General features: G+C 41.4%; 10 protein-coding genes and 1 long non-coding RNA gene across 12 annotated transcripts in view; 4 read left to right on the plus strand and 7 right to left on the minus strand.

Annotated features, from left to right (window-relative positions):
- The window catches only part of ESM1 (endothelial cell specific molecule 1), an 8,617-nt gene extending 6,344 nt beyond the window's left edge, over window positions 1-2,273 (minus strand). Inside the window, exon 1 of the mRNA XM_013180486.3 lies at window positions 1,587-2,273. Within this exon, the coding sequence (XP_013035940.1) occupies window positions 1,587-1,887 (301 nt within the window). The 5' untranslated portion in view covers window positions 1,888-2,273. The remainder of the gene's footprint in view (window positions 1-1,586) is intronic.
- A 13,105-nt stretch (window positions 2,274-15,378) lies between these two features.
- LOC106035583 (granzyme K-like) lies at window positions 15,379-23,911 on the minus strand. Its single transcript, XM_013180490.3, has 5 exons — window positions 23,760-23,911; window positions 23,528-23,669; window positions 20,711-20,858; window positions 17,062-17,331; window positions 15,379-16,310 (listed from the first exon to the last, which is right to left on the minus strand). The coding sequence occupies exons 1-5, from the start codon at window positions 23,818-23,820 to the stop codon at window positions 16,140-16,142; spliced, it is 792 nt and encodes a 263-aa protein (XP_013035944.1). The 5' UTR covers window positions 23,821-23,911; the 3' UTR covers window positions 15,379-16,139.
- A 6,330-nt stretch (window positions 23,912-30,241) lies between these two features.
- On the plus strand, window positions 30,242-35,286 carry LOC106035576 (granzyme A-like). The gene is made up of 5 exons (XM_013180488.3): window positions 30,242-30,350; window positions 31,095-31,254; window positions 32,531-32,675; window positions 33,404-33,676; window positions 34,455-35,286. Exons 1-5 carry the CDS (start codon window positions 30,290-30,292, stop codon window positions 34,614-34,616), a joined length of 801 nt encoding a protein of 266 aa, XP_013035942.1. The 5' UTR covers window positions 30,242-30,289; the 3' UTR covers window positions 34,617-35,286.
- A 6,396-nt stretch (window positions 35,287-41,682) lies between these two features.
- On the minus strand, window positions 41,683-73,744 carry CDC20B (cell division cycle 20B). The gene is made up of 12 exons (XM_013180599.3): window positions 73,404-73,744; window positions 73,103-73,174; window positions 60,441-60,654; window positions 58,969-59,090; window positions 56,002-56,101; window positions 53,193-53,303; window positions 51,283-51,479; window positions 50,316-50,410; window positions 47,538-47,766; window positions 46,272-46,397; window positions 45,426-45,543; window positions 41,683-41,902 (listed from the first exon to the last, which is right to left on the minus strand). The coding sequence occupies exons 1-12, from the start codon at window positions 73,464-73,466 to the stop codon at window positions 41,766-41,768; spliced, it is 1,584 nt and encodes a 527-aa protein (XP_013036053.1). The 5' UTR covers window positions 73,467-73,744; the 3' UTR covers window positions 41,683-41,765.
- On the plus strand, window positions 63,778-67,538 carry GPX8 (glutathione peroxidase 8 (putative)). Its single transcript, XM_013180600.3, has 3 exons — window positions 63,778-64,092; window positions 64,703-64,964; window positions 66,840-67,538. Exons 1-3 carry the CDS (start codon window positions 63,886-63,888, stop codon window positions 67,001-67,003), a joined length of 633 nt encoding a protein of 210 aa, XP_013036054.1. The 5' UTR covers window positions 63,778-63,885; the 3' UTR covers window positions 67,004-67,538.
- A 126-nt stretch (window positions 73,745-73,870) lies between the features above and the next one.
- LOC136789035 (uncharacterized) lies at window positions 73,871-90,535 on the plus strand. Its single transcript, XR_010827754.1, has 3 exons — window positions 73,871-74,120; window positions 84,190-84,381; window positions 89,647-90,535. It is a non-coding gene; the product is annotated as an uncharacterized lncRNA (long non-coding RNA).
- A 7,583-nt stretch (window positions 90,536-98,118) lies between these two features.
- On the minus strand, window positions 98,119-99,578 carry MCIDAS (multiciliate differentiation and DNA synthesis associated cell cycle protein). Its single transcript, XM_066988314.1, has 2 exons — window positions 99,152-99,578; window positions 98,119-99,015 (listed from the first exon to the last, which is right to left on the minus strand). The coding sequence occupies exons 1-2, from the start codon at window positions 99,575-99,577 to the stop codon at window positions 98,620-98,622; spliced, it is 822 nt and encodes a 273-aa protein (XP_066844415.1). The 5' UTR covers window position 99,578; the 3' UTR covers window positions 98,119-98,619.
- Window positions 99,579-101,440: 1,862 nt separating this feature from the next.
- Window positions 101,441-102,967, minus strand: CCNO (cyclin O). Its single transcript, XM_048049397.2, has 3 exons — window positions 102,595-102,967; window positions 102,271-102,456; window positions 101,441-102,172 (listed from the first exon to the last, which is right to left on the minus strand). The coding sequence occupies exons 1-3, from the start codon at window positions 102,841-102,843 to the stop codon at window positions 101,687-101,689; spliced, it is 921 nt and encodes a 306-aa protein (XP_047905354.1). The 5' UTR covers window positions 102,844-102,967; the 3' UTR covers window positions 101,441-101,686.
- A 710-nt stretch (window positions 102,968-103,677) lies between these two features.
- On the minus strand, window positions 103,678-133,156 carry DHX29 (DExH-box helicase 29). The gene is made up of 27 exons (XM_048049427.2): window positions 132,967-133,156; window positions 131,605-131,684; window positions 130,688-130,801; window positions 129,994-130,123; window positions 129,475-129,617; window positions 128,934-129,059; window positions 128,065-128,191; window positions 127,603-127,773; window positions 126,814-126,979; window positions 125,556-125,679; window positions 124,541-125,137; window positions 123,605-123,748; window positions 123,329-123,505; window positions 122,587-122,727; window positions 120,423-120,567; window positions 120,092-120,212; window positions 118,919-119,003; window positions 116,083-116,171; window positions 115,347-115,475; window positions 113,679-113,754; window positions 112,704-112,928; window positions 111,716-111,852; window positions 110,954-111,047; window positions 109,926-110,228; window positions 107,960-108,091; window positions 106,801-106,897; window positions 103,678-106,046 (listed from the first exon to the last, which is right to left on the minus strand). Exons 1-27 carry the CDS (start codon window positions 133,154-133,156, stop codon window positions 105,991-105,993), a joined length of 4,119 nt encoding a protein of 1,372 aa, XP_047905384.2. The 3' UTR covers window positions 103,678-105,990.
- Window positions 133,112-180,076, plus strand: MTREX (Mtr4 exosome RNA helicase). The gene is made up of 27 exons (XM_066988915.1): window positions 133,112-133,365; window positions 133,612-133,743; window positions 135,365-135,431; window positions 137,987-138,049; window positions 138,579-138,691; window positions 139,494-139,668; window positions 139,939-140,029; window positions 140,361-140,485; window positions 142,775-142,873; window positions 144,253-144,355; window positions 144,518-144,649; window positions 145,660-145,739; window positions 147,526-147,636; window positions 148,577-148,678; window positions 150,633-150,758; window positions 163,758-163,908; window positions 166,035-166,207; window positions 166,519-166,587; window positions 169,976-170,104; window positions 171,504-171,614; window positions 171,934-172,122; window positions 173,235-173,398; window positions 174,678-174,783; window positions 176,050-176,106; window positions 176,511-176,673; window positions 179,407-179,511; window positions 179,852-180,076. Exons 1-27 carry the CDS (start codon window positions 133,112-133,114, stop codon window positions 179,902-179,904), a joined length of 3,243 nt encoding a protein of 1,080 aa, XP_066845016.1. The 3' UTR covers window positions 179,905-180,076.
- PLPP1 (phospholipid phosphatase 1) lies at window positions 179,954-241,109 on the minus strand. Of its 2 annotated transcripts, none has more exons than XM_048049400.2 (6): window positions 240,872-241,109; window positions 214,938-215,089; window positions 211,262-211,542; window positions 194,469-194,526; window positions 181,859-182,035; window positions 179,954-180,410 (listed from the first exon to the last, which is right to left on the minus strand). In XM_048049400.2, exons 1-6 carry the CDS (start codon window positions 240,927-240,929, stop codon window positions 180,285-180,287), a joined length of 852 nt encoding a protein of 283 aa, XP_047905357.1. In that variant the 5' UTR covers window positions 240,930-241,109; the 3' UTR covers window positions 179,954-180,284. The 2 variants fall into 2 exon arrangements, with proteins under 2 accessions (XP_047905357.1, XP_047905356.1); XM_048049399.2 differs by lacking the exon at window positions 214,938-215,089 and adding an exon at window positions 225,990-226,144.
- Between the last annotated feature and the right edge of the window lie 23,652 nt (window positions 241,110-264,761).

Raw genomic sequence — 264,761 nt, forward strand, 5'->3', positions numbered from 1 at the left:
CAAAGTAAATCAGTCACATGCCGTTAAAGAGAATCCAATCACCCTGGCTACATGAATTATTACAAGCATGGAAGTTATTATGAGTGAGTGATCTACTATCATGGTTATAAATGCATACCTAAAATAATAATACTTGGTCTGATGAAGTTCACATAGGTACAGAAAGAGATCGTACTATCTCAGAGCTGAGATGAAGAAGAAGAAGAATTAGAAATGAGATATATATCTAGTATTATATATCTATAATATCTAGTGCAAATCTGTATATGGGGAATACAAGCCTTAAATACCAGCTTAAAACTCAAAGTTTAGCTATGGCTTTATTGAAATCAATTAGAGTTTTTTCATTGACTCATTGGGAGAAAGGATTTTACATTTTCTACAGAGCTTCCAAGACTCAGCTACAGAGATTCAGATCTCATGTCCCTCAATGTTGCTTTTTTAAGCTTTCTATTGAAAATACATTTATATGAGGATATTGAAAAGTACAGAATAGTTCAAAAAACTGTTAAAAGAACTAGAGATGGTGCCTTGCACTGCAGCATTTTTAATAAACTGAAGATCAGTCAGCTATCTCTGGAAAATAATATTTTGATGGGTGCACCAAAGTTACGATCTTTATGCGTAAATTCTAACCTTTAGAGACAAGAGGAGTGTTTTCAATTTCACCCTCAAACATGCACGTTAATACATTTTAACATACCAGCGTAAATAAATGTGCGCTCTATGCAAGTCATCCTGAATGATTTTTGCAGCATCTGGTCCTAAGTCGTGCCTTTAACTGAGACTATTAATACTCCTAACATTTAACTGCCAAAACATCTCTGTGTTTAAGGAAGTTATTCAGAGGCATATCTGTATCTGCTTACTGAAGTGGTACACGAACACAGGAAAACTCACTGCTTCCATGCTTTGCAAAGAGTTATTTTTAATTACTTACTTTAAAAGCTTTCCTCCTACCTCTCAGCAGCTTGATACCCCCTCTCCTTTAGAAGATTCTCCTTTTTGCACAGAACAACAATAGCTCTTAACTGAAAAATGCCGTCATGATGAAAGACATCAGCATGCAGCCTACCTGGCGTCAGCTGGGAGCAGTGGCTGCCTGCCCCTCTCCCCTCCAGCTCCTGCTCTTTATCCCTGCCCGTCACGCAGGAGGGTCTCTGCCTCCCCTGACCACATCCCCGGAGCAGCTGGGTACCTCAAAGGCAGGAGTGAATTAGATACGACAACGTCCCGTGGCAAGGTTGGACGTGCAAGATTAAGGTCTTTGCAAGTTACGCAAAGGCACCCAGCCGCTCAGCAGAAGGGTCAGGACTAGCACCTGGGTCTCCAAAGTCCCCGTCACAAACCTTATCTCCGTGCACACCCCATCCAGATTTCCTCACAGGTGTCCCCAGGTCTAAACAACACTCTCCCATCAACAAGGCTGTTCCTTCCTACACGTAACACCTGTTAATACCAGCAGGTATTTTTCACTTTCTTCTTGGCTAAGGGCCCGCTTCAGACCTTCCAAGCAGGAGGCAAGTCCTACGGGTAGGCTGCTGCCAAACTGCCGCAGCGGGTGCATGCAAAGTGAAGGTCGTTACCTTTGCAGATACCAAATTCATCACCAAAGTCATCCTCCTCAGTGTAAAACTGGCACTTCAGCCCAGGGCCACACTTGACACCATCCATACCGGAGACGGTGCGGTAGCAAGTCTCCCCCAGAGCAGCCGCGCACACCCTGCAGCAGCCGCAGTCATCCAGCACCGTCCGCTTACAGCGCAAGGTGCTTTTGCACGCATTGCTCTCACAGGGCTCGGGGCAATCTACTGCGTATTTCGCACTCCAAGCGGTTCCAGCGTGCATGGGTGTCAGCAGGAGTGTGAGCAGCAGGAAGACCTTCATGTCTTGCAGGGGTCAATGCTCGGTCCCAAAGAGCAGGTTTTACTGTTCAGCCCGGTGCCTGGTGCTGAGGGAAGCAGCAGTACAGAATCCAAAGCGGTAGCTGCACACATCAGCCTACAAGTTTATGAGCTTTATACAGCGTGTTGCCCACATGCTGCACCGTCGTCAGCTTCCTCAATCCGGCAGCGCTGCTCCTGCCAGCCTCCCCTGTTTCAGTTTATGAAATCCAGGATGAAGGTTGGATTAGCACTCTGCTGCCATCCAGGAATTGAAAAGCCTGAGCTGATGTAATCTGTTATGTTTAGTTGGTTGTTTTGCATGAGGACTGAAAACTCTCTCACATCCGTCTCAAATGCTCAAGGACGTCTGCCAAAAGGAAAGAAAAAAACCCACACACAACCAAAAAAAAAAAAAAAAGAGAGACAAGTAGGTTGCATACCTTCCTTCAGGACAGGGATGGCTCTGAGGCGGGTGCTGCTGACAGCACCGCTCTGCCCTGCACACACAGCTCCCGTGGCCAGAGGAAAATCACACCGACTCGCCTCCCGGCTGAAAGGATAATTTTGAAAAGAGCAAACCTTCGCTTTCCCCTCCGAGGGGAGGTGGGCAGTTGCTGCAAAGCGCAAAGTGAGATCATGCCATTTAATGTCTGAGTTCAGATATTTCAGCGGTGTTTTTCCTGCCTGCTCTGAAATGGTACTTTTTAATAAGTATTTAGATGGGGATGTATTAAACATTTCACTCAGAGGTTATTGCTAGAAACAGGTCAGACAGAAACCAGGATTTTGTGGGATCTTCCGCAGGAAGTTTAGGAAAATGATCAATGAGATGCCCCTGACCTCGCAGCCAAAGGGGGAAATCCCCATCTGTCACCAACACCGGCTGCACAGCCCAAATGTGGATCCGGAGGGACAGATTCTCCTCTCCTTTACACCACCTCTACCCTGACCAAGCTCTGTGGGATGCCCTGGTGTTGCTCCTGAATGAAACTAATGTAAATAAACTGAAAATAAGCCTCAATTTCCCCCCACCCCCTCTTAAACATCATTCGCGCTGCCAGAGACTTGACAAGAAACAGCAAACAAGCCAGGAGTTCAGCACAACAGATGAGCCACCAGAGAGATGGAAATTTCTGCTCTAGAGAAAGATCTGCAGGAAAGGAGAAAAGGAACAAACCTAAACGTAAAGAAATCTCTGAACAGCAAAAAATTGCTGCCACCAAAGTTAGTGGGAAGAGAGTCAATGTAAACTTGTGTGTGCCTAGCTTGCCATTTGGGAATCCTGCATCTCGCGTGGGCTGAGGATGCTGCCAGCAGGCTGCCAGATTGAAGGAAAGGCTGGAAATATGCTGGAAATACAGGGGATCGGGAAAGCCTTTTCTTCATGAATGCGAATGTTTGTTGATAGGTCCAAAACAAAATGCTTGACTCTTCTATCTTGCAAAGAGGCAAAGAAAACCAACATATTGTATGTTGCATTTTAAGAAATGTTTTTGGTATATGTGGTATATGTGGCCATAAGAGCCTGAATGGATAGGGAAAGGGAAAGGGAAAGGGAAAGGGAAAGGGAAAGGGAAAGGGAAAGGGAAAGGGAAAGGGAAAGGGAAAGGGAAAGGGAAAGGGAAAGGGAAGGGAGGGAGGGGAGGGGAGGGGAGGGGAGGGGAGGGGAGGGGAGGGGAGGGGAGGGGAGGGGAGGGGAGGGGAGGAGAGGAGAGGAGAGGAGAGGAGAGGAGAGGAGAGGAGAGGAGAGGAGAGGAGAGGAGAGGAGAGGAGAGGAGAGGAGAGGAGAGGAGAGGAGAGGAGAGGAGAGGAGAGGAGAGGAGAGGAGAGGAGAGGAGAGGAGAGGAGAGGAGAGGAGAGGAGAGGAGAGGAGAGGAGAGGAGAGGAGAGGAGAGGAGAGGAGAGGAGAGGAGAGGAGAGGAGAGGAGAGGAGAGGAGAGGAGAGGAGAGGAGAGGAAGCAGTAAGTTTAACATGTCAAAGGGGTCTACACTTGCGTAAAGATTTGCAGGTACTGTATCCGTCTTAAACTATATAATCAGACAAAATACAGTACTTCTAATCAGAATGGGCAGATGGAAGATGTTTACATGCCTGTTTTCACACGTAACCCAAGACTGCAAACAGTGAGTTTAAAGTGTAAAATTAAAACATCAGGGATGAAGTCTCATATAAACTGACCAAGTTCTATCGGTAGCCATGAAGAGTAGTAGCAGACAACGTTATCTCCACAATCACATGCAGCTGTCCTCTGGGAAGGGAGGGAAATACTGTAAGCATGGAAGTGAAGACCGCAGCTAAAACTGTGGGGAAACAAAATTGTAAGATTATAGTGGGAAGCTAAATCAGAAATGGATGTACTACCCCTGACCCTGTCATAGTCACAACACAGCCAAAGCAGGGCAGTCACCGTATCATGCCTCATGGCTCAAACTACTTGCAAGGGTGAATTAGCACAAAACAGCAGGCTGCATACTCAGTGCACAAGACCTCACAGGTCTGGAGCAATGAGGAGCAGGAACACTCTCCCTTAAGTCACTCCCTTAAGTTAATTCACACCTGCCCTTAAATTCAGATCTGCATGTTCACTAACAGGTAATAGAAGAGTGTGCAGACCCATCCACACACGCACTTTGGCATTTATGCCTGGTAATAAACATCAGCTGGTAAAATTCTTTTATGTAAGTATATTTAGGAAATGCTCCCTGTATGAACACCAAACAAGATCTGAAAGGGCAGCATTTCACATTTGGGTTTCTCACAGGGAAAATGTCCTAGGGAGATGATAAATAAAAAAATTACACACAGATGTGGTGAGGAAAAGAAATCGTAAAAGAAATCAGCACACTCCCCTAGCAACAAGCCAATATTATTTGGAATAAAATGGAAACTGCATTCTGTGCTTGGAGCTAGAAGCCAAAGTAAATTATTACAATGGATCAAAAAATACATGTAATGGAAGAAAACAATATGAATAGATAGAGGTCTGGCTAATACATGAGTTTCGTAGAGAAAATAATGATCTTCCATACTGTCCACTGAGTGAGTTGTGAAATAAATCTCGTGCTCACTCCCTCTGGTTTTAGTGTTTCTTTGTTGTTTTACCTGTTGAATCCATTAAGCTTTTCTTTCCAATGAGCAGCTTGATCCCATAAAGCCCTGAAATAAGTTCTCCCTTGAAAATTGCTGCGATGGGAATTAATGAAGCTTCCCCAACTATCAACAGCAGAAAAATTGGCACCATTATTTAACTTGTGGTATAAATATACTTTAAATGTGGAAGACTTTCTGGATCAGATCAGATCAGTGCTAGAAATTTTTCACATTTACAGTACAAATTGTCTTGGTGCCAGTTTACATCATAATTACATCACCATATATAAGGTTTGTCATTCCTGCTGGAAGCAGGAAGGGTTTCAACCCGTGGGTCTGACAGGGAACTGAGCGACCACTGCCTCAGCATCAGTGAGCTGTGAACTGTGGTTCCAGCTGAGTACTTCAGAGCACAATTTTTCTACTTTTTTTTGCAAATTATCCATTTCTTAAGCAAAAGCAACTTGTGTGGGGGTCTCAAGGTTGTATTTATACCTTATGAAAAGTCTGACCTACTTGTTAAAGATCATCATGAAATGACACACCTTGTGATACGTGATTAAACTGTGGCTGATACACAGAAGTCAATCCAATAGGCCAACACTGCCAGGCTTAGTTCATTTTACTCTTTAGATAGAGTATCCATCACTTCTAACTTAAGCATTTTGATCGCTGCAGTCATCCAGCCTTTTGAACATGTGAAGTTGGGATAAGCAGGAAGCGTTAATACCTCCTTGAACATTGGAACAGGTTTAACATGTGACCCTTGTTGCTGGTTTCCAAAAGGCAGTCCCTAAACTAAAAATATGATACCTTGCATTCCTGAATGATCCAACATTTTCCCAGGCTTCCTTTACAAAAAGCCATAAGCACAATACTATACCTCAAGCAAAGATTCAAAGGGAAACACCGAAAGGAAGCTGAGCTGCAAAGTCCAAAATAAAAAGCCAGAAATAGGAAGTAAAAGATAAGAATCAGGAAAGTGAGATAGCAGCAAGGACTCCCCTTTGTATGATTTCTTTTCTTGTATCTTTTCAATGAGTTGCTAATTACTCTTTGTTTCGACTGTAGCATGGCAACTCAGCTTCTCTCTGGTAAAAATAGATGTTTGGGGACATTTCCTACTTGCTGCCGGCAAGAAGTATTTACATCCTTTCTCCAGGCAGACCAGGTGCTATGCAGAGAACTGGGCAGACTGGACACCTATATGCAGACTTCAGTAGCTACTACAGAAATGACTGGATATGGTAGGGTTATCTGCAGAGATCCTCAGGAGCTACAGCCATAGCATGTTCACAGCATATTAAAAGCAAGCCCAGTCTGAGAGCTGGAAGACAAACTGCATGTGGAAGCAACACAGCTGCACGTAACTTTTTGTCTTTCTCTCAATTAATTCATGAATCAAGTCAAATAATTCCACTGTGCTTGGAGAACACGTTTAAGATACAAAAAAAAAATAAAAAGAAAAAAAAAATCAGAGAGGTGGAAAACCTCTACTACATGGTAATGGTGGTCAGCGTTCTCCGAGGCAAGCATGTCTAGGTTTGTCACACACCATAAATATGTAGTTGAAATGGGAAAAGTTAATGAGAAATGTGTTGTGATTCTTTTACGGTGAAGTCTTTATTTGCTACTTTAAAATCATCTACATTTCCAGGGGAAGAAAGGCTTCTCAGTACTGACAGTCTCTAAGATCTACATTAGTTAGAGTTTCTTGAAAGTATGAGAAAGTCACATACCCTCCCTCTACTTTAGCAAATCTACTTCACTGAATATAATACTAAATATGATCCTTCACAGCCCAAACTGAAGCCTTACCTTCACTGTCCCACCACCTCATCAAAAGTTTTGTCAGCAGCTTTCTCTTATGAGAAACAGCTACATGTCCACCTAGGACACCGTGGCTTTTTCACATAGAAAAACATCTCTGCTATTATTCACAGGAACTGATTTTCAGGCACCTGGGGAAAAAAAAATAAGAAAAAAAGAAGTCCTGGGCATGAATTTCAAACATTCTATTTCCTAACCGATAAAATAAAACAGTACGTGAATAATGATTCTTTGCATGTTTTACTTAGGTGCTCAGGTGCATATATTCTGCCTGTATTGTACACACTTTTAAACCTGAGATAATGTGAGAGAGGTTTTGCCTCTTGCTATTTGATAGAAGTAGCTCATGTAGGAATATACCGATTGCTTTATTGCCATGCAGGAATTCACTGTAAAGCGAGAATAAAACACAAGAGACTTGAAAAAGCATTTTAATTAGTTTTGTCGTGATATGAATGATAACACAATGCTCAATAAAAGTGGCAAATATAATGAATTTTATCATTTTCCTACCTGGTATGAACAGTAAATGTATTCTTACTTTATCAGTCTCTGACAACTAATCTGAATTTCTGGCTGAAAAATGTTTGTTCTTGGCACCTGTGCAGAATCTCAGTGCAGCACTTGGTTTTCAAGTCCTAGCTATAAAATTCAGTAGCAAACTTTTTAGGATTGGTGGGGTATATCCTTTTACTTGTAACCCAAGCTGATTTTGGTCTGTGTTCTTTAGGAAAAAAAAAAAAAAAAAGCATCTCTGTACACAATGGTGGGAATAAAACCATACCTTAGACATTAGTGTGATTTCTACTTTTCTGTACTAAAACACATTTTTGAAAACTTTGTTGCATTTAAGCAGTATTATTGTCTTACAACTTTAATATTTCTGAATATGGTTGAGTTATACTTTTTATTATAGTTGAGACTATGTATATTGACTAAGTAGCTGTTTCCTGTAATGAATAGCAAAGCTATTAAAAGCTCAACTCTTGCTGTACTCCTTGGGATGCTAAAAAGAAAGTCTGTGGTCATATGTGAGATGTTATTATTTGTTGAGTTTGGGAGGGGTGTCCTCATGAGTTAGTATTTCCATGTAGTATTTGCAATATCACTGGGACCTTTTCACTGGCAGAGAAAAAAAAAAAAAGAAAAAGAAATGAACTAATTCATTTAGATAAGCAGTATGATGAAATGTTTATCAACCTTTATTTTTCATTAGGAAGAAATCTCTCTTCCTTTTCATAAGTACCCATCTTTGAAGCATAAGCACTTCCCAGAATAATTAGATGATCCCAGAAAGGCCGTAAGAGGAAATCAGCATCTCCTAGGTAATAAAATTTCAGGGAAGAGGCAGCCAAAGGCTGAAAGCAGTAAGGACACTGGCGGGAGCTATTAGGGAAATTTCCATTGTGCTACATGCACCTCCTGTCCTTAGGATGAGTGTTTGTAGTTATCCCTGATTCTCTCTGCTTCACAGTCTTTTCATCTCACACTTAGTCCTCACTCTCCTGTTTTTCTTGAATGCTGACATTTCCTTCTCTTTATTTAAATGTCCTCTCTCTCTATGTTTTACATACAGCTTTATTCTTCACAAGTCTACTTATGCCACACAAAAAATATCCCCTAAAATATGATTGGAATAAGAATATACCCTTTCAGTCCATCTTTATTGTTTTCTCTTGCTCACAGTCCTCACACTTGGATATATCTTGGCCAGCCATCCTGAAGCTTCTGAGACTATGGGCTACCTGATGCAGAGCCTTCTTCAAGCAGGAAAGCTTTGACAATTGGTCTTCATGCATTTCTATGTTACATGTAATTGATACCTACTTCAGCGAATAGATTTGGACAAGGTCTTGCAGAACAATGCCCTTGATGGGATCTAGCACCAAGTAGGTCAACAGGTCCATTTGTTTCCCCAAGGAGTTAGCAGGATTTTCATGTATGCACATGCTTCCTACATCCTTTGTCCTTTGCCTCATCAATCATGCAGCTGTATTTTCAAATATTTGAATACATTTCCCTTTTTTATTGCAGTACACATATTGCGGGTGAACACAGATGCCCATGACATAAATGTTCTGCCACCCATTTCACTGGGGCCATGATTTCACACAACGCTTTCAGCATGTTATGATCTCCTCTGCTGCAGAGAAAAGAAAGCCAGTTCAAAGCTTTTTTGTGTGTGTGTTTTCCACTCAAAGGAAAAGAATGTTTGCAAACAAGCTCTAATTAGAAAGCAATGAGGGGTAACAGCTGCACATTGCCTGTGATAAGTTTGTGTTTCATTAAAAAACAAAACTGCCGGAAAGCTTAGAATTATAAGCCATAAACCTAAAAATGCCTCATCACTTCCAAGTCTATTTTAGCTCAGATCTCATTATTTTCTACCTTCTTAATATATTGCTAAAAGAAAAAGTCTTATCACTAAGCAGTGTTACAAGTGCAGAACACAACCTTGTGTTCTTTTTCAGACAAACCTGCCTTCTGCTTCAGCTCAGAGAGATCTACTATTCTAAACGTGTGCCTAATTTAAATCTACTAAACTAGTGCATAAATTCTGGATTGACATTAAGATGATTTTTTTGTTTATTTACTTTTATTTATATAAAGAAAAATTTTAATTCAAAGTTGCAAATCTCCTTGAAATTAATTGAGTTGCTTTCCTCACTAAAAGAATATACAAAAAACTTAAGCACTGGCCTATTTTAACTAATATCCAACAGCAGGTAAAATATGTTCAAATGAATCAAAGCAACTTTGAGTGGGACTTCTTAGAAATTTGGTAGCTTATATGCATTTGTATCCCTGCAAAATATATGACAGAATGAAATAAAATATAGTGAGTTTATTGTTTTACTTTATTCATAGATCAACTTAAATTATTTAATCAGAAACTGGGTGTTAATTTTCAGTCATATAATCAAAAGCCCAGAAGCTTAATCCTTTAAGACAAATGCTTGGGGAAATAAATAAATAAATATATAGATAGATAAATAAAATTATTTTTTAAAAAGACTAAATTATTCAAAGCTGCAGCTGTTTTCGCAAATTTTGAATCTGCCAGGCTGAATATGTGATTTCTCTACAGTGGTATACTCCTCTTTCACTTCATCTTCTGAATTATCACATACTGACCACAGGTTATTTTAGATGCTTCCTGTTGCTGATAAAACACTTAAGCCTGCAGAATTTCTGAAATATTTTGCAATCAGAAATACTTTCTTAGATTATTTATTTAGAATAATACAGACACCATTCAGCCCCAGATGCTGTATTCTAGTTGCCCCCCATGGATCCTTTTCACTGTGCCAGTGGTTGATCTACAATGTGGCAGACTACAGACATTGTCTGGCTGTTGGGTTATCTCATCCTGCCTGTCAAGTCGCTGCAGAGGGGACCAGCAGAAGGCCAGCTACTGATGGTTATTGACAGGAGGAAGCAGCCCCAAAGCTGTGGCCCATGAGATACTCCTTGATAAGGATCCCATGAGGGCAGCTTGGCCAGAGCTTGGCAACAGTATCTTCAGTTCTACCTTTAATGGTTTATTCTGTTTTCTAAAATGCAAAAAGCTTTTCATTTCATAAAGCAACGCTAGTAAGAAAATGAGTCTGTTCTCTACAACTAGAGGGAAAGGACTTTGTTGTTGTTGTCTGTTGCCTATGGTAAGTGCATGAACCAGGACTCATGAACGAGTGCCTGTGCCCATTGAAACCCACCTACGGTCACCAGCAGTGTTTGGCTAGGCAAGTGAATAATTGTGCACTCCGCGTGAACATTTGTTACTTCAACTCTGCTAAGACCAGTGCTAGGATAGGACTGTGTTTTTTGGAATGGGTTGTACATGCCCCGGGGTGAAAGCCACATCACTGTCAGCTTGGTTCACTGCCATTTGAAAATGTCAGGGGTTTTGTATACAAGATAGTCCTCCTTCTTTTCAAAAATCTGCTTTTTTCCGATACCAAGAGGGCTGAAGAGATGATTTATGTGGTTTTGGTAATGGCAGTTTGAGATATGGATGTTCCAAGAAACCTTGACATCAGATTCTGACAGGTAATGCCCCCTACATGATTTCAAGATAACCTGAGCAACCACGTGCCATTTATTCATTTAAATGGAAATCGTTAATTAACTACTCATGCTACTCATGACTAGTAATTCTTGATTACCGTAATTTATGAGTGATTAAATTAACTTTTTTAAAAATTATTTTCTGATCATGTTAGTTTTGATTATTGCTTGTCTTTTTTTTTTTTTTAATGTGGCTGTGAAGAGGCTTGATATTTTATCTAAATAAAAGCTTTGTGAGAGTGTGTTCATAGGGAAGGTTTCTTATTTTTTACAAGCAAATGTGCATATGAGTGAGATTTGTGAAAATCAACTACTTATTCATTGAACGTAATATGTGCATTTGGAAATTGCTAAGATCTGTTAGTTCCTGTTCTAATTTTGATTAAAATAAAGGTTTTATAACTTATTTTTCTCATGGAGTTGCTCTTTGTCATGACAAGGATGTGGGTCTTGCTGCAGCTTTTAGGACCAATCACATTTTTTTAAATCGGTGGTTGAATTTAATTGCACATTTCACAGCTAATTTCAAAGGCTTTGAAACAAGCTGTGCCATGTTGAATTGAATTACAGGTAAATTTAGCCTACATGCATTTTGCTACATATTGGTTATTATATATCATTAGTAAATACAAAAAGAATTTCTTCAGAAGATTATGGGGTTATAAACATATTGGAGTGGAGGTATCTGAAACCAGTGCCAAATCTTTTATGAGATGAGGATAAATTTTGGAAACTGGTAGATCATGATTAAAAGATATAACAAGCATTAAAATCACTGGCTGTAATTTGTCAGCCTATGGTAAACTGACCTATTCAGACTTGGAGTGTCCTCTGAGTTTATCTTTAATTCTCTTTGGTAAATATCCAAGAAAATTATCTTGAAAATCTGATGGCTTGTTTGTTTTAATTCTGTTCTCTAAATGTTTCTTCCTGATGCCAGATTAAGGTGCCCAAGATGAAAGTTACTTTTATAGCTTGCTAGACAGGCAGGTGGTTCTGTAGCCAGAAGATAAAACAAAGACTTAGACTAGAAGCTGTGGAGGCTATCCATGCTCCAAACACACCATGTTTTCAGGAAGCAACATTTGTTGACAATAGATAATGCCACCCTCTGTACTGAGAACTAGAAGTTTGTTTAAAGAAAAAAAAATTATTCCCACATTAGACATAAAATGCATTAGATGCACAGCCAAAACAAGTACAAAACATCAGTCAGTACTGCCCAGTACAAAGGCAAGGTGGCAGAAGGAGCTAAGGACTAAAGCTAACTAGTATGCACATCCCTGTGAGATGTGTGAACATGAGTTGTCAGCCCCCTCTATTGGATAGAGAGCTGTTAACCATATAACAGCACTGTTTGCTCTCTGGCAGCACCATACATCATATATCAGTGCCATATGTCATGTTATGCATGGTCTGGTCAACCTTAGGGGCTGCTGGCCGTGCCCAGCCATGATTACGTGACAGGTGATGAACAACAGCTTGGATTCCTTAGCACATACTCCTTAAGAAATGCTGCTTAACCTGAAGACCTCAGTAAAAACAGAAACAGTTGCAAATGTAAAAACAAAAGTGAACTCAGAAGAGTCTATGTGTACTCAGACAAAGTTAACTCAGCATAGACCAAGCTGCAAAGTACAAGTGTAGATGGGTCCTGGCTTAGGGCAGAAGGATTTCTGGGACAGGACTCCTTTAATCCACTGTGAGCTTTCCAGTAAAGATAAAAACAGATAGTATGGGAGACCTCGTCTGGTACGAGAAGCCAGTGTCAACTGGCAAGAAATGTGAAAGGGGACACCTCACAAAAACCTAGAGACTATTGTTGAGTTAGGACAGGTTGAAAGAAACAAGACTAGATTCCTCCTGTTGAAGGAAAGTGGAATTGCAAATGCTGTACTGGAAGCAACTGATATCTGCAGTAAACTCCACCACAAGCTGCTGAGTATGAGCTCCTCTCAATTGAATAAGAGCATAAGCTTAACTTTTTCAGGCTTCATGGGTATTTGCTATTGTTCAACTGTAATGTACCTGGAGCTACTTTCTGTGGCTTTCCTGTTTTCAGCTCAGTTCTGTGAACCACCCAGCAGAAGTTTCAGCAGCGAGTGGTACTAGTGGCCAAGCAATTTAGCCAAAAACTCTCAGTCATCCCTAGACCTTTGCCTACCCTGTGTTGCAGAACCAGTCAGCTTTCTACCATGTGCTTTCACAGTAGTTAATAAAATGCAGAACTGCAGGGCATTTTGCTTCTCTGCTGCAAAACTCCTACCACAGTACCTGGTCCACTCTGCACATAACCCGGAGGGGCTGGTGGGCAAGCACTCTTGCAAGCCACGGGGATCTGAGCCACTATCACAAGGAAGACGTTTAACACCTTGGTTTTTCTTGGGTGGGTTGACAGCCCACAAAAGTTTTACAAAATTGCATTCAGTTTCAAGAACCAGATTGATGGGTGTTTGTGAATATACAGCTTTGTGAATATGGGGTACAGGTACTGCTGCATATGAACATTCAGCCTTGTGCCTGTTACACAAAAAGATGAGGCACTGATCTATTTATCTGCATGCAACCATGAGCATGAAAGCATTTGTCTTACAAAAGCAAACTACTTATTGAAAGCAAGACCAGGTCTGATATTATATGTAGCCATATTTGAGTGTGTATGCGTATAAAACCCAGGTGTGCATGTACTACACAGCCCCTAATCCTCGTAAAGCAACCCACAGGGAAATTACACTGATATAACTGCCAGTCAGGGAGTTTTGCTCTGAGAACAGACAGTAACCTCCAAATTGCAGCCATCAAAGTGTACCATAGACTGCAGTACAACAGTATCCCTTGAAGGGCAGCAATCCCTCCGACTAGGTTATATTGACTTATCCTGTGCATGGCAAAGGCAGCCATGTAAGAACTGTCATGTGAAATGGAAAACTATATTGCTCTGAGAGCAATCACTTGGCATAAAATGGAGAATAGTCATAGAGGCAGCAGGACTTCTCTGATTGTGGTGTTACCTGCAGTATAGTCTGTAAGCAAAGCCAGAGAGAAAGAGTTTATAAGAAATATCTATGGGACTATTACTATTTCCAATGTAATTTTAGGTGTGCTCTCTATTTTTGCTCATTTCCCTCCACTGCCTCAGATCTTGGTACAGCTTTGTCACATATGACTAGTCAAATTACCTAAGCAGCAAGTATGCGATGACCAAAATCTTAGCCAGAAATGACTGATTTTTCTAATTTCTGCCTTAGCAGACTTCAAGAATTTGCAGGATGGTGGGGTTGAGCTGGCTATACCTTGTCTGAGCCCCACTTTTGGGTGGCTCCTGATATCAGGGGGATTGCTGGTTACACTGTGATGACCACAAACATCTCCCTGTGGACTTCAGGACTCTCTCTCCAGGACTTGGACCTGCAGATGGGCCCAGCTCCATGGGACAGGTGGCTGTGGGTAGACTGGGGAGGCCCCAGGGACTGCTCGGGGCAGTTAAGGCCCCCTGGTTCCCTCTGGGCCTGATGGTAATGCCCTTCCACTTGCTACACAACCCATAAAGGAAGATGGTGTAAATGAAGTAAAGAGATTACAGGAGATCATACATACAGTATCTGAATTGGAATTAACTGCTGGTTTCCACACTGTATCACTTCAGTGAATCTATGACACGGTCATGGGCAACCTGCTGTAGGTACCCCTGCTTGAGCAGGAGTGTTGGACCAAATGGACTCAGAGGTCTCTTCCAACCTCAGCCTTTCTGGTATTACCCATCAGTGGCAGAGATAAGACTACTGTGAGGGAAATCCTTGCTTTTGGGAGATGAAACACCAACATTACTGGGCTGTGGGGTGTGAAGAGTCTCCTGTAGAATAGGAAGCAAGATATCCTTGCTGTCATTTAACTTACAAAGGTAAAAGGGACAAATTTATATTTACAACATCCTTTGGGACCTCCCAGACAAAAAGTGTTTACAGCAGTATGTTATCCTTTGCATTTTAATATCATATGCCCATTTTTTCCATTTTTTTCCCAATTTCCATCTGTGTTCCAAGCCTGAGCCAATTCTCACTGACATCTTTTGACAACTTTCCATGACTTTCAGTGAAAACTGGATGAAACCCCCATAAAACTTATTGGCAGGTTTCATTACACTGTTACAGATCACCAACACAGCTTTGAAATATCCATTTGCTCCTTTATCTGCAGAGCTTTTACAAGACAGCTTTCCCTTGCTCAGCTAAGTGATACAGCTGCTGATCAAAAAACCAAGACCACCACACTGAAGTGATGTAGTTATTTATTTGTGCCTCTGAAAGATCCCAGATTTTACAGCATTTAATACATATTAATACAATAACCAAAGAACCAGAGAAACCCTGCAGATTGTCACTTCCAAATGCTAGGCAAAAAAAGAGACCTTGAGAATATTTGGAAGGTGATGGGAGATCAGCAAGCTAACCACAGGCTTATTCAGAAACACAGCAGGTACTTCTGGTATTAGAAGTTTGCTGAAATCCACAGCAAAATCACCGTGGTTTATTTGTTTCTTTTTTTTTTTTAATAGGTATTAGACAAGCACTGTATTTTTTTAGAGAAGTGTAGTTATGCTCATTACAATGAACAGTAATGCTTTTTTCAACAGGCTGTTCAGTGAAAGTATGGTATCATGAACCAAGGTCTGAGAAGAGATGATTTTGTTGATTTGATCATGAAAAAATGGAGGGAAAATAACCTAGAAGAAAAATATAAATCATTTTTTTTCACACTAACAATGTAAGATTAGCTGGAAAAATATTTATCAGCTTATTATTTTAGATCTGAAAATTAAATTAGTTAAATATTTAGTAACAGTTAAAGTATATAGTATTGAAAAAATGTCAAACTGACATGTTTGAACATTTAAAGTTTTTTACTAGTTTTTCTCATCCAGTAGACATTTCCTTAACTATCAGTCTGAAATTGATTTTTTCTGTGAATACACATTCAAAAATATTGCCTTATCCCAGTCACAGTGGAAAAGATGAGTAGTACTTTCCAATCACACTAGAAAATAGGGTGAAGTCCAATACAAATTGTGTTGTCTAAGAGGCAGTTTCTTACTAAAGATTAGTAAACATTTTATCTGTGCAAAAGGGAATATTTTCAACTTTCTCATAAACCTGTGGTGGTGTTAGTAAAGGAGCAAAGCTAGGACCTACTTTGTAAAGTTGGCAGCGTAAGGCAGCATCTAGTTCTAAAGCACAGCACAGTATCTGTTAAATGTCTTGCCTGTCTTAAGGCACACTGTTATGGGAAACTACTTCTTTTATCCAGTCAATATATTTTTTAGTCAGTCGTGTGTAAACTCCAGGCAAGTGTCCTTTGTGTCCTTTTCTACATTTTTCTCCAAAAGAAACAATCCCACTGTAGTGACCATCACAGATGAGCGGCCCACCAGAGTCTCCCTAAAAGACAAAAAAAAAAAAAAAGAACTAAAAGAACTATCAATGTGTTTGCTTCTATCAAGAGGAACACACCATTTTGGAAATGTTGCTTCTGACCTATTCTAACCTATGAAATGCATCAGTTGGCATATGTCACTTCAGGGGAGTTGGGTGAGGTATGAGGAGTGTGGATGCTTGTAAAGCCTGACGGAGCCTTTGATGTAAATGTCGTAGACCAGCACAGTGCTATTATAATCTTATTTCAATTTCTTTCAGTTTGTCTTTTTTTATTGTTGTTATAAATTCCTTCACACTTCTGTAGCAACTGGCCTTTCTGGATTATCATAGAATCATAGAATTAGGCACAGAAGATGTCAAAAGCAAGATCTAAGCAGGAATTCTGAATGTACAGTTAAATTTATACTATTCAGATGGGGACATCTGGAAAGGATCAGATGATTCAGACTGAAAGTTCTTCTCTCCATCAGGTACACGTGGATCCTAAGGAGAACAGCTTGAAGAAATGCACCTTAATTCAACTGAGGTAATTCCCAGGCTCAAAGTCTTACATTCTAGATCTTGTTTTGTACAGTGACCTAAACTACCCAAAGTTTTAACACTGCTCTTTTCACAGCACTAAATGTGCTTATAAATGTGTTTAAAACCTCTATGAATCTGGTCAGCCTGTAAAGTGTCTAGTGCTGCTTTGTTCCTAGTGAAAAGGGAACCACTGTTAAAAGCACATCCCCTCATCTTTGTAACTGCTTCTTACCCGGCAAGCATCGCTCCTTCGAAACTTCTTTCTCCCTCCAGCACACAACATGTTGCTGGTTATTTTCACTTCTTTTTTAATATATTGTTTTGCACAGATTTTTCTATCAACAATTTTAAGATTTGTTTCCTGAAGACATTCTGATTGCTTTCCTGAAGACGTGACTCCCCATCCAGCCACCGTGCACTCTGTGCCACGTTTGATATCTTCATCACAGTCAGGCAGATTCAAAGGTTGCACATATTTATTCAGATTTGCCACACGATCCAGCTGGAGAAAAAAAATAAAACTGCTTTTTCATGCAGAGAGGAAGGAAAATATATATCACTAATTCAATGGGCTAAATAGTCTATTTTTACCAGCATTTTCTTTACTAATAAACCACTTTTCAGTATTTAGGAACTGATTCTGAACTTGCTTGCACTTCTGTAGATCCAGAAGTACTTTCCTTATGTCTGTATAGCAGTTCCATAATCCTGGCAGCATTAATGAGTTCACACCCAGATTTCACATTGATTACAGCAAGAAATTAAAAAGCTATGTGGGTTTCGTTGTTGGATCTATGTCCTGTTCAAGAACCTAACTTGTTGCTGAACTGCTGCGTTGAAATCAGTCTAGTGTTTTGCTGACATGCAGACAATTGCAATGGACCAAATAACAAAGATGTAAAGAAAAGTTATAAACAATTAGACGTGACAGCAGAGACATAAGCTGGGAAAAAGTAGGTCTTGAAGTCTTTAGACTGCCAGGCTTTTCCTCTGAGAAATTCAAAAGCGCTTAAACGATTCAAACCTTATGTGTTTTGTTGGCCTTTATGTGACAGATTCATCCTTCAGCATAGGCCAATTTAAGTCTGTAAATGCAAACATAACAAAACACGAACACATATTCTCAACCCATTTGGTAAGGACTCGCAGCTACAGAACTAAGCTTATTTTCTGTTTTACACATGATCACTTCACCACGATTGTTTTCACAGGTGCTTACTTGTTTTGCTGAATGGTTGTCAGTTAAATAATTCTGGCTTTATACCTTTTTACAAAGGAACTACAACAAATCAGATGTTTATCCCCCCAAAAAATTATGGATTATTATGTCATATGCTGGTGGGAATTTCCAAAGATAGAAAGTTTATCTCAAGTCACTTAACACTCCACCACAGCAGAACTGTATTAATGGGAGGTGAGCCCTGGTGCTAATGCTATCCCTGTTATTGTGTCAAATTAAAACCATGGATTTTATGCTATCTATTCTGGAACAGAGCTGTAACTTTCTGCTCTAGAAATAATGTTTCCTAGAGATCCATTTTGGTATAATGTTCATACTCATCAAATAACCTGGGGTTTCCAATAAGCTGGTGATAGACACAGGGGCAGCCAGCAAAATGAAATTGCCTGCCTTTGCGCTGAAGTAGATGAAGAATTGTTACTTGAGGGAAATTGAGGCAATTTTGAGGCAATTTTGAGGGAAATTGTGAATTGAGGGAAGGAGCTTCTTATACTTGGACAGCAATAAGTCACTGAGGACACAAATGTCTGTAAACGCACCAGCTAGTTTCAGAAAGAGACGTTGCTATTTTCTTTCCTGTGTCATCGTCACACCAAACTGGTAATAACATTTAACTATGAGAAATCAGGTTCAAGTCATCAGATCTTTTTCCATATAATTCCACCAATTATTTCAGCAGTGTGGTAATACTCTTAATATAGTGCACTATATTAAGAACTGTAATATTCTTAATATCAGTTACTTTAAATATACATCTTGTCTTTCCCATTAAAATAATTCCTGATTAACACAGAACATAACATTAAAATATAGCCTGAATAGAAGTCCATATGGGGTTTCTTAGGCATTGTATAGAAGTCATGATGTTTCTAAGTATAGCAAGATGATCACAGAATCATAGAATGGTTGAGGTTGGAAGGGACCTCTGAAGATCATAAAGTCCAAATAGCCTTCAAGCAGGATCACCTAGAGCACGTTGCGTAGGAACAGCTTGTTTTGAGTATCTCCAGAGAAGGAGATTCCACAACCTCTCTAGGCAACCTGTCCCAGTGCCCTGTCACTCTCACAGTAAAGAAGTGCCCCCTCATATTCAGCCAGAACCTCCTGTGCTTCAGTTTGTGCCCGTTGCCTCTCATCCTGTTGCTGAGCACAACTGAAAAGAGACTGGCCCCACCCTCTCGACACCCTCCCCTCAGATATTTATACACATTGATGAGGTCTCCCCTCAGTCTTCTCTTCTCCAGGCTAAACAGGCCCAGCTCTCTCAGCCTGTCCTTGTACAACAGGTGCTCCAGTTCTCTCATCATCTTCGTAGCCCTCCTCTGGACTCACTCCAGTAGCTCCACGTCCCTCTTGTGCTGGGGAGCCCAGAGCCAGACACAATACTCCAGGTGTGGCCTCACCAGGGCTGAGTAGAGGGGGAGGATCACTTCCCTTGACCTGCTGGCAACACTCTTCTGAATGCAGCCCCAGATACCGTTGGCCTTCTTGGCCACAAGGGCACAGTGCTGGCTCACGGTCAGCCTGCTGTCCACCAGGACTCCCAGGTCCCTCTCTGCAGAGCTGCTCTCCAGCAGGTCAGCCCCCAGCCTGTACTGGTGCTTGGGGTTATTCCTCCCTAGGTGCAGGACCCTGCACTTGCCTTTGCTGAACTTCATGGAGTTCCTCTTGGCCCATCTCTATCCTGTCCAGGTCCCTCTGAATGGCAGCACAGCACTCAGGGGTATCAGCCACTCCTCCCACCTTTGTGTTATCAACAAACTTGCTGAAGGTGCACTCCGTTCCATCATCCAGGTCATTGATGAGTAAGCTGAACAAGCCTGGACCCAGTACTGACCCCTGGGGGACACCGCCAGCCTCCAAGTAGACTTTTCACTGTCCTACTTGGTGGCTTTGGACTGGCCCTGAAACTGATGGTACAGGAATCCAGTCCAGAACTATTTTGACCATCTACATATTTTCTGCACAGACACTGGACCCCTTATTCAAAACACCCACAGCTGACTCCATGTGAATCTGAGTGCTGCATTAATGGGGTTCTGAGTGCAGGCAAACATGAGGCACGAGCTAGGATGAGCCAGGAGCAGGTACGCAGCAAATCCCTGTTCCACGTGGGCATCCAGGACGATGGTGTCAGCTAACACCTTTCCATGCCTCATTCCACAGTATCCTGAGCCTTTTTTGCCATGTGACCACTCTGTGCTCCTAGAACTGAATTATTCTATGTCTTTATTATCTGTACTTATAATTTATGTGGACACCCAAAATAATAAAGAATATGTTTCATCCCCATTTTCACTCAGTCCAGCACAATTTATACCCTTGGGATACGACTGTAGCCCAGACTCCATTGCATACATCACTTCAGTACTGCCTTTGATAACTGACAAAATAATGTGATTTGGGTTTTCAGAACGGTTGCAGCAGTGAGTGCATAGAAGGGAGTTTTACAACTGAATGGTCTTGAAATGTCATCGTTGCTCAGCCTGCCACTGATCCTGTAACCTTATCTAGATTAGTAGAACCAAAAGCAGAGTTTTCTGAGATGTTGTTAAAACGATATACTCTAATATCAAAGAATAGCCAAAATGATCACCAGCAATATTCATTTTGTAATAATAAAAAAAATAATTAACAGTACCTTGAGGAGCATTATATCATTTATCATGGAAGACATGTTAAACTGGGGATGACGAAATAAATTCATGATCTTAAATTTCTGCTGTTCTTTTTCATGTATGGATGCTTGATGGGCTCCAAGAACAACTCTGAATTCTTCTTTGTTTGATCTAAAATTTAATGAAAGTACAGGAAGAGAAGGTCACTACTGGAACAGAGCAACACCTCTCAAGATAATCAAAAGCTGTGTAACACAAAATTAACAATTCCATTTTAAAACAACTTATTTAAAAATATGGAAAGATATTGTTCATTTTGATAGTTTGACATGAGCTTGTGTTTTCCTCTACAAAGTAGCATTTCTTTACCTTGAATATCATTTAGTAAAATAACTGCATGATAGCTGACCTTCAAAGGATTCCAGAGTTTGGAATTAATGTCACAAAAAAGCTTACTGACTTTTTAGGGAAAGTGTCTTGCACAAGGATTGCTGGTACTGATGACTTTCAATAATATTTTCATGTATGCCAGTGGATTTATGATCTAATCTTGCATAGGACTGAAACATGCCTGGCTAATAACACAGAGGTTGTCTTACTGGCATCAGAGTGATGTCAATACACACATCAACACTCAGTATTCATGCTGAACATTATGCATGGAGGTAAGTGTGAACATCTTCAATATTAGTAATACTTTTGTCCTCAACTTCACCAAATGCAGCTCAGCCCAAGAAGGAAGAAGAATGGGTGTTGCCTAGCTCAAGAAACCCCTGAAGTGAATATTACAAAGGAAGAGACTGACAAAACCCACAGAAAGTTATACATCCAGTTTCTGATGACAGATAGTAAAAGTTAAGCAACTCATAAATCTCCCTCTCTCCTAAGATCTCTGAGTGTCGTCAGAAACCCATTTATTCAAGTCCGTCTTTCTTGCTTTTGCCCTTCTCAACTTAATGCAGCCCAGTAAGAAGACACTGCTAGAAGACACACTGCTGGTTTCCTGTGCTTCATCTTCAGAATACAAACTCACTACACACAGGACAACTCATTCAAGCCAGAATGAAGACTTTATCAATCAAAAAAAAAAAAAAGTTATTTTCTTCATTCTAGCTGCATGTCTCAAGGAAAGATACAATTTGTTTATTTGTATGTAAATTTTTGCTTGTGAAAATGGCTGCACTGACAATGGAGGAGCCTAAAACTTCTCTTTTTATCTACAGAGGTTGTACAGTGAAAAGTATATAAGAGTTGAAAAATTCCTTCCCTGTGACTCTTTCATGTATCATCCCCAACAGAAATGTAACTTGCTGCAGAGGTATAACTACCGCTGGACTTGCAGAAAGCTCAAGCAATCTGCTGCTGTGCATACAGAGAAGCCTGAGAAAAAGTAAATTAATTAACTAATTAATTAAAATTAAAATTAAAGAAAAAAAATGCCACCTAATCCAGGTCTCCGACAGCTAGTTTGCAGGCCACACAGAAATTCATGCTGCTCTACTCCTTCTAATCTGTCTAAGCCAAAAATGTTTTCAGAAGTGGTTATGTGTACTAGATAGGAAAGCTTATGTGTGCTGCAACAGCATCTCCTAAGAATAGTCTATAGACAACATATGAGTGATGTTTTTTTTGTGTGGTCATCATCATACAGCTCAGAAGGAGACCAGGCAGATGTTTCAGTTTGCTACAGTTAGGCAAACTCAAAGACAGCCCAATATAATGTCCTTGTCCGAAAACCAAATCAGTGAACAGAGCTGTCCTTTCCACAAGACCAGAGACAACTAGTGCTGTTTCCACTGAATAGCTCCTAAATCTGAATTTTTACAACCATAACTGACTGGATATCTCTGACCCATTGGCTGAAGAGTGAAAGCCTCCAGCTCCCATCAAAACATCCCTTAATTCCAAAGAGGAATGTTTGGTTGTTATTTTGTAAATGCCCATAACAGCATGTGCTAGGTGAGAGTATTTCTACCTTTACAAAAAAAATAAAAAATAAAAAGAAAGAAAGAAAGAAAAAGAAAAGAGCAACCAAACCTGACTCAGGTGAAGAAGTGAAGAACAGCGGAAGTTAAGTTTACTTTGAAAGAAGGAGAACTGTCCTCTATTTCAGACTCACTGGTGGACAAAGGCTGGCCAAGCTGCCCAAACTTGTGTTTGAGCAGGTCAAGTTTGCACAGTTTTCTTGTAACTGGCTTACTTTAAGTTACTTAAAATATGGAAGAATAATTGGAAAGCTAAAATATGATTCAGGTAACATTTTAGCTAAAACAGGAGAATTTTCTTCCTAATGTGAACAGTAGATGTCCCTTACTTTGAGCCAGGTGTTCAAAATATGTGGCAGCCAGGGCTTATGCAGCCTGGGGAAGGGATGCTTGCACCCTCGTTTGAGTTGTCAAAAGGACACAGCTCCTTGTCATAGTCACAGCTCTGGCATTTGGTTTTTGTGCACCCAGACAGGGCATTTACAGTGAAGGGAACAGTGGTTACATCTAATTCGCTTCATCTTAGGGTGTTCTGAGGCTTAGTCCCAGGCACAGGGGTAAGATATATACAGTTCGCAATATATCCCCTTCTCTAAGACACTGCTGTTTCTAATGAATAATGAATTGGGTCTGTTAACAGCACAGTCAGTGTCCTGCAGCACTGGCTAATCTGACTGGTGAAGAAAACAGTCCTCAATGCAGATCAGTAGTTATGAAACAACTTAAAGCAGAAAGAAAAGAGAGAGAATTGCAGCTTTACCAATCATTCAGTATCCACCTTTCTTCACTTACAAGGTTGCACACCATGCCCCACCTCTGCGAAGTGTTGTGACTGCCGCAGAGGAAGATACTGACCTACAGTGCGCTGCTGTCAAAACCCATTGGTCACCCACCAGAGCTCCTCCACACACAGTTGAATTCTTTGTCTGGATGGCAGCCATGTAGGGCCGGGAATGGGGAGACACGGGGTGTCCTCCAATAATGTCACTGCAGCCATCTGAAATGCAAAAAAAGGGTAATTTATTACTCACGTGTTATCCAGACAAAGTGGGAATCTGGATATTTTTGTCCTTAGAGGACCACTTACATCTCAGAGGTAGGATAACAGCAATTAGAGAGAGAAGAAGAGCTAACAGCTGGCTGGTCATGGCTGTTGCTTCTTACTCATGAGAGCATTGTAAATTACAATACTGTCTTTCTATTTAAATGTTCTGTACAGGATATGGTGGTTAGTAAGTTTTATAAAAAGTACTCTCTTGAAGTTTCTCTTTACTTCCTTAATAATGCATTGTGTTAACTGCAGCTCAGTTTCTTTAGGTTCTTTCTTAGGGTTTCTTTAAAACCTGTATATTCCTTGAATCCCCAGCACTCATCAGTTCACGTCTCACAGGAACTTCAGCAGACCTCCATGTGTCTGACACTAGAAAATAAATGACTAAGACAATTCCTGAGCATTATATGGGATGAATGCATAATAAAACTGTAGTATGACAGTTAATACAACAACTCTTACAACTCTAAAGAAAGGCAAGTGAACAAATGAGAGAACAAACAAAGGGGCAACCTGAAAAGGGTTCACAGAAACTGAGAGGGAGAGCTCAGGGCATGTGGAGTACAGGGCTCGTCCCCAAGCTATGGGCAAAGCCAGCAGCAGCAGCAGCCATAATCCTCTGCAGAATTATACTGTCCAGGCAACATTTTCAGTTGAGAGGATAATGAGGATTCTTACCTTAAGTTTAGGAGAGCCACTGAGAACTGTCAGAAATCTGTTGGCTGATAGCTTAGGAACACCTCACACAAAAGACAAGCTACGCATATGAAGGGCACAGCAAATTGGTTTTTTCTTAGTAATAATTTCTAAGGGTGCAGGGTTCAGATACAGAAACCCCGAGAGCGTACAAGTGTCAAATGCAGACAAAATATCTAATCAGTGGTCACAAGAAAGAAGATAAAAAGACACAGTGGTGGGAGAGGTTTTACAGTATTGCAAACCTCTGTGTCTGCACCCATGATTTGCACAGAGTGCTGGTAAACCATTACAAAAATAGCATGCCATCACATCAAGAACTTAAACAAAATAAAAAATAAAATAAAATAAAATAATCTATCATCTTAAGTACCCTAGAAAAGAATCAGAAAGCAATATGTCTAGTTCTCATTGCTCTTATTTTAATTCAAGAGAATAGCAACTCTGAAGATTGTTGAATGAAATTGATTATAAAAATGAGATGTTTATTTCTATGACACAGAATTGTACTGTAAAATTGGAAAACATGTATACAATGCAGCATTACATATTTTGTATTTCAGAAAAGTCTTCCAAAGTTTTTTTAAAAGAAAACACGACTTTCAGAATTAATCAGCTCATAAAAGGACTAGCACTAGTTACCCCAAAGCCATTCTCCATCCTCAAGCTAATCCTAGGATATATTCACACACCAGAGGTTACTGCTGCAAATCAGTGCTTTGGCCCAGAGGGTCCTAAAGTCATGATTAGGTTCAAGCTTTTTATGGCTTTACCCACTGGCTTAAGTGGCTGGCTTAAAAAACAGTGCAAAACCTACCGCTGCAGAGAGACTAAATGGGCAGCAGCCCTATGTTCTTACCAGGCAGAAGGCCTGTGCTTCCACAGCATAATACCTAATGGTGTTTTATTTCTGTCAAGTACACACAGTTTTATAGGAGTAATGTTGATTTTCTACAAGGGTTTGAGGACTCTCTAAATTAACTGTGTTACTAATTTTTTTCTGTGATATCACACAGCAAATAGGCAAAAATAAGCCTAGATTTTTGCACATAGCTGAGGCAGATAAGACAACAGAAAAATATTATGACACTGGTATCAAAAAAGAAAGTGAAATAAGCATTCTGAGTAGAAAAGAGTGTTAAGAGCAAGAAATAATGTCAGGTTGAATAAAACTAAAATCAAAATGGGCAGAATGGTGAGAAAAGAGTATTAAGATCAGTAGGTAATGTATGGTTAAACAAGACTAAGACAAGAAAATGTTAGAAATGCAAGTCAGCACACCATAACAAACCTGTAATCCCATATCTTGACCACATTGAATATTCAGGCAGTTCAAACAATCATCCCATAAAAGTTAATACAAACAATTTAGCAAAAGGATCGTGGTCATCTTTGCTCACTTGTTCTGGGTACCTGCTGTTCTCAGGCAAACAAACACAGGATGCAAGTGGCAACCATTTTTTCCCAACCTCTTCCAGCTAACTTCTTAGCGACTCACTCTCTAGTTCAACTCTTTCCTCCATATGCAGGACCCCACCTTGCCAAGACCAAGTGCCAAATCAGGCATGATCACACCACTCATATAAGAATAGCAGTGGCCCACACTTTACCCTCTTGGAACAATTTGCAAAAATTAATCAGCTTGCAGGGGGAGCCAGTAGTACATGGTGGTTACATTGTGCAGTGCTTTGTGTTACAGGAACTGGTCAGCTAGAGTTTGGGTGCAGAATGAAGAAAGCCAGTGTTGGCCCCCCTAGGCATGAGTGACAAGCTCAGGATACGTGCTCAGTGGGAAGATGGAACTGTTTAGAGCAACACTCGTGCTGACGTCCTTCAGAAACATGAAGGAGCATTGGAGAAAATTAAGATGCCCTCATTTTCTATCCACACGGAAATTATCCCAGATAAATACAGGAAGAGATTATTATTATTACTTTATTATTTATAAGAGTAGCTGGGTTTGAAGCAAAAAGGAAGTAAAATCTCCCATTTTCTAGGGAAGTACTTTAGCCACTGGGTCATTATGTAAAAGATGGGTAGTTATTGCATCTGTGCTTCAAGAAGAGCTTGCACACCATGCCCCACTCTCAGAGTCAGAGAAGACACCCCAGCTCTGCCTCGCTATGCTCCTGGTGGCGTGCCCACTCTGCACTGCTCAACTTGTGCAGCTGGAGGCTCTGAGAGGTATGGAGCTTAGATATAAATTGGGCTCCTACATTGGTCCCCTAAAGTTGTACTTGATGATCACCTTTAGCAGCACAGAAAGCAGCATGAATGAAAACTAAACACAGTTACCAGGGAAGCAAAACTATCAAAATGACTGTGCATGAACTAGGAGACAGAGGAGTATTCAACAGTCAGAATGGAGCTGAAAATGACCCATTGACCCATGCATAATGCCCATGGGAAGCTTCCTCAAAGGCAAAGGCTAGAAATAGCAGCTGGAGAGATTTGTTCTTTTGCTCAGGCAGTGGTTTCCACTGAGAGAGTGGCTATGCCTCGCGGGCACAGCAGGGGGAAAGAACAGGACATTTTGCTTACATGTTGCAGACTTCTTGAAGTCCAATTGCTTATGCAGCAGAAGAACTAATAAAAAATCTTGCCTATGTACTCAATGGAGAAAGAAGTTTTGCTCTGAGGTTTCCTCCCTTTACACACAGACTGAGAATATAATCTAAACTTGACCATAAATTAATTTATTGACACAGCCAAAGTAGTCCAGCTGACTTGTTGTTTACCGTAGGAAGAAAAAATGTCAATTTTTCAACCTCGTCTAAATGAATTACAAGCTGAAGAGGACATTGACAAAAGCATTTGGGTACAAAACTAGAGGCTGATTATGTGCTTGTCAATCTGATCTTTAATACCTATGCAATCAGTCCCAGGAGTATGCGATAGAGCTAACACTCAAAATGAGCTTGTACAGGAAGCAGTTATTATTTGTGCAATCCCAAGCACAATACAAGTACAGGCTGGGTGAAGAATGGACTGAGGGCAGCCCTGATGAGAAGGACCTGGGGGTTCTGGTGGATGAAAAGCTCAACATGGGCCAGAAGTGTGTGCCTGCAGCCCAGAAGACCAACTGTGTCCTGGGCTGCATCAAAACCACCATGCCCAGCAGGGTGAGGAATTTTTGGCCTACCCAAAAATTCAGATCATATGACTAAGAGCATAGTCCAAACATTTCTTAAACTCCGACAGGCTTGGTGCCGTGACAACGGCCCTGGGGAGCCTGTTCCAGTGCGCAATGACCCTCTCTGAGAAGAACCTCTTCCTGATGTCCAGCCTGAACCTTCCCTGTCACAGCTTCACGCCATTCCCTCCGGTCCTATCACTGATCTCTAAGGAGAATAGATCAGCACCTACCCCTCTGCTCCCCCTCGTGTGGAAGCTATAGGCCGCGATGAGGTCTCCCCTCAGCCTTTTCTTTTCCAGGCTGAACAGGCCCAGTGACCTCAGCCATTCCTTGTACATCTTCCCCTCTAGGCCCTTCACCATCTTTGTAGCCCTTCTCTGGAGACTACGAATGTGAATGTGGGGGTTGGAACTAGATGATCTTTAAGGTCCCTTCTAACCTGAGCCATTCTATGAAATTCTATGAAAATTCTGTGATTCTCCCCCTCTGCTCTTCTCTCCTGAGACCCCACCTGGAGTCCTGCATCCAGGTCTGAGGCCCCCAACATAAGGACACGGACCTGTTGGAGTGAGTCCAGGGGAGGGCCATGAGGATGGTCAGAGGCGGGGAGCACGTCGCCTACAAAAACAGGCTGAGGGAGTTGGGGCTGTTCAGCCTGGAGAAGAGAAGGCTCTGGGGAGACCTTGTAGCGGCCTTCCCGTGCCTAAAGGGAGCCTACAGGAAAGCTGGGGAGGGACTCTTTGTCAGGGCGTGGAGTGACAGGTCAAGAAGTAATGGCTTTAAACTGAAAGAGAGATTTAGATGAGATAGAAGGAGGAAATTCTTTACTCTGAAGCTGGTGAGGCACTGGCACAAGTTGCGCAGAGAGGCTGTGGCTGCCCCATCCCTGGAGGTGCTCAAGGCCAGGCTGGATGGGGCTTTGGGCAACCTGGTCTGGTGGGAGGTGTCCCTGCCCATGGCAGGGGGGTGGAACTGGGTGGTCTTTAAGGTCCCTTCCAACCCAAACGATTCAGTGGTTATCAAAGAGTAGGCTAGACAGCATATTTGTAGTTCTAATCATCAATGTAAATGAGGTCTCTAAGGATTAGATGGGATATTTTTTAAGGCATGGATATGCAAACACCTAAGAAGTTACAGCAAAACTACCTTTAGAGGTAAATCAGAGTGCATTCAGAGATTGAAAGAATATGGACAGGCCATAAAAAATTGTGTTTAGGTGGTAAGTATAGATTTATCTGTGTAGCCTGAAAAATGTCTAGGAATACTTGCTAATGTTCTATTCTGTGTTTCCCAAATAGTCTTTTCTTGAAAATAGACCAGGTAACAAGAAGACAATATGTATAAAACCTCTTTTCTTTACATACTGCACCTCATACAAGAATATGTGAGGATCGATCATTGTAGTTGTATGAGTTTAAACAGGTCTGGGTTTAAGCAGGTATTTTAAAACTGCCTATTAAAATGGCAGAAAGCCAGACTTTTGTCACATATTTTTAAGTGATAAATGAAAGAATGATACCTATGTCACTTGGTGACACCATGTTCAGGATGACACTGAAAAAAAGAATGCTAACAGTGCTTGAACAGCTGATAGTTACCAGGGATGTGCAGGTAGTGAGGAGAAAACTGAAAGAAAATTAAAAGCTTGATATGGGTTGCAGTGCATGGACCTGTCACCATGTCACATAGGTTACAGTGTCTCCAAAGGGCTACAGCAGTCACAAAGACCTCTGTTATCTCTAAAAATAGCTCTGCTTCTACCTTCTTCAGAGAAATCACCAACAACTACCCTCTGTCCAGGGAAGAAAATGGCAAATTTGAGCCAGCTGTCCAAGATCTTGTGTGGGTAAAAATCACGTCAGGCTGAGCTCAAAGATGTGACACAGCCAACATGGTAGAAGCTTTCTGCAGGCTGACTGCAGTGGGGCTAAAGTCATCATGAAACCTTCCAGGCTGTGTAGTAGTGACACTTCACTGGATTTAGCTAACTAGTTTATAAAATATCTGAAATTCCCATTTTTTTTAATATTGATGGAAGGTATTGCTGTGTCTGTGTATATATTTGGAAAGGAAGGAAGTGAGGAGCTGTGACTCCAATAAGATTTACTTAGTTTTCATCCAGTGGAGATCTAACTGTTGTAGTTAGCAGAGCCTGAAAAGTGATTCAGCTCAGATAAACAGCCCTCTAGCAGCTGATCCACTGAATGTCTCTGCAGCATTCCTTGAGTATATTGACTAGGCAGACTTCAGAAATCACCTTGCAAGCTTAAACTGCAGACGCTAAGGCCTGTGAGCTGGGGCTGGCTGATATGGTCTGTCTCAGATCATCAGACCCCTATGAACTTTTTATCCTCCAGGTCAACACCACTCAGACTACCTTGAGGTGTCTAGACATCTTCATGTGGGCAACTGAATCAAGATGAAATTTATGTAAGCCAGGTTCCACTGTGTAAATTGATTTGTAGTGGCCTGCAAAGTTTCACTCTGATACTCATAGTAACTGTCCAGTAATGCTACAGAAAGAACGTGAAGCAAAGGAGATTTTGTCTTCACACCGCAACAGATGACGCAACTTCTCACTCGCACCTCAGCTGCGAGCTATGTTGTTGGGGAGGTTTTTCTTTTTTTCATAGTTACAAATGTCAAATACCCTTAAGAGGAAAAACAAAACCCACATCCTTTTTGCTTTGCTATATATTGCATAGTGAACAGCGGAGAACAGCAGCTAGTAACCATGGGAGCTTTCTTTACTTTGTTGACCTCTGCTGCTGTCTTCCTCCTAGTAATTCCTGGAGGTAAGTACAAAATTAGATGCTTTTGAAGGTAAATGCTGATGCATGGAGTTACAGTTAAGCAGACGTGCATTAGCATAAAGAAAGTAGTTGCAATCGTTATTGTAGTTCTTACAATAATAGAACTCTCTGTATCTCTTTGAGCTTTCATACAGACAAAATCATTTCTGAATGGATAGTAACAACTAAAGTTACACAGAGGACAAGCTATTTGGAAGAATTCAGAGAAATTAATATGATCGTTTTTTGACCTTTCTCTCTACAGGCATACACTTATATTATTTGCTTGATTTTCTGCTTTTCTGACAAACATGTTCATTTGATGTTACTTACCATATACAGCCCAGTTTTCAAGTGTCCACATAGGACAGATAATGCACAACATTTATCTGGTGTCAGATCTGGGGTTCTTACAATGACAGCTAAGAAATTAACCATTGCTCTGAACATCAGGAAAATAAATCTGTGCAAGATCAATAATATTTTGGTGGGTCTTAGGTTGTTTTTGTTTGTTTGTTTTCTTTTTGTCACACCGTTGACCTAATTTTGGTCCTACTGAAACATACAAAATTAGCACTGCTGAGCAATTTTAGAAATCTAGCATGAAGACCAGCATTGTGACATGCATACATACTTGTGTGTCTGTATACTTTGTGATTATATAAAATGTTCTTTTCCAGGAGACTGCAGTGTCTGTCAGTATTGGTTAGCCCAGCTGTGTGTATTGTGGCTTATTTTTATTTTTAGGTTTATGTGTGGATATAATTGGAGGAGATGAAGTAGCACCACACTCAAGACCGTTTATGGCCCTAATCTTAAAAAATGAAGGACGAAAAGAAAGACTACTTATTTGTGGAGGAGCTTTGATCAAACGAAACTGGGTGTTAACAGCTGCCCACTGTCCTGTGTAAGTTCTCACTCTGATTTGGAGATTGTCCTTAGTGAGTATCTGTTTTCTCTGATCAAGAAGGAAAGTTCATATCCCTGGTGGTTGTGTAGAGTTAGTATGATCATGATCATGTTCTGATTACTGTGTTTTAAAAATGATATTGACAACTGTGCTTAGGTGAGTAAAAAATAATATAACAAGGTATACTGTTCCTCATTTTTTCTAAAGAGATATTTTTGAGTTTCTAGCTGCAAGCAAGAACAGAATAGCAACACTGAAGTGGTAAATCTGGGGGAAAGGCCTATGCCTGTTTTCTCAGTCAACCAGTACACTTGGCAAGAGGACTGGCCAGTCTACATAGCTGCTCAGAAAACAGAAACAAGTTCTTGTCATTTTATTCTGTAAAAGACACATAGTTCAGCACAGAAAGACAATATGCAATTACAAAGGAGCAAAAAATTCTCCAGACAGATGACAGGAGTCATTTAGAGATCTCTGCTTTACTGGATGTGCTAGCTCCCTCCTGTCTGACTCAAGACGTGCATGGCTATTTGGCCCAGCACATTCTCCCTGCCAGGAGAGATGCAAGGTTCAAATCTCACGTCTCACCCATTGCCTCTGCTGGGAGGACTGGAGCTGCTGCTGAGCCAGACCTCACACAGGCTCTGTCAGCAGCCTGCCCAGGACCAGTGAATAGCTGGGCTCTGCAGACATCAGAGGCTTGTATCCATTTCTCCTGCCACCAGCCAAACAGGGAGATATCTACTACAAAGGCAGCACAGGGCCCAAAATCAGTAGTATCAATATATGACAACTATATGGTGATTCCAAAAGAAATCTCTTTGAAGAAAAAATACAGTAAGTAATCAACATAATGGTGCTCAGTCAATAGTCAAACAGCTCTTAACAGCTGAAGAAACAGGAGCAACCATGTCCTCAGGGTTTTGGTTGCTGCAGGAAGAGGCAGCTGAGGGCCAGCCTGTTCTGGCAGGCTTCCCCCATTCGGCAGCAGCAGGCATCCAGCTCCCAAGGGAAACAACAGGGGTAGGTTCCCAGTCAAGTACCTGAACCTGTCTGTTCCTGGCAAATTAAAGGTAGAATATTACAACATCAGTTGTGATTCGCTGAGACACTTTTGTTAACTACTTGTAAAACAGGGTAATCTTTTACAGTTTTCTAAATTACTGTTGCTTTTCAGGCATGAGAAAAGAGATTTACAGCACCACATTTAACAGCAAGGAATTATGGACTTAACACAAGTGAATTCCAATAACCATGTTGTCTTTCTCCTCAGGGAAAGCAGCAATGACAGTGTTATTCTTGGAGCTCATTCAATAAAAAGAAAAGAAAAAGAAAAACAGTTTTTTAAGATTGCAAAACTAATTCGCCATCCATGCTACTGGCCAGAAAGTAAGGAACATGACCTTATGCTGCTGCAGGTATGTACTTACTTACAGGTCACTTAAGGAATATGCATCTCCTATGATGCACCAGTTTCCTCCTTCTTGTGAGGCAGGGAAGTGAACCACAGGAGTTTCTGATAACTTTGTTTCTGCAAATCCAGCTGACTGGGGAGCTGGGGATGCAACGGGGACTAAGGCACTCAACATTTCTTGTAATGCATGCCAATACTTGAAGTGGAAAAATTCTGCAGCTTGGCCAAGATGTTTCAGTTTTCTGGCTTTTCAGTGAAATAATTAAGAAGAAGATGAAGCATGTGAATTTCACTCACAGAAAGCAGCATATTTCAAACATAAAAATAAATTGGCTAAAAACCATTATGTTCTGACTAAAAAACAGTTCAATTAAAAATTTCTCAAATCTGATTCTCTTTTTTGCCAGCTTCACTGATTGCTGTTATTTTGCTCTGGGCAAACAGGCCCAGATTCCCTCTTCTTAGGTACCTCCCAATGATAAGAGTGTCAGAGAAGGGAAATAAGGTCTTTTAAGACCTAATGTTTCAGCAGAAGTTGAATGGGTTTTCATAAGACAATATATACTCATTTTCTTTATTCCTATATTACCTCACTGATTACATAAATCCCCTCACAATCAACTGAAGTATCTGAAAGACGGGTTGCACTGATCATCCATTACCATAATGGGCTAGATCTAACTTTCAGGTGTCTCTGTTGGACATAAAAACTATTTGCTATATCTTCTACAGCTTAAGGGAAGAGCAAAATTGAATAAAGCTGTGAAAACCATTCAACTGCCTACCTCCAATGATGATCCCAAGCCAGGAACAGTTTGTAGAGTAGCAGGATGGGGACAAACTAAAAATAATCTCAGAAAGCCTTCTGAAACCCTGAGGGAAGTCAACGTCACTATCATCAGCAGAGAAATCTGCAATAGCAAAAAGTATTATCAGAACAACCCTACTATAACAGACAGGATGATATGTGCAGGGTCTGAGAAAGGCAACAGGGACTCATGCGTGGTAAGTATATTTACATATATAATCCTATATACACATAGGTTATGTTAAAAATAAAATATAAAATACTAGCTTCTACAGACATAGTATCTGCATATCCTCAGCTCTATGAGGAATGATCCTAAAATTGAGAGAATTTACCAGGGCTTTTTCTTCTAAGATTTAAAATCAAAAATTCACCTTCACAGATGTTGTGTTTTTATCCAGGCATGGCAGGTAGCTGCTCTTTTCTTCAGTAAAATGTTTTTTAATAGAAAAATCTCTACAAGCCCTTTCTCAAGCAGCTAAATTCAATGGAACAACTTCTCTGACACCAGAGGGTTTTGGAACAAATTTTGCTAAAAATAATAAAAAACAATTAAAAAAATGACTGGATGCCAAGTCAAATGCAAAACTTTTTAAGAACTACCACATTTTAGAAGATTTAAATACTGAATTAACAATATTAAAAAAAAAAAAAAGTAGCAATTTCTAGACACTTTCTGCCTTTCAAGAGGAAAGTTTCCCATTTTTTCTTTTCACATTCAATAAGACCCGCTATACCTTGGCACTGAATTAAATTCATTCCATATAAATCACACTTGAAAGATCACATTGAAGTCGTCTTTTTTTTTTCTTTTTGCTAATGAAAAGCTTACCTTCTAAGGAGAAAACAAGAAAAATAAAACACTAGCACTGTCTATGTTCTTATTTCCACTGTGCAGCTGGAGTAAGCTTTATGTATGGGAAGGATTTTTTCACTTCTGTAAATCTGAATAACAATTTATGTCCTTTTTTCCAGGGGGATTCAGGTGGACCTTTAATATGTAATAATGTGATGAGAGGCATCACATCTTTTGGGAAAAAAGATAAGTGTGGTGCTATTGGTGCCCCTGGTGTCTACACTCGCCTCACAAAACAATACGTTCAGTGGATAAAGAAAACCATAGGGGGAGACTTTTAGACTGGCTTTTGACCAGGCAAATTCCTACTTTGTATTTGCATAGCAAAATCTAGTTTTGAAACATACTTTTAAAACAGCTTCATCTTACTGGTAATAATGATATTCCCACGCAGCTATTCCCATGCTGAATTTTAGTAGCTTGATGTCCTTATGGATGAAGTAGCATACATTCATTTTCAGGACAGATGTCATTTTAATAGGGCCAGGACACAGAACACTCTGCTAGAACAGCATTTGTAGCTTACACTGCCATGGAGTCTATCTGTGACTCAGGCTTCCAATGTTTTTGTGTTGCATGTTCAAACTGAGCCCTACCTGGATGAGTACATCTGAGCAAGAATCTCAACCAGCCATTTGTGTCCTCACTGCACACTGAGTATATACTGCTCTCTTCTCTATCTTGATTTCTGCAAATAACCCTAAGAGGTAATGAGATGCTAGGTACAACTCCAGACACCTGAAAAACTTGTTAGTTATCTAGCAGAAGATCTCCTGATTATATAGGTATAGAGGACTGGTAAACTTCAGAAAATTAATTTTCTGCAAGTGTTTAGTTGGACTTCTGACTCTGGGATATGAGAACTATTTCCTAACTTTCATGTATTTGAAACTTCTATACTTCATTCCTTCATGTAATCTGCATTTAATAAAGAAACAGCAATAAATCCTATTGTTTGAAGCTGTCAGTTTATGTGGAACACAGTGTCTGTTGCAGTACAGATATTCTGTGCCCATAATGTTTTGGATGTGCACTATGTTCAAAGAATGAAACAAGATCAGCAATGTTATACTAAAAAAAAAAAAAAATCAGCTGAAAAGCCATCTTCTCTTCGTCATTTCTTTAAATGACAGAAGGTATCTCAGCTGGAGTATTGATATGATAAAGCACTGTTTGTAACATTAAAAAAAATAACAATAATCTTACTTTTGTGGTTTCATTACTGCCACTGACAGACATGCAGTGAAATTTTTAAGTGCTTCAACAACCACTTGTCAAACATCAAACAGACCTACTGTGAAAAATGCTTTTCCACATCTCTTGGGGACAATCTTGGGTATTTACAATACCATGAACACCATAAAAATTGATTTTATTTTGTGTTGCTTTCAAGTATTTTAATTGGAAATAGGCATTAGCTAAAAGAAAGTGGAGTACTTTCAAAAGGTGGAGAAATCTTGTATGATTTTAATTTAAAAAATCAGTTGCTGTTTTCAACATGAACATATACATCACTTATAAACACACTACAGGAATGTACAGATTAAAACTTTTTACAGGACTGCCTCCACCTGGCATCTTATTGAGAAGAAAAAGCAGTTTTGTTATAGAGGAATAAGGAAGGGTGAGGGGGGAGAACGCTTAAACTAAAGGGATCTCTATTGAAATTTCTGATGCTGAACATCTTCATCTTTTACGTTTTCTGTCCCCTACAAATATTACACAAACATAGTTTCTAACATACCTTACTGTTATTCCTAAAAAGTGATTATGCATGTTTGGCCCATGGGCTGAACACACAAGAAGGCACACATGCACAGACACAGGGGTATGCATAAGCACAGAAGCAAGGCAAAGCAGTGAGGAGGTTTCTCAGCCAAGGAAGGCTTCATCAGTGAAACTGAGAGGACAGCTTGGCCACTGACTGTTACAGAGACCCAAAGTAACACCCAAAAGACTGTTGCTGACACACAAAAATAAGTCTTACTTCTTTACTTTACACTTCACCCATCTTTTTCACTGTCCTCCTTTCATCATTTTCTTCATCTTACTGCTTCCTCTTTGGTCTCCTTCTTCCTCTTGTCTGGAAGTTACCATCAGCTTCCTTTCCAGCAGTGGAAAATCTGAATACAGATCCACCACAATGGGATGCAGCCCATATGAGTTAATGTATCTCAGAAGTAGTAAGATCAGATGTAACAGTTAAGGAAAATCAGCTGATAACTTTTTGACATGCAGCAATTTCTACTCACTGTGAGCTGGGAGAAACTAACAGGTATAAACTGCACTGCATAAACCAACACAGCATTTATCTGAGCATCACAGAATTACAGAATGGCTTGGGTTGGAAGGGACCTCAGAGATCATCTAGTTCCAACCCCCCTGCCATGGACAGGGATGCCACCCGCTAGATCATGTTGCTCACAGCCTCATCTAACCTGGTCTTGAACTCCTTCAGGGATGGGGCATCCACAGCTTCTCTGGGAATGGAGTCAAGCTGCGACAGGGGAGGTTCAGTCTGGACATCAGGAAGAGGTTCTTCACTGAGAGGGTTGTCACGCACTGGAAAAGGCTCCCCACAGATGTAGTCACTGCACCAAGCCTGTTGGAGTTTAAGAAGTATTTGGAATGTGCACTTAGTCATATGATCTGAATTTTTGGATAGACCTGTGTGGTGCCAAGAGTTGGACTTGATGATCCTTACGGATCCCTTCCAAGTTGGGATAATCTGTGATTCTATGATTCCTCACCCTGCTGGGCACGGTGCTTTTGATACAGCCCAGGACGCAGTTGGCCTTCTGGGCTGCAAGCACAAACTGCTGGCTCATGTCGAGCTTTTCGTCCAGCAGAACCCCCAGGTCCTTCTCTGCAGGGCTGCTCTCAATCCATTCTTTGCCATTCTAACCTCTAATCTAAATCTCCCCTCTTTCAGTTTAAAACCATTCCCCCTTGTCCCGTCATTATCTGATGGAGAAAAGAGTCACTCTCCATCTTTTTATAAGTCCCTTTCAAGTACTGAAAGGCTGCAGTGAGGTAACCCCGGAGCCTTCTCTTCTCCAGGCTGAACATCCCCAGCACTCTCAGCCTGTCTTCGCAGGAGAGGTGCTCCAGCCCTCTGATCATCTCTGTGGCCCTCCTCTGGACCCCCTCTAACAGCCCCACATCCTTCTTGTGCTGGGGGCCCCAGACCTGGATGCAGCACTGCAGGTGGGGCCTCACAAGGGCAGAGCAGAGGGGCACAATCCCCTCCCTCCACCTGCTGCCCACCCCTCTGTTGGTGCAGCCCAGGACGCAGTTGGCCTTCTGGGCTGCAGGCACACACTGCTGGCTCATGTCGAGCTTTTCGTCCACCAGAGCCCCCAGGTCCTTCTCCGCAGGGCTGCTCTCAGTGGGTTCTTCTGCCAATCTGTGCTCGTGTCTGGGATTGCCCCGACCCAGGTGCAGCACCTTGCACTTGGACTTGTTGAACCTCATTAGGTTCACATGGGCCCACTTCTCCAGCTTGTCCAGGTCCCTCCATGTGGCATCCCTGGCATCCCTTCCTTCTGGTGTATCGACTGCACCACTCAGCTTGGTGTCATCTGCAAGCTTGCTGAGGATGCACTCGATCCCACTGCCTGTGTCGCTGATGAAGATATTAAACAGCACCGGTCCCAGGACAGACCCCTGAGGGACACCACTAGTCACCGGCCTCCACCTGGACACAGAACCATTGACCACCACTCTCTGGGTGCGGCCTTCAAGCCAACTCCTTATCCACTGAATGGCCCACCCATCAAATCCACATCTGTCCAATTTGGAGACCAGGATGCCGTGTGGGACCATGTCAAAGGCCTTGCAGAAATCCAGGTAGGTGACATTGATCAGTCTTCCCTTGTCAACTGATGCAGTCACTCCATCACAGACGGCCACCAGATTGGTCAGGCACAATTTGCCTTTGGTGCAGCCGTGCTGGCTGTATGGTATCACCTCTTTGTCTTGCACGTGCCTTGACATTGCTTCCAGGAGGATCTTTTCTATGATCTTGCCAGGCACAGAGGTGAGCTTCACTGGTCTGTAGTTCCCTGTAAGAATTATCTTCATCCTGATTCTGTATGTGTTATAAAGTGTTCCACCTTGGACAGGACTGTGGGGATGATGGCCATAGGTTTAGGCAACTTAGATTTTACTTAATCCTCTGTGTCACCTCTGGAGACTCAGCCTTTAGTGTGTACAGACCCCAGGTGCAGAACAAGCTGGCCTCGTAGAAATGGGTTCTGATCTCTGTCTCGTTATGGGTCTAAACATGAGTCAGCAATGTGCCCGTCCTGATAAGAAAGCTAATGGTATTGTTCTTGGCTGCATGAGGCAAAGTATCACCAGCAGGTCAAGGGAGGTGATCGTTCTGATCTACTCAGCACTGGTGAGGTCACCTAGAGCACTGTGTCCAGAGATGTGGACACACTGGAGAGGGCCCAGCGCAGGGCCACCAAGATGATGAGAGATGAGCCTATGAGGAGAGGCTGAGAGAGCTGGGACTGTTCAGCCTGGAGATGAGGAGGCTCAGGGGGGGATCTCAGTGTGTATAAATACCTGAAGGGGGTGGGGGGTGCAAAGAGGACGGAGTCAGGCTCTTCCCAGCAGTGTTCAGTGACCAGATGAGACAGTGGGCACAAACTTGAGTTTCCATCCAAACATCAGGAACTTGCACTTCTTCACTGTGCGGGTGAGGGAGCCCTGGCACAGGCTGCCCAGACAGGCTGTGGGGTCTCCTCCTTGGAGACCTCCAAAAGCCCCTGGATGTGGTCCTGGGCAGGCTGCTCTGGGTGTCCCTGCTCGGGCAGGGGTTGAGCCAGATGGACCCAGAGGTCCCTGCCAGCCTCAGCCCTTCTGGGAAGCTATGTTTCTGTGAACCACAGGCTACACATATAAACAGCAATGAGCTAAAAATATACCACATTTTACAGGGAAGAAGTCAAGGTTTCACATTTTGCCTGATTTCAGATGTTAAGATCTCAGAATGAGGCAGCTATACATGGACATTGATCTACCAACTGTATGCTCTATGCCTCTAAGTATTCAGCAACAGTACCTCTAAAAGTTTAGTGAAGCAGAAGCATGCTACCCCCTCAAGTCCTCAAATTTCTGTTACAGCAAGATAGATATTTGCCACGTGAAAGGAAATGACAGTAGAGGAGTCCATTTAGAAAAGAAGCACATCCAGGAAAGGCACCTCAGTATATGTTTAATTTGTCTCAGATTACAGAATCACAGAATGTTAGGGATTGGAAGGGACCTTGAAAGATCATCTAGACCAATCCCCCAGTTAGTCACAGTCTCGAGTTTAAATACATGTTCAAATGCTTTCTTAGACAAGGTCATAGAATAGAGCTACAGTGCACACACACACAATTTCAGATACTTGTTTATTGGCTAGTTCTGGAGAAATCAGTGACTTCTCCCACTTTTAGGTATTGTGTTAGAATACTTCTGGGGCCAACACAGCTTTACAACTCATTAATGAACGAGGATAATTAACTAAGTACTGAGCACTTCTCAGTCTGAAAGTAAGGTAGTTTTTTATTTTGACAGATGAGCATCCAACAAAATATGCTTGAGTATTAACTAGCTCCTTCTCCACCACAACTCCATCCTCTTTTCTTTTGCTTGGCAAACCGATAGCATTTATGTACCATCATAGGAAGGAAAGAGTTTCTGAGGGAATCCCAGAAATATATGAGTAAAGAACTGGATGTCACTGCTTTTTTTTTTTCCCAATCATAAACTTAAAAAAAAAAAAAAGCTTTTAACCTTTAAAAAATGCTATTTTGAATATTTAATAAAATCAGCTGCATCAAACATGCTCATATTAGAAGACAAGCAGAGCATAAGTTATTTCCCATTCTTAGACATCAGCTTCTTTGTAGTCATTTCTAAATTGATAATCAATGTTCCCATTTTCTAGCCTGTTCTGAAGACCAAGCAAGATGACCACAGAAACCAGTAACTTGGTGGCAGATGTACTGTAAATTAGCAACTTCTTAGGCAAAAAAAGATGAGTGGTCTCAACCTTCCAGACCTAAAGTTAGTGACCACGTGACTTATGAACAGCAGATGAGGTTTTAAGAATGATGAGAACTAAAGACATGACAGTTTCACATTCATTTCCAGTGATGCTTGTGCCCCTTTAACCTTGCCTATCTCTTTTAAAGCATTTTGCCACTGCTTAATTTTCCATTGACTGACACTGTTCTACTTCCCTTATCTTCCATTTTCTCCCAGTTCATCTACAATAAATACTCAAAATGTATTTAACAATGGGGGTCGGGGTGGGAGGGGATGAAAGCAGTATGGGTTTCTGAGCTCAAAGGGTTTTTAATATATGAAAGTAAGAGTGAATCTTTATATCTTTATCCCCTGCTTCTCTTCATTCGCAATAATTAAATCAAAGCTCAAAAGACATCTGTGGATAGAACATGCTTTGAATAGCACTACTGAGCTGCACCTGAATAGCAATGAAGACCAATCCTGACATCCTTACTTAGCTGTTGACAGTGTACAGGTCTTATGCAGACAAATTCATATAAAAGTCCAAGAGGTCTGGTTCTTCTGAGCACTAAGTAAAATTCATATAAGAGTAACAGTTGCCAGGTTTGCTGACACCCAGAATTAAACTGGTACCCTTAAGGGATCAATGAACTAACTGCTGTGTTTGATCCAAACAGAATACTTCTTTGGCTATGCCCAGCTGGCTTATTAACCAGTTGATTATAACATTATGCATATTAATATAATTAGTATGCAGTTATTTATATTTTCAAACATCCATCAGACACAGTAGGTGGGTAAAAGGAAACAATTCAAAATCCAATACAGACAATATTTCTAGTAAAGTTAGTTACCATTAGCACTATGAAAACAATGAAGAATTCCAAAGAAAATGTTTCTTTTTAGTTAGAGTCATATATTTAGCCAAGATCTCTAGAAATATTTAGACAGATTTTGTACCATGATCTATGTGATATATGGAACAATCCAGTCCCCTGGACTGGTATCTGCTGATCCCAGCCCTTGAATGACGCAAGCCAATTTACACAGCCTGGCATGTGGGGACATTAAAATCATGTAAAATAACTTACAAGAGTTATAGCTAAAGGCAGGACTTAAGACTTTATATTGGCACTTGACAAATGGTGGATTCCATCCATGCTTGCTAGTTTAATGAAAATAAATATGATGTTATTCTTCAGAGTTTGAATATTTTTCCTCTAGGCTAAGAAAGACAAGCTACTAACATTTCATATGATGGACTGATGCAGAAAATTGCTTTACTCTTGAAAAAAAAAAAAGATACTATCTTTTGCCATGTTTCAATTGGAAGGAACACACATATTTTGAATTTTATTGAATGGATGAAATACATTTAATCATTTGCTTTCAAGGAAAAGAAGTCACAGGAATGAGCTGCTGTGCTTGCTCTTCCCAGACTCGTGGCATTTCCACAGACAAGCTATCCCATCAGCCGCAACTGACAAGAGCCTGCTCTGACCTGGGCTCAGGGCTATATGCAGGACTCTCCCTTTGTGACCTGAAAAATAAAATAGGTATAAAAAACGCAAGATATATCACCGTTTTACAGAAAGAATGTCTACCACTTTTATCACACCCATCCACAGCAAAGATGGTTCTGCTTTTACTTTATCAGGTTGACATGCTGCACAGGATGTGTAAAGATAGCCTTTTTTATAGAGTACTTTCACATTACGAAAGAACTGAAGGCAGTATTTTCTTTTTAGGGACCAAGCTTTAACTGCCAGTATTGCATTGCACTGCAAAGTAATTTCTGTCAAAGAAAAACATTAAACCTGAACTCATGATTCTCCTCTGCATTTACAACATCAGTCTCATCTGCGTTTGGTAACGTCTCTCACTGCTGAGCTTTCCCATCTGGCTGCACATGCCTTGCAGACAGTTTGCAGCTGATCCAACAATCACGAGATAGTGTTTCCAGCTGCTACGTTATTACTGTTAAAATGATCTTTTAACAGTGATCCCAATGAATAATTTATTGAAATTGAGCACATTTGAGTTTGTCTGCAGTTGTATTAAACTTTGGCAGCTAGATACTGAAAGCCAGAAGCTATCCCAGCCTGGCAGCACAAATAATGTACACAAGGCATTAACCTGGTTATACAAGTATCTCCCTTGGTAGAAGTAACTGACTTTAGAACTAAAGAAAGAAAAACTGTTTCATACTAAACTGAGACTACTGAGATATGTATTTACCTCACTACTCTGCCATATGCCTCCTGTGTGATCTTGCACAATGTCAATGCTAAGGTTTTAGGCACTCAGGGGCACAAGAAATTAGAAGCTTTTCTACTTTTACTTACTGGCTTCTTTGGGTTGATGAGTTACTGACAATCATATAGTTGAGGTCATCACCCACAGGAAAAAAAAAAGACACTTTTGAGACATAGTGTCTCTCATCTAACACAGATAAGATGAACCACATCCTAAAAGGAAGTGTGAAGGTATGAAGAAAGTCTTGGGTGAAGAACTTGAAGGAATATAGATGATCTTTGTACCCACATTCTCCATGAACACAATGGGGAAATAATATTAATCCTCAGAATAATATTATGAGGATAAGCATGTGAAGACCCGTAAGGCCCTCTGACACTGTGGAATTTACCACAATGGTACCTGATGAAGATCCTCAGGAGTGTTGTAGATGGCCAGTCTGCCCTAACTTTGTGAAGCTGCTGCAATGGATTTTTGACTAAAAGGAAGTTTCTGCTGTCCTAGTGCTGAGAAATATGTGTCCCACCTAAACCTTGTAATCAGAGTTTCAGTACCACTACTAAATTATTTCAGCAGGTATTTTTTTGAGGCTTTGCTCCTTCTTAAAATATTGAAGAGTACACAATCTTTGTTAATATCAAGGACCAGGAGTTTGCAAGCCAGATATTTCCTTACACTGTCTCCATTCAGTGCCTGTAACAATTCTGAAGGAGGAGTTGCAGATGTGGTCTTTGGAGGCATCCAAAACTATTCACAATACTGACTGAAAACTGATTACTAGTTTCAGTCAAAAAGAAGAGAAGAGAAGAATCAGAAGAAATCAGAAAAGTTGAAATTATTCATTTCCGTATTTTCTGAGTGGAGGAGGCTGGGGTTTTATTTCTATGTTTCAAGATCACATCCAGGTACTTTTCAAAGCAAGTACATGTTTTGGTTCCTTATGTGTTTTCTTTGGTCTAAAACAACTGTTCTAAGGGGAGGATGTTTACATCCAAAATGCATTTTCTTTCTAGTGAAACTAGAAACTCTAATAGTTCTATCAGAAGCATATCAAAGATGGACTCTGCTATAAAAAGGTTACTATCTGTCACTTGTTATTCTGTTCTGAATATGGTCAGCAATAGGCAATACTAAAGTACTCAGCAGTAGTTGTTGGTGCTTCACCTGAGCATTTTCAGGATTTTCAGCATTTTGCAGGATTCGACAATGAAATTCATTTACAATTTATCTATTAATTTATTTGGGTGTAAGAGTCGTGTGTTGAAGAGTGTTTGAGGCTGATTTTGAACCATGTCATAATCATCCATCACAGTGTTTTTTCAGAACATATTTAGATACATTTTAAATTATTTCAAACATTCACTTGCTTACAATAAGTTAGTAAGAGTCTTCATAAGCAGAAATATATCTGTGTAAGAGCAATCTGGTCTTTTTATTCAATAAAATTATTTTCTTTTGCAGGTAAAGTAAACTGAATTCGAAACAGGATGATAACTAACCCTCCAGCATCCCCAAGTTAACAACATATTTTACTTATATGGTAAATGTTTTACACCATACACTGTTCTCAAAGGTAAGAGTAGATCTAGATTTTCTTTGAAATACTACATTCAAGAATTGAGAAACCTTAATGCAACAGCTAAGACTAATGATCATGTTACTTTCCATATCATTTCTTAGAATATCACATGCAATTATCTTAAGAGCCATAAATATCCCACAAATGAGTAGGGGTAAGGAAGAAAAAGCAGCACAGATAAGCAGCACAACACAAGGATAATCTGTAACCAGATAAACATATGTCTTAGCTGACCTCTCTTCCTTTTGTCTTTGTTTTGACTATTCTTCAATTTCCCCTTACAGTCTAGTACTGAAGTCAGGTCCCTGGTTCCAAGGACAGCATCCCAGTATAGCACACATCAGAAATGTAATAAATGCCCTCAAATGTAATAATAGGGTATAAAAAGCATTTGTAAATATCAACTATGTCTGTCAGGTTAAAAATGCAAAGCTTCTTTTGTTATATCTTGTCAATGAGTGTGAAAACCAACCATACTTGAGAAAATCCAGCCAATGTGCAAATCTGTGTTTTCCTTTTAACTTCAGATTGTCTGCTGGATCACTTCAGCTAACACTGGAACAAGTAGAATGCAATGTATCCGACTGACAGCAAGCACCAGCAACAAAAAAGGCTTAGTGTCAAAAAACAACTGTGATATGTAGCACTACAGCTTCATGGACCAATACAGAGCTGTAAGGGAACTCCACTGCACGTCAGCATGGCACAAGGGAAACATGCTGCACTACATTGCTCCACAGCCAAAATCATTAACTAAAACTCAGACATAGAGATTTATTTCAAACTTCATTTGGAAGCTGGTTCAGTATCCCGGCATGACCAGCTGGAAAACTGAAGACCCTCTTCTGGTTTGTTTTATCTAGAAAACCATCAGCCAACAATATACTGGAAGCAACACTCAGTCCAGGCCTAGCAAACCTTAGGGAGAAGACATCCCCAACATCCTGCACCTGGGGTGGCCTTAGAAATGGTAAGAGAACCCCGTCATTAAAACCAAGGAATTTACAGAAGCAACTTACACCATTATCTTAATAAGTCAACTTTTACAATTCCATGCATCAGAATTCTGTGAATGAATGTGTGCATGTAGGTAGTGATAGCAAGTGTGGGCGACTCCTCCTTTTAACTTTATTTTACTTAAAAGTATAAGGTATGCATTTGTGAAAACATTGATTAGACAGGAAGATAGCTAACGGAAATAGTTAAAACTATTAACTGAAATACTTGCCATAGAGTTCCGATGAATTGACAAGCATGGGATACTCCCATATTTTCATCTGATTTCCAGGAAGGCCTTGTCCAGTCATCAGTTCACTGGTTTTGGGTAACCAGAGCAAGGAACAAATCTATTGCAATTTAAAATTCTGTTTTAGTTTTCAGAAAGGCTCAACATACACCATTCAGTAGATCTGAAATGTTATCTACAATATTTAAACAAGCTGAGAAGTAGCCCCAACAGAATATTTACTTATTTAGAAGGATCTTTTCATTTCTTGCAATACTTCAAAGCACAGCTGTTTTATTGTCTAGATGTGGTAATAGCCTATCAGTGTAAAACCAAAGCCCTTTAAACACATCTTCAGCTAAGTTGTCATAGCTCCAGGAATATCAACAGTTATGCTGCTTTATTCCAGCCGACAATCTGTTCTTCTGTCTCCTAATATTCAAACTCCAGAGACTGATGTTTGCCCTCTGACTCTTAGGCCTCTCCCTACACCAGCACTCTGGGATGTTTCCTTCCCACTCAATGTTCTCTCCTCATGAGAGTTTTGGCCAAAACCATCATTGTCACTAAGGAAAAGAAGATAAAAAGTGTCTGGCTGTGAGACCACCTCCTCTTCAAGTACTTCTGTGTGGAGACAGAAGTGGTGAATTAAAAACAACAAACTGCTTCTGAGTCCAGCCATACACTGCGGTGCTGAATGTAGCACAATGCTACAAGAAGCAGATCCAGAGAAAATCCTGCTGTTCCTCTGTCCGCAGAACCACCCTCAAAGTCAGTGGGAGTGTGCCAAATGAGCACAGCTATACAAGAAGAGCACAGCCGAAGCATGCAGACATTTCATCATTTCACCTGAGAATCTGTAGCTGCGCTTTGGACGATTTTCTCACGGTTTATGTCCCAGACACGCAAAATCCCATCTTTCATTCCACCCCCTGTAGCAAGGACTTTGGACTGCCAAGGACACCAGTTCATAGCCTGAGAAAAAAAAAAAGAAAAAAAAAAAAAAGGAAAAGAAAACATATGCCAGAACAGACTAGGAGGTTAGCTCAAAAAAACAGAAAATAGATTTTGCTTGAAAGCCTAACTGGAAAAATGAACTGCAACAAGTACCCATAATGTATCTTTTTTTTTCCACCCTATATCATTCTCCTCCTTCCATATACACACAGAATGTAGGATCCCAAACCTCCGAGCATTCCTTCCTTTGCCATTGCTTCACGTTAGCACACACTCCATCACACATGCCCATTAAACTCTAGCTTCTCTGCTTCCCCTTCACAAGTCACAGAAGTACCAGAAGAAGCCAGCAGAATACAGTCTGACTTACTGTCTTAAAAAGCCATCACAGAAGCTTCAGCAACATGGCTTACAGGACTTAAAAGAAAGATGATCTCTCCTGAGTTATTTCCTCAATATGCCTAAGGCCAAGTCTCTACCTGAAGAAAAGCTACTAAGAAGTGATTTCTACCTATTTCAATAACCTTCTCTAACCCTTTAACATCAGTGCTTCAAGCCAGACACAGAATTTTCTGGGAGGATTAACAGTTCATAAATGCTAGACTTCCCCTTACTGCTGATACGTGTCCTCTCTCCCTCACAGATTGGGACTTTATAAAGTCGAAGAATCTAAATTGTCCCATTTCCAGTTTCTCAGTTCAGATCCTTTGCTACCAGCAATCATAACCTGAAATGAGAATATCATCAGGAGGTCAAAAGAAACCTCACATTTAAAATAATTTCAGCAGAAGGAAGTTCTGAGAGACTTTTCCAGAACTCCTATTATTGAAAGGTCTTGTTTGGTAACTTTAAGTATTGTGCCACTGAAGTTTTCTGCACAGGATGGAGGAGAGGAGCAGGCTGTAGGTTTCATTGCTGTTTGATATAATATTTACAAAGGCCTACTAATTTGGTAACATTTCCTAATCAATCAAAGCACTAGCAAACTTATCTGCATGAGAACTGGTCTTAAAATTAACTGCATCGCAGTCAGGGGAGAAGAAGCTAACAGAAATCCAAAGAAACTGAAATAATCTGAAAAATTCCATAACTGTTTACATCAACAACACAATTTCATGAGATCAAATACAGAAAAGAAGATGTTCCTCCTCCATATACCTTAACTGCTGAAGAATGAGGTATGGTCTTCAATGGCTGTGACTGCACTTTCACACCAGGGTCACTAGGCCAGATATTCAACGTACCATCATTAGATCCACTTGCGAGCAATTGGTCGGTTAGTGACCATTTCAGGCTGCAAATGCTTTGTTTGTTTTGGCAAAGAGTCCCAATGTGGTGCTGAGCAACCCGAACATCATGATGATGAATAGATCCTAGTCGTGAACCACTGTAAATGAGAAAAAGACAGCTTACATTTAACATTAAAGACAGCAATCTACCTCATCATATTCATGTTTCTTCAGTGGTTTCAGAAGCAAACCACATCAGAGTAAAGCATGCATGCAGTACAACAGTACCGGCGTGGCTGACAACAGAAAGGGACAAAGCGTCTGCTCAGAACCAGACAGGCGAAATACCTGCTCTTCATCATGGTTTTCATCTGCCTGAATCCATATTGCAAAGTATGCCCGCTTGTTCAACACTTGACCACTCAATGTAAACTCTTTACTGTTCTTCAAAAAAAGTGTTTTTGCAACATGAATTTTGCCAAGGCCGGATGTGACTCCACACCCAACAAAGAGGCAGTGTAAAACTGCACTGGCCTGGGAAAAGGCTTACTAGTCAGCACCACTGTGTTCTTCTGCTCTGTCCCTCCTCTTGGCCTCTTTCTCTTTCCCTCTTCCAGGTTGAATGAAAGTCTGCACCAGTCACCTCTACCTGTCACAGCATATTTCCCCTCTCTGACTGACATTGCTACACTAGTTACCTGTTAGGAAATGGGTGCGTGGTTTTATCTGTCCTGAGGGTCCACTCCCTCAGGCTGTGCTCTCCCACGGGTACCATGGCCAGAACAGTCAGTCTACCAAAGGAAGAAAGAAATACCCAGTCTGGAAGCACAGCTACTGTTACAGTTTATCTCCTGGATGTGGGTTTTACTCATCAATGATTACTGCCTTTCTAAGGATATTACCTACATTAAACATATACCAAAACAATAGAGCCTCCTGCTGGAAATTAACATTTTCTGTTCTGATGACACTGAAAAAATCAGTAAATTCAATACCTACTTTCTGGGTATCTGAGAAACAGGTGTCTGACATTACTGCAATAGATTCATTTCAGGCAATAACGACTGGAGACCTTCCCATACTGACTCTTAAAGATTTCTCAGATGCCAGTAGAGTGATTTGGAAGCTCTAACAATGCACAAAGTGACTGATTGCAAGAAAAGCCACTCTATTGTGCTTGGATTACCTACCTGCCAAGCTCTTGAAGTCTATAAAAGCCTGAAAGATTCCAACCAAGTAGTGCACCAGTGAATATTAAGCACATCTTTATGGAAAATACCTATAAATATACGTAGCAGTATATGCATTATATGCAAAGGCATGATCATTTCCCTCCTGAAGATTTATATAGATTTTTCCTCCTAAATAATAAGCATAAATTCTAACTGAAAGAGATGAATTGAATGGCCAAATTAAGGTTTTCAGTGATTGTAGTGATAGGAGTGGGAAGGAGCTTGGCTCCTGAGAATCCTGTTTGAAAATAAAGTTTTTGATTTGGTATAATAAGAAATCAAAATTATTTGTTTTTGACACAGAAGATAGTATCTGTTTTGCTAAAGACAAATAGAAACTAATAAAAATTTGGGACAAGTTAATTTCTGGTACTGACATTTATTTAGCAGTTCATTATTTTGAGGATGTGTTGTTGGGCAATTTTTAACCACAGGAATTAGTGTGCAATCCCAAAGTATCAGTTGTTGATATTGAAGTTTTCTGTAAGAATTCTGCTTTCATTTTAGTTATAACGAATACACATCCATGCCTTTTTTTAAAAAAAATTATACGGATTATTTTAACTGTGCAGTAATGAACTGGTTAGATTCAAACCTAAGAAGAGAAATCTGTTAATCTGAACCTAGACTATCAACAATAACTGTAGTTCACAGATTCATGTTGAATTTTATAATCATTTTCCACTCAGAAAGATTTGTAATGCTTCTGCTGCTTTCACTCCTTTGGCCAAGCTGAAATGCACATTGAAACTAATCATTACTGTAACAAGGTTATGCCACTTGGCATTGGCAGGTGTTGAAGCTACACCCTTGTAGCTTAACCCACCCGCAGTACCTACTTCTGCAAGAGCCACAGCATTTTATTAACTGATTTTATCTGGTATCCTTGTACCTCACTCCACCTACCACACCCAATAGATTCAAAAGCCACAGCATCATATGAAATCAAAATAAAACTACCTCTAGTGTTCTTACCAAGAGATACTTTCATTTTGAGGTTAACAATAAAGTTAGTCAACCTTTGCTATTGTTTCTGTGTTGCTATGTAACTGAAAAGATTGGCGCTGCCATGATATCAATGGAGCCTAAGCTACAGGCCCTCTCCTTTGCATAGAGTAGGCTATGATTTTTGAAGACCAGACCCACTGGAGACACCACCATTTAGAGCTCAGGCTCTTCACAAAACTAGAACCATAGTCTCCACATCCTAGTGAGATTCTGCAAGTACTGACAGCTTTCTTGAAGAGTGAAAAACAAAGACTAAATAGGTGGGCTACATTCCCTTTGGCTTCTTTCCTGCCATGAAGGAAACCTACATATTATTCCTGCAAAGGCCGTTAAGTCACAGGATGTATCACCTATAAGCAAAGCCAACAAAAACAACTAAAATGAAAGCTTGACGCTTAGCTTAGACACTTGTCTAAGTGAAAGCATCAGGATTCTCCTGGAAATATGCCTTGCTGGACACCACTCACCTGCTCAGAATATAATGATTCCAGCTCAGAGCACCAACTACAGACAGGTGACCAAACATATTTCTCAACCTCTTTTTGGTTTCAATGTCCCACAGCTGCCAATTCAAAACAAACAAAATAAATACAAATTTAAGAGGAAATATACACATATATACATATATATGTATACACATATATATATTGTTCTCATAATTTGTTTGCAGGTAAACCACTGCCCAGTTCTAGGTAGACACATGGACAACTTCATTTATTTCACAACTAAGACAAGAAGGAGTATTTCCAAATTTTACTGTAAGAGAATGTGCACCTCTGCGATTAAAGCTATTTATTTACATGGCAGTGTTTGGAAGTGCGTGTTCGAAAGCACTGGCCTTCAGTACCTTCAGACTGCTGACTCAGAATTGCAGCAGGTAGATCCCCATATTTTCTAGCATCTCAGCCAAGGTCAAAAAAACCTTTCAATAACAGAACTGCTCCTTAACAGCAGACTGAGGTGTATGGGTATAATCAGACTGAAGTCAAATTCGTGTGTGTGTGTGTGTGAATCCATAAAGAGAATTTTAGCTGAAGTTCTAAAGGCATCTGTCACTACTGGAGTGATCTTTGCAAGAGATGTACAAGAAAGAATAGGCTGTGCTGAGAAAAAAATAATTTAGAGTTCCTCTTACTGTTGGAAAAAATCTGACTCTCTCTGAAAAGCTGAGTCATTAATTCAGTCACCAGCTCTTTAATAACTTCAGAGGCTCCATTTGGATAATACTGGACAGCATTTACTTATTTAATAAAGCGCATGATGATATAGGATAAGTGCTAAATTTTGTCTTCAGCAGGGTTTTTCTGTATTTCAGCCAATCTTTCTGTTTTGTTTCAATTAAAAAATAAAAATAAAAAAAATACAATACGTATTGTCTTATGGGTATTTTAGCTGGAAATGGAGAAAAGACTGAAAAAATAAATTATTAAGTACTTGCACTTCTCCATCACTAGTGCCAACTGCAAGGCAAGTTCCTTCTTTTATCCAAGCCAGAGATGAAATGTACTTGGAACAGGAATTCAAATCAATGCTTTCAATGCCTTGAAGAGTTCTTCCATTCCAGATATGTGCAGCAGGTCCTACAGCAAGAGCAATGAGATTTTCAAGGTTCCAGTCCAGTATGTTTAGATCTAGAAGAAAGGTACTAAAAATCACTGCAAGAAGGTTGTACGTAAGGGATGGGAGAGAAGTTCATAGTTTGGGGGAGAGAAGGCGTTGTTGTTTTGTTTATTTTTTAATAACTACGGGAAAACTTCAGGACATTGCTTCTATGAAACCATTACTAGCTAGTGTTCGATGAAGACACCAAATGAGAACTAAACGAAGGAGAGTATTTCTAACAAGCCCAGGTCTTCATCAGGCTAGTGTCCACAAACTGGTATGCTTGTACAGCAGAACATGACTGACAGATTCCTCATTATATTTTCTGCATCTATCACACTCCATTTTGGATGCTCACATCACTCTAATTTCTGCCACCAGAAATGAGGGTTCTTCATCACCAGCTACAGATCCCAAAACATTCTTGTTTCAAGGTAATTCATGTTAATAAGAAAGACATAGAAGAGAATACATATGCTATAGTCTCTCCTATGTCCTTGAGCTAATGTTAACATTTATGTTGCAAGTGACAGAAGAAAAATGCAGAAACAAGTTAGGGAAATTCTGATCCTCACCTGCAGAGCCGGGTCAGCAAGTGACTGCCGGAAATACCGTTTACACTGCCCCTGATGCTGGGTGCACTATAGATCCTGGCAAGGCAAGTCACTACACTGATTAGCTTCAAAACAGCCTGCTATGTCAGACAGGGCAGAATGACTTGGTATACAACATTTAATACCAACACAGGACTCTTTCCCTCGTCTAACGGAAATCCTCAGCTGTCCATTTATGGCAGCTTAAAAGTAATTTTACAAGACCCTTGAAGAAGATCGTTACCACAGTCCAAGGTCTGACATCATATTCTGATAACTAAAATCACTCTAAAGCACAGCTGAATCTATCAGTCAGCTGTTTGGTTAGAGTCTTGTTTGCTGCAGTCAGAAAAAAGTATTAAGAAATCACTTCCAAAGACTACCTATGCTTATTCTTGGGACACACTTTGTGCATAATCAGTGTAAATCATCCAGGTAGAAATCCAGCCTCAATCTGCATGCAAACAAACCTTTGTCCTGCTCATAGATTTACATCTAAAGCACGTTTGTAAGGACATGTTAAAAGTTAAAATAAAATAAACAACACAGGGACACTTTTTAACACTTTCACATACAGGGTTGTTAGAATGTCAGAAGTGTTAAAACATATTTGGTGCTGTAGACCAGAAATCCATGCATGTTCAGGTGTAACTTGTGTATGTTAAATTTTTGCCTGTACATCATCAAACATGTAAGTGAGAATTTAGTTCAGAGGGTATCTGTCATCTAAACCATAAACAACATCAATGATGTCTCCCTAAAACAAGAGATTTCAAAGTCTTCTCAATAAAGTTGCTGCTGTATTGACAGTCTGCTAGACATCCAAAGCTGGTATCTGAAATGTCCTTAGCTTAATTAATAAGCAGGGATAAGTATATTGGTTTGACTTTAAAGTTGTATTGATACCTATTGCTGAAGAAAGCTGCATGAGATTTAGGTGATACTGATTCTAGGGTTTGATCAGTCATCTCTACATGCTGGGTCAGGCAGTTTTCAAAGGTGAATTGTTTTAAGAAAAATTACATTGTGCATAAGCCTTGGAGAGTTTCCATTTGATCTGAAGGGGACACACACTTCCCATCTTCCTTGAAGAATACATAAGTATTTCCAACCTCTGCAAAAGCCTTTGAATAGAAGAAAGTAACTTACAGTAATCATTGCGCAAACCAGCAATATGAAGCCTCACTTCTGGCTCCAATGGCATGGGTGGCTTCATGGTGGTAACAGCTCTAAACTCATTCTGTGTCCTTTCTTGGCATCCTGTATTTGAAAATTCATCATGCACAGTTCAGTAATGCAAAATACCACCAGTTTTTCTCATGCCTAAGCCTTTCACACTCACTATATTAGTCTGTCCATGGTCCACAGCAGTCCAGAAGGGTTTGATTTACCCTGTGTAGGCCAAAACACTGCACACAAAAGTAGGTGAAAGCCGCCTTTTAACAACTCTTTCAAATCTCCATGGATGTAATCTGCTAGAGTGGAGAACAGGGTCCACTATATTTTATTTAAGTTGTCTCACAGCTCAGTGCAGAACATGGTTCATTTTGTCTTTGGTTAGCTTTCTGTCGGAAGTTGTTAGTACCAGTTCATATGGACTCTCCCACCTTAAAACCCTCTCAGACAGCAACTAACCTTTTTGCTTTTTGATGTTAATCTCACATTAAAAGGTCTCTCCCACCAACACCTAACCACAGGAAAAGGTTTTTAATGCACACCCACTTTGATCACAGCACCCTAAGCTTGTGACAATACAAAAGTGAGAAACAAAAGCAATAGCAGTAAAAAACAGGTATGAGCAAGCAGAAGAGTCAGCCATTGTGGTCATTGTCTATGGTATGCTGCAACAACTGCTAAGCATCGTAGAAAAAAGGCCAGATCATTAGCACCATGAATCACTTAATGCTACATCTTTATGAGTAAGAAATTATCTTTCTGTAATATGCAGAGCAAAGAGCTGGAGACTCATATTTCTGCACTTTCCACTATATATTGACTTCATTTTTGAACTATTCTCCAGAGAGGTATACTTAGAAAAAATGCCAAAATCTTCAGGGGCAGAATACATTATCTACCTTGACAACTAACCTTTTCTGTTCAAAACAAAAGTCAACACTCACAAGTTTTTGCACTCTGTAACATAAACACATGCATTATCATCCCATACGGAAGTCTTATCAATGACAAATTGTGGAGAACATTTCACACAGTCCTTTCCTACTTTGTCCTCAGTCTTCTTCCCTAATCCAAAATGAGTTTCTGCCAAACAACTGTTTCTCCTCTCAACTGTAGTACCTCCCCCCTAAATGAAGACTGTAGATTAGCAAGAAGTAGGCCACAGTGATTTTTTTCCAGATCTAAAAGTTTGTGGAATTAAAAAATCAAGCAGGGTTGCAGGAACAACTGAGTGTGAGACTTCGCTTGCCCTATGCAATACGTAACACTCCTTTCTAACACTAAAAATGGTCTGATATCACTGAAATGAGATTTGTCTGTACAGCAATATATATTTCTAATATCTAGATTTTTGGTTATTTTTTGAAAATTTGCTGTTTCTGAACCCAGACAAATAGGACAATTCAGGAAAACTATAGCACTTAATTATAACAGTTGGAGAATGACAACTTTTGACACACTTTGAAAATGATTTTCTTCTTTAATATTGGTAGCTGGCATTAAGGACTGAGATAAAAAGGATGAAATCATCTCTGTAACTTATTTAGCTTTCTCTTCTCTCATGAGCAATTTATCTAGCCCAAACTCATATTGATATGATTTCAGCTCTATTCACATATGTCCATATACGGACATGTGAATGTGCATAACAGACTTTCTTATTAGTGGAAATTAAGCTTTATTACACCATTTTGTGTTATTTTGCCTGAGTACTAGAAGATTATCACTGGTTTTTGATAGGATTTCGGGTCTCAAATGCTTATGTCACTTCTCAAAACGAGACTCAGGAAGAGGTAAGTAGTCAGCACTGTCGCATAAGACCACTTGATCAACAAGTAGGTATGTAAAATAAAACCCAATATTCCTGACACCTATATTCATTTGCCATTAAGAAAAAAATAAGTGTGACTAATCCCTATACTGTTGCTATAGACTGCTCTGAACCGAGTTTTATTTGCATGGAAAAGAGTAACAAAGGAATATATACCAGTCTATTACATGCCCCCAGACTTCTTCCACATGAGCTGAACTTCAGACATATAGAGGTTGTTTCTCACAGTTTTTAACATGAGCATGAATCAATCTCTGAATGGAAAGAGTCCAGCACAGAAATAGCCAGATCACCAAAACAAATTACCTAAGACAGAACACAGTAAAATTTTGGTTTGGTATCTAATAAACTGTTGCATACGCAAAAAACCTCTGGGAATATCTGTATTATTTGACAGATTAGATTCTCACATCTCACCTGGCTTCCAGTCATTCACACTCTGTATGCTCATTCAGTCCTAGGATATTTTTGGAGTGAACTAATCAACTCCCAATCAGATGAAACCAGAAGCAATGCTAGGGACAGTCTGTTCCAGCTACCTTTCCCTACAGGTAGGTGCAACAAGATTCCACCATCTCTGCATGTTTTAAACTCTCATGTACCCAGCAGTTCATCTGATACTTATCACATGCCCTGTATGCAGCACAGTCTTACAATATTTCACATATCTGAAACTCAAAAGTCAAAAGGAATTAATGTGTCTGATTGTGCCCAAAGGAGAACCAGGTAAAATACTAGGTGTTAACCACAATGGAAGAAGTGGGTGCTATTCCTTCAAAGGCAGTGGGAACTGAAGGAGAAGTAGCCTGAAGCAGTGTAGATCTCAGCCACTTTATATTATTCTGTAACACTTTTTGGAACAGATGTTTTTTTCATAGTAGATGCAGCCTGCTCTATCTTCCTGCTCCATGTGCATGGGGGTATTTGCTATAGTGGAACACAGGAACATACCTTTCCAGATGCAACTGCTATTTTCACAGGTCTTCATGTCTACACTTTCGACGATGCTACATCCAACCTCTTGGATCACTGGAAGCTGAGTAGAACATTTCTGCCAATACATTGAAGTGAAAAGATGATTCAGTGAAGAAATGTAACAAAAAGTATATTTAAATATAATGGATAGCATAACACCAATCAAAGGACTCAATATTATTTACATAAAAGCTTTAGAACAACTTAACTCTTGGATGGGAGGTCAGTAAAAAATACACAATACCACTGTCCAAATCATATGCTCTGGCTAGAGTTATCTTTCCTTCCATAAAACACCAATTCACTGCTAACAATCATACAAATTTTAATAAAGCTGTTTGAACAAGGCCATCTTACCAGTGGAAAAGTTCTTAGGCCCTGTATGTGTACATATCACCTACTAAAACTTAGTGCCTTCTTGCCCTCTTTTAATTTGTATTGAGCTAATTTTACCAGCTCACAATGCTAAATTTTCTACATGTAGGCAATATGTCTGATGCCTCAGGGTTGCTGATCAGTTTTGTGATGCATACATTGCAGGGTCATTGATTCCAACAGGAAACCTACTAGAGTCCTCGCTCAGGCCAGGGTCCCACAGTCTGGACACCATGATCCCATTTCTTAAACCAGTATTACAATTTGAATCCACAGGTGCTAAAAATATAAACAGGGTGTCTCAGAGGAATAAGAATTTTTTATAATACTCTCCTCTCCTTGGGTGTCAGAGAAACAGATAATGCAGCAGAAAAAAATAAGAAAAGGGAGATCTGAACTATTATTGCAACTCTTCCCTTCTTCAAAAAAAAATAGGTTAGGCCCTATTTAGGTTTAGGCAAAATCAGGTAAAGGGTCAGATCAGTCCCGTGGGATATGAATCCCTACACCAATCTCTAATAATATGCATTTCTTCACAATGTTGTTTCACTCAACTGAACACTCTGATGTTAGCTGTCTGGTCTGTAATTCATTATTTACAGTCAGGTGGAAGTGCAGCTGATGTTTTTACCAGCCACTCAGTATGGTCTTTCTCCAATGTCTGTGAAATCTATCTTTCCAAACACATCCAGTGTTACTCTTCTTCAAAACCCTGTTGTAATCATGATAAGAAATGTCTTAAATAAATATAACTGGAAAAAAAGTTTAGATTTTTATATATCCCATCTGTTCTACAGCAAGCCTTCAGCTCTGAGAGACACTTTCTGCATGATTTACATAGACAACTTGGCAGAAAGCTAATCAGATTGCTTGGATCTGTGTCCCTCTAAAAAAAGTACAGACATTTCTATGGAAAACCTATTGTGTGTACAGGAAAGTAATCTTTTGGCCCACAAGGAGACCACACACATATACTGGAATGTGAAAAGATTTTATCCCACAATGTTATCTCAAAGACCCCCACATCACACTTACAGGAAGTTATTGTGGTCCTTGATGTAAAGCTCTGAATATCTTAGTTCTAACTCAACTTCTGATGTCAGTCACAGTATAATTCTAGGTACTGTAGAGATGAAAGACTGACACAGAAAAGTGAAAACAACAGCAGGCACACTCATCTTTAAAAACGCATTGAAATTTAAGAAAGCAAGTATGTTTTACAAATATTACTTCATAGAAAGTTTTTACCTTCTCACAAAAAGGCTTTATTAAATTTCTTTGCGAAGAAATATTACTTTGTGAAGGAAAGCGATTGCCCTGAAAAACAGGTTTCCCAGAATGATGTAAAAAGCATGGGTCCTTTTGCAACATTCAATGACCTTCGTGAGTACAAGTATTAAAAGAAAACAACAAATAAGCCTGTTAGTCCAGCTATTCTGATACTAATTCTTCTTCTCGGAAGTTGATCTTGACAGCCTCGTAAAAATTTCTCTATAATATTAATAAAAAATTATAAACCAGTACAAGCAAGGACATTGAGTATGCAGCTATGAAGCATCCTTACTCAACAGTTATAGTCAAAATGTAATCACTTGAAAACAGCTGTCATGGTCTTCAGTACTGATCTTACAACTGGTGCAATCAAGAAAAGGAGAGTACCAGTCAGGAAGAAGCATACGGACTGACCATAACTTTACAGCTTAATATACAAATAGTTGCAATCAGATAGGACTAAATCAGGAGGTAGCTTTGAGTGTAATGTTACAGTAATAACTTTTACTAACACAGATAAGTATCACTGTGATTCACATGGCAAATCAATTTTCAAGTAGTTAGCAGAAATGGATGGGTGTCTGGTGTAGAGGTTTATTAAAGGTGACCAAAAAGCAGCAGATAAAGCCTACAGAGAAAAAAACTGTGTCAGTGTACACTAGCAAAAAGGAATGGATATAGTGCACAGCAATAAAAAGCAGCACCAAAATGGGAGGAGATCTGAAGTCTTCATATCACATGGTAGAGATTTCTTGTGTTCATTCATCTTTGGCCAAGAATCATTAAACATTACTACCTAGCCTTTGAATTTCCATTGTCATGATAAAAAACATTATTCACAGAAAGCTATTTTTTGGCTATTTTTTATACCATCTCATACTGTTTACGTGACCAAAAGAACCGCAACATCCTGCACGATTGAAGAAATGATCTTCTTCATGCATAGTGGTTATTTAGCATCTGAAAAACTGAGTCATTTGTGGTCTTTATGCGCATTTTTTATAATATAGGTTTTGCCTCTGAGGTCACAAATGCATCTTGAGGGCTTCATTAACTTGGTTTCAATTTTAGTTTGCAGGACGATAGGCTGACATCATTTGTTCATCAAACAAATGATGAAGCTATTGTTCCTGTCATCTTTTTAGCAGACGTTTCCTAAATGGACCTCTTCTTGTTAATGTTCTCCATCTTAATAAGGCAGCATCTGCACAACAGGTTCCAGACTAAAGATAAGGTTAGAGAACACATCAGGAAAGCAAATATCCTACCTGTGCATTTTAATGTTGCATTACGTACCTGTTTCTTTCCCATTTTAGTTCTCCTATTATTTCTCCATCCTAAGCCTTCTGCAGTGTGACTGCAGGGTAGAGTCACAGCACTTTTCCTCATGAAGAGTTTCTTAGGCATCTGAGGTGTCACTGAGAAAAAAATAATTTTAATGGAAACATTTTACTCAAAACCATACATAGGGGTATTGTCTAGAACTTTTCAGAAAAGCATTTATTTTCTAGCAGCAATATTCTCAAAGCTGACTGGCACACTAAGTGGGACAATACAAATGCTGGCATTTGAGCTAGTCAGTCTGCTCTCCCTTTCCTTCAATGTCAAGGAAAAGAAACAGACGCTTCTACAGCACTATTCATCTTGTCCTAAAAGAGACATCTAAAAAAGATCGGATTGGTTACTCCCTTTATAAACAGTCTATATTTACTTCTATAACTCATATCCATTCACTGGCTACACCAGAACCTACTCCATACAAAATCAAAGTCTGATTTCCCACAGCCGTAAAGGCTTTCACCACTGGTGGTGGCGAGAACATGCAGTACTTTCTGCTGTAGAAACTGAAGCAAGGAAAAATTTAGTTTAGAACACGAATTCAGCTTTAGAACGTGAATTTCCCAGAGCTGGGCATGCACTATGACCACACTGTCGAAGAGTTGTGGTACTTTGCTCAGCAGAAGATAGAATGGCACTTTGTCTCCAACAACCATGGCCTCATAGGAATACATCTGGAACAACAAAAAGCATCTTCTATTTGCTTTCTAAAGATTTCCATTAATAATTGTGAAATGTGCCTTGTTCAGTTTCCTTGCTCTTCCAGGAAACTCTTCTAGTACATGCAGCCTGTAAACCCTTCTCATTTTCCTTTACCACTGCTGGACGTGGGAGTGAGTTCAAAGGCTTATTTAGTCTTTCTTCAGCTCCCTCTGTTGTTGATGGAGAGAAACAGCCTCTTCCAGAGTCAGTTCTCCAGACCAAATCAAAGTCCTGAAAGTATGATCTGTGCTCTGAATGACAAACAAGCCTTACCCTAAGGTGTGTTGAGGATAAGTGTCTACTGGCAGACAGGACTTTTGTCAGTACCTGTAGCCTTAGATATTGGAGGGGAAACTAACACAAGGCACACTTCTCCTTCAGTGGGTCATCACAGAGTGTACACAACACCACATCCAAGCATGCAGGCTGGTCCAAGTTCTGCAGATGCAGCCAGGTCTGGGGTAGCCACGTGCAAGGCAAAGGAAAAGCAGAAGGAAGGAAAGGAAATAAGTATGGGCCTGGCTTTCCTCTCTTTCCATGTCAGCAGTGTAATTCTGCTGAAAGGATGCTGGCCCTGAGCTCACTCTGCCTGGGAAGTGCTACACAGACTGCTGCTGCTGCACAACGCAGTAGCCACAGCCCTTGTCCACTGGGACACGGGGAAACACCATCCCACAAAATTCCCTGCATGCTGCCATCCTATATGTGAAAATAATTCTTTGCCTGACCTGGAGTCCTCCCAGGTGTGTTGGTGGGCTGGGCCCCCCCGAGGGCACTACGGTGGGCCCTGCAGGCCCCGCGAGGCTCCTCAGCGCGGCCTCCTGCGTGCAGCTGCTGCCATCTTGTGACAATAGGGCTGCTCGCCACCGGGCCCCTGGCTACCAGCTTCCTCGTAATGGAGCTCTTAAACCTCGAGTACGCGGTCCTCTCTGAGGCGGCGGCCTGCACAAGTGGAGGGAGCCAAAACACCAGAGTCAGTCAGCGCTTAACATTGCTCTGTCCCTTCACGCTGTTTCAAATCTGCGTGGGCTCAGCCCAGCTCTGAGCAGCAGGCCATGGCAATGGACGTGCGGGTGGCTGCAGACGTTACCTGGGTGAAGACATGCTTGGCCTGGCCTCTGCAAGGCAAGGGCAGCCTCCAGGGCCATGGCCCCACTTCACACACAGGCCAGGGCCACCGCTGGGTTCATCCACACAGCTCCTGTGGATGCTGGCCACGGGAGTGCATCACGTCAAGCTGGGTGTTTGCCACCCACTACTGGCCCCAGGAGCACACAGCAGAGCTTGAACTGACTGTGATCTGCATTCAGTAAATTAAGATGTACTACCGATCTCTGCGTTAGGACGAAAATGTCAGAGAGCTCAGATGAGCAACTTTTTACACCGTCACAGGTGTAATTAGTGTAAATTCAATTACTTGCTTGTGAACAGGTTCAGCTAATGACAAGGTAAAGAAGATTACTCTGGACACAGCAAGTGATGGGATTTACTTTTTCCACATCACACAGGAGGAGCAGCAACTCTCAACTGCAGCAGAGTAACACAGGAGTTGTTCAAAGCTAGGAGCAGTCACAACTTCTAAGTAGTTGATCAGCACAGTATTTACCTTTCCACAAAGAAATACTCAAAGAAAATGAAGTAAGGAAGTTAAGAATTCAAGGGATCTAAGTATAAAAGATAAGTACGTGGTGAGGAAAAAAATATGGAGAAAGAAAAGGAAAAGGAAAAAATCCTAGTTAGGTAAGTAACCTTGAATCATTTGACAGTGATATCAGGTAGAGACAATAGATAGAAACCTAAATAAGGGCTGACAAAATGTTAGGTAAAACTTGAGAAGCCTGAAGAGCAATGAATACAAGGACATAACAAGTGCCATAACTGGTCCCTATTGCTGTAATAATCAGAAATGAAGATGCAATTCTTGTCACAGTCACAGAGAAAGCCTGCAGCACAGAAGAAAACCAAATTTGTATCACTCATGCACTAGGATACAGCACTGACCTTTGAAAGACCCGAGACATTTTCAGATGTTTAGTTTAGCATCTTTGGGCTGGTCTCTCATGAGATAAGAGCATTCAGCAAACCTGTCTTAGCTGTTTGGAACCAGGCTGGTTTTCTGATCTTTTCCCAAAGAAGGACTTAGCACATTTCTGATTTCTGAACCTTCTCACCACCAGCATGCCATGCTCATGGTGTTATATTTAATGCTACACTTAATTTATTTAGCCATACTAAATTAAGATCAAATGACAGATTTACATTTCTTACTTTTAAATCCATACATAAACGGCAATTCTTAAACAAGAGTGTCAGAGAAATTGAATAACACTGAATACAAGACTGCTTTTCAGACAGTTTTAAGGCAATATTTTAGGGCAACAAGTGAAAGTATCAACAACAGTAAGGAAGCACTGCAAGTATAATAGGCTTCAGAATCATTGGTGGATACTTCTGTAAATATTTATAGTATATTAAGCACTAAGTTTTGTTATTTTTTCATTATTTCTGACATAATGTTCTGTGCAAATTACAAGCTATCAAGATGTAACTTAAACGCTAGCATCCTGTATGGATTTTCTGAAATCAAACACACTCAAACTTGCTTTTGAAGTCAGCATTAGTCATCTGTGTTTGCTTTCTGACTACAGCTTTGTTCCTTTCATCACACAAGTCTGCCAGTCTGCCAAGTCTTTTTCTGTCCCCTCTACTGAAACTCTTAGGGCTCACTGCCGGGCAGACATCAAGCCTCACATAACCCCTAGGTCAGAAGAAACATCCATATAAATACTGAAATTTCATAGTATATCACAAGCATCTCTCTGTATAGAGAACTGTATGAAACACTTTATGAAGTCTTGTTAAAATAAATGAACATGGAGCTTAGCTATTTACAGAATGTGATAGAAACTGCTGAATATACCATTATCATATTGTATAAATCAAAGGTAGTTGAGGTGATATCAAAGCCCACAAAAAGCAACAGATACTCAAATTCCAGGTTTCACCTTTGGAAAGTCTTGTTCTATTCTCATCCCTAAAAAGGTACCCTCTGATTGAAGGGAAAAAAAAAAAAAAAAAAGGAGTAAAAAGAAAAACAAGAGGCTAGTTCGCACTGGGAGCAAAAGAATGTTAGACAAGCAACAAGGGCTGAAAGATGGAGATAACTTAGAAAAGACCAAGCACAAAAATATGCAGAGAAAAAAAAAATGAAAGCTGACAGAAAGACAATAGCAAATGGACAGAAAGAAAGAAAGAAAATCTAAACAAGACATGAAGAAAGATAGAGAAAATTTTGTTTTCTCAATGAGTTGTCACCACTACATGTCAATGTACCTTCAGAGACCAAGAGCAAGAAGCAAACACCTTTAAAACAGAAAACAATTAAAGGCAGACACAGAAGTCACCAGATTTGCATGGCTTTGAAGTAGAGACTGTCACAGTTGCCTCAGCAAAACATCATGGGAGCTGCATGGCCAAGGTCTGAGACTCAGCTAACTCATTCTGCTCTTGTGCAGACCTTGCATCTTCTTATCATCCCATAGCTAGCAGCCAGGTAGGCAGTAGCAGTAAAAAAGCAACCTATTTTCCATCATGTTTTGTGTCTCCCCAATTAAATATATATATATATATATATGTATATACATATATATGTATATATTTGTGATTTTCTTCCCTTTTGCTAACCTATAAAGAAGGTTTTCTCTGCTCATGTGCTACAAAACAGTTTTACAAAGCTGCCTGTGCCACACAGCATCTCATGCAAACAGGCTTCTGCAATACTGCTCTCCTTGCTAAGGTCAGGGGCACCTGATGGGCCCAGGGGATGTGCTAGAGCTGCATTACAGGCACATAAATGAGGCCCCAGGCAGTTCTCAGGACAGTGTGCAGGCAAACACTGCAGTTATTCCACACACGTCAGCCAAACAGAGCAATCTGCATCGTTAGGTGAAGCAGCACACTTTTCATTCAATTCTTTTTTCCTAGCAGGAGGCATTTTCCTACTTTACCAAGTGCTCTGGAGCCCAGCAGAGGCACTGTGAAGTGAAACATCTGCTTCTGCAGCAGGGACAAAGCAGCAGTGTGCCTGTCCTTTTTAGTCTGAGTTGCGAGTTTCGTGTTTCAGCTCCTCCTTCGCATTCTGGGCCTGCCCCGGCTTCTCCCAAGTTTTCGAAAATGGAGCCCCTCACAACTACTTACCCTCTGAAATATTCAGTGCCCAAAGCCAGGGTCTTTGTTGTTTTTCTGTCGATGGTTTTGTGTACTGCAGTTCTCTGCATACTGCAACTCAGATTTTTTAAACCTAAAACCAAAGATTTTTATTCTTTCGAAGTCAAGGATTCACGAGGAAGGATCGTTTCACTGGAGAAGTACAGAGGGAAAGTAAGTTACAGCTTCATTTTATCTTTTGCTTTAATCTTTACTGAAAATCTGACATCCATTGGTAAGAAAACAAAAAGGTTGGTTGTGGGAATTTATGGCAGAGATTTGTGCTAACTTCCTGTTATGTAAACAGTAAGCTACAGATAATTTTTTTTTTCTAGGCCTGCTTCCAGAATTAACTATTAGAGCTAATAAATGAAGAAAGAATTATTATAAATCAATATGATAAAATAATGGAATTCGTGCATTTTAATCTTAGTTAAGAATGATAACATGGTGTGTTGAATTTTAGACGCTGATCTGAGAAATATCATTTTAATGCCTGTTCTAAATATCTGTTGTTTTGTTTTGTTTTTACATGCTTATATTTAAACAAAGCTGTAAGTTTAAGTTTATCCATTTACAGGATGTTTAAAGAAGGATGTCTCAAAGTAAATACCTCCAGCAGCTATCACTCTTATCAGTTTAATGAAATTATGATCAGAGAGATTAAGTCTAGCTCTCAGGTAGCAGCTAGTGTGGTAGTGGGATATGCCACATTAAGACTTAACTGAAATCTCTGTGCCATCTCAGGTTTCTTCCTCAATGTTCTGACTTTATTTCTTCAAAGGCAACTTTGGTTGTAAACGTGGCGAGTTACTGCCAGAACACAGACAAAAACTACATCGCCCTGCAAGAGCTACACAGGGAGTTTGGTCCCTCCCACTTCACTGTGCTGGCCTTTCCCTGCAACCAGTTCGGAGAATCAGAGCCTAGCTCAAGCCAGGAAATAGAGGCTTTTGCCAAAGGAAACTATGGAGTAACTTTCCCTGTTTTCCACAAAATCAAGATCCTGGGATCAGAAGCAGAGCCCGCGTTTAAATTTCTAATAGGTAACTATTTTCTTTGGTATACTGAGCTGCCTGTAACCACAGTATTTGCCTTTCATTCCAGTAGGATCTTGTTTGACAGGCCTAGTCTGAGCACACATCATAGTCTACGGAGAGAAACAGGCACTCTTTGCACACAATTTATCTCATTCAAATGTGGATATTGAGGAATAAAAAGGTCAGAAGACACTAAAAGCATCTGTTTCTCCCCACTGAAGATAAAACAGCTTACTATGACCAGCCCAGCTAGAAACATCCAATCTGATGGATGTATAAACCAGAGTGCAAAGACTCCCCCAACAAAATCTTGCTTCAGGTTATATGACTTATGTCGGAAAACACCTTTTCTTACAGAGAAAAGTGTAACTATGGGTATCTTAATATTACTGGAAGATATAGCATAAATGCATGCAGATGAGAAGATTCCTTTTTTAGCAGAGTCATATGTGTGATATGCATGTCCTTATGTGGGATACATTGCAAACCAAGAACATACAGTAGGATATATAACCACTAATTTGCATTAATTTATCTTTTGACCTTAGGGCCCAACCTGTAAAATGGGCTTGCGCAAATATTATGAAGCCCTGTTACAGTAAACATTTACTGAGCCTCATACTCTCACAAGCAAAATGAAACTCTACTTAGCTGACCAAGAAGCTCACAAACCTAAAGCTGACTTAAAAAGCCTCCCTGAATCTCCCTGAGCTTTGGCCAGGTCTTTGATCCATACTAAACACTGATATTATGAAAGAAAGGATACTTAGGACATAACCATTCTCTATAACATCTTTTTAACTAGAAAATGGGGTAGGAGAAGGCCCAAACTTTTATTCCATTTCCCTGCCCCAGACAGGATCTCAAGTACCTAACCAATATTAGAGGTGCTTCTCCAAACTGTTACAGTAGTCCTGTGAGAAACTCCAAAACCTCCCAGCCTGTTCCAGTTCTTCACAACACCTTGTCAGAAAGGGGTTGTGACAAACATTGATGTTGTCAACATCTACATGAAATGTCTCACACCACTTAATATTGCTTCTTGCTATATCCTCTGTGATACCTTGTATATTCTTGAAAATTATTATCATGGCCCTCCTCATTTAGGAGTCTTTTAAGTGGTCATCATTATCACTGCCACTGTGTTTCTTCCTACCTCCTCTTCGGCATATCACTGAAGACATCAGGTAAAGCCTCATCGCTCTGAGTTGCCCTGATGTGCGATGGAATTTCTGAATGCACTCTGGAGGTGCCTCTCAGTTCATTATAGAAAAGACTAGGGCAAGAAGGTATCAGAGTTGGGTGGGATGAATCCAGGCCTCGGACACAGATTCTAACTCAAGTGCAATCAGTGTCAGACATTAATAGCTATACAGAAACAGGACTGTTATATTCAGATATTCAGTTCTTACTTGACATACTGTTTGCACACAGGGAAAAGGGTTCTCCGGTACTTAAATACTTTGACATAAGGTCTTCCTTTTCCTGAGTTCCTTTGCTTCATATGCAATTACTGTGCATCTTCAGTTAAAGCAGCAACTGTTTCTTTCATTTGGTTGTCTAGACAATCAGAGGGTTGAACATCTTCATGCTACATCCCCTTCTGACTCTGGCGGCTAGCTAGCATTTTTCCAGCACTGTCAGGTAGTCTAGTGCAAAAAGAATTCACTGGCAGTATAACATGATGCCAGAGCCTTCACACAACTACTTCTTGTTGCTTTCATAGCAGCAGGGCATTTTGCCAGTAAGACTGTGTCCAAACTTCTAGGAAAGAACAAGGTAGGATTGCTTTGAAGTAAATAGCTGAAGAATCACTGCAGGACAATGAAACAATTAGAAGAGTGAGGAAGTCACTAAAATGATCCAATACCATTCTTACAGATTCTTCAAAGAAAGAGCCTCGGTGGAATTTCTGGAAGTACTTGGTTAGTCCTGAGGGTAAAGTTGTGAAATTCTGGAGACCCGAAGAGCCCGTAGAAAGTATCAAGCCAGAAGTAGCATCATTAATCAGGCAAATCATCATGAAAAAAAGAGAAGACCTTTGAAAAAGTCATTCACTCCATGAATCCATTCAACAGCATGGTTGTACAGCCTTACTACATTCCTGAGAAATGCTGCTAGAAGTTAATCCATCAGGTGATTTTTTTTTTCTCTTTAGTGTTAGTATTTTCAGCTACACTATGTCAATTAATGTTGGGTTGGCTCCTGCAACAGCCTTGAGAGCGAGCCACTGAGGTCAATGAGAATGGCAAGACACTCGGTACCTTGCAGGAATGGATGTTCAATTTGCATAACGTTTTTGAATGCTTCTTTGCATTTGCTAATAGCAATTTTCACCAGCAGAAAGATAGCTAAAAGGATGAGGGTTGGTGATAAATTACTCAGTATTTGCAAAGAAGACATTTTGTTTCCCATCTACCAGTGACAAATTGGTTTTGAGACAAATGCAACTGACCATACTCGCTTTGCAATATTGACAGAGGAAAATTACTGAACTGTGGAGCTTTCAACTAAGTTGTAAAAACCTGTACATAGAAAGTAATATTATTAAAAGAAAAAGAAAATGAAAAAAATGCAAAACTGTTTCCTTGCCTGCTTTATGTGGTTTGATTCATTGTACTTTTCACCTTTACAGCAACACCTTTAACCTCTTTAGCCTGCTCTGTACATTTGCAGTGCAATACAATGCCTTGACAGTGCGCACATGTCCTGCTGGATTTCCTGTCTTCTGACCTGGATGAAGGCAGGGCTTGTGTGCATATACATGGCAGCTTACAGCAGGAGTCAAAAGGCAACAAAAACCAACAGCATGGCTCTCTAACAAACACCCTCAAGCACAGCTTTCTGAGGCTATCCAATACAATGCTCCTGAGCCACCTAATAAAGTCTTGAAGTAGAGACATTTGAAGGGGACAAAGGTTCACGCCTCAAGCCTTGCTCTTCTCACCTTGCAGTTTTCCCTCTCCAGCATGTAACTGCAATGCCATTTGCAGTTCTATTCCGTTGTTCTAGTTCAAACTGCCAAATATTCTGATTGATCTGTCTGATGAAGGGAGAAAATAAATTGGAATAAAGAACCCTATGCCAGCTGTTTGAAAGGAGAGCTGAGAGGACAGGAACAAAAGAAATCAATATCTCCTATATGAAAGTGAACAGGCAGAATTAGTGCTGCTCTGTAAGACTAGCAATGACTGAAAATAATTGAATTTAAAAAAAAAAAAAACAACCTTTTGCCTGAGAAAACACTTATTGAATTTCTTGCTGCTTGGTCAGAATCTGATATATTTATCTCTGTAGAAATGTGAGTATAGGTACCATTGTAATGTAGGTACTGTTCAGTCCTGAATCTGAACAGAGTTTAATTTTTTCAAGGCTTACTGTTTAATTAGTGTTCCTCCAAAAACTCGCTATGTTTGCATTAATTGTTCTTCATGAGACATGCCAACTATTCCAATGTAATATTTAAGGTGGATCACTGGTAAACTAAACACTTCCTTCTTAAAACAAACTGATTCAAAGGTAAAAATAAAGCATCTTTAACTGTTTGCACAGACTTAGAAAGGAGAATAAATAAAAAGAAAATTAGAGCACTGTTATACAAGCACACATTTATCTATGCTCAGAAGTCAGCACAATAATAGATGTATGCATATTTGTATAAATACCCACTTATAGTTTAAATTGGATATTGCATATAAAATATACATACTAAACTAAAATCACTATGAACAGGTTAAAACCTATTTATTGGACTTTTCAATAATCCCAACAACTTCAGCTAAAACTGCCTTTAAGGTTAACAGAATTCAGTCCATGAATACTAAAGTTTCTTCAATTCCATTTAAGCATACCCTATTGTATTCTTGATCCTAATGCTTTCTTTATTTCTATCCCTCACTCTTTAGGGCTCTTCTTTTTTTCCAATAAATACCATTAACCTGTCAGCTCCTATTTCCAAAAATTTACCCAGGAGTGCAAATATTCTAAATCTACTTCAGTCACTGGACATGTCCGTGTTAATTCAAGCATTATCAGAAAATATTTGTTTGCTGAGCCCATACATCAATGTTCCAGTAAATATGAGCAATACTAAAGGAGCTGTGAAGTCATAGGATGACTTCCAAAACGAAATTTATGTCAGACCAGAACCCCTTTTTCTCATGCTCCTGTCTCTGACAAAAGATGATGATGATGTTACTTGTACTCCCTATGGAGAGCAGTCTACAGACCATGTTATCACCTGACCTGTCTCAGTCATGGTGAAGCCAAAAAAATGCCAAGTGTGCAAACAATTACACAGACAGATTTTGAACTCTGGCTCTGGGCAACTTATTTACCTGGATGTTGCTCCTGTCATTCTGAAACTTCGCATGTGAATGACCTGTAGCCCTAGCGGCTTGATTTCTCCATTTAAAAAGCAAAAATAAATGCTATTTCCACATCTAGACATGTCCCTAGAGCACAGTCACTAAGAAAGAAAGGCTCTGTAGAAGCACGTCAAGTCAGTCCTTGTTACAGCAATACATTTCTTATTGCTGTCTGTGGCTCTAGTTTGGTTCTACTAGTGTGGAATTGACAAACTTCTGAGCACCTATCATTCATGAGAAATTTCTTTCCCTAACCCCCTTTGCTCATTTTAAACCATTTTTTGATTGAAGGAAGCAAGTTCCAGAGAATCAAAAGTGCTGCTTTTCTGCCAGCTCCCATTTAAGTCAACTTAGCCTAAGCTGAAGTCACACACCTCTCTACCTGCAGAAGGACCTGCAGCTGCTAAGAAAAAGCAGAGTTTCCAAATCACCTCTGTGGTTCCACTGTCTTCTTGCTGACACTGCCCTGAATGCTCCAAAGGCCTTAGCCTTAGTTTTTAAGGCTCTGTTTAGCCTTAGGATCATGTTTAGTGGTGGAAGAAAACATACTCATATGGGGCCCTAACCTGAAACTTTTACTGAAGTTACTGAACTTACATAAATTAGTAATTTCTTTAGAAACAAATTGGATTAGCTGCGGAATTGTGTAAAATACACTTAAATATATTGTTATACATGCACACAGTTCGTGTAACCTAGCACACTTTCTTTCAGTCAGGAGAACTAGTCTAGCACAGGGCCCCACACCAGCTAAGGATGCGATGAGGTATTTATAGCAACAGTCTTATATTCTTGTCTCAACAGTGATGCAGTGATGTGCTGATGTGGCAGTGTAGTTAGTTGCTGGTGTATGGAGAACAGCTAACTAACAATACACTGCCTAATCACCACACACAGCTCTAGGATCAGCCTAATTCTGGAAAGCTTCATAACGTTGTTCCCATTTCTCTTCCTAGAAGGCCTTCATTTAGACAGTTTGCAAGGTACATTACTTACTTTGTTTGGTGCTCCTGTAACAAAGAGTTCCTTTTGCATTCCATAAAGAGAAGGTGCAGAGATGAGGATAGAGGTAACATTCTGATGCCTGTGGCAGTATGTCTGATAGAAGCTTACTGTGTAATATGAATCAAAAGGATCCATTTCCTTCCAGCCTGTAACCTGCTAAAGAATAATATATGTCCTATTCAAACTCCTGGTGTCTCCTGGTGAGAAGATGTGCAGTTATTTAGGACATCCATGTTCAACATTAAGCCATTAAGCAAGGGGAGAAAAAACATTTTAAAACTGACTTCCGTTTTATAAAATGGAAAGGTAATTATTGTTCAGTTATAGCCTTCGGGCAGTTAGTGAAATGTGATTTTAAGCCTTTCCTACTTCTAATTACTCAATGCAAAAAAAAAAATCATTTAATAAATTTTTTTAAAAAATAAATAAGAAACATTTTTAATTGTTCTTCTTTTGTTTTAAGAAAACTTCCAGAGAAATTAAAGCTGTTTGAATTTTTTTCAAACCTGAAATAATTATTGAATTAATTACCTGCTTGTTTCAAGCATTTATAAACTTCCTACTACCTTGGTATCTAAAAGCAGAGAAAAAAACAGAATCTAAACCAACCAAAAATTCTCTTAATTCTTTGGATAAGGGGAATACAACATACAACTATAATACTGAAGATGAGCCTGGCAGTCAAAAAACGGTAATAATCAAATGGACCCAAAAGTTTCCTTACATAAAAGTAGTAGCTCTCCAGTTTGATGCTAAAGGTATGTGCATCAGGATAGCAACTGCATGTTAGCTGATGTCAGAATTTCAACCAGCTAACATACACTGCCATCCCGTCACACACAGGTGCACCACCTCCCTTACTGGAAATTAGATTCAACATAAACAGCGATGGACTGGCCCTGCAGCTGGTGACAGTGCAGTAGTGACTGCTACATTCAAATACAGCAGCCACCTAACAGCACACTGCCTACCAGCCACAGAGTCCGTGCAGAGTGAGATTTCTCCTGAAATGCACGTGCCTGGAGACAACTACCTAAATTCAGTATTGTTTTCCTCTTTGACTTTCATGTTTCATATATGTAAACATAAACACATATTTAAGCAGTAAATACTTAAATGGATGACACAGTTATGTTTCTGATTCAGTAAGACTTGAATTAAAGTAATTGTACAAAACCCACATGGAATGTGAGAAGTATCAGACTCCAGACTATCAAAAAGGAATTGGAAATTGTTGCAAACAGTTTCTTGCCTTGCCTTGCCCCAGCACCAGCGTAGTATGTTATCTCCACGAGTTAATTAGTGTCATACACACTTAACTTCATTCCTTTTCTTCCTTGAGCATCCATGTTGGTGATTGTGGGAGCCCAGGCCTGGGACTAGATGAGCCAGGAGTGTAACTCAGTATAGTTAATTTGGTTATTTTGAAATACAAATCATTACTGATTACATCATACTGCAAATTGACTTCAGGTGTTAAGGCACATTACCTTCATTCACAGAAGGACGTATAAAGACTCTATGATTCAAGGTCATGGATTTAGGCTGGATGGAGGTAAAATTTTACCTACAACATCCATTTTGATGGAAAGGCCTTTGAAGTCATGCTGAAGTCAGTCACTGAGTTAAACGCTTTGGATCAAAGCAAATTAATACCAAAAATTAATACCAAATTTGCAGATTTCCCTTTGCTTCTTAAAAGAAAGGCTTAGGTCACTGAAAATAAATCACACCAATCCTGAATTCTCAATATAAAACAAAACACTAAAACATTTACTTGCCGGAATGCTGCTGTTAGCAGCTACAGAGTAGCATTGGCTAATTGCTTTCTGGCTTGTTCCACAGCAAGAGGAGGCCACCTCTGAGTTTTCCACGATGCTTGTGAATGCAACAATATGGAGTGCAGCTAGCAGCTGTTCACACCTCTGAGACGACAGCCAGCTAACAGGCACTGCCAGACTGCTACAATCTGCTGGTTTGGCTATTGGCTCCCCCTCAGCACCCGGCAGAACCTTCTTCTCCTAGAGCCCAGTCATTGCTCACTTTAACAACACACCTTTTCCCATGGGGTCACTTACAGAACATCTTTATTTTGGAGTGACATTCTCAGCATGCTGGTAGCAACATTTATATTACTGTCATATCTAAGGGTGCACTGCCTGTCTCCTGCTTTGTCACTTCCAATATGGTCATTTCCTTTTACACCTTCACCCAGTCCATCACTTTATGCATTTCAGTCTCACTAGGTTTTGTGATATTTGTCAAATCCTTAAGGTGCAAACTGCCTGTATTTTGTATTTTGCTTACCGTTAAGCATACTGTTGGTGAATATTATGTTTTTTACCTATGTTCCTACTGTATACATGAGTTCTGCATGGTCCTTTTTATCTTTACTGCCCTCTAAATGTGGAAAAGTCAGCTTGCAGTGCCAGTAAAAAGACAACATTGTAAATCTGCACAATCTCTTCAATGAAATCAAGCAATGCTTGCTTTTAAACAGCAAGTAGTCCCTCTAGTGCCAAGAGAGAATCCCGCGTGGTTTTGAATCCTTCCCTCAACAAATGTCACTATCATAACTTGTGTCTTTCAAACATTTCAGATCTTGCAGTTAAGAAAGCGTGTTAAGGATTAACAGGAAAGGAAAAAATATCATTTCTTTTTTCAAAATCACTGTTTCTCTACAGCCTCCTCCTTTCCCTACCCCCACAATCAAAAAGAGCAACACTAGCGCAACACACACAGCGAGGAGCGAAGGTCTGTGCCTGCCTTTACCTCAGTCACTTTCTGTAGGCTTTGCTCTCTGCTCCGCTTCAGGTCTTTTCCGAGCGTTCTCATCACCTTTTCCTTGGAAGAAACAGAGGCACAACACTTAAAACACACACACAGCTCTCAGTAGGGCCGCAGTTCGCTCACCCTGCATCACCTGTGGCCAAGCCTGGCCACTTGTGAGGTTTCACAACCCACTGAAGGGGCTGGCGGTGGCCATCAACCAGCTCCTTGGTTGTGACCGTCCCCAGGCCACCAACAGCCCCCCATGTCCCCGCAAGGTGCTGGGCACCCAGAACACAGTTACCCATAGCAAATCCTCATCCGTCCTCGTCCTCCTCACGGCAGATTTCTCTAATTTCCACTCCATCTCTGCCGGGCCCGGCTGAACCCACCGCCTCAGGCGAGGTGGTGGCCTGACACATAGGAGTGGGGAGAGCACAGGTGTGGGGAAGGCAAGCTGGGTGGCAACTTGTGGGCACGGAAACTTGTGGGGACGGCAACTTGTGGGCACGGCGACTCGCGTCCAACCCCTAGGCCAGCCGTCCGGCCCGGGGTGGCGGTGCCGGTGCCGTCCCAGCCGCCTGGCAGTCCCCTCAATTTAAGCACCCGCGGGCGTCCCTCCCGGTCCCTCCCCGCCCCGGCCCATCCCGGCCCGGCCCGGCGCGGCCCGGCGCTGCCCGCCGGCGGGACGGGGCGCTCCCGGGCTGCGCGGCGGCGGCGCCAAGGAGCGGCGGTGGAGGCGGGCGGCCGAGGATGGCGGCGCGGCGCGGCGGGACCCGGGCGGCCGCGGGGAGAAGCGGGGCAGAGGCGGGAGGGCCTGCCGCCACCCTCGGGACGGGCAGCGGGAGGCCGGGCCCGCGGCGGGCCGAGGTTTTGCGGTGTGGTTCCCCAAACCCGAACCTGAGCGGAGCCTGTAGGGCAGCACGAGAAACCGCGCTCATGGCTGTGACTTGAAATCATTTGCCTTAATGTCATAGACATGTTAGGGTAGAAGATGTGCAGGACCGTGTTAGGCCAGCAGGTGAGTTGCTTACTCTTTTTACAGTCACTCATAGTCACTTACTCATTTCACCCCCAAGGACCTGACCATAGATTTGGTGAGAAAGAAGTTAAAGATATTTTTGCTGGAAGGCAGGTTTAGTTCCAAATCCAAAGAAACAGGAGAAAAAAAAAAAAAAAAAAAGAGTTACCACCACGTATAGGTTCCATATGTTACCCAAAATAAGTTCAGAACAGTACTTTTTCAGCCTTTGTAATAGGTATGAAATTTTGGAGCTATGCCACTTGAGTTTTCAACCAGCAAAAGCTGTGGATCACACAGCATGTAAAAGAGCCCATTTTCCCCCATTCTAGCTTTTGTGTCTTAGAATCAACATTAGAGGTGTTAATTTCTAAGAGTATGAAGTGCGATGCCACTTATAGAAATGTGGTCAAAGTTTCCTTCTCTTACAGTTTCACTCTTTTCTCCCAGGAGAAGAGAGATTTTTCTAACTTCCCAGTTGGAAATGTCCTGTTTGACAAAAGAAGAGCTCTCCTGCAAAAATCTGCTCATGTAAAGTCCTGCTTTCCCAATCAGTTCAATTCCTGTAGCTGCCTATGTAACACCTGGAAAAGAACATCATACAAGCAAGATAATGGAGGGGAATATTTTTATTAATACCTCAGTTCTTGGCAAAACTTAAATATCAGAGGTAGAGCTATTATGACAAATCAATGTAAAACGTTCAAAAGTACCATTTTATTATCTCACTGTTTATCAGTAAGGACAGAGCTAAGGACACCCAGGCTACAAAGCGGCTGAGTCACTCAAGATCATTTTAATGCTTGCTGTGAAACAAACAATACACACAGCATTGCAGGACTTCCATCACAAAGGCTTGTTTGCAATACTTCAGATGTTCGTTTAACTGAATATGAACTCTTCCTACAAGAGTAACGTTCAACAAACATTGCCAGAGAGTGTTTCTCTGCACAGCCACTGCCTAACAGCAGCTGCTGGCGTGCACTGCAAAACCAGCTCCTTTTAATACACAGTGAATCAGCAAAACTCAAACGAAGCGTATCAAACAGTTACCTATTAGACCGGTGTCCGGGCCTCTAATGAAGCTTTTGCTTAGTGAAACTTACTGAGAAGTTTCTTTCAGATGAGCAAATCTGTAGCAATGCAATTTTACATGGGACTAATTTGTCTCACAGTGCAAGGAATGGGTTTGCAGTCTGAGAACTATATGGTTGCAAACTGGAATAAAAGCCAGAAGTCTTTCAAAGTCAACAAGCTTTTGTTTCAGCAAAATAGAATTAGGATTAATCAAACTTCAGTGGAAAAAATGTTAAAAAATATTTAACAACCTTTGTCCAAAATAATTATTATAAAGCAGTTTTCCAGTTGTCATAGTCAAGTCAAATGTGTTCCTAATTTTATTAAAAAGTGAGAGCTATAACCTGATGGGAAAGTATGTAATTCAGTTTTCTAGAAACAGAAGTCCCTTGTTGAATATGATACTGTTAACCCCACTTGCTGATACTTTCAGTATGCTTTGTCGTGTGGAAGCAACTCTAAGTTGTGTTGAGAGCCTGTTTGTGTGCATCCCCTGCACACAGACCTGGTGAATGAATCATGGGCCAGCACACACATAGGCCTTAGTCATTTTTTCTATGCATCATCTTTGTTACACCAGGCCCAAGTTTACTCATCTTGTAGCTTAAACTGTTCTCCTTGCAGCTTGAGAAAAATAAATTAGTTGCAGACGAAGGGCAGTGCACAAACTATTCCCAGCAGCTGGGTGACACCTGGTAACTCGTTAGGACTCTTGATGATAATGTGGCTGCTACCTGAGAATCCAAGAGGGAAAAGAAGGTGAGATTAGCAGAGGAAGGCATTAAAGACTAAGTAATGTGACCCACTGCAACTGGTTTTACAAGCAGTGATTCCTGCCCATCAACTTTCAACTCGTGCATACAGATACTGTGAACAAATTTTAAGAAAAGATTTGGAGGTTTTTCTATAAAAGCTTCTGAACGCTGATTAACAAGTGGAAAACACACCAAGGTATTCTGTATTTGCTGGTAGCTTTAAAATAACTAGATCCTGAAATAAGTCAATAGTAGAAAAAATCCAAACATAAGCAGGAGTGCCATAGTGTGGCACATTCAATCCTGCAATTGTGAATTGCTTTGAGTTAGTTAAAATTGATGTATTGGAATGTTGGGTAGGTTTTGTAACATCAAGGATATCCTTAAAACTTCTTCACCTGAAGTGCCTGCTACTTAGCAAATGATGTGATAGGTGAGAGCTCTGTTGTCACCTAGAGACTGGACCTGAATTTTAAAAAACACAGTTTTGTTTTCGGACAATTCCTCACAGCTGAGCTGTGAAGCTTATAGAAGCTGTATAGCTTCTATACAGCTGTATAGCTTCTGAAGTGTTTCCAGCACTTCACTAAAGTTTCTTCAAAGTGAAATAGAATCACAGAATCGCAGAATCATGAGGGTTGGAAAAGACCTCCAAGATCATCTGGTCCAACCATCCCCCTGCCACTGATATCACCCACTAAACCATGTCCCTACACACCACATCCAGTCTTTCCTTGAACACCCATATGGACGGTAACTACCACCTCCCTGGGCAACCTGTCCCAGTCCCTGACTGCGCTTTCTGAGAAGAAATGTCTCCTAATTTCCAACCTGAACCTCCCCTGGCGCAACTTGAGGCCATTTCTCTCTACTTCCATCACTAGTTTTCTGCAAGAAGAGGCTGACCCTCAGTTCCGCACACCTTCCTTTCAGGTAGCTGTAGAGAGCAATAAGGTCTTCCCTGAGCCTCCTCTTCCCCAGACTAAACAACCCCAGTTCCCTCAGCCGCTCCTCACAGGACTTGTGTTCCAGGCCCTTCACCAGCTCCGTAGCCCTGCTCTGGACACACTCCAGGGCCTCGATGTCCTTCTTGTACTGAGGACCCCAAAGCTGAACACAGTGCTCCAGGTGCAGCCTTGCCAGAGCAGAGTACAGGGGGAAAATCACCTCCCTGGTCATGGAAAGGTCATCATGATTCAATATCTTCATTTCACTGCAGACTCATTCTAGACTCCACATTATTGAACATATGCAGAAAATTGCTAAGTTATTTCACTTACATGCTGGAAATGTGGATTTCCAGTGCTCAGTTTGCAGTTCATTGTAAAAACATTCCCCTCACAAACTGTGTAATTTGTCCCTGATGGCAGTAGATGGTGCTGATATGTTGTGCTTGGTACATCCTTGAAAGAAAGGATCACCAAAGCACCATCTCAATCACATAGTAATTTATGTTTTTTCTCTTCTCCTTATCCTTGAGGTCTCTTCATTCTATTTTGTCATCAAAGCATCAGCAGACTCAGAATTTACTGAGGTAAAATACCAGTTTATAATTTGAAGGTGAGATGCGGACATCAATAACAAGCTTCACAAGGTTTTCAGAGAGTTAAGCAGTGGCTGAAACAAGACTTCAGGAAGAGTTAGGTTCCTCACACACAGACTGCTGACCAAGCACCAGCAAGAGCAGTAGAGGTTCAGATATCTCAGGATGTGGTAGTGAGGGTGCTCTTTGCCAAATGCTTGCTGACAAGAAATGATGCTAGCCTATGCTGAGTTCTGACAATTAGAAAGATCACAAGAAGTCATAGAAAATTGTCTTAAAGCAATCAAATCACAGAATGTCCTGAGGTGGAAGGAACCCACAATGATCACCGAGTCCAACTCCTGGCTCCACACAAGACCACCCAAACATCAGACCTTCTGTCTGAGAGCATTGTCCAAATGCTTCTTGAACTCTGTCAGGCTTGGTGCTGTGACCACTGCCCTGGGGAGGCTGTCCCAGTGCCCGACCACCCTCTGGGTGCAGAACCTTTCCCTAACACCCAGCCTGACCCTCCCCTGTCCCAACTCCATGCCGTTCTCTTGGGCCCTGTTGCTGTCCCCAGAGAGCAGAGCTCAGCGTCTGCTCCTCTGCTCCCCTCGTGAGGAAGGAATAGATCAGAGGTTGTCTCTATTTCAGTAAAGAGAAATGGAAACGAGGTTTCCAAAGGTTAGACAAACCTTCCTGCCTGAGGAGTGCAGGGACTTTAACATCGAGTGCATACAGGACTAAGCCAATATAATTCTTTCACAACCTAATTAGTTTTCCAGAGCGAATGTAACCACTGTCTGTGATGCCCAACTGGATAAACTAAGAAAGGTGTAAACAATTGTGTTAAGAAAAAAAGCAACACTTTCACAAATGGGAGAAGTAAATCCAAATGATATTTAACAAAGTTTTGAGTTGCTCATTGAAATAAGTGGGGAAAAATTGTTGGAACCATTTTGATGATTTTTTTTCCCTTTTGCAGTTGCAAAGCAATAAGAGATTTCTGGGAAGTAAAGCTTCAAACTTCCTGCCAGCAAGAAAAGGAGGCCCCAGCTTTGTTAGCAACTCACAGAGCAGAGGTCTTGAGATATGGAAATTTCTTAGTTTTTCTTCCTATATTATTCACTATTCTCTCTGGTTGTCAGCTAGTATCCCAGAAAGATCCAAGTCTTGTTGCCTGCTCAGTTATTTCAGCGCTGAGATGCCTGCGAGTGGATTAGAGGAACAGTTCTTACAGTGGTGCAGAGCAAACTTTAAAGACTGACAGTAGTCATAGATAGTGGTTTCCATTTGCAAAAGGCACCTTTGACCCTCAGGTGTTTCTGACAGTTGTGGTAAGGAGAGAAAAGGTGGGGAAGGAAGGAAGGAACCAGGAAAGGGAAGGGATTTGCTTCAGTTCATGTGGCCGTTCTCTTCCCATCATTTCACACTTCATGAGCAGTCATTGTTTAGGTTCCAGTATGAAACGTTGTTGACTAGGCAACTGGAATATTCTGGCAGTGAACTCACAGCTTCGTTTTAGTGTACAAATCATGGGTTATTAAGATGTCCTTCAGAGTACAAGGGTGACAAAAGTTCCTGCTTCTTTGCTGGGGTTTACCTTAAGCCATGAACTTAACATCTCAGTCTGGTAATTTGCTCATCAGACACTTCCTTTCACTTACCTTTGCCAGCACAGTGAAAGTGGCTGTGGACATACGGGGAGTGAGCTCTGGAAATGTCTGTCCACTGTGCCACCTCAGATGACCCTCAGCACCTCAGACATTGACGAAAATTTCATCTTCTATGCAGACAAGCAAGAAAGCAAATAAACGAACAAAATAACTTGAAACTGTTCCTTATGTGCTGCATTCTGTCTGCAAGGGTGCTGCATTTTCTGGATAGACTGACGTGAGAATGATGGCGCACCAACTTTACATTCTTCTGTCCTTTGTACGCTTGTACCACACCTTCCATTACTTAAACTTCTGTTATTTCCAGTATTAAATTTAGCAATAAATACTAGCCTACTTGACAAGTGTGCATAAGTAGACTAAAGATCTCTTTAGTTCAAGGAGAAATTTGTGTCAGCTCTTACGGGTTCTCTTTGGTTTTGGTTTAAAAACAAGAAAAAATAAAAACAAGAAAACAAGTGTACCAAGTGATAACTGCTGGGAGGGAGGCATTTTAATGAACTGTTTAACTTCTAATGCCACATCCTGTTGTCTTCCAAGATTGTTGCTTTTAATGTAACCTTTACCTTTCGTAAAACAATACATTTCACAATCAATTTCTTCAGTGTCAGAATATAGGCTAGAGCTTAGGAAAAAAAATGAGGGTTTATGATCTTTGGAAAAGAGGGCAGGCCACTCAGAAGGGTTATAAGGATGTTGTAAGGATGTGTAGGGACAAAATTAGAAAGGCCAAACCTCATCTGGAGCTCAATCTGGCTACTGCTGTTAAAGATAACAGAAAATGTTTTTAAAATACATTAACACCAAAAGGAGGACTAAGGAGAATCTCCATCCTTTACTGGATGCGGGGGGAAACTTAGTTACAAGGGATGAGGAAAAGGCTGAGGTGCTTAATGCCTTCTTTGCCTCAGTCTTTAGCAGCAAGACTTGTTCTCTAGATACCCAGTACCCTGAGCTTGTGGAAGGGGATGGGGAGCAGGATGTGGCCCTCACAATCTACGAGGAAATGGTTGGCGACCTGCTACAGCACTTGGATGTACACAAGTCGATGGGGCCGGATGGGATCCACCCGAGGGTACTGAAAGAACTGGTGGAGGAGCTGGCCAAGCCACTTTCCATCATTTATCATCAGTCCTGGCTATCGGGGAGGTCCCAGTCGACTGGCGGCTAGCAAATGTGACGCCCATCTACAAGAAGGGTCAGAGGGCAGACCCGGGGAACTATAGGCCTGTTAGCTTGACCTCAGTGCCAGGGAAACTCATGGGGCAGATTATCTTGAGGGTCATCACGCGGCACTTACAGGGCAACCAGGCGATCAGGCCCAGTCAGCATGGGTTTATGAAAGGCAGGTCCTGCTTGATGAACCTGATCTCCTCCTGTGACGAAGTGACACGCTTGGGGGATGAGGGAAAGGCAGTGGATGTGGCCTACCTTGACTTCAGTAAGGCTTTTGACACCATTTCCCACAGCATTCTCCTCAAAAAACTGGCTGCTCATGGCTTGGACTGGTGTACGCTTCGTTGGGTTAGAAACTGGCTGGGTAGCCAGGCCAAAAGAGTTGTGGTGAATGGAGTCAAATCCAGTTGGATGCTGGTCACTAGTGGTGTCCCCCAGGGCTCGGTACTGGGGCCGGTCCTCTTTAATATCTTTATCGATGATCTGGATGAGGGCGTCCAGTGCACCCTCAGTAAGTTTGCAGATGACACCAAGTTAGGTGCGTGTGTCGATCTGCTCGAGGGCAGGAAGGCTCTGCAGGACGATCTGGATAGGCTGGAGCGATGGGCTGAGGCCAACTGTATGAAGTTCAACAAGGCCAAGTGCTGGGTCCTGCACCTGGGGCGCAACAACCCCAAGCAGAGCTACAGGCTGGGAGATGAGTGGCTGGAAAGCTGCCTGGCAGAGAAGGACCTGGGAGTATTGGTTGATAGTCGGCTGAATATGAGCCAGCAGTGTGCCCAGGTGGCCAAGAAGGCCAACAGCATCCTGGCTTGTATAAGAAGCAGTGTGGCCAGCAGGTCTAGGGAAGTGATTGTCCCCATGTACTCGGCTCTGGTGAGGCCGCACCTCGAGTACTGTGTTCAGTTTTGGGCCTCTCGCTACAAGAAGGACATGGAGATGCTCGAGTGAGTCCAGAGAAGGGCAACGAAGCTGTTGAAGGGTCTGGAGAACAAGTCTTACAAGGAGCGGTTGAGGGAGCTGGGCTTGTTCAGCCTGGAGAAGAGGAGGCTCAGGGGCGACCTCATCGCTCTCTACAGGTACCTTAAAGGAGGCTGTAGTGAGGTGGCGGTTGGTCTATTCTCCCATGTGCCTGGTGACAGGACGAGGGGGGATGGGCACAAGTTGCACCAGGGGAGGTTTAGTTTGGATATTAGGAAGAACTTTACTGAAAGGGTTGTTAGGCATTGGAATGGGCTGCCCAGGGAAGTGGTTGAGTCACCATCGCCTGCAAGGCAAGCAGGCGATCAGGCCCAGTCAGCATGGGTTTATGAAAGGCAGGTCATGCTTGACGAACCTGATCTCCTTCTATGACCAAGTGACGCGCTTGGTGGATGAGGGAAAAGCTGTGGATGTGGTTTACCTTGACCTCAGTAAGGCTTTTGACACAGTTCCCCACAACATTCTCCTCAAGAAACTGGCTGCTCGTGGCTTGGACTGGCGTACGCTTCGCTGGGTTAGAAACTGGCTGGATGGCCAGGCCCAGAGAGTTGTGGTGAATGGAGTCAAATCTGGTTGGAGGCCGGTCACTAGTGGTGTCCCCCAGGGCTCAGTACTGGGGCCGGTCCTCTTTAATATCTTTATCGATGATCTGGATGAGGGCGTCCAGTGCACCCTCAGTAAGTTTGCAGATGACACCAAGCTAAGTGCGTGTGTCGATCTGCTCGAGGGCAGGAAGGCTCTGCAGGACGATCTGGATAGGCTGGAGCGATGGGCTGAGGCCAGCTGTATGAAGTTCAACAAGGCCAAGTGCCGGGTCCTGCACCTGGGGCGCAACAACCCCAAGCAGAGCTACAGGCTGGGAGATGAGTGGCTGGAAAGCTGCCTGGCCGAGAGGGACCTGGGAGTATTGGTTGATAGTCGGCTGAATATGAGCCAGCAGTGTGCCCAGGTGGCCAAGAAGGCCAACAGCATCCTGGCCTGCATAAGAAGCAGTGTGGCCAGCAGGTCTAGGGAAGTGATTGTGCCCCTGTACTCGGCTCTGGTGAGGCCGCACCTCGAGTACTGTGTTCAGTTTTGGGCCCCTCGCTACAGAAAGGACATGGACGTGCTCGAGCGAGTCCAGAGAAGGGCGACCAAGCTGGTGAGGGGTCTGGAGAACAAGTCTTACGAGGAGCGGCTGAGGGAGCTGGGCTTGTTCAGCCTGGAGAAGAGGAGGCTCAGGGGCGACCTTATCGCTCTCTACAGTTACCTTAAAGGAGGCTGTAAAGAGGTGGGTGTTGGTCTGTTCTCCCACGTGCCTGGTGACAGGACGAGGGGGAATGGGCGAAAGTTGCGACAGGGGAGTTTTAAATTGGATGTTAGGAAGTACTTCTTTACCGAAAGGGTTATTAAGCATTGGAATGGGCTGCCCAGGGCGGTGGTGGAGTCACCATCCCTGGAGGTCTTTAAAAGACGTTTAGATGTAGAGCTTAGCGATATGGTTTAGTGGAGTACTTAGTGTTAGGTTGGAGGTTGGACTCGATGATCTTGAGGTCTCTTCCAACCTAGAAATCTGTGATACCTGTGATCCCCGGAGGTCTTTAAGAGACGTTTAGATGTAGAGCTTAGTGATTTGGTTTAGTGGAGGACTTGTTAGTGTTAGGTCAGAGGTTGGACTGGGTGATCTTGGAGGTCTCATCCAATCTAGATGATTCTGTGGTTCTGTGATTCTGTGATAGTAATTTCTTCTTCTCTCTGTTCAGCTGGCAGATCAAGAGCTTTTCTGCTAGGTCATCCTTCTCTGTGCCTTCCTGCTCAGTTTCTCTCTCCAGTGTACACCCACTTTTTCTGTTTCTATGCACATTAAGAATCCGTTTTGGCAAGGCACTGCTACAAAGACTGTCTAAGGTAGGGCTCCCAGCACAGCAGAGTCCCGCGCTTGCCCTGAGGGCTGCACACAGCATACTGCAGTTTGTTTGCCTTGGCTGCACTCCAGCCCAACTACTGAACCTCTGGGTCTGTTGCCAGCTGCCAGCTGTGTGTCTAAATGGTATTTCGACCTGGAATCCAGACATTCTGGATTAACAAACTGCCAAAATGCTGCCAAGACATGGTTCTTTCCAAAGCTTCTCTAGCAACTTCTGTTGGTAGCACAGGACCTAGTTCATTACTGGTACCAAAGTTACAACAAAATTACATTATGTAAAAGCTAATTATGTGTTTCAATAATTATGGATTGTAAAATCTCTGAGGCTTGAGGAACTTGTAGATAATTCTTCTCAGGTTATCTTGTGAGACAGGGCAAGGTTTCTGATATCCTTTCCTGCCTAAGGGCAATTAAATATACACACTTAAAAACGACTATCATTTCTCTTTGCAAACATGTTTCAATTAATTCATTCCTGAGAGCTTCAGCTCCATCACCTGTGAATATCTGGCTACTTTTTAACTTTTTTTTCAATCTCTTTTATTATGATGACTGAATTTACAAAGATCAAACTGAGGAAGAGAAAGTCAGAGGTCAAAGTGATTTACAAGTGATTGGCAACTTTAACATCAGTTTTGAAAGGGTGTGCTTTTTCCCATTTGTGCCCTTATTACCACTAGCTTATTCATGTGTGCTCATCCGATTTTCAGTAATATATGGGACATTGCTCTCTTTTTATTACATTTTGAAAGCATGGCTGTTGAAGGAACATAGAAGCCTGTATGGTCACATCTGGCTTTCTAGTGCAGGGATGCATATTGAGAAAAAGTGCTGATTACTGTCATTATCAAATGTTTCAAACTAAACTGGAAAAAAAAAAAGAAAGAAAAAAGAAGTCTACAAGGAAGTGTATTTACAAGCCTTTAAAAAGATCTTTTTTTTGAAACATGGGCACTTACTGTTTATATTTAAGGTGCAACTTTATCTTCAGTGAAGGTTAATGTACTACCACTGTGAAAAGGCAATGAGTGGTGAGCTTCTACTCCATGATGGACAGCTGTACCCTCTAAGGAACTGTCTGAGGACTCACTAGATTGGATCATAAACTCAAAATTGACTGTGAATTACAAATGAGCTGTGAAGAAAACAGTTCCATGAAAGTCGGGTAAGTTAATTGAAGCAATTCTCCATCCAAAACTGATTTTATTTTTTTAGCAAGAGAAATATTCCTGAAATTCTGTCACAACTCTATGGCACTTCCCATGGAGAAAAGTCTCTGGTTTCAGTTCAAGAAAACAATATTCAGGGAATTGAGTCAGACTATATTTTAAGCTAAGTTTTCAATTACAATACATTTCACTGTTTTTGTTGTTGTCTTTCACTTGTTTGTTTGGTTGGTTGGTTGGTTGTTTTGGTTGGCTGGTTGGGTACTACACTCTTTGAAAGCAGGTCAGTAGCTATGATTAGGTCAGTAGTTAAAATTACAGATAATATCACTCACTGTCAGGATACTGACCTTATTGTAGATGTTCATCTGTTTCAGCTCTTCCAGCTTTTTAAAATTCTAAAAACCTTTTCTGGATATTCAAGGTGCAGGTATAGGTAAAATCATCACCGTCCACCCACAATGTGTGAAATTATCTCCCTTCACAGTAGATGCAAGTCCATTCCAGCTCATCTCAGAGGGACTGTTGTTCTCCAGTTCTGCAAAGACCTTGGTAGTGCTGGATCCCTGAGCCCACTCAAAGAGCCTCTGAGATAAAGGAGGTGTTGTCTGAATTTCACCAGCAGAAACAAACTGGATAACAAAAGAAAAGAGAGGAACACAATAACAATGTACATACAAATGGAGCTATGCTGGGGGCTATCAGACCAGACAAGATGATAGAAATGGTAGAAAACATTTATCAATAAATGTACCTGTAGCTGCATGCATTATTAGTAACACCTTTCACAAAAGCAACCCACTGTAAGAGGTTCATCTATTTTTAGCCTCATCTTTTCCTTTCTTCTTCAGTTTCTTAAACACACTTGTTCTGCACTGCACGCCCCTGGATATCCTGGAGCACCTGCTGCCCATTATTGTGATATGTGATAGCTCTACTTAGAGTTCAGAAGTATTCTTTATAGACTTGCCAGTTACATACCTCTTACCAGCTGTGCAGTCATCTGTAGAAAACCAAATGATTGCAACCAAAATGACAGAATTTTTCTAAGAGAGGAAACAACTGATTCAGGGCTTTTAGAAATGCAAGCCCTAGTGTATCACAGGTTGGATAGTGCCTTCGTAGCATTCTTTACCTCTCATTACACAAAAGGATGCAAAATGCCCCAAGGATGTAAACAACAAATTGAAATGTGTTAGAAAACCTCCTTCATCTATTTCTTTCTACCTGAGAACTGTCTGAGTTAGAGAATAACAAAAACTGCTGCTTTGTTGCTGTACAGTGGGATGAATTAAGCACAGGGGGGTTAACCCACCGTACTATTTTTTTTCTGTTAGAGCATAACAATATAGACCAGTTTCAAGGGAAAACTTGTCAAGTCATGTAATGTTCTCAGGCATTCAGCATGGGTCTATATTAATGAACAGTCTTGTGAACTCTTCTCAGGATTCATTTAAATTTAGAAGTACCAATACTTGAAGCAGAGAACTGATCTGCTCATTTTGAGCTAGGGTATTATTCTGTGAATGTTATAATTTTCTTTGTTGCACCCTTCATGACTGATATTTCATACAACAAAGTACTGAAATGAAAAACAACCCAAGAGGTGTGTACATGCACTGTCCCCTGTCCATCAGACATGTGCTCTTCTGCCCCTTACACCGCCTGACCTGGGATGCTGCTGGGAGGACCTGCAGTGCCAAACGACCACCCACTGACACATCTGAACAGCTACAGACCACTCCTGCCAGCGCAGAGCACAGGTGGGGACAGTGCTCGACTTTCTGCCCCGCGCTGAGTACACGCAGGGCTATGCACTTGGATCACCTACACAGGGCCAGAGGGAGAAAGACATGCACCTCAGAGGAGATACAAGACCAAGCACAGGGGGGCTAACCCAGCATTGCAGCCTTGAAAGAGCCACCTCTAAATAAGATAAATAAGATCATAAGATGAAGATCCAGGACCCTTCCTGAGGTCTCTTCCAGCTGTTCCTTGAAAAGGCTGAGAAAGACTTGCAGTTTCTTGTCTTAGCACACTCAGGTCGGTGCTGCTTTCTACTACCTACATTTTATACAGGGGCCTCCTGGTTAAAGCAATTCCCTCAAGAAAATGGGGAGATTTAGGTCCTGCACTTTAAACTGAGGCTGAGATGCCTCAGCCCCTGCTGCCCTGACAAGTGTCTAACCTCACCTGTGGGGGCTGGTTCCTGCTGCAGGAATGTGGGATTTCTTCCTGTCCCTAGGAACATAATTGCTGCTTAGATAGTTTTACCCAAACCAATTAGGCAAAAAGAGAAACTATGCCCTTGTGCAACCCTGATGCTTTGACTCTGGTTGTCAGCTCTGTGGTTATGTTTTGGAGCGTGGACCTCTGTGGTCTGACCTCTTTACTGGTAGATCTGTGAAAGCAGGATTGCTGGCCCTCTGCTGCCAAATGGTCTTTCATGAAGCAGTTTCATCCATTTACTATTACCTGCAACCCTCTGCAGAGGCACTGTATGCTACCATGGTGGTTGCCTCTTGACACACTGTTGGGTTCTAGCAGTTCTTTCATTAATTCTTGCTCATTAGGTCCACCGATTCTTCAGAACATGCTTTCTCGAAATGAAACTCCTGTTGTCCTGAGCAGATTTGTTTCTGCTTTGTGCCTGCTCCCCACTTTGTTTTAATTCTCTCAGCAAGTTCTTTCTTTCCAGCCTGGGTGATTTCCCCTTTGATTGATTGTGGTCTGGAAATAGTCCATTGTGTAACCTGAAAGTCCCATTATTAACGAACATTTGGTAAATGTGGTATAGTCTGGCAGTTTGCAATATTCTCTCCTGGCATAAATTGGTTATGAGCTGGAACAAAATCAATTTACAACAGTGGAGAGGGCTTTGCTTTCTGCACTAACATTACACAAGTTTATAAGGTTATGTGGTCATCCTGAATGAGACCTTCTAGTAAAAAAAAATTAAAAAAATAAAAATAAAAACAAAAAACACTATAATTGAAATACAAATACAGCTCATAGATTTAGATAATTAGATACCTGCAAATTAGATTCCTATATAATTCTTTTGGTATCAAAAGCCATTGAAACAGATTCCATGGACGCACGTTAACAGGCTGGTGCCTGTAGAAAGTGCGTGCACCCCTTCATCCCAGAAATACCAGAGCAGCTGCTCCAAAACCTGGGCTACTGCTTTGCAGCCCCAACCCTGCAGCTGTGTTCCTCCTTTCTATTTGTGAAAAAAAAAAAAAAAAAGAGATATCTGATGGATCACACTGCTAATCCCTTTCAACCCAACTGAAAGACCTGAATTTCTCCAGGAGGAATCTCCAAAGGTATCCCCATAACAATCAGGACTGCTATCTCTGAGGGTAGTCCCTAACTCCTCTTATGCCACTTCACAAACACATCCAGAAAGTCCTGTGAGCATGAAGTATCAACGTCTGTAGCAGCAGCAGAAGTAGCTGCCAGCCATGCATTTGTGCAAAGATGGTGATCAGACATATGGCAGCGTTTCCATGCAGCGTTTGACATAGTTTATATCAAATTAGGAGTTCCTAGTCTAGGACACGGCTGCACAGGAACCTTGGGGAATTTTACAAAAGAAGATAGTCCCCCAGAGAAAAAAAATAATATATATATATATATAAAGAAGAGAAGAGAAGAGAAGAGAAGAGAAGAGAAGAGAAGAGAAGAGAAGAGAAGAGAAGAGAAGAGAAGAGAAGAGAAGAGAAGAGAAGAGAAGAGAAGAGAAGAGAAGAGAAGAGAAGAGAATATTGAACACAGTGCTAAAGCCAACATCTCTATCATTATCTGATGTCCAGCTGACACTCTTCAGAGACATGAGCAGAGATTATCACATCTAACCTCAGACAATTCCTTTAGAAGTATGTGGTGTGCAGTAGTCTTCTAAAGCAGCAAATCAAGTTACTGCCTCTATGTATAATAATGAAAATGCAACTTTTTATTACCTAATGGTTGCCTTCTTATTTGTCCCTAACTCTTGCCTTCACCTTTTTACCTTGGCTGTAAATATTGCTGCTATATTTCTTGCTTATTGTGTGTCATCTCTCTCTGCTACTTATTGCTTGTTCTATGTTTTCAGTGTTGCCTCATTGGAAAATCTTGACTGTGAGCATTAAAAAGCAGTGTAAATCCCTCAGTACTGTTCTTCATATACTGTTTTGTTTCTGTCTTGATGTTCACTGAAGAACTTCTGCTTGCGGTCATAATCACTTCTAAGTCTAGGCCACATGTATTTACTGCAATGTAAACGTAATTGACAAACATTCATTACCCTGAAATGATGACCCACTTGCTAATTTGCACTGTACCGAATGCTAGTAAAATGCCCCCTTTGTTACACGGGTATGTTTGCTTTGCCATAAAACAGACTTGGAAGTGTTTCATTTAAAAAAAGTGGTTTGATTAACTTACGGGGCAATTTTCAAAAGCATCTGACACCCCTAATATTCATTTGACTCATTGACTCTTTCCATGTGCTGCTTAAGACTTGGAAGAAGAAGTATCCCATGACACAGAAAGCCTTATTGGTTGATCTGGAAGAAGAACATAAGCAATACCACAGATGCCAACAGACTTCTGCTTTTTTACACCCAAAGCTCCTTCTGTAATAGCAGATAGGTGTATGCAAAATGTCATGTAACAAAAGACCACTTTTGTTGCGTCCACCAATTCATGGAGAGTTGTTTAGTCAGTAAAACTGAAGAAAACAGCCTGGTATACTTGAGAATTTCATGCTTTCCCACCTGTGTAGCCTGATTCAAAGGCCACAGAAGGGAGTGACAGTCCCATTTATTTCTTTGAAGGGGTTGTGGCAAATATGAACAAGCCAGGAAAAATATTAGAGAACATTCAAAGAGATTCAACAGAACCATGGGGATTTCCAGGTTGATACCTTAGTAACTAATGAGGAAAAAAACAACTGGGACATTAATTATTTCATAATCTTCAGACTTAACTTCAGATGCTGAATGTGTCTAAAGTGAGTTAAAGAATTTGTGTAGCAGATGAGAACTTGCTTGTTTGCCTTTTGGGAAATTGTGAAAAGCCCTTCTAAATACTCACATCTTTAATTCTTCTAACCCAGTTGTTTGTTAAACCTTTCTGTGAGAGGTTGGTTGGGATTGGTGCTCTTTGCATTGATGGCTTAGAGAGGAAATAGTACGAAAACAATTTGATAAGGAAAAAGTTCACACGTAATACAGTTAGTTGCATTAATATCATTTTTTTCTCCTTTAAATATCTAGCCATGAAGTTCTGTGAGTTTTCTACCACCAAACAGAGCATACAAATGAGCCAAAAGGATGGACACTTTCAGGATGGACACTTTCAAAAAGTGCCTTTGGGCAGAGACTCTGAGCTTATAGAGCATGTGGCAAAACAGGATTCTGCTTTTGTGGCTCAGGGCATTTTTGACTCAAGGCAAGTAGACAAGCATACTTTTGAAAGGGGGGAAGATGGGGAAGAATAAATACATTACTGAGAATTTTTTGGTTTCACTTAAAATGAACTTGCATATAAACAGACCAGTAGTAACACTGTTTCATGTATTTTGCAGCTGGTGACTTGATAAACCAAATTAAAACTTAGCTCCTGGTGCTGTGTTCACATAATTCAATGTAAATAAAGCTGCATCTCTCTGTCCAAGCTACTGCACAGCTAACCACCATCCATCATAAACTAGGAGGTCTCAGAAATTACCATTATGCTCCTATCCCCTCCCCTCCTTTATCCTCACCAGAGCACAACTTGCCATCTTGCAAGTCTGAGCAAAGGGAGAGTGGCCACACTCAGGGAATACTTGCTCTTTTTCTTTTACCACTTAAACATAGGGTCCAGTTTGCCTCCACTGATGATTTTGTCCTCATGGATCCTCCATCAGTGGGCTGACAGTTTCCTTGCTCCACTAGAAAGTGGTTTTCAAGGGAAACTCTGACTGCAGACAGAGAAACAGGTAATGGGTAATGAAGACTATTTCTAATCTGGCTTTCTAACTCAGGAAAGGCTGCATGTTCAATGGAAATCCTGTGCAGAGAAATGCACTAGGAGAACTGTTGTTTGGGGTTTTTTTGCTCAAACTGAATCATTTCCAAAATTACAGTAAATGGACCTGAAGTTACAAAAGCAGATATCAGATGTGCAGCAAGGGGCAGTGGTTTGTGGTTTCTTGCTTTGTTTTGTTCTTCCAAAACCAAAAAAGCTCACTGGATTTTCAAGAGCAGCTTGTAATCTGGTAGATCACAGGCTGCAGTCCAGCCTAAGGTAGGAAAAGAAGCAGTGTACATGGATAAGGCTGTGATTCTCCCATTTTTCTAACATTTTTGTCCCCTGTTGAAGTCCGTGCTTTTGAAGTTCCATATTTTTCATTTTGCAAAAATTTTGATGGCACATATCAAAACAGAACATTGAAACATTTTTGAAATGCTTAGGTTTCATCCAGGAAGAAAATCATATACAGGTGAGATGAACTTTGCTTTTCTAGTAACACCGCACATGCTTAGCTGCAATTCAAACCTTATAACTTTTACTGTCTGTCCTCTGTTGGACATGTGTTCAAATGCCTTTGTAGGATCCCAGAGTCAATGTCGTAACTGCTGACTGAAAATAGTGTAACAATAAACTGAGGTGTGTCCTTGGTACAATAAACAGGTTAATCTGGCTAAATCTTTCATTAACATGGAAAGAGTTTAGGATTGTAACATAATTTTTTATTGCTTTGTTTAAACAGCTGTATACTGTTGGCAAATTATAAAGAATGTTTTTGTACTAAGGTTTAATTTTGGCATGTTAGATATCCTTTCTTACAGTAAAAAAAAAAAAAAATCACCTTACATAACCTTAATGATTATTAATATATCTTAAAAAATGTTTGACCGCTTGAAACTACAGCTCAGTCATCTATTCTTGACACTCAAATGATTACTGACAGTAGTGGAAATTGAAGAGCTTCCTTTGTCAGCTCCACCTCAGCTAAAAGAAGGTGAATCAGAGAGAATAAATTTGCTAGTTCATGCTGTATTTGTTGCCAGGATTGTACACAATGGAGCATTTGCAAAAAAAATATTCCCAAAGGAGTTATGATTCAGAGTTGAATTGTTTGGATAACATCCAGTGGTAAGTAATACAGGGACTACAGTATTTCATAGCACCTGCTAAACAAATAAGTGTAAATGATAATAATTCTTCTACTTCTGGGCATAAAAAAAAAAAAAAAAAAAAAGTTTTGGCCAGCTTTTTGCTGATGACGTATTCATAGGCTCAACCTTTTTTTCTAAGTCATGGTTGTGTAAGAGCTCACACAAAAGCAGCAGCACAGTGCTTATAAATGCTTTCCACAGGTCACAGTTATTCTTGTAGGTGTTGATTTTGGCCTTAACCCAAAACCCCAAAATGAGGCGCAAAAACATTTAATTTTGAGGATGTTGAATCCATTGATGACAGGGAATTTTACGTATGGCAAATATTTAATGTAAAACAAATACCTAGCTGCAGATCTTGATTCCATCTGCTCTGAGATTTATTCACATTTAAATGGGATTTTCCTGTGACACGTGAAGAAGCGGACATGCTGTTCTGCTCGGTCTTGTCAAAAGGTAGCACTGTACCTCAGAGACTAAAGCGAGCATTGTAATTGTCCACTGCCTCAGTTTTAATGCCATACATACTGAAAACAACAGAAAGCTTTACTGTTCATACATTCCACTCGTTTTTTTGTTTCCCTCTTTGCTTCACTTCTTCCCTCAGCTGACCCCACCGCCACGCTAGGGCTGTGGCAGGAGGGTGCAGGAGCTGAACACGGGGTTACAATGTCTGACACAACTTTTCTGGCGCTAGCCTGTGTCCTGCTGGAAGAACCAGGTGAGATGGGATGACCAGAGAGGCAGAGATGGCTACCTGAGACTACTCGTTAGCTCGCAGGGACTGAAGGCCTAGAAAGAAAGGGAGAAACTTTGCCACAACGGATGGCAAGCAAAATACATTAGAAATTCTTCTAGCGGCACTGTCAACTCACCTGCCTGGTATCCTGCATTCAGAAAAGGCTTTTACAGGGCTCCCTTCTGGTGCTGTGCTGCCACACTTCTGCCCCAGCCCTCGCAGAGACGTCAGCCCTCGAGGGGCCCCTGGGGTCCTGCAGTAGCTGAGTCTGTTCCTCAGCTCACCGCGAGTCAATTTCCACTCCAGCTTCAACGTTTTCTTCTCTTGCTGTGGCTAATCCACATCTCCATGCCACCGCTCCCCATTTCCATCCCAAAGACATTTCAGACCTCAGAGAGAGGAAGCAGGGAGAAAAAAATGTCAATTTATGTGAGAAGTGCTAGTGGGGGTCCACACTTGCAAATGTGTTTGGGCTCCATCTCTTCTGGCGCTGCCTGTTGGGATGGGTGGTAGGCTTCAGCAACCCCTGCTCGTAGCCGACGGGGAGAGCTCCAGGAGATGATGCAACTCCACTCCTTCCCCGCCACAGAGCCCTGAAATTCAGAAATGAGCACAAATTTCCACAAAATGTACAAACATTCTTAAAAATGTGTTAGATGTACCCTTGAAGGAACAGAAACTAGGCTGGGTCAAGTGTCTGCTAGCTTGCTCCTCTGCCCTTAGTGGGGGGTATTCCTCCTCTACCACATTACACCATACTTCTCAAGGGAAAAAAAAAGTACAAAAATGAAAAAAAAAAAGCAAAAAAAAAAAAAAAGCAGTGGGGTCAAGCAGGGGGACCTGTTCCTTAAGATAGCTTCTTCATAAAGTCTTCTGCTACTCCTCCTGTTTTCTGATCCACATACGTTAATGTCTGGTGAAGCTAAACTGGAAGGCTAGTGGAGTCCAAGAGGAGGTTCCAGCTCTCCTGCCTTTGTGAACCCTTTTACATTCCTCCACCTCCCCACTGCCAAGGGTACTTCTTCACACATAAACCAAATTCAGATGGCCATCCAAAGCTACTTCAAATTGGATTATTAACTATCTTCCCCAAAATTATAGCAATACTGCTGAAGAAACAAAATTAATTAGTCCAGACATTTTATCAACAATACTTAGGGTAGGCCTGAGATCCAGTTGTACAGCATAAACCACAGGAAAAAAAAAAACCCTTTTACAAAAAATGGGCAATGATACACAAGTTGTCCACTTTCTTTAAAAAATACGGTTTATTATTCAAAACTCTATGAACTCAAAAGCTGCTGCTAAACAATTTGGAATATTTAAAAAAAAATAAAATAAATAAACTGAAAGATATTCCTTACGAATACCCTCTATTTTTACCAGGGAAAGTAACAATCATGAACATGAACACCTTTTTCTAGAAGAGTTCAATGATTTGAAATACATTTTTAATATGCAGATCCTGACCAACTTCTAAAGCTTTCTCACCAAAACTATTTGCTACAAAGCATCCAATGTGTTTTGCAACATGCTTCCTTTCCTTCTTCTCTTCCTCACACCTCCTTTTCTTACCTCTACCTGCAATGCAGGCCAGCTAGTGTCCTCACAGAGACAGAAGAGGCAATTTCTGGTTATGAAGACTGACCTGGGCAGGTTGCAGGAGGTCAGGATTCTGCCTCTTATTTTGGCATAAACGGCTGCAGTGACCGATGCCAAACGATGCTACGCCTCTGTGCCTGTTTCCCACCTGTAGCTGGGGTGTGACCATCCCCTCACACCACTCCTATCTGTCTGAAACCAAAGAGCCTCCAGGCTATCTGTTACCTTCTGTGAGCATAGGGCCCTGCAAAAAAAAGGAATGGCCGTCCCGTTTGGTTAAAGGTGAAAAGTGTCTCTAGCAGGTCTCCTTCTACCTTTCCTCAGCACTATCACAAACGGGAGCTCACCCAATGTCTAGGACAACTTGGGTGTCGGGGCAAATCCCCAGGCTTTAGCCATTCATGCTGCAAAGCACTGAGAAAAGGGCTGCTGTACGGTGCCAACCAGCTCTGCTCATCACTGATAAAAGGCTTAGAAAGGCGAACGTTTCTGCCGTTTAAGAGAGAGGATTGTTAATATCATTTAGTCACAGTAAATGCCTTCAAAGAGAATCAGCCTGCAGACTTCCAGCTGCCCTGTTTCAGCAAGCTACCCACGCAAGAGATCCCAAGGCTCTACCAAGAGTGACGACCATGCGTGAATAAACCTGAAGATGCTTCTTGATTTTATTTTCATAGTGTTTCATTGAAAAGTATAAAGTAAATATTGAAAATAAATAGTCACTTGCTATCAAAGTTTGAACAGGTGCTGGATGTGAAGCAGACTTTAAGACTGCTCCTGAAACACCTATGAAACAGCTGTGCCAAAGCAAACCACAGCCTCTTTTGACCTCACTAGCTTTAGTTGTTTGTTAAGACTGTGCAATGCAAAATGTAAATAATGGCCACTGACCAGAAGTTAATGTTTAGAAAAGATGAGGAGGGCTGCTGCTGTCATATAAAACTGGCTGCAAAATACTTGTCTTCTCCCTCAAGTTAGACATAAGTGTAATTGTCTTTATAAAAATATTCAGGAAAACGAGGTTAGAAGTGTCAGTAAAATTCCATTTCCCTGCAATCACTGGACAGAAGAACCAAACCCAACAGCAGTGGCTCACTCCTAGTGCCACAGCACCATAGCTGCTTTGTGACCTGGCCTCTACAAGACTACAAGGCCTCCACGCCACCCACCACCACCCAGGGGCAGTGGAAAACCCACAGGAGCACCTGGTGAACATTTCTGTGGAAGTCAGCTCCGTATGAATGATGGTTGTAGGAATCTGTGTGCTTCAGAAATGGTAGCCAGCCTAACTGAATGAATTATAGAATGGTTTGTGCTGGAAGAGACCTTTAAAGACCACCCAGTCCCACCCCCCTGCCATGGGCAGGGACACCTCCCACCAGACCAGGTTGCCTAAAGCCGCATCCAGCCTGGCCTTGAGCACCTCCAGGGATGGGGCATCCACAGCTCCTTGGGGCAGCCTGTGCCAGCGCCTCACCACCCTCTGAGGAAGGAATTTCTTCTCAGTAATGATTCTGTGTTTATGAGCAAGTTCACACCTAAGAAAGTGCATTTTTATTCCAAATGTCTGGAGAGTAACTAAGCTTTGTGGACAGGCAATGCTTCATCCTTAGGACACATTGAACAACCTCAGCAACCCTCCAGGAAAGAGTTGTGCTGACATCTAGCCTTTGGGAATCACATTTAGACAAGGAAACAGGCAATATTGCCAACAAAAAGGGCTTTCACAAGTTATAGTTATGCCAAAAGCACTATATCTGTTCTGACATCCACACCGGTCTCCTTTTCCTTTGCCATCTCGAAGAGACCTCCTATTTACTAAAAGAGTTCCTCTTTCTAATGTTTCTTTTTAATCAAGCTGTATCTAGAGCTTTTGTGCCATTTTTTAGTTTACTCCTAAAAATTTTTATCCAGTGAAAAACCCAAATGCCCAGAGTAAGGCTTATGTGGAATTGTCTTGTACTCAAAGACATGGTCCTTAAACCTGTCCCCTGACACTGCCCCCAAGTTAAAAGTTGTTCTCAAATTAAAAGCTCCTCCTCAAAGTGTCCCTGGTGTCTGCAGCTCTGCACCACCACATGCCCAGAGCCACCCATCCCCAGGTCTGGCCGCAGCAGGGCAGGGAAAAGCAGAGGAAGCAGGAACAAGGCTCACAAGATGTCAGCACGTCTGCTTTGGCTTAAACACCGTGCTGCCGTTGTCTTTCCATCCCGCACGTGACTTGTCGGTGTCACCACAAGGGCCAAACCGCTTTTTAAATTTTTTCCCTAGGTAACCTCGAAGTGCCCAAGGTAGGCAGGCTTCTGCTGAAGGCTTGACCAGCTCCATTCAACCACCGGATGGACAATGCACCTCCCTGGAGAGCCTGAGGAATGGAGAGTGAAGAAAAACCACATGTAAATGTGTTGCTCAGTGCACCATGCCGGCATTCAGTGGCCTTGCCCCGCGCATTGCAGCACATATCCCACCTCATGCACTACATCTGTTTGGACATGAGGTTTCCTAGGAATATGCGAATCTATGCCCAGTGGTGGTGGCCTCCCACCACCATGGGTGGTGGCCCATTGAGAGCACGCGGGAAAGGGACGAGCTCCATACCCTCTCCTCCCACCACTTGCCTCCTGATGGGAAGGCAGAGCGCAGGTAAAGTCATTGTGGAGCTGCTTTAACCCGTGCGAGGGGCTCGGACACTTTTTATTGGAGTTCCTGTATGGGAGCAGGTGGGTAGGTGTGAATGTAAAATAACACCTTGGTAGTTTAAAGGAAAAGTTTGTATTTTAACACAGATATGTTATGGTGTTACACACCAGGTGGTGTTACGTACCAAACACCTCCTCCCTTTCCCCGTTATTTGTCTGTGTTTGATGACATTCCTCTGAGTCTCGGCGAGAAGCACTTTGGCCTCGTTAGCCAATTATCAGCCTGTCTGACTAACAAGGATGAAGACAAACGAACCAAATGACACCTATGATCATTTTATATTACTGCTCAGAATTAGTCCAGAATATCTTTAACATGGAAACACTACAAATAAATGTAACCAGCAGAAACTTTTAACAGGTTAACTGCAATAATAAGCGAGTAAGCATGTCCCTGTAGTTCTCAAAAGATGAAATAGCAGCAAAAACAATGCTAGCAATGATCAAACTGCTTATTTTTGCATCTTACTGGAATTGTGCAGTTCCCATGTGTCACTATTTCTGAAGAATTAATACACTTATGGGAATTATGAAGTTGTTTGCCCTACTCATGTTGAGTTTAACTTCCTAAAACACGTGGAGAAGAGCTGTACATATCCATACAAGCTGCCTTATGTTACCAGTTTAGTCCCTGATAAATCGAATGCAGCCTGGTGCTGGTTTTGTCCCTCCTGTCTGCTGCTTTCACGCAGCATTTCTGCCAAGATGGCAAAGGTCTTCTCCTGCAAAACGAATGGCTGTGGATTTGTCCCAGGGGTGAGCCTCAGCATCCCTCGCCAGCACCATCCCTGCTAGAAGGTGCCATGGCCGCAGGCGGGGAGGACCACAGCTAGTGCTGGACCCCAGGTGTGAAGGACTCCAGATGTGAGGGGCCAAAGATATGAAGGGCCATGGGCACTCAGACCTTTGCAGTCTCCTAGGAGCCATGTACCGACACATCATGCTGATGAGGGAGCCATTCCCCATCCTACTGCTGTCTCTGCTTGCCATAAGTACAGCACTGAGGATGGGGTCATGGCTGCCCTAAGAAACCTCCCACTGAGACCGTGGCATGGTGCTTGCACCTTAACTGCCATACACACGAGTGTGGAAATGTTGGTTCGCTGTTAGTGTGCACGGGCTTGTACAAGAATACTGGGAAATCTGAGCATTGAAAAGGGGAAAAATTGGTCTTTTCACAGATACCAAGTCTCCTTCCTGGGCAGAGCATGGTGCCTTCATTCACTGATGTGCTGCAGAAGAAGACACCTCTGGCAGCGTTTCACACATGGCATTGGTGTCTCAACTTTCAAGCCAGTGGGTGCAAGTGAAATGTGTCTGCTTAGAAAGCCCTTAATGCCATCCACGCTTCTCTTTGCTTGAGATAACGTCACTGCAGAGTAACAGCAGCATGTTTCACTGTAAAATTGCCTGCTTGAGCACATTGAGCAAAGTAAGCTTTGCATAGATGCTCAGCTTTCTGCTGGTTTTGCTCTGATGAAAGCATACATCCATACCTGCTGCAGAACGCTGTGCTTGCATTAAACCAGTACAAACCAATGGTAATTTTAAGCACTGTTTAATCGTCACACTGAGTGCACGTATACATCGACGGTAGCACACATGAATGACACACGTGCAGCTTGTAAACACGGTGGGTTTAACCACCACGACTGAGAGGCCGTGCTCGTCCCGACACAGGCCGCCCAGGATCCCCATTTCGCCTTGCAGTTTAAGTTTCCACTGAGAGTTTCCTTTCCCAGCTGCGGCTCGGTGAGCAAGCTGGGCAGGTCCTCGTGTGAAGGTAGCTCTGCATCCACCGTGCTCGTCAGCAAGCCGCGGGTGGCGGGTCCCCAGCCGCCAAATCTCTGTCCTCCCTGACACCCAACGCTCGGTGCAAACGCCCGAGGACGTGCAGAGCCTTCCCCTCCACTCCCCCAGCCGGGAGAAGACCCCTCGCAATGCCTCCAGCACCGGTGATATGAAATCAAAGTAATAATAAAAATAATATTTTTTTAAAAAAGAAAAAGCGTTCGTGCGCCATCCCGGGAGGAAACCGCCCGCTCACCGCGGCACCCATCGGAAGCGGTACCCTCCGGCGGCGGTGCGCAGGGTGAAGGCGTTTCCCTGCGGGAAGGCCAGCGTGCGGATGCCGCCCTCCTCCCCGAGGGCCGCCCGCAGGCTGCCCCCCCCCGGCAGCCCCCCGCCGCCGGGGCGCGGAGCGGCGCGGCCGGTGCGCAGCCCGCGGAAGGCGCCGTGCAGGCGGGGCCGCTTGGCCGGGGGGCTGCCCGCCAGGCTGCGCAGCGCGGCGCGGCACTGCTCCGACACCGAGCGCAGCATCGGGCACACCCCCGCCGCCCCCTCGCTGCCGGCGGCGGGAGGAGGAGGAGGAGGAGGAAGAAGAGGAGGAGGAGGAGGAGGAAGGGCCGCCCCGTCGGGGCACTGCGGGAGCATCAGCTTCTGCCGGGGAGAAAAAGAGACGGCGCGGCTTCAGGGGGCTGCCCCCCACTGCCGCCCCCCCTGCTTGGCCCCGACGCCCCCTCCCACGGCCCCGACCCCGTCCCCCCCCCCCCCGCCCCGCGGCGGCAGCACTCACGTCGAGGACGGCGGCCAGCTGCCGGGCCTGGCTCGCCAGCTCCTTCAGCTGCACGTTGCTCTCCCGCAGCGTCGCCAGCTCCTCCTGCCTCTGCGCCAGGGTCTCCTGCAGCTGCGAGCACAAGATGGGGACCCCCCGCTCGGGGCGCCGTGCAGCCTCCCCGTCGGGGGGGCGGCGGGCAGGGAAAGGGGCGCAGGGCCCGGAGAGAAGCCCCCGCGGCCCTACCTGGCTGTTCTCCTCCAGAGCCTCCCCCAGAGCCCGCTGGTGCCGCTCCGCCGCGTCCCGCCAGCAGGGCTCGGGGGGCTCCGGGCACGTCGGGGGGCCCCGCGCCGCCGCCCCGCTCCCCAGCTGCGGGGCGCAGGGGCCGCCCGTCGCCTCCTCGCCCAGGGAGAGGTCGAAGTCGGGGCAGTCCAGCGGCGGCGGCATCAGGGCGGATGCTTCCGGGGGGAAAACCCGAGGGTGTTAGCGCGGGGGAGGTGGTCCCGGTCCTCTTCGCCCCGACCCCCCTGCGCCCTCCCCGTCCCGAGCATCTCCCCCCGTCGCTGTGTCCCCAGCGCGCGTTTGCGCCACCGCGGGCCCTGAACCCGCTGGGATTTCGCTGCCCCCCTCGCCGCGACGACAGCCCAGGTGTGACCCCCCCCCACCCCAGACAGGGCTGGATGAGCATGCAGGGGATGGGCACCCAAAAACCAGATACACCAAAAGCAGGAGGGGGACCGAGCGCGGCGCCCGGGCAGGGGATGAGCCCAGATGCGCGCATCTCAGATGAGTTAAAAACAGCCACTTGCCGGATATGAAATCGTCGACGGCATCTCTGAGCTCCTGGAAGTCAAACTCGGGCTCGTCCCTCAGCAGCAGGCCCTGGGGGACGGGGTGCGAAAGCGACGTGAGCAGGGCCGGGGCCGGCCCCGCAGCGCTCCCGCACCGACGGCTGCCCCCTCCCCGCGGCCCCGGCCCCGGGGGCCCTGCGGCGCCGTCCCACGACCCCCGGCCTCCGTCCCCCCTCTCCCCCGGCCCCGTCCCGCTGCCCCCGTCCGGGGGTTACCTGCAGCGGGGCGGCGGGGCCGGCCGGACCGACGGGGAGGACGGGGGCTCGGGCTGCCAGCTCCTGCCAGTCGCGGGTGCCGAGCGCTGGGGACAGCGAGAGACGGCGGTGAGGCCGGGCCGGGGGCCGGGGGCAGCGGGGCCGGGACGCTGCGGGCGGACTCACCGGGGGCCGGGCCGTCGGGGGCCGTCGGGGCGGTGGCGGCGGGGCCTCGGCGCGGCCGGGGCGCGGGGCCGCGGGGGCTGAGCGCCGCCGGGGGGGGCCGCGCCGGCTTCTTGGCCAGGCGGGCGGCCGGGCCCTGCACCCGGTTGGGGCAGATGCTGCCGAAAGCCCGGCGGCCGCCCGGCTCCATCGCAGCCGCGCAGCCGGCGGCTCCGGCGGCCGGCCCGGGCTCCGCGCCCCGCTCGGCGCCGCCCCGAGGGTGCGGGCGGGACGCGGGGGCGCGGGGGGACGGGGACGGGCCGCGGGATGCCCGCCCGGCCGCCCGCCTTCCCTCCGGCCGGGCGCGGAAAAGTCCCGGGGCCCCGCAGCCCCCCCGTCCCGTCCCCCCCGTCCCGTCCCCCCCGTCCCGTCCCCCCCGTCCCGCCGCCGCTCCCGCGCCCGCGGAGCCGCCCGGCACCGACACCATCGCCCCCCCCCGGACCCCGCCCCCCGCGAACGGGCATCGGGGGGCTGCGGGGCGCTTTTGTTGGACGGCGGGGCTGGGGGCTGGGGGCTGGGGGCTGGGGGCTGCCCGCCTTAAGCGGCGGAGGAGGGGCAGGAGAACGGCGAGCGGAGCGCGGCGCCTGGCGCTAGCTTGGTGGGAAGGCATCCCGCGGTCCTTTTGTGCGGGATAGGCGATAAAATAAAGAAAATGGGCTGTCTGGGGGCTCTGCGTCTCTTCGCTTGATAACACGGCCTGCCCCACGTTACAGCGCCTGTTGGTTAAGTACGAATAGAGGCCGACTGGAACAAGCAACAGCTTTTGTTACTTGTTTTATTGCGTAGTGTTTTCTTTTCTTTCATTGTGATGGGCGCATCTTTTTTTACCTTTTTTTTCTTTTTTTTTTCTCTTTTTTTTCTTTTTTTTCCCCAGAACCATTACTAAGTCAGCGCGCACAGAGTGATGCCAGCGGGCTTAACTGTTAATTAACTGCTGGGAATTAACTGCTGGGGTGATCTCGCCCTGTGCCCATGCCCTGTGCCCCCCCCCCCCCCCCCCCAGAAGCGCACGCTCCCCGCGAGCAGACAAACAGCCGCAGGTGATAAGTGGGAAAGGATTTTATTTCGCCTCCCTGCGGCTCTCCCACCCGTCCCGGCGCCGCCACCTCTGCGGACCAAACAAAAAAACACGGTGCGTGATTTCGGGCACGCCACTGACGCGCGGGGCGAGCCGTGCCGCCGGTGCGCAGGGGGATCACGGCGAGGAGACGGTGCCCGTGTGACACCGCCGGAGCCCGAACCAACTTTTTTTGGGGGGGGCACGCGTGGGGGTGGGGGGGCGGACCCCTTCAGCTGCCTCCCCGCAGCCAGGAGCACTTCTGCGCCACGTCGGGCGGCAGCACCATGGGCAGGGACTCCCCGTTGAGGGACACGAGGAGCTGCAGCTCGGCCATGCAGCCCCGCAGCAGCCCCTCCCGGTAGCCGCTGACCCGCAGGTCCAGCGGGCGGCGGTGCCGCAGCAGGCGGTCGGCCAGCCCCAGGCTGCCGGCGGCCAGCAGCGACGGGGCGTACTTGGTGAAGGCGTAGTCGGCCAGGCTCAGCTCCGCGACGCCCCTGGCCAGGATCCCGGCGTCGGAAGCCTCCCCGGCGTCGGCCCCCGGCTCCTCCATCCGCACCCGGGTGAAGTGCTCCAGGAAGAAGCTGACGGTGGGCGCCGCCAGGCTGAAGCCCAGCTTGTGCAGGACGATGCGCTCCAGGTTGCGGAGCTGCTGGCGGCTGAAGGCGTCGCAGCAGAGGGCGAGGAGCTGCTTGACGCTGGGGGGGTGCACCTCCACCTGCGGGGGAACGGGAGAAGGGCTGCCGGGGGGCGAAGGGGCCACCGGGACCCCCCCCACCCCCCAAAAAAAAAAAAAAGTCTGGGGCTGCGCCGTACCTGCTTGCAGGCGATGAGCAGCGCCGTCACCCCCAGGAGCTGGAAGCAGTCGGCGGCCACCGGGGTGGTGGCGAGGAAGCGGTCGAGGGTGTTGACGGCCAGGCAGAGCGCCTCGAAGGAGACCCCCAGGTGCCGGTGCACGGGGATGAGCCAGCTGACCAGCCTGCAGCGAGCCTCCGCCGTCACCTGCCGCGACGGGGGGCGACAAGAGGGGACGGGGGTGAGGACGGGACGGGAGGGGACGGGATGGACGGGACGGGATGGACGGGACAGGAGGGGACGGGATGGACGGGATGCACGGGACGGGATGGACGGGACCCCCACCTGCGGCTGCCGGGCGAGCGGCTCCCGGGGCTGGAAGCGGCTCTCCAGCCCCTTTCGGGAGCGGTACCAGCTCTCCCCGTAGTCGCGGAAAGCCTGCAGCTCCAGCCGGCTCTCCCCGGCCGCCTCCACCTCCGCCTCCGCCCGCCGCCGCCGCCGCCTCCGGTCGGGACGCGGCGGGCAGGAGCCGTGCCCGGAGCCGTGCCCGAGCTGCGGGGTCCCCCCGCGGCCCCCGCTCGCCGCTTCCACCATGGGGGCGGCCGCGCTGCCGCCGCCGGGCCGATATTTGAGCCGGGGGGGGGCGGCGGGGGCGGCGCCGGTCTCCAAAACACAACGGCAGCAGCGCCGCGATCGCACCGCGGGGACGCGAGACGGAGCCGGGGCAGGAGGAGCAGGGGCAGCAGCCCTGCGGAGGCAGCCCGGGCAGAGCCTGAAGCCAGCCCAAGCCCTTTTGCACTTGGTGCTTCCCACTTGGCCCCTCCCGAAAGGGACGTTCTCACCGAGAGCCTCGGCTGCTTTAGATTATGGTGCGCTGGAAGCAAATTACTGAGGACGAGACCAGGAAGCACAGCACAAAATGACAAGGGGGGCATTAAGAGTGCTGCAGTTCTGCTGGGAAGCTCAGGTCTCGATTCCGGGGCCAGCTATCGCCTCCTTATGTCAGAGAGAGCTGTTTTAGACAGGCGAAGGGAGGGAAATCAGAGCGTTCCTATAGTCTGACCACTGGTTTACACAGCAGAGCTGAGGCCAGACACGGCAATTTTATCAGATACGGTCACACGATTCAGCGATTACAAATGATACATAGAAGGGAATTCTCCTGGGTAAAAGGAGAGCAAAGAAGTCACTGGGAAAGGGTAGAGAGGGGTTCAAGCAGCCCACAAACCCAAGGGCACAAGTGAAGAGGAGAATGGGAGTGATGCAGCTTAAGGGACAGGAGCAGGAAACACTCGGAGGACGTACCCAGACCACGAGGACTTCGTGCCCCTAAAACAAAGCACATCCCCCGGAGCACTGCAGCGAGCAACACCCACGGATACCAGCTCTGTGTCTGATGCGCTTCAAGAAGAATGAGTGACACAAGTGTATTAAAAGAAGTATTTATTAAATAAAAGGAACAGAGGAGAAAGTTCATCCATCCAGGAGAACACAGGCACAAAAGCGGCTCGCATACACTGAAGAAACAGAAAGCCACTGTGGTCTTTTTCTATCCCCACTTAAATTTTATGATAACTGTGCTTATCTATACACCACAGTTTGACCTGTTTCATCAGTTTTGCAGAAAACTGTTGGCCACTTAGGACAGTAACCAATGCCCTAGTTACTACAATAAAACCCTTAACAAAAAATGGAAAGATACTTCTTTAAAGATTACATAGTAGGGCATGCTAGAGAAACACAAATAATACCTCTGAACTTCAACATTAACATACATAAATGGAATTTAAAAAAATACATTCACCATGGTTAAGTAAGGAAGAAAAACCTCAAGGAAAATCAATGCTCTCATCACTAGGATTTAGCCGTTTTAAGACACCGACTGATGTGCGAAATTCAAATCCAAAAGAAACAGGAGCCCAACAGTTCTCCAACTACTGAAACATCTCCAGTTCATATTTCTAAGGATAGAAAAAAATACCTCAACTAGAACAAAAACTAGGAAATCATTCACTTTAAATTTGGCTAGCTGGGATGCAGATTTAATTTTCATCTTTCAGGGATGCAATTTATTTTTTTAAAATTTATTTTTTAATTTTTAGTATCTACACCTCTACTACAAAAGAAAAATATGTCTAGGAATGGTGTATAAAATTGAGGTTTTAAGATCAAACTTACCTGTTTAAGTGCTTCCTTCTCTAAGTGCTGGATACTTTGCAATTAAAAAAAAAAAGCACTCCCCATCTTTTCTAGGTAAGCTGGACTATGACTAGTTTATCACAATTCATAGAACGATAGCAGATGTCATTATTACTTTTTCCTCAGAGGCCCTAGGAAACTATTAGAAGAACTTCCCTCCTTGCAGTGTTGAGCATAGGCTAGCATTCACGGGCTAGTTTTACTTTCATCTTATGCTTTTCTTTTAGCGCAGCAGTACCGGTTCTGCTATTAATCATTTAACTGGGTATCTCCATATGTTTTGCTTGGTCTCTTTCGAGATCATGCATTCCCCTCATTGTCCTTTTTGTACACTACTAACCTCTGCTGCACAAAGTCTGTTCTTTCCAGATGAAAAAATCTTCTGCACTATGCACCTGTCTGTACAGGTGGAGTTTCTGCTCGACTGCAACTGGTGCATGGCAAGAAGTAAGAAAAACAATTTCCCCATAGTGAAAGCTGTTTGTGATCTGAAATTTTCAATTCATTGTTGTAAACAGCCTAAGAGGACCTTACACTGTTCATTAAGTTATCTGGTTATGAGCTACTCATTATAAAAGAAATAACAAAGGTAGTGGTGAGTTAAACACACAGATGCAGAAACAATAAGGAGCAAGTGATACAGACAATAATGAACACCTGGAGTCTTCAGCTACTGATTTTTCAGCCGTTTAAGGAACTGCCCCAATATAACTGTGAAGAGAGTCAACCTGAACTTTATTAACGAGTAAGGGGTAAACACAACCATCGTGAATATTATGAGATATTTGAGGGGGCTTGTGAAACTAAGCAAAGCTTATGGCAGGATGCGTGAGGAGGCTCATGGGAGAGCAAAGCTTATTGCAGTACCCCTAGGGGAAGGGTCTAAGGCAGGAAAAACCAAGATTAGGGTGAACGAGGAGAAGAAAGTGTGAGAAGACACAGAGAAGGGGGAGGGCAGGCTGCTGGTCAGTACTCATGTTTGGCTGAGCCCTGCACCTGGTCAGGATAGTCTGTTCTATCTTCTTATTACATCTTAATGTAAATCGTACAGAAAAATTAAGATATCTGTAAGATGTATTGCTTTAACACTGCAAATTCATAGCTCAAACAAAGCACACTTCAGAAACCAACACGATAAATGTTTGTCTTCTGTTTGCATCTATCTTACAGAGCTCTACCCCACTGAGATTCAGGACCCAATCTTGAATTATTAGAGCAGTCTGCACCACCATTAATGGTATGATTAGTACATTAAGCAGAAACAAAGAAAACCGGATTTGGCCACAGCCATTTTTATATTGAAAATAAACTACTTCCATCATTCGTACATTCAGACAAATGGCACTGATGTAAAGGCTAAACACATTCCACATTCATCTTTAAAAATGATATAGGAAGGTAAATCATATCCAGAAATCATGCAGTCTTCCTTTGTCATGGCTGGTATCAACCAAACTAAGCATTCAAATACTTTCAGTTAGTGTTGGAGTGTGTGTTTCTCCTGCCATTACCAAAGCTATGGTTAGTTACTGATGTCCAGTTTCAGTTACCATTCTCTGTTTTTATCAGTTCTTTGATAATGTGTAAGACCTTATCATCTAGGAAAGAGAACACAAACACAACAGTAAGCCAAAAAAGAGTGAGCTTAAAAACACATTCCCCCACAAATCCAAGAAAAATCAGAAGATGAATCAATCTAGCTATCACCAAATTATGGTGGACTCCAAAGTAAGACAAGTAATTCCCATTTGTGGAGCAAAAGAGCGAATTATGTCCAAAGCATGTGATTAGAAGGTCTACAAAAATATTCCATGAGCTGGTTTGGGCAATTCCAGTGTTTCACAGAAGAAATGGAGAAAATGACCGTGTAACGTGCAGACGCATTAGTATGTTGGAACTCACTGCCTTCTGTTCAGTGTTGTGGGCATCTAGTGTTCAAAGCTTTAACTGTGCTCCACCATCCTTTACTGCAGGGGGCCAACATGCAGCTCCCCATCGTTATTCTAAATTATGAGACAACTCGCATAACACTTTAATTCATCCGTACCTGAGGTTCGCCATTATACCATGTTATTTCTGCTCTGGGAAGTTACCTTATCATTTGCTACCACTATCTTGAATGTTGTTATCAGGGTTATGTTTAAAACTGAAATTATGCACATCATCATACATCTGGGATGAGCTGCATAATATCAGTAATGACCTTTCCAATTTATTTCTCTCAAGATAATGGAATTACGTTCAAGTAACACTAATCCCGCTGAGTGAGGATGCAGCGTATTAATGCTTTCTCTAATCAACCACAACGTTCATGTAGCAAATACTACATCAGCAATGCAGTAATAAAGTTACCTTCAAGTGACATTTTAGGATTTTCAAGCTTCTTCTTTAAAACAGACTCAATGAGAACTCTCAGTTGTTTGAAAATTACTGCAATCTTTACAGGAGCCTGTAAAGAACAGAGAAGAAACATTTTCACTGCTCTTGAAGACGTTTTATACAAAAACATGGATTAAAACATCACCTCACATATAAATTGAGGTTTAAAACTATATGTCTACAAACATTAGGTATACGCATATGTTTAAGTATACAGGTAACATAGTGATGAAATAACGAGGCTGCCTTTGAATCCTCTAACCTTTATGCAAGATACGTGTTGTTTGTAGCATCACAGCCTAAGAGAACAGCAGCTCAGAAGGATAACCCAGAATATGCTCCCCTATATATCACGCCACCAACATATGATGAATTAGTTAGTTAACTGATCTCCATAACCTCATTTTTCCAATTGCTTTTTCGCAGGTCAAGCTAAAACTGTTTGTAGCTTACAGTTTTCTCTAAGTGTAGCATAGGGCCCACAGAAGCACAGATGGTTGTAGTCCAGTAGCTGGCAGGTTGGCATAAGCCCATGTTTGCCATTTAGCAGAACACAAAGAGGATTTTGGCATATGACCCATTAAAGTTTGTCTGCAAAAATATCTTAAGAAAATATGTTTAGATTTTCCATTCCCAAATGGAATATTTGGGGAAAAAAAACAACCATCCCAAACCCAAGCAAGCAGGTATTTTCCATTTGGACTTCTTTGTTAACAAATAGTTTTCTTTGAGCTAATAAAAGCAAAGTAGGTAACATTTTAAAGATAAACAGGTACCTATATACTTGTAAGACTGCAGAGAAGGGCAATATATAATAGCACACTCATCTGCTTTCACTACCAGCTCCATGAAAGCAAGGTTTAGCTCACACCCATTTCAAATACCTTCTCTGAAAGAACACTGACTTTCTTCCTGAAGAGAGGGAACTGATGTGTTACAAGCTGCACATTACTAGGCTATTCTTTCTAGAGTGACTTGCAAAGATTTTATTACATGTATATAAAATTCCCATCATTCCCTTAAACTCTTTCCTTCCTTCTCTTCATCCCACATGAACAGTGTTCTAAAGCAAGACAGTATATTAACCATGTAACACAAAAGTCCATAAAAGGCAGTTACCACTCCAACGCACCTGAAAATGGATCCAGCCATCAACCATCAGGAGACGCTCCCGATGCTGGACTTCTATATCCCCACCAAAAAGCAAAATGGGAAAGGGCGATATTAAAGTAGTCTCTCTCAAGTACACCTTAGCATACCTCACCTGTGTATAAACAAACACAAGCATTAAAAACAAACAAAAATCCCTAAAATCTACAACATCAAATTTCAGTGCTGCTTTTAAAAGCAGGAATTGTGTTTTTGTGGTTTGTTGTTGTTGTTGTTGTTTTTTCCCCCTTTAACAACCAGGTCAAACCAAATTATTGTACACAGAACAGCTGGTGGCAATTTGTTTGCCCTATACCCCGGAAGACATCACATTTAAACACTCCTAAGTGACAGGCTTATATCTTATCAGGAAATTAGCTAAAGACGCATATTCTTGCTTAAATTTAAGTTTCATCTCTCTCTTCTGGTTAAGACCAGAAGCACTGGGTTAACATTTTCTTTCTATTTAATAAACCAAATGAAGTAAAAAGCAGGTAAAACTCCTCCATCAGACATTCTTCTCAGCAGCAGCTGACTTGCCATTCTATCTATATCCACATATACACACGCATACATGCATAAATGAGAGTACATGGGTTGACACATACAGAAAGTAAACAATGGGGCTAGACTCAACGTGTGTTCATAGAATCATAGAATATCCCGAGTTGGAAGGGACCCATAAAGATCATCAAGTCCAACTCCTGGCACCGCACAGGTCTGCCCAAAAGTTTAGACCACGTGACTCAGTGCACAGTCCAATCTCTTCTTAAATTCAGACAGGCTTGGTGCAGTGACTACTTCCCCGGGGAGCCTGTTCCGGTGTGCAACCACCCTCTCGGTGAAGAACCTCTTCCTGATGTGCAGCCTAAACTTCCCCTGCCTCAGCTTGACACCGTTCCCGCGGGTCCTGTCACTGGTGATAACGGAGGATAGGTCACCTGCCTCTCCACTCCCCCTCGTGAGGAAGTTGTAGACCGCGATGAGGTCCCCCCTCAGCTATTACTTCTGTTATTTCTCAGCTGTTATTTCAGGCTTTGGAGCCTCTCACAACCAACATGGAATGGGGTGGGAGAGGAGCTCTAGTAGGACAAACTGAAACAAAAAAGGTGCAACTTCACACAGAAGAGCAGGCTTTGTTCATTCCCCTGTTCATGGAATAACTGATTTGCCTTAGCTGCTGCCTTGCCTTAAACTACAAGGTTCTTGGAGGCATGAAATACTTTTAGCTTATCAAAAAAATATGATTGCTTCATATGTATCAAGAAGTCCAAAGTAATTTCCCGCTCCTCTACAGTGAAGTTGGCTATTGGGCAACTGCTATCAAGGTTTTGCTGTACCAGAAGTTTATCTAACTAATTCACTTCAGCAAAGAGATGACAAAATTTTGTGTTGGAATGCGGAAGACAGTGGCAGGGAAAAAAAAAAAAAAAACCAACTGCAATTCAGTTAGGAAGTTCAGCAGTCAATTACAGAATTAGCTATTTCATTTTATGTTGTTACTGAGGATGAGTGAGACCTGTAACAAGCTTCAAGACCTTTGAGTCTGCTTAGTGAAAACTGAAAAGCACACTGTGAAGTGCAGCACAAGTATATGACTGCATTAAAGCGTTCACATTTAAGTTAATGGTACAGTGTCAAAAATTGTCAGTGATACTGTTACATGACACACAGAAAGGTTCTTTTGTTTATAGCTGTGAGTTTCATTACAAACAGACTTGTTCAAGACGTTCAGCCTTCACATTTTAGTTCAGTACCCAGCTGATTCATCTTTATGGACATTAGGAACCTTATATATTAAGGACTCTTAAGATGAATCAGATATTCAAGCGTATTTTACACTGTTGTATCTTATTTCTCCTTAGAGGCATTATGCCACCTTTACACAAAATATCAGCTACATTCACTATTTTCCCCTAGTTATCCCTTTGACAGAGTCAAAACCTTACCTTCTCCTGGTAAAGAAGCCATCCATATATCTGTAAGTCTCGATTTACAGAGGAGGGATGCACTTGTGCTTTACCCTGAGCAGTTTCTACCATGCATGCCAGCTTCTCTGTGATATCCACAGATTTTGTATATATTATTTTTCCTACATTGTCATACAGCCCTGCAGTCAACACAGCTTTAAGAAGAGCTATTTCATGGAGAGGAAGGGATTGTGTGACTCCACTTCCATCCCACTGATGCTGAGTTGTAGGTGCTGCAAATCCTGCTGCTCTGACCACCCTTATGAGTTCCTGCTTCACATCCTGAAATCAGATAAGTAAAACACAGAGTTTAAAAAGGTTACATGCTCCAGTCCATCAGTTCCACCCCATCTCAATTAGTTGTGCTTTCCAGTGGAAAACCTATTTCTTAGAAAAAACACTTGTGTTTTCTGTGGCCAACTTGGAATACTGGCTGTTTTTTTATGAGGAAAGCATTATCTGGAATATAGGATTAGATATACTGTACTGGATATACAGTAAACACCAAATCTCCCAGCTGTATTTTAACTAAAAAGAAAACACACGTTTACATCAAGTATTCACTTCTGCTTCGGACATCTCAGGCATTCTAACTTAACTAGAAGAGATTAATTAGAATATTTTCTTAGTAAAAATAAAGGTCCTTTCCGTAAGATTGTGGCTCATCTCTCTAACTATGAAACAGACCTGTTCTTACATATCTAAGAATGACAGCCTAAGTATTTTAATTCATAAATTTTGATTCTCTGGTGGAAGTAAGGAGTGGCTTCTCCAACGCAAGTAACTGCAAAGACATATACCAACAAGTATGCATATCCAAGAGTGCCAGTACAGACACAGCTACCTGAATTGATGGTACATGTTTCACCAGTTCCTAGTAAGTCCACTTGTTTTGGTCTCATCTAAATAGGAACTGTGAAAGGTCATCACTTAAAAAGGGCAGGATGTTTTCACAGGAAAATTTTAACAGTTATTTTTTGAGCACAGAGCATAATTATTTGGTTTACCTCCAGAGTTAACAGTGAAGTCCTATTAAGGAAATTTCTTCTGCAGTAAGTCATTTCAGCACGATACCCCCCTTCTTGTCGAGCCTTCTTCCACCTAAGGAAAAAAAATCCCATCTTATTACAGCAAAAAATAATCACATCTAGAATATAACAGCACAAAAGTGGTAGTAAGTCAAAAGGCAATACGGTGGTTTCAGTCAGCATTCTCCACTCAAAACCAGAAATAAATGGCGTTAAGAAAGATGAATGCTGCTGGTCTGATACCACTCAGGAGAACACATCTGTAACAAATTTTACAGATTCATATAAAAAAAAGGTAATTTTCTCTCAAAATTACACCTATGTCTTGACAATTGAGATGGAAGTCAGATGTGTTTTTAAGACTGTGTGCTGTTTTACAAATGAGGAAGAAATATGTGTATCATATTCGCTAATACATACATTTTTACTTTCCAAAATACAAAATATTCAGATCAACACAAAACAAACAGCAAAAAAAAAACAAAAACAACAACAACAAAAAACATACAAGCATAAAAAGAAGCAGTGCATCTCTGGTACATGTGCAAGCATATTTTAAAGGATAAGGTACCAAAGAAGGTACCTTTTTGTGCTACAGTATCTGATAATCTATTGTCCTTCTGAGGAGAAAAGCTTCCAGGGCAAGCAATTCAAGGAAAGGTACTTCATAAGGATTCTTTCACGAACTGTATTACTTGTGTTGCTAGCTTTTAGCTAGAAGGACAACAAAACATCATTTACCCTAGATAAGCTTTGTAGATTGTTATATGGTCTGAAACTGCCATTGCTAGAGATGATTTTGCAAGATCTGCTTCATCTTTTCGACCTATCGGTGTGGTAAATGGTGATTTTTCTGTCATAACTGCAGCCAAAGTTGCCTGCAATTAATAAAGCATACATCAGTTCAGAGTATTTTATTGTAAGATTACAGGTTTACTACACAAATAACTTTGCATTTTGTTTTGTAAAACAAATATTGTTTTTGTAAAACAATACTATTGTAATAGTATTTAACAATTTGATTGATTCAGACCTTTATTACGTCAAAGACATTGCTTACATGCTGTCTTATCTACACTGATGAAAACCTAAATAAGTATCAAATCTCAAAACTCACCTGAAATAGTTTGTTACGTGACAGAGGAATACCCAATATGATACAGCAAATATCAACAGATTAAACAACTGCTGCTTTGAGTGATACCACATTATCAGGAGAAACTGAGAATGCAACAATTTTGATTTTCAATTTTAGCAGCTAACATACCCATGCATCCTCTTAACTTGCATTAATTTAGTATCAGCTGAAAGCGTAAGCTATTCCACAGCCCTCACGTAATAAATTACCAAGTCAGTTAATTTGCAATAACTTTCCATCAGCATGTTCTTAGTCTGCATCAGCTGCAAGGTAATCCAGACTGGTCTCACCAAAATGCAAGAGGGCTTTTTCTATAAGTTTCATACTCCCTGTGATCATAACAGAGAGAACTGCAGTCCAAGTATGACTACTCTCTTGTCAGTAATAGCTGGGAGTTTACAAACAGTTACATTATTCCGTCCTCCATGATATCCTGGAGTCTTCACCTTAAAATACACATTTTAACTTCTTACATCATCTTTTCAAAATACCATCTTGCAAGAAATCAGATTAATTTTAATAGTTAGCTGTTTTTATACAACTACTTTTTAGAAAATATTCAGATAAAGATGTCAATATTTGTTTACTTACCACAGGATCCAAGCAGCCAAATATAGCACCAAATATAAGCATTTTTCCAATCTTTACATTGACAGGGAGGGCTGCAAGGTGCTGGCCCAATGGAGTCAGTTTGGGCTCATTTAACTGGCAAGCCCCTATCTTCCTTAACAGATTCATGGCATTACCAATTACTTGTGGCTGTGGCGGGTCTAATGCTCTGGAAAGGAAATCTTCAGGAGAGCCAAGGTTGCATTTCTACAGAGTGAATGCGCATACGTTTTAGTATAAAATCTATTATACTAAAAATCAGATGAACACAAAGACATTAATTTAACAAACTTCTACAGTAGCTACAAAAGAAACTGGAAAGTTGTTTTTGCAACCAAACACACACATTCCCCACCCTCTGCACTAGCCTCTTGGTTACTGGAATAGAGATGCCCACCCCCCAGCACCAGTTAGGTAAACATAACTTCATTGTTCAGAGCGGGCTTAGCATAGCATGAACACTGATCAGAGAAGTGTCACCAATAGTCACAGGTGAGCAGGAGACAAACCTGCTAAGATGTTGTTCAACACCCGGGCACTAATTTGCAACCAAAGTTAAACAGTTTGTTTGCTACAACCCAGCACTTAAAATACAAGCATATTACAAATGCCTCACAATACAGATCTTGAAACGCAGAAGGGTGAAAAACCATCCTTATACAACAGTTCTCCCATGCATATCCTACTCACTCAGGATGCGGGAAGAGGCCACTGAATTGCTGTTTAAGCAGACAACAGTTTGAAGGATATTTAACTGAGTTTGAACTGTCATTCAGAAGTAAACTGGAACAGTATAGGTTCCTATTCTCACTCACCAGCATGCTTTGGATTTTCCATGACACAGGTACTGAATTTCTGCCACTGTAGTGGAAGAAACGCTAACTACACTGGATTAAGGCAATCCTTGCAATCCCCTTTTTAGCTAACAAGGTCAGAAATTCCATACCAAAATCATACCATAATATGAAGGCATAATTCCTCCAACGGCACACGTAGTATTTCTGGAACTGAATATTCCATGAAACTTTCAAACCTGTAACATCATAAAAAAGAGAGAATCACTGTATAGGGTTTACATGGCAAGGCAGAAAGAGGTACTCCAGGCAGGCAGCAGCAGTTCCCCTGCGGCCTGTGGAGAGGCCCCTGGTGGAGCAGGCTGTCCCCCTGCAGCCCACGGGTCCCACACGGAGCAGATCTCCACGCTGCAGCCCGTGGAGGAGCCCCCGGTGGAGCAGGTGGATGTGGCCTGGAGGAGGCTGCGGCCCATGGAGAGCCCCCGCAGGAGCAGGCCCCGGGCCGGAGCTGCAGCCCGTGGAGAGGAGCCCACGCAGGGGCAGGGGGCCTGGGGGGAGCTGCCGCCCGTGGGGGACCCGTGCTGGAGCAGTTTGCTCCTGGGGGATGGACCCCGTGGTACGGAGCCGTGTGGGAGCAGGTCCTGAAGAGCTGCTGCCTGTGGGCAGCCCCCGCAGGCTCAGTTCGGGAAGGACGGCATCCCGTGGGAGGCACCCCGCGTGGAGCAGGGGCAGAGAGTGACAGTGACCAGAGAGACGAAGCCTCAGGGACTGACCGCAGCCCCATTCTCTGTTCCCCTGTGCTGCCTGGGGGCAGGAGGGAGAAGATGGTGTTTTTAGTTTGCTTTTAGTTTCTCACTGCTCTATTCTGGTAGTAATAGGCAATAAAATACATTAATCTCCCTACTATGAGGGAGTTTTGCCCATGACAATAATCGTTGAGTGAACTCTGTCCTTATCTCAACCATTGAGCCTTTTCCATCATATTTTCTCCCCTTTTCCCTTTGAGCAGGGGGAGTGAGAGAGTAGCTGTGGTGGAGTTCAGCTGCCCAGCTGGGTAAAATCACCACAATCACAGGTATGCAATTTAACGTTCAAATTGAAGTTATAATCTCAGGTTTCACATGCTCATTCTTTGAGAATGTTCTCTCAGGTGGTGTGTTTTAATGCATGGGTAAACTGACTGTTACATTAAGGCACAGGTGGTAGCTTGGAAAGCAGAACTTTAGAGAAAAAGAGGGAAAGGCAGTAAGACTCCAATTTTCAGAACAGATTCTTAAAATGCATAGCTCTTAAATTGAAATGGAAGTCTTACATACAGCTCAAATGCACACTTCACTGATTATTTCAAAAATACTTTCAACTGAGATGGAAGCCAAGGTAAGGTAAGGTAAGGGTCCTGTCGCTCCAGACAATGAGGAAAAAGGTTATTCCGCTGCAGTACCAGACACTAATCCTACATTGCATCCTGACTTAATCTTCTCACATTTCTTATCCACAGAGACACCATTTCAGAAACTTATAGATGTCTGATAAGATTAAAAGATTCAATGTTGTTAAAAAAATTATTTCCACAATTTCATAATGCGGCACTTTTCCTCTCATTTTGAAAAAGATTAAGAAAACATTTACATTAGAGATAAAGAATACAACTCAAAAAATCATGAAACCAAAATTAACACTACTATAAAACATTATGAATAAGACATTCAGATTACCTTTCTTTTACACTTGAATCTTTATAGCTTCCATAATTAAAATTAATTTCAATGAGATTTGTTTTCCACAGAATTAATACAACAGTATTTAATTTACAAAAACAAGTTTACAGTACCTGTCTCTTGTGTACATTCGGAAGCAGAATCCATCCCTAACACGCCCAGCTCTTCCTTGTCGTTGCAGAGCACTAGCTTTACTGACAAAAGTCTCCTCCAAGGAACTCATCTGACTACTTTCATGATACCTTAAAAATTATAAAGTGAGTGCCCATTCAGATTTCAGAATAAAAATGTACGTATATTTAATTATTAATTTAAAAGCCTATATGCAAATACTATATTTAAATAGTAGTAGTTTGAGAATATGATGTTTAGTTTTGAAAACTAAGCATACCTGGGTAAAATGGTACATCACAGAACCTTGGATACAACTGATCAATCAAAGTGTAAAAATTGGAAGAGGAAAGAGTTATTACATTAACTCATCAAGCCCACCTCCCTGACAATTCAGAATTGGTCCTTCTAGCGTTTTATAGGGTTTTATACGTTTAAAATAGACAAAGAGCAACTTCTAAAATGTAAGACAGTATAAAAAAAATCTACTTTACTTTTAAACCAGTGCTTAATCAAGATAATTCTTGTCTATAAAGAACTCCCCTTATTGTTCTTCACATCATTTGAAAATCCCAAGATTCATCCCAGACTCGAACCTAAATTGCAAGCTATTCTATGAGTTCAATGCATTTTTCGTCTGGAACTGTAGGTTAGTAAGGATACTACAGAACTCCTGTAGTACTAGCCTGCAAGCATGCACAGTAATCACAATGTGATTTATGAAAGTCAAACTCTCACCTATTTTCTTTTGTTCTCCCAGTATCAATTACAAAGACAACATCTGGTATTGTAATACCCGTCTCTGCTATATTCGTTGCCAAAACAATCTGAAATGAAGTAACACAGCAGAAATAAAAGTATTATGGAATGTCAGTTTTCGTCCTTGTAATCACCGAATGGTTGAGGTTGGAAGGGACCTCTAGACATCAACTAGACCACAGTTCTATGATTCTATGATTAGTCCACCCCCCTGCCAAGCAGGATCACCTAGAGCACATTGCACAGGATGGCATCCAGGCAGGTTTTGGATATCTCCAGAGAAGAAGACTCCACAGCCTCTCTAGGCAACCTGTCCCAGTGCCCTGTCACCCCCACAGTAAAGAAGTGCCCCCTCATATTCAGCCAGAACCTCCTGTGCTTCAGTTTGTGCCCACTGCCTCTCCTCCTGTTGCTGGGCACACCTTAAAAGAGACTGGCTCCTCTTGACACTCTCCCTTCAGATATTTATACGCATTGATGAGATCACCCATTCAGTCCTCTTCTTCTCTTCCCAGGCTAAACATGCCCAGCTCTCTCAGCCTCTCCTCTGGTGACAGATGCTCCTCACCGTCCTAGTTACCCTCTGCTGGACTCACTCCAGTAGCTCCGTGTCCCTCTTGTGCTGGGGAGCCCAGAACTGGACACAATACTCCAGGTGGGACCTCACCAGGGCTGAGTAGAGGGGGAGGATCACTTCCTTTGACCTGCTGGCAACACTTCTGAATGCAGCCCAGAATACCGTTGGCCTTCTTGGCCACAAGGGCACAGTGCTGGCTCACGGTCAGCCTGCTGTCCACCAGGACTCCCAGGTCCATCTCTGCAGAGCTGCTCTCCAGCAGGTCAGCCCCCAGCCCGTACTGGTACTTGGGGTTATTCCTCCCTAGGTGCAGGACCCTGCACTTGCCGTTGCTGAACTTGCCCAACTCTCCAGCCTGTCCAGGTCCCTCTGAATGGCAGCCCTCTGACGTATCAGCCACTCTCCCCAGTTTTGTGTCAGCAAACTTGCCGAGGGTGCCCTCTGTTCCTTCATCCAGGTCACTGATGAGTAAGTTGAGCAAGACTGGACCCAGTACTGACCCCTGGGGGACACCGCTAGCTACAGGCCTCCAACTAGACTGCTCACTGAGCACAACCCTTGGAGCTCTGCCATCCAGTCAGTTCTCAGTCTGTTTCATTGTCCACTCATACATCCCACACTTCCTGAGCTTGCCTATGAGGATGTTATGGGAGACGGTGTCAAAAGCCTAGCTGAAGTCAAGGTAGATAACATGCACTGCTCTCCCCTCATCCAGCCTGCCAGTCATCCCATCACAGAAGGCTATCAGACTGGTTAAGCGTAATTTCCCCTTGGTGAATGCATGCAGACTATTCCTGATCATCTTCTCCTCCACGTGCTTAGGGATGACATCCACGATGAGCTGTTCCATCACCTTTTAGGGGACAGAGGTGAGGGTGACTGGCCTGTAGTTTACTGGATCTTTCTTCTTGTCCTTTTTGAAGACTGGAGTGATACCAGCTTTCTTCCAGTCCTTGGGTACCTTCCTGTTCTCCACATCCTTTCAAAGATGATGGAGAGTGGACGGCCAATAACATCTGCCAGCTCTCTTGACACTTGTGGGTGCACCCCATTGGGGCCCATGGATTTACGGGTGTCAAGTTTGCCTGAATGATCTCTAACACGATCCTTCTTGACCATGGGAAAATCCTTTTTCCAGACCTCCTCTCTTGTCTCTAGGGTCTGAGATTCATGAGGGATGGTCTTAGCAGTGAAGACAGAAGCAAAGGCGGCATTCAGTAACTGCCTTCTCTGTATCCTTTGTCACCAGGGCACCCGCCCCATTTAGCAGCAGGCCCACATCTTCCCTAGCCTTCCTTTTGCTATCGATATATTTGAAGAAGTCCTTCTTGTTGCCCTTGACATCCCTTGCCAGACTTAATTCTAAATGGGCGTTGGCCTTCCTCATTGCATCCCCGAGTACTCCAACAATGTCCCTGTATTTCTCCCAAGGGACTTGTCCCTTTTTCCATATACTGAATACTTCATTTTCTGTTTGAGTTTTGCCAGGAGCTCCTTGTTCATCTATGCAGGTCTCCGGCCCGCTTTGCTTGCCTTCTTGCTCATAGGAATACATCAATCTTGGGCTTGGAGGAAGTGATGCTTGAATGTTGATGAGCCCTCCTGGACCCCCCCCCATTCCTTCTAGGGCCCTAACCCAGGGGATTCCTCCAAGTAGGTCCCTGAAGAGGCTTAGTCCAGGAGAGCAAATCAATATTTAGAAAAAAAAATTGTTAAAGGGTTTTTTTGTTGTTGTTGTTTTTTAAACTCAAAATTATTTTCCTAAACAAGCTGACAAAGCATTAAAAATGCTATGAGCTGGAAAATGATTCAGTTTTCCCCAATTACTCAGGAGTCTAAATTTGTGAGAATTTCATATTCACGTTTTCTTTTATAATCCATCAAAATTACTAATAGCTAGTATTTGCCAAAACTAGTCTATTTAAATAGTCTGGAAGTAAAAATACTAATTCTGAAATAAAAAAACTGCAATTACTAGTAAAATTATAGGAAAGCAATAATTGAAGTAGCTCTTAGAAAAATACTAGGTTTAAGAGTTTGTCTGATTACTGTCAAGATTTCACAGCACGCTAACTTCCATCTCTTACAGAGCACCAAATTAGAAGAACTGTTTCTTTCCAGTGAGAAAATTCCAGGAACAACTGGTTGTCATGTAATTATGTATGATTTGATTTTTAAAAATTCATAGTTGCACACTCATAAAAAAAATTCTTCAGTGGTGTAATTTGCTTAACATACCTTTCTAACGCCAAGTGGAGGTACTGTAAATGCAGCTGCTTGATCTTGAGTTGAAAGAACAGAATGCAAAGCTATCAATCTGTGCCTAGAATAAGAAGTTATGCTAATCAATATGTATACTAAGATACAGTAAAAATGAGAGCAGAAATACTACAGCAAGTTGAAGAAAGCAACTAGAATGCACACTGGAAAGAGCAAAACTTTGCATGACTGGTTTCAGCTAGGATAGAGTTAATTTTCCTCCTTCTAGATGGTATGGTGCTGTGTTTCGGATTTAGGATGAGAAGAATGTTGATAACACACTGATGTTCTAATTGTTGCAGAGCAGGGCTTCCACCAAGCCAAGGACTTTTCAGCTTCTCACTCTGTCCTGCCAGTGTAGAGGCTGGGGGTACAGCAGGAGCTGGGAGGGGACAGACCCAGGACAGCTGACCCAAACTGGCCAAAGGGGTATTCCATACCATCTGACGTCATGCTGAAAATTAATATGGGGAGAGCTGGCCAGGGTGGGGGATTTAGGCATCCATGAAACTGAGTTCTTTACATTATGCTTCTGAGATAAGGACTGTCACTAGAGCTTTGTACACAACTATAAACATAGGCAACTTTTAGCCTGAGTGAGAAAAGCCTTCAGAGAAGAGAGTCACAGAAATTCGTAACTTCCTTTTCTTCTAAAGCTTGACACCTAAGGCCATCTACAAATCTTTAGAATTTGACTGAAAATACTCCTTTTATGTCATAGCATTGCTACCTTTTAGTTACTCATAAAACAAATTTCAAAACTGTCACTACAACCCTATGCCACTTCTCTTAGCAGATTACTTTTTGTGGATCTTTTCTCAGTAAGCAGCCATTTCTATATAAACAGTATACCATGAAAAGCTATTTCCCAGACATACTATCCCCCGTGCCCTAAGAAGTGGAAATGAAGTAGTTGAGTATTTTGTGATTAAATACGTTTGTTCAAAAAGTCAAGTCAAAAGAAAAGAGACGGTTATGAATGTACCATTTCTAAGTACTTGTCATCTTTGCTTCGATAATAAAAATGGATTTGCAGTAAAACCAGCTCAAAGGTATAACTCTCAACTTCACTTCTCAAGAATAGCAGGCTTTAACAATCAAGAAGGACATATTCATCAAGCTAATCAATTAACTATAGAAAATATCTGTTACCTGTCACGCAAGCTAAATCTCCTGTCAGTTGAAATGAGATCATACAACTGTTGGATATGAGCAAGGCCTGGTAAGAAGATCAGCACAGCCCCTTCAATGTTCTTGAACTGGGGACTTCTATCTGGAAAGTGACAATACAGACACACATTTAAAACAAACACGCATTTGCGGACAGCCTCAGTTGAGAACAAGAACTAATTCTGAGTCCTGTGGTAAATACTTTCTAGGACGTTTCATATAAAATTAAGTCAAGAATCCTTATCACTAGCTAACAGTGGGAAATAAATCCAAAGGGCAGTCACAATATATAAAGTTAAGAAGCAGACTGTACCTAAGTATGCAAGCAACTCCAAAATAAGTTCAAGGTTGATCTTGTAAGGATTCATATAGAAGACTGCTTGCTGTGTACGACTGCTATACTTCTCATAGTAAGGAGACAAATCAATACCAGATCCAGACTGGACTGGGACATACTCCTAGAAAGGAAGAGGAAAAATCATATGCTCAGTGTTTTATAAAAAAGAGGTCAATTTGTCATTCACTTTAGGCTTCTTAAAACATAATAAGTGACATTTAATTGACAAACTTCCCATGGAAAACAGTGAGAGTTAGATTAAATCACAGGTATCTACATAACCTATGTACAGATAGATAACTGCTACTGGTAATTGACATCCCAGATGAAAAAGGCATAAGAGTCCATGCAAGCAGTACTACACAGTATGTTTTACAAGTTAAAGCAATTCACACGTCCATAATCTAATTAGTAGAATTTCAGAATTCAAATTCTATATTGTAAGAAAACAGCTTCCCTTTTCTTCTCTCCCTTACATTCCCCTCCTCAATGAATGGTTGAAAAGAAAGTTCAGAGTCAATTATGTGACAGCTCCTGCAGTGTTTTGAGGAAGGAGGTAAGGGGAAGGAAGATAAATATTTGTTCTAATAATAATAAATCGTCTATAAATATCTCGGACATACATACTTAGCATAAGGCTTCTGTGTTAAGTGGAACCATTGTAAATTATTTCACTGTTAAACCACTTCAGAAAGAAGCTTTCCACCACATATCCTTCTGTACTGGAATCTCTACAGAAATAAATCATAAAGATGGAGGAGCACTCTGGAGAGCACTTTGGTTTCAACCAAAACATGCTGTTGTGATGTATGGAGTAACCATCACTTCAGGAAAAATCTGCAAATCACATGGTAGCATGCTTTGAACATGTGTACACCCGTGTTTGATCACACCAAACTAAGTGGTTGTCCTGGTTCCAGTTAGGACAGAGTTAATGTTCCCTCATAGTAGCTGGTAGGGTGCTATGTTTTGGATTAGGATGAGAAGAGCGCTGATAACATGCTGATGTTTTAATTGTTGCAGAGCAGTGTTTACACCAGGCCAAGGACTTTTCGGCTTCTCGCTCTGTCCTGCCAGCGAGCAGGCTGGGGGTGCAGCAGGAGCTGGGAGGGGACAGACCCAGGACAGCTGACCCAAACTGGCCAAAGGGGTATTCCATACCATCTGACGTCATGCTAAACAATATATAGGGGTGGCTGGCCGGGGTGGGGGGGCCGGCTGCTCGGGAATAGGCTGGGCATCGGTCAGCGGGTGGTGAGCAATTGCATTGTGCATCACTTGTTTTCTTACACATTATTATTGTTAATACTATTACCATTATCACTATTATTATTATTATTGTTATTATTATTTTCCTGTCTTAATAAACTGTCTTTATCTCAACTCACAGGCTTCACTTTCCCGTTTCTCTCCCCCCATCCCAGAGAGGGAGGGGGGAGGGTGAGCGAACGGCTGTGTGGTGTTTAGCTGCCAGCCGGGTTAAACCACAACAGTGGTCTTGCAGAAACCTCATGGGAACAAGTTAGTAGACAGGTATCCACCCAAAATATACACAGCCTAGAGCTTAACAGTCTACAGTTGCCTGTAGTCAGAGGCATTCATACGCTTCCCTTCAAAAGTTTTAATTCAAAAACACGTCCAGCTGTCACTGTAGAACAGTTACAAGATTAACCATAGACGGTCAATCCAAAAAGCTCTACAATCTTAAATCTTAACATAAGTTATCCCATTTGGCATGACAAGTTGGAGGATCTTGGCAAGTTTTTCGCTAAAAGAGATGTGGCCTTGCTTTTTCTGCTCTTCTTAGTTCAATACTGAGGATAATTCTTTGGGAGAACCTATTTAAATGCTTTTTCCTCTTGCTGCGTACAGGATTAGAGCTGGGATTTTGCAAAAGAGAAACAGCAGATCTCAGTGTCAAATGTGTCAAAATTATGGCAGCAATAAGGGAGTTGAGACAAACATAAGGACATGGCTTTAGCAAATACTTGATTTGCACTGTAGAAGTGCCATTGCATCTTGTGTCAACTGCTGAAAGAACACTTGATATTATACAAACCAATTGCATTTAATTAACAGAGAAAAAGGTAATAAAACAAAAATAAAACTCCTAAATTGAAATTAGAAATGCCTATTTTACCTGATACTTTGTAGTGCCTCCTCCTTTGGTAGTAACATTTATCACTACTTCCTCTTCCTCCTCTAGGAACTTCTGACAATACTCTGAGTCTTTCTCCAGAACATAGCCAGTTGCTTCAATTACGTCTTCAACATGGAAAATCTTTATTAAAAATTCACAAAAAAAAAGGCATGTCAAAAACTTATTGGCAGCTTTTTTGTTCTTCTTTTTTTTTTTTTTTGTTCATACGAAGCTGAACAGGGCAGCCCTTTCCAGTTTAATGGTCTAATAGATCTTGCAAACTTCAGCTTAATCTTTCTTATGCTTTTTGAAAACCCAAGACTTGCTATGAATTTGTTAAAAGATGTTAAAGGATCTCTCCATATGATCACTGACATTACCTATACTATAAGCCATGAGAAACATGCAACTTTGTCACTGCATTTTTTTGTATGTGGAGAGAGACAGGAGAATTCAGTACTTTCCTTACTACCTACATTCAATAGATAAAAATCAAAATGTCACTGTCTTCAGATGAGAATGATTTTAATCAACTGATAATATATCAGAAAAAAAAACAGTACAATTCTGTAGTTCAAAGCACTGAAGTTTTCAAAATGGAAAAAGGCTAGAAGCCTGTGACATAAATACTTAAGATATTTTTCTGACCAATAATATATAATTATATTTATTTCAAATACTAACTAAGCAAACACGGTATAGGTGCAAAGTGCCTTTTAAAGTCAGAGAAACATTTGCCTACCTCAACAGGGTAACTCCTCCCTGAAATCCTTAAAATAGGACAGTGCGAGAAATAGCTGGAAAACTTCTCACTGTCTACAGTAGCACTCATTAAAATCAGATGCAGGTCTGAACGTTTATGCAAGATCTCTTTCAGGATAACTAGCAAGAAATCAGACTGGACACTCCTTTCATGCACCTAGAATTGGAAAAAAAACATATACTAACTTCTTAATAAAGATGGTAAGTCTAGGCCCAAAATAACTATAGTTTCTGCAGAAAAGAAAGAGCTGATAACCTCGTCTACAATAACATGAGACACACTCGAGAGAAGACCATCTTCTTGAAGTTTCCGAAGCAGAACACCTGTTGTACAGTATAGTAGTCTGGTGGCTTCTCCTGTTCTAGATTCCATACGAATTTGATAACCACACAGGGAGTTCTATAAAAGAAATAACATGACACTAAAAATACAGGAATAACTTAAAATAGTAGACAAGCAACAGACGCTCAAAATTAAGTTAAATTTAAGCACTGTTAGAACCCAACACTGCACAAGTTGCTAATTAAATAGTATAGCGAATGACTGCCACATTGTTTTTTAATACATACATTTGATTTTGTTAAGAAAGGGAAAAATATATTGAAATATAGCAACCTGAGTTTCTCCAGAGCAGAAAAGAGACAATAACCTCAGTATTCTTTTTAAGGGTTCTTGGCAGTCCTCAAATAAAAATATTTTTGCAGTGCAGGTATGGAATCCCCCTAGGGATTTCACACAAATAGACTACCATAAAACATACATGACCTTGCTTTTCTTCAAATAACAGAGAACTTTGCTGGAATGGACCTCTCTCAAAGCTGTGCCAGGCTTCAAGTCAGATTAGATTACTCAGCCTTATATCCAGGGCAATTTTCCCTTACTGATGGGGACCCCCTACTAATGGGGATGTCAATCTCTCTCGGCAATCTTTTCCAATGTTTGACAATCCCCATTATTAAACACTTGCTCTTAGTCACCCTTGGTAAAATTTTTTAGAAAACACAAATGGATACCCAGAAGTTCAGCACTGACAATTTATAAAAGCAGCTGACATAGCAAGAAGCCTTTCTCAAGAAAAAAATAGTATCTAATTTGGTTGTGTAAGGAATAATAATGTTTTCACTTTGTACCAAGAATCCATCTTCCTAAAATTTGATCAAGATTAGAAATAGGAATCAAGATGCATCTTACCTTTCCTCCTGGTCCAGATTCACAGCCTAGCTCTTCACAAACCCTTGTAGCCAAACTCACTGCTGAGATTCTCCGTGGTTGCGTACAAACAATATTACACTTACTTGACCCCTCATCTAGCAGCAAGTCTTCTAACAAGAAATGGGGCACCTGAGTACTCTTACCACTGCCTGTTTCACCAGCTACAACAACTACTCGATGTTTTTTAAGAGTTTCCACAATTGAATATCTGTGCTTAAACACAGGTAACTCCTGTCTCTCTTTCAAAAGCCTCTGGTATTTGGGGGAACTTTGCAGCTTTTTGAACAAAATCCTGGAAGGTTCCAAATTATCTGTTTCTGGCGTCTCAAGTGAAAGACTGCTGAAGTCCTCATCAGAAACTAAATTTTCCCAGGAATCTTCAGGACCTTCAGATACTTTCGGTTGGTTTTCAGATTGTAGCTGTTGCTGTTGCTTTAGTTTGTTTAATAATTTAGCAATAAAGTTATCACGAGGTTTGTTAGTTTCTATCTTGTTTTCTTCTTCCTTTTTCTTTTCAATATCACTCCATTCTAGCCAGACATCTCGATAGGTAGGAGGCAGCAACTGATGAACTGACTTAGGGAGAAAAACAGAAAAAAATTACTCTGTATACTACTCAGTAATGTTACTAACATTTTACATGTAAATGAGCTTGCGTAGCAGGAGATATGGTAAGACTTGAGATACGGAACTACTTGTAAATACAGAAGCTGTGAAACCAGTTATATTAACATCAACAAGACATTTTATTCTCAGCTATCTTGCATTCTTTGCAACACTGAAAGAACAGTTTTACTACAGAATAGTTTCCTCCCCATATGCTGCAATGCCCGTGATTGTCAATAAAAGCAAAGTATTATATCATTCAAGCAAAGAATTTAATGGATAACACTTGAGTAAACTGTTTTTAAAATTTAATTACAGAGACTACAATTAAAAAAAAAAGCAAAGGGAGATTCCAAGCTAAAAACAGTAATATTGGTGAAAGCCTTACCTGTCCCTTGGTTAGATGATAGAGTGCCAAAGTAGCAGCTAGATGTTGTGCTTGCATACTATCTTCTGTTACAATTGTAGGACACATTGCCATTACATCATCTGATGTCTTGATAACCCTGACCCTTAAAAACAGATTCACACAGGCATTTCTCTTAATTTTTGCTACCTATATAAACAGCACACCTGTTAATGTTGTTTAAAACATGAGTAAAAATCAAATATAGGAATTAATCTAAAAAAAATTAATGTTTTTCAATAATCTTTTGTGAACAGACACAGTTGATCACATTTGACTGAATGGCAGAAAAATTTCAGCAGATTACAGCAGCACCTTTGTAGGGTGAAGTGGGTTCTCCCCCTTCTCCCTTTACGTTGCCTTCATTTTCCTTAAAGCAGAAGTATTTGTACACATACACACCACCTTTAAGGTTAGCTGCTTTGAAAGAAGAACCAAGTACTGGTGTGCCTTTGTGTAATCACTTAGACAAGTTACTGAGATGCCAGTTAAACAGATGTTAGCATCTCAGCAGATTGCTAACAGAGACATGCCAGTCATATAGCAGTAAAATTCCATATATTCTCTGAGGAACAGTATGTTTAAACAGCTAGTAGCTTCTACCTTGAAGCAAGAAGTTGGGATTTCCATTTTATTTAGTTCCTTCAAGAAGCACTATTCATTTGTAATGCCATGTCTACTTTGTTTGCGTATGATAATATACTTTATATTATACTTTATAGTATTTTACAGCACTACATTATAGACTTAGATTTGAAAAGAAACATAAAAGTCACTGATATTGCAGTGTTTTGGTTACAAATTTATGGTAGCTGTTACACAGGTTTCTAGCGTCTGCTTTAAACAAATCCCAAAAAGGTTTTTGGTATTCATATGACCAAAACCTATGGCTTAATGTATTGCTTTGAACAAGAATGCCAGAAGTTAGTTGTCCAAAATTATTTTACAGAATTAATTTGCTTCAGAACCTTTCACACAGCAGTACAGAATTCAAAGCTAAATAAGCTGATCCCCTCTTTAAGGGATCACTCAGAGGTTTACATTTGCTGTAATGTCCAGCTGAAGTGTTACTTCTCCAGAGCTATCCAGAGTGAAATACTTCCCTACTGGACTGAAATCACTCAAGTTAAACACACTACATTGATATAAACCTGGACCAACATGACAAAACAGAAGTTTTGAGCATTTTTATTTTTAAATAAACCAAAATGAAAATGTAAAGGTTATGGGAAATACATACCTACATTTCCAGTATCTTCCAACTGGAACCTTTTCAAAGGCAGGATTTGGGCTCTTGGGAAAATTCTTCCTGCACCAGTCAATCAAAAATTGTTTTGGAGATTTACCAGTCCAGCTTCGAGCACTGTAATCAAAGTTTCTTACGTCTAGAGGTTCTTTCTTTTTGGCTACAAGAGTAGAATGACACATACTTTAATTCTCCTAAAACTTGTATTTATTTTACATTCAAAAATGTTTTATCTGCTCTACAAGTCTGTTTTCACTAGAGAGTACTGTTTTCTGAAGTGTTCTGCAGCTCTACTAAATGAACAGAAAATACTGGTGCTGACAAATGACAGAAATTCCTGCTTTTTCAAGAAAGGAAATCAATTCCTAGTGGGAAATTAATTACAATATTCTGTTTACAATCTTTGATCATTCAGTAATTCAAGAGCTTTTACTAATATTCTGTTGTTAGGAAAATATTAACAGTTTGAAGGTTTACAACGAAAACAGTTTAGAAAGATGTGAAGGTGACAATTAATGGGAATAGTCACTAGCCCTGTAGCAATGAAAAAAGAAACACAAGATTTTAGACATGACAGTATGGCAAAAATAGCTTTTAGCATCATGTGCTAAAACATGTATGGATCTTCTCAAGTTAGCTTGGTCAGCAAGACAGCCCACCTGCCATTCCTACAATGAAAAGTTGACAACTCCACACTGAAATGCTATACAACCCGTAAAAAAAGAACTGATACTGTAAATCTGTGGTACGTGCCAGGCTTGTATTGAATAAGTTCCACCACACCTTTCTCTTCCTTTGCAGCACCTTCAGGTTTTTCAAGCAAACTCAGATTCAAAGTGGTTTCTTGAGGTACAGGAGCTTGAGGTAAGGGAGCTTTTTTCTTTTCGTTTTGTTGTTGGTTTGAAGTTTTCACAGCCGGATCAAATACAGGATGCTCTTCAAGCATTGCCATTTCTGTCAAAGAGAATATAGAACTTATTTCTACCAATTGCTGAGCATTTTGTTCCTTAAAAAGAGAAGAATAATTACATTAATTCATACTGAGCACTGAAAACCCAGAAGTGAAATTTTACTGACTTTTTACAGTTTGACCCACGTGAAAACAGTAAGTTCAGGAAAGCTTGCAGTTCACACAGTGAGTGGCACGACAGATGATGAAATCAATTCAACCTGACTCAAGAGACCTACTTGCCTAACAAATATGCAAGTCACAAAATGAAACACAGGTGATCTGCAGGGCTTTACCTTGCTGAATTCTTCTTATTTTCTCTTGTGCCACCTTCTGGCCTTGCTTGTCTTTGTCTTGCTTGGAGATGCTTGCTTGCTCTTTTGCTTCTGAAAGTTTTGCAGCCAGGTGTACATACCTCTCATTCTATTTCAAATAGAATTATTAATCACAATTTTAATATTGTATTCTTGTCACCATTAATAACCTTCATAATAAAAACGTAATCCTTTATACTAAGCTTAAAAAAATATTTGTTTCTCATTTGTGCAAGTAACGAACAATTAAAACCTCTCAAAATTTTATAACCACCTTCCTAATCTCACTGAGATGTGTTTCAAAAATCCTTCCTTCCCAGAAAAATACACTCAATATTTTGAGCTCAGTACTAAAAAAAATAAGAGGAAAAAACAATGGAGGAAAGGAAAACTACCAGCATATTTCCATTCAGTTGCCTGATGCCAAATCTTAATTTAAAAAAAAAAAAAAAATGCTAGCTATTCAACCCTCAATTTTTAACAAACCAATCAACTAGTTGCAGATGTGCTGGACATATCTTTAATACAAGACATATCTTTAAGACAAGAAGAAATGGCGTTAAGTTGTGCAAGGGAAGGTTTAGGTCAAATATTATGATAAATTTCTTCACTGAAAGGGTTGTAAAGTAGTGAAGAACAGGCTGCCCAGGGAAGCGGTTGACTCGCCATACCTACGGGTCTTCAAAAAAAAACATGTAGATGTGGTGCTTGGTGACATGGTTTAATGGTGGACTTGGCAGTGCTAGGTTAAAGGTTGACCACATGGTCTTAGACATCTTTTGCAGCCTAAATGACTCTATATCGATTTTTGAAAGTTTTTGAATGTTTCTCATGAAACATTACTCTCTTACTGGGTCAAACTTTTCTTCATCTGTCTCTTTCACAGACTCATTTTTCTCTTCATCACTCTGTTGCTCAGCATATCGCAAAATCCACTCCTTCATACTCACTTCTTTCTTTTTCTCTGCATTTGTCTCCTGGAAGAACAACCAAAATTAAAAGTAATGATAGCAGTAAGTGAAACCACCGATGTTTTTTCTCAGTCAGAGTTTAGGAACTACTGCTTAAGATTTTATATAAATTAAGTTATATGACAGAGTGCTACTTGTAAATAAATGGAACAAACCCATTCTTGGAAAAAATTAAGCTATGACTTAACAAAAGTTACCACAAACAACAAATTACAGAGTCTTTTAGACTTCACATGGAAAAACGTTACCTTTCAAATTACCATTCCACTGTAGTTAAAACAATGTGGATGGCAGTATTATTTAAGCATATTATATTTTCAGAAGTTTTCCACGTCACTGTTGAAGTTGATGCAAATTATGGATTTTGGAAAATTTCATGCTCTCTTCCCACCAATAAATACAAATAAATTTCTCAAATTACCTTAGTTTCAGGGCCATTCTCTTTCTTTTTCTTATCTACTAAGCGAGGTGGAGGTTCACATTTTGACACAGGAGAACAAAATTTTGCTCTAGGTTTCTGTTGCTGTTCGTCAAACTGCTGGCTAAAGCCTTCAGGCAAGGCATCTTCAAAACAAAAAACCCATGTCATTGAATGTGTCAATAATGACTACTGAAAAATCTTTTTAAGTGTGTTCGGAGCCAACTGGAGGAACATAAAACAACAACAGTATGCCCAAAATAAAAATCAGGCTATAACATTTGAGTAAGTCAGCATTTGCTCATTGGACTTTGATAAAACTCTAAGAATCGGAAGAGAAAGACTGTAAGACTCAAAAAATAGTAACAAAACAAGTCAGCAGCACAGCTAGGAAAACCGTGATGACTACTGGTCTAAATGAAACAATATATTTGACTGCTACTTTCACGTATTTCCGTATCAGAGTTGGAACTACTGTTCTTCAATTAAAAACTGTAGTCAATTCTCTGTCACTATACTTACCATCAGGAAGGTTTAAACAAAGCCAATCAAGTGCAGAGTGAAGATCACCACCATATAAAAGTGTGTTTTTCATTGCTTCCTCAATGTGTTCAGTCTTAAAGGAAAACCTTTGCAAAGCCATGTATACATCCTACAAATTAAAAAAAGTTAAACATTAAGATTTAACCTAGCAATTTAACAAAGGCTCAAACTTCTATTTCCCACATATCAGATAATTGAGATTAAACAGATAAAAAAGCATAAATTAACATATCAGAAGGCAGAGTAGAAAATCCTGTCTTGAAAACAAAGCTCATAATAATTTTGAATGTAAATATATATACATATGTATAAGTAAAGCCACATCCCAGTCTCTGAATAGAGTGCATATTTTCTGTGTAGAAAGATAAATCTGCAGTTTTCCAACTATGACATGGAACTAAAAACGTAGGAAACAATGTCCTTAAAACATTGAGGTTAACTTCTATTCCTCTATCTATTTGATTAGATACTCTGATGGTGGTTACTGAATGCATGAAGACATGTCTTTCCTGATAAACATGCTAACTGATTCCACCGGCTAATCATTAATGCAATTACTGGAAAATACGGTACACTGGCTTGTACTATGCACAGAAATATGAATAACAAAAAAAAAAAAGAAACTGTTTACTCTAAATCAACAATGGTCAGAGGACAACATTCTAAACTCTACCTGCAGTTTCTTAGCAGTAAGTCTTCTGGAAATCATTCCTTTGTCATCATTTTGTTTTTTATGGTCATTGATTATATCAATAATCCTTTTCTCCAAATTACTGTTTATCATTACCTGCATAAAGAAAAACAGTTGATACAAAGCAAAACACCACACCTTTCTATGATATATCCATGTTCTTCATTCCTAAGGAAATTAGAATGCAGAAATCTTTCTGCCATTCAAATCCCTGCTTTTCCAGTTTTCCATAAGTTTGGCAAAGCTTTCTTATGAAAGGTACAGATTTATTTAAGTTTTATGTTGTTGATTTCTTTTTAACCTGAAATAGAAAAAAAGTCATCCCCTATTACAGAGAAGGCCCATTTATATCTTAAAAAATACAGGAATTCCCTTGACATAATGTAAGGAAAAAGTAATTTAAAAAAATAATTTACTGGAAAGAACAAGGCCTCTCTTCTCAGCTCACTAATCTAAAATAATTTGATCATTAAGACAATCCTGTGAGACTCTCCTTCTTATCTGGATTAGGAAAAAAAATCCAGACAAAATTTTAGTATTCTTAACATCTCTAAAACATGGATGAAGCTTTAGTTGTCACTGAGAGTGCCATGTAAAATCTGTATTCTTCCTCTGACATGAAGAAATACATACGTGCACAACAGAAGCCCAAACACTGCTCTTCACAGCCCTGCATGTAATGTATAATTTGTTACTTAAAAACAGATGTTCCACCCTACTGCTTTATCCCATTTCTCAAAGCACACTCAGAACCCCAAACAGCTCAAGCTCAAGAGACAAGGTCTAACACATGAACGTAGTTCATAGGTGTAACGTAACACATATAGCTGAAGAAATATTTACTCAGGTAAAAGAGTATCATGAATCACAACGTTCTTTTACCTAAAGAAGATACTCACCTTAAGAACAGACTTATCTAGATTTGCAGCAGCAGCAGCACTGGAATCTACTGGTGAACTAAAACTGTAAGTTTTTGGACCTGCAAATTGCAAACAACCATCAATTACATACGCAGAGTGCAGAGAACACTCTTTATGGTTTTTAAAGCAGATCCAACATGAGGCAAGTATTACACCAATATGCCAGTAACATGCATACACGTAAGAACAATAAGAACACTAAATGGTGTGGAAAGGCCATTTACCAATGAGTGGTAAAGAAACGAATGACTCAGGAGACAAAATATAAAATCCTGAGTGGCACAATGAGGAAAAATGATTGACAGACTACTATCCATACAAGAGCAGGGAATAATACTCCCCAAACAGGGAAGCTAATGGCAAGTTCAAAGCAAGCAAGAGTGATGGTTTGTTTGTTTTAATTACAAAATGCACAGCTCCATAGCACAGCTCTGCCACTGAAGCTGTGGGTATAGGACATTTGTCTAAGCCCAAGAGGAAGCAGGATGGTTTTGCACAATGAAATCTTTTTTTTTTTTTTTTTGGAAGGATATTGAATAGAAATACTACATGGCTCAGCAAGTCCTTTAGCCACAACTGGAGAAGGATGTACTCTCTGAAAGTATCACTGCATGTCTGGTCTGTCCCCACCTGGGTACCTGCATTTGGACCCAGTCTAGGGGAAGGTACTGGGTTACACAGGTCTGTGGTCTAACCTGCTACAGTCGTTCTTACTTTTCATTTAGCAGCTGTTAGTGGAAAAATATCTGTTCACAATGCTACTTATCATCACTGAAATTGTTTAGCTTCTCACAACAGCCAGCTTGATTCTAGATGCTGTTCCTTTTGAGAATGCAAGCGCTGTTCTTGGTATGGTGCAGACAGAAAGGAGCTGAGCAGCCTCGGAGCTTTCAGCAGCCTGCCAGACCGCACGGCACTCCGGAGAGGGAAGCAGGGTGCTCCTTGAGGTGCTGCTGCCCCCCAGCTCCTCAGCAGGACGACTCACCCGTGCTGGACAGCTTCTGTAAATAACTAAGTACTGTGGTGTTGGAGGTGCGGGAGACATGGAAACACAGGTATCAGAGCCCAGATTTGGAAAAGCATAGTTAAGTGGCTCAGAAGTTTAAAATACGGGGCGAGGGACTGCAGGACTTCATGTTAACAAGCTGGGATATGGGATGGCCTGACCCGACCGCTGCCCAGCTCGCCTACAGCCCGCCGCACCGGCTGGCGTTACAGGCAGCCCAGCCTCCCCGGACACCTCCGGGCCCCGCCGCTCACCCAGCCCCGCTCAACTCCGTGTTTCTCCCTGAAACCCACACCTCGTTACGACCCCCAGCCCCAAAACCCGCTCCGCCTCACCTTGCTTGACGCGAGGCTCCTTGCAGGCGGGCGGCGGCCGCGGGGCCGCTCGGCCGCCCGACGCCTCAGCGGCAGCGGCAGCACCGGCCTCGGCGGCGGCCCGCGCCCGGGCGGCGGCGGTGGCGGCGGCGGCGGTGGAGGCGGCATGGGCCGAGCCCCCAGCGCGGTGCTTCTTGTTGCGGCCGCCCATGGCGCTCCGTGCCCGCAGCGGATCCGGAACCGGCCGAGGCCCGGGGGCAGGCAGGAAGGGAAAGGGACGGGCGCGGGGCGGGGCGGAGCGGAGCGGAGCGGGGGGAAGATGGCGGACGCGTTCGGGGACGAGCTCTTCAGCGTGTTCGAGGCGGAGCCGGCCGCCGCCAAGAGCAAGGCGGCCGCCGCCGAGGCCGCCAGGAGGACGGGGTGAGCGGGGCCGGAGGGGGGCGGCGGGGGTCGCTGGGCACCCCCGGAGCGGGGCGGCGGTGCTGCTCCGGCCCCAACGCCGGGCACCCCGCGGGGCACGGGGCGGCCGGGAGGTGACTTGGAAACGCGTGGTGGCTCCTCGGGGGGGGGCTTCCCGGGGCGGCGGGGCGGACACCGGCTGGTTTTGTGGAAATGTGCTCGTAAAAGGCAGGCCTGAGGGTGCTCTGTGTGTGTGTGTGTTCGCAGAAAGCGATCGGAGGAGGCGCCGTCAGGGGCTGCGCCAGGGAAGGCCAAAAGGGAAGCCGAGGTCAATAGTACAGAAGATGCGGTTTCAGGAAAGAAACCAAAATTGGAAGACGTTGTATCAGAAGACACAAAGTAAGTATGCAGCCTGCTGTGTGAGGGAATTATAGCCGGGTGTACTTGTTAGCTGAACAACACCCGTGAATAGTCAGCGTATGTAGCCTCGCAGTGTTTTTGTGTGAAGGTGGATTTGCCTATTCGTTTTTTATTAACTTTACTTATGTGAGGATGTGCTAGTAGTACAGCTTCACCAGTGATGAGCACTGGAGGGGTTTAAAATAATATTGCAAAGCAGTAGTTAACCATTATGCAACGTTTGTGTGTTGTTACTGCACGTGGATCAGGGGCTGTTGGTCGAAGGCGTTGTGCTTGTTTCAGGCCTGTGGCAAGCAGTAAGCAGTGAGGAGGCAGGCCTCCTTCCACCTCACTGGAAGACATAATCAGCTTCGGATACAGGAATATGAACTTGACGAGAGGGACAGAAAAAAAGACTTTTGAGGCGTGTAAGATTATAATTGCAGGACGTATTTGTGATAGAAGTGTAGACGTTCTTTTAAATTTGAACACAAATGGCAGGTACCTGACATGGAGAAGAGGGAAAGCTTGGACATGTTGAAAGCTGGGGAGATGAGGCAACCGAAGGGTAGCTAGAGTGCCATTTTTGTGCCTTAGGATCTGTGCGCCTGTCTGTTTTCTTTCTAGAACCTCCTGACAGGTATTATGAGGGTTGTGAAAAAATAGATTGAAGGGACAGTGCAGGAACTTTGTCAGCGTAGTCTGTCTTAAGAGATTGTTGGGAACTTGGACGTTGCTGTTGGTTCAGAAACAATTAGATAAGTTCATGGAATAAAACTTCATGCGGAACTACCAAATACAGATGTGTACCTCCTAGTTCAAGATGTAGAAGACTCAACTACAGAAGTAAAAAGTGTGTGCTTGCTGAGTTCTTGTACCTTTCTCTGGGTGACATATCGCTTCTGTCAGACAGAATTCATTGCTCTTAAGTGGTCATTTTTTTCTCAAGTTCAAGATAAAATTTTCTGTGAGAACAGTCATGAGAAGACTTTTCAGAACATTGCAATCATAGAGTACTTGTACAGAAGCAAAGCAGAACCAGAGTTACCATTTTAAGTTAGTTTTTATGTGAGTGGTCTCAATAAAATGTGTACTTGTCTATTATAGCTTACTGAAGTATGTAAATACCGCATGAGAAAACGACTGTTTTATGCCGTGAGACACTAGCTGCTTGTGGCCATGAAAGAAGGATAAAGAAAAAGAGGGTTCTTGTCTTAAGGCAGCTGTTTGGGTTGTTTCAGGCTGCTGTTATTCAGTACCATAAAATACAGGTCTTGAATTTTGCTTTTGTATACTGAGAAAAAAAGTCCATATTTAATTGGAAAACTCTACAGGAACATGCTTTTATAAATGTGACCCAAGAGGAATTTTGTGATGCAAGTTTTTAAAATGTTTAAAATCCTAAAGTAGTAGCTAAAGTACGCTTAAACAATAGCAAAACATTAACTTACAGGTGTTCTTAGTACTGGTAGTAACCTCTACCAAATGTCCAGTTTAAGTTTGTGCATCCTTTTTTTAGTGCTACAGTTAAAGTAAAGGTGAAGTTCAACGTTTATCATTTTATAAAGAAAACAGGATTCTTACATGTATTCCTGGGCAATCCTAACTCATATATTTTTAGTCTGGCAGACCTGATGCCACACGTAAAGGTGCAAGCTGTGGAAACTGTTGAAGGTTGCACACATGAGGTGAGTGCAGTGCAAATGAACATGGAAACTCTAGGCTTTTTTGTAGAAGTACATGCATTACTGCTAGTATTATAATATTGTTTGTATTTATTATTGTACTAATTATATGTCATTTGATAGTACATTTAAGATTGAACAGGCCTGTAAATAGTTTGAGGTATGCACCTGACATTGTCCATGCACAAAATATACTTTAAAATTCAACAGGATATCGTACTAGAAGCTGTTTGAATGATAAATGCAATAAAATGAGTGGTTGTGGAAAACTCGATAATATTGGTAGATCTTTGTATTTAAAAGGTATTGAGCACATTCTGAGTGCTGTTCTTGAGGAAGAGAGCCTGCAGATTATTGAAATAAGTCTGTACTCATGGTACAGTGTTACTGTTCAGCAGTGCATGGAAGTATTTTCCTAGTCTGTTTCAAGAAAGAAAGACCTTCTTGTAAAGCTGGTTTGTGTTGAAAATGACATTTTGGTAAAATGGGAAAAAAAGACTATGTGAAAGCAAGAAAATGAAAACTATCTATTTTCAGATTATGTTAATGGAAATGATACAATTATAATACGAAAAATCAGAAGCATTAATGCTGATTTTTATTTTATTATTTTTAATCATCCTTCATCTCAAAATGATTGTCAGGAAGAGTTTCTATGAGTATTAAATATGTAAATTTTAACTTTCCTGTACTTGCATGTACATTGCTCCATTTGTTTTTTCTTCTGTCTTAGAATCACTGAATCATAGAATAGTTTGGGTTGGAAGGGAACTTAAGGATCATCTAATTCCAACCCCACTGCCACGGGCAGGAACATCTTCCATCAGACCAGGTTGCTCAAAGCCCCATCCAATCTGGCCTTGAACACTTCCAGGGATGGGGCATCCACAGCTTCTCTTGGGCAGCCTGTGCCAGTGCCTCACCACACTCACAGTAAAGAATTTCTTCCATATAGCTAATCTAATCTTACCCTCGTTTAGTTTAAAGCCATTACTCGTTGTCCTATTGCTATGCTGCCTGACTTTCCTGTAAGGCTTCCCCAGCTTTCCTGTAGGACCCTTTTAGGTACTGGAAGGCCGCTATAAGTTCTCTCAGGAGCCTTCTCTTCTCTAGGTTGAACAACCCCAGTTCCCTCAGTCTGTCCGTGCAGGAGAGGTGCTCCAACCCCTTGATCATCTTTGTGGCTCTTGCCTGGACATGTTCTAACAGGTCCGTGTCCTTGTTCTGGGGGCCCGAGAGCTGAATGCAGGGCTCCAGGCAGAGTCTCACAAGAGCAGAGCAGAGGGGGACAATCACCTCCCTCATCCTGCTGGCCACTCTGCTTTTGATGTAGCCCAGGATACGGTTCGCTTTCTGGGCTGCAAACGCACATTGCTGGCTCATGTTGAGCTTCTCATCAACCAACACCCCCCAGGTCCTTCTCCTTAGGGCTGCTGTCAATCCATTCTCTGACCAGCCTGTATTTGTGCTTATCTGTCTTCCAGAACTAACCCATGTTAATTAGGGTCACATTAAAAGACCCTGTATGGTGATGCATTTTTAATAAATCACAGAATCGTTTAGGTTGGAAGAGACCTCCAAGATCACCCAGTCCAACCTCTGACCTAACACTAACAAGTCCTCCACTAAACCATATCACTAAGGGCTACATCTAAATGTCTTTTAAAGACCTCCAGGGATGGTGACTCAACCACTTCCCTGGGCAGCCCATTCCAATGCCTAACAACCCTTTCAGTAAAGAAGTTCTTCCCAATATCCAGCCTAAACCTCCCCTGGTGCAACTTTAGCCCATTCCCCCTCGTCCTGTCACCAGGCACGTGGGAGAACAGACCAACCCCCACCTTGCTACAGCCTCCTTTAAGGTACCTGTAGAGCACGATAAGGTCACCCCTGAGCCTCCTCCTCTCCAGGCTGAACAACCCCAGCTCCCTCAGCCACTCCTCTGTAAGAGCTGTTCTCCAGACCCCTCACCAGCCTCGTCGCCCTTCTCTGGACTCTCTCGAGCACCTCGAAAAAAAGAAGAAACTGTCTGTACAATTGATGATACAGGTTTTAAAGCCAATGCATCTGCACAGTCTTTGTTATGTAGAGATGTCTGATAGAGGTTTGTCATCACTTAGTAACTGAAGAGGGCTTAAATATTTAGCATGAATGAATATAGATATTAGCCAGGAACAGGAACTTAACCTGCATAAACACATTGTCCCTGGAAAGGGAGCGTGATCAACGTGAGCTGTGTAATTGCTTTTAACCTCTGTTGGTCAGAAACTGTGACTGCATCTTGGCCTGAGGAGTTTATGTTTCAAATTAGGTAAACCAGAAATATTTCACATCAGACAGCAAGGAGTATCAGAGAAATGGGTAAAGGGGTACTGTTGTCAGGAGGGTAAAGATGCTGAGAGGAAGGACACTTGACACATGAGCTCGTAGAACCAGTATAATAGAAATTCATATGAGTTGTCATGCGTTTTGCATTTCCTTCCTCAGCTTTTCGTAGCTTGATACATCACTGGAATGGACACACAGAATTATGCAATTGTTTAAAATATATTTTATAGGTTGCACTTCCAGCAGATGAAGAGTTCACAGGTCTAAAGCCAAGAACTGGAAAACCTGCAAAAGTATGTGATAGATTCCATTATTTTTTCTTTTGCATATGTTCAGTTAGCAGGTAAGGGTAGAAGAAAAATATTGTACTTAGCCAGTAAGACTAGACAAAGGTTTAAAAAGATGACCTGTCATAAGTAGGATTGATATTTGTATTTTAAATGTGGTAGAGTAAAATGAAGTGGTTGAATGGAGTGGATAGGCCTTTGTGGTTTCGTTTCTATTCTTCGACATCGGGCAAAGGCTTTGGTGCTGTGCTATAGTTTCTCTCCTGACTTAGTAAATAAGAGAAAATCCAGTCGTCCGGGACAGATTTTCACTCCATACAACAACAAGATATCATCAAAGATCTTGGGTGTGTGTGTTAGATAATTTTATGTAAATACCAAGCCACTTCAAAATACTGGATTAAGGTTAATTGAAATTACAAATGTCTACATGCATGATTTCATTTCTGCCTGTAGTTTGCATGCTCGTTTGGTCAGAGAATAATCAATGTAGGTAGTAGTCTGTGTTAAAAATATGTTTTTGCTTTCTTTTTAGGAATATCCATTTAGTCTTGATGCCTTTCAGAGGGAAGCGATTCTTTGTGTAGATAATAACCAGTCTGTGTTAGTGTCAGCTCATACATCAGCTGGTAAAACTGTATGTGCAGAGTAAGTAACTTTCTGACAGGCTCTAATGAGAAAATGGTGTGATGCTTTTGCTGTCATTTTGTTGAACCATCAGTAGCTGTTGTGCATCAATTCCTACATTAAAAAGCTTGGAATTGAATTGACTGCACTAGAATATAAATAGTTATTTCTTTCATCTAGCTTAGTGGGTATTGAAAGGCTTGAATAATGTTTAAGCTTGTATTTTATTTTTAAACAATCTGTCCTTATTGAGATGTTTTTCTATAGACTGAGAGAAAAATTTCTGCAATACAGATTTACATGAATTTAGAAAAAATACCTTTGTGTTCTAGCCCATATTTGCAGCTAATAAAGAAGGTCATGTGTGTTTTTTTTTAACTTTTATGTCAGAAGTATCAGTTTGATTTAATTATCATCTTGGTGTTTATTAGGCAAGAAATGTTTAAACAAGCACCTACTTTTTTATCGGGGTTTCGAGTGACTTTGCTGACTTGAAATGAGAAGTGAGATGTACATGAAAATATATTACGTGGGTTCAAATAATAGTAGTTTGACACAAAGCATTTATGATTAGATTTTTAGTTAAAATTAGATGTGTTCTGAAGTTCATCTAAATCAGTTAACTTGTCAGGCAGTTGTCACTCTCCAGAGAGACACAAGTAGTTAAGTTTAGATTGCACTGAACTTAAACTGATGTGAAATGCTTCATATCATTCTACTGGTGTTTTGAATTACATTTTTTTTTTCAACCAAAATATCTGAGGAAACTAAAAAGTTGTGGATATCTTCTGGCAACTTTAACATGTTCAATGTTTGAATACAGGTATGCAATTGCCTTGGCTTTGAGGGAGAAACAGCGTGTGATATTTACGAGTCCAATTAAAGCTCTGAGTAATCAGAAGTACCGTGAGATGTATGAAGAGTTTCAGGATGTTGGTTTGATGACTGGGGATGTCACCATTAATCCTACAGCTTCTTGTCTGGTGATGACAACAGAGGTAAGATCAGACACAAGTTCTTGATCTATCTGTGGTTTTGTACCCTTTTTTGACTGGAAAGGTCTGACAGTAATAAATTAAAATTATCATTAGAAGCCCAGTTAAGGTAAAAAAAAAAAAAATCAGAAAGTTCATTATTTCTCCCTTGCGCTTCATTTAACTTCAAATTATTAAAAAAATAGGTAATCCCTGTAAATTCATGCTTTTGGACTCTTACTCAGGAACTTTAAATCTCAGTTTTTGGCAAATCCTTTTTTTCCCCTTTTCTAGATCCTGAGAAGTATGCTCTACAGAGGTTCTGAGGTTATGCGAGAAGTTGCATGGGTTATTTTTGATGAAATCCACTACATGAGAGATTCAGGTAACTTATATATGTATTTTGCATTTCATATCCGTTTTTTTGAAGAACAAAGACTTTATTAAATCTATTTTCTCTTGAAATCAGACACCTTTGTGCATAAATCATTCAGAATATGTTTTCTACTGAATTTTGTGAAATAGTTATTGTGCGTAGCAATCTGCATTGTCTTTGCTGAGACAAAAACAACTTTGAGGACATTTGTGTGTACTTATATATGAGACGTTTGTTAGATTTTGTTTTATTTTCTATTTAAGTATGCTGTTCTTTGGCTTCAGAGCTGAAAAACAGACTTTAATAACATAAATTTCCCGTATGATTTTTCCATTTTCAGAACGTGGTGTAGTTTGGGAAGAGACAATTATTTTGCTCCCTGACAATGTTCATTATGTGTTCCTTTCTGCAACTATTCCAAATGCTCGTCAGTTTGCTGAATGGATCTGTCATCTTCACAAACAGGTAATTTTGATGTGATAGACCTCTGTCCTTGTGATCTTGTGGTGTAATACTGTGTCTTTGAAAAAAAATGGACCTACAAGCCTCTCTTTAGCCATGTTACTATGGCTTCTAACTGATGGTATAGATCACTCCTGCCTTCTTTGATAGTACACTTAGTCTTTGCGCCTGTACGGGCTGTTGGTTCTACATACAGCTTTAATGTTTCTTTCTTTAATAGTTTATTTTCACCATTTATTTAGACACCAGCTTGATTTCAACAAACACTCTGAATTATGAAACACTGTGAAAATACTATGATTTTCAGAGGCAGGCCTTTCAGGACGTAGAGGCTTCAAAGGGCTTGTTTGCAATCCGTAAACGTTATATTCATCTCTGTTTCAACAGCGACAAACTTTTCTTTCATTGTTTGCATTAAAATAGGTGTGTGATTGTCAGTGGGCTGACAGCAGCATGACAAGTACTTGTCACACATTTTTATGAGCTTTCAGTTATATCTTGGATATGCTTGCTAAGTTCACACAAATTTGTAATGATTTCTCTTCCTGTTTTCTTGCTGTCCCCAGAGAGCAGAGCTCAGCACCTGCCCCTCTGCTCCCCTCATGAGGGAGCTGCAGGCCGCCGTGAGGCCGCCCCTCAGCCTGCTCTGCTCTGGGCTGAACAAGCCAAGGGACCTCAGCCACTCCTCATTCGTCTTCTCTAGACCCTTTGCCACGTCTGTAGCACTCCTTTGGACTCTCTAGTAGTTTTATGTCCTTCTTATATTGTGGCATCCAAAACTGCACACAGTTGACTAGCACATCGTAGTTCCTGAAACAGGCTGGAAGAGAGAGGCAAAGCTGAACTTAATGAAACAGGCAGATTGAGGAGCAGGGTCCTGGAAGCAGGCAGGCAGGGAAGAAGAAAGTAGAGAGACACAGCATAGGTCCTTGGAACTGGCAGGGAGAGCAGATGTCCATCCTAGAGTGATTCCATTCCGCAACAGCAATTCCTGTAATAATAGTCCTTTCTTAATAGAAGATCTTGTCTTGCACTGAATTCTTCGGTGTCTAGGTGTTTTTTGGCCCATAGACTATGTTGTGCACAATTCCAGAAGATACTATCCCAGGCTGAAAGCAGGTTCCGTATCCTGCTGCTCACATCTTTTTCTTAGCTGCTGCTTGTTTTCTTCCTTAATTTATGGCATTTTTTATTTTTTTTTTACCAGCTGTCAAAGCTGCATGTCTTCTGTGACTGACCGTCAGTGGAGTTTATAGTTCTGGGACCTCTGTTTTCAAACTACGCCCGTATGCAGGGCCCTTACTGTTATCCCAGGCTTAAACTGTACTTAGCAAGTACTGCTCCATTTCACATAGAGGATTCTCATAATGAGCTTAAGGACAGGACCACTGCCTTGCTCGATTAGCATAGCATGGTTCATATGAGTGATATGTGCTGCTACTAGAATGCAAGAATGAAAAGTAAACCATCAATTCCTAGGAAATAATGTGTATATATATACAGACAAAATGAGAAAAGAGGAATATGATGAATATGTCCTGTTCCAGAACCTTTCAGTTAATTTTTATTCCGTTTTTTTCAGTGATGGTTTTGCAGCAAAGAATATGTGAATTAGAATTGGGGATGGAACTTCCACAAGAGGTTGCTCTGATTTTAAAAATAACTCCAAGCTCTGATTCTCATGTGGCTTGTGATGAAAGGAGCATAGTATAAGAGATGTTTATTCAAGCTTGGCACAAAGCTTTGACTTTGTTTTGCAGAACACTTGGCTGATTATTTTTTAAAGCAGATTTATATAATATTTAATATTTTTTAAGGAAGTGTTTCATTTATTTTTTTCTAAACAAATGTTACATGTTAAAGCTTTTCATGTTTTAAAAAGTATACAGTGTGCCGTTTTTAGGTGGTGCAAGAAATACTGCAGGCTTTTTTACAAAATAGAAATTAATAGTTCTTCCTTTAGTTTTTAAAGATGTTAGCATATTCCAAGTCTGTTTAATAATACAGAAGAGACCATTACCTATCTTTACTTTTTGTTTTTTATGAGAGGTTGTTTGTTGTCAACTTGTATTCCTCTGAAGGATTAGCAAGCTTTCATGTTTTTAAGCAACATCATTAGTATAAAATCCGTATTCAGGAAAGAAAACTTAACTAAATTTCTTTGAGTCTTAGCTTCTGGCTTTTAGAAGGATGTATTTTAAAATAAATGCATTGGATTTTCCCTCAAGCCAGTATTTTTCCAGTGCATTTAGAAATATGAAATATTTACATATGTGCTGTTCTTTTTTGTAGCCCTGCCATGTGATTTACACAGACTATCGACCTACTCCACTGCAGCACTATATATTCCCAGCAGGAGGAGATGGATTGCGTCTCGTCGTTGATGAAAATGTAAGGGATAGTCAATTAGTTTGAAATTTCTTTTTCCTCACATATCAGTAACGAGTTTCATCTTTTGCGGAAATTGGATTGACTATGCAAAGGATGTTGATGTTAAAATAAAATGAAGTTCAAATGGGTAATGGTGATCTCTGAGATGCTGATTTTGGAATCATATAGAAGACACTAATTTTATTATCTAATGTCATGTACTCAGCTGAGTAATGCTTTGCTGAGATGGTATTAAGCACCCTCATCCTTGCTTTCTGAGGTTTCTGGTACTGTTTCTCACTTAATTTTCTTTTTTGTTTGTTTTAAAGGTAGCATTATTTAAATTTTCCTTCAGTTGAGGGGGCAAAATGATTTTGTGTTTTTAGATGATTCAGAAGTAACAATGTTTAAAATTCATTATTGACATGCACAATAGTAGCTTATGCCGTAAACAGCAGTATTGCACTTCATTGGGTAGAATATCTTCATGTAGACATTCCTATAAGTCAGTTTTGCTATTGTGCCATTGTATTGGGTTTACGTGGCAAGGCTTTGGTAGGAGGGGGCTGCAGGAGTGGCCTCTGAGAGCAGAGCCCAGCAGCTGCCCAATGTCAGAGCAGAGCCAGCTCCAAAAAGGACCCACTGCTGGCCAAAGTTGAGCCAGTGATCAACACTGGTTGCACATCGGAGAGAGCACGCTTAACAAAATGGAAAAAACTGCTGCACAACAGCAGCTGGGAGAGGGAGTAGTGAGAACCAGCCCTGCAGGCCCCAAGGTCAGTGCAGAAGGAGGGCAGGAGGTGAGGTGCTGCAGATACAGAAGAGAAGTTCCCCTGCAGCCCTTGGGGAGGAGCCCACACAGGAAGAATTCCCCTGAACTGCTCTGGGGGAGGAGGTAGAAGAGTGGGTGGGAAGGGGAAGGTGTTTTTAGTTAGCTTCTATTTTTTCACTGTTCTAGTCTGCTAGTGATAAGCAATAAATCATATTAATCCCTAATGATGAATCTTTTCTCTGTGGTAATTGCTGAGTGATCTCCCTGTCCTTACTTCAACCCTTGAGCCCTTTTGCATGGTATTTTTTCCCCCTTTTACCTTGAGGAGTAAGAAAGCGGTGTGGTGTTTTTCAGTTGTCTGTCGGTGTGAAACCACCACAGTCACTGAGCATGTCTAACTTAGTTGATAGTGTAGTAGATAAAATGATGAACAATAACTTCAGAGACACAAATATAATTCTGAGCTGTGACACTCAACCTAATAATGTCACTTGTAAGCTTATGCGTTGTTTTTTTGTCCTTCTGCATGTAAATGTGTGGTAATAGTACTAGATATGTAAGTAAGTATGTATTTTTCAGTGGGCTATGTAAGAAGTAATTGTTTACAAAGGTTGTGTTTTATATCTAGGGAGACTTCAGAGAAGATAATTTTAACACAGCAATGCAAGTGCTTAGAGATGCAGGAGACTTAGCGAAAGGGGACCAGAAAGGCAGGAAAGGAGGAACAAAAGGTGAGTTTGAATCTCATTCTTAAGTAACTTCTTAGATTATATAACTTTTCTTTAAAAAATAAAAATAAAAGTTGCAGCTAAGTTGTGCTTCTATTTTAATTATTACTTAACAGAATAATTTTCTGCTAAAATAACTTTGAAATTCATGTGATCTCTCTACAGGTCCTTCAAATGTTTTTAAGATTGTGAAGATGATCATGGAAAGGAATTTCCAACCTGTAATTATTTTCAGCTTCAGTAAAAAAGATTGTGAAGCCTATGCACTTCAGATGACAAAGTTAGATTTCAATACAGGTACTGATAAGTAAAATATAGTTTTATTCAACAAACAATTGTACTTTGAAGTGAAATATTATTCTGGGTAGTTATTTCTATTTCATTTGAGTCTTTTTGTGTAAAAACAAATACAAAATACTTATCACTTTTTAAATTAGCATTTATTTACCATTCCGGTACATCAGCCCATTTTCAGTAGGAAACTGGGTACACAGAGTATTTGATCTTCACAATGTTTAACTGTTCCTCTATTATAAACTTTTCTTTCTCCAAAATGCTGTTCACTGTGATAATAGCAGAAGAATTTCTAGAAATGTCTATCTAGAAATCTGAGCGTTTTCTCCAAGTTAAAACAGCTGTATAAGAAACCACTAGACTGTTCTTGCTCAACTGTTCAGTCCACTTTTCTTTCCTTACTTCCTCTCCCATCTCATCAAAGAAGAACCATAACAGTAAACAAAGAAGACTTTTTTTTCATTTTGGATTAAGACCAAGCTTGGAAAATGAGCTTAAGTTTGTGGCCTCTTGGAAATGTTAAGAGGAGTAACAAAAGTAAGAGGTCTGTTGTAAGTCAGAATACCCTTTCTTGTGTGAGAACTCTTCAGGATTCTTGCTTGCTCACTTGCTCCCCAGTCATTGCACGTTCTGGTTCAGTGTACAGAAAGTGTGTAAGAATAAACAGAGTAGAGTGCAGACGGGTACTGTTAGGTAGAAGACAAACGTGGAGGTTTATGAAATAGATAGAACATACGTAAAGCTGAGAAATACCAAGCTTAATGGTAGCTGAAATTGTGATTATTTTTGCAGGTTTGTGCTATTCTTCCTCTTCCCTAAGCATACAGTTACTGTTAGGCTCTTTAAGGCCCACATTGATTGATTGTCTGACCACAGTGTAGGTGGTTTTGTGTAGATTTCACAGCCTTCTACACTATTTTTAAATTTTACAAATTTGAGAATGTAGTAACGCTCTATTTACCCAAGTTATTACAAAACCTAGAAGGCTAATAAATTACAAATTGCCTTTTCAGATGAAGAAAAAAAGATGGTTGAAGAAGTATTCAATAATGCGATTGACTGTTTGTCAGACGAAGACAAAAAGCTTCCTCAGGTGAGTGTAGACTAAACAAGGGTAACTACTGGTCTCTTGTTTTCTGCAGCTTTTGAGACTGAGGGTCTTGTGTAGTGGGTACAGAAATCATAAACTGGATATTCTCGTTGATCTCTCTGAGGTTTCCTGTCTGTTACGTTGTGAACAGGATTCAGTGACTAGGATTCCTTCTAGTTGCGATTCCAGCAAATCACATGTGATAAAACTAACCAGGGAGTTTGTACCCTGTGTTGTTTTTTTTTCCAAGTATGTTTTTAAGTACACATGAGAGCGTATACTGGGGCTAAAACTGTCTGGAAATAGTTCAAACATGGATGCAGTATGCACTTTGTCTGGTATTGACCACTGAGCCTTTCAAAAATTGCAGTGATCCATCTGCATTGTAATTTACCCTCCAGTCACTAAGTGTAGTGACTGTATCTTTACAGTAGAAAAATCCAATCTTCTAAATGGACAGAATATTATGGCATTCAGTAAATCTGAAAACTAGTTTCTTCTGCACCCCTTTCCATTACTTGCATCCATCAGTTATTATGTAGTGATCTTTACTATGAGCATGGCAATTCCTCCTTGAAAAAAACAACCACTTGATTTTTGGCCGTGCCTGCTCACTTCAGATTCAAGATGTCTGTTCTGTTTTTGAACTTGAGAAGAACTGAAGATAGGAATCCGATGTATAAGGCGTTAAGTGTACTGAAAAAAACAGCACATAGAGGGATTGTATCCGTATGATCTGTTTTGGTCTCTGTAGGCATTGACATCTGAAAAGCATATTCTCAGAATTAGGTGTGGGGTGGTAACCAAATGTTCATAGTTAGATCATTAATGACAGTCTTACCTTTGTCTCTGTTTTTTTTTCTTTGAAGACAAAACTTACATAGCTATTTTAAAGTGTAAAGTTCTTAGAAATAAAGAGAGTAATTCAGTCATTGACAGCCTCAAGTTCCCTTTGCAGTGTTCATAGGTGCACAATTCACTGTTACTACACAGATCAATAAATGAAATCACTGCGTTCAGTACAATACAATATCAATACAAAATATGCATATGCAAATCACTGTTTGGAAAAAATGATATATGTATATATAGAGAGAGAGATTAATTTAAATATTAACTGCATTTGCAAATTAGCATGTAGCTTCACAGTTGGCCTTAGCCAATTTATGACTACTGCTGAAAAAATTGGCTGTTGGCTTTACCATTCTTACCATTCCTAGTTTTAAGTAGAAAATAGTATTGAAGTGGCATATTTGTACTGGATTTGGCTAGGATAGAGTTAATTTTCTTCCTAGTAGCTGGCATGATGCTGTGTTTTGAATTTAGAATAATGCTGATACCACGCTGATGTCTTAGCTGCTGCAGAGCAGTGCTTACACTAAGTCCAGAACTTTTCAGCTTCTCACACTGCCCTGCCAGTGCAGAGGCTGGGGGTGCGCCAGGAGCTGGGAGGGGACAGCACCAGGACAGCTGGCCTAAGCTGGCCAAATGGGTTTCCCACACCATGTGGTGTTATGCTGAACATCTAATATGGGGTGGCTGGCTGGGGTGGGCATTTACCCAAGAGCTTTTACTTCTTTTTCCCTCCAATTCTCTCCCCCATCCCGCTGCAGGGGATGGTGGGAGTAAGCGAATGGCATTGTGGTGTTGAGCTGCCTGCTGGCTTAAACCACAACATTACTGTAATCCACCATTTCTTGATTTTAAATACATGTATGCTAAGAGCAGAGGTTTTATATTTCTGCAAATAATATTAAAATTTCTTTACTGGTCTTGTGTTTCTTCCCAGGTTGAGCACGTACTTCCTCTTCTGAAGCGTGGAATTGGTATCCATCATGGCGGTCTGCTTCCTATCTTGAAAGAAACCATAGAAATTCTTTTCTCTGAGGGCCTAATAAAGGTACATGTTTTACGTCCACATTTGGGTTTTAATCTGTTCTGAATACACTGTCAGTAATCCTCACAAACCAGAGGAGTATATCTTAGCTCAGAACGTGCAGTAGGGTACGGTGGAGATCTGCTTCTTGAGTGAAAAAGGGGAAGGAAGGACTCATTGCAAATGCCATTCTGAAAAATGCTTTGTGGTTTGAGTATGCTTCTATTCAGGATTAGTATTTACCAAAAGCTTTTTTAAAACATTGTATAGACTAGTTAGTAGGCAGTCTTAAATAGAACTACATACATATAAGGGGCGGGGTTCTGTTTTGTGGATCTAGATATTGGGTTCTGCAAATGCGTACATCCCCTCTGTAAGTCTTTAGGTCTTCTAGTAACACAGGTTATTTTATATGATTAGTTGCAGCTCGCTTTCCGTGAGAGTGTGTGTGTTTGCATAAATATCTCCATCTTTGTCTGGAAAAAAAAACTCTTGAAGCTGGTTTTTTACCATTTAGTCTAAAATGCATTGCCTTAAATATCCTATAATAGTACATAATTACAGCTCTAGTTTTAAGTGTTCAGATTTTATTTTGAAGTATTAAAACCTGCAGTGTATAATTTCAAAATTTTCAACTGTTGTATGATATATGCTTGTGAAAACGCAGATTAGAGGGGCAAAAGTGTTTTCTGAAATCTTGCAAGTGCTTCTAGCATTTATTGCATTTGCAGAACTTGTGTTTACTTCTGGCACATGGTCCCATATGACTAACCTTGTTTTCCTAGAAGAAATAAGGGAAGGGGGAAAGAATGGTTTTGTTCCAGTTTTTAAACACTGAATGTGCCTGTGTTGTTATGTTGACAGTACATAAGTAGTAAAATCTGGAGTTTTGTGCAATCTTTGACTATTTACATGTTTTCTTAGTCTTTGTTTTTGCTTGCTTAACTTTAGTCTGTTTATTTAGGCCTTATTTGCAACAGAGACTTTTGCTATGGGAATTAATATGCCAGCCAGGACAGTGCTGTTTACGAGTGCCTGCAAGTTTGATGGGAAAGATTTCCGATGGGTATGTGAAAAAGAGGTTCTTTGTGGGAATGACTCAATCACATTATTTAAACTCTCACTAAGATAAGATTCACTGTTAACATATGCACTTCAGTGTAGAAAAGTGTATTTTTCAGTATAGAAAATATTTTTTTCTTTCAAAAAGTCTTCCTTGTTGTTCACTAATCAATTTATAATTAGCCTTCAAACTCCAAAGACAAGATTCCTCAGAGTATGCATGTAATTATTTAATAGTGAGTTTACATGTCAAGGTTTTGGTAGCAGGGGGCTGCAGGGATTGTAAGAATCCAGCAGCTGCCCCATGTTAGATAAGGGTCAATTTCAGCCAGCTCCAAAAGGACCTGCTGCTGCCCAGGGCCAAGCCAATAAGAGATTTTGTTTGCGCCTCTGTGAGAGCGGATTGAAGAAAGGGAAAAAATCTGCAGAACAGCAGCTGTGAGAGTGAAGAGTGAGAACCAGCCCTACAGGCCCCAAGGTCAGTGCAGGAGGGCCAGAGATGCTCCAGGAACGCAGCAGAAGGCACAGCAGAGTGACCATGAAGGAGCGGCGGAGATGAAGCGTTAGGGACTGACCGCAGCCCCTGTTCCCCGTTCCCCTGCACTGCTCGGGGAGGGGAGATAGAAGAGGGTGGATGGCGGGAAGACATTTTTAGATTGAATTTTAAGTTTCTCACTGCTCTAGCTTGTTAGTAATGGGTAATAAAATACATTAATGTCCCTACTATGAGTCTGTTTTGCCCATGATGATAATTGGTGAGTGATCTCCCTGTCCTTATCACAACCCTTGAGCCCTTTCCATTGTATTTTCTCCTCTTTTCCCTTTGAGGAGGGAAGTGGGAGAGCAGTTGTGGTGGAGCTGGTGGAGTTGTCAGCTGCCCATCTGGGTAAAAACACCGCAGATAGATAGAGCAAAAGAGCATCAAACAGGTTCGTGCTGAATTTGCCTAAGTGCTGATTAGCCTAAGACTTCTTGCACAATTTGTCCTGAACTGTGAGATCAAGTATTTTCTTCCATGTGAGAGGGATCTGGAGAATAAGTGGGCTCAGTATTCTCATGATGATCACCAAATTGAGGTTTTGACAGACCTGAGAGAAGAGATCATCTACTTCAGGGGAATATTGATTGTTCTGTTATAGCAGAGTATTTTGGGTAGCCCACAGGATGACAGGGATGTGAGGAGGAAGAGTCAGGTTCTTAAATAGTTGGAATGCAACTTAAGCATTTTTAAATGTTAAAACGAGATCTGTAATTCACATGTAAATAATAATAAAGGTGTACAAATCATCACAAAAGCTGGGTAAGTGTTGATTCCTCTAAATTATTCCTCTTTCAGAGATGGGAAAAATAAGGTAAATGGGACATGAAACAGCATATGTTTTGCAACAAACATCTCTTCAATCTCAGTTTGGGCTGTTCCGCTTCACAAGTCATTCAGTTTGATTGGATGTCTTTAAGAAATATGCAAGAAAGAATTAGCTACCTTTTTGGTATCAGATATGTGGAACTCCTGCTTTTAAATTGACATAGCATAGTTTTTGTGATTGGATGTTGCAGATGCAATATATTGTAATGATCTCCACCATGTATTTCAAACTTGAGATTTACAAGTGTGAGACATTAGTAAAAAAGGGGTTAGCATGTATTGAAATGGTGCTAGGTGTTAAGGAAATCACTGTAGCGATGTATCAGTAAATGTAACTATTGAAAGCACTGGTTAAATCATCCTTTTGACAAACAGTATTCATAAGCATGGATTTATATCTTAGTACCTTAGTGATCAATTATGATGAATTTGATCTGTGATGACTTCGTGTTTTATACAACTCTTCTGTTAATTTTTATACATCATGATCATGCACTATATAATCGTAAATGGCACTTTATAAGTTTGTGCTGTTTTATAATTTCTTGCTGTCTTTCTAATGTTTGTTACTTTTCCTTCCCTTTTATCTTAGATATCCTCAGGTGAATACATTCAAATGTCAGGTCGTGCAGGACGCCGAGGTATGGATGACAGAGGAATAGTAATTCTCATGGTGGATGAAAAAATGAGTCCAACAATTGGCAAACAGCTTTTGAAGGTAGGAGAGAGAGAGAAAAGCTGTTTTGTTGCTTTTTTTTTCTTTTGTTTTGCTTCCAGTTTCTCAGGGATCTCAGTCAGGAGAGCCAGAATTTTATTCTCCTTTTTAGTGATGCTCTAATACTACAGTGATCTGTTTGTTTCTTGCTGATGACAGTCAATTCAAGAATATTGGTGCACTAGAAAAGTTTTGCTGAGCTCTCACGAGGATAATGAAAATGTTGGTTCTGTGGTGAAATAAAGGCTTGTTAATGGACTTTTCAATGTAATAGACTGAAAAATGAGGTTCAGTAAGATAACTCAAAAGATTACCATCACTGACCTAAAAATGATTGGAGAAATTCATAGAGCCTGCAGGAAAATTTTAGAAGTTTGTGAATCAAAAGTGTCTAAAAACTGCTCTTGTAGTTGAAATCAGTATTAGATTATAGGGCTTCCCCAAACTATAATGGGATTTGTTACAGATTATTATGACCCTCTTTCTTTATATTTCAAATATGAGACATTGCACTCATTCTCGCTTTTATTTAAATTCCGTGGCAAAAATTATCATACTGATGCGAAATATTCTACTGTGTGTGTAGACCATCTCGGGCTGCTTACAATCCTTATGAAAATTTCTAAAAAACTGAACATTTGAGGGACTGCTCAACACATCACTCAGGAGCTTGTACCCTTGGTAAAAAATAGTAGGTCATTTGTGGTCAAACTGCATTTATAATATTTTCAGGGTTTGTATAACCTGTGGGAATCATCTTAAAGTCAGTATCAGGATATGTTACTAAAAATATGTATTTGTAGGTCTTGTGTCAAAAAAATCAGAAGCCAGTGTTTCTCTGTATTGTTCAGACAAATTTAAGAATGAGGAAAAATACATACATGGCTGCAGTTACTTATTTATATTGCTCTGTCAGGGCTACTTCTTCACTCATAGTGGACATGTGCATTAGCTCCATCTTATACACAGTGTTTACCTTCTTGAAGTCAAAATTTTCATGAATTTTCGCTAGTAAAATGAGAAATTTGAAAAATACTGGAACTCATATATTGTAGCTTTAGGCTTAGAATGTATTTCTTAATCTGTGTTTGAATGGACATATATTTTATGTGTGGCGTATGTTTACACACTAAAGCATAATTATATCTCTCCGTTATATGCAGATTAACTGTATTTTTAATGAGTTTTTAAAACTATTTTTTTTAAATGCAGTTTTGTGGCATTCTTATTTAAGCAACAGCTTCCATAACTGAAAAAAATTTAACAGCAGGAAATACAAAATGAGAGAACAAAAAAGACTTGTTGTGAAGTCTTAGTTTTGTGTACTTCTAATCTCTATTTCTATAAAGAATATCTTTTAAAGTTAATTTATTTGAAATGAATATAGTTTAAGAAAAGCAAATATTTCAATTTTTTGTCTCAGTTTTCTATGAGATTAATCTAGAAGCTCAACCATTTAAAAGGTATTTTTGCATTTGTAATTCCACTAGCTTGAAAACCGTAGGACTCAAACTGCATGAATTAAGACAAAAGAGGGAAATAATAAATCACTTGTATTTTTTGGTTACCATTAGTCCGGCGGAGGGCCACAGAGATATGGGGCCTGGAGCATCCTCTCTGTGAGGAAAGGCTGGGAGGCCTGGGTCTGTTCAGCCTGGAGAAGAGAAGACTGAGGAGGGGATCTTATCAATGTTTACAAATATCTTAAGTGTGGGAGACAGAGGGATTTGGCCAACCTCTTCTCAGTGGTTTGTGGGGACACGACAAGGGGCAATGGCCACAAGATGGAGCACGGGAAGTTCCGCACCAACACGCAAAAGAATTTCTTCACGGTGAGGGTGACGGAGCACTGGGACAGGCTGCCCAGGGAGGTTGTGGAGTCTCCTTCTCTGGAGATATTCAAGGCCCGTCTGGATGCCTACCTGGGCAGCCTGCTCTAAGGAACCTGCTTTGGCAGCAGGGTTGGGCCCGATGATCTCCTGAGGTCCCTTCCAACCCCTTCAGTTCTGTGATTCTGTGATCATTTGATCTATATTTTTGTCCAGATTTTGAGGGGAAAGTAAAGAATGTTTCGTTTATGGAAACCATAAGCCTTTTTTTTTTTTCTTTTGAATTATAGGGAAACAAAAAGGGAAGAATAATGGAAACCTTTTAATTTTTATGTTATTTCTTGTTTCTTCTGCACTGATCTAAATAAATTAATGTATTTAATTAATTTGTCACACTACTTCATTGGGGAGCAAGAATTGAATTTAAGCTTTCTTTCAAGAAGATTGGAAAGGACTCTAATGAAAATATTTATGCTTCTGAAGCTTCTCTAACTATTCAGCCAGTTGCTGAAAAGGCAGTAAAAGGAATCATTTATGAGACGAACAGTACAATATAAAAATACTAATTTTCCTTTTTAATTACAAAACATTTAGAGGGTATTTCTTGTGAAAGCAGGCCAAGAATGCATGCAAACTAATGTCTCTTCAATATTCACATTCTGTACTCATCCTTAAGTGTGTTTAAATTAGACTTTAGTTGCTGACTGACAGTGTTTATCTGTGGTAAGACCATGATCGTGTCTTGTGGTAGTATTCTGCTGCCACGTCAAGTACTGGCTTTGCTCCAGGATAATCTAACAATTTATGGGGAAAATTCGAAAGAAGTAATTTAAAGAACCGTATTGGGAATAATATGACACTTCATATGTAAGGCCACTTAGATTGTAGCTCTTCAAACCTAATGCAGGTCTGATCCAAAGCATTTCATGAACACTGGAGTGAAACATCTCAGCAGTACTGTGATCAGCTGCCTAACAGTGTGATCAGTGAAGTGAGGGCTTTGTATATGTTTCAGTACCAGCAGTGATGCTGCAGCTGTGCTTGTTGGCTATGACACTGTTTATTGCGACATTGTGTACAGTACTTCAAACTTAAAATTCAAAGTTCACATCTTAAATGGAGTTCTTATGTTCGGATATTTGTAAATACTTCTTAAACTTAGTGACATGCATTTGTTTTCTGCAGTGTATCTAGGTTTTCTGTTTATCCTTAGCATTTGTTTGACCGCTGCATATTTAGTAAACTGGTGATTGCATAAATCTATGAATTTATAAAAACTAAATACTTATAATACTGTTAGACAGCTTCCTGAAGACAATAAATTATAGTCTTACATTTGCATATAAAGAAATATTTTATAATAATTGTTGGGAGGGTGTAGAATTTTAAACTGCATCACATTAGTTTAGGTGGGAGGTGAAAAGCTTCTCCTGGACACTAGATGGCCTCTGAAACTGGAGCAGCATCTCTCTAGTTGGCTTTTGGCCACGTTACAAAGCGGGTATTCTTACAGAGACAATTGGGATGCTGAACAGTGGTAATCTGTTATTTCTCTAAAAGTCAAAAATCTTAAGCTAATTATGTTATGGAAATTAATTATGGAAATGAATAATTTTATAATGAAAGAAAATGTGCTAGAGACTTGCATTTGAGTGTATCAGTGCTTTGCATTTACTTATTCCTTCACAGGAGAAGTTAGATGGACTGAAAAATTGAAAGAAAACATTCATCTAGCCAGATAAAATATACAATATTATGCTTTCCTTGTCACTTGCATATGGAACATAAAGAGCCCCAATGCCAAGCTGCAGGAGGTATTCCACTACCTACATCTGGCTCCTTGGCAGGGCCTTCATTTATGGAGCTGGGATTACTGTGCTTATTTGGCCTGTATGCTGCTGTTAGAAATCTGCCTGGTCTTTTTGTACTTTATTTTGATTCTTAGGTTTCATTGTAATAGCCAAATGGATATGATAGGCGTTCAGAGAGTTTAATAAGTTTCACTTTAGCTTCCTGCCTGTTGTATGATCATGGTGTAGGTATATGTTGGAAAGTTCCTTAATTTTGCAAGAGCACGAATTATTGTTCCATAATAATTGAGGCTGCATCGTTAGGTTTTATGTTCTTTCATTTGTTCTGTATCACATATAGTTCAGTTCCTTTCAGATTCCAAGTTACAAGGAAAATTCTGTTCAATATGAAAAGCAATATTTACATAAAAATAAGGAGATTTATAGTGATCAGGAATAAATGCAGGATTGAAAATGGTGAGGAGATGATGTGGAGGAGTTTCAAGTAGTAGAAGGGAAAGTTTCTGGAATACAAGCGATCTGATGAATTTTGGAGTGTTACTAGTTTTTCAAAGCAAAGCTACCCGTCTGCAGAAAGGGTTAATAAGCTCTTGCCACCAGTGTCATTTTATGTGGATTTTTAACTTCAGAAAGTGTAACAAACTATAAATCTTGCATGAGTTGTGAGATAATCTGAAGTTACAAGATGCTATAAAAACTACGATAAATCAGAATTCAGCAAAAACAGGGGCTAATGTATGGGAAAGAAAAAAACTTACACATTAGTAATTCACTTAGTCTATGTGGGGTTTTTTTGTTCCTTCTTTTGGCTGACTTTTTGACTGATAGGCCACGTACCTGCTCCTTTATTCTTTTCTGTGTTTTAAAATAAATGAGTGTATGCACTTGAATTGGGTTCAAAAATACTAAAATTTCAAAAATTGCCTAGTGCAAAAGTATGGATTCTGTTGTTTGAAGGGGTTGATTTTCTTTCTGTTTTGTTGTTGTTAGATAAATTTAGGGCAGTCTAAAACTGTTGTTTGTCTTTGTTACTTCTTTAAATTATCCATATACATTAGCATTATGCTGGTTTTGTTCAGATGACTTCTTTTGAGCAACATACAGAAACCAGTTTTTTCAGTTGGTAAGATTTATTCAATTGCACTGAGTTTTCACTTTGCATTTATTAGCTGTACCACATTTTTGCTGTATGATCAGGCAGGGAGCCCAGAATTGAAGCATCAAACAAGGTCCTTTTTGGAAGTGAAATGCATAGCACTGTCTGAAGTAAAGAAGCTGAGGTTGGTAGCTGTGCATGGTTGCCTCTGAAGGCAGACAGGGAGCTGTTGACAGTCTCTATCAGGAGGCTCAGGGTACAGTCAAATACAGGCAGGAACCTATATCTGAGCAGTTGTTTGTTAAGTGCAGCATTCAACAAAATCACAGCACAAGCGTGGTTGGTGAGAGAAGGATATCCTGATAGCAGAATGTCTGAATAATGTCTCAGGGGCAAAATGTAGTGGCCCGTATTGAAATTGGGATAGAATGATAAATCTTACTAGTATGTTCTTTTTTTTTGAAAAAGATTGCACAGAATCTTTAGTACTGCTAGCAAAATAGGAGTAAATAAAAGTCAGCAGGTTAAGCACTCCAGTCAGATTGTCATTGCATCAACATACGATGCCTTGGCTAGTATCAGCTTAATGCTTCGTCTTAATTATAGTAATGTACTTTGATTTGACTTAAAGGTTACTGGGCAAGAGGCACAATCCAGGGGATACATCAGGTTTTGAAAAACTTAATAAAGCTTAGTTTGGAAGAGAAATAGACTTCAGCTGGGGGTTGGCACTAACACTCGTTGGAAAAGCCATTGTAAAATCTGAAGAAATACATTGTCACTGGTACTATAAGGACAGTGTATGTTTGTTTGTAATCCAGAGTTATGGCATAGATGAGAATCTCAATGAAACAAGCAAGTTTTGGATACTTTATCAAAATGTAGTTAAAAATAATTTTAATATTTTTTTATTATTATTATTATTTTTATTTTAAACTGGCAAACTCATCTTGTTCTTACAAAGCTTGGACTGCAGAAATTTTCCAGGCTTCAATTCAGGAAGATACTTAACATCCAACATTAATTTAAAGTCTGCTTAAAGTCAACAAGACTTCATTGTGAAATTGTGGAGGCATTCAACTGTTCAAAGGCAGACAGATTTTCAAGTGCCATCCTGAACAGGCTCATGATTTATTAGACAGCTAATACAAGCCAGCAGATAGAACTGAAAAGCAAGTAGTTCTTCCTGAGATTTGCAACCAAAATGTGGCAAGATGGGTTACATCAGATGGCACGTAAATGGTTAGTCAGTCTTGGACTTCATTTCAGGGTTTTTTGGAGCCAGGAGGACTAAGCTAACTGGTATTATTTATTAATTGTGGTTGCTTGCATGTTAATACCACAAGTTACTTGAAGTTTTATTAGACCTGTCTGTGGAAAGCAGCTTTTCCCCCAGCTGACAGTACTGGGTTTACATGGCAAGGTTTTGGTAGCAGGGGGCTGTTGGGGTGGCCTCTGTGAGCAGAGCCCAGCAGCTGCCCCATGTCAGAGCAGAGCCAGCTCCAAAAGGGACCTGCTGCTGGCCAGAGCCGAGCCAGGGAGCAGCGCTGGTTGGGCCTCTGGGAGAGCAGATTGAAGAAAAGGAAACAAAAAAAAAAAAAAAAAAAACTGCTGTGCAACAGCAGCTGGGGGAGCAAGGAGTGACAGCCAGCCCTGCAGCCCCCCAGGTCAGTGCAGCAGGAGGGCAGGAGGTGCTCCAGGCAGGCAGCAGCAGTTCCCCTGCGGCCTGTGGAGAGGCCCCTGGTGGAGCAGGCTGTCCCCCTGCAGCCCACGGGTCCCACACGGAGCAGATCTCCACGGAGGAACCCCCGGTGGAGCAGGGGGCCTGGGGGGAGCTGCCGCCCGTGGGGGACCCGTGCTGGAGCAGTTTGCTCCTGGGGGACAGACCCCGTGGTACGGAGCCGTGTGGGAGCAGGTCTTGAAGAGCTGCTGTCTGTGGGAGGGAAAAGAGGGTGGATGGGGGGAAGGTGTTTTTAGTTTGCTTCTACTTTCTCACTGCTCTAGCCTGCTTGTGATAAGCAATAAATTATATTAATCTCTCTATGCCAAGTTCATTTTGCCCATGACAATAATTATTGAGTGAGTCTTTATCTCAACCCTTGATCCACTTTTCAGCATATTTTCTCCCTCTTTCCATTTGAGGAGGGGGAGTGAGAGAGCAGTTGTGGTGGAGTTCAACTGACCAGCTGGGTAAAACCACCACAGTGACATATTTTGGAAATTTGCTTTTACTTTAGTAAATTAATCACTGCAGTGTTATAAATTTAACTACATTTTGAATTACTAAGCTAGACTTTTTGCTTTGACTTTGATGCCTTATTCTTAAGATATGTGAGATACAAAGAACAGACAAGATTCCCTGAAGATATTCTTATGCTATTTTTTTTTTGTTAGAAATTCACATTCTTTGTTAAGGCACACTTTAAATTAAAAATGTAATGCATATTTACTGTAGTTGTGAATTGTCACATTAGTGACTTGATAGTAGTCTGTAGTAGTGAATCTGAAACCAGTGTTTTGAGTAACTAAACTAGCTTCTAAGTGTAGATATGGATACTGTTTGCTGTTTTCCATTTGCTTCCTTTGAATACATCCAGCTTGGATGGAACAAAATTACTCTCAGACATTATGCAAATACAGTTAGTATTACCAAGCCAGATCCAAAAGAATTGGTGCTGTACACGTTAAATTACTGTGCCTCTCCACTCCCAGCTCCCCCAGTTTATTTGTATTCTGGGCAGAACAATTAATGATCCTTTATAGAGAGGGTAAATATTTAAAATTTTCAAGTTATAGTAAAATATTTGTATTGTATAAAATACTTGTAGTTATAAATATTTGCTTGAGAGTTTAAATACTACTTTGTTAAATCAGGATGGTTTGGTACAAGTGCATAGGATTTTTGTTTGTTTTTTTTCTGTGACAAGTTCAGAATGATGATAAAATGTGGAGTAGAAGAACAGAAATTTGAGTGACCAGCCTGAAGTAAAACAAAGGATATGATGGCAAGAGCTACTGTCTTAGACAAAGTAAATGACTGAAATGTCCAGTCATTTAGGACTAATTTCTGATGGTTTCATGTAAGAGAAATCAAGATACATTGCATGGAAGAGAAACCAAGATAGGGTCTTTTTTTTTTTTTTAAGTCTCTTATTAGAACTGAAATTTTTGTGGAACCAAAATCTGGGTGTTTTTCATCAGCAAAGCCTGCAGAAAGCAGTCATTTGCCACCCATAGTGGCTTCTGTTTGTGTTGGTGCAACTGTTTTTAAGACAAAGCAGTGAGCCAGATTGGTAATAAATTAATGCTTAAAATAGCTGCTTAGTATTGTTTGTTAAAAAATAACCCTGCATGAGGGGTTTTTATGTTTTTTTTGCAGTCCTGCTAATGTAGCTCAGTATTATCCTATTATCAGTATAACTACAGAGTCCTTTTTGATATTTCTGAGAGATCTGTTTATTCATATGGTACCTACATAATTGATATGTGGAAAAAATGTGCTGATAATATCTCTCTCAAAGATATTTGTGTCTTACAGATGTATCAAGCTGCCACTGTGTCTTTATTTAATGAAGTCTTTCTTTTCCTGTAAACTAGTAATGATGACTATTGCAGACAGTTAAGTGTACTTATTTCCACCTTAATGAGGAAAAAAAGTGAGAGACTTTTTATATATCATCAACTTATTATGTTATTTGCTCTTTTTGTAAAGCTGTTCTTTGTTTCCTTATCGGAAACTAATTCATTCAGCTTGTTTCTAGAAATTTTGATAGGCAAACGAAATTATCAGTTGGACAAATGGCCTAAAATATGATTTTTATAATTATCAAAGACACTTTTTTGTTGCTTAAAAGAAAGTGTGTGTGTATGTACAGAGAGAGAGTTGCCTCTTTGTTAGGTCTTAATGTCCCTGTAAGTTAGGTTCAAACAGTATTTGCCATCTTACATTCCCTGTGAAAGCTTTGCACGTGTTTTCCGTGAGAGGCTGGAGAGCAAGAAAGTGCTATGTAAAATTTGTTCCTGTCTCTGCATGGGAACAATTTTGAAAGTGTAAATATTTTTACCCACTATGAGAGAGAACAGAGAGAGTAACCCTTACCAAATGTAAGTCTCGCTCAACACTATGTGCCATGCTGCAGCAACAGCCTCACATCTCCAGTTAGGCAAGGTTTCCTATTTTTAGCAGCAATGGGGGAAAAAAGAAATATGAAAAAGCTGTGAATATCAATTCCAGACATTAGTCTGCCTCCTCCCCAATTGTTTTATGTTTCTAATTGACATGGGCAAGAAATAGTAGGGCTAGTAAATGCTCAGTGGCCTGCCTGATGATTCAATTCAGAGATTCCATTCTGCCATCGTTGACAGGTAAAGAAGGCACAGCGTATAGCTGCTGTAATTTTCAGTTAATTATTGACTAAATTATTTCTGTAGTGAATTGTTTATGCCCATGTTCTTCCATGTTCTTGGTTTTTAAAATTACCATCTGAAACCCATCATTCTGTTCCGACCCAAATCTTAAAAGGCTGCTCATGGTAAGTTGGCTTCAGACTTCTTAAATGGGGTGATTGCAAGAACACCAAGTAGGTCATTAATTTGTGAGAACTGCAGTTTATGTATCCAGGCTGTTCTCATCTGGAAAGATAAAAATCATGCCAAAATCATTCCTCTGGCTGCCGCCTCCTCCCTCCCTCCCCCCTTTTTTTTAATTATTCAGAAATAAATTTGTTGTTACTGCCTGTTGAAGGCTTGAAGCAGTGGACCATTCTCTTTGAAGAGGGGATTTACTTGTAGAAAGGAGGTAGGAGTACTTGGATGGTACAGCAACAATAAATTAACGGACACAGCATGTATTTGAAGGTGACTGTTCACAGCAGTCTTTCTTATCAGGGTTCATTGCAGCTCTAAGCAGTTAGGCTTTTGCATGGGTGGTTCTTTCCTTTCTGGTGGCTCTTTCTTTTTGTAATACAGAACCTTTTCTCTGGAATCAAGGAGTAGGCTTCCAGAGACCAAGAGGACTAACTAGAGGCAGGTGATTGTGTACCCTGGCCTGAAGAGGAGAAAGCTAATTAACTGTGACAGGAGGATCTACGGTAGAGGGTGAGCTAAATGTGTCAGGCACATGCTTCACACTATTTTTAAGAAACTAATAAAGAATTTTAAGTCTGGAAGCTGGTGATACAGGGCTTGAGCAGAGAAAGGGAATGCAAGAGGAGCAAAAACTGGACAGAGAAAATATAAGTTAAACAGATGTGCCTCCTGTTATACCTTAGCACCAAGGAAACCCCAGGTTGGTTGAACACTTTATACTGCATAAGCTCTTCAGTAGCAAGTTAGGAAAGGAAGGGTCACCTTATCCATTTTCCCATTATGAATACATCTCATTTTTCCTCCTCTCCTGTTCTCCTTTCCTTCCACCATATATACAGGACAAATGTCTTTATATAACCACCAACTACCTCTTCAGAAATCATGCCTGTCTTTGTTATTGGACAGGGGCTGCTTCTTTAATCATGTTTAGTGTGTATTTAGTGTAGAAGGGTAACTGTATTTTGATGTTAGCTTTCCTAATGCGGCTGCATAACCCATAAGTTGCTATTAGGTATTGGACGCAAGGGCATCTGGATGATTGCTGCGCACTAAATGTGAATCTGTTCATAGCCTGGGATGGTCAGAAAAGAGTAACGCGCTTGCAGAATTGTCTGGTTGTGCTAAAGGTGAAGTAGAGTAAAGCTATTTCAGTTCTGTTTAGTTTGGAGAAGTTACAATTCTAGTTTTCAGGGAAAAAAAAAAACTTTTTTTGACTTTTGATTCTGATTTCAAGCATAAAATTGCCTAGAGATCAACAATGAGAAAACAGGAATTTCTGAAACCCAGAGAAAAATGTGTGAGATGAACAGAAACAATTCACAATTTTTGCCAAAAAAGAATTCTTATTTTTAAGTGCTTTGTCTTTGTCTTGGTATGGTCTTGTTTTCAAATTGTAAAATGCTGGTCATGTGTTTAAAATAAAAATTGCCACATCAGCAGTTGGCTCAAATGCTGCCTTTCAAATAAGTCTGCTTTATATGATCTTTGAAGTAGATAGCTTTCTTTTTCATTTGTTTTTAAATCACCATTTCTTCACAGCCTTTAAAGTGAATCTGCTGGAATTGTTTGGTCTTCCTTGGAATGTTTCGTGCGTATGTTGTGCTTGTGGAAAAAATGTTGTTTTCTCACTTGATGATAGTACGAGTGTGATACGTCGATTTTATTCTTTCAAATAGCTGATCATCTTGCAAGCATACAGCTAAGTTATGCTTTAAAGCGACGTAGCACTGTGAGGAATGGGCGATGGGGTTCATAGTGTGATCAGAGTGATTTCAGCGGCATTTTGTCAGATCTCTGCTGCTCTGCAGATAGGGTGGTGACTGCAGCGAGCTGGCGGGTGGGATCCAGCTGGTTTGGTTGATCCCTCACTAGAGCCATAAACGTTGGTGTTGGAAAGAACCTGACCCCTTCTGAACTGGTACTGGCATAATCGCTGTGTCGTTCTTTGTTGTAAATGCCATTCTTTAAATGGCGTTCTCTGTTTCAGAGAAGCAAACTTCTTAGGGAGTGGCAATTTCTATTGCCTAGAACAACTGATATATTTAGAATAATGGACAAGAGCATTGGGCACGTAATACTTGTTTCAGGTGTACGGAAAAAGTTGTTCGTTGGTTAGCATCAGCAACAGTTCTCTGACCTTCAAAAATCTGTAGAAACTTCAGATTTCCTCCACACAATGCAACTCGACTGTTGATCTTGCCCCTGTTGACACAATTCTGTTTTATCAGAATCCCATCTGAGGTGATTTCAGAAGTGATGGGGTTAGTTTAAATGTACATTTCATGATTTAATTTAAGAGATATTTTTGTTCTCTGGTGCATCTATTGATTTAAAAAAAAAACACCTACTTGTGTATTCAGCACCTACACATAGATATAATATAGAATCATTGAAAGAGTCTCTAGCTATAGAAAGCAAAATATTAGATTATTTGATTTATCTTAAACTTGTTTTACTTTTAATTATTTTGTTACTTCCTTGTTACAAACATTCAGTAAAGGGTTCTCTGTAACAGCTGTTTTTTGCATTTTTTTTTTTTGTGCCGCTTTAGATGAAGCATTAAACACCACAATTGGTGATTTCGTACTTTAGAAGTTTTTGGTCTCTGTCATCCGGTCACAGTGACTTCTTATTCATTGTATCAGTATGGCTTTCTGTGCTGGTACTTGAGTTTGTTTCTGCTTACAGAGGCTGTAGTGTGGCAGTCTTCTGCCTCAGTTCTGCTGTGTGTTCTTTGAATAGCTGGTTGGTTTCATTATTATTATTATTTCATTACTATTATAAACATTTAATTGATATCTTCCCTTTGGGTAAGAACATAAGTAAGCCATGGTCAATCAAGTGCTTCTGTCTAGTCCAGTACCCTTTTTTTGACAGAGGATGGAAGTAAATTTTCTTAGAAGAATGGGGAAAGGAAGTAGCAAGGGGATACCTGCGCAGAATAACTCCTCAGCATCTTTTAATGTTAGGTTGTTCAAAACACCTGTAAACAGGAGCTTATTTTAAATAAAGTCAAACTTCACAGAATCCTTGAACAGCACAGAATCCTTGAACAGTTGAGGCTGGATGGGACCTCTGGAGGTCACCTGGTCCTGAAGGAGGGCCACCTACAGGAGGTTGTCCAGGACAATGTCCAGACAGCTTTTGTGTATCTTCACAAGCAGAGTGCAGAGCCTCTGCGGAGCAACCTGTAAACTAATTTTAAAATGATACATTGGTTAAGTTAAAGAAGCTGCAGGCTACCTATTCTTGAACAAACTTTCCAAGATACCAGTAAGTCTTATCCCTAGAGAGAAAAAAAGGTGTGGAAATAAATAAGTTTTTTCCAGTCTGTTGAAATAATGGATTACTTTAAATAGATAATAACTATTATTTTAAAATTAAAACAATGGAACAAAATAATGGATTATGAGAAATGTAAAATGTTTCGTCTGAACTTTTCATGTATACCATTGTAGTATAAATATAGATATGATGAGACATAAATGCTGTTACATGTAGGGCGTAACAAAGTGGCTTAGGATTTTATGAGAGAAGTAATCTAAATTCAAGACAAGTTATGCTACCCATCAAAGCAGTTCCATGTATAAAACACTACATCATAATTTATTTGATATGCTCTTGTATGCTGAAATTACTTTTTTTTTTTTACTGAACAATGTTCTTGGATCTTTTTCAGGGTTCAGCTGATCCTCTAAACAGTGCATTCCACCTCACATACAACATGGTATTGAATTTGCTTCGAGTAGAGGAAATTAACCCTGAATATATGTTAGAAAAATCATTCTATCAGTTCCAACATTACAGAGCTATTCCGGGAGTAGTAGAAAGTAAGTATTGCTGCATGTTACACTCACTTACCAGAGTAAGTATAAAAGATACTGTGACTGTGAAGTAATCAATGCTTCATTATGCTTGTAAGGGGTGTGTACCTGGGTAGTTCTTGTTTTGCCTGTGAATTGTTGCCAATGCATTGTTTGCTATTTTATTACAATTTCAGGAAGAGTAATTTCCTCTGCTTAGGATCTATGTTCATCTGCACTGTCAGTCTATGACAAGAGATTTCCCCTGAGAGTTGGACAAGAATGGCTATCCCACTGCTAATCTGTAGGACAGGAAGAGGGACAATACTTTTAAAATTCTTGCAGCTTGCATGAGGTGCAGAGAAGAAAAGTCTTACTGTTTAGTGATATATAGGACTCAGCTAAAAGAAGTGTAATTCTGTTGTCTAATAACAATCACACAAAAAACCTAAGGCATCAAGAGTAGTAGAAGGAAAAAAAAAAAGTTCAGTTGAAATACAAAGCAAAATTCAGAGAGAACTGAGACACTGTTTGCATTCAAAAATTTGAGCCATGATCTTTAAATAGTGTGTTTTCATGAGCCAAAGTCAGTTTCCAAAGAACTCAGCCAATGTTTGAGAATGAGGCCTCTCTGAAAATTTAACCCAGAAGAATCTTAAGAATATAAGAGGTAGCTACTTCCTTTGCCACCAATAAACAAGCAGTTCATCTGTTCGATTGTTAACTGAATGTCAGGAGACAGTGTGCACACGTGTGTACATGTATGTGTAGGGTTGGTAGATACGCAGAGCTGCATTTTTGTCTTGATTCTCTTTGCAGGGTTTCTGTTAGCTTGCAGGTGTGCTATTTAAGACAGTAGTAGTCAAATATACTATGTATTTCCTGAGGACCTGCCTGTTCCAACTGGCATGCCTAGATCTTCATTCTTTTTCTGGCATTCCAGCACTAAAATTTAAATAAAGAAACTAAAAAATAACTTTTTCAAAAATATTTTCTTGGATTTTTTTAGTTTAGGCACCGTATTGGGCATTAGAATTTTGTAGTCATTTCAGCTTCAATCTAAAATACAAAGTAGAGAAGTGGTTGTTTGGGTCAATGTGCAAATTATGCCACGAGTATGAATTGCTAGCTTTTTCCTTAAAAAGCTGGCAGCTAAAAATAGGGAACACTTTCCTGAGCTGTCTCTCAAGCCCTAGTGCAGTGGGATTTCTGAGTCACCCATATGCATTCAAATAGCATGCAAGAGGGTGAGTTTGGTAGAGAGGACAGAGATCTTAATAATGTGGCCTTTGTTTATGTTGACCGGTGGTGTGACCAGTGTGAGAGAAGGAAGCATGTTGCTTATAACAAGAGCTGATTTGCCTCAATAAGGTGTGAAAGCACCGTATTTGAAGAAGAAAATTTCAAAGTTTCAAACCAGTGAAATCAGAGCCTAAAACAGGTTACAAACAACACTGATTCTCTTGAGGGAAGTTGTCAGAAGATGTCTTTCCTATGAAAAAAATGTTGTGCAGAAAGTTGAAGATTGCTTGCACACTGTGAATACCCTCTCACAGATCTTTGCGAGTCTTTACGGGACTTCTTTGAAACCCTACAACAGTGATTCCTGAGCAATGGGGGGCCCAACTTAAAGGCGAGGGTCAGGCTGGGTGTTAGGGAAAGGTTCTTCACCCTTAGGGTGGTCGGGCACTGGGACAGGCTCCCCAGGGCAGTGGTCACAGGACTGGGCCTACCAGAGTTCAAGAAGCGCTTGGACAATGCTCTCAGACACGTGGTCTGAATTTTATTTTTTTATTTTTCCTGGGTGGTCCTTTGGGAACCCAGGAGTTGAACTTGATGATTCTTGTGGGTCCCTTCCAACTTGGATATTTTACAATTCTATTACTTCTATGTTATTTCAAGCTTTTTAATAAATGGAATGTTTATTTTTGGTGTTTTTTGTTTCTAACTTTTAGTATATAATGCTTAATTTACTATAATATTTAACAGACACGTACATAGATTTCTAGATTTCCAGAAAATGCATTATTGTACACAGAAAACACGCGTTGAAAGCGGTCACAAAGTATTGGTTATGTAAATCTGAAAGAGAAACCTTGACTTTTAAATCTGCAAAGTTATTCGCGTCCGTGAGATTTTACTTTCTATTATAGAGGTGAATAAACTGGAAGAACAGTACAACAAAATAGCAATTCCCAATGAAGAAAATGTGGTCATATACTACAAAATCCGACAGCAACTTGCAAAACTGGGTAGAGAGATAGAAGAATACATTCACAAACCAAAGTATTGCTTGCCCTTTCTGCAGCCAGGAAGACTAGTAAAGGTAAATTGATTTTTCTTTTCTGGGGGTTTTGTTTTCTTTTTGTTCCCAGTTTCTGTCTTCTGTGACATTTGCCGGCTTCATTTGTCTTTGCCAGTTTACCATCTTAAGCAGTTACATGCGTCCCACTGAGCAACAATTTTTACTTTTGTCACATCTTTATTAAACATTCAACAGTGAAAGAAAAATAAGTAGTGTTTTCAAGGTGAATAGTAGCCCATGACTGCTATTGTAAATAACAGAAATACAAAAAGATGTGCTTGTTGAGATGTAATTGTGTGTCAGTTATATATAACAACTTCTAATACTTCCAGGTGAAGAATGAAGATGATGACTTTGGATGGGGAGTGGTTGTTAACTTCTCTAAGAAATCAAATGTTAAGGTAAAATATGCATTCACTCTGTTAGAAAAATATGTACCTTACCAGTTTTGTCTTATTTTCAGAAAGTTAAATTTCCTGTTTTCTTCGTGGTTTTCCAAGACAAAAAATTTGCGCTTTCACCCCAAATTTAGGAAAAAAAAAAAAACAGGCCTCCCCAGTGTCAAATGAAACATTATGGAAGGTAGGACAAACCCTAAGTCCTGCGTTTATTTTTTAATTTTGGTGTATTTATGGAGGAGATGCTTGCTTGCATCTGGGATAATTAGTTCAAAATTGCACTTGACACTACAAGGTTTCAAAATAGTTTGTTTCTGAGACATCCCCAGCAGTGCTGTCCTGTGATGTGCTATGTTATTTAATCTCAGAAAATCTATAGAAGCTGTGAAGGTTGAGAGCATGGGGAGATTGACATTTGGCCCTATGTTAAACTGAGGAATTGTATCTTGAGTCCTAAGAGAGTACCTGAGACAGGAAATTGCCCTGACTTGTTGCTGTGGAGTTGGGGATTGGCAAGTTAAAATTCAAAGAAAGCAAAATAATAGAAATGGATCTGGGGAAATGTGGAAGAAACTACAGAATGCAGTGATGCAATTTAAGCCAGATATGTTTTTCGTTCCCCAAATCCATTCTTGTAGTCGGTCTCTCGATAACCCCAGAGATCATGTTTCAGTCCCCATTTCAAAATTGTTTTAATAAGCTACTCTACTGGCTAAACTAAAAACTAAGTTTAAATTATATTTTTCTGTGGTAGCATTTCTGCTGTAATTTTGGCAGTAGAGCTTTGGCATTAATTACTAGAGCTAAATGAGAGATAATCTTTGTCAGGTTCTAGTGGCGCCTGTATTTTGTGGCACCTTTTGGTGCTTCTCTAATATATGTTCATCAAAGAGGAAATGAGAAAAATGTGTGCATACAGAACTTATTAAAAGAGATACTCTTTTGTATTTCCATCTTCCTTTTGAAAGGCAGATTTCTCTCTTCCTTAGGTTGGAAATCTAGATTGTTACTGCTGATGCTTAAATGTTTCTTCTAGACTGTTTTTTTCATAGAACCACATGAGAAGTAGAACAGATTTCTCCCTCACCCCAACCTTTTTTATAAAATTGCCAACTTCAGTGTCACTGAAGGCATTTCTACCTGTCATATGTTATCCACATACATATTTTGCCTTCCCTATCTAGCCTGTCTCACTGTGGTATAAGGGCTTTAGATTTGAACATTAGCTTTGAAATTACAGTATGTTCTGAAGGTGATGGCTCTGGCTCCAGCAGTACTTTTTTAGTTAAGCCACACTACACTAGCAGCTGGATTGAATTTTTCCTTCTGAGTTCTGTGGAAAGAATGACAATAGGTGCTGAAAATCATAGAACTGACTTAAAGCTGTGTAACTTTAAATTTGGTATGGAAAAATGGTTTCTATGCGCAGAGGCAAAACAATGGCTGCTTAAAAAAGCTGTTATTTCCTTATTTTAATATGTCTATTCATTCATACGTCCTGGAACATAGATGCATTTCCCCGTTACTGTTTAATGTAGTAGTTCAGTTTACTTAATGAGTATTGGAAATACGTCACTATTATGCTGTATCATTAAACTTTCATCCGCTTTTAAGCTGTGACAGTTCTTTGGATTTGCTTTCACAGATGATGTTGAATTCAGTCTGTATGGCTACTCTTCTTCAGTTGTCTATTTTTCTAATGTAGTCTTTTTTCCTAGTTAGGAATACATTTTAATTAAGGGTTACAGTGTATCATTTCACTGATTAATTCTTCATTGCAAGGTGAAAGCAAAAGCACAAGTCGTTGTCAGTTACGTTCATGTTTAATTGTATTTACATGTTTTCCTAGCGTAATGTCAAGATGCAGTATTCCACGAAATCGCAAATGGCACATTATTCCGAATTGCTGTGTGTAGAAAAAAAAAAAAGTTCTAGACTAAATTGTCCGATCAGCATAACTAAATCTTTTGCTGTAGATAAAGTTACAGAGAGCAGTAGTGACAGTAAACGTCAGTGACACTTAAACTCCTCGTTTATTAGTAGGTTTGTGGTACAGTTACTGACAATAATTTTCTATACATGTCCAGTTTGAGTATTTTCTGTAGCACATATGTGCTTGTGTTGGTTCAGTCTCGTCGTTCAAGTCAGCATTGTGCTTTCCATGGCGTCGGCTGGATGCTGATCCTATCTGCGTGGATATTGCTTTCAAGTACCAATTCAGGGAACAACAGTGGACTCTGCGTCTTGTACATGGCTGCAGTCAGTGCTTTCTGCAAATGTAGGGCACAGTTCAGAGGAACAGTTTCTTCCTCAGCAAGTAAATGTGTTTTTTGAAGAAATGACCTAGCTTGTAGAACAGGATAACCCCATTTTTCTGTTTAATTTACTATGACAGTTTCTTGCAGCACTTCTGAAAATCTCTTATAAATGTTGGGTGGCTCCATCCTGTTTTGCGTGCAGTGAAAGCAAAATCGTGTGTTGTAGATTTAGAAAGAAAAATAGTCCACAGGAAAACCAAACTTGGTGAACACAGGATTTTATGAAGATTTTTCACCTCTTCCCCCCAGCCCGTATTTGGAAGGGGAGAAGCTTTTGTGCAATTGTTTAAAAGATGATGACTGTCTTCAGTTCCATGTGTGTAATTCGGTTCTACTGGAAGTCATAAAAATATTTTCTAATTGTAGGAGTGTATTGGAACTACTTTTGATATTCCATATCAATTTAGTCACATAAATAACATGCATTTTTTTTCTTTAAAGCAGTATATAGTAAAGGCTACAGCTTTATGAACAATACTCTTTAGCCACCATATCTGCGTGTTTATATTCTTTAAATAGATGTCGTCGGGTGGTACGTGTGCAGTTTGGGGTGTATGAAGACATGGCAAGATGCAGCTTCCTGGCTCCTGCAGATAAAATCTGCTATGTTTGAAAGATTTTTAAGTGATCCTTGTTGTGGGAAAAAAACTTGAATTTGTAAATCTGTAGATGAAACAGACCTCCTCCCCTAAAAAACAGCCAAGTTCAGTACTGAGAGCATGATGCAAATGCTTTGTGTTACAGTTACAGATAATGTTGGCTTACTAAGAAAGAGCTACATCTAGAAAAAAAGGCAGAAGCACCAGAAGAAGCAGATACAGTTTAGGTTACATTGCGATGGAGGGACAGGAGAGAAGTAATTTTTTTCAAGTATATTTCTCTATGTGAGGGATCTGTTAATCCATACATAATCGATACATATTCAGTAGTTTTTATAATATACTGCATCCTTGAACTGATGCTCTGCAAAGACCAGTACCTCACGTCATACCTTTAATAATGAATAAAACCATGCTTTTTCCTTCTGTTCTCAGTGATATCGTAAAATAACTGTTCTTCTTTGTCCTCAACAGCCTAACTCTGGAGAATTGGACCCATTATATGTAGTTGAAGTGCTACTGCACTGCAGCAAGGAGAGTTTGAAAAATTCTGCTACTGAGGCTGCAAAGCCAGCCAAACCCGATGAGAAAGGAGAGATGCAGGTTTGCTATTAATAGTTATTCTCCATAGCTTATTATAAATGCTCTAAAAGATTTTATTTCCAAAGTATTTGCAAACTGTGGTAAAAGAAGGATAGATACATCAAGAGAAAGGAGCTGTACACCTAACTGCTTTCTTAAATGCTTGCTGATTTCACTGAAGACGAAACAGTTATTCATATTGAAGAAATTACTTCGGTCACATTTGTTACCATATCAGAAGGGCTTTGAAAATTAGCTTCTGTCACATTAGGTATTTGAAATTGGAAGATGAAAGATGATAACTGCTACGTGAATATAGATATTAAAATGACCTATGCATTTTATCTGCAGATAGTAAGTGTTTATAAGCTGTTTTCTGTCAGATAATCATGCAGGATTTTATAGGCAGTGTGCCTTTTTTCTATTAAATTTGAGAATTTAGTTGGAATTTCGATAATCCTTAAGGAGGCAATTTCAGCAGTGATGTTTGACAGACACTTTCTTAAGATTCCCTTCCATCTCTTGGAACAGAAGAATATTTTCTGATATGTTTTTTTCTCTTTTTTTTCCCCTGTTCAGGACTGTTAGTTTTGTGAGTCCATCTCAGTCAAAAATAAAATTGAAATTCTTAGTGAAAAAAATTGTATTATTTAATGTTTTCAATTTGAAACCTTATATCAAGACAAACCATTATCATTTTCAAATCAGATACAATTATTCAATAGTTAGACTTTGTGGAAGAAGCATCTGAGTAAATCTGTTTTAAGCTTGAAATATAGTGCTGATCATTTATGGCTTCCTCGTGGTTTTGATGCTAATTAATATATATATTTGATTATTGTTAATCAACCGCAATTGTTAATATTCCTACTTATGTTTATGACAATAATTTGTCTGTTTTGGATCATAAGAGTGATCTGTTCGAGTAGAAAAGAGGCAAGAAAAGAACTGCCAAAAGTGATTGGAAATCATCATCTTGTAAAAGCTAAATACACCCATGGAGTATATTCCATATTCATGCAGGATAGTTCAGTGCTTTATTGTGTGTATTTCAGTGGAATACAGTTAAGGAGTAAGTTCAAATCCATTCTTAGTTGATATACATATTGAGTGAGAGTACATTTTCACTAGATACACCTATTTCTTGTTGCATTGGACTACAAGCAATAGAAAAAATTAAATGTTTTTTTCCACTTAGAGCCTTTCTCCAGACTTAACTGAACGAATACTGAATTTTCCCATTTGGCCAAACTGACTTTTATTCTGTATTAACTTTACCTCATTACTCATATTTTTCTGCTTCCCCATGCTCCTTTATCCACTGCTGTGTCCTTGTTTACTCAGTTTCCCTTTTCCTTTGTGAAGTTTTACAATGGAACAATAATCATTTACTGATCGTATACTGCATTCTTTTTGACAGGTTGTTCCAGTTTTGGTACATCTTCTCTCAGCTATCAGCAGTGTTCGACTTTACATACCAAAAGACTTGAGGCCTATTGACAACAGGCAAAGTGTGTTAAAATCTATACAAGTAAGTTCCATTGGGCTGTTAAAGCTGTCTGATTTGATTAGTGTGTTACACTTGAATACGTGACAACTAGTTCTAAACAAATTTATCTAAAGTTTGAATCATTAAAGGTCTTAGAAGGGGTTGGAAACCATGGATGTATGTCAGCTGTTTCTCCTTGTAAACAGTCATTTTAAATTGATTTTGAAAACTGCTGGAATATCACGTACCAAACTCTCACCTCTGCCTTTCATGTCCATATAATTGTGCCAGTTGATTTTTAAAAGTGTATTTTATTTTAGCATTACAGTCTTACTAAAAATAAACTTTTTTCCTCTTTTAGGAAGTACAGAAGAGATTTCCCGATGGAGTACCATTACTAGACCCTATCGATGACATGGGCATCAAAGATCAAGGACTGAAAAAAGTCATCCAGAAAGTAGAGGCATTTGAGCATAGGATGTATTCACATCCTCTTCACAATGATCCCAATTTGGAAACTGTATACAAACTTTGTGAAAGAAAAGCACAGGTATAAATACAAAACAAGAAGCTATAGTTATAGCTGTATCTTGCTGAAGAGAGAGGCAGTAGTAGTTCACTTTCTTGCTTTTATTATTTTTTTTGCAAAGCACAATTTTATTCCTTTTTAAATCAAGTAAAAATTATTGAATCTTACTAACAAACTGTCCAAATCTGTGATAGCACTTTGTTGATAAAGTTGGGAAGTTTACCTGAAAAGAAGGCTCTTCAGAAGAAGTCATCAGGGACTAGAAAGTTACAGAGGTGCCACTAGAGTCCTTTTCACTCAGTAGGCGTGGCACAACATGGTGTAGGTAAAATGCTCACAGAGAATTGAAACTGATCATTTTTAATATGCTTGCGCAGAGCTTTGCTGAGGTGATGGGGCTTACTAGCCTGGGGAGAGTACTATACAAACAAACCACTGTGCTGCTCCTTCCTCACTCCCAGCCTGGAAGCATACTTTTATAGAGTTGTACCCTACTGGAGTGAAACCAGTTACACACTAAAACAGCTCCTTTTTTCTGTGCTACTCCAGAAGGCAAGTTCTCTGGGAGTCTCTCTACAGAAGCAAGCTTAGTTATGTTACGGGCAGCACAAAGTTGCTTGTGGCAAGACCTGATGGACCAAGCAGTCTTCCGTGAGGGTATCTGGGCTGTACACACACTGCTGTCAGGATGTTGACAATGACTTGAACTATAAGAAACTGGAGAAGCTGTAATTGCAGGAAATAATGCATTTGGTTTATATCTGATGGAGTAGTTCACGAGTAAGATGTAGTACGGGTTTCAGAAAGTCATCGAGACCAGAGATTTCTTCTGTAGTTTTTTTTCAGTTTTTTTTTTCCTTCCCCTTCTGGGTAAACAGCTTAACTTCCCAGACTTGCCAAATTTCCTATGTATGAATGGATACTGTTGTGGATTTTTTGTTGTTGTTTTGGTTTGGTTTTGAACTTCATTTTAAACCTTCTTAATAGAGTTACGAAGTCCATATATGTCCATGTAGCTAGTATGTCCATATTCTGTAGTTCTGAGGCTTTACTGTATATTAAATAATGTCTTTAAACAGTTGAATCTGTTAATCAAGCAACACTTACATTCTCTCCTTCTGACCCACCCCTAGATTGCTATGGATATCAAAGCAGCAAAGCGAGAACTGAAAAAAGCCAGAACAGTCCTACAAATGGATGAACTCAAATGCCGCAAGCGTGTTTTGAGAAGGCTGGGGTTTGCCACGTCTTCAGATGTTATTGAGATGAAAGGACGGGTTGCTTGTGAAATCAGCAGGTAATTGGTTTCTGTGCAAAGTGCTTATTGTCATGCATACACACTTCGCTGTCCTTGCTGAAATTACTGTTCATGTTTATGTTTTAATGTAATGAGACCATTAGAAGGAAGATTCTTCTTAGACTACCAAATCTGTGTTACAAAAGGAAGGTACTGATTAAATGGCACCTAAAGGACAAAATACAATGGATATTAAAATGTGGATGTTAGAATGCCAGAAAAATGGCTATTTTCTTACAGAGTTCAGGCAATAGTATGTATTGTTTAATGTTACATGTTACGCGAGGGAATCATCTCATTTTCTGTGGTCCCACTTGCTGGAACTCTTAACAGAGTCACTCACAAATATGGGTGTAACAGTGATTGTCAGTAATTACCAAGTCACTGACAGGTTTAGAATACAGCTTAATTGGTTCCATAGGGCTGTTGGAACAAATCCATGGAAGCGATGTGTTTCGCTGTAAATGCTAATGCATTTAGCAGGTATATATATGTATTGAAACATATACTAAAGGTTCCATGGAAACTCATGAATTGGAGTCAGTACTTCAGGGTGCAACCCAGATATCGAGAGAATTGTGTATTTTCATAAGTTACAATGACTACTCTACTGCTTGCCTTTTAGATTGTCTTGAGAGGTGCTAACTATGTATCTAGCAAACGTTTCCCTGCAAAATTTGGTAGCAAATGGGTGAGGTGCATCAGGATTTTATCAAGTTCCTCACCTTCAACGACTGTTTGCTAATGAGTTATGTATTTCTTCGTTTAAAAAAGAAAACAAAAAACAAAATATATTTTTCCCCATCCCATGCATTGTCTGATAAACTCCAAAAATAAAGGTGCAGTTGTATCAACAATTGGATGCATTATCCAAGTAGTAGGTTTGGATTTTGTATCAGCATCATGCATTTCCTTTTTAGAATTTATGAAGTCTTTTATTCTACAAGGAAATTGGAACAAATTTGTTCCTCTTCTCATTGTCTTGGAAATATCCAGTTGAATCTCTTTGATCAGCAACATTACCAATTTTAGTCCTTTTCATGAACTGCCTAATTATGTCCTCTGTTCTTTTCAATTTCTTGATGTCCAATCTGATAAAAGCTGTCTAAAGCAACTATTAGTATTAACTTTTATGAGCTATTAAGAGAGATTATTTGTAGTCTAGATTCATTGACATCACTCTCAAAAAGCTAATACACCTATTTCTGGTGTTCCATTAAGTAAAATTAAATTACAATTTCTTAGGTCTTTTCTCTAAGCTTCCTTCTCTTTATTTTAGTGCTGATGAACTTCTTCTGACAGAAATGATGTTCAATGGTCTCTTCAATGACTTATCCGCAGAACAGGCAACTGCACTGCTAAGCTGTTTTGTGTTTCAAGAGAACGTGAGTTACTTCTTGAGTTCATGAATTCTAGACATTGCTGTCTACCAACAGCAGTAATTTTAAGTCAGTTCCAGAAATTGATCGCAACAATACAAGCTGTTGTGTATTTTATCATTTCCTAAGGGTTTATGACATAAACAAAAGTACTGCAACTTTAGGGCCAAAGTCTCTTTCCTTGACAGGTGACATGCTAAGGTTGTGTAAGATAGCAGTCCTTGTAACAAATCTGTAGCTGTTTCTCCTTCATGCACTGAAGCAATATTATCAGTAGATTCTCAGCATACAACATGTGCTTGTGTGAATGCCTACACACACACATACACCCAACAACCCACCCTTGTCTTTTAACAGATTGCTAGATTCTTTTCTTGAAATTATTCAATACCTGCTCCTTCCACTCTGGCGTGAGGGTATTTCTAATTGAGATATGCCTGTGTTGTTATTTGGATAGTGCCCTTGACCTATTGATGAAAATGGCAATATTACATGGATTTGTAATGCAAAACCATGGACATTTAACATATGATGCCTTTGTTTTCCCACCTGCAAGCTATATAGAGGTTTACTAGCATCAGGAAAATTCAGTAGAAATAAACTTCCATATAGAATTTCCCTGCAGATTGCTAGCAGGATGTATCACTCAGGTTGATTTCAAAGGTGAAAAGTAGCAATGCTAACAAATAAATCTTGTTAGCGGAAGGGATGCTAAGGTAAGCCATTGTTGATAAGCAACAGAAAATTTAAGTATTAGAACAAAATACTGTGGTTCACACAGCAGTAGTACTCGAGTCTAAATAGGTAGAACATAAAAACGTTGCTGCACTTGAATAGTTGTATTTTCTTACATAACCATTCATGTTTAAGTTATTAAAATCATTTGCTTTTTATATTCTGAACAAAAAGCTTATAACACAGATGAAGTAGTAAATGGTGAGCATTTTGGCACTTCAAAGCAATTGAACAGCAAATAAAGGGAATTCTTGCAGTGTTCAGAAAGCAAGTACTTTTTTTTCTTATTATTGTTATGTGCATGAATGATTTGTTTCCTGGTTTACTTTGAGAAACAAGCGCTTGAGGGATTCAGTAGACTTAAGAGAGTTTGATAATAGGTTTGAGAAGTCACAGGAAACATTTAAGATGACGTTGGCATACATCGTAACTTTTGTTTTTGCATCTGATTTGATTTAGGACAAATACATGGGAGTGAATGATGTTCCTTAATATCTTCTTTTAGTGTGTGATGTTATTTAATATCTTCTTTTTCAGTCCAGTGAAATGCCAAAACTGACAGAGCAGTTGGCAGGACCACTTCGGCAAATGCAGGTAATCTGCCTATTAGAAATCTGCCTGAGCTCAGGGTTAATGCTAGTGTGTTTGAAGTTTATTGTATAAAAAGCACGTGATGAAGACTTGGTTTTGGACTTGGCTGGCGCTGATTGCATGTGGTTTTGCTGTGTGTAATAATAAGTTGTCTTGTTCACAATAAATCTTAATTCTAATTTAGAACATGCCTTTAAAAACTTTGTATAAGCTTGCTTACAACACTGTAGCTGTTGGTGCAGGCACATTTAAATAATAATGTGATCCGTGGTTTATTTTTCGGAATAATTTCACACTAGAAAGGAAACTGTCTTGTGTGCAGTACCTAATACTGTGCAAACATTTCTGTTGGTTAAACGCTTAATCTGTTAAAGCTTACCATAAATTTTAAATATTTTATTTTAAAGGAGTGTGCTAAGAGAATTGCCAAGGTATCAGCAGAAGCAAAACTGGAAATTGATGAAGAAAATTACTTAAATTCTTTCAGACCCAACCTCATGGACGTTGTGTATACATGGGCAAATGGAGCTAGCTTTGCTCACATTTGCAAGATGACTGATGTCTTTGAAGGTATGTTAATCAGTTCTTCTTTGGGGGGATGACAGGTAAACAAAAATGTCTGAGTTCTGAATAGCCTTAGAATAGATCACAGAGTTTCTTAACTCTGATATATTGAAGTGTCTGCATGGCTAAAACCATGTGGGAAAATTGTTTACTATATATTAAAATTCATAGCTGCACTGCTGATAAATTAGAACCTGCAGAAGACTTAAGGGGTGTCTTAAATTTTTTTAAATTGTCCGTAAAACTCAGAAATCCTAACCATTGCAACAAATGGTAATGGTTACCTTTGCTAGTTAGAGCAAAAATACCATGTTCCAAATGCTTGCCATTGAGAAAAAAGTACAGCTTTTACACTTCTCATTGCAGTTAAGTATTTTATTTACTTGTTAAAGTTCCTCCTGCTGTCATAACAATGACAGAAGTGAGAGGTGGCAACCAATTCTGTTTTGGATGGGTCATCACAGCAGTGCAGAGCAGGTATTTGAAAAGTCTAGAGTAACCTGTCACCTGGGCTAATTTTGTTCCTAAAACTGGAGAACTAGAAACTGTCCCTTCAGGAAGGGTACTGAGGACTTTTCATTATGTTAAAAGTAGAGTGACTTCAAGCCCAGATGCTTCCTTAAAAAACAAACCATTCAAGTGAAGGTCCCACCAGAATAAAAACCTAATTTCTTCTTTTAGCAAGTATGTCGAAAGTTGAGGGGAATGGTAGGATTGGTTCCCCAGTCTTACAGTTCTGTGTGTAATGACCAATGCTGGAAATCCTTTGTGAAGTTATTACTGTCACCGTTGCCTTGCTTCTCTCAGATGCTGTGTTACAAAGGGGAGGCCTTAACACAACCGCATTCCTGTGTTTAGAAACTCAATTCCTAGACCCAGGAACCTCCTAAACCAGGTTGCCTGTGACCAACAGGAATCCTGGCAGTCCTTTAGTTTTGCATTCAGCAAGTGCCTTGTGGAAATTAATGTCTGAACCTTACATCTGCTGCTGATACATCTTGAGTGAGGGGAACACAAAAACAGCAGTAGCTGCCTTGTGTTTTTGTATGTCTGCTCTTGACTGTTTAGAATATGCAGTGGCAGTAACATTTCCTATTTATCCTGCTTTGGTTAAGGCTAGTCAGTCAGCTTTGTCCTAGTCTTTTTGGCATGCCTTCTGTTGATGAGAACAGTGCAGGCTCCTTCAAAATTAAATCTTAAGGGTGCATTTTGAGGTTAGTTCTTGTGGCAGGCATTGATGCATGAGTCTTCCCTCCACCTTGTAATGGACTGATTTTTCTCTGCATTGTCCAGAAGGATGGAAAGCTTTTCGGACATCCCTTGTCACTTACCTAAATGCAGGGTAGTGTTACTAAATCGCAAGAGTTTGTGCAGGTTACCCAAGTTGCCATAGTGATTTAAAATATAAAAATAAAAAAAAATACAAGTCCTTATTTTGATAAATACAAATCCTTATATAAGGTATTTGTGTTCCCTGACTTATTTTCCACAGAGGTTGTTCCCCTGTGGTATAGGATTTCAGTGCTGTTTTCCTCTTTGCCGTCCAGGCAGTATGGTATCAGCAGGGATGAGCTGCTGAGTACAGGGAGCCCCAGCTTCACTGCTGTGCGCCGATTTCACTAAGGAGGCAGAAAATGGGCCAGGCAATTGGAGCTCACTGGAAGCCACCCACCACTTTTGCTTTTTTAACTTGGCTTTTCATGAGCTCCCAAACGCAATAAAAAGTGTTTTTCTGGATGCCTGTGTTCTTCATGGGTGAGAGAGTTTTGTGCTGCTGCCCAGGCTAACAGGCTGTAGCAGAACTTCCTGCACAGAAGTCTGGAGCTGATGGTGTGCCATCACAAGCCATAAAGGAAGTATTAAAAATAGATGGCATTCTGTTCTTTTATCAGTAGCGATGGTCAAGTTTTTGCTTTTGGTTGCAAATAACTGCAGCGTGAAAGCTTGTATTTCTGGTAAGTGGCCATGTCTTCAGGCTCCATCGTAAGCCCAGGAGCTCCAGAAATGTGCTTGCTGCAAGTAGGAGGCGCAGCGATAGGTTAATGAAAATGAGTTGTCATTAAATTGAAATGTGGTGGGAAGAAATGGAGATTACTGTTTTACAGCAGGAGAGAAGACTGGTTGAACTGAGCTGAGTACCCTGTTAATCAGTTCCAGACTGACTTTTGTGGAAGCAAGTGTAGGCAACAGGTATTAATGGTATAGTGGTCCACACACGTGGCAAGCACAGCTGCCTAAGGTATACAATTTACTGTCTCTACCATCAAAACAACTAGGACTAATTTAAAGAAAAACAGGAGCCTAGTTCAAGATGACTAATGTGGTAGTTCTTAAAGCAGCAGACTTGTGCAAGTAGCATGTTTGAGGGAGGTCTTGACAAATACTTGAACGAAAAATCTGCTGGGAATTACCAAACCAAAAGTCTCCTCAGCAGAGAGCGTTAGAGGCTGCAAAAGCATTAGAACAAAACAAAAACAGGACAGGACGTGAACAGTAACTTCAAGGAGATGTCTGATGGGAAAAGGTACAAAACAACAGTGAGCTAGACTACACATGGCTTAAGCTACATGGCTCTTCTTGCACATTTGTGTAGGTGAGTTCTGAAAGTTACTCAACAGGGCTGGAGAAAGATGTATTGCTTTGTGTCAAGGGCGGGGGGGGGGCTTAAGCAGCTGAATTCTTCAGTGAGGTGTTGGTCAGGAGATGCAAAGCGGTCAGTCCCTCACTCTTTTTATACAGGTAGCATAATTCGTTGTATGAGAAGGCTGGAGGAACTGCTCCGACAGATGTGCCAGGCTGCAAAAGCTATTGGAAACACAGAGCTGGAAAACAAGTTTGCAGAGGGTAGGTATTCAAATTCCACAATGTAAGTTATTCTATAAAGCATAAGAAAGGCAAGGCTCGGGGTTGTGTTGTGTGTTTTTTTTTTGACTAATTGACTTCATGTAACGAACAGTCTTGCTCTCCGTATAAGGTAACATAGACGTTAGAAAGCTTTACCTAATAAGAAGTTAAGTAGTGTTGTTTCTGTATGCAAATGTGTGACTGAAAATGTACAATGACTGAAAGTACAATGACTTTCATTTATGGCTTAACATGTGTTGTTATAGCTGTACTTGTAACAAAATAGAAGTAATTGTTTCAATTATAGTGCTAGATATTAATGTTTTTTCCTTTTCCACAGGTATTACAAAAATCAAGAGAGATATTGTTTTTGCTGCAAGCCTTTACCTGTAACAGAAGGAATATTCTGAGGACGATACAAAATCAATTCCCATTTCACATCTTCAGTCAAGACATTGTTTTAATTGTGTGTATTTAAACCACAATAATTTCAACAAGGCATGTACAAACAGCAGTGTATGTCGTAGAAGTGTTACCACATTTTTAATAAAAATTTACAGTTTGACTAGCTTTGTTTTTTTTTTTAAGCAAGAGCTTGAACCAACAGCAATTTAAATTTTAGATATACATAACTGTAGTAAGTGTTACTATATACAGGAAAAGTGAGCATCCAAGAGCAGCAGCAGTCCCTTAAAGGCATTTACTTATATTACATAGTTGACTGATGAAATTGTTTTCCTTTCAGAGACCAAGTCAGTTGAAGTGATCATTCTTCATGGTTGATGATTGCTGCCAAAGTGATTTCCGTTTGTTGGCGTCTCATGCAGGGTTGTATGGGAATCCTCTTTTGGTTGAAACGTACATCCTCTCACTTTGAAGAAGTCAGACACATACACAACCTAAACGAACAAATTAGTGTTAAGCTCTTCCTCTTGTAAACAATGGGTAAATGCTTTTACAGGAAAATATCTTTCATACTCTAAGATAAATTAACAAAATCTAAACAGATTAAACCAACAGAAAATCGCTAGAGGAGCTTGTGCTTTTAGCTGAGCAAGCATTCAGTTTTTCATAAGCGTCATTTATTTGCATTTCTTTAAAAGCTGGTGGCCTTGATCTCATTCTGCAGCTTGCTGTGCCCCCAACCGCCCACATCCTTCTTCTCCAAGTCATACCAGTACAGGTGCTAGGTACAGTGCTGCATCCAGTACAATAAGAAACCTTCCCTTGTGATCCTTTCCCTTCCTACATCACCTCTTCCCCTCCCATTGCAAACCTCAGAACTGCAGAAGGCAGCTTCAGGTGACTGAAGAAGCCACACTCCGTGCTGGGGACTGATTTACCAGCATGCTGCTTCAGCTGCACACTGGGTACATTTCAGCTTACACTTCAATGCTGAGTTCACTCAATTTAGTGAGCCATTCCCAGGTATCCAGCATGCTCATTTACTGGTTCTGGAGGTGAACACTTTCAGTTTTGTTTTTTTTTTTTTTAATTTCCTTTATCTTTCAACTCCTCTTTGTTCACGGTAATGCTACTTCCTACTCATTCTTGCATAATCAAGCATCTTTTTAAAAACATCCTTTTAAGCCCCGATACCTTTTCTGTAATAGAAATACCCTGCACCTCTTTGGTCTGTGGCATTTCTCACTGCCTGCAACTCTTAGAATTTGGGGTTGTATCAGAACAACTTTAGTGTAATCTAAAAACATAAAAGTCATTTAACAGATAGCAAAGCCGTAGCAGGCCTGGGAAGCCATACAAACTGCATTAATTCATTCTAGCAATTCAAACAGAAAAATCAGTCTGAAAACAAGCCATTCCTTATGGGTGAGCCTCAGTTCTGGGTAACTTCACTGCGCGTTCAGTTAGTTCATGTCTCTGGACCAGAAGTCTCCTCCTTAATCTGACCCTTCCCCCAGGCTGCAGAGGCTCTGCCCTTATGCATAGAGGTACCTTGGCTTTTTTTTTTTCCCTGCTTACCTCATATACACAGTTTTCAGTTTTCCTGTTATTATACTTGGGATTTAGAACTTGTCTAGAAACAAAAGGTGTTTTATAGAGGCCCAGGTGTTTTTGTAGTTGGCTATTTCCATCTCAGTTACTTGCAAAGCTCTTGTGCTGGCAGAGTTTTGTCTAACAGGGAAAAGAGCCTCTACTGCATCATTGGCCCAGAGTCTGCCTCACTACCTGCAGCAGTATTACTGCACCCCGTTCAAGGAGCTGTTCTCCCCACTCTTCGGCAATTTTCAAAACAATAGGAAGGTAGAACACAGCCCACTGTTCTACCATTTTGTTTATAGACGCAGCATTCAGAACACGAGCACGCACTTCAGGAGCTACTTACAATGAGTATAGCTACCAGCGCTCCCTGGATGAGTCCTGTTAAAACATCACTCCAATGATGTTTGTAATCAGAAACACGTGACAGACCCACGTAGATGGATGCAGCAATCAGACCAAATTGTAGGGTGGGACGTACAAGTCTTGCCCAGTCTCCTTTCATCCTGGCCTGAAGGTAAAGCTAAAGCAAAAAAAAGAAAAATTGATATAAAATGCTGTAAATACAAAGCAGTTACATTAAATTGCCTTCAGTCTGTTCAGAGTTGAGTTAAACCTGTGTTCAGAGACATGGCAACATCCAGAAACGTACGTCTTACAAATGTAGAGCCCCATCTTGCTCTAAGCAGGAAGCACAATAGCACTCTGAGTAACATTCACATAGTCTATGCACACAGCTGGCCAATTTTTAAGCCTTTTAAGCTTTATTCCCAGTTCCATCACCTTTAGTACTACCAAACTTCTAGCATAACATTCCAGCTGTAGTTACCTGTTACGACCAACGAGTATCATGATCTAGATCTAGAATCACATTCCTCAGCCGTCTGTGGTTTATTTCACTTAACCTATTCCCAGTCCTTTCCAGCTGCGTACTAACCATGTTACTAGTCTGGTAAACAAATGGATGTATGCAGGTTCCATTCTTTTTCTCTCCCCCTCAGCTCTTACTTATCTTATATATATGCCTGTGCTTTTGATGTGTTGTCTCAAACTCATTCCATGACACCACAAAAAAAAAGGCAGGATCTTTACCGTGCGTCTCCTCTGTCCTATCTACGACAGAGACCTCTTATTTCAGCCATAAGAGGAACTTCTAACTGTCCACCCTGTAAACATCACTGGATTTATTCTGGAACATGATCTTGTTACCGAAAGAGGCAGCATAGTTACTGTATTTACTGGGGAGAACAATACAGTTGGAAGTTATATTTAACATCAAGTACGTCTTTCAATACCATCTAGGAACTCCAGGTCTAGTACAAAACCTTAATTGACAGTCTTGCAAAATCACAGAAGCAAACTAAGACAGACTTCAGGCACTGAGACAACATACTAAGCTCTTGGTAAATCCCTCCGCTGCCAGCCTCAAAAGCCATGGCTACCTTTTAGAAGCACCACATTTACAGTGTCAATATGGGCATAGAGCACGCACTGTAGATGCAGAGGTGCTACTTTCCAAAGTTAAACATTTGAGGAATGTTTGGTTGGTTTCTCTGAGTAACTTGCATCATGACTTTGACATGCTGACTTTTTAAGCTATAAATGGACCGTCAAAAAGATCAACACTATCCATAACTGCTTCTCTTTAATAGCAAGGTCAGAATGAAATCAGACTCTGAAGAAGCTTCGGCTAAGCCTGAACTGGAAAATATTTTCCTTTAAGTAGCAGCACTCCGCATATTTCTGGGGACCTTAATTTTACCACAAGGAAAAAGGGGAAACTGTTCAGCCTCTTTGTGAGTTATCTGTCACATAGTTCTTCTAATGAAGGGTGTTGTAATGGTCTTACATTAACACTACTTCTGGATTTACTTCAAGTAGACCAGGTGTCAGAGAGAGCAGAGGTGGGTCCACAGAACACATGCTGGTAGTCTACAAAGGGCTGGCTGATGATTTGATACTGGCTGTTCTTTCCCCTTTCCCTATTCCCACTGAATTCTGCTGAAGGCAGCTAAAAATACCTTGCTGTAATAAAGTTTTTTCCATGTAAGCATTTCTGGTAGTTGGCAGAAGCATACAGTCATATTAAGAAAAAGGGTTATGCAACTGCAGATAGGTGGGAAAACTGAGTTTACTTCTGAAGGAAGAAAATGAGGCAAGCCTCACAAAAAGTAAGCTTTGAAAAGCTGTACCAGTCCGCAACATCAAATTACTAAAGTACTTTGAATCTCCCCTAGGCAGCATATATTCAAGGCAAGTTTCTTATTTTCCTTTTGCATTACAAATCAGCAAGCAAGAAAGCTGGCTTTGACATTTACATGGAGGTTTCATTTGAATGAAGAGAGCAGTCTCTAGCCATAATTAAGACCTGGAGCTGCTTCATCACCTGTAGAAGATGTGCAGTTCGCTACAGGCTTTTATCAGTCCTAGGCACTTCTTGCAGGCTTGAACAGCACCAGCTGCAGAAGCTGTACAGAAAATCCTCAAAGCCCTTCTTGCACCCCCTGCTAGGGGGTGGATTTATATTGTTCCAGAATCCAGCCTGGGAAGGGTGAGAAATCATACCACAGCGAAGCATCAGTGTGGCCGATGGCGGCTGTGTTTAATTTCAGAAGTAACAGCTGTTCTGGTTACAATTGTGCTTTCTGATACTGCTCATTAGGTGGAGAGTCATTTCTCCTACGAGCCAGCTGCTGCAATGGCAGATTCCGAGTTATTTTTAAGCAGGTAACTTCACATTCACATTACTCTTAATAGGCTCGGGCAGTCATGCCCTCCCCAAAGATTGTTCCTCCTACCCTGACTCAGTCTTAGACAACAGCAACAAACCTGGGCTGAAACAGGTCGGTAACGTTCAGCAAAACAAAGCAGTCAGTTCGCCTTTTGATTCCATCAAATGTAAAATAAAACAAGCTTGATACCAGAAGCGTGCCTAAGAGCCCTTTACATAGCATTACATGCATCATATACGTATGCCCTGGCATTAAACTGCATTCACACTTACTGCTGTTTTGGCCCTGCTGACTGATAACATGAGGCAATCACTTCGGACTTTACAGATCCCCTCCCTATACACGAAGCATGCCTCTGGTTCTTTCTTTGTTGTATGTTTTTTTGGGTGGTGGTGGTGTTGAGCCTGGTTTTGCTCCTATTTAAAGTCACAACACAGATGAATGGAATCAGAAACAAATCCCTGCCTTTCCTCCCTCCTCAGCTGAAAAGGATTAAGCCTTCCAGGTGAAACTTTTCTTCAACACAAGCAGCAGCAGGAATGTTAGGAAACTTCACCTTCAGGAAACTTCATCTGGTTAACATGATTGTAATGCCTCTCACCAGTGTTTCACTTGTGGCTGAGAAATTTTTGTGAGCCTACGAATGCAGCGCAAGCATCCAGAGCTGTTCTGGTAGCAACATGCTCCTATCAGTTCAGTAAAGTTACTGCTGCTGTCTTCCCTGCTATCCTGTTTCTGAGCATCTCTGGTCTTTCAGAAACACCATTCAGCTGTGATCTATTTCTCTTCCCTACTCCATCCTGCAGTTTCTCATGTTTTTGTTTTTCAAAGTGCACAAATAGATTTCACAGAACCACTCTTGTAATAGGATTAAATAATCACCAACATTTCTTTCACTAGCTAATGCTTACTCTATAATGAAAATATGTTCTCTACACCACACACATCCTGAACACAAGTTTCTTCTTAATCTATGGTCTAGTACTTCATTTCTAAAAATACACACAGGAATGAAGAGAAACTCACAGCCACTTTGTGGCTTCTTGCAAGAAGCCGCAGACATGAATGGAAGGGTCTCTGCAACTGGAGAATTATTTGCTACTCAACATTTCTAGCATAATTTTCAACTATTTGCTCTTCCACCGAAGTAGTATTAATACACATACGCACGCCTGCCTGCCTAATTTTAAAGTACGGTGACTATTTCCTAGACAGACTTTGGGGGTGTAATCTGCGGCTTCATGAGAGAATTTCCGAACAGCTAACACCTCACGTCCCTGCCTTAAGGGCACAAAATTCTTACATCTGCTAAAACCTACTCGTTCCACTGAGGTCATTTATAAAATATTAAAACTAAAGATCTGAAAAATTCTAGATCATCTTTCATTTAGTATCTTCTCAGCTTTTTTTCCAGAAACCTATTACGCAAGATTTCTGTATAGCAAAACATTTTGCGGTACAAAAAGTACAGAAAATCCTCCTGCAGTGCCAGTCCTCCTACAAGTACGGAAAGAGCAGAGAAAGTTTTGGGGTTCTTTCTTCCACTCCGCCCAGGACGACTTACTGCTTGTATATATCAACTTGTCCTGTCACTGACTGAAAATTGTTTTCTTTAACAGGATTTTGAATTTCCTGGTATGAAAAGGCCTTGTTAATCACACTCCCTACAGGTGTCCTGTTCTGTCCTAAGGAATAGGAAGATCAGTTTCCCTTTGGAGATGTAACTGTTTTCTCCCTTACTTTTGTTTCATCAATCCTAATACATTCACAGCATCACGAAACTAATAGCAGACCAGAAAGGAAATGTGTTTTTCCTATAGAAACCTTCCCCCATGACATGGGAGAATCAGAGAACACTGCTGGATTTGCCTGAGTAAAAGTGGTAAAGAGCTGGGGGAAAAAAAAAAGGTGCAGAAGATCAGTTTTCCTATGAAATAAGCCCTACTTTGAGACCACAGTAGTCCAATACTAACTTTATAAGAGCAAGCAAATAGACCACTACTCACGGTCAATCTTTGTTTTCACGGTATCTACCTGAGCATTAAGAAACAGCCCCAGTTGCTGTTAATTTATTTGCTCTGTTAATGGGCACCAGATTCTACTGCAGTTGTAATAACTCTCTGGATCCACGATTGAGTGCAGTTAGGAAGGTTTCTCCCTAAGAGCAAGTCAGCTGACCCAAGAAGCCCCAAGAGCCACGAAGAGTAATCAGAGTTGTGGAAACGCACCGTAAGGATTTTTTCCCAAACCAAGCAGCTCTGAAATAGTTATGCATAAGCCACCTCGAGTGCGTGTACACATGCATGCGGTTGGCTTTGGGATTTCTGGGGTGAGGAGAGGGGGTAAAGAGGTAGTGTGTTCTGGGTTTGTGCTGCTAATGATGAAGGGATGGAAGGAAGAGAAAGCACAGGAGGTGATAGTACTGCCCTTTAGACTTAGAAAAAAGGAACCACCAGCCTCAAGAGTTACGATAAAACAGGGCAAAACTCTCCGGAAGATTTGGGGATAAGAAAGTAAGAATAAAGACTGAGAATGCCAGCACATTTGTAGGACAGGAAGAGTTGTGTTTCTGTGGACATCGAAGGATGCCATCCTCCCCCCATCCCCCCGTCAGGAAGCTTTGTGGATGCACAGGCAGCCAACGCAGCAGCCCGTCCTTCAGCTCCAGCAGTAAGTTAGGAAGCGTTGCCCCTCCGTAAGGAGAGGATACTCCAATCACCCCTTTACTACCAGCTTATACAAGACACCTTGCAGTCCAGTATTTTCAATGCAAGCTGTTACCCAAACACCGCTCTCCGAAAGAATGGAAAAGACAACACATTTACCCGTATTCTTGCATAACAATAAATAAGAAGCAACAGAAAGTGTCCACAGACACGTGGGTGGCCTGCCGTCTCCTGTCCCACGCCTGCTCGATAATCCAGTAGCACAGACCAGGACCTCTGCCCTCCTGCACTAGACAACACTGGGGGAAAAATCCCCCCCTTCACATCTTCCAAGCTTTCCACTTCTGTGGAGGTTTGCAGAATAGCTCTTCCCTTTTGCTTGTTACAGGGAACTCAAGATTTTCCTTTGCATAAAAGCTGTTTCGTACAAGAGCTATTATTCACATTTCAGCTAGCACAGACCCTGGAAATCAGAGCAGTATAAGAAATCCAGGAAACTGAGTAAAAATTGCAATTCTCAGCACAAAAGTGTCCCAACAGAAACAAGATGTGCTGAGAAACAGCACAACTGCCACACAGGCGGGCGTGCGATTATGTAAGAGCATTACATGCAAGTGCCACAGCTCCCTTTGCACCCAGAGCACTGAACATAAACACAGAGCCCCAAGCACCAACCAACAAGACACTGCCTGCAAACCAGAAGTCAAACTGCAGGCTGTTTGATGTAAAGCTTGGTATTAATACGGATAGCGCCTATCTCATGTAATTTTAAACAGTAGACAATGTAAACAAAGTTTTTATTATTAACAGCACCAGAGAGACGTAGCAGAATTCATGGATCATTTGTGAGTTGGGGTTTTTGGTTTTTTTTGCTTTAAAACAAAAACAAAACTGTGAAAGACTTAAATGTTTATTTTGCCTTTTTAGTAAGAACTCATTTTCTTAAAAACACACATTTATGACCTCTGGTTTATCTGCTCCACCATTTTATTTTGAGTGTGAAGAAAATGAAGGTGAAAGAACGACTCAGAATTATTTCTCCCCTTCCAGAGAAGGAAAAGGACATAGATCTGCGCATACTTCAAGGGTCCACCCCTCTTACACTTTAACCCTGTTTTCCATGCTGGCACCCCTGTGCTAGCTCTGATGTTTAGAGCACAGTGAGCTGGTCAGAGGGCTGATCCATTGGACGGATGAATTAAGGAAATAAACTTGGCCAGACTGGGTAGAAAAGGCAACGCATGTACTAACCTGGTCTAAGACAGCTGCATGCTGCCATCAAAAGGCATTTGATACTGAGAGCTCCCTCCCGTGCAGTGGGGAAACATCCTGTCATTTACTAGTTCAAAAGCCAAACTCAATTCAGAGTACAGTCAATCTACTTTATAGATACTTCCCAGTAGATAAGTAATAGCTTCAGTAATAGTAATCCTCCAGCCCCAGCTTGGCTGTACATTGCAGAAATAATTGTTTACTGACATAATTTTTACCATAAAGCAGGGTAAACAGTAACTTTTTATTCTACTGTACATACTAGCACTAGGCCCTTTTCTAACAAGCGAAATCAAATATTTTTCTGTTTTATCTACCAAGTTATGGAAGCCTCAATGGAAGGTGAGCACCATAAGGTAATGCTCTTATCTCTGTCCCACAGGACCCACTTCACAGCAGCCTCAGCACTACCAACAGCTACAATTTCCAAAGCACACTGTGGAGAAGACATTCGGCTTCATTCACTTACTACAAAAAAGCCTAAATACTGATATTAAACGTGCACTGGGAGGGCATACGAGTTTAGAAGCACGAGTGCCTTCATACTTGAGCTTCACAGCATGAACAGTTGTCCTTTATTTTTCATCTCTGCTTTGAGCAGCATGCTTGGTTCTGCCCAAAGCAGCAGCCAAAATGCTTTCAGTAGGAAATGCCTCTCCATTAGTTTCTGAAGACTGGGTAGTGTTCAGCTTTCATGTGGGCAGGAACATATTAGGGACATTCATAGCTCTGTTCAGCAGCATTCGGGAAAGTGAAGAAACACTGCTGTGCAAATAGACATACCTAAAATACTGTGTCAAAGGCTCCTAGGCCCTTGTTTGCGTATTGTTTCATTCAACCTCCAATCCCAACACAAACAAGATTTCAAGTCCAAAGTTTGACTGGTGCATTTAGTAGCCTAAGTACAAAAAAAAAGCCTAAACCCGGCTTTCGTTTTCGTTTAGCACGTCCTCTCTCTGCTAAAGGATCGGGCTGTGAGCCCGGGTCACTGAAATACCAGCCGCTCTCCAGCTCTTCTACAATTTCCTATTTCCTTGGGCACACAAGATGTTCTTTCCCAACGAGCTGTGGGAGAGCTCACAAGCAACTCAAGTTACATTTTGCAGAGATTCCTCACCGCCTCCACCCTGGGCAACACAAACACACTGCCCTCCCAGGAATAGCACAGCAGCTCAGCTGGGTCTCTGCAGCACGGCTCCTCGTCCCCGGGTTGGGGGCAGCCAGCGACGTGCCCAGGCCACCCGCAGCCAAGCCCAGCTCCGTTACAGCAATTCGATCACTGAGCTGCGCCCATTTCTGACAGCTGCCCTGCGTGCAGCGGGGTCACTCCAGCCACTGAAGACAGAGGGTGCATGTTCAACAATTTATAGCTGCTGTCTGAAAGCTATTGTAAAGAGTTTTTTTAAAAACTCAGTCCAATTGTCTTCATCTGCAGCATCTCCTTCCAAGGCAGGAGGGACAGTTTGGAAGCGAGGACGTTGATAGAAGAGGTGTTCAGATATGCTCATCCTCCTGTTCTCCAGGCCAAGATGGAATGGTTTTGCTGACACAGGAGAGAACACGTCAGCTGTGTAATGTAAGGGAGGAGCAGCAAGGGGAGGGGATGGTGATAGCTCTTTGGGATCCAGCATCTGTTATTAGGTCACTAGGTTCCCAGATACGGCTGCTGCTCAAACTCTCTACATTTCCCACAAGAAGGGGCTGCTGGCAGCAGCATCGCAGAGATAACAGTTCCAACGAGACCCAAACTGACCCCTCTAGCTCTGCCAAATTGACCCTTAAACACATTCTCTACCACAGCTTCCTGGGTGACACTCTGAAAATGGATTTCAATATGGTTTCATCCATTCCTTATGCTGACAAAAATATAGAAGAAAACAGAAGTCTATCCTAGAAGTGGGCTGAAAACCGAGGCCAGAAACTGGTCCACCACAGATTGTTGTTATGGACATGGCATCATAATATCCAGTTAAAAATGCAGCAGTGATCTCTAACATAAGAAAGCTAGAGGTGATATATGCTATTTAAACAGGCAGATTATAGAGCTATTTAACATTTCCTGAAGTTACACAAAACCCACATTTCTGTATTATCATTCTGTTAGAACTTGTTAGATAAAGGTTTTATGAAACAGAATGAATACATCCTTCTCCTCGCTCCGCAGATGAGGTTTCCTTTCTCAGTGCCAGGTGCCAAAGTCTGATTTGCCATAAGCAACGCCCCTGCTTCTGTCTTCATGCCAGATGGTCTCACACAGCAAGCTACACGAGATCAGTTCACAAAGATTTTGTACACGAACACTGAGAATACAGACAAGGTAGCAAAGCATGGGCTCATTAGAAGTTCCTATAAAAGGCTTTAAGCTTAACAAAGCTGCTATCAATTATGGGTGTATTTCAGCTGATAGGGTATGAAGCAGTCATTCCTTTCACTTAGATAACCCTTTAAAAGCCTACCTGCCACATGTACAAAAGGCAAACAGTGTTAATGTAAGAACCTGGGAAAGGAATATTAAGTAACTGCAAATACTGGGGAGCAAAGCTTCCCAAACAGTCAGGGGCCCAAGTTACCTACAAGTAAACATTTCCATTCCTGCAGTTAAAAATTTAGTTCTGCTCTCTAAGCCTGCTCCACAAACCAAAAGACAAACTAAGGAAAAATGCTCTGAATTCCCAGATATATCTTGCCTAAGACTATTCATGGGACATGAGATTCTTCCATGTCTCCTTAACTCATCCTAAGTGTAAATTATGTATGCTCAGTTTGGAATTTTAAACCCTCCAGCTCCTATCCTTCCTTCTGTGCAGTTCAGATTACCATGTTTTTCAACTAACACTCTTCCCAGTGATTCCCTGCGCATGATCTCCTATAGATGCTCAAATCACACGTTTTTCTGCTGTAGATACCTGAAGCAAGAAAATGAGACCATCTAGTTAACAGGCCTGCTGCTGGGGAAAGCCTCCAAGACACAAAGACACTAAGTCTCAACATGCCTAAGAGAACTTTAAAAACAAAAACAACCACCACGACCAAGAAATCCTTCCCATTAAGGATAAAGACTGAGCTGCAGGGTATTTCCAGGTACCCTGCCCTCACTTCGGGATGGGATATTCATCACAGGAGTATGTTTAAAGCTGCAGTTTTCTCTTCCGAAACCAGGGGAGCTGTGTGGTCACAGCTGAAATACTAGAGCTTCCACTGACCTGCGGAATTGTTCGTGTCACCAATGGTTTGAACAGGGCTCCCTGCGAAGTACTACATCCCTGTAACCAGCACAGCACAACTTGTGCCAGTCCCTGTTCTTTCTTATGGTTGGGCTCCCCACTAACCCAAAAGCACTGAACTTTTCCTCAGTAGGAAGCAGACAGGTTATTGCAGTGATGTTTCTAAAGCCCGCTCACGTACTACCAAAAATAAGCACTTAAGAGATGTAGTAATGAAAACTACCTGTCAGCTAAGAAAAAGATGTCTTAAGCAACAGCAGCGTTTTGAGTTGTGCTAATATTAAATAATCTTTTTTTCTCCAAAGATCAAAACCAGCATGTTTATGTCCATGAGAAGCAGAAACAATGCAAAGCGTAAAGCAGAGAATAAACACTCAATAGGAAGTGAAGCACAAATAAACACCTCCTGATTTCTTTTCTTAATCATTCTGATATAGTTACAGGAGGATAAACTTCCTCCTTAATTCAACCCTTAAAGCATCAAGGCATCCTGCTAAGTAGGAAACAAGACCCAGAAGGATTATTACTCCACAGACACTACCGTAGCTGTTCACAAGTCAAAGCATCTAAAATATCCAAAAATTAATAATGAATGACCTCATGTTCACTTCTAACCCATCTGCACCGGTCATTTCCCATTTTATTCCTCTCAAAGCGTTCCCTCCTTTTTGAAATGCATAACCTGACAAAGTACACGTGTTCAGTAGCATTCAAGAGTATGCTTTCTGCAGCATGCACACAAGGCAGATTCTTCTTGTCCTTAGGCAACCAGCATGTATACATCTGGTTATGATTATCACTGCCTATGAGTAATGCCACATGTTCACGATTCTGTCCCACTCATGACTCAGTCTGCAGCTGGAGTAAGTGTGCAAAGAGCAGATGAAGCCAGCATGGGAGTTCAGTTAACGAGCAGGTTATCAGATGCCACAGGTCTGGTTTACGGCCAGTGGCAGCACGCTGCCTTGCCACGTGGGCAAGGTGGAGGGTAAGAAAGTTTGTCCCACCTTCCTGCAGCAGCTACCAGCTTGAATACACCAGTTTTGTCTTTTATTGGAAAGACTGCATTCAATGCAAAGGTTGGTATGCAGCAGTACGGTATTAATCAGTGAAAAAACATCCTGCACAGGAGTTGTTAACCCTCTTTGGATGTCTCTCTGAAGAAAGTAGAAGTCTAATCTCCCCAAAACCTCTTACTATTTGTATTCAACCATAGCTCAGCCAGAGACACAAGACAAGAAACCGAGGTGCAGGAAAAGGGGAAGAGCACCCATCATCCTCCTCTGGCCAGGGTCTGGATATTAGAGAAAAAAAGTTTACTGAAATCAGACCCTGTGTGAATTCAGTACACAGTTTAGAAGGGAACATGTGAGAAGGTAAACTCTTTTGATGAGTGAGCACACAAGAAGCACAGAACTGAGGGCTACAACAGCATTTTCTTGCACCATCTCCCATGTCCCAGTATTGCAGCATCAGCCACCATGCGGATGAATGCACGGCTAGACAGGTCCAACCCAGGCCTTCTGAAGGGGAGCACACTTGGGAATTAGGTTCCTTTTCGTGTTTGTGATTTCAAAACTACTCTCTCAAATCTTGAACTCTGTTCTGAACATTATTATGAACATTTGTCTGCCATACCTGAGTGACAAACTAATCTACAATAAATCATTGTTAAATAAATGCTATGTTAAGAGAGTTAAGGATATTTGTACCTTTACTCGTTAAGGGTGCTGACACGAACTCTGGATTTACAGCCTTTCCAAGTGGCATACAGAGGAGGGACTTGACCCCTAATGTCCCACCTCTTTCCCCATACAGAAGGTTGTGAAGAGTGAAGGATGCATAGACACACAAACCCCATAGTTGCCTGTAACTCAGCACAGGAGTTCAGCAACGATCCACACAAGCTTCCTACGTGGATTTAAAAGAACAGAAACAAAAAGTCTTATGCCACAGGCAACTGTAGAAAAGATTATTCAACCCACATGGAGAAATTAGCATCTTCAAAAGAAGTAATAAAAAATCCTTTTTGCCAAAGGCTGCTTTTTTAAAAAAATCCTAGTAGGTTAAACGAACAAGGTCTGAAGTCCAAGCTGTCCAGCCCCAATACCATTATATTGTATTCACACTGTTTAAAACTAAAGGTTCTCTCAGTATTACAGCATGCAATTGAGGCATGGGGGGGAGTTCTCATTACCAGCTGCAAGGTTTCAAAATAGCGACTTCCTTTCTTCTCAGTCTATACTGGCTGAGAAGTCCTCCTGACCACAACCTCCTTTCCCACAAGCTGCAGCAAGCAGGACTCGTTATTCATACACATGACAGAGATAAAAGTTCAGACAGATTGAAATCCCCGACCAATGACTGTAATCCAATTAGTATAGATTATAAACCATATTCATAATACAACTATTAAGTTCTCGTCTCCAAGTTTGTAATACCACATTTTCACATTGCTCAAGAAAAACCATGCAAGAAGTTATATCAGACACACAAACACAATGGAGGAAATCAGTATTAGGTTGCTACACAGCAATAGCTGCTTCACCATATCATTGATACAGTGATTTTGATCTGTTTCCTGTTTTTTTGAAATCACCTAACAGGTGGACCTATACAATTTTGGAGAATGCCAATGACAATGAACAAGTAAAGACACTTGCTTTTTTTAAAACAGTTGACAGATGAGTATCCTGTGCCATCTTGTATACATGCATAAACTTTTCAGTGTTACAAAATTTATTCTAAGAGTAATGAGTTACCCTAGCTGACTTGGCCTGAAACATATAAGGCTCGTTTTGAAGATTAGCACTCAAAGAAGCACTTATTGAAGAAGCAATGGATAACCATACATAAACAATATCAAACAATACAACACTCAAAATAATTTGCTAACAGTTTACGGCTAGGTGTGCGTTTGTTTCTTTAAGTAGGTTTTGCATGTTTTATTGTCAGACACTTCTTATTTTAGTGTCCCTTGCACAAAACAGCTCAAGCAAATATTTCTACTTTGTGCTAAATAAGACTTTTTGTTGCCATGTAGATGGAAAGAGTATACTTACTGCTAGGAAGAGCATGCAGTACATGGAGAATGATGAATGGCCAGAGTAAAACGATAGTCTGGAAGAAAAGAGATGAGACATTTCATTATTTTTCCATTTGCAACAGTCTACAATGATACTAAGTTATCTTACACAAGTGAACAGGGAAAATGCAAACATCCCCATGCTGTTACTTCCAGGACGCTATCTGTGCACAAAAGCCATTCCTAATGTCTGATGACAGTTTTTGACAAAGAGGACTGATTTCACTATTGAGAAGCTATCGTATTTCAATGTTAAGTTGATTTCAACATGTGGTAGTAACTGCCTGTCTTTTGACTAAAGTTTGAACAGCAAGCGAGCACATCCTCAAAACTAGAAAACAAGTGTATATTAAAGCAGTATATTTGTGTGGTGTTCTTGATAAATACCAAAACTGAAAGTGTAAATATCAATTAAAAAGTGCTCATCTGATAGTCACAGTATGGTTATGAAAATAAATGGCATACTCACCCAAAATTGAGTAGTTAAATATTGCCTGATAGTGACTACTCGTATTTAAATGTTTGTACTACATATTTGTGAAACATACCACTTCATACAGGCTGATCATTGACCCACTGAAGGGGACAGGGGAAGAGGCAGGAAGACAGCTCATCCGCCAGCCAAGTGCAAAAGGTGACACCTCATCTCACATTTGTGGAAACAGCTTTACACTTGGCTATTTCATTTAAGAAGTAGCAACACTGCCTCCAACATCTTCTGAAAGAGGGCTTCTAGGCTGAGAGGTGTGGGTAGACAACAGCGACAGCCCCAGGCCACCAAGGAGGGCCTTGACAGGGCCCTCAGACGTGGGCGGCCGCTAAGAGGCCGTGAGTAACGGCAGAGGCCTGACAGGGCTCCCAAACCCGAGGCAAGCAGTGCACAGGACAAACCCCAGCCACTTCTTTGTCAAGAAAGGCTGGTAAAATGGAAGGAGGTTTCTGATTCAATCTTAAATCAAGAGATGAAATTATACTTCAGCTATTTTTTCCTACCTTATGTGGAGCACCTACAACTGTTTAGCCATTTCACAGGCTATCCACCAGGCCTCTGACAGGCATCTGTGTAATTTAGCTGCGTAACTCACTTAAAATTTGACATACACAAACAAGGACAACTTTAAAAGTTTCATAGCTCCCCTGGTGGCCCTCTGCCACCTCACTACTCCAGGGGCTGAGCCAGGAGGAGAGCCTGGATCAATGGAAATCCCTGGTCAAGGGAAACATCTCTGCTCTTCCCACCAAGAGTAATGATGCGCAGTAGGATAATTGGGTTCAACACTCAACACTGCTTGATTGCCTTCTTTAAGAGTATTTCAATCTCATGCACGAGTGAAACTCAATTTGCGTGCACAGTAATAAGAAATTGCATCAGACAGTGGAAAGAAAAATGCATGCTAAGCGTCCTGTGTAGGTCTCAAGAATTCTTGGTTTACACTTGGTTTAAAACACTATCAATAGCTTTCATCTTCAGAGACCCTAAACAAGCTCTCTGAAAAGAGCAAGATGATCATTGTATATATAGAGATATCACAGACATTTCCAATTCAGGAAAACTGTACTGACAGCATTGTTTTCAGATGTTTAAAATTCAAATCCAGGTTCTGCAGCAAAACTGCTATCTTACCATCTCCACCGTAATACTCCTTAACCCCTCAGCAGTTAATCTCTGGATGGAAGTCTGCTATGAAAGCCAGTATGACAAGAACTTGGAAGCGCTCTATCTTTCAGAGACACATGTCTGAGACACAAAGCAGCACTCAAACAGAAGACGCACAATAACGAATTCCTGAGACCTATGCCAGTATTTTTATCTTCATGGCTATTGCTGTTGTCCATAAGACAAAACTTCCTACACCTCCTTAGGGCAACATACTGCCAATTGAAGGAATTCAGGTTATTGAATGAGAGAAGGAATAAATGCAGTTATTTTCATTCATTTTGTAATCCATACACCATTTTTAATGTGTTGTTAGGTATGTCTAAAACCAAGAATGCCAGCAGCTAAATGTAACATTTAGAATGTCTTGTTCCAAGTTGAAGATTACAACATTTAAGTACAGTTTCATCAGGAATAGATAAATATGCTGTGCATGACTGAAAACTTTGTGCTTAGCACATGAAGTATTGCCAGAAATACAACTGGGACAAAATATTGATCCAACTTGTACGTTGTGCAATCCTAGTGAAATTTCTTTGGTAATACTGCCATCCCTACACTTCCCTAGACTTTTTTTAATTAAGAATATCTTAAGATTATTTCAAATCTTTAAACTGAAACAATGCAAAAGTTTCCTGACTATTCCTCAGCGTGCTTGCCATGAGCCAGCATTTAAAATTAAATAATTAAAAATAAAATCAGAATTTACTAGTTCCAAGAACACTGAAGTATTAGATCAAATTACATTTGTAAATAAAGTGCTACAGACTGTGCTCAAAAGCCCTACTTCTGGCTAATGAAGGAAGGGGCAAGTTATCTCAGTAGGAATATCCCAGCCAGCTGCATTACCTACAGGAGCTGCACAGAGCCATGTCCACAAATTTGCTAAACTCTTTACTTTGTTCATAGAAACATAGAAAGGTAAACAAGAAAAGTCTTCCCAAGAGACAGAAACAAGTCAGGGGTGGGAGACAAACACAAATCCCCAACTCCCTCAAAACACTACAGTTTGGATTTTGATTTTTGATTTGTGAAAGCTGTATTGCATTTTTAACTGCTCCCAAGCAGAGTCACTACCTACTTTCAGCACACAAAATAAACTGTTAACTTTTTTTCATTTAAACAGCTTAACAGTCTGTTTAAACTGCTCTTAAAAGTGTGATTTCTTATATGCTTGTAAGAACAAGTGAATGTGTAGAAGTATTAAGCAAAGTGCACTTCTCTGCAACAGTCTGATAGAGAAATGAATAGCCTTAGTGAAGCAAGAGATCAGGAAAGGGTTGAATAAGTACAGGACAATGAAATATTAAACAGCAAGAAGTTAAAAAGTTTTAGAAATATTTAGAAATGACAGTAAAATGGAATAGCTCAGAAACAAGGCTATTTTGTGCCACAAAAACATGACAGAGACTTGGATATGGGTATCATCTCAACTTAATTGTTGAATTATGTATGGAATGATTCCTTAACAGAAAACAGGATATCCGACAAAACATTATGTCTGTTCCTATGTCATCAACACAAAAACAATCACCCACTGGATTAGCCTGCAAATCCCTTCTATCCTCAGGTTCTTCAGATTCTTCACATCTCACTCAAAGCTTCCCTTGACACTTGCGTTACAGATTTCATTGATCTGGTGGGGAATAAAATGTCCAACAGAACTGCAGGCCAGCACGTTCATTTCAAGTATGCCAGACAGCTCTCCACGCTTGGCAGGGAAATATTCCTAGAATTAACACACTGAGGACCTAGTTTAATAAGGTGATAGTCCTTTCTTTAAGGACAACCAGCTCTGCATTCAGCAATCAACATGTTTTCACAGAACCCACTCTTCTCAAGGTGTCAGACTTCTACTAGAACAAGTTCCAAGGATATCAGTGAGGACTGAAAGTTCTGAGTACTTTGTGCTTCACTGCAAAGAAATGGTCAATTAAATGCACAAGCAAATCATGTATGTTTAACAACATCCACAACTAAGGAGTCAGAAATCCATTTTCAAAACACGGTATTATTTACAATTACTCCACCTTCTCCATTCCCTGCCAGTAGTTAACTCCACACTGAAGTACAAAGCGTTACATTTAGAGGAAAGAGCTGCCAGAGTCTTTCCAATTTTACTGACAAAGGTGTTTCTACATGAAATTTCTGTTAAGTGTCTTCTGTTAAGTGTCTCATACAACTCCCTAATCATATTTGGGGCAGGAGAGCAGAGCCACTCAGCTCTGCTTTAAGTAGTGGCAGATACTAAGCAAACTTTGCCAGCACTGACACAAAACATGCCAAGACTAGGTTTGTAAAAGGAAAAATGTGTAATTACCCGTCTTCAAAAAGCAGAGCAATCTCACCATTTTCTTATCTTACACAAATGAAAGTTCCCTGCTTATCCTACTGACAAAAAACAGAACTAGCAGGTTCTAGGAAGAAACAGGCAGTCTTTTTCTAATTTGCAATCCCCTTCTCTCCCCCACCTCTATTATTCTTTTGCAACAAGCCCTGCAGATAGTGCAAGAAGCAGGGGAAAGTAACCTTTTCCTGAGGTCAGGATCAACATGAAGTGGTTTAACTCAGCTCTGAGTGCCAGAATGCTTGTCTTCACCAAGGTCAAACGGGCTTTTAGACTCAAACTTCTGCTGGCATAGCCTGTTGGGTTCTGCTAACTCACCACCCTGGGAACTGGAGAAATACATCACAAACACATGCAAGCAGGCATGGATTTTGTTGTTTTTACAGAGAGAGATTACATATTGGTGGAACAATCTAATTGGACAATTTCTAGTTAGCTAGCTGTTCTGCATCAGTCATTGTGGATTGTACAGGCAGCTACCAGAAGAATAAACTTTACAGTAAAGATAACCAGTAGTGAAGAAGTTCCATTAGCCTGCTGTTTTTTTCTTTTCAAATGAGCAAAAACTCACCTGTGTGAATTGACTAATATTCTTTCTTCAACATTTCATCCAGGGAGCAAGAAGTTACTCAAACTCCCAACATTCTCACCATGCACAAGCACGTACGCTCTAAATTCAGTATTAGCGAGTCCAATGTGCTGGCATGTGGCAATGGCATTCCATGCTCACATTGCAAAACCAAAGTTTTCTTGCGTTGCGTTTTACTTTGTCACTCGGTTTCACTTAACATCCAAAGGGAAATTTGATTTTCCCCTATATTTCTAGTTCACGTCCTCCAATTAGAAAAAATCACAACCTTGTTTACTTCTTTCATAATAATTCTCTCAGGAAAAAGTAAGAGTGAAAACAGTGAGTGGGACTCAAAGCAGCATTTCTAAAGGCTGGTTTGCTCTCACACGCATCAGATTACAAGCCTCTGTTCAATTAGCCATGTCTGCACAGGTTATCCACATACTTTCCTGACTCACAGGAGTGTTACCATCATTTTACATAAAGGGAATAAGAACAAAAGTAATCTCTGTTAAATCACAGATTTGATTAATGATCCCTCTTTAACAGACTGCTTTGGAAACAAAGCACCTAGAAAGTGTGCAGAACCTTATCTCCAGTCCACCCCCCACCCCAAAGTTTGTAATCCTCAGCAATTAGGGGGCAAGAAAACTGTCAGCACTAAGTGGATTTCTTGCAGTACAGCTTGAGCTTTGAGCAATATACAGATACACTCATGTCAATTTGGAAGTCTTTCCCTTTCTATTGACTTGGACACAAGCTGTGCAAGTCAATGAAATTCTGCCAAAGGATAAGATGCATCTACCTGCTCCATTAGCCATAGCTAAATTACAAAAAAAAAATCAAAATCATAAATTACACACTTTGATTGCTAATGAACTGCATGGTGATAAGTAACTGAACTAACAGATAAAATTTAAATAAATATATTTTTTCAAGCTGACATTTGTGTATTCTTAAGCTCAGTAATAGATTTAATAAACCAGTTCAGGTGCACATGAGATGCAGTACTGTAGATTACACGACTTGATCAATAGATAGGAAGAAATGCCCTTTGAATAAAAAATACGGTCTCTTTGCCACACAGTAATTCAGTGGAACACTGTATGCCCAGTTCAAACTGTAACACCAAAACCAGCAGCGACAGCTATTTCTGAAAACTGTAAAGAGTGAGGAGCCATATTTTCAGTTGTAAAAATGAATGTGATCCATCACCATGCAGAAGTGCCAAGTCACATTAGGACAAAGGAGATGGAAGATCAGAAATCTGATCTGGACTGCAGAATTGCTTCTCAGTTGCTTACAGCAAGTTCATCTTTCAGATCTGTGTCTCCCTACTGACAGTTAATTTCTATTGGAGAGGCAGCTTTTTGTGTTCTCTAGATCAAGTACAGCCGCTCCTTTTCATCATTCACCATGGCCCAGCAGCAACATCTAAAGTTTAATTATTTAAGAAGTTCATTGACTACCGTATTTTAGCTTTTTCCTTCCATGTAACCTTCCCACAAGCATTAAGTGTGGGTACCCTGATTCAGGCTCCAGTTCTCAGGAGTGGTGGATTATTTGGATAGGACTGGATGTGTTCACAAATCAGCTATGCTGCATCTTGACTAACAGTAATGACAAAGGGGTGAGAAGTACTGCTAAAGGGAACAGTTGCGTTGTGTGATTAATAGCAAAAATGTATCTGGCATTCATTCCATTCATCCTTTCAACTGCTTTGGTATCCAGACTTCTTAAGAACTTTTCGGCATGCATCTTTTCAGAAGTGAAAAACAGTGAATAAATAGGTTCTGATGAAAACTCCTGAACATTTAAACTTCCGTACAGTGACAGTGTAACACCTCATAGGTTAAAAGCTCCGTAACAGAAATAATCAGATTGCTATACACAACATACCAGTAGTACCCAAGCAAACGTGTAGTTAACAAGGCTGTATAAACTTTAGAGACATTTCTGATTCATGATGTTATTGGAAACTGCCAGATTAGATAAGTAAACTATTTAGTTATGTTTGAATGAGTAAGTGCATTTTGTTTTTCCACAAAGCTTAGTTTCAAAAATAAAGCTTTTATGAAATATTCCAGTATGACATTACTTTAGCACAAAATAGTGCTTCATCTTAGGAATATCACCAGTACCAAGAGAGAACTAGGAAAACTAGGAACAATTGTTTAATAAAGACAGGTTAATCTGAAGCACATGCCCAGTCTTTTGGGTTACATTTAACAAAATCCGAAGCAAACCAACTGCAAAGGCTATCTAATGACACAGGAAAAACACAATACTCATTAAAATGCAAGCAAGTAATGTCTGATTTTTATTTTATTTTTTAAGCACAGTTTTAATGGTGTTTTGCCTGCGTAGAAGGGACAACATAAGAGTTTCCACCTTTATTTTGAAGTTCAACCAAACCTTCATGCAGGCTTCGCCCCATGCCAGCTGTCTGACATGGGCACTTAGCTCCTGGGAACCGCTCTAAGGGAATTAACCACACTCACTGGCATGCATGTGCACTGCCTGTGAAAGAGCTCAAACAGACAACTCTAAACAAAGCTAAAGTAAAATTCCTGGCAAATGATTAGTCAAGGGCACCACCTTGGCAATTGTGCTGAAATAAATTATTGAGGTCAAAACAGTCAGCTCTAATTTCCTAAAGACTTCTTTGAAGATTACATTTTGTTTGCAATGGCAGACTACACATCTTGTTCTGAGTGCAGGCAGCATGGCAGCAATATATCAACTGAAGTAGGGAACTGTTTTTTTCCACAGACATCTGAGTTGTGATATAAATCACTACATTAGTAATACAATTATAGTTATGAACCTTCACAGCTGTGTTATCTGTTACCACAAATGGAGCAGAGTGACAGACTGAAATTAGAGACCTTCAACAATCTTATGGTAAACTGAACTTTAGAGAAAGCTTTTCTCACACACAGGCATCCTTGCTAGCCTCAAGTCCTCTTTTGAGTCTAACAGAGTTCAGATTGCACGGAGTGCCTTTCAAGTAGCTTGATTAGTGCAGCATGGCTTAATATTTACCACCTAAGGTTCAAAGGTTTTAGTTGAGTGTGTGCGTTCAGTAAGCTGAAGAATAAACCAGCAAGGACGGCTGCTTGGATCTGCATAGTCATCAGGTTTTCCTGTTCCTCCCAACCCAGGACTCTGACCTTACAGATCCTAACTCATCACCATTCTCAGACACCACTTTTTAAATTTTTTTTTTTTCAGTTGACAAATATTTAGAGGTCAGTAGTTATAATATTGGGGGAAACTTGAACTGCTCATCTAAAAATGCAATAAAAAACACATCCAGAAAAACTTGGAGTAATCACAGAAAGCCTGAGCAGGCAGGCTAAGAGCCCTTTAACACACACCCAGGACAATTACATGTGGGGGTGAACTTCACACTGTAGAAGGTGTGCTGATGGGAACTAGTTTAACCAGTGGTAAACCAAGAGAGTAAGCCAACAAACTGCACTGCACACTGCCACCAAGTTTAGCACAGCTGTAAGAGCTAGGGCATTAGCAGCCTAAACAAGCATGCTGGTGTCCAGTTTATCCTTTAAATACCTACACCACTGCTCCCTTCCCCCTCTCCTTTATATTTAACCATCCTGTCAAGGGAGAGCGCAGATTCCAGGAACAATTACTAAAAATAAATGTTTTGTTCTAGTTTGAAGAAGTTTCCTAAAAACTAAAAAGAACTCTGAAAAAACTAACAGGTGCTCAGAACTGATTTCCAACATGACGTAAGATTCAACTACAAGAAAAACCAAGAGTCTTAACAGAGTCCTTTCTAATACGCACAATAGAAATATGGCAACAATTCTGTGCAGAATCAGTTCACCACTGTCCTTACTCATTGACGGATCACCTGCACTACCTTCTGTTTGCTCAGAAGCAGAGGTTATGCAAGACATTATTTATGCATGTGCATAGTACACACATGCACTTAACTGGTTAGTTAGGAACCTGCAATCACAGCTAAAAATTTTTTGCTTGAAGGACTAGTCTGTCAAAAGACTGTTTACAATAACATTCTCACAACTTTCCAGCAAAGGAGCTGAATGCCCACTTTCTGTTCCTACCATTGCAGTGTTTACCAAGGAAGAGCAGGTTGTTTATGCCTTCCCATCTGCAGAAGGGAAGTAACTGTTCCATATCTCATACCAACAGCATGGTAATGTTTACAACCCTGGAATAAAAGAAAGCAGCTTGGTTTATATGATGATTACAATGCACTGCCACGTGTGCAATACCTCCGCTTTCTCCATTTTTAAGACTACGAAGAAGAACGAGTTGCTTGCTGTATGCATCTCTGGCTCTTAACAAATACTGATCCCTTCGTTCTCAGCATTCAGAAACCTGAACCATCTCCCTCTGCAACGCTCAAATTGCTTTGAAATATTGTTGCTAATTTCATAAGTTTCAAAAATTTAAAGATTTTGAACTGCATGCAAGCAAACTAAGTATGTGTATATATACGCAGATGGGTATATATATAATTTAAAAAAACTATGCCCAGCAGTTAACTAGGTTTGAAATTCAATCCAGATTTTTCAGATGCAATCCACCAGGACAACAAAGTTTCATCACAAAGGGACACATCTGGCAATTATGAAATCCAGTTCAAAACACATTTAATACACAAACAAGACAAAACCCCTTTTACTCTATGTCTCTTTAAGAGAACAGAAACAAGCCATCTCAAATGCAGATGGTTTAAGAGACATGAATGGGACACCTCCAAATCTACACCTTAACCTAGAGCTCAGTAAACAAGTAAAAGCTAATGGATCGAAGGGCTCAGGAAACCACACCATGCATTAGCCCTTCTCCTTTTACAATTCACCATAAGGTATAGCTGGAGACACATAAAAGGAAAAGCAAAGTCATGACAGCATCTCAAAGAGGAAGCTTGCCTAGGTGTTTAGAGGCCAGTGATCAACTCTTTCCTACCGCTGAAGAAAAGTGAAGAGTTGCTAAAGTCTTCTTTTCAGGCTTTATAAGTAATTTAGTATTAGATACAAACTATCAAGCCCAAGATGTCTCAGAACCCACTAGTCAGACCAGGCAACTAGCAAACATTTTCAAAGTTCTGTAAGGACCAGAGGCATAGGAAACCAGATGCATCATATCCAGAAGGGCTTCGCTCAGGGAACTTCAGCAGCCTCAAAATCTGCAGGAATGGCAACGTGGCAGGGTACAAGCAATTCAACGGCTTTCTTTTTTTTGACACTGCTGCTGGACACGCCAAACAAGAAAGGTGCTTTGCTGAATCTATTACTCAGCAGCAAGGCTGAACTAGTTGGACACATCAGCATCACTGCATGCAGCAGCCAGGAGATATTAGGAATTCAGAGACAACCTCACAGCACAAGAACATTCCACGCCCTTGTGCAAGGACACAAGTAGGAATAGCAAAAGGCCATCTTGATTCAGTGAGCACCATTTAAGTTCAGACAGAAAAAAAAAAAAGCATGAGATAGAAATGGACTGCCTACCCAGGACAAGTGTTGATGCATCAGCCAAGCATGCTGCAAAGGAATTTGGAAAGCCAAGAATGGAGCTGAAGTGCTGAATTCAATAGTTTATTAAAAAAAGAACTCAATGAAAGCTTCAGAAGACAAGGATTCATTCTACTATATGAAGACAGATCTCTAATGTGTAATCTAAATGATGGAGCTTTTAAAAGACGCCAGCATGTTCATTTTCTGAAGTGACACAATACTTTAGGTGAGATTTTACCCCAAAAAATTAATTTTCACTGTCAGTCACAAAAACAATCATACTAAAATACATAAAATAATTTTCTGTATCAAAAATACAGAATTGCATTAACTTCGTAAACCAGTTGCCAAGTATTCTTCATAGTTTGGGATTATCTCTTAAGCTTCTATCCACTAAATTGATTAGTCCCATATAGATTTCAGAGACTTTTGTGACCAGTCTGGCAAAACAAGCAAATCAGGTACACTGAACATGTGAGAAAACTGATAAAGTTAGAAAAAACATGCCAATTAGAAGCTCTTTACTTTCAGAGGTTATAAGTTCATAGTAACATTAGCAACATCGGTGTTTCACACTCCTTATTGCGTTTTGGTGTTACAAACTGACTTTTCCTTCTACATTTTTGCAGGAAGTGATTTTTAAAAAGCAGTAAATTTAAGGGAAATAAGTACAATTTAAATTTAAAGTTCTAGGGAGGCATCATTTACACCAGCTGTAACTAGAACTTTCATTTCTTTCTTCCATAGCATATCATTTTCCCTGTGATTCAATTCAGAAGACAGAGTAGTAGTACTACATATTTTGTACTACACCGTTTATTCTTAACGCTTTGTGGATAACATGTAAGCCTAAATAGCATCAGATTCAATACACCTGACCTTTCCACAAGGCTTTTCCACAAGGCTTAAATGTGCTGTTTGTGCTGCCAAGTTTAACATGATACACGGGAGTGACAGCATAATCCTCAATTAAAATCTAAAAATACTGTAAACTGTATATAGCACCTGCTACATTGTTCAAGAATTTAGTGTTCTTTAGATTACACATGGTATTGAAAAGTTGTAAGTTTTATTTGTGTGTGCTTTGTTTCTAAATTTATTTGGAGTTTTTACTGGCTTAGAGAAAGAATGGATAAAAATTTGAAAGAAAAGCCTATAGCCGTACTAAGTTCCCACTTTCCAAAGAGTATTGCAAGAAGCTTTGTGTAAGGTATGCATTCTGTCTTTGTGATTGGACACTACATGCAAGAAACAATACCCATTCTTAGCCTAAAGTGATACTCAGTTAAAAGACCAACCTTTTCCATGTTCAGGCTGTCCTGATCAAACTTGTCTGCTGGATTCCAGATCCTGTTACCTAGGGGTTACCAGTGCTCTTTTGCACAAAGGCAATCAAAATGGAATTACCAACTCCTAACTGCCAAAAGGCGACAGAAACAACCAGTTAACATCTTCACTCAAGGTGTCACTACAATCTGATAATACAGTTAGAAGGCCACCACCTTGAAGCCATGAAGCACAATACATCTAAGCACAATAACTTTTGAAATTTCCCTTTTACCCCTAGCAGAAGCCCCAAAATTTTTGCAAGAGCCACCAAGTGTTAAATACACTAATAATAAAGTTTTTTTTTTTTTTGAGGGTGTTGAAGACTAGTTAGACATGTACTAGAAGAAAACAAGCACCTTATGCTCATTACTACACTAGACATTCAAGCTTACAAACTCATTTCAGACAGGCTAAACCAGCAAATACAATATGCTTGAGAGGACAGTAAAATACTCATCCATCTCTCCTGCTGGTGAACGTCTGTGGTTTCTATTAACTCCTTCCAATAGACGGAAGCTAACCAGCAGGATGCACGAACAGCCTGCCACAGACAGGTTAGAGCAGACTGGTTTGAGAATTATGCCTTGCAACCAGCAAGGAATGGAGAAGTCATGATCTATCCTTTGAGTCCTCGATGCGTACTCCTCTGAGGAATTCAGGTATCTTGGAAACCAGCTCAAAGCCAGGTAAAAGTAAGTTGTAGTAAGCCAGAAGAGAAGGAAGAATCGAACAAGGGAAGCTGCAAAAGAATCGAGAGATCTGAGAACAGCACAGACTGCTCACTCATTTCCTCCCTCTATCATGTGTGTAGCCCAGCATGCCTACTCCATCCTACTGGACCCTATTTTGCCAGAGTTGAAAGATAAGATGGCCATTAGGCACGTCACTGCCTTTACATATACTAAAGACAGTACCTGAAAGGCAATTTAGCAGCATTAAAGTATATACAGACATATAAGAAGTAATATGTTAATTATTAGATCCAGTGACAGGAGAAAAACTTGGCTTTTTTCTTTGAGACTTTTGCTTTTCTAAAAGATTAAAACAAGCAGTGCCTCCCAATAAAGAACCAACATGTGGTACCCTTCTCCACAGTGCAATTACATTTAAAAATACATAAACGTTACTCATCCATGTTATGTATGTCGTTGACTAAAGAAAAGTTTAATATTTGTGATACCAAAGGGGAAAAAAAAATCCCCTTCACAGGCCAAGTACCCTACTTAGTTATTCTTTGTAACCTTCTATTTGAATAAATATTAAAAGCTCTGCATGTGACTACTTGGAATTAAACATAGCAATACATTTTAAAAAGCTTCAGAATATAGCTCTGTATGAATCATTCACTCAGAAAACTGCTGTGAATTAGCTCATATCAGCTTCCTTATCTAGCTTAAATTAAATGCCAGAGAATGCCTGAAGAAAGGGTTCTCCTAAAAACAGGTAGGAAAGAACACTAACTTCTAATGCTAATAGTTTTTAATTTAACTAGAAATTTTAAAGTAGCTATTCCCCTATGTATTTTAGAGATCTGGAACTACTATATACTTTCAAGTAATATATCTCAACTCTTATGTGCAGCTTTCGACAAATATGAATGCGATTTACTAAACATACAACTGTTATTGTGATCCTCAGCTTAGTTTAACCGCCAGTAGTACTGGAAGTGCAAATATACTACAAAAGTTCTCAAGGAGAAGCTAAAGCTATCTAAAGCTGAAGAGGACTCTTTTCAGAGCAAGCAAGATACTGAAATCAACAAGAATTAACTTACTGGTTCAGGTTAGAGAGGAAAACCTTACTGAAACTAACCAAAATCCACTGCCACTTTAGTAATGTAAACAACCAAGCAAAATTCCATGGCTTTACTTTCACACTAAAACACACACACACATATACACACACAAGAAATATTTTATAGTTGGAGTTCTGGGGATCAAAAGAGGACAGAACAGAACAGCCCAAGATGCATAGTTTAAGCACACCATGGATTTTTCACCCTGGAAATGGTTTTCCTGTTATCATTTAAGAAACAGTAAATAGATTAGATGTGTCTTTGACTGAATAACTGAGCATGAAGAATTACCTCAAGTTCTACCACAACCCGGGAATGGTGTGCTCAGTTCAGAACCTATGGTTTTGTATGTGACATTATGATTGCCTTGTCTTCACTCTGTGTACTTCTAACTGCATGTTTATTTTATGCAAATGACAAGGTAAACGGTAGTTAATTCTGCCTCTAATAATATCTAATTGATACAGAAATTTACCTTTCAGTTACAGCTCAAGAGCTTATCAATGTCGTCCAACTTTTTGGAAAACTCATTGCCAGGCTCCCTTTCCTTTTAGTGGCTTATCAACTCTCAGGTATGTTGGAACCTGCCTGCAGAACACAAACCACCCTCTTGGAGGTCAGGCCCATTTCCATGAGAAACTGCAAGTGAACTATTCTGTCGCTGCATCCTTCTGGACACTGCCGGTGCTCCTGAGCACGGATACCAGATTAGTCTCACAGCCAGTAATCCTACCATATCATAAGCCAGCGTTACACAGAACAGCGAAATGGCAACCTTAAAGCAGATCCCAGAAGTGATGAACAGCATGACGGGGAGCTTAGACAGCAGGTAAGGTGTTACCCAAGAATTCTGACAACAAGCACAGTTGCAAGGACAAGTACATCAACACCGTGACCAGCAATTATTAAACTAATATAACACTTACACCAAATTTTCTCTAAAATGCTCTGGTCGGACCTGTCGTTATCTCAGCCTGCTGAGCCTCATGTTGGACACCAAAAGAACTGCTGCTCTGAGGCAGCTCAGCACCACGCAGCCATTTGCTCATTCCCCCCACCCAACAGTGGGATAGGGAACAAAACTGAAAAAAGGACAAAAACTCATAGGTTGAGATAAAGACAGTGTAATAAGCCAGAAAATGAAGGGAAACAAATACAATAAATACTACCTACTAATAACAACAACAATAATAGAGTACACAAAGCAAGTGATGCACAATGCAATTGCTCACCACTGGCCAACCAATGCCCAGCCCATCCCTGAGCAGCAGCAACTCCCCAGGGCAGCAACCCCCCAGCTTAGATGGCATCATGCTTAGCAATAAGGAATGGGACACCCCTTTGGCCTGGGCCAGCTGTCCTGGCTGTGTCCCCTCCCAGCTCCTGGGGCACCCCCAGCCTCCTTGCTGGCAGGGCAGCACGAGGAGCTGAAACGTCCTGGGCTCTGTAAGCACTGCTCTGCAACAGCTAAAACACTGGTGTGTTATTAGCATTGTTCTCATCCTAAATCCAAAATGCTGCACCATACCAACGACTAGGAAGAAAATTAACTCCATCCCAGACAAAATCAGGACAGCACCTCATCTAGGATCACATTACACAAGACCTTAGTCTTCTCTAAGAAGAGAAGGTGGTCCTAAAACAGTGGACAATCCTCCCCCTAAATCATGAAAAAATATTTCAGCATCATTTCAGGCATTACAATCAATTAATGTTGTCTCCTTTTATGCTTTACATTTGAGAGTCCTTTTAGACTCATGCAGAAATTATACTGAAGACTCATAGCTATAGTAAAGTTGACTTTTGACCCCACTGATTCATCAATGCCATTCAGTTCCACAAACACCTGAGAAAGTACAGCTTAAGAGATCCTTTTTGTGTGAAACTTAGACAAGTACCTTCTTGCTTTTTGCATAGTAGAAGAATAAAAAGAAATATCACATTTAGTGAGTTGAAGTGAAAAAGTAGAAACATTTTACACCTACAAAACCAGCTCAGATTGAGAGAATCAGAAGAACAGCCTTGTAACACTCAGACAAAGACTTCCCCTCCTTGCCACAATATTATATGCAACATAAAAGTAATTTATAAACGCATGAAAGGGTAAATAGATCTGTATCTTCTTTTAATCTCAGAAGAATTCATTTCTGGCAATTAATTCTACTAACTTACCACACAGAATTTGCAAAGCTGACAAAATATCAAGACAGAAATACCAAACCACACATCCTGCCAAGATCTTGCTTCATTTCTAATCAGGCTTGACTTTGCTAGTAAATTAAGTGCTAACAAAGGACTAAAGTTTGTTGCAGGCTTGTTTGTTGGTTTGTGGGGTTTTTTTTTAGGGTTATTATTTCAGAGAGGTGGGGCAAGGAGTTGGAGAAACACGCTATTTAGAAATTCTTTGTTTGATATACGTAACGAAAATTCTGCTTTTTACTCTGACGTTTTCCAAGTTGAGGCTGACAGTCACATAGGAAGTGACCACTACAAGTTTTATTTCCTGGAACTGAAATTCAGAAAATATACCTTATTAGTGGATATTCTAACTCTGCGGGGCTACTCACAGGCAAGGAAAGTTCATCCAATGACCAGTGTCTAGAGTAGTTCAGAGTAAATAAATTAAGTCTTCTGAGCACAAACAAGGCAATAATAATAAAAAAAGCTGTGCATGAAGCATACTCTTCTACTGAATGAAGTTCTGCTCATTTTTAAGATTACTTACTATTCTGCCTCACTACTTATTCTGGTGCACTTTCTCCTGTATTACCAATAGCTCTTCAAAACAAACTGCTCCTGGAACCTTTAAGCACCTGTTGTGCATGACTTGGAACTACACCTGGTCCTCAGACTAAATCAACACACAGCCTGTTCCGATGGCTGCTTAAGAATATCACATATGCTACTGGAAGATCTGTAGAGGGGACATGCTACAGAAATTATTCTGAACCTGCTTTAGCATTTCCAACAGTATTCAAACATCATTGTTTATAGTCATAAAATTCAGGTGTGTCAGATGCTTCCCCCTTTTCAGTTCAATTTCAGCAAAGTAACAAAGAAAAGTCACTTTAATATTTAAGTGATTGAAATGACTAACAATGATAAAACTGAATTGATCTATTCCCTTAACAGTCCTCCATATTTTCTAAGTGGATATAATTCATTTTTTATTAGCTTCCATTCTAAGCCTGAACTATTTTTTCTTGTTATTCCACACTTTTTTGAAGGAGACTTCAAATTCTTCTCCTCACTAGGTTATGCAGACATTTTAGAAACAGAAGCCAGACAAAGTTGTGTGCATCACCCATTTTTGTCGAAAAGCAGAACTGAGTACATAGTAATTTACACATTCTTCTGTATATCAATAAAACTGACTTTCACAAAGTAGAAAAAAATTCTGGAGTCAAACCCATATAGACAGAGTTCTGAATTCATCTCAAGTTTACTCTAGCAGAGGCACAACGCATGCAGTAGACACCAAACCCATCACCCCAAGGCTTTCCAGGCTAAGCAACATGTCTCACAACCAGGTCTACAAGGTTGTTAGTCACTCACCTTCCCTCATTGATTTTTGCTTTGTCTCCTTGGCAAGGGAAGTTCTCAATGTAACCCAGACTGCAGTTGATCTGCGTCCAGTCAGGCTGGCACACAGCAAGGAAGTGAGGGCGCAGTCTGCCTATGGCGTACTTGGCAATGTCCGTCAACGACTGGCTAGCAGCTGCTCCAAAAATGAAGGTCCCAATGGCTTTGTAAATAGTGGCTATGTAGTTATTTCTGACAAATGAATTTGAGTGCAAATTGTTATAAAAGACAGAGAGAGTCTCTCCTAGGATTATCTGAAAGAAAAAGAAGGACAACAGTTAAAGGAAGACAATGACTTAAGTAGTAACAAGAGTAATTTTTCTCTTAAGTATGTAGTTCCAAAAAAAATGTAATTAGGCTCCAGAATCAATTTTCCCAGGAATTGGTAGTAACCATTCCTAAAGCTTTAAAAAACATTTTTTATATAAAAGTAAAAAAAAACATTTTGCCTTACCCTGCTTTACGCTGAGCTTTATACAAGTATACTGATTGTCAGAATATTTACTAAAACAAAGCCTTCTCAGAGAAAGATTCAACCATACTATTTAACGTGGCTCTGAACAGAAGCATTTCCTCTAGTTCTAGGTTTTATCCTACGCTGAGTCTTCTTTAGCTAAGTTTCCGCTAGGCAAATTTTCTTCTATTTTGTCAGAAAGTTTGGTGGTGTTTTTTTTTGGTGAAGCCAGAAACTATTCTGAAGGATCAAAATTTGATTTCTAGATGTGAAAGGCCAGTTATTTAAGCAAAGAAACCTCCATGTCTCAAGAAAAAGTTATCTTTAGGGGAGAAAAAAGCTAATGACAAATATTACCGAGGGCTTTCAAAGTATTTTTTGTGTTCGAGGTATATGCATCACAAATATATTAAGTGTTGATAAGAAAACAGACATAACTTCATTTTCCTATAACTTCTGTCTTTTGCAGAAAGCATATTTTTCTTAAACTAAGTGTACAAAACTTCAGCCTCACTTGATATAGTTAATGCTTCACACCAGAGAGGCTGGGCATGAGCCAGCCAGTCCCATTTGATACGGAAGGGCTCTCCTCGTACAGGTGATAAAATGGAAGCAGGGTTGCATACAGTTAGGTAGTTATTAAAAATCCTATAAGGATTAAATGATGGCTCCATCTGTCACCTGAAAGAGTGACATGTCCACGATCCCAGAAAGGCAGAGCTTGAGCGAATAAGGCTGTCATTAGACATTGGCACCTGGGCAAACAAGGTAGCTGTTAGTAGCTTTGCACACTTAAGGCAGGCAGACAAGCCAATGAGGGTATGACACTGATAGTTTTTGGATTCTGCAGCCTACAAAAACATGGACTGAAACAGAGAAATAATGAAACATGGACTAAAGCTGAAAAAGCTATATTTCAAGCACAGCGGAAATCAGAAAGCTCTTAGAATCTACCCGTCCCACATAATGTCCTCTTGGCAAAGATAGCTGAAACGAAGTGTCACAGCCATGACAATATATTGACTACTAAAGAATGAATTCCTTTTAAAGAACATTGCTAAAAAAGCTGGAAGGCTTTCTCAGTTGAGGTGATTAAAAAAAAAAAGTTTGTCAGTGGTATCTGGACTCAGAGTATTCATCTTCAGTGATCCGTATATGCATTAAGAGTAAGACACCAACATTTGCTTCTAACATCTGAATTGAAAGCCATCTTGCCAGAAAAGCCTGATTACACCACTAAAGGGTGGTCCCAGATGTCATAAAGGTAACTTCACTAGCTGAATGTGTATACAGGCTCATATGGAGACTAGATAAAAATCAAGGAAGTAAATTCATTAAGAAGTTCTGTGCTCACTGAAGCCTTTTCCGACTCAAAGCCACCGAGCTGCAAGTGTCTGGTAGGAAAGTACTTTGCTCTGTTCTTCCTTGCTTTTCTGTTTTAACCACTGATAGAATGAAATAAGCGAGATGGACTTCAGCTGTTACCCAGTATGGCTGCTCCTTGGTAATACTGACTACCTGGTTTGAGCATAAACATGTAAAATAAAGGGGGGGATTTAAAAAAAAACCTGCTGCATTTATGTTCTGAAGCACAGTTTTTCCAAGAAAAGGAAAACACGGTAAGTCAGTTCTGGTTCCCAGCCCCACGTTTCTACAGATAAGGATAAAAATTCACTTCAGGAGCACACAAGCTACAGGTTGACCTATATATTGGAACCTAGACAAAAACCCATACCTACGATATGTATACAAGAGACTCAGACTGCTATGATATTCCCTGGTTTTAATCCATTAGCCCAGAAAAACAGCCAGCTGACATTCTGCTTTAGCTGCTCATTTTCCTGCTTTAATTTCTGACATATTCTTGGATAAGTATTTAAACATCTAAAAATCTTGTTTGGCATAAGTTTCAACACTGCTAAAGTTGTAGCTGCAATCAAATTTGATGTCACCCAGCACAACGACATGAGCGGAATCTGAAGTTTTTGGTAGATCTGGGCAGAGATGAAGCCCGTTGAAGGGCCATTGTGGGAATTTAAGTACAGTCCCACAAGATATAAAACAAGCAGCAGTAACTGCTGAGATCCAGCTTTCCACTCCACCCATGCCCAATGGCACGCTCCTGCCACTTCTTGCATCAACACTGATACTTCTTGCATACTCTTCCAGAAGCCTTTTCACCCAAACTAGCACAAAGAAGAAAGCTATTTTCAACCAAGTTAAAGAATTCCAGTAGCTTATCCTGGTTCAGACAAGCCACTGAAGGTGGCAGAAGACAAAGCAAGAGTGGAACCTTCTCTTCTGTCAATAAGGAGCTATCAGGTTGGCTCAGCTGACAGGGTGCAATTAAGTCTCAAGGATACAGAGGCACAAAATGCTTGAACCAATTTGACTAAGCTAGGGGCTGGGGTCAGAGGGAGATCCCAAACTGTCTCACTCCAGGCAATGAACACCGCTGGCAGTTGCAGAGGGATCTCTCCAGCCCTCTGACCAGATGTGAGGAGAGGGGAAGGGGGGCGACAGTCCCCTTCCCCACAGAACACAGCTGAACCACATTAGGTGCAGCAGCAAAGTGAAACCTAGCATTAACTCACACAACTGGACTCTGTTTTATCCTCACCTTCAGAGTAAGTTCAGGAAAAGACTCCCTAGCTACTTATTCTTTGTATTCTAAAGCTATGGTTGTGCTACGTTCTGGTTTGAAGTCATAATATTTTGTTTTGTCTTATTCCAGACCTTTTTACCTCCAATGTATTTCCAATGGCTCTGTGGCAAATAGAAATATTGACTTAATAGGTTATGATAACTTGCCTTCTGAGTAGTAGCTCCCAAAAGAGGAAGGCTTTAGACAGACATTCAACACACGAGTCTTATTCTTAACCAATAAAAACTTTCTTCATTTCCATACCTTACAAACTGTACAATTAAGTCACCTAAAAACCAAAATATGCCACTATAGTTCTGTGGTGTTCTTTTTCTGTTCTTCACTTATATTTGTTTGGCTTCAAATGAAAACTTTTTAGTTATCCTTACCAGAACACCATTTCTCCTGCTTTAGCAGCAAAGCTAAAGGCATTATAAGTTCGAGAAATCCTACAGAAAATGTTTTATGTTTTAGAGATCTGTATTAACAGACTGTCCCTCCTTCCCACCCCCATTGGAATCAAATGCAATGAAAAAAAAAGTTTAACTTACAACAATTATACTGAAAGGAACAATTATTCCTGCTAACAACTTATAAGAAATGGTGTCCTCTTTGTATGGATACCGGATGGATTCGTCACTACAGAAAAATCCTCTCTGGAAGGGGATACGTCTTGAATTGAGAATTGCAAAAGGCAAGCCAGCTAGCAAAAAGGAATAAAAAATACATTACAAAAGCAACATTTAAACTCTAGTGATTATTACACCCCCACATTTCCAAGGAGCAGTGCATAAAGAGGAAGGGACATGCAGCAAGTCAGAAGGTTATGCGCTTTGTCCAAGGACTGCCTCCTCGTCTTTGCAGCTCCCGGGAAAGACTGCTGAGCCACATGCACAAGTTTGAGGAAGGAGAGAGAGGACAGGATTTCTTTCACCTTCACGTTTGTGGCACGTGAAGCATGAAAGCACTCCGAAACCATGACTGAGTAAACAGTTTAGCGACAGCCACCGAGTTGCTCAATTTGCTGCCACTGCCACAATCACCCACTATTCCTTTACATTGCTGTGAGCAGCAGCTGTCCCCTTATACCTTCTCCGGCCAGCTTCAGAAAGCAGGAGAGCAGAACTGCATTTGATGAAAGCAGAAAAGGGTTGCTCCTCAGGGAGTGCAAGTGCAGAGGGAGTTTTTAGGAAGGAGCAGGGGAAGGATGACAATGTGTGCGTGCAGCCTCCTCACTCCAGGCACACTGGTTAGGTCCCAGGAACAACGTGGTCACTGCACACACCCAGCAGCCTCGGGGCTTGGAGGTTTTATTCCCATTTTCCATTAAAAGAAGTTTGTCATCTTAAGCACAAGATGAAGGCGCACCATGGACTGTGTACCAAGAGACCTTCAACACTAATTGAAGCTAGGCATTTGAATGGCAGAGTTTAAGAGAAGATCGAAAGAGGATATAAACAAAGATTTTTAAACCCTCATCCTCTGAGGCACACAAACAGATGCAGGCACTGCTCCTACAGGGATGAATAACCTCAGAAGGTGGCTACTGTATAGAGGAAGAGATATGGGAGACTACCAAGAACCTTCAATAAGTCTTCTTCAACTTAGGGATTTACAAGTGCTGAAGAGACCTTGATTTTGTGCTCGCAATTCGTCACATACAAAACGCATACCAGTCTGGAGATGGACAAAACAAGTAATTTTGGGGGAAGACCCTCCTTATCTACCAGTAAGGGATCACAAGGATGAAAGACAGGCTCCTTCCTGCCTGCCAGAGAGATGCCACTGTGATCATGCTTCTCTCCTCAGAACCTCTGTGTCAGGGCACAGCCCAACTATTGCTTCCCACATACATACCAGCTACCCCCAGGTAAGTGTCTACAAACAAAAATAATATAGAAAGAACAGAGATGACGACACTGATATAGGGGAGAAAAAGAAAAAATATCAATCAAATAGCGCAAAAAATTAGGGAGCAGGGAGGGAGTGGAGCTCAGAGTTATAGTCAGGCTTTACAAAAATAAAAGAGAACACACTGGATAGTTCTCAAACTCCTTCCCCCTTTAATCTCCACTCAGGAAGCCCTCCAAATGAAGTCCAACTCATGGTCCAGACACAGATGAGGAACACAGTGGTTACACCAATGATTCGCTACAGTTTTTGCTGTTTACATCACACAGAAGTGACTTTTAAACAAATGCTTCAGTTTCAAAACTGACAAGGAAGAATGAATGACAAACCAATGACTCATAAGGTGAAAACTTCCTTGAGGCAATCTGAGTGTGACGCAGTGCTGGGACACAGCTGAGCTGTTCAGGGCTTGTTGTAGGGCCCATCACACAGAATCAAACGTGTTCTGTACTGCTGCAGTTATACAAATCAAAGCTTCCTGCCACTTCCAGGGAGGAGAAGAAACCCTGTCATTGTGAAGAGGAGTTATTTCCAGATCCATGCCAGCGGGACTACAACTGATCTGGCGGTGGAAGCCATCCAGGCACACCAACGGAGCAGAGAAGGGGCAGCAGGACGGGCTGAGAGCCAAGCCAGAGCCTCTCCAAAACACTGAGCCATTCAGACACCAGCCAGCACACTGCCCTGGGAGCTGGGCTGTGCAGTACGGTGCAAGAACAGCCTTTCTACCGGGGGAAAAAAAAAAAACACTACTGTTCGTTGATCCTAACAGTAAGGATAGATAGCAGGGATTTGGAAGACATCACAGCCCAGCTCTCGCTTCTGCCTTCCTCCATGGTGGTGTTACAACAGCATGTCTGTACATCAGCTGTAGGTTAGTGTTTAGCTACCTTGGGCAAGGGAGGAGACAGAAGTAGTGTGCAGCCATGAGGGAAGGTGCTGCTCGTCAGCATGAGGCCATGATGCATTTCCAACACCACTTATTCTATAAGAGTGTGATGGAACAAGGAATGATTTTGCCCTACACACATGCTAACAAAAAGATTCAAGACTTTAGATTTTAAGATTTAAGGGAAAAATTGATTATTTATTTATTTTACAGATTTACTCTTTCAAAGTTGTTAGTTCCAATCACCCCAGTAAAACAGTTACTCACAAAATTAGGTTCAGCCTAAAGACACAAATCACAGAATCCAAGAAGATCTGAGGTTGGCAGGAACCTCTGGGTCCATTCAGCCGAACCCCTGCTAAAGCAGGGACACCCAGAGCAGGTTGCCCAGGATCACGTCCGGGCAGCTACCAAAACCTAACATCCCTGCTATCCTAGTCAGGTGTTGTCACTGGCATCATGTCAGTATCTCTGTATAATCCCTTTTAAAGACCTGCTTTATGATTAATGGCATGAAGACGGCTTATTCCCATTTCCTCCTACCCCTACCTTGCAAATTTGCAAGGGTGAGAAGGAGGCAAGTTTCCAGAGGGCTCAGGTTATGTTTTTAAAATGTTTTTTTCTTGCAAAGAGAAGTTGTTTGAAATGTGTGCTCACTCTTCAGCAGTACTGAGATTATGCTCTAATTAGTTTGTAATTGCTTGCAACATTGTCCTACATCAAGAGCATGCAAACAGAATAGTTAAGTAAACAACAAACTTTGTGTTTGCTTTGCATTTTAAGCTACTAGGAACCAGCTAAAGTAAGTTAGAGTGCCCTCTTTCATAACTTCTTTCCATCACTCGAGTGCCTCAGCTGCATCTGCATTTGTCTGATGTTCCACTGCTTTAGTTTGTTAGACCAAGAGAGTAGTGTAATAAAAGTGTAAAAAAAGAGTAGTAGCAATGAAGAGCATGGTCGAAGAACTTGCATTTCACCCTAGCGCTCAAAACTTCTCTCCAGGCTTAAAAGAGAGAAGGATTCTGATCTTCGTGAACTATAATCCTTCAAGCAATATTACCGAGACAACATACGAAGTATTATGCAGCCATTTGTATCTAGCAGTGGACTACTGAAAGACCAGCAGTAGGTATGAAAATATAGAATGAGCTGTTCCATGGAGCTTTGAGGAAAGTACTACACCTACACCTCAAGGCCACTTAGTATGGGGAAGAATATCCATTAATTATGAGAGTCATAAACAGTTTCCAGAAGTCATAACCGGTAACACTCAAGTAAGAAAGCCAGTAACACTTAAGAAAGCATCATTTCATTGAGACAGTCTTAAAAAGTTTGATATTTACCTACAGTTAATTCAAAGAGCTAAGCTTTGTAACATAATACTGTTAAAAACTTTATACAGTTAGTTTCATAAAGTATTTTTTCTAGTTTCTTCCAACTGTAACTGATTAAAGAAACAATTGCAACAGACTTATCTTTTTGTTCTAAGCATGTCTCAATGCTGAAAGGAGACATGTTCCATTAAAAGCTGGGGCAGAAATTTTAATTTCCAAAAGCCAGCTTACTGGAAGTTTTATCAGATTGATCTAATACTATCAAACCAAAACCTTCAGCCAACAGAACTACATTTGCGATTTACCATTTGCTCAGTCCAAGGTAGTTGCTAATCAGTAACCAAAAAGACATCAAGAGCCAGTAAAGCACTCTCCAGGGTCTATAGCTACTCCCTCAAAACACGCTCCAGACAGCAGGTTTAACTTGCTTCTTTTAAACACACATTGATTGGTTTCACTATTAACTGGTTTAAAGGAGAAGAGAGCAAAGGAGAAGTCAAACTAGAGAGACAACCACCTGTTTCTGGCAAGCAAAACCATTAAGAAAATGCACCGTAACTGAAGGTTTTGCTCTGTTTTACATGACTGAGTTTGATTTAAAAAAAAAATAAACAAATCCCATGTAAACAAGCCTGACACTTAGATTGAAATCCTTTCACACATATATCTTTAGTACTTCTGCAGTTTAAGTACACCTCCCTCCAAGATAACACAAAGACAGGGAGAAAGTACACAGTTCAGCTTTCATACACGCACAAAAACAAGCAACACAACTGGCAAAAGGGCTGAACGAGGCAAAGCCTCTTACTGTAATAACTACAAAGCTAGTTAGCCCTGTATTTGTGATAGACTTTTTTTTTTAAACCCTGAAAGATATCATCATTTCAGAGGACAGGAACAGGAAGATTGCTACCATGATGCAAAAGCTAAGTATGAAAACTCCCATATAGGAGGACTAGATATGACTGAAGGTTAAGTGATACTGCCTTCATAATGGCACGACTATCATTAGTGTCAAGGTTGGATAACCAATGTTAACAGAAGTTTAGAGCTGTTGTAGGATAAACCTACCTAGACATGAGATTTCATGAGATTTATCCACTTAGTCTACAAGTTATTTCTCAAGGAAAAGTAGTAAAAATTTCAACAGCAGATCACTGGGGCAAGGGGGGGTGAACCCTACATCTTGCACAATCACACTGCCACACTATGTTAAAAGAAAGGCCCTGCTTTTTCTACAAATATCTATTTCCCCCTAACCAAGCTACAATTTCAAAGGGCAGAGTCTGGCAAATAAAAGAGGGGAATTACTAAAAATCAGTTGGACTCAGTTTTACATGAAAGTAAAAAAAATAATTGGACTTGTCTCTTAAGTAAGAAGTAGAGATGGCAAAGAGTCCTTAAAGGCTCTCTACTGACTACTTCTCAAATGACAATACCAAAATACCAAAAAGCATCCCTGGTGTGTACTTGTAGAAGTTTACAAGTCAACTGCAGCAGGGTGAAGAAATTGCCTAAAGGGAAAATGACAACAGGTATGTTAAGAGGTTGGGAAAAGGTTACTGGCAGGGTAATCTCAGGGATCAAGTCATGGAGCTAGCGCTATGCAGTGTATAATTTATTAATGATTCTGGCATAACTAGCAGATGTACTGCTGACAAAGCTGGCAATCCTGACACAGTAGAAGATCAAGGTCATCCAGTTTTGCCTGCAAAACCACTTTAAGGACAAGAGAGATGGAGATTTGTCCATTAATGAGTTCAGAGTAATGTACTTGCAGGTTAAGCTGCTCAGATGAGCTGGGAGCTTGTCATTTCAGCATACAAGAGGGGGAAAATTGTTTCCTATAGCTGTTGTACAACAATAGCAGCAGCCATTAGACAGGTCTTTTCCAAAAGGCACCAGCACTTCTTCGTAGAGCTAAAAGCTGACCATTACCATGCAGGTTGAAAGAGAACATCACATTAGGATTGCACAGAGTTATCCTTCCTACTCTCCTCAGGAAGGACATCACTTTCACTTTACATTCATCTACACTGTATTTCAGTAGCCATATTGCTGTCCTGTCTTGACCCCTCAGGTTGTCTGCAATAATTCCTAATATTTTGGTGACCTATGGATCTAAAAAAGAATGTTTTGTAGGTTGGTTGGTTTATGTTGTCTTATTTTTATGTTGTCTTACTTTTTAAATGCTGTTTTTTTGTCTGAGAACTTCACCGTCCTCCTAGTCTCGTTTCCAATGATTAATTGATCAACCACTGATGCAGACCTCCTTAATTCCAGAAGAAAAGAGGTATAATGATGGGATTAGGAGAACAGAGGTGGTTGACACCAGGAAACAATTTCAGACAAAATAGATTTATACCTCAGTGCTTCACTAGTGGGTAGCAATAATCTAGAAAGACAAAGTTAAGACTTCTGTTGAAGAGCTGAGAGAATAGTAGACAGCAAATCCACCACCACTTTCAGCCTATTAGCTAATGCCAACTTCATTAGTACTGCTTTAAACTAGGAAAGACCTAGACTTCATATGAAAAAAGCATAAACGGTATTTTGAAATTAAGTCTTCTTACACCAGAAATTCAAGACAGTCAAGACAGAAGTCAGAAGTTAATGCTTCCCCTGCATATTCTGTAGAGATCTGCTACTACATTCATCAGCAAAAACATTCATAGTATTCATTTGTACAACACTAGAAAACCTGCCTGGAAACATTCATTTTGCAATGACTTAGTTGAAACTTCTGAGACTTTGTTATTACTCCTTATAGTGGCATTCTGTGGAGGCTTGTACCAGTATCTCACAGCTCTTTACAGATAGTTAGAATTTTGCTTCTCTTTTTCAATATTAGAACAGCTCCACTTTCCATTTCTTTAAAGAACTTTAAAGTTCATGAGAGCACCTAGGAAGAACCATCAATCTTCGGCTCACCAAGAGCAACTGCTGCTTTTTGTCATTCCATCTTCTCCAGAAAAAAAGCTGTGTAAGCAATTTACTGCCTAAGGCAGAGCAAATGAAGGTGTGATCAGGTGAGCCAGAGGACAGAAGACAGACTGCTCTTTATTTAAAGTAATTTAAGCAAAAGTCATAATTCTCTCTCCCTACATTTCCCCCCACTCCTTTTTACTCTTTCATATGTTTTGTCAACTAAAACCTTGAAGAACAGCTCAAACACACTGACAGCTTGGCCTTCTCATAGTTGTGACCGAGCTTCACCTACAATTTTAAAAACTCTTGCCTGAAGCTCTGTCTACTATTAGCCTGCCAATTATTTTACTCTGGTTCTTACACGGCACCTTCAACACTGTATTAATAATTGCATCTGAAGGATTGAGAAAAGAAGTACAACCCAAAGTCTACACACATAATAAGCAAGTTGCCACAATTTAAGATTTGCATCTGGTATAAGTGACTCAAGCACAGAATTGCAGTTGGTGCTCCTCTGATATTTTTGCATCCAACTCCAAATGAGCTCTGCAGGGCAGCCTTGCAACAGAAGGGGCTGAAGCTGGTGCAGAGGCTCAGAAGTGGCAGGTGTTGCATCCAATCTCACCTAAGGATTACTGATCTTTTAATCAAAGTGCATCACCCTACACATTACCCCTTCACACAGGGTTATTATGCTGGCTTTAAGCAGAGTATTCCTCAGAATAAGCATGGTTTCAAAGATAATACTCATCTGGAGTATAGAAGGTGAACAGTTAGTGTCAAGCAGAACTCAATACCAGAATACGAAATTCATCAGCACTGCCCAAAAAGGTTTCCAATGCAATGGAAACTACGAGAATAACACATCATTTTCCTATTTGAAAGGTTTTCCATAGAAGAGAAACTCTTTTGCTTAATAAATAATAAATCTATTCGTTTTAATAACTAGAGACCTAAAAATGAGGTTAAGGGATGCTAATGTGCACTCCAGTGTCAAAATGAAATTTAATTTCAATCAGTTGCAAAAGTATCAGCAGTGGGCCATAAAAAAGTTATGACATGGCAGCAAAAAATGAAACGTGTATCTCTACCAATCCAAGTCTTAGAACAGCTTAATTTCAGTTCCCTGCTTTATCAGTCTTTACCACAGTTGTAACTACATTTGTCCCTTGAGAAAAAAGAGTTAGCCCAGTAAGTGCTTATATCATTAATCAAATAGGAACTTTCAATTGAAGTTTCACTGGAAAATGGATCCTTTTCACAATCACAGCAAAGAAGTTTCACTTCTTTTGTCAGAAAAGAAATCAATAGGTGGCCTATAAAGTATCGTGCTAGTTTGTAGGAAGGAAAACTTACAGCCAGATACTGATGCATATGGTGGAAGGACATATTTCTGAAAACATTAAGCCTAATTGGTCAAAGAAACAAAACTAAGTGGGTTCCTTTTGGGAAGGCTTTGTGATACTGAAGACATCAACCTTTGCCAAACCAAACAAAGACTTTGTTCTGTTTTATGAAGTAAAAGACAAAGTGATGTGGCAGAGGGCATCGGAATTAGGTGATCTTTAAGGTCCCTTCCAATCCAAACCATTCTATGACATAATGTAAATGTACGTCTTCAAGGAGCATAAATTGAGTTCCACAGACCCGTGATATTCCTTTCACTCAAAGAAAGGAGCCCCAAGCAGTGGATTTAAGAAAAGCTGCATGAGTGCCCCTGTAGGCAGTGGGTCTAAGAAGAATGAGGACTGGGAGAAGAGAAAATTGATTTGTAGGTCAAGTCACCAGAAAAGACCAACTGAAGGGAGCACATGCAAATAGGCATGGTTAGATCTTGCCACAAGAGAGACATTGACATACTTGGTCATTGTTTCCTTTATGTAAAACTTCTTAACTTCTAGACTTCTTAACAATGGAATATCTATGCCTTACTCATTATTGTACGTTTTGTGGGGGATTTTTTGGTTGTTGGATTCCACACACACACCTTTGAAGTTACTTTATGTTCCACTACAGGCCTATCCTACCAACTGAACCAGACAAGACCTTTCATTATTATTATGCAGAAAGATATTGAGGCCATTTCTTACTGGACTCTGAATACAAGTAATCTTTTAGTGCCGCAAGGAACATACTCATAATATTTCAAGCATTTCTGCTTAGATTTCATGAGGCTTTGGGGGCTAAAGACTAGATAACTGGATCAGGAACACCTCTACATTGTTGAATGCTCAGGGGAAGGGCTATAACCACTCTACTACTCAATTAACCATTCATTTTTCACATTTCAGATATGTTTCCCTTTACTTCCATCAACTTCTTACCACAAGTTTTTCTTTCTTGTGAAGAGAAAAAGCTGAGGTTAAGTCCAACTTAGGAACAAGAGTCTAATATGAGAAAAAAGTTTGATAAGTAGGTCTTCTATGCAAACTTTTCTTTGCACAGTACTAGACCCTACTTTTAGCATCAACTCCTTCATTAAAAAACCTGGTCCTTCCACAAGAGTCTTATCTCAGGATAACATTTTGACTAGATGTGGGATAATCACAGCTACTGTTCAATAAGCCTTCATAAGCCAGCTTTGTCCCTGTTGAAGACATTGATTCAAACATACCACTTCCAAAAGCTTTAGCTGTCCTGAAAACAAGTCTCAAGCCTTCATTGAGACAGTTCAGAGCAAAAATCAGTCTGGATATCTGATTTTCCTGTTCTCAACCTCATCAACTTTCTTCTTTCATTCTGACTAAAAGCAAGATTGAAGTTAGAAAGCATTCAGCTGGAATCCACTTAAAATTCAGTAACTGATATCAAACTAGATCTTTTGCTCCCTAGTTCTATATCTCACCCTAAACCTCAAGTTTTCAGTAAGCACAAAGGCTACTTTTCACCTTTTGGGAGGGGCTGAAGAACTGCCTACAGACATTTCCAGAATTGTTTCCACAACCCTATTCTCCTCCCCTTCCAAGTTTCAGCAGTGAAGTACAATTACAACTTAAATATCCATTGTTTTGATAGGGTCCCAGCAGTTTCAGAGGCAGATTCTTTTTTACTCAGTGCAGAGGAGTTTAATTTTGCTTTTATCCTACAGCAACTTCCATCATTCTCAGAAGGAGGTGTTTTACAAGGAGCTCATCAGCTACAGAACTTGTAAGAATCACAAACTTAATCCAAGCCAACTAATAGGCATCAGTTAAGACTTCTTGCATTAGTAGACCAACACTTAAAAGAACAAGGTGGGGGAATCTAAAACCAGGACTAATAAAACCAGTTAGGGTACTGTGTTACCTACACACAGCAGTAATATACATCTACTACAATGACTGCCTTTCCTTCACTGGGTTATGGGAAACCTGTGTTACTTTATGGTTTGTAAAATGTTCAAATTGAAACAGAACCGATCTGGATAACAGGTATTGTTGTTGGAAATCTACAAATGCTTTAGATTTTGACAGTTATTCTCCCCCTTCCCCCCAAAAAAAAAACATAAACCATAGGCCAGAAATTATGGATACAATTATATATTCTAATTCCCTGCACCAAGGCACTAGAAGTTTGCTGTGCAAATCCTACAAATGTACATAAAAGCACTGAACTGAAAAGCTTCAGACAACTATTTTCCTCAAAAACTGAACTAAATACTAATGGTAACAATTGTTGTGTTGACCTTACTTTTATTGCAAAGAAATAACAAACCTCTAACAAACAAACATTTAAAGCAAAATTTGAGTAAAAAAGCACATGTACAGGTTCCACAGATATCTGGTGACTTGTTTTAAATGGTTACTTCTACCTTCTAATCAGTTTAATATGTGCAGAGACAAGATGAAACTTCAGGATAGACTATTCTGAATAGTTAGATTTTGGTTCTCTAAACCAGCTCAAACCGTACTAAAATTTGGATACAATCAGGCTTAAAATATTGTTAAAAGAACTACCGCAGAGTTAAATTCTTCTTTATTAAAATCATGTGGTCTTGAAAACAGAGCCTCTTTTCTGCAAGCATCTGGATTTTCAGCCTCTGTATCCCATTTTTAAAGGTTTAAGGAATCATTACACTTTTTAAACAACAAAAAAAACAAGTTCAAATTAGACTTATTTCTGTAGAAAACATACAGAACCAACACTTGCTAATTACAGGTTTGTATACTCTGCTAAAGTGGAAGTCTTATCACAAATACTTATCAGAGTAACCCATTCTGAACAGAAGACAGATTTATTTCTTAGCATTTTGGAAGCCTGTAGTGTTTTTCTCCCCAAAGATAACAATCTAGGCTGACTAAAATGCAGCAAATCCTCATCTCCCATTTTTCTGTTCCTGAAGCAAATAAGATTAGAGACACTGCTAGTTAGAAATTAGCTCCAGATTTTCTGTGCAAACAAAGTAGCCAACTGCAGCTTTCACATGTATATGCCTATATATACATATGGGATTTTGCCTTTATAACCTCTCCTACTGGCTTCAGCTCAGTCACAGTGCTGTAATCCTAGAAGGCATACATTTTACTCCCATCACCAAAGCTCCCTATATATTAGCTACTTACAGAGAAAATGGGCAGGGTGAACCCCACTGTGTAGAGGACAGTGGATGTGATGGTACTGTCATGGAACGGATACTTGATGCTGTCATCATTACAGAAAAAGCCTCTCTGATACGGTTTTATTTTGGCCAAGTTTAGAACACCAAGGGGTAAGCCAGCTGTTGGGGGAAGGAAAACAAAAAACACAAAAAAAGAAATACATATGGTTAAATCAAAAAAAAACATTATTAAACATGCATGGAAGAAACTAGCAAACATGCAAAACTCAAGTTTCCCAGGTCAGAGCAAATTATCATGCAACATACACACTTAGAAAACCATTTTTACAGAAATTTTATATATCTGTTTCAGAAAGACTTTGATGTTACCCCACCAGATAGAGAAGTTAAGCATAGAACTCTAAGTCCTTTCATCAGACAGAGTTGCCACACACACTGAACCGAGATTATGCTTAAGAACAGCATTTGCCACTCACATGACCAGCTAGTTAGTGGCCTTCTGTGCCCTTTTGTGCCCTCTCCACCCCATGACATTGGCTCATATCTGAATTACCAGCCTTGTTCTACACACTAATCTGGTCAGTGTTTACAGAAAACAAGGGCAAAAAAGGTACTTTTCTTTTGAGTAGGGAAGATTTCATGCAAGTGTTTTTCCATGCAGGTAAGGAGAGCGAGAGAACTTCAGAGACACCAGCAGGAAACATGGACACTTGGAATGGACTGCATCTAGCAGCAATGAGGTTTTTCACTTTACAAGTTGCATTTACATGAATTTGGTACACTTTAGAAGACTTCTGCATGCAAATAACAAAAAGTTTTAACATGAAAACAGAGACTCAGGTCCAAATGACAGCTCTCTGAACTTACACTGTACGTATAACACATTAACTTATTTCCTCTCCAAAGTTCACTTCCAGTACACTAGCAGTCATACCCTAAAGAAGCCATCAAGATGTCTGAAAGATACATTTGTCTGGACTTTATTTCTGTCAAAGTGAGAATTAGCTGGAGAATAGTCTTTGCAGGAGCAGTCAGCTTAAGAAACTCAAGTTTGCCATTTTACTTCCTAATTTCCCCCTTTCCTTCGGTCCTCTGAAGAAGTGGATCACCTGTGGATAATTAAGTGGATAACTGTAAAAAGCCCAAACCAAAAAAAGAAACTTTTGTTTAAAACAAGATAGAAGAGGTAAACTAAACTTTGCATGTTATGTGAATGGTGGGGAAAATACAAATGCGTATATAGACACCCTACATGTAAATTAGAAGTGCAACTACTGAAGCAGCAAAAGACTACTTGTGATATAAACAAGCCCCAGAACAAAAACATTTCAAGACATACACTTCAGTAGAGTCTGCTTTGATTTTGGTGACCCTTCTTAAGACAACAGTATCAGGCAAGTCACTTCTTACAGGGCTTTTAAATAAATTTACTCCTATATGCTTCATTAGAAGGAAAGCCATCAAGAGCGGAGAAATCTGTTCCACAAAGCATCTGAAATCCTAAGGACTGTTACACTTTACCTGAAAGGCAGAGACCCTGATGCAGCAAGTCACTTCAGCAGATGCTTAACATCTCATAAAGTGTAACTACCCAAAAATGCAAATGGAAGCACTTTTTGAACTTGAAGCACCAGCCTTTTGGTGAAGTATGACACTATACCTTCGAATCAATTGCATCTAGAGCTCTCTCCCTCTTCTGCTATAACAGAAGAGAAGGAAGTAGTCCAAGCAGACTCAGCCCTTTGAACACGAACAAAGTCATACTGAAGAACTCAAAAGTTCACTCAGATTGGATCAAAGGAGATTGCTGCATGGCAGTCTGGAGCCAATTTTCAGCTCTCCAAAGCCATGGCAAGATTCCACTAATGTAAGTCAGAGCCCACGTTTCCTGTCCTCGTCTCTGTCACCCCATACCCAGAGTCAGGTAATGGTTTTGCCAACTCACTGTCCTATTTGATGCAGTCCTATCTTCTCAAATAGGTCGCACCAAAATACCACCAAATAGGTCGTGTGTGGAAATGTCACATCCTCATGGTCTATTTAAGCAGCAGCTTGTGGTCATCAGAAGCTGACTACTTAAGACACAAATACACATTTTGCAAGAAAAGCTGCTACAGCTTAACACCAAGAAGTAGTTACTCCTCCTTAACCACACAATTTCTGTCCATTACATTTCTTGATCAACCTTTTTTTAAGCCAATATTGTCAGCTTTTTACAATATTTTTTTTGCTTGGGTTTTGTTTCTGGGTGTTTGGGTTTAGGTTCACTATGACAGGCTATTTCCTTTTTTTGCCAGCTGCCGAAATATGTTCTCCAAGTGCTCTCATCAGAAGCTCAAAGACCCTCCAGCAGAGCTCACTTACAAACATGGCAGGATTCCTAGCTCATCGATTCCAGGTTTCTTACCACCATTGCTCACAGTTCTATGGTTCTGGGTCATGGTGGTTTGCCTTTTTTTTTTTTTTTTTTAAGAAAGATGTCTTTAGGAATCGGAGGAGAACCGCTATGTGTGTACATGAAAAGGAAGGAACCTTAACATTTTGACAAGCAGTGTTTTAAGCCTTCCAGCAAAACAAACTTTTCTTTTGAATAGTTTCTTTTTGTTGTTGTTGTGTAATTGCAGTAGGAGAGAATTACTCACTCTGTAACCTAGTTAAGACAGAAGCTTGAGGGCTTTTTATTGTTTAGTTTTTTTCCAATTAAGGAGAATTCCTGACAGTGTTATTCATTTTTATTGAGCTAAGAGAAGCTCAGTTTTCATTAAACTACAAGGAAAGGAACTCAAAATTCAACTTTTTGTCCGATTAAATAACCTTCTTTATGTTAAATCTGTTTGTAAGAACTAGTTTGTCAGAACTACTTTTGCATAATGAAGTCATCCAGATTTTTCTGATTCCCCTACATTTAACCATTCCTTCTTACATTTGTAGGTTTGCATATTGGTTAAATCAAAGTGATTCAGTTGCATTATTAGAAGTGTTTTTAAGTACTACATAAACTATGTCATCTAGAGTTGACATTAAGAAATAACTTCTTATTTTCAGCCAGGAAACACTGGGAAGTGGCAGGGTGGGGAGGAAGAGCAGCAAACGAAGGGGACAGTTTCACGAAGGTGACTGCAAAATTTGTTTGTGCAGTCCAGACCAAAAGAACATGAAGAACTCTAAGCTGGGTGGGCTTTCTACAGTAACTGCCAGTTTTCATTTCTTACGTTACTGTTACAATAGATACTGCAATCTAAATGATACCCTGCTTTCCAGCAGTAGAGCGGCCGACTTCGGGAAGCAGAGCTTAGCTGAAAGTTAACCTACGCCAAAGAAATAGCAGCATTTTTCCCATTGCTCATTCTAAAGGGCGGGAAGACACCACTTGGTACACATAGACAGAGAGCCCTGAAGTTTCCACAACAGAAACAAACACGAGTGTACGTAACAGACCAGTGTTACCATCACAGGTGCCAAGCCGCCCCATGACCTTTATGCAAGCTGACTGTACGCTGAACTTTGAGGAATGCGCGTATGTGCGGATCCATTATCTGTTACCACCTGGAGGAAAGGATCACCAAGATCTAATGAGCAATTAGAAGGCTAAAAGGTAGCATCGTAGACCAACCCTCATGCCTTGCTCTCTTCACAAGGTTTCTCTTCCTCTCTACCTAGCCAGCAGCAGCAACCTCTGAGGGTGCTCTTCTGATCCAGGCAACCTGCACCTTCCTTAAGGGATCCCGATGGCTCGGTTATTACCTACCTCCCCTAAAATACAGCCTTCAGATGAAAAGGATTACTTCTCAAAGCTCCCCATGCTTCAGGCTCAGAACTGGAGTTTCTCTTTTCTGCTGCTTTGCTTAGTTGATCTGGTCAACCGCTTGTCACTGACAGACTCCAGAGGTTGCCCTGCGAGCTACTGGCAAGAAACAGGAGGCAGCTCTGAATTGCTCACTGGTTCCAAAACGCACACTGCAGCTAACCCCCCAAAAGCTACAGAAGTAGCAGCAAAGATGAACAGGAAAAAGGACTGTAGAGATTTGAAGCCTTTACCTGATGGCAAAAAGATCTCAAAGACATAGACCAGAGAAGAAAAGAGCACAGGATGGAGTTTGAAAGAAGCAAAACTCAGGTATTGGAATGACCGAGCAGGGGATGGGGGAAGAAATGGCTTTAAGTTTTTGGCTGGAGCTATTAAGAACAGGGCAACACAAAGCTGAGCTAGCAACACACGTTACATTGGGCTACTCTGAAACCACAAGAAAGTTTAACTCCAGCCTGTAGGCTCAGGCCGGTTATAGCCTAGTTTCCATTGTGAACCTAGATAATTCACAGCAGTATCAATAGCCATCAGTGAACTCTTATTTATCCGTATCTGGCTGGACAACATGGTATGACACAAAATCCTATAAGGAAGGAAGAAAGGGAAGTACAGGGTGGGAGACCAGAGAGGAAGTTACTGTTAGATTAGTTTTCCACCCACAGAAAATGAATGTCAGGAAGAAAACATGGAAAGGGGAAGGTGGAGTCCTTTTCTGGAAAAAAAAAAATGTTTGATGTAGAGAAGTGTTTTTATATTATATGTGTTTTATTAAGAAGGATTTAAACAGACACAAACAGAAGTAACTGAAGTTCCACTATCTATCCTACAAAAAGAAGTAGAATGATAAACTATGGTATTTTCATGGTATGTACTGCTGCATTATTATTCAGATGTGTGCTATCTACCACACTTGTAATTTTAGAGCGAAGTACCTAAGCTTAAAAGCACAGCATGACACACAGGGGTCCCTTTGGATTTGCCAGCAAGCTACACAGGATACCTTCATCACCGCATCCCAGAAGGGCTGAGGCTGGCAGGGACCTCTGGGTCCATCTGGCCCAACCCCTGCCCACGCAGGGACGCCCAGAGCAGCCTGCCCAGGACCACGTCCTGGCGTTTTTGGAGATCTCCAAGGAGGAGACCCCACAGCCTGTCTGGGCAGCCTGTGCCAGGGCTCCCTCACCCGCACAGCACAGAAGGGCTCCTGGTGCTCGGATGGAGCCTCCTGTGTGCCAGGTTGTGCCCACTGCTTCTCATCCCACCACTGAACACTCCTGGGAAGAGCCTTGACCTGCTGGCAATGCCTCGCCTAATGCAGCCAAGAAAACGATTAGCTTTCTTAGCAGCAAGGGCACCTTGCTGACTCGTGTTCAGGTATCTTTAGATAAACAGATGAAAAATATCCTAGCATTTATAGCTGAGCTAGCCTCTCTTACAGCTGACAGTTGCCATAATATGTAAGACCAGCAGAGAATATTGTGTGACAGGAGGTAGCTTCAGAGTCAGAAAAACACTGCCTCTGCATTCTACTTACACTCCAAGAACCTTTTCCTAATTAAGTCTATGGACACAGTTTTAGAGCAGTCATTCATATTAAAACTATTTCTTACTTTTGCTTATTATATACTATGTATTATATTATTACAGACCATTATATACCATACTATCTACTTGGGAATCAGGTGTAGTGCTACCAAAACTCCTTAAGTTTCTGGCCATGTTTTTAAGAGCAACTGAAGACAGCTTAGACTGACCTCCCGTCCTCCCACCTCTGCCCATATACTGTTACCCTGTCCTCATAATGGTCATAATAGCTTTTGACATTAACCTGCCTTCCAAAAAAAAAAAGAGAAAACTCACAGAACACAGATTTTTTTTTTCCTGGACATCTTGCTCGTCTTTCTGAGTGCATGACTTAAAAGCTAGTAGAAAGTGTAGAACAGGAACAAGTAGCCAAGGGTATGGAAGAAGGAAAGACTGGCCATAGTCTCAGATCAATTTAAATGCCTCATTAAATAGCATCCCTAGCTATAGGACGTTCCCCTCCCCAGTTTTAAGCAGTTGAAAGTAATTAACTACTTTTTGTAAACATCTTTTAATTAACCCAATGACCTCCTTATCTTTGGAGGTGACAATCTTCATTTTAGACTTAGCGCCACATGAAAAGCTTCTGTGAGCTGTTGATTCAAGTTCTCCGTGACACACAAGACCCCCACCTAGCCTTCGATCAGAAAGTTCTTCTCATTTAAGCCAATGACTATATCCTAGCAGCTGGGGGAAAGGTAGTTAACCTTCAAGTAGCTATGGAAAATGAGAATATTCTAGTTTGATTATTAACCAAAGTATTTCATCATGCTATTCTCAGCTTTAAAGTGCTAGTTAAGAGAAACTGTACTGGACTAAAGTGAGACTGATGTTTGTATTTCTCTACATTTACCCTGAAGAAGAGGATCATTAGATTCTGCAGATGATGTTCTGACACAAAGTAAACTTTGGCCTTTGAAAAGAAACCCCCAATTTACAGCTAAACTGGGAGAAGAAGGAAGGTGTCAAACAGGAACTAAGGCTGTACTGGAAAAATCTATACAGAATATACCAAATGCCAGCCTCATAACAGACTGGTAATTGGCCACTCATTAAAAAAAAAGCAGTTTTCATTCCATACATTCTTATTTAAGAGATGATATTGTGAAATAACCCTGCGTCCATATAGATGTTGTCATTCTGAGCTGAACCTCACCTAGTAACCTGGCTGCTAACTTCTACTCAGGGTGAGGGAGAACTGCGATTTTTCCTGCTCTTACTCATGTATTTTTGCTTTTTATTTTCAGCCAGGACAAACATGTTTACTTTCCTGCTCATTTCAGAATGCATAATCTGGGGCTAACGAGGTGTGTGAGAGATTTAAAGGAACTGAGACAGGTCAATATCATGCTGCTGTAGTGAATTTTGGAGAATCTGTAAAAACAAAATGTTCTTTGCAGGAAAGCAGTAATGCTGAAGAGTTTCTTCCATGTGCAGTGAAGAGAAAGAAATAGTCAATGGCTCTTAGGTAGGAGGCTATGGGTGTAGGGAAAACTACAAAAAAAAGAAAAAAAGGAAGACAACGACTTTAAGAAGTGTTTAGATTTTTGACACTTTTGAGGGATGGACAAATGGAAGGCCAATATTATTTTCAGTAGCTGAGATGAGGGAGTACCCTACAACTCAACTCCTAGTCAAAGCCGTCGTGAACCTTCCCAGCAGACTTTCTTACTTCACTACCCCAAGGAATGCAAAATACCAGCACACTGATTGCTCTGATAGTGCCTGAAGCTGCTGTACTAGGCTTCAGCAAACAAGGGAGACACGTTTCACAGACCAGACTACATTTGAATCTCACAAATAAACCTGCAGCTATAGATTACCTGCATTTTGAGACCTTCTGACCTACGGGTTTGCTTGCATAAAAGCCAGGTGAGCAGCCTGGGCCAGCTAACAGCAGTTTCACCAAATGATTCCCTCCCCATACCTTATGCTTTTGGTTACGAACAGGCAAGGCTGGTAGGGACAGAAGGCAAAGGAAACTTTCCTCTGAGCTGGGCCAGCCTAAACACTGAATAATTTCTAGTCCACTCACTTATTAGTAGTAAACTACACCTGATTCTATAGTTTTTCTGCATTCAGCAGCAGAATCACTACATGGGAACACTAGTTCAGTTATCTACGTTATCGACCTGTTAGAACAAGTCACAACACTTGTTCAAAAAAGAATCAGATGGACAAGTGAAGTGCGTTCCCTCACTTCTGCATTTCAACCTCATTATAACAAGGTGACACAATCAGCTTAAATGAACTTTTAGAAGCACCTGCTGGAGTCCAAAAACCCACAGCTGTCTCTCCTGTGAGCATCTTGGGAAGTACAAACACAAAGTAAGTGCGAGGATATATTACTGTCTCATCTCAACCCTGTCCTATTTCTTGCACCAAGAAAACCACATGGTGCAAGAGAGCCCGCTGCAGGTCAGAACCTAAGGCCGTGTGCCCTCTGCTCTGCGTCCGGTCAGTGGGTGGAGGAGATCCAAGCCAAACAAGCCCCTAGACAACCACTGGGAATTCAGCAGCAGCTCACCCAGCAGGGCAGAGGCCACTTGCTCTTACTCCTGACACCCAAGAGAGGTTTAAGACCATGGACTAACCGCAAAAAGTAAGAGATTAGGGGCAGAGGGGAGAAAGGATGGGAAGGGAAGTGTCGGTAGCAGCTTGCATTGCAATGCTCAAAGCAAGCTGGCTGCAGCCCGAGCAAGAGAGAGGAGATTCTCCCACTAAAACCCTCCCTGTTTAGAAGTTAAATATTTATCACCGCTTGTACTGTGTGCCCTGTAAAAGGCTTTGACCATGTTGTATGAAGAATTTAGAAGCCCATACATGCAGACCAAGTACACACCTCCTAAGACAGAGACTTCCTACAAACGTTCTACCTAAAGCACTGCACTTACAGATGTGGAGCACAGTATAGCAAAAGAAACCAAGCCATTAACTTTGGCAACACAGGTAAGCGATTTTTTATTTTTTTTTTAATTAAATGACCCGAAGTTGGTGTCAACTATAAGACCAGTGTTCTTTTATAGTCCAGAAGTTATAAACATTGAAATAGCAAGACAATTATTTTTCCGTTCACTCCCACAGGACTTTCAGATGACTTCACATGCAGTTACACACCCTGATCTGAAATAATGGTCAGTCCCTGAAAAATAGGAAATTATTTGTTCAAAGTGTAAATGCTCTTTTCCCACTGAGGCCTAAGAGCACAGCAATATTCAAACATGCTTTAACGAAGTCCTACAATGGCAGCGCTACAGAGGAACTCAGAACACCCATAAAATTGCATACCTTGTCATCTACCAGGACATCTCACACACGCACAGCTGCATGCCACTGTGCTTACAAGGAGTATTTTTGGTATTGGGGCATTGTTTTTTCACAGTACACTAAAGTCTGTAGTGTGTAGCCACTTTGAGAACATAACCTCTGTATTAAGTTAGATCTAAATAGAATTTTAAAAAAAGAAATTATGCCCAATATACTTCACAGCTATCAGAGCAATTGTTTTGTACTGATTCAGGGGAATGCAAAGTTCTCAAGAATTTGAGAATTTCTCAATATGCAAGTATGATGAATAATGTTGGTGTAGAAAGTCTTCCTATGCTCATGTAATAGAGCAGGGGTAGCTTGCCAGTTCTCGCAAGAATCACCACTATTTGATCTGTGGTCTTAGCATCTACATATTAATGGTCAGATTTCATTTTCCAGGGCTGATCACTGGAGTCCTAGGATTAAAGAAAAGATAGGAAGCAAGTGTACAAGCAGAATTAATAATCGTACTTCCATTCCCAGGATCTCATTAGCCCCAGAGCCAGCCACCACACTGGGCAGGAATATTTTAACTGGACACCAGCACTGCAGTAAAGACTCACCTAATGAAACAAAACTGAAGACTTTCACTGACTCAGGGAAGTGTTACAAACACACATGGGAGAAGCTGACTTGAGAAGTCAATTTTGGCTGTTTAATGGGAACAGTTCCTGACTGAAGCTATTCTCTCACCCTCTAGCTGCCGAAATAGCCCTTTCAGCCTGTGGTAAGCTGAATCCATTACCCCTTGGACACCTGAAAATAAGGTAGATACAGTTAGAAACACATACTCTTAAGTTATCCTAAGTACTACAGTTGCAGGAAATGCTTCACCTACAGTTAAGCTTTAGTGACTCAGTCATCCAAGACTCAACTGTGGGCTTACTATAACAGTAATCGGCAACAAGAGAACCAAATTACAAAGGGATAAAAATGCATTAAGACTAACTTGAGGAAGAAATTCCATCTTATTTGAACAGAAAGGTAGATGCTAACTGAGATGCTGAAACTTGGTATATAATCGCTTCTACACTGAGGGCAAAGCTCCTGTTCAGAACCAGAACTGCTGCTGCTGCTTCCTCCTTCCCTAGGAAAGGGACCATGTAGCAAAAAGCTACGGCCTTTCTTCTATACCAGGGATGGCAAGCTAACATCTCACAGCTACAGTAAGAGACCTGTTCTACGTAATAAGGCCCCAGGAAGGAGGGGCTTCCTCTGGGGGGAATATGGGATAAGGAGAAGACCTCCCACCCAAGAGCAGGCACAGCAGCGGTGAAGCCCATACCAATGAATCCCTGACAAAGATCACAGCCACACTTTTCTGGCTAGCACCAGAGCAGCTACAAGATGAGGCAGGACCTCTTCAGGTAAGAGGGATGAGCTAAATGTCATTAAGCTATAGAAATTTCATTTTCTACAGGAAATGCATCTTCCCTCCCCATCCCTTAAACGGAAGGCACCAGCACGCTGCAAGAGCCCTTCTGTCTATTTAATATTTAAAAAACAGGACTCAAGCATTTGGTAAGGAGCCTCACTGCTGAGAAGCATCTTCCTCTGTTCTGCCAAGAACAAGGAGTGTAGTGCCGAGTTCACGATCTGGTTCATGGGAAGATACTGGAAGGTGAACCAGGATTTACACAGAGCTCTAAAAGGCAAGTGCAAGAACTTTTTGAGAACAGAGGTTAGCCAGAGGACAAGATACACTTAAGAGCAACACCAGGCAAAGCAAGAACCCGATTGCTGGCTTTGAGGCGTTCATTAGCTAGTCTAACCTGGGGCTCCAGGGAGGGGACAAGGGAACAGTGTCACAACTGGAATATTCACTCCCACGTGTTCAAGAAAGCAGCATGAGAGGGAAGACCTTCTGGGTTTGAGGTGACAAAAGTTTTAGGGGAACCTAGAGCCAACCTAGTGAGTACCACCTTGTGGTCCCTGGTGGACAGGGTCATCTGAAGGCAAGTCACTTTGACATGAACCTGCTACAGCTTAACCATGAACTCATGCACCAGAGAAAAGAGATTAAGCATCCACAGGATGTGGAAAATAAGGATGGTGACACAAGTATCCGTGAGTCAGAAGTAAGAGGGGAGGAGGTCTTACTTGAATGAGGGCAATCAGGAAGTGCTAACCCACACAGAAGCAGGCCTTCCCTCGCCGAATGGCAATCCATTACCATCACGTAAGGCTGCTGCCTTCACTGACAGCGAGACCAAACTCTGTCAGATGGGAATAACAGCACCTAAACCAAAAACATTGTATGGGGTGCACGAAGCGGCCTGGTCGTCTCACTCCCCCACAACACAAACTGTGTAGGACAAGCGAATTTGCTTTTACAAGTGTCTGCTATTGAGCACACTGCCCTGTACCACAACACATTCCTGTAGTCTAAATATTCAGTGTTTTTAACAAGATAGTTATGTAAGCAATTAGTACTTGGTTTAAGTTCTCACATTATTCTGTTTGGAAGACTACAGCTTCCCCTTCCCTTACTGAAGGGAATTACGTATGTCACAAACCTACCTTTGTGTCAGGACTGCCACCACCCACACTGCCAGTAGCCTCCTGATCCCCTTCTCTGTCTGCACTGTTACCGTGTGCAGTTCAGGGAGATCAACCACCCAAGGAGCAGACAGTCCCACTGCAAAAAGAATGGCTGGGCAGGCAGTAAGCTTTGGGTTGGCATCCTGAAACCAGCGCTGCGTAAGAGACAGAGAGGGAAAGAGAGGAAAATAAATCCCTACATATACACCAAATAAATTTAAAACTGCTGTAAAGCATAGCGACCCAGGTAACGCCGTACTACGTTCCAACCTATTGCAGAAGAGCAGATGGCTAAGTTTTTTTATACACAAAAAAAGAAGATCAACATTTTTAATTTTAGGATGCACATATTCTAACATTATGCCAAGCAATCACACTGACAAACACACTCCTTACAAACAATATCTGTATCTGTACTATCACTGACAAGGCAGGGAAAATACTAAGTTCTGTTTTACCTCATCCTTGCATTCAAGTTAGACATGAACTGCAACAAGCACTGACCAGAACCAAGTTGTCTAGGGTCTTGCTTCACAGAAACTGTTTTCCTTCTCTAGTCATCTCTGCAGTACTTAATTCAGAAAAGTTAAAAAAAACACTAATATTTTTTTTTTTTCTAAGTGCACCCTGACCTAGTCTTAATGAGAATTTGGTCCAAAGGTAGGTGTATTTAGTTCTTTCACTCATTCTAGGATGTAACCAGGTGTTTCCCGGCTTTGTTCTTTTACTTGCCTTACTGAAGGAGCCTGATCTGCAGCCAAACAATAGACGTGCAGGAACAGCAGGGTGTACATGTATAGTGCCTAATGAGGACGTCAGACAAAGCCTATTAAGTTATTCTTATAAGCTGTTGTTTTCCTGCACGGCAAATTAAAGCTATATCAACAATAAGAAGTAATCCAAGTCTTGGTATCGATACAAAGCCATTTTTGCTTTTGTTTAAATGCAACAACAGTCCCAGACATCTGAGCCACACTGTAAGAGGTGTCTCTCCATCAGTAAAGTAAGGAGGGACCAGTTACAACATAAGGATGCAGAAGAAAGAAACCCTGCAGCCCAGGCCACTCATGCTTTCCACTGAAGGGAGAAGTTGTTGGCCGATGCCTGGACCACGCAGACAGGAGCTTTTGCCCGTGGTGCTGCAGACCTGAGCGCAGCCATGCAGCACCCACCCACTGGCACTGCAGCATGCAGGCACAGCCTCGCTGCTCTGCTCCTAGTGACAGGCACCGCAGAAATCTGCAGCTTGTGCGTTTGTTTTTCCTAACGTTATCTGGCGTTCTGATGCTTAGTAGGAAGGAATTATCATTCTGATAAGAGAAAGAGCATGTTTCTTTTCTTAGGGCACAGAAGACTGCTTTCCCAGAATTATCTCTCCCTTACCAGTTACAAAGGTGGACAGGGAGGGAGTTTCTTTGAAAGCCAGGTAAGAGTAACTCTAGATCAGTTTAACTGCCTGAAACCCAAGTCTAATAGCGTGACACCATGTTAACCAGGAGACATTGGTCCAACCTCCTCTTTTGTGATCTGAACTTAGTGATTCTGTCTCTTTCCTCTGTACCCTCTTCAGCACTTGCTAGACCTTTCAATAAAGGCATTTAAAGTCTCACACACACACCATCTCACAAGAAAGCTCTTTCTCTCCTCCTCCCCTTTCAGAAAACTCCGAGAGGTTGGCAGAGTTGAACCTGCACAAAGAATGGTTTGAGGAACAAGCAAAAGTCACACAGACATGCGTATTCAGAGCCATCCACTTTCACAGCAGGGAGATTACAAGTCAAGTCGCCAAAACTTGAAGTATCACCAGGTGATACTAAGTACCCTTAATTTTTTCTGTCCAATTCTGCTGAGAAAATAGAATTTATTGTGTGGGGCATTTTTTGCCATCTTCACTTACTATGGAGGAAGCAGGATCAGGAGAGGGAAGAGAAGACAAAAAAAAGCAAGCCAAACTGCTCTGCATCAAGAATTACCTCAGGGATCACAAGCATCATACCTGGTAGTCCTTTTCACAGCAGAAAGGGCAATCACACCAAGACTGAGACTTTGGTCCTTAACCAAAGCTGGTCTACAGAGCCTTAAACTTTCAGTACGACACAGTTAAAGAAGTTTTACCTGAGAGGTTTCATGGCCTCTCTAGCAGAGATATTAGATATCAGGTTAGCTGCAAGATACTTTATCTGAGCAGTTACCTAGGTCACTTGAACAGATATCAAAGTGCAAGCGTAGGGGGGAGGCCAAGTTAAGATAAAAATCCAAATCAGCAGGAACTGTTTTTCTTCTATCAAGAAATTTAAAACAGATTCCCCCTCTAGACACACAGGCTTAAATTCTATGTTCTTCTAAGGTCCTGTCTCAATCCTGTGGGAGCCAGGGAGAAGATGAAGAGATGAGAATTTGGTCCTGTTTGTAATATCTAGCCCATTCCTATGTTTCTGTATTTTGTCTCAACTCAAGTTCCATTGAAGCCTGTAACTCAGTGCATTGCAGGTGTCAAGATGCTTCGTATGACGCACTGGCTGCAATGTTTCCCCTACCAGTACGAAGCAAGCAACACGAGGGAAAAAAAAAAGTCTGTCAACCATGGGTTTTGTTACTGAATGCCACTTAGTTGCAGGTATGCAGCACTGCTATTTGAGCATCCAGAACCTATCACCAGCCTACCTAAGCAAGCTAGAACACTGCCCAGATGTTTATGTTGACAGTAGAGATGCCTCCAACCAAGACAAATGTCATGTTTGGTGGGTGGTGTTCAAACAGGTCTGGCCCACGACATGACAAGAACATGCCCAGGTTTATCAATGAACCTCTGCACTTGTTTGACTAAGAAGAAAGCTGCCAAAAACCAAGACCACGTAACACTCCCTAAGTCCCCAAGCTGTACACTGACAGATACCGAAGATGCTTCCCTGGCTCTCAGCGCTTGGAGGTCCAGAGCAGTTTTGGCTTCCCAAAGCCAAGCTGCCCCTTGCCTGATCAGTAACTACCCCCGTGACTCCTACACCGTGCCACTGCACAGAAGGGAACGCTGACAGCTCACGCTACGGGCTGTAGTTTTAGGAAGGACTGATGGAAAAAGGATGACAAGAAAAGAGAGCCGTGAGCCAGGTGCTGTCCCTCGGGCTGCTTGAGGGGAGCACCACCCGTGTGGGGCACAGCCTCCAGGCGGGACGAGGCGGGTGCGAGGGGCCCTGCGGCTCGCTGGGGAGCACCTGCAGCCCAGAGGCAGGGAGAGGCACAGCCCGGGTGCTGCAGCACCCGCCGTGACACCTGGCAGGATGAGGGGTCCCCCGGGCACAGCACCTAGCCTAGCAGCCGGGGAGAGGGCAGCGGGGTCTCTCTGAGGGGCTGCAGCCCCCTCCCCGCCGGGCAGCGGGGACCGCGGGTGGCGGTGAAGTGAGGAGGAGGAGTGAGGAGGAGGAGGAGGAAGAGCGAGGAGGCGAAGCGACCGCAGGCAGAGGCGAGAGGCAGGCAGGGGGAGGCGGGCTGTAAGGGCAGCCCCGCTCCGGGGGCCGTGCATGCGGGGGGCGCGGAGCCGTGAGGGGAGGCAGCAGGGAGGGGGGTAGGGGGGCACGGCGAGCCCTCGCCCCCCTCCTCCGCGGCCAGGCCCGGGTCTCCCCGCGGCTCCCCGCCCGCCGACCTACCCAGCACCACGCAGACCACGTCCAGCGCCACGAAGGGCAGCCGCGTCCTGTCAAACATGCTGGCGGCGCCCCGCGGCAGCACCGGCGGCTCCGGCTCCTCCTCACGCGGTGACAGCCCGGGCCCGAGGGGCGGGAGCGCAGCGGAGGCGGGCGGGCGGCAGCAGCGCCTCACCGCGCCCGAGCAAATGGCGCCCGCCCCCCGCCGGCAGCCACCTCCCTCCCGCACTGCGCTACTGACACGGCCGCGCCGGCTTTAAGGGAGGGAGGGAGGGAGGCGGGCAGGGGGACGGACGAACGGCACGCACGGGCAGACGGACGGACGGGGAGAGGGAGGGAAGGAGAGGCCCGGCCCCCGCCCGCCGCCGGGAGGCCCCACCCCGCATGGCGACGCCGGCAGCCCGCCTCCCTCAGCGTGACGGGCAGCGCCGCCACGGGACGGGTCCGGGGTTGGGATCCCGGGAAGGAGAAGGGAAGGGAAGGGGAAAGGAGAGAGAAGGGGAAGGCCGCCGCCGCCTGGGAGTGGAGAGCTGGACCTCGGGCCCCGAGCCCCTCCCCATTAAAAGTCGTTTTCTGACAGGAAATGCCGTGAGCAGTATGGAAAATTAAAAAAGCTTGAATACACACGTTTTTATTTTAGAATCATAGCATCATTCAGGTTGGAGAAGATCTCCCAAGATCACCTGGTCCAACCATCCCCCTACCACCAATATCACCCACTAAACCACGTCCCTAAGCACCACGTCCAACCTTTCTTTGAACACCCCCAGGGACGGTGACTCCACCAACCTCCCTGGGCAACCCGTTCCAATGCCTGACTGCTCTTTCTGAGAAGAAATGTCTCCTCATTTCCAACCTGAACCTCCCCTGGCGCAACTTGAGGCCATTCCCTCTAGTCCTATCACTTAGCTGCAAGAAGAGGCCAACCCCCAGCTCCCCACACCTTCCTTTCAGGCAGCTGTAGAGATCAATGAGGTCTCCCCTGAGCCTCCTCTTCTCCAGACTAAACAACCCCAGTTCCCTCAGCCACCCCTGGTAGGACTTGCTGCAAAACGCACGCTGTTTCTGTCAGCGTTGTTACCACTCTCGGGCACAAACTCACCAGTCGTGCCACCAGGCACGGTTCTGCTTTGTTTTGGGAATTGCAGGTGGGGTGGACGGCACGCCCCATGCTCCAAGCACCAGGCTTTGTGCAGCTCCTTTTTCTGCACTTTCTCACCTATTCCACCCTCTAATGCTGTCAACGGGTCCGCTTTGTGTTACATCCTAAAGGCTGAATAACAGGTTTGGTGGATCCACAAGGGAAACAAGCTCTTGGGATGGAAACGTCTTGTTAAATGTGCTGTATCTTCAGTTCAAGCAAGCTCTCCAAATAAGTTACATAAGTAGTTCCCTATAGAGCATCTCTATATAAAGAGCTTCTAATTAGCAGACTATAAGGGACTTCCTGATTTCACCTCAACATCCAAGAAGGGAGCCATCTACAAACCGAAATGTGCAGCTCTAGAAATTAAGGCCACCCTTGATTTATGCGACTGTACTGTTATTTGCAGAAATCATTCTCCTGTGCAAGTGTTCCTGGACGGTCTCATGGAGGTAGAAAGCCCAGTGTTCTCTTATAATACAGGAATTAATAGAATAAGCTGTAGCACAATGTGGCACCGGCAAAACCCTGTTTTATCTTTATGAGAACTGTTTCTGAAGGGAAGCATGCAATCTGCTCCTCTCCTCGCAAAGAAGGGGTATTGTTCACAAGTTCCGCTGTTCCTGAAATCCATAGATAAGTTTCCAACAGTTGCAAGACGGTTAGGAAAAGGGGGAAAAATAGACAAAACAATGCAAACATTCCGTGCACAATTGCCGTAATTGCTTCCTTCAACTCAAAGCATCACCTTCATCTTGCTCAGGCTAAACACCAAATGGCTCTCCTGCTCCACACCCCTACGCAGTAAATTAGACACCAAAGAGATTGCGCTGGCTGATTTAAATGGAACACTTCCCAGAAGACTTTAAGCAAGATAGTTATGACACTTAAAAACACCTGAAAATTGGGCTGTAGCAGAACAGCATTCCCAAGCAAGAGAAATTAATCACACTGTATTGTCTCGTAGTTTCTACATCCCTGTTTCACCCTTGAGAGAGCTTGCCTGAGGGAAGAGGCATCTCTGCAATCTTCTGACAGAATTCAGAAACGAAATTGGTCACACGGTTCCCCTCCAAACTTTCCATTGCACAAGGGATATGTTCCTTGCTGTCGCAACCGTATTCCCACCACCGGGCTTGTTGATGTCTTGGAAACCCCCATCTGACCACAATTTAAGGGATCAGGTTAGCTGTCTCTGTGGCAGGCATTCAGAAATCTTTTCTGGGCCTCGAAATACAGACAAGTATCAGCTGTGGAAGCACACCAACACTTTCAGCACTTTCTGACTGAACTACTACCCAGATTAAAAAAGCCCCCTTGTCACGCCAGGGTTTTGTTGGTATAAGTACCGCATCTGCAGGTATGTTACTGATTCTGCATCTCCAGATACATTGCTGATTATTTTACAGAAAGAAGATGTTTTGTGTAACTAACAAACAAACAAATAAACAAAAACACCTTTAACATAAAATATCTGTGGCAGCAACAGTGTCCAGGGTAGCAGATGCTTGTCCCTAGCAGCAAGGCCCTTAGATGCCCACCATTCAGTCCACCATAAACCACTGATGTCAGATCAGAACTACCCATATGTTTGGCAAAATCTATGCTAAAGAGCATTTTTGAACTGTGATCTGAGTAAACTGAAGGCTGCAGATGAAGGTCAGAAGTGACATTTTATCCCTTCATTAAATATGTTAGTATTATTCTCTCGAATTTAGACTCTCCTAAATATCTTAATTTCTTGTTTGGTAAGGTTACTTTTGTGTGTGTGTGTGTGTGTGTTTTTAAATATTTCTCTTTTATTTCTTCTTATTTTATATATATATATATTTATATATTTAATTGAGAGAACATTAAGACCAGGTTGAAGCCCTGTTCTTTTCTTTGTTTTCATCTGGTTCTTCTATAAATCACAGTCTGCAGTATTTTGCCCATCCTCCTTAAAAGTTTTGTGTATACTAGGATTAAACTCAGGAAGTTTATCGTTAGCCAGTAGTGGTACTTGTATGCTAATTGAATAGTGCCGGCACAACAGGACCTTTAACTGCAATTAACATTCATATAGATCAGTAACCTTAGTAAACGATGGGACTTTCCCGAGCTAGTTTCTCTGTAGCTTGATCTGGGGTGGGAGTCGATGGCTCTAAGTGGGCTGTTATCATGCAGGAAGAAGATCAGAGGATGATCGTGGATGGTTCTTGGAAGCCATCACCTCAGCGCCCAACGGAGGGATCACCAGGTCAGCCAGCAGGCGGGGAGCTATGAGGAAAGGCTGACAGCAATCCGTGCGGTATCATTATGGCACATTCCTGAATACCGGCGATACCACATCAAGATGCATGTAGTAGGAGCTGAGAAAGCCCAAAGGAAGGCAAAAGGGATTATTGGGACGTCGACATGGCAGCATCAATGTAAGAGAAATAGAAGTAAAACAGGATTTTTCAACATGGGAAGGAAGTGATGAGAGGGGAAAAGACTTTACAAAGTACAGTTCTATAAAATCACGAAATGTGTGAAGATAAACATAAGACAAGTATTCACTATTCTGTATCAGAAAAGAGCTAGGGAGAACCTAAGTAAGGTGTCAACAGGGCTCCTTTCAACATGAGAATATGGTGGAATTCATTGCCTCAGGTTGCTGTGGGGCACAAAATTACAAAGGGGACAAAAGGCATGAGGCAAGTTTGTAAAGGATACGACCACTGCTAAGCAGTGGATCTTGGTAGCTTAGAAAGTGCCGAAACTGCTAACTTCCCAAATTTAGTGGTTTGCTGGGGACAAGCCCCACATGGGCTGTTTCTTGACCTTCTTCCCTAAACCTCTGCTGCTTGGCCCTGTTACGCAGTGTCAGGCCGGATGGACTTGGTCTGAACCAGGTTTTAGTTACGTTCTAAGCCAGTGCAACACTGCAGAACACAGTACAAATAATTAGTAGAGATGAAATAGTTTAGGCTTGTTTGTAATGTTCTGTCAGGCTGACATACTTTTCTGTGGTTATTTATAGTTAAACTGCCAAAATCCCACTCATGCAGTAAGGCCTACAGAAAAGGGCCGAGGAAGAAAGTGTGCCAAGATGGCTCTCCTAAACTCTCTTATCCCATTTGTCCAGGGCATGGGATTTACCCCCACATGAAATTAAACATGGTCCTACAGCTAGTTTTGAGACCTGGACCTCTGAAGTCAGTTGACGTGCTTTGCATAGAAAGTTTCAGAAAGCAGAATTTAGGTTCCACCAACACATCTTAGCTTCACATCTCTTCTTTTGTTTGGTCTGGTCATTTAGTTGTTTTCTTTCTTTTGCTCCCATCTCTCATGTTTGTTTTTTAACCAGGGAGCAGTGAGCAATAAAGAACCTTTGTTTTCCTAATGAACAAAGCAAGAGGAGTTTCCTGTCTTCTCTCCCTTAATTCTTTTTCCTTTAAATACAGATGAAAGTAGTTTGGGCACTTCACCCCCACATCTTTATTGAACTGTGTTCTCTGTTCACCAGAAAACTGCTCTCAGGCCAGTGACTTGAGATAGTCCGTCACCTGTGGTGCTCCCCTCCCTCCCGGGCAAGTTCAGATCCCTGCTGGGTTCTGCTTCCCCCAGTTTTATATCACAGTTACAAGAGCATTTCTACAAAAGCGATGAGACCTGCTCTAGTAGAAAAGTCAAGTTGTTTCTAAAGATTAGCCACAGAAATAACGAATCGAGTAGTTGTCACCAGACAGCATAATAATAAGAAATTAGTATTCATATTCGTGTAATGAATGAAAATCCTTTAAACCCCTAGTACATACCTTCGTTTATATGTATTTAATAGGATGTACCGTGCAGCCTCAGAAGATCATACAGTATACTCCAGAAAAACACTTCGGGCTGTGTCTTTGCGCAAGTTCGTTAAGCAGGGCCAGCACACACCAAACAGGTACTGCCGCATGATTGTCCATACTGTTTATTTGTTAGCTCACAAACAGCGTTGCTCAGAACTAAGTAGCACTCTCCCAAACAATTCCTAGGCCTGGGTCAGGGGTTAGCACAAGCCAGGGACCATTCCCCTCGGCAAGCTCGCATGCAGCCATGCTGATTTTGAGAGGAACAAAATTTAGCTCTGTGGACATCAGCTAAGCTGTACAAATTGGCTTCAGGGCTAGCTGTCCCTGTTTGCTCTTTATTGGATTTTATTATTTGTTTCAATTACAAATATTGCTCTGGAGCAATAATAGATTCTGAATGAAAGAATCTGAAGAAAGTCTCCAGGGCACTCATAAAATGTCCATGGCTGAGAAAAAAATGTATTTATATTTAAAAAAATCTTTAGATTATTCCTCCCTTCTTGGTCATGCTTTGCAGTTAAACCAGCAACCACAGCAGAGTTACCTCTAGCAGCCATAGGAATTTCAAGAGATGAACTTCAACAGGATACACCAGTTGTATGGTAAAGAATTTTCCAATGATGTATCAAGAGCATGCAGTTTTGACCCACGACACACCTAAAGCCTCAAGCCTCAGCCTCTTGTGGCTGGTTCCATATATATTTGGATGTGGATGCCCCATCCCTGGAGGTGTTCATGGCCAGGCTGGATGGGGCTTTGGGCAACCTGGTCTGGTGGGAGGTGTCCCTGCCCATGGCAGGGGGGTGGAACTGGGTGGGCTTTAAGGTCCCTTCCAACCCATTCTGTAGTTCTGTGATTCTATGATCCATGTATCCACTTCAACAGAAACAAGGAAATAAGCTCAAAGGGAAATGCGTGTCATTGTACCTCTTCCAGGTATATCTTCACGTGCTTCACTGGCTGATCAAAGCTGTGCATTTTGAGTGCACCCGCTAAAGTGTCTGCTCCTGCTGCTCATCCCTCCTTGGGCACAACAGCCCCTGTATGTTAAACGGGCAGCAATCCCAGTCCCTTACCACTCTGAAATGGCTTGGAACAGCAGAGAACAGACAAAAGCAGGCAGATGCAGGGAGGAGCGGAGCTGAGCTTTTTTCCTGGCCCAGTTGTTTTACTCCTGCTAGGTGGATGATCAGCCTGACTGCTGCCCCTCCAGTTCTACACGTCCTGCTTATTTATGTTGGAAAGCCTTCCAAACGGCAGCGGTCCCTAACTGTGTATGTTACCTAACACGACAAATTGTGCCTGCAGATGTTACCACAACGCTCATAACTCATAGTCATGCGAAACTACACTCCAGAACTAAGACAAAGTTAATATAACCAGAATGGCTATGGAAATATGTCTGTAGGGGGCCTTTTGCAACATTTCTAGTAATGGTATTGTGCTGTTAGAGTTGTCAGTGTTGTTTTTCTTTGAGATCCACAAATCTGTGTATGTTTGTTTTTTTTCCTAGTCTTATAGAACCAAAGGAATTTATTCATTAGTTCATAACATTTCATTGTTGTTGTTTTCTTAAGACATTATAAATACATTTAATAAAATTCAGTGTTGGGCACATCTCCCTGCACTAGTATAATGCAATTACAATAGCCTAGCAAACATTATTAATTGCAACTACAAGAATAAATTACAAGGGGGCTTTGAAAGTGAAATAACAATAGGCAAAATGTCACCAAAACCCTCAAGCTGGCAGAATCAAGTAAAGCAAAAATAAACCCACTTCAGTATCAATTGTTGAACATGTTTGTTTCTTGCATCTCTGAATTATTCTTCACAGAACATAATCAGGAGCAGTTCCTGCTCAAAACGAAATTAAGGGTAGGGGAGAATAAATCAACAGATAATTGTAACATTTATTATTTAGTATTCCTTTTCAAAGAATTATGTGAAGATTTGGGTCTTAATGCAATCATTATCTAATGAAAGCTTTTGCTTCTCCATCTTCTGTAAAATAGTACTTAACTCCTTGAAATAGTCGTCAGAGTTCAACACGAAAAGCCACAGCTGGAGCTTTTCCCACATGCAAAGAGCTCAGTTACTGAAATCACTTCCTCTTAGTTTGCGTCCTACACGCAGGGCAGGAAACGTGGGATTTCACTTTGCTGTCTTGTCCCTTTACATGGATTCATCCCTCTGCCAGCAGTGGATTCAGTGCCTTGAGGTACAAGTCAGTGGGTCCTGTAATCTATTGCCAGAGTACAGAATGTCCAGATTATAATTAAGCCCTGACCGCTTGGTATTTACTTTTATTGCACTAATACCGAGAGGCCCCAGTGAGATTGGAGCCAATTGTGCTGTGTGCTGTGCACACTCGCAGCCATTGCCTCAAAGACCTCACAGAGCAGGGTGAGAGAAAGAAAGTATTATTTTCCACAGCAGCACAAAGAGCCTTAATTTTGCTGCTGTTCTCCTAGAGGCACTCATCCTGGGAGACACAAGGAATGAACCTGTCCTGTATGAGTAATCAGTGCAGATGAAAGCATAAAAATATCCTCTTATCTCCTGATTTATCTTTCCCTTCGACGTTGTGCTTCTTTCCCAATATGTATAATAGCTGTGAAAATAAGAGTGAAGTCAGCAATGGGCAGGGATGCTGTAGTGTCTGGAGCACCAGAAGCACTGGAAGCAGGCAGAAGTCTTGCTTGATGTGCTCTGGCTCCTGCCGTCAGAGCAAACACTTGGCAAAAGTGAGGAGAAGGATTATATCTGTCAGAATAACTTTTATGGGACCCAACTCTTCCAGGGATTGTTTCAAATCCACATAATGCTCTCGAGTGTTAATACCAGCATTGGGACGTTTGCATTAGCAGATAGATGTGCAAGAACACGTTTCCAGACATCTGCCTTGTGACTGCACATCTGAGTAGTCTGCTGAAACTTGGTCCAAGGTCCACGAGGTCCTTGGGCTCCTGAGATGACTTCCAAGGTTTGTAATAAATTGTGCTGCTGAACTGCACTGCAGTTAAGCAACTCTCACATGATAGAAACAATGTGTGGTGTACTGCACTAAAACCACTCGATGTTATTTTAACTTTTCAGCCTTTGAATGTGTTCAGAAGGGAACAGAAACATTTTGCTAAAGAAATTCATACCTACAAATGCTGTGAAAAATAGAAGAAAAGATGGGAAGATGCCCCCAGTCTATCCACCTCATTACTCAAGACTAGTGGATAATTCTGGTCTTTGCCGTGCTTTGTGTTAGCCAGAAGTGAGGAAGATGAGTGTAGCTGTTAAAGTGTAAGCACTCCCCGAGATTTCTCGGGAGCCCTGGCTGAATTGCTTTTGTCTCTCCAGCTATGGCTGTGTTTTTTTGGCCATGTCAGGATGAGGACTTGGATGTGTAATGCCATGGGCTGGAAGCGGTGGTGTCTAGGAGGGAGGGGTTCATTTGCAAGCCCAAGAGGCTTTGCAGTGTGTTCAAGTTTCCCTTCCTGGTGCACACACTGGCTTGCGTCAGAGCGTGAGTCAGCAGACGGGTGGTATGGGCCTTCAAGGAGCTGGGGCTGGAGCAGGAGGACGAGCCGTGAGCCTGCGTACACCACACGCCTCTGTTCCCCCCTGTCAGGTGGGGAAGATAACGCTGCTGTGCTGCAGGTGGATATTGTGAAGGCAAACCTCACAGAAATGACAAGGGGCTCAGATACCACTGTCACGGGTATACATTTATGGCACAGATTTAATTTGCTCCTTTCTCTAATGCAATTGTTATTATTATAAAATTCACAAGTAATAATCTGTTATTGGGCTTAGATAGGAGTTTTCTTTTTTCAGTCATACTTAGGAAGAGCACAACTGCTAGATTTTGGCTGTAAATTCAAATTATTTCGGATAAGATCCACTAAGGCACATCAGCAATAAACAGCTGGGATGGTTCCTCCCGTAATCAGTTTCTGTTCTTGCAGAACCTTTACCCGAATCAATAGGGCAAAATCTGGCTCGCTGCTTGCGTACTTTGTATGACTGAAGCAATTAAATACATAAAAAGGCCACACTGTTGCTAAAAATAGGCCTCTGGGGAGTATCCCATCTCAGACTCAGCACTTGGCAAGAGGGTAGGTGCTGCAGTCATTTGTTATGAACCTGGCCTTTGTTTTGCTTAAGAACCTGTGAAGCGTGTGGTAAATAAACATATATTGGAGCGGCTGCCACAGGTTGGCAAAAGTACCCAAGACTGAATCTGTTTTTTATTGCCCAGCCACCTGAAATCTTAAAAAACCCTGCTAACCACAGATCAATACAGCAGATCAATGCAGTGGCATTTCACCACTGTGTTATTCTGCTTCTGGAATAAAAGCTAAAAGGAAAGCTATACGTGAAAGTGGGAGGGGACACGGTATGGCCAGATAAACGCACACCTACAGAGCATGTTAGACTCTGCTGAAGTGGTGTGTGTGTGATGCAATGCAGTTGTAGGATTACGTCTGCTGAGTATGCCCATAGTACGGCTTGTTTTCTGTCGAGCATCTTGTGCTATCCTTGCTTTAAAAGATTAACTAGATTTATAAAATTGAAAAGTAAAATAAATAAAGACCTGTTTATAAATGAGAGATCAGCTCGATGTGGTGAAGAATCTGCTTGGCTTAATCACATTTTACGATAACTGAAAGAAGTGGTTCTGCAAGGCTGCTGAGTAAGAAAATCTCTGAGAGATTGTAGCTTTTGCTAAAAGTCTGCTGCTCCGGTTGTTGTGGAAAAGAAGGGGGAATTCAGCTTCCCCTGTTTCCCACCTCCCAGCTGAGTGCTTTTGCTGCCAGAGGTGGGCAGTGCATAATCCATCTGCTTCCTGGTTCTCTTCTAAGGGAGAGGTTTGCCTGCTCTGCCTATCCCTGCTAGACAAGGATCAACAGCCGACCGGGGCTGGAGAACTCCTACTTTTTGCATGGTCCTGATGTTTGAGGTAGGTGCTGAGCACTCTCTGACTCCAGGGGTGACTCCAGCTGCCTGCAGGGCCAGGTCACAACGGGTCACACAGACATTACCAATGCGCCCACATGCCAGCACCCAAAAAGTCTGATAGGAATCTAAGACTTCAAGAACATGAATCACGACGGATACCTGAGAGAGTTCTAAGTCTTCAGTCCTGACCTTTCCTCAATTCATTTCTTTAATTTTACTCATTGCTGAGACTTGTTTGCTGAAATGCTGAAACCGACACATGCAATTCCTCGCGATTTGGGAAGCCTCACCTTCCTCTGTAGCCTGCTTCTAGCCGAAACACGTTGTTGACTTTTCTTGTAGCTTGAACATTTGGAACACATCTGTATTTGAATCTCATAAAACAAGTGTGCACACATACCTGTATTTATCAGATTAAATAAAAGTATTTTAATTGTGATTCAGTTCAGAGCTAGATTTTAGGGTGAAAGGTAGAAAAAAAAGCCAGGGTGCTGTAGAGAAATTATCATGTTGGAGGGACCTTCTGCCATCAGTGCAGCTCAAAACTACATAGATCCTAAGCCTGTGGAATTGGGGGTGCAGCTCTGGAGACCATAACAAAGCTGTCAGCAGGAGGAGAAAGTAAGCAAAGGAAAGGCAGAGGCATCCCCTGGCATGTTTAGTTAATGAAGAGCATGTATGTGATTTTATCGGTGTTGTTAGTGTTTGGTCTGGTAAGAAACGTTTAGAAATAAGAGGGTGAGGGAATGCTGTATGCATGGTAGTCAGAAGAAGTGGAGGAGCCTCATCTGAAAACAATCAGGGAAGACAAGAGCCGAGGTGAAAGGCTCAGTGGATTACTCTGAAGAAGGAGATTAGTGTCAATTACAAAAGCATTCTGAATAATATGTCACAGTGGAAGAAAACTGCGGATTGCGTTCTGTTTTTATGGAAACAGGAAGAAAGATGACACAGACAGATTACAATATTCCTATATGTAGATCCTGGGTAAACTAACTCAGCATTGGTCCTTCAGGCTTTCTCTAAAGGCATGAGAGAGTATCTAGAACAAAAACATGCTGAGAAAGGTTTGGATTCCAGAAACACGGTGACTCATGCATTTCCAAAACAGTCTTAAAACGAGTTGCTGTCCAAATTTCCTACTATATTATATGTAATGCACATCCAGTGGTGCTGCTGGCATGCTTCCCTCTGAGTCAGTATTGAACCAATGCCCCAGTTCAGTTAGGCGACCACTGTGCTGCTGGAGCTTCTGTTGGTACGAACAGATGTAAAACAAATGTCCTAATTCCTTGTTAGTCATTAGCATCGACTTGCAGACAGTGGAGTCTAATTCATCTCTAACCCGATGACCACATATGGAGACGGGTAGCTACCTTCAGCATCGCTGTGCCCGTCCAGTTGGTTATGATAATTTTCACTTGCGTTAACATTTAGCATTGTTCTGGGGAGCTGGACTCTTCAGTTATGTAAAGAGAACAGGAAGCTGGGAGGGGGAATTATTCTATGGATGTTCTCTCCTTTTTTTAAGTACCCGATGCAAAGGTATTATGTCCTAATGCTACATGATCTTTCCCATGGATCAGATCCTCCTTGCACAGTTTGACTGGACCTTGGAGGCACAGGGAACCATGGGGAGTGGTGGGAGGGTGGTAAACTAGAGAAAATTAAAAGTATTGGTACTGGCCTTACCCATAGAGACACAAAGGGATTCTGAGATGCCAGGAGCAAGGTAACTTGCTTACTCCACAAACCCTGGAATAGTCTTCCATGGGAATTTCTCTGTTTCCCTCTTCTTTCTACACTGAGTTTTACTGCTAATAAGAGAGCAGCATTTCAGCCTCTGGGAATTATTGACCTGTCTGTGAAAAGTTCAGTACAGCTTGAAAATGAAGTAGAGGATGGGTCACTAATAAAGTATTAGCAGCATTGAGCTTGAACTGAAACAATCATATCCAAATCTGTTGAAAGTGCACAAAGACATCAGACAACAATCCAAAATATGAGCCTTTCTCTGTGTATTAGATGCTGTCACAGATATGAGGAAAGATTAGCTTCCCTTCCCTTCCCTTCCCTTCCCTTCCCTTCCCTTCCCTTCCCTTCCCTTCCCTTCCCTTCCCTTCCCTTCCCTTCCCTTCCCTTCCCTTCCCTTCCCTTCCCTTCCCTTCCCTTCCCTTCCCTTCCCTTCCCTTCCCTTCCCTTCCCTTCCCTTCCCTTCCCTTCCCTTCCCTTCCCTTCCCTTCCCTTCCCTTCCCTTCCCTTCCCTTCCCTTCCCTTCCCTTCCCTTCCCTTCCCTTCCCTTCCCTTCCCTTCCCTTCCCTTCCCTTCCCTTCCCTTCCCTTCCCTTCCCTTCCCTTCCCTTCCCTTCCCTTCCCTTCCCTTCCCTTCCCTTCCCTTCCCTTCCCTTCCCTTCCCTTCCCTTCCCTTCCCTCCCCTCCCCTCCCCTCCCCTCCCCTCCCCTCCCCTCCCCTCCCCTCCCCTCCCCTCCCCTCCCCTCCCCTCCCCTCCCCTCCCCTCTCCCCTCCCCTCCCCTCTCCCCTCTCCCCTCTCCCCTCTCCCCTCTCCCCTCTCCCCTTTCCCCTTTCCCCTTTCCCCTTTCCTCTTTCCTCTTTCCTCTTTCCTTTTTTTTCTTTCCTGTTAATGTACTGGTAGTTTCCTTGAATGAAAGAGATCCTGAGGCTCTATGTGCCTTCCTAGCAAAACTTCTGCCCTCTGTAAATCTGTCTGCTTTATACCACGTGGAAATCTGGAAATAAGAAATTATATCCTAAAGGCAATTTAATTGAATTGATAGTCTGGTCTTAAGGAGTCACGTTTGAATTTTTCCCAGAGCATGTTACTTGTCTGCTGAAATAGAGTGAATTTTTCACAGTTAGGTATTGCCTAATGTGTGCTGGAAAACCACCTTTGTAGATTTGCACTGAGGCAAGTTGGTATTCGAATTTGCTGGAATGCTTTGCATATTCGTATGGCCTGAGGGCTGGAAACTTTTTATCACCAGCAGAGTAGCACAGATGACAATAAAGATACAGTTCAGGCAGTGGAAAATGAGATGAAAACAATTGTTGAGACTCAAGTTTTCGTCAAAACACTTTTTTGAATGCAGAAGTCCAGATGTCTTTTGTAGAGATGTACTGATTTGCAATTATGCTCTACTGGATCCCAGAGACAGCTCAGATAAGTACAGCTTGATCCTCAGATGGACTCTAGAAGTAAATATGGCAAACACAACAGCTTTTCTTGGCTGTAATAAGAATGACACGCCATGTCCCTGCAGCTCGGAGTAAGGTGAATAACTCCTTTCCTACAGCATTTCCTTCCCTACAGCAGTCTTGCTGGCTAGGTCACAATTCATTTTTCAGCAATGATGGTTTCCACAAATCTTGCTCTTGGGGATATAACTCTCCTTCCAAGAACCTCTCCTGAATGGCAGGGCAGTAAAAATTAGACATTGTAGTGAACGGCAACCTGAATCAGGTATCTTTTTTAACCAAGAGCTAAGAAGTTTATTATCTGTTCCAGTGCTCTCTGAAATAATCCAGATAGACATCTCGCAATTTTCCTTTTTTTTTTTTTTAATGTCCATTTTATGACACCACTCTTAGAAACATTTAGTTGTAAAAATAAGTCAAGAGCAGGGCTACTGAAAGATGAAGGAAGCACACGGATGGCTCTCATGCTACCAGTTAGTTTCTGGTTCTGCAGCTGACAGGATCCATAAGCCTTCGTGATGTCTGGAGATCTCTGGGTGTGTGCAGACAGATTCCAGTGCATACAATAGCTGGAAAAAATGCTGCTGCAGCTTTGGAAAACATGTTTTTTTCTTCACAATTACGATTCATTTATGTAACAGCAAGATGCAAACCTAAGACTGTGGTTGGCAGCATAGCAAATAATTAGGGATGCTTTACCTTGTGGAATATATTAATGAGTCATATTAAATAAAGTGTTGTGTACTCACATTAATTGAGAATATTCATGTACTCCATTATATGACGAAAAAAAAAAAAAGAAAAAAAAGAAAAAAACCACCAGAGAACAATGCAACATGCACACACCCAAGAAAGGGAAAGAAAGAAAACCTGTTGAATAAGTATCGCTATAAAAAGCCGTAAAACGTTTGCCAGAGACCTTGTAGTCTTTTACATGGATTTACAATTGTGTTTGATCCTCCTCCTCCAATTTCTCATGAGACCCTTGTCTAGCTTTGTCATTCTTTATTATGAGACTGACATCAGTCAGCTGGTTTGTAGCCAATTGCACTAATAATAAACTGGCAGGGAGATCAGGAATTACTGGAACTATTTGGTCATCTTGAAACTGAAAAAGGAGGCCTACTCCAAAACTCTTAAAGTCAAAAAAGGAACACTCTTAAATGCCATTTCTGTAATAGTTGTCTTGCAGCAGAAAAAAGTCCATGAAGTTCAAACTGTTTCAGTTCATTTAATACTGTGCTGACCTTAGAGCTGTGGGGAAGGCCTGACCACAGAATCTTTCTCCTCCAGGAGAGATTCATTTAATATTAGCAAACAAAAATATATATGGTTGAGGATGCAAACATTTAAAAGCATAGAAAGAAGACGTTAAGAACGACTTTCCACACCATATTGCCTACAGCTTTTTAAATAACGTACTCCGATTGTTTCACAAGGTTTGCATTTGAAGATGTGACATTTAGACCACTTAGGCTCTTGCATCAGCTGCAGGAGCACACTGGTGGATTTGCATGTTTGACTGCCTCACTTGCGCAGTTATTTGAAGACATTCAGCTCTCCTGGGCTGAGATCATTCGCTTACAGCTTTATAGTGCTAATCTGGCTCAATGGAGTAGGCTTTCTTTGGGATATCTGGCTGATTGCTTTTGAGTGTCTGGCTGAAGGGAGAGCTTGGTGGAGCTCAGAATTATCTTACTAACACTCCTGTGAATGGTAAGAAGATGGAAGCAACCACACAATGCTTTCCTCTGTCTACCTCTAAAGTTTTTTGGGGGTGGAACTCCACACATCCTGAAGAAGCCTTTGCCACTCCATGCCATTTTTACATCCATTTCCTATTACCTCTTCTACAGCCTTGGAGTGCTACAGAAAGACACCACAACACATCTTACCTCCTTTGGAAGTTCCTGAGGAACAGCACAGCAATCCACGGTTACACCAGGCTCAGCAGCGACGAGCAGTGCCAGTCGCAGGGCACCTCCCTGGGCCGCGAACGGCCGGGCCCTGGATATAGCCCGGGGCAGCTGCAGCTGTGCGTACCTGTGTTACACCCGCAGCTCCACGACTGCTCCCTCCCCGTTTACTGCCAGTACAGGGAAACGTGCCTCTTGGGCTCGCTCACGTCATCATAGCTGGTGTATGACATAAAATCAAAATCCTTAGAGCTAGAAACGTGACCTTTTATGTTGCAGTGCGCCAGGCTGTCAGGTGGGCCGCTGCCGTACGCTCGTCCTCTCGGCAGGCTGGGTATCGAGGTGCAGGCACGGCGAGGCTGGTCACAACCCTGCACGGCCAGACTTCATGACAAAAGGGGGCTATGTGTACTTCGGGAGTTCAAGCAGCAGCATACAGATACCTGCTGTTCGTGTGGGGCCTACCCAGCTGTGCCCTCTCTCAGTAGGTCAATACCAGGTTGGGGGTGCTTAGGCCTCTAGATCCCCCAAAGAGCTTTTTTCTACTCAAGTTGCACACTCAGTGGTTCCTTTGTAGCCCAGTCATCGGTGGAGGCATTGGCACCTGCTGGACTACACACCTATTCGTCAGCGATAGACAAACCCTCATCAGGGCCTGTTTGTAGTTAGGTTAAGCAAAACTGGATTAGTTGCTCTAAAAAGCAGTATGATACAATGGGTAAGTGCTGATGCCAACAGAGAAATACAAGCCAGAAAACTCGGTTCTGGGTCTTCTCTGACTTTATATATACTTCGGCTTAACATTTTAAAATAAATGTGGTAAGAAAAGTTCACAGTCTCCTCTCCAGCTGTCTGCTAGGTTGAGGTTTGTGGCTCTAGTCAGTAATGAAGGTAGTGAACTGCATGGAAATTCACACAACACTTTGAAAAGGGAGGATCTTTTGCAGGTCTCAGACCATTCCTTACAAGTGTTGTTGAAGAGGACAGAGCACCCTTAGTGTTTTTTTCGTCCCCAGAAATACAAGACAACATGTACACACAGCGGATTATTCACCAAATTTAGAGGGTTCAGCTTGGTGCATACTTTCCGTGTGGTTCAAGTGCTATAAAATACTCCACGGAGAAATGCTGCTGACAAATAACTAACACTGAACAAGCACAGAGGGGAGCAACATTGCAACTATACACAAATCACAGAGCCCTTATGTATTTTTGCACAAACATTCAGAGAAATGCAAGATATATCCTGGGATTAAATAGCCAGTGGAGGGTATGTTAAAGGTATTATGGTTCTTCATGTATGGGTTATCATTGCACAGAAAAAAAGAAAGAAAAATAAAAAAAAAAGCATAAAAAAAATCAGAGTATGTCGGATTGTGCTTCCCGCTTATTCTGTGTTTCAGTCTGGTATTCACCTTTCCAGTGTTTTATTATAGGTAATCCTGTTATATTACATTCTGCAATATAGCATGTAAACTGTGCTGCAGGTCTGACTGCACCTGAATAAAAGCTGCTGAAGTACACCCAGCTCTTTGCACGGAAAGCCGAGTCCTGCTGTTCCTGATGGAATCTTCCTGTCACTGCCAGAATCTTTTCAAGAGCAATTTCTCCAAGGCCTGAATCCGTGCCCATTGAAAGCAAAGGGAAAGATTCCTATTGATGGCAGCAGGCCCAAATAAGCCAGAGGTCTAGGCTGTCTTTGCCAGAAAATTTTGTTTATGTGCATTTTGATGACTTCTAAAGCTTCTCTTTTGTAGTTGACTTTCTTATGGAGCTTACTTTTCAGTGAATTTTTTCCAGACATTTCACATACTGTATAAAGTTGGGTTGACATGTTTCTGTTCCTGATTCAGCACAGAAGATCATTTTATCAGATTAATTTTTTAGAGACCTGCTTTAGTCAGGGTGCACTGCGAAGTACATGCAATATTAAAGCATTCTGCTGTCCAATGGCCTGATTTTCTCTGTATAAACACATGGGATGAAGGTAAAAGACTCAGTCATGTGCTAAAGAAAACGGTACACTGCCTTCACAATAAAACCATAGAAGCCAGGTTTTTAACAAGTTTACTCAACTGCTGAATTTTTCTTGCATTTTGGCTTAGGAGGTAAGTATAGACATTCCAGTGCGGATGGGGATTGAGGGCAGATTTCACTGTGGAAAGAACTGGGATAGTCTCATAAACTCCCAGGGAAGGCGTGGGAGCCTGTGGTCACACACATACTCCTTTGATGCCACTAAATGACAATTTATCGCCAAGGTGCAAATCAGGTGAACAAACCTGACTGAAAGGGGCTCATTGGGGCACCTGAGTTATCTACGAAAATGTACAGGAAGGGCATGAAAAACTGTGCACCTTGTAGGTAAGAGTTTATTTCCGGAGACCTGGCCCATCATTTATTGCAATTGCTATGATGAGGTAGCCGCCTACCTGCAGAAAGGAAGAGCCTGTCTGTGGTATAAACAAGTGCACTCGAAGTGCAAAGACTGCCTTCTCCCGTCTTTAACTAAACTTGCTTTCTTCTGTTGGAGCAGGAACAGTACACACAGTTGCAACTCGCTTTTCATAGATGAATATTGTTTCAGGCCAGACTTCAACTAGTTCAACTGATAACTGAACAATTAGTTCAATTCAATTAATTCAATAAATTTAAAAAATAGAAATAAAAATAATAAAACAGAATAAAAAAATACCCTCCCCCAGTATTAAGAATAGCTTTTTTAATTTTTTTTTTTACATCTTCAATATCCTAGATAATATTTCAGAGAAGAAATCACAACTAGATGGAGTTTGGCTAACAGAGCTTACCCTTCAACTTCTCACTCTCCTCACTTATCAAGAGGAGAAAAGATAATGCTTGAACTTGAAACGCCACTGAAAAACTAGTTAGGAATTTGCTGGAACCATAAAGATGTGATTTCAAGGGCTCAGTAAAACCAGTTTCAGGAAGAAGACAGTAGTTTCCTGAGCAAGAGTAAATGGCTGACAGGAACTTTCAGAGGGGCAGGATCTGATCTTTTGCCCACTGTTGTTAATTGGGCTGCACCCATAAATAGCAGCCATATTTCCATAGCAGAGGAGGAAATTAGTGATGCAACTTCTGCCTCTCCAATTAAATGACAGCGAGATTCGGCATTCAGCTGGTAAAGAGTGTTGCACTCCAGGACGAGGAGGTGCCCCGTGAACACCTCTGCCAAATCCCAGATGCACAGTGCCAGCACAAAGTAGCAGGAATCATCTTCAAAGCCTCAGCCACCCTGTACCAGCCCTGAATGCTTGAACTCTTACACTGGAAGGTGGAGGGACCTCCCTGAGGTTGCTTATGTCAACCTGACAATGTGCATCTAGGCTCTTATTGCACATCTGTATGCAGACAACCAGATATTCGCTGAAGAAATCAAAAAAACAAGTCTCAGTGCAAAACAGCTTCCTCTCTGCTCCTGTAACTGTCCTGTAATTTGAACCCCCTGTGGTAATTTTGTAATACAGTCTCATTTTGCTCTAAGAGATGGAGCTTGCTGGGAAGCAGGGACAATGTCTCTGTTTTGTGTGGCATTTAGTATCCAGCCTGGAACTCAAATGTGTAGGCATTTCTTCTCCCCTCATATTGCAGCTGAATGACTCTGTTGTGTTGATTTGAAATGACCTGACTAATCTCAACTTCCTCTAACAGTTTAATGAAATGTCAGAAGTGAACAAGGTCTGTGGAATTGAAAAAAGACCATTCAAACAATGATGAAAAGAAACACATGGACAGCAGTTTTTAAACAGTCTTTGGGTTATTGGAAATAATTCAATGAGCTTTAGCCAAGCTGCAATATAAACATACTAAGAAGGGACCAAAAAATGTTTTATATAAAGCTGCATTTTTCATCTGGACTGTTTAATCCACTTCAGGATTACAAAAATGAGGTATATGGGAAAAGCCACAATTAGGTAAGTTCAGAAACAGAAAAAGACCCCCCCCTGCCCCCCTCAGATCAGTTGGTGTTTGGAAATACATACTGCAGAGCAACAGTTACGTAGCCCTGGTTCCAGCATCTGAAATTACAGGAGTGAGAGGTAGTGAGGATCTGGCAAACTGAGTCCCGTTCCTTTCCAAGGAAAGCTTAATGGCATTCCCAACTGCAGAAGAAATTAAATACAGTGATCGTGGCTCCGTCCTCACTGAATACCAGCTCAGAGGGAAAAGCTTTCACCGTACCCCCCCACCAAGCACAGTACAAGGAGCTAAAACAAACAGGTTGATGCTTTGCAAATAGTTCACATTTTACTTCCTATGAGGAAGTAAAACATCCTGAGAGGCAAAAATAGGCTTTCCAGAGGTTACCCACCTCCCCGTGTCACTGCAGCACATGGCAACTGCAGCTGTAGTCTGGCTGTACACGGGAGGCGCTGGGAGTTCCCCGAATGCAGACTGTATCTCAAGGACCAGGGTGTCATAAATCCTCTGGGATGCCTCTCCCACCTGTAGCAGCTCCAGCGTTCACTTACACTCTCACTGCCTCTCAGCATTTCTCTGCTGTGCCAGGTTGGAGGGGCAGTCGAAAATGAAGGCCACAAAGGAGTTTCAAACAACCTGAGGGATGACTGCACGTTCTTGCATGTTAATTAACAATTGCCCGAAGTCCAGCAGCCAAAGCTAGGAGATGCCAAGTCTGAGTAATGATAGAAAACTGATCACTGCAACCTTCGCATTCTCGAGCTGATACCTTATGGAAAAAGTGACGTGATCATGTAATCAAAAGCCAACCTTTGTGCAGAAGCCTGGTGGAGAAGGGAGCAATCTGCAGGTTGGGTGAGCAAACTGTCAAGCTGACAAAGCCTTTTGCATTGCGACCAAATGACTTTATCGTTGTATATTTTTTGTATGTGGAGCCTGAAAGTTTGAACTTTTAAAGAAAAAAAAAATGTTACCTAAAATGCCTTTCCTAAAATCCTCTGTCTATTGATGAAACATTTGAATACTGAATGATCATTTTTGCTGCACAGATCATTTGAGCTACAGGATTTAATATATTAACTGGCATCCAGGCATATATTAACCCAGACAGAATAAGAAAAACTGATTTGTAGAAGCAGATGCAGCTGTGTGTGACTGGAAAGAGCAAGAGAAAACTGAGAGCTAATCCTGTAGGAGAGATTTTTGAAGACTGCTAGAAACTCAAAGGAAGACTCTGGACCATGACAACACCAAGCAAGTGGAACAGACAATGCTAGGCCACAGAGAAAGCAATGAAGTTAGAACAAGCTTGGATATGGAGAGTAATTTTCTATCTCATCATGGCAGAAGCCCCATCATCTGTCCTTCTCCTTAGAAAGTAAGTCCATTTCTGTTCAAAACACGTCTTCCACTGAAAAACTAATCGCCTGGTCTAGGTGCTCAGACCATGCGTAATCACCCAGACTTCACCAGGCAGATATGTCCACTTGGAGCTTCCTGGGAATTTTCCTGATTGCTTGTGTTTTGGCAATGCCTAAAGGTCACACTGGGTTAATTTCTTATATTGCTTGAGATCTGGATTTGAGCTTGATGATATCAGCCAGACGGTTGCAGCTGCTCGAGCCTCATGCAATGAAAACTTCAGTTTGCACCACAGAGTTACCACATAATACGGAAGGCTGGATTTTCAGAGTGCAATGAGGTAGAGGTGATGCCAGACAAAGAGCCAGTAGTGTTATGAAGAAAACCTTTGACTCTTCATGCATGGCTCTTGCCAGAGCTGACAGTCTTTCACCTCTCAGCTTACCCTAATGAAGCGCAAAAGTAAAGACAGAATTCAATATTTCCAGCACAATTTATTTTTCTTCTATGATAAGGTAATAAATGTCATTTCACAATGCACCTTTGGGTCAATACATTATTTTTTTCCTGCTCCATTAAATCACATTATGATTTGCTGGAACGGAACATGTAAGGAATTGGAATTATCTGGCCATCTCTGCAGGTCACATGAGCAAGCAGGATGAAGTGTGTGTGTGTGAAGAACTACATTTTGTGCTTGTATGAAAAGAGACAAAACAATCTACTGTTTTTGGGGGCCATTTAACTCACCATTAAATTTTAGAATATTATCTTTTAATTTAGGTTGTTGACTATAGTCAAAGCAAAAACAAACAAACAAAAAACCCTTCATTCTTATGCCCAAATTGATTCTGGCACATGTGAATAACCCAACTGCATGTGGTAAAATGAAAAAATATATACTTTCTTACAATAAAGTGTGCTTCAGATGATGACAGTATAATGAAATATTTCCTATCACTTTAATATTTATCAATTCAAATCTTAGGTGTTAAAGGCCTGTATAGGCAAGCAGTGAAGCAAGAACCTCCCTCTGCGACCCAGAGTTAAAACGGGCTTTTAGAAAGATAAAGAGAAGTTTCATTCTAAATATTAACTGGATTCCTGTACATTGTGAAACTGGGAAGGAGACAAAGAGAAGATGAAATTAAGATACATCACCATGAACTCTGTCTTACCTGGGAATTTCTGTTAAACTACCAGATACTAAAAGAAATCAACTCTGCTGAAATCAATGGACATTAACTATCAGCTTCAATAGCAAGGATTTAACCCTTGGGATGAAATTAAGATGGAACATGGAAAATATAATAAAATTGAAGTACCTGCATTAATTACAGATTGTACCTAGATTAAGCACTGAATTGATAATAAATAAGCACGAGTTTCATGCAAATCAGGCCAATGATTCTTGAAATCCTGCGGTTTTTTTACTCTCATTGTGATGTTTGAGTGCTCTTCTATACCAAATAACTGTGGAGGTGTAGCAACATTAAAGTTGTGGAACTGTAAATTTGTAAAATTTGTCAGAAGGAAGGAGAGGTTTGTTGGGAAGGAAAAAGAGGGTTTAATTTGTGATATACACTAGTGAGAACACCAAGGGAACGCAGCCATCAAGTTACATATGGTGCTGACTGCCTAGACATTCAAGTGAAAAGCTTAACTCAAATTTTATGGAAGAGGTCAGACCCAGTCCTTGCACAGCAGATGAGTAGGCCAGTGCTAATGGTGTCAGCACTGCCAGGTATGAGGCAATGAGGCATTGAAAAGTGTGGACAGATATGCCCTACAGAATAGGGAAACCCAGCAATGGAACATAAGAATATACAGGGAAGATGACCAGGATGGTGCAGATAATTCTCTCTAATACATAACACATGGTGGGTGTATTCTCTAATTCTGATTTAAAGGCTGAGTCATGGTTTTGATTGAGATCATTTTCTTCCTAGAGAAGAAAAATTCTTCCTTGCATGATGTTGTGCTTTGGACTTATGATGGAAATAGTGCTGATAACACACCGATGTGTTAGCTGTTGCAGAGCAGTGCTTGCACAGAGCCCAGGACGTTTCAGCTCCTCGTGCTGCCCTGCCAGCGAGGAGGCTGGGGGTGCCCCAGGAGCTGGGAGGGGACACAGCCAGGACAGCTGGCCCAGGCTGGCCAGAGGGGTGTCCCACACTGTGTGGTGCTGTGATCAGCAGTAACAGCTGCAGTAAGAAGGAGGAAGGGGGGGACATTTGGGGTGATGGTGTTTGTCTTCCCAATAAGCCGTTAAGCGTGATGGGCCCTGCTTTCCTGGGAGTGGCTGAAGTGGCCTGCCGGTGGGGAGCAGTGAATGGATTCCTTGTTTTGCTTTGCTTGCATGCACGGCTTTTGCTTTACCTGGTAAACTGACCTTATCTCAGGCCACAAGTTCTCACACATTTACTTTTCTGATTCTCTCTCCCATCCATCCCACCTGTGAAGACTGAGTGAGTGGCTGCGTGGTGCTGAGCTGCCTGCTGGGGCTAAACCACGGTCCTTTTTGGTGCCCAACGTGGGGACCGAAGAGTTCAGATATGATTGGACCACGGAGCACATTAGTCCAAATTTGTGGCTGTTACAGACGTTTAACTGCTATTTGGCAGGCTCCTGTGCTTGCCATGGGGCTTTCTTGCCTTACTGTACATTACTGAGTACATGCTGAGTACTGAGTACTGTACATTACTGTGCCTTACTGAGTCCAGTGCTTGTTAGGGGCTGCTTTTGCTTTTGCCCTTTGCTCTGCTCCTTATCGCCTTGCTTAGCTGTGCCTGGGAACGTTTTGATAACAGCTATGGCCATGAGCCTGGGCTGGCAGCGGGCCGGGGCATGGCTGCTTTCCCTGTGCTGCTGCACTGGACAGGCTGGGACTCCAGACCGAACTCAAGTCGGAGGGACTGCAACCTGGGAGTGAGTCCACGTGGGAGAACATAGGCGCTTGAAGCATCTGTGGCCATGGAGAAGTCCCTGCTGCAGCAGGAACACCTTGCAGTGCCCGTGTCTGTGGGTAAGGCCATGCCAGAACACCTCGAAGCATCTGTCTGTGGATAACACCACAACACGGCAGGTGTCCGAAGGGATCTCTGAAGGGATTGTGGCCAGTGGAAAAGGCCGCAGCAGACCAGGCGCACCCTGAAGCAACTGTGGCTGTGGATAAGTCCACGCTGCAGCGTTCTTCACACATCTGAAGAAGCTGTGGCCTGTTGGTAAGCCCACACCAGAACGGATAGACCTTGAAGCATCTGTGGCTGTAGATAAATCCATGACACAGTAGGCAGAGCTCTGAAGGGACTGTGGCTCGTGGATAAGTTCATTGCAACATTTAACACTATGGCCTGGTCTGAAAGGACCAGGAGTGGAGATTGTGATGGATATGCCTTTAAACTGTTGTAAGGCACGATCCGAGTCGCATGTTATAGGAAGTCCTACAGCAGGAACCTCCTGAGCCATCAGAGGACGAGCCTCAAAAGAAGCAGTGCATGTACAGCAGTGACACAACCTGAGCTGGCTTTGGTGTCCAGA

The sequence above is a fragment of the Anser cygnoides genome, chromosome Z (assembly GCF_040182565.1).
Source record: "Anser cygnoides isolate HZ-2024a breed goose chromosome Z, Taihu_goose_T2T_genome, whole genome shotgun sequence".
Taxonomy (NCBI): domain Eukaryota; kingdom Metazoa; phylum Chordata; class Aves; order Anseriformes; family Anatidae; genus Anser; species Anser cygnoides.

Coding starts and splice junctions, on each gene's coding strand:
- MCIDAS (XM_066988314.1), bottom strand. CDS start 99,577: ATGCCGCCGCCGCTGGACTGCCCCGACTTCGACCTCTCCCTGGGCGAG. Junction 99,016..99,151: donor AGCTGGCCGCCGTCCTCGAC/GTGAGTGCTGCC, acceptor TCTCCCCGGCAG/AAGCTGATGCTCCCGCAGTG.
- PLPP1 (XM_048049399.2), bottom strand. CDS start 240,929: ATGTTTGACAGGACGCGGCTGCCCTTCGTGGCGCTGGACGTGGTCTGC. Junction 211,543..225,989: donor TCACCCTGCCCATTTTCTCT/GTAAGTAGCTAA, acceptor TTTTTCTTTCAG/ATAATCCTAGGAGAGACTCT. Junction 194,527..211,261: donor GCAAAAATCAATGAGGGAAG/GTGAGTGACTAA, acceptor CTTTTCTTCCAG/ACTATCGTTTTACTCTGGCC.
- CDC20B (XM_013180599.3), bottom strand. CDS start 73,466: ATGGAGTGGAAATTAGAGAAATCTGCCGTGAGGAGGACGAGGACGGAT. Junction 60,655..73,102: donor GCCTACAGAAAGTGACTGAG/GTAAAGGCAGGC, acceptor CCACTTGTGCAG/GCCGCCGCCTCAGAGAGGAC. Junction 45,544..46,271: donor GCGCAGCTACAGATTCTCAG/GTGAAATGATGA, acceptor AAATTGCAATAG/ATTTGTTCCTTGCTCTGGTT.
- CCNO (XM_048049397.2), bottom strand. CDS start 102,843: ATGGTGGAAGCGGCGAGCGGGGGCCGCGGGGGGACCCCGCAGCTCGGG. Junction 102,457..102,594: donor CGCTCGCCCGGCAGCCGCAG/GTGGGGGTCCCG, acceptor CCGTCGCGGCAG/GTGACGGCGGAGGCTCGCTG. Junction 102,173..102,270: donor TGCTCATCGCCTGCAAGCAG/GTACGGCGCAGC, acceptor GTTCCCCCGCAG/GTGGAGGTGCACCCCCCCAG.
- LOC106035576 (XM_013180488.3), top strand. CDS start 30,290: ATGGGAGCTTTCTTTACTTTGTTGACCTCTGCTGCTGTCTTCCTCCTA. Junction 31,255..32,530: donor ACAGCTGCCCACTGTCCTGT/GTAAGTTCTCAC, acceptor CTTTCTCCTCAG/GGAAAGCAGCAATGACAGTG. Junction 32,676..33,403: donor ATGACCTTATGCTGCTGCAG/GTATGTACTTAC, acceptor TATCTTCTACAG/CTTAAGGGAAGAGCAAAATT.
- LOC106035583 (XM_013180490.3), bottom strand. CDS start 23,820: ATGACCAGCCAGCTGTTAGCTCTTCTTCTCTCTCTAATTGCTGTTATC. Junction 20,859..23,527: donor TTGACAGCAGCGCACTGTAG/GTCAGTATCTTC, acceptor ATTAAATTTTAG/ATCAAACAAAGAAGAATTCA. Junction 17,332..20,710: donor ATGATATAATGCTCCTCAAG/GTACTGTTAATT, acceptor TTTTTTCTCCAG/CTGGATCGTGTGGCAAATCT.
- MTREX (XM_066988915.1), top strand. CDS start 133,112: ATGGGCCGAGCCCCCAGCGCGGTGCTTCTTGTTGCGGCCGCCCATGGC. Junction 166,588..169,975: donor CTAAGAAATCAAATGTTAAG/GTAAAATATGCA, acceptor TGTCCTCAACAG/CCTAACTCTGGAGAATTGGA. Junction 173,399..174,677: donor GTTGCTTGTGAAATCAGCAG/GTAATTGGTTTC, acceptor TCTTTATTTTAG/TGCTGATGAACTTCTTCTGA.
- GPX8 (XM_013180600.3), top strand. CDS start 63,886: ATGGAGCCCCTCACAACTACTTACCCTCTGAAATATTCAGTGCCCAAA. Junction 64,093..64,702: donor TGGAGAAGTACAGAGGGAAA/GTAAGTTACAGC, acceptor ATTTCTTCAAAG/GCAACTTTGGTTGTAAACGT. Junction 64,965..66,839: donor CGCGTTTAAATTTCTAATAG/GTAACTATTTTC, acceptor CCATTCTTACAG/ATTCTTCAAAGAAAGAGCCT.
- DHX29 (XM_048049427.2), bottom strand. CDS start 133,156: ATGGGCGGCCGCAACAAGAAGCACCGCGCTGGGGGCTCGGCCCATGCC. Junction 130,802..131,604: donor TAGATAAGTCTGTTCTTAAG/GTGAGTATCTTC, acceptor TTCTTTATGCAG/GTAATGATAAACAGTAATTT. Junction 115,476..116,082: donor GGGAGAACAAAAGAAAATAG/GTGAGAGTTTGA, acceptor ATAATTTTTAAG/GTATCATGAAAGTAGTCAGA.